Source organism: Pimephales promelas, chromosome 18 (genome assembly GCF_988280905.1).
Source record: "Pimephales promelas chromosome 18, fPimPro1.hap1.1, whole genome shotgun sequence".
In the NCBI taxonomy this organism is placed as follows: domain Eukaryota; kingdom Metazoa; phylum Chordata; class Actinopteri; order Cypriniformes; family Leuciscidae; genus Pimephales; species Pimephales promelas.
The window spans coordinates 24,376,338-24,664,695 of NC_142786.1; the positions used below are offsets into that span (position 1 = coordinate 24,376,338).

Genomic DNA, 288,358 nt, shown 5'->3' on the forward strand with positions numbered 1-288,358 from the left:
TGTCATATTAGTCAAGGTGACTATGATTGCACAGAAGCACATTTCTGTGCCATCTTTGATTTTTAACAGGAATGAAAGCGAGACTGAGAGGGATAGACGAGACATTGGTTTTACTGTTATTTCAGGCGTTTTAGGATTGTTCAATAATAGCTAATAGTTCAATGTCATATTTGCATTCAAAATGTCATTATTGAGCGAAAGACACTTAATGACAGTTGTCATAAACATACATCGACCCTACTTCATATTCAAGATATATGTCATGTCATGGCTATGGTGTCATGTCAGTCTTATGCACACCCCTTCAAGTAAAGTGTTACCGACATTTCTAATGTTAGAAAAGATTATATTTCAAACAAATGCTGTTCTTTTGAACTTAGGCAAACATTATAAAAATTGGCAACACAACTATTTTCAACATTTCTTCAGCAGCAAATATTATATTAGCATTGAATTGAGTTTATTAAGGATAGCCTCTTGAGATGCATCATCTCATTTTCAAGAGGGCCCTATAAACACAAATACAGAATGCAAAAGACAAATTATAAGCACAATTGTTACATAACATACATTACAGATACACACACAAAGCTAATTTATACACAACTCATTCATACACAAACTCTCCCCCCAACTCACACCTACCCTGCACACTAACCTAAGTTTTTTTTTTTAATTTTTTTTTTATTATTATTATTTTTTTAATTGGAACAAAAAACACAAAAGTTATCATGGATGTTACAGTATCAGACAGTATAACCTAAGTTTTTTTTGTTTTTTTTTAAGCACGTTAAGCACATTATGATTTCTATGTGAGTAATGGCTGTTTACTATCACATGAATAAATTACATATTGAAATATATTAAAAAAAAGAAAACTTGTTTTAAATTCAAGTAATATATCACTGTATGCTGAACATACAGAATTCCAGTCTGGGAACTTAACTTGATAGTGTAAAGGTCAGATGGACTTCTAAGTATCAGATTACAATCAATGAATTATAAGGCAAATTTATCATAAAAGACACTTCCATCACTGTGTTATATAATAATAGTAATAGTGAGGGAATCAGTGATGGGCCGAGAGGCTGTAAATGAAGAAACCCACAGAGGAGCCACATGGAGATCTTGAGAAACTGTTCAGCTGCAGATATCTGTCAGCTTGATGAGGCAAAAGACAGAAGCAATTACATTAAGAACAAGAATAACACAAGGTTTAGGAAATAAAAACATTACTATAAAGACGTGCTGTGCCACGCCAGCTTTAAAACCTCATTTGGAGAGAAGTAATTGCAATGGCTATTATTTATGAACCCCAAAGAAGTATGTTACAGAATGCTTGCATTGATCGACTACCTCCTCCAGTTTAATGTTTTGCATTTAAATTGAAATATTTATCCATTCATATGGTGTAAATCATACCACGTTGGCCACCGTTTATCTTGGCTGAGGTGCCCATTGCTTTTCCTCGCGGGCTCTTTCACTGGAGCGTGTGGCTGAAATTGAGTGAATTTGATTACAAACGCATTGCCCCTGTGTGTGGAGATGTTATCTCGGTGTTATCTTAATGTCACCCTCCGCGTGCAGGGCTGCGCTAATTTAATTGTCATTTTAGATATGATTATTTACTCCTTAGGAAAGAGACAATCTATACCGATGCACAATCCTTTATTCAATTGGAAACCGAAATGCTTGAAATTAATTGGCAGAGAAGTTAAGAAATATTCTCATGAAAGCTGCCGAAATGATTAGCATGGGGCTCATCCAAGCAAAACACAGCCATTAAAGGAATGCATCTGCCGTCACCCTTTGTTTCTCACACAGAGCTATACCGTGTGTTCAGAAGACTTAAAAGCATGAGCAATAAGGAATTTGGAGGCTATATAAAAAAAAAAAAAAAAAAAAAAACAGAAACTCATGCTATTTGTATAATAGTCTGCACAGAAGTGAGTGAAATGGTATAGCATTGCTTCAACCATTACGCAGGGCAATCGTTGAACCTAATGTCTCCCATGCGATGATGCTAATTTTCAGGCCTCCTTTAACACCTTCTGCTAATTTGCAGTCAGCATAATGTGTTTCTTTTTTGCAATTTCTTTTTAGCAGTTACTTCAAAGTTAAACTCTTTTTTTTTTTTCTGGTTCAGTTGTTGTCCAGAAAGAACAGAGTGAAACATTCTTTGAGACATGGCATAATGTTTGACTTGCAGGCCATGCTAGTTTTGATGAGGTTAATAGCATAGGTCTCGCTGCTCAGACAGATGAAAGGATGACCACACGTCCATGTAAAATATTTTGTCCCGAGCCTCAGGGTACTTCTCTTTAACATGCATTCTCAAAAGTCTGCCTAACACTTCCACATGAGGAGATATTCAGCTTTAATCAACTGCCTCTCCTGCCTATTTCATTCTGGTATTCTTTGAATTAGATACACTGTGTTTCCTCTTTGAAGTTCAATTTGAATTTCATTTGTGTATCCACATTGATCATTTCCATTTTTTTTATTTCTTCTTTTAATATAAAAACTCAAAGCCCTCGTGTTCTGCATGGAAGTTTTGATTGAATTTGAGAATTTGTATGCAATGCTGGGTGTCTCTTGACAAAATAAAGAAAACATCTGGACATTCTTACCTTTTCTTGACTATGTCTAGACCCTGATCCCATTTTATCTTGACCAGCTGTAGTATCCCGGGATCATGGGATCTTGTCTTCACTCCATGGCTGGATTGTAAAAAAATAACAACATAAACCAAAAAGGAAAAAGGCCTTTTTCACTTTTGTAACCCTGAGTGCCTGGACTTGGAGTTCTTTCCAATTTTTATGAACTATCAACCCTTCTAAGAGCACCAGAGGATACAAGGGACACCAGCAGCGCTCCAGCTTCCTTTTGTTTAATAAACCAAAAAGGCTTTACTTTTCCACATTATTCCATTATATTCCATCAGAATAATTCCCTCATTTTCTCTTAGACAGGGGTTCCCAAATAGTTCCCAAATACAGAGAACCAATAACTCACAGAGTTCCCAAATGCATGTTAAACTCGTAACAAAATAAAAAAATATATGTAATTTAATGTTTTTGTTCCCTCACAAAAGTTTAAAATCTTTTAAAACTTTCAAAATGTTTTCGTTTCCCCAAGAAACTTTTAATTCACCAAAAAACATTTGAGTTCTTTGCGAGTGATGGCGAGAGAGTATTTAAATATATGTTTTCTCCCATCACATATTTTGGTTTCACTTTATTTGAATGGTCCCTTTAACACATTCTGTTGTCTATAAGTAACATCGCACCTACCTGTCTTCTAAGTCTCATTAGTGTCAGCAGACTATTAGTAGACTGGTCGGTTAGGGTTAGAATGTAGTTGCAAAGTTACCTACAGTATATCCTAGTCAGTGGAATGTCTGTTGGAGGAGCATCACAATAAAGAGTTTGCAGATATAAAGCAGACGGTTTACTGATACTCTATAATGAGTTCATTGACATGTAGTTGCAATGTTAATTAGTCAACAGAATGTTCAAAGAGGACCATCAAAATAAAGTGTTAGCGCACACTCGGTCTACTGTTAACCGAGCTGCTATATTATAAATCATGTAGTAAAACGATTTGATAAAGTATATAACATTTTCCGCAACGCATTCTCACCCCAAGGCGTCACCTTTGACCATGCTTCAATATTTGATGCTTTAGGCGCCCTTTAGCGCCAGTTAAATGACGCGATCCTACGGCGTCAACTAACTGACGCTAAAGGAAAGCGTCGGTTAAATGATGAGGTTAGGTTTAGGTTTGGGGTGGGGGTAGGGTTACACGCGATCCTAGGGTGTCATCTAACTGACGCTAAAGGGCGCCTAAAGCGTCAGATATTGAAGCATGGTCAAAATGCTGTTAGCTGTCAGTTTGGTGACACCCTGGGGGTGAGAATGGGCTGTTTTCCAACACTATCTCACGACCAATTCGTAAGAATTCGACAAATGATTAAAAAGTGTCTAATTCGTACGAGTGGGATTTGTCTAAACCCACGTGATGGTTAAGTTTAGGGGCGGGGTAAGGGGTAGGTCAGTCGTACGAATTCATACGAATTGGTAAATTCGTGAAATATGTACGACTTAGCAAAATCGTACTAATTCGTACGAGTGAGGTCGTATGAATTGTTACGAATTAGCCACTTTTTAATCATTCATCGAATTCGTATGAATTGGTCGTGAGATTGGGTTGCATTTTCAGTTTTATTTCCATTAATTGTTTAAATGAATTGTTTTAATGTTACATTCGATTTCATTAATGAATAACTTTTCATGAACTCCCATTTAGAAAACCCTGCTCTAAGACCATTAAAATCATCCCACATGTCCTTCCATGTCCCATGCAGTCTTCAACCTTTTCCTACTTTGTATGCTTTGATATTTCAATCAGCCAATTCAATTCATATTCAGCCAATGCGGCCACTTGGATGATCAACAGAAAGACTGGAAAGCATACATCTGACAACTTTCAATTTCTCTTAAAAATGCGTGACTATTTATAAAAGTTCTGGCCACTCTCTCCTTGGTGCAGTAGACAGAGCTTCCATTTCCCTGATGGATCGGCTGTCATATTCCGACAGTGCAGTGCTTCTTTTAGTTTATAGACGTCTCTGTGCTCCTGACGCCACAGTGTGCACTGTCGTTTTTCTCCCTTATCGTTCTGCTGCTTTGCTCGGCTTCTAGACATAAACACAAACAAGCAACTAGGGAGGAATATCATTACATATTTTTTTTCCAGCTCTGAAAATTTCTCCTTATTGCAAGTCACCAACTAAGCAGCACAAATGGAATTACCATTCCCTAATTACACTCACCTACAGGATTATTAGGAATACCTGTTCAATTTCTCATTAATGCAATTATCTAATCAACCAATCACATGGCAGTTGCTTGAAGGGTGGGGTCCTGGTCAAGACAGTCTCATCTGGGTACCATTCATCTCCACTACAAATAGGAAAAAGAGGCTACAATTTGCAAAAGCTCACCAAAATTGGAGTTCAACCAATTGCCTGGTCTGATGAGTCTAGATTTCTGTTGAGACATTCAGATGGTAGAGTCAGATTTTGGCGTAAACAAAATGAAAACATGGATCCATCATGCCTTGTTACCACTGTGCAGGCTGGTGGTGGTGTAGTAAAGGTGTGGGGGATGTTTTATTGGCACACTTTAGGCCCCTTAGTGCCAATTGGGTATTGTTTAAATGCCAATGCCTATCTGAGCATTGTTTCTGACCATGTCCATCCCTTTATGGCCACCATGTACCCATCCTCTGATGGCTACTTATAGCAGGATAATGCACAATGTCACAAAGCTTGAATAATTTCAAATTGGTTTCTTGTCATGACAATGAGTTCACTGTATTAAAATGGCCCCCACAGTCACCAGATTTCAACCCAATAGAGCATCTTTGGGATGTGTTGGAATGGGAGCTTCGTGCCCTGGATGTGCATCCCACAAATCTCCATCAACTGCAAGATGCTATCCTATCAATATGGGCCAAAATTTCAAAAGAATGCTTTCAGCACCTTGTTGAATCAATGCCACATAGTATTAAGGCAGTGCTGAAGGTGAAAGGGGGTCAAACACAGTATTAGTATGGTGTTCCTAATACTCCTTCAGGTTAGTGTAGGTCTCCTTTAATTCACCTTTGTTTTGTTGGATAATTCAGAAGAAATGAAAACAGCCAGAAATGCTTTATTTAACATTTATTTAACTCGGACAACAGGCTATTTCAATAAGCTGATTTTTGTGAGTTATCAGCGTACTGATGTGCATGTAAACATGCTCAATGTCTCAAAAGGAGCCGTTTACAAATGTTCTCCAATGTGACGTCTCGTTAGAACAGGCCCTGCCCATGACAGACACACAATCTGCCTTATTAGCATAGCTCCTCCCCTGAGTGAGTTCATTTCTGAGTGAGCAGATTATCCGAGGCACGAGCTGTTCAGGCTTCGTCCTCTTCTGGAAAGGGGGTGGTGAGCATCGGCTCATTTGCATTTAAAGATACATGCACGAAAACTGGATGTTTTAACACAAAAATTGCCTGAAACTTCAACACATTCTGGTAACATTTGAGACTTACATTACAACTTGTAAAATGGTGGATAAAAGCTCGCCTTTAATGTAGTTCATTGTTTCATATAGCTTGTCGACTTACTTTCATGTGTTATATGTTTTTATACACATGCTTAGGCAGTAAAGCATTGATAAATTGAATGATTGTGCATGTTTGGTTCCTATAAGCGTGTCTGTTTATCTGTTTATTTAAGTTTATCTATGTTGGTGCAGTAAATTACTCCACTCATGTGTCCGTGTGTAAGCCCACGAATGTGACCTAGTGGACATTGTCTTCCTGGTAAATCTGGATCATCCTGCAGGCCTGTATGTGAGCGTGGGCTTATCAGCGTCGACCAGAGTCTCTCACATTCCCAGCCACCTTAGTTGCCTGAGAGGAAAATAAATTGCACCCATGCAGTTAATAAGAATGAGAAATATTGAGTGAGACTCGCACAACCATTACAAAGAGTGAGAGTGAGAGAGAGAGAGAGATAGAGAGAGAGAGAGAGAGAGAGAGAGAGAGAGAGAGAGAGAGAGAGAGAGAGAAAGAGAGATGTTTTGAAATGTTCGAGATAAACTTAAGTGTCGCAAACAATGTTTTTGGTCCATGAAACGAAACATCTCTCCATGCCTTCATTTTCTTCTATGGTTGGTTATAATGAGCAACTAGATGCAGTTTCTCTGGCACCAAAAAAACACTAAACTACACGCACGCACACACACACACTAACCTACCTCCCCCTCCACCTACCAAAACAAACACTTATTTCCATCACATTACGCCGGAAGTGTCACGGGTGCATATTGAATTCCCTTCACCGGTGTGACTGTGTCTATGACAGGTAATTACATATTGAATGCTCTTTTTGTTCATTTATTTCCCAGAGAGGGAAATCCATCTCTTGCATGGTGAGTCAAGAAATTTCATTTTTTTATTTTCAGGTTCAAACGTTACATGTGCTACCAGAGCCAAGTGGAACTAGAACCATCATTCACTGATTTATAGTGAAATTGCATGACATTGCCATAGTTATTTTATTTACGGTTTCAATGCTCTACATTATCCATAGTGCAAAATACGTTAAGATAAGCCATAAACAGCCATAGCACAAATAGTGAAATTAAGATTAGTCCCCTTTATTTGTTTGTTTTGTGTTGTGATGTATGTGTCTGTATATTTAAACTATAGATGTTTGGTTATAAAAAATAAAATGTTTTTAATGTAGACACCCTACAAACAAGGGACATCCCCCGGACTTTTCAAACGTCCCCTTAGGTCCGCATTAGGTCCGCTTTATGCATTTAAAATGTTTCCCAAAGGAAATGATTTTACCACATTGTTCAATTCAAAGACTAATTCTGTCTCTTGGTGGAAAATTAAGATTTCTGTCATGAATCTAAAGTTTCAGACTGCAATTTTTGTCTCTTCCAGTCATCACAAACTTGTATGACCTGCAGGAACTAGCTTTTAAAGGGTTAGTTCACCCCAAAATGAAAATTCTGTCAGTAATTACTCACCCCCATGCTGTTCTAACCCCGTAAGACTTATGTTCATCTTTGGAACACAAATTAAGATTTTTGATTAAATCTGATTAAATTTTTGATTAAATCTGAGATCTGTCTCACTCCTAAGGGATTGAAGCTTGCCAGCCCAGAAAAGTTAAATACATTGTTAAAATAGTCCAAGTGACTACAGTGGCTCAATCTTAAGTTTATCAAGCGACGAGAATACTATTTGTGTGCAAAAATCAAACAAAAATAACAACATTATTATGTACACTCACCTAAAGGATTATTAGGAACACCATACTAATAATGTGTTTGACCCCCTTTCGCCTTCAGAACTGCCTTAATTCTACGTGGCATTGATTCAACAAGGTGCTGAAAGAATACTTTAGAAATGTTGGCCCATATTGATAGGATAGCTTCTTGCAGTTGATGGAGATTTGTGGGATGCACATCCAGGGCACGAAGCTCCCATTCCACCACATCCCAAAGATGCTCTATTGGGTTGAGATCTGGTGACTGTGGGGGCCATTTTAGTACAGTGAACTCATTGTCATGTTCAAGAAACCAATTTGAAATGATTCGAGCTTTGTGACATGGTGCATTATGCCGCTGGAAGTAGCCATCAGAGGATGGGTACATAATGGCCTTAAAAGGGATGGACAAGGCCGTGGCATTTAATCGATGTCCAGTAAGGCACTAAGGGGCCTAAAGTGTGCCAAGAAAACATCCCCCACACCATTACACCACCACCACCAGCCTGCACAGTGGTAACAAGGCACGATGGATCCATGTTCTCATTCAGTTTACGCCAAATTCTGACTCTACCATCTGAATGTCTCAACAGAAATGGAGACTCATCAGACCAGGCAACATTTTTCCAGTCTTCAACTGTCCAATTTTGGTGAGCTCTTGCAAATTGTAGCTTCTTTTTCCTATTTGTAGTGGAGATGAGTGGTACCCATTAGATTGTCTTGACCAGGACCACACCCCTAAATGCAATGAACTACCATGTGATTGGTTAATTAGAAAATTGCATTAATGAGAATAATCCTAATAATCCTTTGGGTGAGCGTTTTTAGTCATTTTAACAACATTGCTATCTGTATGTGAAACACTATTCATTTTCTTCTCTGTGGGCCTCGAGATTTCATGTAGTGAAACTGCGCAGCGCATCTAGGTTGTACATTACACGCACCACACACATGACCAGCATTGGCCAATAGTGAGCCTACGTGTGACACACAACACAGAAGCGCTGTGCTGTTACACTACGTGATCTTGAGGCCCACAGAGAAGGAAATAAATAGTGTTTCACATACAGACAACAATGTTGTTAAAATGACTAAAAACGCTTGTAGTTGGCGATGTCACTTTTTAAAGAAACACTACATGCACATTGAAACCCGTTTTCAAAAGTTTGTGTTTTTAGACTTCCAAATTAACGCTGTACGTGTTAATTAAATTCTGTGTTTTAATTGGAAATGGTCATTTTAAATGCCCCCAAAGTACAAGTTTTTGAAAACGATACTGTTATCGTCTCTGTGAAAACTACAAAAACATGAATTTGGATATTACGTACGCGTATTAATAGGTGCGTGGTGTTTCTTTACATAAAGTGGTGCACCTGCATGCATCTAAATGTGTGAGTGTGCATTGTATTTCTGTGAGAGGATTCAGCAGAACGATGCATTGCTTCGGTGTGTTGGATTAGGGTTGGTTATGCTTCCTTTTGGCTGGTGTGTGACAGCCCGGCAGGCACATGCTGCATTCCCCTTACGGGAGACACTGCAGACTGCCTGAACTGCTGGCTGCGGTGCTGTCTGCTGCCTGGAGAGCTAAAGTGTGTGTGCATTCAATTCGATCCATTCGCTAAACATCTGTTTTTACACACACCTGCCAATGATGTTGTAGTTACAGCACTAAAAAATAACCATTGCCATTTGAGAATGTATTTGCAATGGTTGCATATGTATTGTTATTAAAGTCTGAAACCTACATATTATTTTACATATAATATACTGTATACTAACTTAATATTGATAGATGTTAAAGCGATAGTTCACTTTGAAATGAATTTTCATTCATTTCTTCATCCAAGATGTAGGTGTCTTTGTTTCCACAGTATATTCAATTTTGATATTTTTAGGTCAAACCATTCTTGTCTGTCAATGGAGGTTTATGGGGTCCACACTGGGTTCATCTCAAAGAGCATGCACAGAGAAGTCCAAATTAAACATGATTTAATGACTCATAAAAGTAAGTACACATTGATGGCCTAAAACACGAAACGAGCGGTTTGTGTGAGAAAAAGAACAGTGTTTATATCGTTTTTACCTCTTGTAACCACAGCCACGTCCAAGTTAATTTGAAGGCAGGGGCGCTACGTTCTGCACAAACGGTGGAAGTGATCTCTCGCGCAGTTGCGAAAAATAAAAATAAAAAAAATCAACGTTGTCTGTTGACATATCGAAATAGTCTTCCATTGCAATTTCCTGTATATCTAAATATGTTTAGATCTTCACAGTGAAGGATAACACTTCTGAAATCCCTGTGTAAATAATGAGTGACGTACTTTGCGAGAGATCACTTCCGGGGCTTTCCGTTGCTTGCTGACGTGCTTGCAGAGATAGAAGCGCCCTTTGACATAGCGAGTACTTGGACATGACTGTGATTACAAGAGCTAAAAATGATATAAAAACCCAGGGTGGACCCCATAAACCTCCATTATATGACTGACAGACAAGAATGGTTTGACCTAAAAATATCAAAATTGAAAATACTGTCGAAACAAAGATACCTACATCTTGGACCTTTGAGGTAAGCTAAAACATACCAAAAATTAATTTCACAGTGAACTATCCTTTTAAATATCAGATTTTCAGTGCTCACATTAAGGCCTACTGTACATACAATGTTGCTAAGCATTCATCATTTCTTCAAATGCTATAATATAATTATCATAAACAGAAAGTGTTGAGATCAGTTGACAGTATAGTCCCTTTGGAGGACATGTTCTACCCTCAAAACCTGATTCATTTACACATGCCAGTGCATGTACCTGTTTCGCTCATCATCAACACATTCCATACGTCCCACACATGACACTTCACAGGGAAGTATACACGAACGATCACTCACGTCATTTGAATTGCCCTGCATCCATCACAGGCCCCCAGATCGCTGTTTGGCTCAAAGTGTGCTGTGAAATACTTGTATTCATTTCCTCCTGATTATGTCAAGCTGATGGCAGTGATTACCCTCCCTTACACACACACACACACACACACGCACACACACACACACACACACACACACACTAGGGTTGCTCATTGCACAGAACATCATAAACAATTTACACATCATTAGCTTTGTTTTGATCATATTTGTTTGACAAAGTGTCTTGCTTGCATGGCAGGCAGGCCTGTTATTTGCCATATCAAGAGGAAGAGCACGGGGAAAACAGCCTGTTGGGGTATGAGGCATGAGCCATTAGTTTGTGTGATTAATTAGCATGCATCTGTCTGCTAAAAATTCATACGGGCTTTGCATTTTCTGAGAGTGGCGTTTACATTTTTAAGAGTGGATGTGAACCTGTATGTTTGTGTTTCTGTCTTTTCATGTCAAATGTCTAATACAGAAAGTATAAAACCATGTTCAGTATCTTTATACATGTATTTCTCTCCCTCTCTCTGTGTGTGTTGAGGGGCTGTTATGTACATATTATGTTGGCAGTTCTGTCAAATTTAAGGGTTACAAACTGCCTGCAGAGGGCACTGTACATTAGAGCAAAGAAATAGTGACTGCTTCAAACCACAAAATCATAAGAATAGATTAGCCAATGCTCTTATGTGTATCTGTAGCTCTTTTAACCAAAGCCAACACTAAAAATGTTATTATCAGACAACACATTAAAGGTGATGTGTGTGTTCTCGATGTTAGATATTTTCCTTTCTAAACTTAATATGCAGAGGCGTGGGATAATCTTTTTATTTTCTTCCAAGGCATCAATGTTTAGTTGGTTAGAATGGCCCAGCTAGACCCTTGGCAGACTAGCAACACCATCTGGAGCCCAAACACATGAAACTTCATTGAGATGAATGGGACTGCCAACATATTTTTTCAAGTATGACTGACCTCCTACGTAAATGCTAGGCACCATCTAAAGCATCCTATTCCACATACTTTTGCACTATTGTATGCCATTTTGATACATGAGTCATGCGAGTAGTCAATAAAGGCCTTGCTACGGCCCTGTCCCAAATGGGACACTTCATGTGCGCTTGCAGTCTTGTGGACTTACAAAGGCTTGTTTCAAAAGCTTTTATTGAAATGGAAAACGACAAATGCTTTGATGCTGTAAAAAAGTGTGGTTTCACTTTATTTGGATGGTCCCTTTAACACATTCAGTTTACTATAAGTAACGTTGTACCTACATCTCTACTAACTCTCACTAGAGTGTTAGTAGAGTATTAGTAGACTGGTAGGGTTAGGGTTAGAATAAGTTGGCATGTAGTTGCAAAGTTACTTATAGTCAGTAGATTGTCAGTTGGAGGAGCATCACAATTAAGATTTGGCAAATATTAAGCTGACAGTCTACTAATACTGTAATGAGAGTTAGTTGACATGTAGTTGAAAAGTTACTTATAGTCAACAGAATGTTCAAAAGGGACCATCAAAATAAAGTGTTACCAAAAGTGTAAGTGTTCTATTTGAGACAAGACTACACTCTTAGAAAAAAGGGTTCATTGGGGTTCTCTATGAAGTGGGTTCTTTACTCAACTCCAAAGAACCTTTTATGCTAAAAAAGGTTCTAAAAGGACAAGAAAGAACCCTTTTGGCACAAAGATTCCATATAGAAACTTTTTCCTGGTTTTATTGAAACCTTAAAAAGGTTTCTGTATAGAACCTTTTAGGGGTTCCAACAGCCCGTTCTCATCCTTTAACGTCATATAGAACGCTATATGCAAAAACGGCGCTATACTACGCACATGGCACCCTTTATCGTTAATATAACACGCGAACCCAAGACGTTATAAATCCTTTAGCGTGAATATGACACGCAGACCCTACCCCACACCTAAACTTAGCCCTCACAGCACGTGTTATATTAACGATAACGGGTGCAATGTGCGTAGTATAGCGCTGTTTTGTCATATAGCGGATAAAGGATGAGAATGCATTGGGTTCCAAATATGTAGCGCTGATAGAACCTTATAAGGTTCTATATAGAACCTTTTCTTCTACCAAATTTTTAAAATGCATTCACCATATGGCAAAGTTCAAAATGTAGACTATCACAGCATTTTTACGTTCCATAATATGAAGATGGTGAGCAATGGAAAATGCTATTAAAAAGACGAGGCTTTTTAAAGCAGTTTTTTTAACTTGAAAAAACATCTTAAAATTGTGTCGCTCATGGGACAAGGCACAGAAAAACAGTGAGATGCAACGCATATTATGTGCAAAAATGTGGAAATAAAACTTAAAATAAAATGTACTACTTTGTAAAAAAGTATCAAATTATTCTCAACTAAAACTAAAACCATTTTAGTTTCAACCGATCAACCGATATATATCAACCCGATCTCACGGGAATTCGTACGAATTTTACGAGGTGGCTAATTCGTAACAATTCGTACGACCTCACTCGTACGAATTAGTACGATTTTGCTAAATCGTACATGTTTTACGAATTAGCCAATCAGTATGAATTCGTACGAATGACCTGCCCTGACCCCGCCCCTAAACATAACCGTCACGTGGGTTTAGACAAATCGTACAAATTCGTACGAGTGAGGTCGTATGAATTAGTACGAATTAGCCACTTTTGAAACACTCGTACGAATTCGTACGAATTGGTCGTGAGATTAGGTAGTATATATGTTATAACTATATATAGATTTTGGTGCATCATATAGGCTTGAAAATAGCAACATTGTCTCAACCATTGTATTTCTGACCAGTAGATAGGAGAGTGTTTGGGGAAACCAGTGTGAAAACAGTCATAGTTTTCTCAGTTCTTGTCAGTGATACCTGCAGAACAAAAATGAGACTTTAAAGACATTCTGGCATGTTAGACACTTTTTGAAAGCCCATTTATATCTTCCATTTTAAAAAGAACGTTATGCCAGTATCTTGTGCATTATGTGAAAAAAAAAAAAAAAATCAATTGTCAAAAGAATCTAATTATTGTTAAAGCCAACTAACAATGGAGGATATGATGTTTTCATGTTTTGAAACCACATTTAAACCTTCAATTATAAAAAGCATGTTTTCATGTCAACTGAAAATGCTAGTCAGACTACATCGTGAAAAAGCAAAACAGAAGTTGTAGGGAAGCTTGGTAAATACAGATCTTGGTGGTAAACCCTTTCTGAAGCCTGTACTTAAGCTTTTCTTCTGGCATCCACCACCCCAATCAGGTATCTGGCAGAGAGCTTAAAGCTGCACATTGTCAGAGTTAAGGCAGTTTGGGACTCTTTGTGCTGTGTTTGTGTTGACAGCAGGTCTCCAAGTGACTGTTTCCAGAGTGTGAATCCCCAGGCTGGCACTGACACAAAGCTAGTGCTGGATGAAGAGCTGAGGTTACATTCTGGCCCTTGCTTTCCAGCTAAACAATCCCCAATACAGATTCACCATTACTAAAAATTAGACTAGGGTGGAACAGTTGTTATCTGTGTAGCCATCTGTCCTGATGTCACTCATACATCACGTGTCTATTCAATTTTAAAGCGATAGTTCACTTTGAAATTAATTTTTGGAATGTTTTAGCCTCAAGGGCATCCAAGATGTACGTGTCTTTGTTTCTGCAGTAAGACACGAAACAAGCGGTTTGTGTGAGAAAACGAACAGTGTTTATATCGTTTTTACCTCTTGTAACCACAGCCACATCCAAGTGATCTGAGGGCGCGGGAGGTAAAAACAAGAGGTAAAACAATTAAAATAGTGTTCGTTTTCTCACACAAACCGCTTGTTTTCATGTCTTAGGCCATCAATGTGTACTTACATTTTCGAGTCATTAAATCATGTTTAATTTGGACTTCTCTGTGCATGCTCTTTGAGGAGGTGACCATAGACCTCCATTATATGACTGATAGACATGAACGGTTTGACCTAAAAATATCAAAATTGAAAAACTGCGGAAACAAAGACACCTACATCTTGGATGTCCTTGAGGTAAGCTAAAACATACCAAAAAATTATTTCAAAGCGAACTATCCCTTTAATGTATGCATTTTCATCATTTTTCACATCTGCAATATCACTTCTGCAACAGTTACGATTGAATATGTATTTGCGCCTGATACTTTAAGGTGTTTTTTTTTTTTATCTGTGCATGTTGAAAGGTGAAGTGTGCATTTTTTAAATGATTAGTTCACCAACAAATTAAAATTCTGTCATATTCACCCACATGTTGTGTTAAACCTGTCTGACTTTCTTTCTGTAGCACTTTATACACTACAAATTAGAAAATTACTAAATCAACGATATCAATAGTATCGATAGTACCATTATTCAGCTCAATTCAGTTCAGTCTGACTCAAGCTCCTGAAATTATGGGAAAGTTGCTGACCGCTAAAAGGAACTTCTCCATCTTGCCTTGACACTCTCAAGAGGACGTATAGTGGCGGATCACGTGAGCGCACAGACTTCACTCTGATTAGTCGTCGCTCACGAAAATCGCTCTACATTTGCATAAAGTTAAACATATCTCAACTTTGCCACGTCGCTGGACACACGGTCACTGCCACAATCACCAGGTCTGTTGAAATGAATGGGGTCATGTCTCTTTGTCGCTGCGTGTCGCTGGCGGTATAAACGCAGCTTAGAGTTATATCCAATTTTCATCTTTGTTGCCATGACAACACACCACCAAACCCTGAAATGACTATGAAATTGATTAAAACAGCTTTATAGCTCACACGCATTTTAACAGAAGAATGAATGTAGCCAAAGTGCTTTTATAAAATTATAAGCTTCACATTTCTCCATTTTAATCCTCCAAAAATTGGCCCCATTTACTTCAATTGTAAGTGCTTTTACTTTAACCCTTTTCTAAAGCAATCTCAAAATTCTGGCCAGTTAATAAAAAATAAAATAAATCACGAGATTATAGATCAATAAATCCATCCTTATCATGAGGTAAAGGTGGTCAGTCGGACCCGGTTCATATCCAGATCAGATGGTGGGCCTAGACCTAAACACGACCTAGAATGCCCTATGTCAGCAGAGACTGTGTCTACTTGAAGGCCTTTTCGACATGACACAGACCTACGGCCACATTCGACTTGTGATGCAGCCTTAATCATAATTACACTATCAGTCATATAATGGTGGTTTATGGTCACCACATCAAAGAGCATGCACAGAGAAGTCCAAATTAAACATGATTTAATGACTCGTAAATGTAAGTACACATTGATGGCCTAAAACACGAAACGAGCAGTTTGTGTGAGAAAACGAACAGCATTTATATCGTTTTTAACTCTTGTAACCACAGCCACGTCCAAGTGATCTGAAGGCGCGGGCGCTTTGTGGCTGTGGTAACAAGAGGTAAAAACTACTATCAAAATACATATCAAACTTGAAACAACTGCGGAAACAAAGACGCCTACATCTTGGATGCCCTTGACGTAAGCTAAAACATACCAAAAATGAATTTCAAAGCGAACTATCCCTTTAATATTCAACAATATTATTGATCTGACTGTACTGACCGAACTGATCTGGAAAATGACATCGTTTTTTTGCAGATTTGCTTCATAGATGAAGTGAACTAATTTAAAAATGATCTTTACAAAGGAACTGAATCAACACTGAACTGACTTCAGCTGAACAACAGTCGAAATGCATAATTTTCCTGCTATCACTGTATCGTATAAAGCGCTATTTAAATTAAGATGCCTTGACTTGACAAAGAAAATATGGTGATGAACTTCACTTCTTTTTTGTGGTAGGCCTCATCAACATTGTTACACAAATGTTGTCGATTAATCTTAACTTGTATTGAATCTAGAATATCCCTAGACACCCCATCGCACACATGCAGGAAGCTTTACAGAATGAGGAAATCGCTGTAAATGGCTGCCATGCTAGGCACCGTCTAGCCGATTATCAGAGATGATTTAGCTTCCCCTGTTCCTCTGCTGGCGAGGTGTGATCCCGGAATGAAATTCAAGGCATGGCAGCTATCATGCCGCTATCAGCGAACACCCCAGATCAGAGGGGTGAGCCTGGGTGGCCTGGGGCGCAGGTATCTGCAGCTCAAGACCCAGGTTTTAGCCATCGCCCAAATACACGCCACCCGCAAGTAAATTAGCAGGGCAGTAGGGGAAATGACCTCGGGTGTTCGAGATGTCCGACTGCCGTTGAAGGAAACGTCAGGAAGGAAAAAGCTTGGAGGCAATATAAGCACTTTGCTCCGATTTATCTCTCTCCCTCCAAACTTCCCTTTCAAATGCCTGCAGGTAGAGAAGCGGTTTCTACCTTGTATTTGAATAATTCCCCCTTCTAAAAAAAAAAAAAAAAAAAGTCCCAGGAATATTAAACTAAAATCAGCAGAGATCAGAGAAAAGGGATTATGGCTGAGTAGTAATCAGAGCGTCTCTCTGCTGTGAGTTTTTTCCTCTCTGTGCGTGAACTGAATCTGAATTGACACTGTATGGAAGATTTACATGTGACTCATGCGGCCATTGTGTGATAGCGGCGAGACTGAAAAGACTCTAGTTTGAACATATTTAGAAGGAAGCACAAATACTGTATAAATGAACGATCATAATTACAATTAAAGCAGGGCTGCCGTTTCGACACATTCATTTGATACAGTTAATTATATTAAGAATAATATGTCAAATTTAATTTAAGCAGGCAGCACATAATGAGTAAGCAGCTATACACGCAGGACAAGTTCATTGCATTCAAAATCACTGGAAAAAGCCTTTTTTTGTAAATAAAACTGCTTTTAACTTGACAAAGCATCTTTAAAATGTGGTCCACAAGGCACAGAAATACAGTAAGATGCAACTTATGTGCAACAATATCATCAAAATTACATGTGAAATAAAATTACGTTTTTAAAAACACATTTAGATCACCATCAGTGTTGTTAACTAAAACTATTAGAAATTGTCTTCATTCATTTAATATTAGATAAAAAAATGACAGAAATAAGATTTAAGTAGCCTACTAAAATTGCTCAAACAAAAACTGAAATAAATATAAATTAAAGGTAAATAGAAATAGTAAAGTACTCATAAAAATCACAAAAACACACTAAATGACTAAAACTTCAAAGCACAATTTAAATGAACACCGAAAAGCTATTAATACATAAGAGTAAATAAATAATCCTAACAATATTTCATAACATTTAACACATTTTTAATACACACATCTACCACAATAATATTCTTATCTTTAACAGGCTTTTGAATTGACATGTTCTTAGTAAATGCTGATATGTGCAATATGATTACAATTAATGTGACTGTACAAGTCACTTGACATCATTTTAATCAGTTGAATGCCTTGAATGTATTTTTATAATTATGCCTTCAAGGGACATGAAAAATCAATTAAAAACATGTGAAGCATTTTAACATTAAATATACCAAATGTGATTCATTAATATCCGTACATAACAAAAAATACTACCACATAACTCAGGTTGCTTGTCGCACGCTTGTACAAGCACTGCACCCAAGTGTGCTCTCCGTTTAAACATTTCATTACAGTAAGTCTCACACATATACTTGCTGAGCAGTGAAAGGTTCGCCATGCTGCTCAAAATTATTCAGAACTGGATTCATCTTGAAAAGCCAGATTGATCTATCAGAGTTGCACTGTTGACATGCTCTACACTGTTGGCTGTGCTTAAGATGCTAAACGCCTGCTCTCGGGGTGAGCGTTTGTGCTGAAATAAGCAGCGCACCCTCCATCAGTTTGAAGGAGTCTTTCTCCACCGTGCGCCCAAGTCATCCATAACAGGACAGCCATAAACATGCGCCGACCCAAGCAAGCAACCCTGGGAAAAGTTGAGGAAACAGCGCGTGTCTCTTTGAGCGATGGATAATGCATTCATTCAATCACAGGCTTGTCAGAAGAGCATCCCTCCCTAGATAAGAGTATGTTTGATTTCTTAAAGCCCGGGCACTGATTGGATGGGGGAATTGTTGTCTGTTGTGGGGGGGTGCAAATTAGTATTTTACAATCTTCTCCATTGCTTCCTATTAATTTGTTTTGATTTTTCTTGTATTCCTCAGGGCCTGTAGCTCATTAGAAGTGATTAATCGGTGAGTGCCGCTGCTTTGGTGCCTCCATTTGCTGAGCCTCCATTTTGAGCCGGACCTCGTTCCAGAGTGTAACTACACCAGCAATATGTTCAAAGTTGATTCAAGCTTATGTGGAAAGCACACGGCACATGCCCTGCATTATAGTGAACATTCTGGTAACATTGATGGTCCCTTTTGAACATTCTGCTGACTATTACCCCTTTTCCACCAAAAAAAGAACTGGTTCGGAACTGGTGCTGGTTCAAAGTTGGTTCGGAGTTGGTTCAACTTGCGAACCGCTTAAGAACCTGTTTGTTTTTCCACTGCCCATGGAGCGACGTCGTTACGTCACTCTGTACGTCGCCATACGTTTTAGCTAGAAACTCTTGCAAGTAACATTACTTTGGGATTATCTCTCTAACTCGTGTACCAAGAAGGGTTTAAAGACAATTGAAATATGTAAGTCTTTTAATCTTTTCGTTTGATATGTAATCTTTTCTGATAAGTTATGTACCCCTGTCTTGTGTCTTTTTTTTTCTTTCCATTTATTTGTTCTATATTGTGACTTTTCTTTTTTGCTTATAATGTCTTCAATAAAAAAAAAAAATACAAAAATAGAAACGCTTGCACCAACTTCAAGCATAACAATTACAAGGGCGGACTCCATCGTGTTTCTGCAAATGTTTCTCCTGGCTTTGCGATCCTTTATTATGGTCAGAAAAGATGTTTAGAACCCATCTAAACCCGCCCCAGCCCCCGACGTAAGCATGACGTGGTAAAAGAACGGTTCTAGTCCAGCAAATAGTTGGTGCCGCTTTGGAACCGGTTCTTTGGCTGTCGAAACACAAAGAACTGGTTCGCGCGCAGGCACCGGCTCCGAACCGCCACTCAAAATGCTTTGGTGGAAAAGGGGCTACATTAGAGTATTAGTAGACTGTCTTCTTAAGAGAGTAGGTCACTTCTTAAGAGAATAGGTCACAAAAAAAAAAAAAAAAAAAAAAAAACCTTTTGCTGATAATTTACTCACCCCCATGTCATCCAAGATGTCCATGTCATTCTTTCTTCAGTCGAAAAGAAATTAAGGTTTTTGATGAAAATATTCCAGGATTTTCTTCATATAATGGACTTCAATGGGAACCAAACGGTTCAAGGTCCAAATGAGAGTTTCAGTGCAGCTTGAAAGGGCTTTAAACGACACCAGACGATGAATAAGGGTCTTATCTAGAGAAACAATCATTTAAAAAATAAATAAAAAAAGTTTAAGTTTTATAAGCACAAATGCTCGCCTTGCTCTGTTTTGTGATGAGTGTTTGTGACTCCCCTGTTTGAACTCGTTCATCAAAACAAACAAATGTTTTTTCGAGTCATGACTCGAAGGGTCCTAGATAAGACCCTTATTCTTATCAGAAGTGACAAAGCACAAAGCTTTTTGCAATTATTGGATGGGAGGCACACTACAAATTATGTTTGGTGTTGAAAAAAAAACTCTGGCTTGAACTACGGGTGATTCCAACACGATCATGCCAGTTCCTAACAATTTGATGTTTCGCTGAATTGTTGGCTAATTTGAATGAGTTTGTACGATCTCACTCACGTGTTTTCGTACGATCTGTTCAGGTTTAGGGGCAGGGTTAGGGGTTGTCCTTCATAATGAGTTCTTTCTAAAAACGATTTTTTGAACGATTCAAATCACCACCACGTAGATCGGGTTGGGTGATTAATTTGATCAAATAGAGCCTGTTTTAACATTGCTATTTTTTATGTTAAACAGCCCCTATCATGGATTTTTGAAAATGACTGTTAATATGGTGTGGAATATAGCTCTAAGGGAATGAAAACATCCTGCAAAGATTTATATCTGAAAGTGCACCGTATATAAAGTTATTGTCTTTCTAAAGTGAGAGTTGACTCTGAGTCTATGAAATAAATTGTTTTTGAAACGAGTCATTAGCTGTTACATCGTGACGTAGAGACTTACTGGTCGCACCCAGTTACTGCGCGCGCAGACGGAAGTGTAAACTTGAAGTCTACACATTCAAATACTTCATCATAGCATCATGTCGAGAAGACGCCGTGTTCTACAATGCAAAGATAGTTCAGCCACTTTGTTTTCATTTACCAGGGACAAACATGTGAAGAATCGGTGGTTAGAGTTCATATTTGCAACAATACCACAACAATATAACCCGATTGTGTTCTCATCATTTTAATTAATCATTCAAAAACATAAATTAATTCAAATGTGGATTCGCAAGTGGTTGTTCCTGAAGGAGGGCTCAGTAACTTACTTACCCAGTGTATATGGATTAGCTTCCTCCTATGAATCACAACCTGTAAGTATTATTAATAATTGTTGTTTTTATGGGTTTTTTAGCGTCGGGCGCGAGAAAGGAAGACGCGATAAGTATGTGTGTGCATATGTGTGTGTGTAAGTTACGCTCAGCGCAGCTTCCAGGTCTCCAATGTCAATTTTTTTTAAATATGTGAAATGTTTGTCGCTGTTATTGGAGTTATAAGAATAGAGCGTCTTGTAGTACTGCAGTGCTTTATCAAAATGTTTATGCGTTATATTAACAAACAATAACTAACTGGGTCTGTCATCAGACCAATCACCGCCGATTACCATCACGCAAAGGAGTGGTTTGGAAAAATGAGTCGTTGTACAAATCATTTGGGAGTCGGTGAGCAAATCATTTAAAAATAAATGCATATTATAAGACAAATAAAGTGTTTTTTATCCTTTCATGCATGTTAAATTGTTTTTGGGAACTCCTAAAACAAAAATAGGAACATTTTAAATGCTATGATAGGGGCTCTTTAATGCATTATTGTCACAATAACTAAATTTAACACGTATCTCATATATAGCCTATTTTTTTCATCACAATCTTGCCCTCTGTTTGCCAAGCCGTGCCAGGAAAGGATGCCATAAAACAAAGTAGGTAGGAACTTATCACAACCCCGCAATATCTCCAAAGTGGACTTATGACGGATTCAGCCTTTCAAATGTGAAACATCGGCTCTGTCCTCTTCAAAATGAGCCTGTCCTGTGAAGCACAGGCAACGCTGCTGCCACCGCACACGGCACAGAGAGAGAGAGAGAAAACACTGAGTGGGAACAGCGCGAGGAGAAGGGAGGAATGTACGAGATTTTATTTGCTGTTTGGAGCAAACATGCACACCGCTTTATGATGGGAGTTAAATCGAGGAGGTTAATTGAAAAATGAGATAAACAAAGCCCCTGAAACGGCGCGGAGGAGATTGTGCCTGGCAGCTCAGAAGGGCCACCACCATTTTATAACGGATGGTTCTCCAGACTGTACTAGCCTGATAAAACCACACAGTTAATTTTCTTGCTGTTTCTTTACACGTAATTTTGCTCCAATTACGGGGGAAAAAAGTCAAGAAACTGCCTCATTTCTCACACGGTTTCAAGCTGTCACTTCAATGTGAAGTATATTTAAAAATCACCAGAGTCTCCTAAACAAATAATTAAAGGGATAGTTTAGCCCAAAATTAAAATTCGGTTATTATTTACGGCTTGTGAACATGCAAGCCTGATGCCTGAAGTGAATGACATTTGACAGCTATTAAAGACTGTCAGCTTGTTACTCACATACATCTATAGTTGGACTTCAGAAGACTTGGAACAAGATATATGGACTTTTACAATATTTTTTTGATACCTTTTTTCTATGTTTGTAGCAATACATCAGACGTGAAGTCACCATGCATCTACTTTTTGTGGTATAGAAAAGAGCAGCTGGAACACTATATTAAATAATATACTTCCACAGTTGAAAGAAAAGCAGGAATGACATTAGGGTGAGTAAATGATGACGGTATGAATTCAGTTTGGTTGCCATCACACTTTCTGTATAGTGGCATCATGCCATGATTGTGCAGAGAGTGTACGCTCAGCTCATTTTCTGGACAATAATGTGTACTTGGAAAAGAAATGGCCTGTGTCCTAGATGGCCTTTTTGAATCCTTGAAAGATTCTTTCTCAAAACAATGCACGAAACCCACCTCCCTTTTTAAGGTGGGCTGGGAGATGGGTATACCAGGGATATTGAGCTTGGTATTTTAGTGTTAACTAATTAACATCCATCCTTCAAGCTGTCTGGATGAATGCACTATGGGGAAGGAGAGAGAGGGAGCTAAATGCCATGACTCGTGCATGAATTTCAATTAGTCCAATCAGCCGTGATTTTCATGCTGCTGTCAATAATAAGTAGAATTGTGGGCTTATCTATGTTTGCCATGCTGTTTGTGATTTTCTTTCTGATACCCAAAGGAGTGAACTGTGCTCTATCCTTCCAGCATAAACTGAGGAGTCAGCAGGAATGTGCTGTGTATTCCTGGTGAGTTCTTACACACCCTTTTAAAGTGGCTTATATAGTGTTGGAATTATAATTTGAAATTCACTTTTGCCATTCAACTTTTTGGAAAGCTGTTTGGAAAGCGATTTATTGTATGAAAATATGCGTTAATACAACATAGGAAAGTATTTGTCTTTTTTTAGACTAAATGTAGCATTATTTTTTTCCTCGCAAACAGTAAGTTCAATATTTGGTTAGCTAATAGTGGATGAAAAAAGTACAGAAGAGTGGCAAAGTTTATCCTAAGTTCAGTAAAACTTAAAAAAAAAAAAAACGTCATCGTCCTGTCTTTCTAAAAGTACCCGAACATCAGAGGAACTTACAGTGTGAAATAAAAAGAGGCTTTAGAATTCTGAAGCTTTTCCACTTAAAATAAAAATAACATCTTAATTTGAGATTTAGCAGCACTACTTTGAAGCCTCCTGCCTCACGGACACTGAAGAATGATTAGCATATGTTAGCATGCGGGCTTGAAGCGACTAAGCTACTGTAGATATACATACATAAGGAAGCAGCTAATATAAACTCAAAAGCATAGACTGATATACGTCCAGTTGCTCACTTCACCTCACCAGTGTTGTCTGTGATTAACTTTCTAAAGTTAAGACATGTTAACAAATGTTACATAGTAGGAATACTAAATTCAGAGTAGCAAGCCAGTGAAAAAAACAAAACAAAAAACTAATGCAAGGGTATATGATTGTGAATGGAAATCAATTTTTATAAAATATGAATACATACACTACCGTTCAAATGTTTGGGGTCAGTAATATTTTTTATGCTTTTGAAAGTTTTTAAGTTAAGCTTGGATGGATGGATGGATGGATGGATGGAAAAATGACCATAAACCGTTAAAGGAGTAATTCACTTTTTTTATCCCTTTATTTTCATTTTTCATGAAGATAACCCACATGCACAATAGTTCACTTAAAAAAAAAAAAACTTTTGCTGATAATTTACTCACCCCCATGTCATCCAAAATACCCATGTCATTCTTTTTTTTTTGATGTTTTTGGTGAAAATATTCCAGGATTTTTCTCCATATAATGAACTTCAATGGGAACCAAACGGTACAAGGTCCAAAAGACATTTCAGTCCAAAAGACATTTCAGTGCAAAACTGCAAACTGTTCAAATGGCTTTAAAAGATTCAAGACGATGAATAAGTCTGTTAAAGCAAAACGATCAGTCATGTAAAAAAAAAAAAAAAAAAAATCATATTCATCAAAATGAACTAATCTTTTTCCGAGTCAATTCGCTCATTTTGTTTGTTGAATGAACCAAATGACACGAAAAAAGATTCGTTCATTTTGATAAACGAGTTTGAACAGGAGAGTCACGAACGTGCATCACAGAACAGAGCAAGGCGACCATTTGAGCTTAAAAAACTAAAACTTTATTTTATTTTTTTAAATGAGCGATCGTTTCGCTTGATAAGACCCTTATTCATCGTCTGGAATTGTTTAAAGCCCTTTCAACAGTTTGCAGTTTCCAATGAAACTGTCTTTTGGACCTTGACAGTAAAGTGCATTATATGGAGAAATATCCTGGAATATTTTCATCAAAAACCTTCATTTCATTTCGACTGAAGAAAGAATGACATGGATATCTTGGATGACATGGGGGTGAGTAAATTATTAGCCAACGTTTTTTTTTTTTTTTTTTTTTTTTTTTGTGAACTACTCCTTTAATTATTGATATAGAGCAACAGGAATTAGTAAAGCTATAGTCAATATGTTCACAGCAACTTATCTGAATAATAACACAACTGGATTAATGTTATAGACATGTAAAGAAACTATATCGCCCCCCTGAGTACTGGAGACTGTAGACACCTTATGTTCAATGATTGAACATAAGGTGTCATAAGGTGAACGTAAGGTGTGAACATAGGTGAAAAAAAAAAAACAAACAAAAAAACAGTATATTGACTTGAAAAGTGACTTTTTGTATTGTCTATTTAGTGATTCACTCAGCCAAAATGAAGACGTCATGTCTTTAATTTGTTTAATTTGGGGACTTTTCTGAGCAGATATTTATACATGCAGTTATTTGTGATTTAATTTGATTAATTAATCAGCATATCTTATAATTAATTTGATTAAAATTTGTTTAGACTGGCAGACCTAATTTATTCACAACAGTAGCGTTCTTAGGAAAAATGATGATGCCTGCTTCACAAAAAAAAAAGAAAAATCAATGGACCTTTCGGGCAAATAATGACCGTGTGATCACTGAGAGTGCGAGAAAGAAAGAGAGAGAGAGAGGGAGGGAGGGAGGGAGGGAGACTGACATGCTTTTGATTAAACAGAATTTACACTGAAGGATACATTTAGTTGTGTAATTGTGTTTAGTGTACATTGTCATTCATGTATAAGGGCTTAGTATTGGCCTTGTTTATTTATTCTGTCAAACATCGCTCCAAGAACTCTGTTCTTCTCTGTGTTACTCTTTATGGCCTCCTCTCAGAGGATGGGAGAGTGAACATGGAAGAGAGAGAGAGAGAGAGAGAGAGAGAGAGAGAGAGAGAGAGAGAGAGAGAGAGAGAGAGAGAGAGAGAGAGAGAGAGAGAGAGAGAGAGAGAGAGAGAGAGAGAGAGAGAGAGAGAGAGAGAGAGAGACTTAGAATGAAAGCAGCAAAGGGATTGTGAAAAGGATGAGAGAATTACAGGGGGAAGCGAGCGAAAAAAGAGGGGGAAGAGAGAGACAGCGCGCGCGAGAGAGAGAGAATCAAACACTCTCTGAATTGGGCCCAAATATCCAAGGTTAATTTTGTGAGAAAGCTGCAGTGCCCAGATAAGACCATCCCTGCAAATGAGTTCTGCCTGCCTGGATTACAGCTAAATTTATGCAGCTTTCCTTATCCTTTCACAAGCTCCTCTGAAGTGGCATAATTAACTTGCACACATAAAATGTGCACATTTACTGCTTGGTGGTAACCATTCCTCATTTCAACACTTTGATTTTTCCGACCCTGTTCAAAAAATTTACTTTTTTTTTTTTCTTTGTTGCTTTAACATAAGTTGAAAGATTTAAAAGACAGCTGAAACAACACTGATCCTTTAACTCCTTTTGTGTTCCGTCATGATGTGAAATTATTTTCAAAAACATGTTTACTGTGCCGATTAACATTCTAACCCCGGAGGTTACGGTGGCACGAAAGCCACAGCAAATTTACATTTCACTTATGCGACAAGAAACAACAGGCAAAAATCTGCTGCCAAAAAAGAGTTCATGGACAGTTTGACTTGGGCAGAAGCGCAGTGTGTCCAAGCGCAGTGTAACATTGTGGCAATCTTCAAAGTAAATGTGCCTGAGATGCAAATACAGTAAGCTTCTCCTGAGGTTCTGCTTTGGCATTATGTTTGATATCCCTCTCAAGAGACCCTGGGCTCTATACTCTACTGTGTTTATCGTTTCATAAGTCTCACGGAAGGAGGCCTCTTTCACCCTCTCTTCCACTCGGTTATTATCAGACCTTCCCTCGGCAGCCCACTCTCATCTTCGCGGGGAATTACCTTGGAGTTCTTCATTCTCGACTGGATTCTGTCTTTTTTCATTGGGTTATGCCTTTACAATCTCTCAATCGTAACTTTGTTTCCACCGCCTTGCCGTGTATTAATAATTTACACGTGCTTATCAATATTAATAGACATCTGTTCTACCGAGTAACACAGATTAACCTGGCCTGACCTGCTTTGTGTTATTTAACAAGTGTTTGAAGAAAGAAAGGCGTACTCAAACAGCATGTGCGAATGAGTAGATCGCAGTTCAAGCCCAGAACAGACCGATTATTGTCGAATAAGGTTTGGTTCACAGTGTAGCTTATTCTAGAACCACCCACTTACAGTAGATGTCTGATTGACATGTAAATTGACCAACCACAATTGGTTTTATCCAAAGCACATTATAAGATAATTTGAAAAACCTAATAAATGTGTACAGTTAAGTATTTTTTTTTTGTCATTATCATTTATTTACAAAAGTTTAATGTCTAATGGTGTTAGCTATGATTGTCAGGAATACAGCTGAGAGGCTCTGAGTGTGAGATCATGCGTTATTCCCTCAATTTCATTGAGGGCATAACGCATGGCGCAGCAGAGCCGCAAATCTGCCACTGTGATCCACAGCTCTCTGCAACCAGATAAAATGCAGAGCGCTGTTTATCTTGATGAAAAAGCGGCATGAATCTTAATTTAATGAGCAAAAACTAATTAGGTGATTTAGAGAGAATGCTAATTCTATTCAAAGTGAGGACTAAGATAAATTGGTTCCACCTTATGAAGTCTCAGTTGATATTTTAGACGCATTTAAAGAACAAAAAAAACTTGCTTTGAAACAATCAAATCTGCAGTTTTGAAAAGCCACCGGGATGTAGTCCTTTGTTTCTAAAGCAGATTCAATTATCCTAAAATGTTCCTCCTTTTCTTTCTTTCTTTCCTTCTTTCTTTAACCCCTTGAATATAACCCAGACAGCAAACTGACATTGAATCAACGTCTCTCATGACATCGAAACAACGTTGATTTTCCTCATCGAATTAACGTTGAACCAACGTCAGACGCGGCATTCTTCAAAGCTAAATGAAAATCGAAAATTGGTTTGCTTTCATAACGTTGAAACAACGTTGATTTCAAGTTGATTTTCCGTTAGTTTTGAAAGAATGACGCGTCTGACGTTGGTTCAACGTTAATTCGATGAGCAAAACAATGTCAGATCAACGTTGTTTCGATGTCATGTTTCCACGTTGATTCAATGTCAGTTTGCTATCTGGGAAGTGTGGCCAATACAAACTGCTAATTCTATCAGCAATAATAATAATTGCTGAATTGAGATCAGAATGGGTAAGAAAGACGATTTAAGTGACTTTGAACATGGACATGTTTGTTGGTGCCAAATGGGCTGGTCTGGGTATTTTAGAAACTGCTGATCTACTGGGATTTTCACACACACAACCATCTCTTGGGTTTACAGAGAATAATATGAAAAAATAATGAAAATATCAGCAGTTATATGGGTGAAAGTGCTTTGTTGATGCCAGATATCAGAGGAGAATGACCAGCTGATTGAAAGGCAACAGTAACTCAAATAACCATTTGTTACAACCAAGGTCTGGAGAAGAGCATTTCTGAATGGACATGTCCAACCTTGAATCAGATGAGCTAGCTGAAGAAGACACACCCGTGCCACTCTTGTCAGCCGAAATACAGAATATTAAAATGGGCAACAGTTCACACGGACTCAGGCAAAAACGTTGCCTGATCTCGATTTCTTCTGCAACAAACAGATGAGGGTCAGAATTTGGCGTAAACAACATGGAAGTATGGATCCATCCTGCCTTGTATCAACGGTCTATAGGCTGCTTCTGACGGTGTAATGGTTTACATTAAACTGTCAGGTGGTTTGTTTTGACATTGGCTGTCATGAAGCCATAACAACTTTTGAATGACAAATTCAATGTGTACCACTGTAGTTGAGGTCACGAAAAATATTCATGACACAGTTATAATGGCCTCATGACAGCCAATGTCAAAGCCAACCACATGACAGTTTAACTTAATTTTTTGTCAATTTGTCATGACAAAGACACTGACAGGTTAAGATGTTATGGTTTATGTCAAGATGTCATAACAAAGACATCTCAAACAATGTCATATTTGCATTCAATTATTGAGCAAAAGACACTTAATGACAGTTGTCATAAACATGCATAAAACCTTACTTCATATACATGACAAATGTCATGTCATGGTTATGAAGGTGTCATGTCAGTCTTATGCACACCCCTTCAAGCAATGTACAAAGAAACAAACAGTTTTTAATAGAGTTTGAATAATTAATAGAACTCTTTTTATTATTTTCCTAATCTGCTTTAAAAACCCCTGAACGTACAGTAGCCAATGAAATACAATCCTCTTAGCTTCTTTAATAAAAACAAACAAACATTGTCTTTATGTTTGAAACGTGTGGGATAAAACTAATGCTCCGGGGTAGGACAGTTCTTCCAATGTGTCTGAGCAGTTCCCCACCATTACGTGTTCCTTAGGTTTATCAGCAGGAGAGCTCAGTGTTAAGTAGAACACATTTAATGTCATGAATTATTCTTGATATCACGCAGAGCTCTCGTCCCTATTTAACATTTTTGCCACTGAACTCAGGAGGAAGTCACAGTTGTTTGAAACCTTGGTACACCTTAAAACTCCAACTCGCACAAAAGATTCGAAGGAGGACAAATCTCTCACATGGAGAGGTGATGCGAGTTATTCTCATGAATTATGGGAACTCCATGCTGTGCTCTAAGTGTGGAAAGACCCTCTGCGGGGACACAGAGTCACTGAATGTTCTTGTTTCAGCGATGGGATTGTCATATAGCGGAGGAGGAATTCATTTCTGTCATCGAACTTCCGTCTTTGGCTTAAAATCTCATTTTGATGAGATAGAGAATGCAGATGAATTCGGCTAAACCTCATCCGCCTGACTCCGGGACACAATGAAGTCATGTAAGCAGCATGGAAACTCGTTCACCTTGTCCTTTTTTTTTTCAACATACATTTGCCCCTAGCAAAATCAACCAGAGATCTCTTTTTCTTTGAGCCTTCTGTTATGAATGGCAGAAATAAATTGACAGCCGATCAAGAAAATGATGGTCATTTGGAGTATTTTACCATAAATCCTTTTCATAACAGGTTTAAAGCTCATACCTCAGCGATATGTAATAACGACATCCAAAACCTACTTTTCACTCAAAACAAGCCAGTTTTTGCTGTTCAGCTGTATAATCCTCACATACAAGTGCAATCTTTTGTAGAGAATACCTTCAACAATGTTTGGCTAAAAACAGCTGAGATATCTAAAGATTTAGATTACGGCGAACGCTTAAAAAAATCCCGAAAAACTAAACAAAACCAATCAAGCATCACAAGCAAAGCTTGCCACTATGACGCTCATGTCAATCTTGCCCGCAGCTATGATTATTTTTGTAATCTGACATTATTTATGATCTAGATAACTGTGATTTCTTTTATTCAGTTGGATTATATTCTTCTGGTCATGGCTCAGCCCAAACAATTGCTGATTTAATTCGCGATGTCTAGGTCAGTTCTCAAAAGACCTTTATTTTTCTTTCCACTGAGCCTAAAACTCATGAGACGCCACCTTTGACCTTTTCCAATGTCAAGAATTACAGTACTACTGTTCTCCATTATTTCGCCACTAACATTGTGACGGAAAAGTACTGTAAGCTTCTGTCTGAGTTCTGCTCACAATATGAGAGTCAGGACAATCCTAAGCTGCTTTAAATGAGACGGCGCTCGGGTTTCTGCCGTATGGATTGGAGCATTTGAGTGAGTGAACAATGCACTGGATTGTCTCTTTATGTCCCTCTCTCTACCAATCTTTGGTGGCTCAGTCTAAAATCACTGCCCTGATTGCAAAAACAACTGATTTGCTTGTGTGATTACGGCACGTTCTTAATTTGACTTCAATGTACAATCAACAGGAGACAAAGGGACTTTGTTTACAACTGAAAACAAATTCTTATTCCAAATAACTCTAAATTCTTATTCCAAATAGCTGTGATGAAGCACACAGTACTGGAGTTGTCACTCGACATTAAACATCGGAATGCACCATAGTGATTAATGATACACACAACTGAATGCAACATTTCATGCTGATGGTTTATTGATAGAACAATAAAACTCTACATATTCTGGTATTCCAATACAGCGCACTACATGGGATGTTGTGTTGGCGTGATTCGAATTCTTAAGTGAACCATTTTATGTATACAGTAGTTCACATTTTTACATAATGTTGATTATGTAATAAAACATAATGTCCATCTTTTAGAAGCCCTGGCAAGCATGGATCTTACTGCTTCAAGACAACATATTTTAAAATATTAATAATACCAATTTAGCACCATTTGGGGTCATTTGTTCACCAGGGCTGCATTTATTTTAAGAAAAAAATGTAAAACAGTAATATTATGAAATATTATTACAATTTAAAATAACTGTTTTCTATTTCAATATATTTAAAAATGTAATTTATTCCTGTGACGGCATAGCTGAATTTTCAGCATCATTACTCCAGTCTTCATGGTCACATGGTCCTTCAGAAATCATTCTAATATGCTGAGTGGGTTCTCAAAAACATTTCTTATTATTATGAATGTTAAAAAAACGTTGTGCTGCTTAGGATTTTTGTGGAAACCATGATTATTATTATTATTATTTTTTTTTTTTTTAGGATTCTTTGATAAATAGAAAGTTCAAAAGAACAGCATTTATTTGAAATATAAATCTATAGCATTTTAAATGTCTTTATTGTCATTTGGTGATGCTATGTGTATTGTTAGAAAATTAAAGTGTATTTTTACCTTTTAAATCTATTGTAGGAGACATTTGAAACAAAATTAGGAACATTTAATAGCACGATAGGGACACTTTAATCATTTTTAATCAAAAGAAAAGAAAACAAAACAAACAAACAAAAAAAAAAACATAAAAAGAGCAAATATTTGTTTTATCATACTTTTTATCATCTGCATATGAGAGCCATAGCTCGATGTCGTGAACCAACTGTGAGGACTTTGGGATGCTTTTTTACACTCACATTTCAAAGTGAAAAGAAATAATGGTAATTAGGAGCCTGTTTGTACCAGCACCTAAAAACATTTGCTAACAGTTTTTTTTTTGTTTTGTTTTAAAGAAATTACAGTAACAGTATAATCACGTCAATATGATTTCACGTGCTTCTATAGGGCATGTAAAACTCACACCACAGGGAAACAGGACCTTGTTTTTCCAACATTCAAATTGGCCTTGAATCAAGAAGCACTTAGCAAAGGCCTAATCAGCCCAGTGTGTCTGCAACCTCAAGAAATTAACCAGGGCTAATTAGCATCTGAAAGCATTAATTTGTTTTGCAACAATTCCAGTGCTCTTTAAATACCAACTACAAGTAGAAGAAGAAAAAAAAAATCTTGAGCGTGCTTCATTTTAGATTATCTCATCGACTGCTGGCCTTTTTGTTGTCTTCATTCAGACTCCGCTTGGTCTTATCCATCACCTCCCCCACCAGCATTTCTCTCCCATGTGCCACAGAATACAGCAACAGCTTGTAGGTAATTGATCAGACAAGCCAACTGTAAAATATTCATTTTCTACTTCAACAGCCAAATAAATCTCTGGGGAGGGTTTCAGAGGACTGTGCTCAGATATTGCTTATGCGTTGCCAGGTTAGCGCGGCACTCATTGTGAAGTCAGTTCGGAGGGAGTTCTGCTTTAGGATGGGAGCCGGTCAATGGCCGGCCAAGCAGGACATCGGCCTCAGTCCTGGCTCAGCAGCACATACTCAGACCTGAGACAGGAGTGCGGCCGGTTATGGCTCTTTCAGACTGCACGATTTTCAAAGTAGTCAGGTCGCTGCTCTTTTCACACTGCATGACTATCTTGGCCAGCATTCAGTCGCTGCTGTGTTCACACTGGACGATGGATCGGCGACAGAAGCTTTCACACTGCATGACTTTAGAAAAATCGCCGACAGACTCTGTCTAGCACGCTGCACGCAAACTACATTTCACAACAAACACGCGTGAGATATGAAAAGGAAACAACGCGCGACACCACACGTGCAAGACCGGAGTTCTCACGTGAGACTTTTTTTTTCGACCCGGTTGTGGTACAGCTGGTGAAACAGACACGAGTGCTCCTGCCAAATTTCTACTAATTTTTCTTCCATTTATTGTGTCCAAATAGACCGAGAAGAAGCTTTTTTTGTTGAAACAATGCCATATCATGTTGATATGTGATCTATAACTCCTCCCCGAACTCCCTGCTGCTCTGTATCTTGCTCTCTCACTGGCTGCCGGTGATCGCCGATGTAGTTTTCAGTCAAAACACTTTTCACACAGCAGGATTTTGAATCGCCGACAGGTCCAGATATTTAGCATGCCAAATATCTCACGGGCGTCGGCGACTCGTCGGTGATTCTCTCAGTTCGCGTCTTTGTTCATTCACACTGCGTGATTGTCACTCGCGTGAACGAGCGCTGATTTGCCTGTGATCTTGGGCATTTGTCGGCGATTTCTCAAAACCTGTCGGCGAGCCAAAATCGTGGCTAAAATCATGCAGTCTGAACTCGGCATTAGTCTCCAGTGTCCAGACAACTTCAGCCCACAGAAAGGAAGTAAACACTTTGGGGAAAAAAAAAATATATTGGTTTCAACTTAAAAAAAAAAAAAAAAAAAATTAAATGTTCATACTGCCTTTACATGTTAAGTTTAGTCAACTCAAATAAATAAGTTGTAACTTAATACAACGCCATATTTAAAGCTACTTAAACTTAACATTTTAAGGCAGCACAAACATACTTTTTTAAGTCGGAACAACAATTTTATATCTAAACTCTAAAATATGCTGGGTTGTTTAAACTGGGTTGGAGACGAATACAACTATCGGCGTTGCATCCCAATCTTTCGCCTTAGCTAACTCATTCACCACTAGCAGAGTGAGCTGAAAAATCAAACTTTTCCCGAACCCCGTGGGGAGGAGGGCCACAACATCATGGCCACCAAAAAAAACCAAAAAACCTTAGCAAACATTGTTCTTGCTATGGCTTTAAATTCTGTATTTTCTGCAGTTTTCCAACAACAGACCGAATTGCTTTTCTCATGTCTTTCTCTGACGCGCTACATCAACGTCATCATTCTCAATCACTCCCTCTATTCGCTGATTGGTCCAACAAAAAATTGATTTCTGGAAACCTAAGAATATACAGCAGTCCCAGACGTAGTACTGAAGGAAAATGAAATTGAGCCAGGCTAGACAAACCCAGCCATTGGGTTAAATTTTTAAATTAAATTTTTAACCCAGCCTTTGGGTTTGTCCATATTTTACCCAAAGTCAAGAGTGTATAGATAAAAAACAGTGAAGATAGTCACTACTGTTCATTCACACACGGAAAGCAAATAGTGGACAGATAAAAGCTTTTTAAAGTGAGTTGGAATTAGGGCCGGGTGATGTAACGGTAGAAATACGTCAACTGAATTTTCTGTTCACTATTTGTATTGTTGAAAATACATTCACGCAGAGCAACAAAAAACATGGAGGAACATGAAAATAATCCAAAAACATGGGAACTCCATGCCCCCCCCCCCAAAAAAAAAAAACAATAACACGATACATTTATGCCATTGTAGCCACAGATAAACAATTTAATGAAGGTTGATCTGAGCAAAAATTTGACGATTTTGATTCGCATGCTTGAGATTCAATTCAACTCAGTTTTTGATTACATTCGATTAGATATTGATTCAAGTGGATATACAGTATCAGGTCCAGTAATTTTTTCTCAAGGAAAAATAATTTTATAACAGTTTTACTTTTTAATGACATAACTATGTTTGTGGCTGTCATAAAATCTTGTTTTCATGACGGATTTATTCAAACGTACGTTAAATATTGAAGAGCAGTGTTGCGAGCAGGACGAGACAGAGGGCCTTGAGAGGATGGCGCGAGGTCGGTCTGTGGCGTGTTTACTAATGAGCAACACCTATATCCCTGCAATGTGTATTAAGATAAAAAAAATATAGGCAAATTACCATTCAGAAACGTTTAGTAAGAGCCGTGTGTGGTGAGGTTCTGCTTGCCTCTCTTCATCGCCGCTTTCTGGGTCTGATTCTGGCTCATACTGATACTGCAGTATCGGCACCATTCTTTACATTAACCGGAGAACATGAAACATTCACCAGTAAAGGTAATGGGCGTTAAGTATCCGGACAACGTGCACTAATCACAACACACCAGCCCAAACTAACCAATCTGAGCCCATTGCCTGTTTCTAAGAGAGTGATTTCATTGAATCAGGAAGTAAACCAGTCGTTCAAACGACAGAGGAGAAAAGCGGCTTACAATAAAGGTAAAATTTAGGAAAAATACGACTTAGAAAAAAATAAAAACCACGAATACAAGTTATATTGCACCCCATAAACACAATCATGCGCAAAAAAAAAAAAAAAAAAAAAAGCAGTTATCCATCCCTTTAACTTGGAGAACAGTATTCACAAAAAAAAAAAAAATCTGATTTGAGATGGTTTTGAACTGTTTGAAAAAACTTTTTGTGTTACTGAGATCATATAGCCCTTTTGAGAACTAAAGTTCTTCCTGCATGCTGCAAAATTCCATGTTCGATGTAAATATGCCATAAAGATGCTCTTTGAGCTGTTGTTACCACAGTATACTGTGCTGAGCAGCTCTGAGGCATTTGGACCTTCAGTGTCTCCTTCACCTCCTCATGAAAATACTTTATGGATGACCCCGCTACTAAAAGTGTCAAACTCATTCCTTGTCATACACTTACAGCAGCAATAAAGGATATTTTTCACATCATGACAGAAGACCGAGAGGAATTAGTGTTGAAAACAATGTTTTTATCTATCAATTACACAGCATTTCCCACAAGCATTTCAACAGACATAAATCAAACACAAGTAGCACATATGTGTTTACGAGACATGTTTGCTCTCCCACTGTCTTACAGGGAGTGTTTGTCTACTCTTAAACATGAGACGGAAGCTCTCTGAAGAGTGTTTGTAGAAATCAAAGCAAAATGTGAAATGATTCATATTTAATAGGAGAACTCTTTTACAGCCTGGTTAATTAAATGTCTTATCTATATTATGCAGATGCTTCATAAATGTAAAATATTACATATCACCACTACCTGCTCTGGAAAACCTCATTGAAGCATTCAGAAGTATAATTAAGTATAAGAAAAAAAAATAAACCAGTGTTTAATTTATTTTATAAATAATCTCTCTCTCTCTCTCTCTCTCTCTCTCTCTCTCTCTCTCTCTCTCTCTCTCTCTCTCTCTCTCTCTCTCTCTCTCTCTCTCTCTCTCTCTCAATGACTTGATCAATTGTGCTTTATAAATATCTATGTAAGCTCAAGGAATGGGTTGATTAAACTTGGGATAATCTCTGGGCTCATCCGTTCAATATCATAATACTTAGGATGTAATCCCCTTGTGCACTGGTCTGCTCTTCCTAGAGTACTGGATTTGATCCTCTACTTTGTTCATTTATATATTTATTTTGGAATATGCCCCCAACATTACTTTTTACACTAATAATAGACAAATGATGACCAATTTAATAAATTTACAATTTACTAGCAACTCTAGAATAAAAACCCCAATGAGTGGTCGACCAAATGTAAAAACACTAAAAAGCATATTCAGTAACACTTTATAATAACTAGATGCTAATAATCATTAGTTGAGCATGAGTAAAGTTAATTCATCATTCATAAAGCAACAATAGACATTAATAAGCAGTTTATAAATGCAGCTAAAAGTGCTTTCTTCTTGATTTAAAAGCATATATAATTTGTACCAGTTATTTAAGAGATTTTCATGGTTCATAAGATTATTTAGAACATATATTGTAAGTAAATGATTAATAAACTATTTAAATGTACATTCAAACATCTTATTATTCAGACATATGAAGAGTTCAGATGCAAAAGCCTCTAAATGCCATTTGAAATTTTCTTCTTTAATGATGATTTTTATCAAACTTGTATATTTAAGTTCAGTAATTTCACTTAAATAACAATTAATAGGTAATTATCATTGCCATTTAAGTGAAATCACTGAACTTAAATATACAAGCTTGATAAAAATTATCATTATAGAAGAAAATTTCAAATGGCACTTAGAGGCTTTTGCATCTGAACTCTTCATATAGAGATGGTTACTGAGTGTGTTAATAAGTGCGTTATTAACATGTATTTATGCTGTAATTCAGGGTTAATTGGGGTAGTTATAAAGCATTTAGTAGTGGTCAGTTAATGTTTGTGAGTTCATCTAAAGTGAGGCCTTGTAAAGCATTTATAAAGGAGATTTAAAGGCCGTTAAATATTTCTATGTTCTGTATCACTGTGTTTTGTTTGTTACATTTTACTGTTTAGAAGATTGATGTGCCTTTAAATCTCCTTCACAAATGCTTTACAAAGCATGAATCAGTTTACGAGCTCACAAAATAGTTAACTGACCACTACTAAATGCTTTATAAGTACTTGTATTTACTTCATTTACTTACACTTTATAAGTGATCTTATGAATGACTGACAACTCTTAAATAACTGGTTTGTAAATACTGCTATACTTAATTTAGAAATTGTTAATTGATCATTAACAAAGTATGAAATACAATTATTAAAAGCATTATCGATATGCTTATCTATAAAAAAAAGTAAAAATAGCTGTATTTATAAACTGCTTATTAATGTCTAATAATGCTTTATAAATGCTGAATTAACTGTTTACTCATGCTTAACAAATTATTAATAGCGTGCAGTTATTATAAAGTGTTACCGCATATTCAGCTTATTTTCTCATTTGTGAATTCCATGAAAAATGTAACCGGAAATATTGCATTATACAGTCGTTACAGCAGCAACCGCTTGCAGGTAAGGCATATGCTTCATTCTCACCTACAGCATTGGCACAAATATATGGTAATTTGTAGATTTAGTATCACTGATAGTCAGTGTGGTTTAATGCCACAAAGATTTGTACCTTGGGATGGGAAGCCTGATAAGATCGCACAACTCTGGTAGGTGCTCCAAAACAGTTTTAGGGAAATGCGTCTTTGAGGAAGACATTTTCTGCTGCTGATAATCCCACAACTATTGCTTTGAGATTGACTGTGTTTGTTTGTGCAGGAGTGATGACAGAGTGTGTTCATTTATAGTGACCTTTGTCTGAAGGAGGATCTGTAGCTTACATGGGCTGAAATGAGCGTGATTGACTGTTCCAATTGCAACGTGTGTCCTTTAGATGTGTTAAAACTGTAACTGTGTTTGGAAAACCAAAATGAGGCAAGCAAACAGGTAAATATACATTTATTATAAAAAACTATATTAATATTGCATATCTATATGCTAGTACACACACACACACACACTTCAAATAATCCACAGTCTACTGTCTGTTTAAATTGAATCTACTGCCCATTTAAAAATGTGAGATTAATTGCGATTAGTCACAAGTTAACTATGACATTAATGCGATTAATCACGATTAAATATTTTAATCGTTTGACAGCACTAATAAAAATAAATTGAGACATAGGCCATTCATTCATCCATCCATCCAAAACTATGAAATAACAATATATATATATATATATATATATATATATATATATATATATATATATATATATATATATATATATAAACACATTATAAAAAACTATATTAATATTGCATAGCTACACACACACACACACACACTTAAAATAACCCACAGTGTACTGTCTGTTTATATTGGATGGATGGATGGATGGATGGATGGATGGATGGATGGATGGCCTATGTCTCAAATCCACAAATACAAAAAAAAAATATATATATATTTGTGCTGTCAAACGATTAAACTATTTAATCGTGATTAATCACATTAATGTCATAGTTAACTTGTGACTAATCGCAATTAATCTAACTTTTTTACCTATTCTAAATGTGTCTTAATTTATTTTTGTCCCATTATTTTTTTTTTCATCATTTTAATGCTCTTATTAACATGGAAAAGATGTAATGCTCTTAGCAACATGGAATTCGCGTCAGGTGTGTGTGTGCTTGGTCACAGCCCATTCTCATCCCAAGGCGTCATCTAACTGACGCTTTTGACCATGCTTCAACATCCGACACACATGGCACCCTTTAGCGTCAATATGAGACGTGCCTCCTAGTGGTCTAACCCTACCACATACCTAAACCTACCCGCATCATCTAACTGACGCTAAAGGTTAGCATGTGCGTCGGATTTAGACGCATGGTCAAAAGAGTCAATTAGATGACGCCCTAGGATGAGAATGTGTTGTTGGCCATCATCAAGTGGTATTTCAGACTGGACGTGCTGCGATCGCGATGATGATAGCTCAGTTCACAACGACAAAAACACACAGATCACTTTGGTCTTGTCAATTGAACCATTTGGCAACTTTTTAAAAGTAAACTTTACATTCAGAATCTTATTGGCATTTGTAATGTTAACCAACCATTTGGACGGTTAGCAAGCCCAAACAAGTGTCTTTGTTTTTTGTGCCTGCTGTTTTGTTTTGCGGTCTAGCTAGATCCTCTTGCATTTTGGTTGACAAAGCAACAAACCAGAGTTGTAGTCGAGACCACCTCACTCGAGTCCGAGTCGAGACCGAGACCAGAGAGAGTCGAGTCCGAGTCAAGACCGAGTCCATAGAGAGTCGAGTCCGAGACCAGAGACGGTCGAGTCCGAGTCGAGACCGAGACCAGTGAGTTTTTTACTGAATTTACTTAGAGTTTAAAAAATATGATCAGTTTAGGGTAAAAAGGCCACATAGTAGGTGGTGTGAAAAGTAATTTTATTACAATTTGTCATGCGCAGTTGCACACTAGAAAATCACCAATCACTGGGCGTGTCAATCAATTTAAAGAAATATTTTATTAGCATACATTAATAATCATGAAAAATATTTTTTCAATTGAACTCGAGTGGACTCGGGAATAAGTCCGAGTCCTAAAAAAAAAAAATGTTCGAGTACGAGTCAATTCCATGACAAGACCAAGACCATTAAAATATGGTCTTGAGACCGAGTCCGAGACTCGAGTACTACAACACTGCAACAAACAATGTCCTCGCGCAGCATTGAAATGAATGGGTTTCATAGCGCCGCGCAGTGCATGCCACGTCCTGTTGCAAAAGCATGTGAAAAAAAAAAAACAACAACAACTTTTGTTTGCTAGGCCAAAAAAAAAAACGCGAATTGTGCAATAAAATAAATTGACGCCATTAAAATGGGTTTGGGTTAATCGCGGTTAATAACATGTTTAACTGACAGCCCTAATATTTATGTAATTATTATTTAGTTAGCATTATATATCACTTTAACCTTCAAATGGTGTCCGTTTCCTGTTTACACTTCTGGACTTCGGGTCTATACGACCCCAACAATTGATCGAGTAATTGTAAAAAAAAAAAATATATACATTTTTTAATCATACAAATAATATATAATTTTTTTGGTTTACTTCTCATCTATTCATTAATGCTGTGTTTTTGGAGATATAAAGTACTTCTGTATCCATATACCACACAATTCCTCAACTACACCATTAGCTTGCATATGAAATATAATTTTTTTTTTGATACATTGCATTTGTGCTCTAGTACTAGGCCTTCATTTCTGTGTAAAATTTTTCAGATTTATGACAGATTTTTTTTTTTTTTTTTTTTTTTTTGACACATCAAGAAAATATATTTAATTTTTTCACATTTCCCATTCATTTCAATGTGGGGTCATTTTGACCCCGAGAACCAGATGTGTAAACTTTTTTTTACATACCTTCAGAACAACCGAATCAAGCCCAGTTTTTATGTGTGTGTATAGATAGATAACATATGAAAAGTCACAAAATCTTATTCCACTGAGATAAAGGGAACCTTTTTTTTTATTAAGTAAAAGTCGATTGGGGTCGTATAGCCCCCATGACCCGATCGAGGGCTAAGCATGTTTTCACCAATAATGATAAAGATAACTATAACAAATAACAACTATATTAGCATGCACACCAGCGGATGATATAGTTCTGTTTATTACAAGCATGTGCTGCAGTTTTGTCGTCTGCCGTTTTAAATGCTCAATTATCTCATTAATTGAGATAATCAGTGACATTGTTTCTCTGTGCTGTTATCATTGTATTCATTGTATGTGGTGTGGACTCTACTACTCTTTTATATTTAGAAAGACTGTTAGAATCATCATAGTTATCACTTATCATCCTCAGTTCGACCAGGCCTTAACTCACTGCTTCGACCCTCAGTGGGCGAATTAAATGCCGAACAAACAGCAGACAAACACATCCCTGCTAAAAGTTTTCCCACTGCACTTTACAGGCTTCATGGAGCTTTTAATTCACAGGGTGACAGTCATCTTGCCTCAAACACAGGAAATCCCCTTCTCCATGCCACTGGTGGGATTCTGGGCTTTCTGAGAGTTGACTCCCCCTGTATGTTTAAGTGGGCAGTCCTCCCACTCACCCTCAACTAAACTGAAACTGCCCTAAGAAGGACCCGACAGAGACATGCTGAAGGCCCAGTTCTGCGGTTATGTGATTTACGCTGGTGGAAAGAGAGAGGCGGTGGATCAAAGGCAAGCAGACTTTAGGGCTAGATCTATGTGTGGTAATGTTATAAAACTGAAGAGAGGCCATTTTATAAAAGTATCTGAGACTATGATGGCCTCAGAAAAGAGATTTTACACCGGCTGGTTATAGGAACTCAGTTATAGGAACTAGCAATGAGGGCTGAATGACTGATCCATCTGCAAGTGTGGTGGCTGACACCCAGACTGTGGAGTTTGGACACCGTTCTGCAGGGAAAGATTCTATTATTATTTTTTTTCATTTTTCCATGGTTTCATGGAAGCACTGAAATGAAAATTAAGCAATTTAACGGAACGGGACGGGCAGGACTTCGAAATAGAGGTCTTCACGGGTCCAAAAATTCATGCCCGAACCGGAAGAGGCCCGTAATGTGCTACTCCGAACCGACCCGTACCCGTCTGTTATTTCAAAAGTTGGACCCAACTGCCGGGCCCGACCTGGACCCGTCTATTATTTGAAAACTGGACTCGAACCCGGAGGGAAAATTGTGAAAATACAACTTTTCGTCTTACCTAATTTTAGTAGCCGCCGTCTCACTTCATTGTAACATTACCTGACTGACTGCAATCCACTGACGAGAAAGTTCTATCCATGTTATTTCTCACGCTATTCCAAGCTTAATCCACTCATTATTTCAACTTTAAAAGTCCACTTGATGTCATGATAATGGATGACAAATGCAACTTCGCACATGTACATTCTGACTCGAATTAACGCGCATAATAACTTTAACTGTTTGCCCTTTTGAACTATAATAACGATTGCTCGTTCAGTGCCATGGCCACTGACGTTATTTATTTGCTATCATATCTGTACTCTCTACTCTGCATCGAGTCTGAATCTGACCACCAAAACTTTAACAATGAAGCTCTTCATCGCTGCTTTCTGGGTCTGATTCTGGCTCATACGGATACTGCAGTATCGACACCATTATTTACATTTGAGAGGAACTCAAATGGGTGTGAAGTATCCGGACAACATGCACTACACAGTTTAGCCAATCACAACACACCAGCCCAAACTAACCAATCTGAGCCCACTGCCTGTTTCTGAGGGAGTGGTTTCATAGACTCAGGAAGTCAACCGGTCGTTCAAATGACAGAGGAGAAAAGCAGCTTAATAAATAAATAAAGGTGAAATTTATGAAAAATAAGACTTTTTAAAAAAGAAAAACCACGAATGCATGTTATATTGCACCCCATAAACACAATCATGCAAATAAAAAAAAAAAGCAGTAAACCACCCCTTTAAAAATGTTAAGGACCCCAAACTTGTGAACTGACATGAATTAATAATGTACAATGGTGCTCATTGTGGTTGATTATACACCACGTATGTAAACAAATTTAACCTCAGTAAAGTTTTACCAATGATAACATACTGTAACACCCACTGAAATGCATTTATCCTCTTGGGCTTTTAAATATGCAGTTTTCTTTTTCACAAATTAGAAAGTTAGAGATGGATGGAGGTAGAAAGAGAGACAGAAAATAGGAGGGAGTGTTGGAAAAAAAATGCAGGAGATAAAGTAGAAGAAACGTAATTAACCTCCTTTGCAGGGAAAATTCTATTACAAAAACCTATTCTGCCATGCAAAGTGGAACTTGGAGATGTGACAGGGTGTGGAGGAAAAAGTCAGGAGCTGTCTGCATCTTAAAACAACTTCCAATTTGCGTCCCCTATCTTTCCTCATCCTCACTGAAGCCGGAAATTGATCAATGCGCTCTTGGAGAGGGGATGGAAGAACACAGCAAACATTAAACCAACTATTTCATGTTTACGTCGCATGTGCCATATATACAGAAAAAAAGATTTTAAAGGTGGCACTGGGAAAGTAGCGCCTTTTCCCTTTACTTTTTTTAATGCAAGTACAAACTGTGATGCACCGTAGTGACATTCAGCCACAAAATGCATCAAGCGTAGAAAAAAAAAATCCTTGCGATGAAAATGTCACAGAGTCCTTCCCCCGGTAATCAGTTTGCGAGCATTTCTCACTCATTACATGACAGGATGAAAAATTGTGCTCTATCGTTTTGCTGTTAAAAGGGAGACTAGATGGCGTGAAAAGGCCAGCAGATGCTTCTTTTGAGGCGCTTCCATGAAGAGGCTGCGCTGTGTGAGAGCCCTGGGAGAAAGAAGCCTGAAATGGCAGGGGTTAATAAAGTCCATTTTAGTCGGTAGAAATAACACAAGTGTTCGAGGGGAAATTACAGAGGGGGCGTCAATATCCTCCAAAAATAATTACACTCCAAATACTTCCTCTTACTCTACACCAATCTTGCCCCCCTGCCCGCCCTCAAATCGCCTGGGGCTTTGAGTGACAGCTCCGCTGGGGCGAGTGTGCCATCCGTGTGCCATGCAGGGACGAGCGCTGGCAGCCGGTGAAGAGGGACAAAACCGGCCTTTGTGGCTCAGTTGCTGGCACCATCTACTACAGGTGTCCTTTTCACCAACCGAGTTTGTAAACCATTTGGGAAGATCCTCCCATTTTGAGTCAATTCTTACACATAATCCGCCTTGAACTCAAGTAAAAATCTTGGTGTACAAATACCAGAGTCGTAACTAAACCGGAGATCAGCCAAACTCTTACTGTGCGTTCACACCAGATGCGAATAGCGCGCCAAATTAGCGCCTACCATGTCTAGTTATACGCTTGAACATTTTGAATCCATTCGAGCGTCAAGAGCAAATTGACACGTGTAAAAACAAAAGTTTGAAGCGAAATTTACAGCACAGTCTCATCCCAAGACGTCATATAACTGACATTTTGGGACGTCTTTTGACCATACGCCAATATCTGCCTTTTTAGGGCCCCCTTAAACGTTGGTAGATGAGGTTATCGGGTCCTACCCCAGACCTAAACCTAACCCTAAACCTACCCCGTCACCTAACTGACGTTAAAGGTAAAGCGTCAGTTGTATGACGGCCCGGGATCGCCATCTACCGACGTTTAAGGGGCCCTAAAAAGGCGAATATTGACGTATGGTCAAAAGACGTCCCAAGACGTCAGTTACATGACTTCTTGGGATGAGACTGTGTTAAAATTGACGCGCGTCAGAATCGAAACCCGTTGGCGGCCATCTTTTTAATGTTGATCGAGCATTCATCGAGTCACCGCTCTGTATTTGCTTTCGAGAGCAGTGGCATGGGGATCATCGTCGCCATATTTCCACCGGACCCTTCGGAGGTGGAAAAAACAACAACAAGTAAAATAACTTTTGTTTAGTCGGATGTTAGTTTTATATCTTTTCCATAAAAGTGGCATTGCAAAACTGCACCTTTTTTTTGTCATATAAGAACTGGGCAATAATTTGTTTAGTTTAGTGCCGCAAATAATTACAAAAAAAATGATGAATTGAGCTTTCCTACATGGACATAAATGTCTTGTATTATCATTAACACTAGCCTGCAGATTAATGCAATTTGCCTCACAGACTGTACCTGATTAGTGTGTGTGTGTGTGTGTGTGTGTGTGTGTGTCTGTGTGCATATGCGTGTCTCTGTAAATTACCAATGGAAAGTGACTTGGCCGGGTAGCATCTGCATGCTTCGCGTTCCTCCATTTCTAAGCTTATGAGAGTATATGTGAATGTAAACCACATTAGACTGTTCCCCAGGCAGGAAATATACTAGATGTCAGTCCGCATTCCATTTGAGCTCTCAGTGATTGGTTCCTACATTTCATTATGCTAAACGTGGTGTTTTACAGAAGACGGAGCATTTTACAGGGAGGAAAAGCCAAGAAAAGCATCATGGGAGCATCCAAGCGTTCCAGCACTGAGCAGAGACTGCCCGCTGGCAGCTGCTTCCCATATGCAAGTTTTTAAAGCACCTGACAGGTTCTACGTTATGTGACATACAGCCCAGTAACAAATATAACAAGTCAAGGAAGTTAAAGGAGTTTTCTTTCAAAACTAATGTATTGTTCTGTACAATTTTTTTTTTTAAATGTTTGTGTGTGTGATGACGTGGTAAGAACGGGTCTCAAACAGCTGCACACACTGATCTCTAGAAAAGGAAGGAAACATCACCAAGTAGAGGTCTGGCTATTTCCATCCGCTGCTTGTACTTCTGTTGCGAGCTCAATTCCTGTTATTATGGACATATGTGCTTACGCTTACAGATACACACACACTTACACACTAAAGCTGGTAAAGAGGCTGCCATTTCCAGCATCTGGTTTTTGTTTGTGCAAAGAAGGGCTGGGAATTGCAAATGTGACCAGTTTTACTCAACCATTGCTGACATTTCCTGTCTATGCATTCGGAAGGTCATAATTTGAAAGAAATCGGTCAATATGCTAAATGTGCACCTTTATGTCTTTTGCTGAGCGATAAGCCCATCTCTAGATTTTCCTTCTGTCAAATTTGGGTGTCCAGACCAAACAATCCAAATTCCTTCCAAAAGACCTAGCAATTATTAAAGCAACATATTGTTATTTATAAGTCTTGATCTTGTTTTTGAGATCTACTAGACTAGGTTTTCATGCTTGAATGGTTAAAAAACCCCCATTATTTTTCAAATATAAGACATTATTGCTGCAACTCTGTCAGTAACGTTCTGTTGAGATGTCTTTGTTATCAGTTTCTTTGTCATGACCACTTGACATTACTAGGACAATAACAACCTGACATAAACATGACATAGCAGATTAATTATCAAACTTAAGAAACAACCTAGCTTTATTGGTTAAAATTACATTAAACTGTCAGGTGGTTGGTTTTGACATTGGCTGTCATGAAGCCATTATAACTTTTAATGGCAAATTCAATTAGTACCACTGCAGTTGAGGTCACATAAAATATTCATTACACAGTTATAATGGCCCCATGACAGCCAATGTCAAAGCCAACCACATGACAGTTTAACTTAATTTTATGTCAAGATGGCACAACAAATACATCTTAAACAATGTCATATCTGCATTCTAAATGTCATTAGTGAGCGAAAGACACTTAAAGACAGTTGTCATAAACATGCATAAACCTTACTTCATATTCAAGACATGTGTCATGTCATGGTTATGAATGTGTCATGTCAGTCTTATGAACACCCTTTCAAGTAAAGAGTTACCGACCTCTTTAATATTTTTTGGGGATTTGTAAGAGCAAATGACAGACAGAAGCAGAAATATTGCATATTTATAATAAATAATAAAAGGGGAGAAACCAAAATAGGATATACAAAATGTATACTTGTGCTCATATCATTTCAAACAAGTGTTCTGTTGTTTTCTCATGGGACACAAAAGGAGCAAAGTTTTAAAGCTCTCTGTATAACAGTGATTTATCATCTGATTTAGATGCTCCATGTTCAGGACACAATTATCAGTGCCATATAAGATGTAGGAGGTCCATACCATATAAATACATAGTTCCCGAAAAAGAGAACTGATTACTTTCCAAATCATTTATCTTACCACACAAAGAGACAGAATTATTAATAGGTGTTTAACTCATGAATGACTCATTTATCCCAAAGCCGGGCATCGGCAATTTTCCAAGTTATTGCCATTTATATTGTTGCTGATTGCACAAGACCCAGGTCAGCAAATTTCCACCACTCTTAATGGTAATTACGTGTTGTGAGAGCCTGGTCACTGGTTGCTACTTTGTTCCATGCCGACGAGTCGGACCTTTGATTAACCTGGACCGTGACCAAAGTTATTTATTTCATTATTGCTTGCATTTTAAAACACTATCAAAGCTACTAAGGGCAAGTTCCTCTTATCAAAATAAAACAGAACTAATTACACATTCAAAAGACTATCCAGACTGAAGAAAGAAAGAAAACAGTAAACATTCCCATGCTCTGTAACCAGTACTAATCCTAATCCTGCAAACAATCACACTGATGAGATTTGCTATATTCCTGTTGGGTTAGTGGAATTGATCAAATAGTTTACATTATATACACAACACTCTTAAAAAAGAAAGTATTTTTATTTGCATAGATGGTTCCATGGTAAAAATAATCTTCAATGTTTTTAAATGTCCTTCACAGCAGGGTAAAATCACGAAAAACATTTTTTGTTGCTTGTATAAAATATATGTAAATACAATAAATGTAAACTGAAATAATATATATATATATATATATATATATATATATATATATATATATATATATATAAGTAAAACTTATTTTATTTCAGCTAGTTGCCATATTTCTCAAGTTTATTTAGGTCAACTACTCCACCATTTTTTTTTTTTCATATTAATACGCACACCAATTGTCAGTGAAACTGAAAATGTTTAAATTCAACCAAAAAAAAAAAAAAAAAAACATTATTCACTCAGATTCATGTGGTTCCAAACATGTATGCTGTTATTGTCTCATGCCAAACAAAATATGAAACCCCAAAGCTTTGCCAATATGCCTAAGTAGCACTTAAACACAAATGGAAACTACAAAAACATGTAGCATGTAATTGAAAGTGCCATTCCAATATGGCCAAAAAAAGGTAGTGAGAGAGAGAGAGAGAGAGAGAGAGAGAGAGAGAGAGAGAGAGAGAGAGAGAGAGAGAGAGAGAGAGAGAGAGAGAGAGAGAGAGAGAGAGAGAGAGAGAGAGAGAGAGAGAGAGAGAGAGAGAGAGAGAGAGAGAGAGAGAGAGAGAGAGAGAGAGAGAGAGAGAGAGAGAGAGAGGGGGAGAGTGTGTGTTTGTGTGTAAGTGTGTGTGTTTGCAGTGTGTTTGTTTAGGCTTTGGTGCATATAGCTGATAAGGAATGTGCAGACTCATGCCTGCAATAAACAAAAGCAGGAGCCCTTCCCTGTGAGACTACCCATCTCTCCCAGTTCCTAATCCAGCATGCGCAAGCTACAGCAATCTCAGGGCCACCACTGCCACCTCTCCAAACCCTGCCAAACACAGCCTGATAAACCTTGCTGACTGTTAGGACCCCTGTAAAGCTACACCAAAATACAATTATCTTTATGCTCAGTTTGCATTGAATTTATTTATGTTTTCATCAGTGTGCAGCATTGATTAACATAGGATTATCCTCAAAAACAAACACACAAACAAAACACATGGAGGATACGGTGTCCTCTATAACAAAGAGAACGGCCTATTTTAGTGCTGATTACTCAAACAGTGATTTAATTCTTTCCAGCCTTGTTCAAAATATATCCTTGAATGGCCACAACTACAGTTATCGAGCGAGAGTGTGAATTATGCAAGCCTCTGGATCAATAGTGAATTACTCTCAGTGAAGCTATTAGCTTATTCATCCTGGACATTTTGAATCTATTGGATATGTAATTGCTGTGCATGAGCTAAAATGTCACATCTAATTTCTGTAAAATGAAATAATCTTTTAATCAATGCTTTTCCATGCAATACAAAGCAAACAGCTGGAGTATTGAAACCTGAATCCATGCACACAAAGCTACAGTAAATGTGGCCAAAGATTTGTTTTGTAATTGTTTATTGGAATGTGAACATGAACTGTCAGTGAAGCAAATGTAAACTGTTAGGGGTGTATGTCACGATTCGATACATATCAATATACGATATTATTGCGATACTCCAAGACATATGAAAAAAAAGTTTAACAAAAAATATACTGTTGATTAAAATGCTAAATTGGAAAATTTGTTAATGAATAGGCTTGGACTTGGTGCTTGTAAAACAAGACAATGGTGACACCAGAATAACAATATTCATGATTTATGAAGCTGAAAATACAGAATTACGTTAGATGAATAGGCTTGCACTCTTTCACTGACTAGATATATTTAAAATAGGGCTGTCAAATAATTAATCGTGATTAATTGCATCCAAAATAAAAGTTTTTGTTTACATAATAAATGTGGGGGCACGGTGTATAATTATTGTATATATATATATATATATATATATATATATATATGCTTGTATATATTTAAGAAATCTTCATGTTTCAAAAATCTTCATATTTTATATATAAATAATATTTTTTTCTTAAATATACATGCACGTGTGTATGTATATATATATATATATATATATATATATATATATATACTGTATATATATATATATATATATATATATATATATATAAAAAAATTATACACAGTGCACCCACATATATTATGTAAACAACAAATTTTATTTTGGATACGATTAATAGCGATTAATCGTTTCACAGCCCTCATTTAAAATAGTGTTGGGCACTTTTTACTGGTAAAATAAGACTTTTGCCATTATCAGAACCCACAAATATTATCCCATTGCATTATTATGCATTATAATCAACATTATGTGTAATATAGTACTAACACTAAAACTCTGAAAAAAATTGTATTTTTTCTCGCACAGTAATTTTTATTTTGGGGGAACTATCCACGATACGTATTGTTGCATTTTTGTATTGCTATATATTGTGGCATGATATATTGCTATAAACTGTACTTATTTTACTGGATGCATCTATGTCAGATATTACCAAACTTGGCAGTGGTTAAATGTTAGTGTGAACAGTTAGACCCTACTGGCAAAAATAATAATAATATTTTTTTTTCCATTGATTGACATCCAAAATCTGAATTTATTCTCTCTGACAACATTATATAATATTTTGTCTTATAGACTAATGCAGTGGCACAATAAATAAATTAACATTGCTGTGAACTATTACCAATTAACAATTTTCTTCCATGGCCACAAAGCTTCACTCACCGGTCACTTTATTAGGTACACCTCACTAGTATTGTGTTAAACCTCAGTTTGCATTCAGAACTCAACAAGGTGCTGGAAACATTGACCTCTGATGTTTTGGTCCATACTGATAGCATCACGCAGTTACAGATTTGTCGGCTGCACAACCATGAAGCGAATCTCCCTTACCTCATCCCAAAGCTGTTCTATTGGATTGAGATCTGGTGACTGTGGAGTTTAGGTTACTTACTGTCATGTTCAGCTAGTTTGAGATTTGATTTGAGCTTTGTGACGGTGCGTTATCCTGCTGGAATTAGCCATCAGAAGAGGAGCACACTGTGGTCATAAACTGATTAACATGGTCAGCAACAAAACTCAGGTAGGCTGTGGTGTTTAAACAATGCTCAATTGGTATTACAGCCCGTTCATACGACCTCACTCGTACGAATTAATACGATTTTGCTAAATCGTACATATTTTACGAATTGGCCAATTCGTATGAATTCGTACGAATGACCTATCCCTTACCCCGCCCCTAAACCTAACCATCACGTGGGTTTAGACAAATCGTACGAATTAGTACGAGTAAGGTCGTACGAATTAGTACGAATTAGCCACTTTTTAATCATGCGTCGAATTCGTACGAATTGGTCGTGAGATAGTGTTGGGTATTACGAAGCCCCAAGTGTGCCAAGAAAATATGTGCCACACCATTACACCATCAGCAGTAGCCTAGACCATTGATAGTCAGGATGGATCCATACTTTCATGTGGATTATGCAATTGCTTTTAATGTTAATAGATAGTTTTCTCCATGTACTATATACCCCTCTTCAGACACTGAACTATAGAGCTAGAAAAATTGGGCAACAATTATGAGAAAGAAACTGGCTATTTAAACCTCTAATACATATTTATAGACCCCTCGATATATTGTATTTGGTGTAAAGTAATCTTCAAGTTTTTGTAGTTGGTTAGCTTTTGACGAACAACAAGCAGGTATATTAGTGTCATTTTTGTGCTCTTCACTTCCCTTCATCATTCCTATGCTTTGCTTTATTTACAGTAGAAGAGAAAGAGGGGGCTTTCTCCTCCATAGCATCCATATCTGCTTCCCTTTTGATTAGAAATGTATTCAAATATTGCCTTCTAATACTTTTCCCCCTTTCGTCTATGCACCGTTGCACACGAGATTAAGCACTAGGTGAATTTTCCCACAAATCCCAGGGTGGAGAGGCAAGATAAACACACTCCATTGAGTTTGCCATTGCAATTACCTTATAGAGGGTTTTTTTTTTAATGAAAGAAAGAAAAAAGGAAACGGAAAAAGAATGTATGGCTCCATGGAAGATGTTCATTTTGTTTTGTGCCGTTCGCAGAATAATGAATTGTCCCATAGGTTTGTAAACTAAAATCTAAACATGCATTTGATGTTGTAAGCTTGTAATCGTGATTTTCACAAATGCAATTTAAACACCGGTGGAATTCTTATTCACTTGTTAGTAACATAATTCAGTAAAAATGACATAATTCAGTTCAAATCAATACTCTTTGCTCTATTCGCCCTACACGGCAAATCAAATTTTAGCAGAGCATTGACACAGGCCTACGTGTGAAATAAGAAAAGCAAACAGATTTAATAATGCAGACACAGTTCGCCATAAAAGCTTTCCTTTTACTATTAATATATGTATGGAAGAATATATCAGTGTTTCTGCGCTCTAAGTCTGCCTCATAAAATGATCCGGCCCACAGATTGACTTATCTATCTGAATCCAATTTTCATGTTCACTGGCTGCAATGAGTGCCCTTATCCCATGATGAGTTACACCTCCCCTATCAGCTCCAGATAAACACACAGAGCTTTACAGCTGGCCTCTAAAGTGAGAATGCACCTATAGATACTGCCATGAATAAAACACCAGACGGACATGCACATCGCCTCACTGCAATGGATTCTGCCCATACAGAGATACTGAGTAAATGCCTTCAGCAAATGGCTTCACGTACTTTGTCGTTCTGCATACTGACTAAATCAAGAATTTGAAATACCTTACATTCCCCCCTGAAAACATGCCTTGGTGTTTTAACTTTTGGGCTGTTGACCAAAGTGAGTTCACAATGTTTTTTTTTTTTTTTTTTTTTTTTTTTTTTGTGGTAAAGTTCATTAGTTCCCACCCTCTGGTTCCTGAAGTATTTTTACATTATTTTCTTCCAATAGGGATTTATGCACGTCAAGAAGGTCCAACACATTGAACGTTTCTGGGATACTGATAACTGCACTAAACAAAATTATAAATGCAACACTTTTGTTTTTGCCCCCATTTTTCATGAGCTGAACTCAAAGATCTAAGACCATTTCTATGTACAAAAAAGGCCTATTTCTCTCAAATATTGTTCACAAATCTGTCTAAATCTGTGTTAGTGAGCACTTCTCCTTCGCTGAGATCATCCATCCTCCTCATAGATGTGGCATATTCAGTGTAGGTTTGCCAATACCCGCCAATATCTGCCTATACCTGTGTTTTCAATTGAAGCACTGCTATACTGTTATACTACCGGTCACAATTGTGACCGTAAACAAATTAACAAGTCTTACGAGCAAAATATAAATGCAGTAGTATAATTCTCAAAATATATCAGTAGTAGACCCTTTAAAGAATATATGTACAAAATTTGATAGTTCTATCTGTAAATTAAGATGTTTTATATACTACTTATTTTAGTAGTCTGAGGAAGAAATCTTCTTCTAGACGTGCAAGCAGGAAGTGAACTGATCTGGTCATGTGACCTTTCACACTAGTCACATGACATTAATTGATTTTAATCAAGACAGTCTATTTTGTCATTTAAAAGTTGAATTTCTTGCCCAAAGTCAATAACAACATTTTTAGAGCTTCCAGAAATAAGAAAAAAGCTGCGGTCACAATTGTGACCGGTGGGATTAAACGGGTTTAAAGTATATTTGTAACTACATGTCAACCAACGCTCATTAGAGTATTAGTTGAATGTCTCCTGAATATTTACTCCTAATTTATTTTGACGGTCCCTCAATAGTCATTCTACTGGCATTGTACTGACATTCTATGGAATACACTAATGAGATGTTAGTTGACATGAGGTTGTGAATCAATAGTTATTTGACATGTATTTGCAAAGTTATTAACTTGGTGAAGTGATTTTATTGTGTATTAGGCTTTTTGAACAAGATTCTGTGTATGTGATCATTTTGGTCACAAATTCAAATTACAAAATTGTAATTCAAAGTAGAACCGCCACTGCGTATTATGAGGATGCATGTAAATGTGCTCACTGATATGTTATTTTAAAGGGGCACATAACTATTTCAACTTAATAAAACCATTTAGAAATCATATGAATGGTTTGGAGAGAATGGTGACTTTCCCTGCTCCCCCCACAGCTTTCCCATGTGGAAAACCAACCTTGTAACATGGGGACTAATGTCCCGATAAGATGGACACCGGAAGTCTTGTGAGAAGCGAGAACGAGCAAGAACAAGTGAGAAACACAAACTGCTTTATGGCAATTCGACATATACTCTGTACGATGTATTACCCACCTCGGTAGCTCCACATGATAAAGTTGGCCGGCTCTGATAATGCCAAATGCACATGAGCAGCGGTGCCGCAAGTGAGTTTTTTATGATAGTGTTGTGAAAATATAAATCGCACAGCAGTAGGGGGAGCTCGATGAGAAAACATGCGATAACAAAAGTGGGTAACACTTTAAAATAATGGTCAGTAGTTAACAAGTAGCTATGCAGGAAGTAATAGGTAGTACTGCATTAACACCGAAGTTAATACTATTAACTAATATGGAAGCAATATTATCTAAGCATTAAGTAATATGTAATTTAGTACAAAGGTAGTTCCTTGGTAGGTATTTGATTGTTACTAAAGAAATATATCCTCATTGAGAACTACTTGTGAACTAAGAAATAATAACCAATTAATTACTAATCACAAAAGTAACATGTCTAAAAAGTGAACAATTGTGGGGGTTTTATACTCTTAACATGATCATAACATTTCAGAAGCATGTGCCTCAAATGGGTTCTTTGTGGAAACCAGTTTATGAAGTTTATATATCCTCCCAAATACATCAGCTAGGTTGAGATTGTGACCACTACTCTTGCCAGGATGGACGCATGTTCTCTGTTTGTTTAAAACTTAAACATAAAATAATCCTAATAAAGACAGTTTTTAAAAATAAATCTTAAATAATTAGGAAGTGATGCTGACACTCTCATGATTGCATTAGTTCACTATTATGAGCTCTACTGAATGTCAGTCACATATATCTCAGACTCCAAAGACCTATAACTTTATGTTACAGTAGCTGCCTGAAGAGGACTTCTCTTTAGGACATGAATATAAACATTGATGTTCACTTGTCAAAAACAATTTGCATCTTTAATGAAGAAATTGGCTGCATTTATGTTACGATAAGCAGAAAAACCACATCTTCCAGATTACAGTGTTTGTTAGAATATTAGTGCCTCACAGAAACTGTACAGTATGTGGCAAATATAAAATTAAATTACTTGTATCATTTGTGAAAAACATGTTAACTCCTCACTAACTACTTAAGCGTTACCTTGTCATCCCGCAGGAACTACTAGTGATGTGGCCCATTATTTTAAAGTGAAAAACATGTTAACTCCTAACTAACTACAAGCGTTACCTTGTCATCCCGCAATGTTTACACAAGGTAACGCTTGTAGTTAGGAGTTAACATGTTTTTCACTTTAAAATAATGGGCCACATCACTAGTAGTTCATCCAAGGTAACGCTTGTAGTTAGTTAGGAGTTAATATTGCTTCCATATTAGTTAATAGTATTAAGTTTGGTGTTAATGCAGTACTACCTATTACTTCCTGCATAGCTACTTGTTAACTATGGACCATTATTTTAAAGTGTTACCCAAAAGTGACAATCAGAGAAGAAATGACTAGAGTTGCCAAGTTCCCCTTTAAGCGTTGAGAGGAACGTATGAGCCTAAAAGTTCTTCGAGAGACAACGTCTACTGCTACCAGTCATTTGGCTAAAGTCCCAAATGAAAATAGTCTCTGTGCTTTAATTGCACTGATAGCAGCCGCTTCTTCCCCCAGAACATTCTAATGTCATTAGTGAGGAAAGACATTAGAGGCGGGAGACGAGGAGAGCTGGCAGAGGGAAGGCAGTAGCAGCAGGTGACAAGCCCTAGGATGCCTGGAAAATGCAGTTTATGGACTCCTGATTGATGAGGTGATCCTGAACCAGGTGATGACTAATTCACTTTTTAATTGAAAGAGATCAGTGGTGGTCGGCATCGTTTTCCACACACTCGAAAATTGACTTTTTAATGCCCCCTTCGTTTAATTGCTGCAAAAACGCTGGGTTGTTTATTATTGTCTTGTTGTCAGGCTATTGGGGCTATAGCATAAAACTTTTCCATAACTGTCTTTCAGCAGTAAGTGTCCAGAGTAAAGAAATCTGCTTTGAAAGCAATCACAGATTTGAAGTGATCAGTGCTTCTCATTTTGGAGCAGAAGAAGATGAGCTTTCAGATTACCAGCATAAGCCGTGGCACAAAAACAATCAGAGCAGTGGAGAGGATCCGGCATTATCACATCAACGAGAGACAAAAGAAAATGGCCGCATATCCACAATGCACAACTGATCAGTGACCGCTGCTGGGTGTGCTGGACTAGAACAATCAGAACATGTGTGCTTAAGCCATAAGAAACATAAGCAATCTAACACCAATCCATTTCCTCAACACTGTTATATGGAGGAAAAAAAAAGATTCTTGTGAAAATCCTAGACATATTGTAAAAAACACAAATCCTGACAACAAAAGATAAAACATATGACAAACGGCATTTGAGTTCATGAAGAACGAATTACGGCAAAAGACAAAGCAGCAGTTATTTGCATGAGGGATTGGATTTTGGTTTCCGATTTGGATTTCTCTTAAAGAGGACCTATTGTTTTACATTTTACATTTTATTTACTGTGTAAGGTTGCAAAACCTCAAATTGTGCTCGCGCGTTCATACTTCCTAGCTAATTTTCTCATGGGCGGGTCAATTTGTCTGGGTGGTAAAAGCAGAGAAAGGGGAGGTAACCTTTCCCTGTATGATGTCATAAGGGAAAGATTCAAGCTTTCATTTTCTCAAAGGCGGAGAAAGATAGACAAAGCTCAGTTTAAACAAATTGACATTTCTAACCACTGAGGGACCATATACAGTCTAGGGGAACTCATTATAATGTTAAAAAGTGAAAATTTTATGTCATGGGACCTTTAAACTGGGTTGTGGGTGTTTAGGGAATGAAATAGTGTAAAAGTTTAATGAAATAACCCCCAATTTGCACTTTATGGAAGTCTGAACATTTGTGAATTTGAGGATATTGAAAGAGTCTTCCTTGTCTACACCAAAACAAACGTTCTTGTTCGCTTTCATTTAATCAAAGATAAACGATTTCGAGAGAGTAATACCAGGTTTTATTTTAAGCTACACTTCAGCTACAGGAAATTCCGGCCTCCGCATGAAATATACGTAAATCACCTTTATCACAGTGAGTCTCTTAATGAACCACACTCCATGAGATAACTATTGGGAACTGTAAAATGTTCTCCTGGGGTGTCAGCGGAGAAAAGAGATTGATGTGTCATGTGAGAAATGGTCCACTTCAACCAATTTTGTTTCGATTAGACACAAGATCAATTTCAATTGCTTCATCACATAGAAGCTAGCGGGGCGTACACATAGGGATGAACAATGAGAGTGTCAAAAAACAACATCTCTCTCTGTTTTCCGCGCTCACTGGGGTGTTGGCAAACAGATATTCAACGGGAAACCGTTGCTTTGAAATTAAATTTGTATTGCTAAGACTCAAGGGTTTTGTAGCCCGTTCAGATGCATTGCCACTTAAAGACCAGTCCTCCACATCCATCATGATAAATAAATATACTGTATTGTTTTAAGGTCAAAGCATTCATAAGGTTTTTACAGGCAGCTCGTCGGAAATACCTCAGGGAGTTCTCAGTTGAACGGCACACCATTTCGCTGATAAAATCAGGCCATTTGCCCAACATCAGTAAGATACAATAACTTTATTGTAAAAGGCTATTTCTCAACCTTGAATATATATATATGTGTGTGTGTGTGTGTGTGTGTGTGTGTGTGTGTGTGTGTGTGTGTGTGTAAGGTGAACTCTGTAAATGATTTGCCAGACAATAATTAATTTGATTTTACCTTGATAGATCAACCAGATATGTGTTTTGCTGCCAGTGTCAGCCTAGCATGCAAAGACTTCTGATGAGAGATCTTATGCGATTTGGACCCAAGGACAAAGTGAAGCGGCCCAGCAGAATGTCACAGCAGTTTGAACTGCAAAAGGGCTCAATCTTAAGATTCACTAAGCTGGAACTGGCTGTAATACAATGCCATTACACTGGGAAAACCAGGTCAAGTTATAGTTGAAAATACAATTTTACCCTTTTCAGTCTAAAACCACCTCTCTGTCCTGAAAACACAGGCATGCACAAAGCCCTAAATGTCCTTTATTTGACCTTTCTGGTCTAACTTTTTTTTTTCTAACCTGTAGTACACCACTAAATCAAATGTGACATATTGTGCCATTATTAAGACCTTAGTAAGACTTAAAATTTGCCAACCACCATCAGAATTATATTACAAAAATATCATAGCTCTTCCAAGCTTTAGAATGGGAGTGAATTGTACCCTAGATTTTGAAGCTCAAGTGCATCCATCCATTATAAAAGTAATCCATATGGCTCCAGGGGGTTAATAAAGGCCTTCTGAAGCGAAGTAATGCGTTTTCGTAAGAAAAATATCCATATTTATAATTTTATGAACTATAATCACTGGGATTTCGATATTAGAGAAGACGAGCTTGAGTTTGTTGCCCATTATAAAGCCTGGAAATGCCAGGATGGAAGATTCAGTGTTTGGCTGAAAGAAAAAGTCTTATGCACCTAGGATGGCTTGAGGGTGAGTAAATTATGGGACAATTTTCTTTTTTGGGTGAACTAAGCCTTTAGAGGGGTAGTTAATCCAAAAATTAAAATAATGCCATCATTCACTTACCCGCATGCTTAAAACTGCATGGATTTTCTTCTTGGAATACAAAAGAGAATTTATTGTAAAATTATATTTTCTAAGCAATTACAACACTTAACACCATTAAAGTAGTTTATGACCCATTATACGTTTCAAGAAATCTGAAGTTATAGAATAGCTGTCCAAAATGTTATTCATTGAAAATATTGATTTCCTCCAAATATCTAGCACATAGCACAAATGGAAACAATAACTGATTCATAATGCATTCTGTCTGATCCCAACCCTTAAAATGTATATGTGAAGCACCTGACCGAACCCTGTAAGATTCTATATAGAACTTTTTCTTCTAAACACTCTGTCAGAACAGTGTAAAAAAAATGTAATTCACATTCACATCTTATTGAGCTTAAACAGGCATTTTTGCAGAACTTTGTGTGCATTTGACCTTCAATGCATTTGGCATTTGAAACTTTCAAGCAATTTTAAAGCTCATATTACACACTGGATTGTCACTGTACTGTCTTGTGAGTATAACCACGATACAGACAATAATCCAACATTAATGTCAGTTATCAAAATTCTCCCAGTTTATCGCCCACCCGATAGTTCCATGGCAGAAAGTCCAAATGGTTTGGAAAACAAAACAAAACATGAGAGTGAGCAAATGATTAGAGAAATTTCATTACTCTAGTGATGATCCCACTAACATAGAGCTAAGCAACATCGTTCATTCCCTCACCTGTCTTCTCCATTTCAGCTTCAAACCGGGCCTGTGTTCGGCTCCAGTACAATAGACTCTGACAGTGTCGGACGGCAGGCAGTATTCTCCCACTGACGAGATGAACACGTAGGCAAGAATGTTAAGAGTCTCTAACGATTTTTCAGCTCAAGTGGGCAGGTGACTGGCATCCTTTCGTGAAGGCAGCTCGAGATGCTACCCAGCCCAAGATAATTAATGAGTTTCTGTCAAGCGTACCGCTCCAAAGGAGTGCAGAAAGGGTCGCCCTGTCAAAACCCATCCTGCTCTCCAGTGCCAAGGAACCTAATTCAACACTGCACAGCGTGGTGAAAGGCACAATGCAAATTGTAGTTAGAATCTGAGAATGAGACTGATGTATTCACAGGGAATTGGTTTATTCAAGGTTAAGAGAACGGACTCTTACACTTCATGTATACACATTGAGGTTTCTAGTCGAATCGAAATTTCAGTTCTCCCAGCGGGACCTGCACTTTTTGCTGTCATGTCTTACAATGAAATATGATATGTGCCGTAGTCACGATCATTCTGGATCAATGCGTAAGCTGTCACCACACAGAAGAAACCACAGTGGAAGCCAGCGGGGGCAAAGACTGCATTCTGAAAGGCAAATTAACCTGTCGTCAGGTCTCACAGAACTATTAAAATAACTCCCGTGCTCCCTGTGGTGAGAGTGGGCAACTCAGAACACACAAGCATATGATGTTAAACCCCATGTCTACTATCTATCCACTTTGGACATTGATGCTGTGCACTAAACATGAGCCAACAATGTCTAAAATGATGCCCCAGGAAGTTAAAAAGTCTGTTAGAGAACATTTTTGCCACAAGCATAGCATTGTTGTCCAAAGTGGATAGATAGTAGACATGGGCCCGTTCTCATCCTTTAACGTCATATAGAACGCTATATGCAAAAACGGCGCTATACTACGCACATGGCACCCTTTATCGTTAATATAACACGCGAACCCAAGACGTTATAAATCCTTTAGCGTGAATATGACACGCACACCCTACCCCACACCTAAACTTAGCCCTCACAGCGCATGTTATATTACCAAAAACGGGTGCCATGTATAGCGCCGTTTTTGCATATAGCGTTATATATGACGTTAAAGGATGAGAATGCGTTGGGTTTAACATCATGTCTACTATCTATCCACTTTGGACATTGATGCTGTGCACTAAACATGAGCCAACAATGTCTAAAATGATGCCCCAGGAAGTTAAAAAGTCTGTAAGAGAACATTTTTGCCACAAGCATAGCATTGTTGTGAACTTCTAGTTGGAGTTTTATTAAAAATATAATACCATAATTGTTCAGCTGAAACCGACCGTTAGACAATTATTAGGAAATCATATCATCCTCACTGGTTGCACATTGTTTCATGTACCGTATTGGACATAGCTTGAATAGCAAAACTCACTGTAGCTTGCTTTTAACTGCATGCACAAGTAAACATGCTTACAGAAAATGTCAAGTTTCAAGTAACCCTCTGAGGTCAGGTGAACATGATACATGGGCATTATGCATTGACAAGATAATCAGCCAATCAGACCGATGTGGAGGCACCACCGAATGTTTCTGAGGAGGCGCAAAACACCCCTGAAGTATAGAAAGAAATCACCCAGGAAAAGAGGCAACAGCAAAATGCAAATTCTGAATTTGGTGGCACTTCCTTTTTACCCCGTCTGCTTCTGGTGACCTCATGTCTTCAGACAGGGTTGAGGGTAAGTGTGGGTCAGAAGGGGGTAATTCATAATGGCATGACTGACAAGTAAGACCCCAGAGCCTGTTCCTGGAGCCCCACAGTTCATCATAGTGCCATGCAGACTGTATAATTGTCTTTCCCCTTCAGAACCGGCACGTCAGTCTTTATAAAGGGAGCATAAAGTAGACTGCATTGAAAGAGCGCTGCTCAGTTCAGCAATGCAGCGTTCCCTCAGCAGGGGGACGTGAGGAACAGCAGTGAGCCATGTCAGCTCACGCCAGCAGCCGCTACAGGGCTCCTGTTCTTTACACAGCTACTTATGATGTCTAGACATCATTAAAAAGGTCTGTGAGAATACAAAGTGCTCTACTCCTGAAACATAATGGAAAGCATCTGTTCTGAGATAAACGTGTTGACACAGCAGATGCAATTTTTTTTTTTTTTTTGGTGAATAACGTTTTGTAAATAAAAAAATAAAAAATAAAAAAATTGGTATCTGCCACACACAAAGCTTTTGTAGCTTTAGAAGACTCTGAAATACAATTTTATTGTATTTTTTGTCCTCTTTTTTTTTTTTGAAGACAAAATCAATCCAGAATCTGTCTAAAGAAATCACAGGTATGGAAAGACAAAGAGAAAACAATGACAAAGTTGTTTTTTGGGTGAACTTTCTCTTTACAATAGCTCCTGTAAGCAGCTCCTGTCCTGTTCCCTATGTGCATACAAGGTACGTATTTTAGTTATAAAAATAATAACTAGGTCCCCACCCTAAACCTAACCTTAACCCATGTTACCTTATATTAACCAGTACTTTCTTAGCCAAGTATACTGTTAAGTACACATAAGTGCACACATGTACATTACCATACTGTTGTACTGTCATTACAGCAAAAATAAAGTGCAAAAATAATGTACTGTCATTTTAACCATAAAGCACTACAAATAGGCAAACATAAAATTGTAGGTTTAATAATAAAAAAGGTTATGATGGATTATTTATGATAATTATTAAATCAAATCTAATTGAAGCATTTGCTTTTTTAAAAAAAGAAAGACTGATTTATTTAAAAAAAAAGTAATACATTTGTATTACTATTACTACTTCCACTACTGCTATTGTTATTATTATTAATGACCACAACACAAAAAAATAGTCACAAAACCGAAAGAAAATCCAAAAGTAGTTTAAGATTATATTGTATATTTATATTGCAAATCTTTTTTAGACATTCATGATATCAATAATAATAACTGTATTATTTACTATTTATAATAAAATAATGTTTATTTTATATACTGTAAATGGCAGCATGGTATGATGATACCACAGTACATTGATATTTGCTACACTTAAAAAAATGTAATCATTATTATTAAATATAAGAAGCACCTTGCTACAAAATGCTAATCATAAACTACTATTCAGAAAGACAGACAGACTGAGACAGCCACAAGATGATGTAGGACCACGTGAGCAAATGAACATACTGAACCTCGTCCCGTGGGCTACCTAAACACGTCCAGTTTAGGAGCGGCCGCTCTGCCTGCTGCTCCTGTGATTAGCTCCTCCATCTGGCCTCGCTGCATCTGGCCTGGGCAGGCGGGCATGATGGTCCGGCAGCCAGCCCAGAGCAGCGAGCCCAGAGCAGCCTTCAAGATGGATCTCAGGGCTGGAGGTGTTTCTTGCAAGTTGGAAAAGTGACAGAAGGGAGGCCCAGAAGTTATTACAAATCATAGACGTCAAGCAAAGTTGAACTTTCTGTGAAAGATGAGGGCTGGATAAAACGCGAGGTAAGTCCATTGCTCACTGCTCACTGTGCGGAGAAATGATTCAGCAGTCTACAAGCTCACGACCATAGATATCCATAATAAAGGCTAGATGTCTTATAGCGGAGTCTATCATCACCACCGTCGGCCATCTTGTCACAGGCAAGCTTTCTGGTGGGCTCTGTGGTACTTGATGTAAGACGAGTGATCAGCAGCACAAACTCAAATACTCTTATCTTGTTGAAATCTTGACGGATTTTCAAACGTTTATTTATTTCTTGTTTATTTCTACACTTATTATTAATTAGTATGCAGTGTCATAACTACATCTCTGACATTTGTAACAAACCAAACCATTTGTAAATCGGTAGAAAATTACAGTAGCATCTCATTGCAGTACACAAGATGAAGTGGGCGGAGTTGGATCCAGATCTAAGGGGGTGGAGATAGGTAGGATTAGGGGTGGGGTTAGGGATCAGTGGGCAGAGATGGGTAGGATTAGTTGTGGGGTTAGGGATCAGGGGCGGAGATGGGTAGGATTAGGGCTGGGGATCGGGGTGCGGGGATGGGTTGGATTAGGGTTGGGGTTAGGGATCGGGGTGCGGGGATGGGTAGGATTTGGGGTGGGGTTGGGGATCAGGGGATGGAGATGGGTAGGATTAGGCGTGGAGTTAGGGATCAAGGGGCAGAGATGGGTAGGTTTAGGTATATGTAAGGATGCCCTGGATTTTGTGTTCTGCAGTGAGTACCTTCTCGAAAATTGTGCAGGTTATGGTTATTTAAAAAGTACACGTACCATTAAAATACAATATTACGAGTGAGCGAGTTGCCTGTGATAAGATAGCCGCCAGGTGCGGATGTCGACCTCCATTGGCCAGCTAACACAGTCTCATCCCAAAAAGTCATATAACTGACGTCTTGGGACTTCTTTTGACCATACGTCAATATCCGCCTTTTTATGGCCCCCTTAAACGTCGGTAGATGGCAATCCCGGGCCGTCATACAACTGACGCTTTACCTTTAACGTCAGTTAGGTGACGGGTTAGGTTTAGGTCTGGGGTAGAGTTAGGATCCTAAAACCTCATCTACCGACGTTTAAGGGGGCCCTAAAAAGGCGAATATTGACGTATGGTCAAAAGACGTCCCAAAACGTCAGGTATATGACGTCTTGGGATGAGACCGGGTTGGGCCAGCAGCACGGAAGAGACATCTAGCCTTTAATATGGATATCTATGTCACAACAGTGTCTTTAATTGTACAGTAACTTTAATTGTATGAAGCTTTCTGTTAATGTTTTGAAAATGTCTACAAATAAATAAAAATAAAAAAAGAGGTATGAGCTGAGGAAAAAAAAAAAATAGACGATAGCAGGTACAGATTCAGTGCGGTCCTGGCAACAAATTCATGCAAACAATGTTTTGATGACATGCATGAAGTGGGATAGAATAAAGAAGCAATTCTCTCCCCCGTTCTTGATGGATCGCATGTAAACAGAAAAACTAATGTTCTTTTCTGTATATCACATGACTACCTCCCGCAAACAGTACCCAGCATGCTTTCAGAAGAGCAATTTTTCCATAAATGTAACAAAACAGTTGCCATCATCACTGAGGAAAATGTTTTTAAATTCCCATATTGATGATTTGGGACTGCAGCTCTGGTCACAACTAGGCATACACCTGACACATTAGGAACGAAACAATTATTTAAAGCAAGACATCAGTTTTCATTCCTTGTGGAGAAGGTGGTCACAAAATGTTTGCGGTTCTTCTTCAGATTTTAGTTTCTTTTTTTCAGTCTCTCAGATTCTATTTGTTTTCTTCGTTCAGTTTTTGTCATTTATCGTTACTCTGTGTTATGCATTTCAACTTCGGTAGGCATATCTCTCTTTCTCGCGCGCACACCCCCCAAATCACACACACATGAATACACACGCTTTCACAGATAAAACATTCTCTTGGAGAGTGAACACGAGAGAAAGAAGAAAAATGACGTTCAGTAATCACACCGAAGCATTAACAGTCATTACTCTGTGCTGTCACTGGTGGAGGAGAAATCAGCGCCGGCTCTTCTTTACCTCGCATCCATCGATGCCTGCAGTAGCGCTCCACTAGAGTGAATCTAGCATAGGACACTGTCAACGACGTATATACAGACAGACACTATTTTCTTTAACATGCTCATTTTTTTTTTTTTGCCATACACAAACATAAGCTCAGAAAGGCTATACAGATCCCTAGGTAAATGAATATGTGTATCCGATCACACGGGCGGCAGGTTGTTTTACATCTATGAGTGCAATAGAATTATAGACCTTCTATTCTCCCTCTGTGACCTTGGAATACTAATGCTATTTATATCCAGAAATGAACAACTGATGGCTCGGTGTTAAAACAAACAAAAAACAATCTGACAGTGTTGGTCATTTTGCAGATTATTTTAAACATAGTGACTTCAAGTAAATTACAGTGTATTGCACTTTAAGGGCACAATTTTCATATCTATCTATCTATCTATCTATCTATCTATCTATCTATCTATCTATCTATCTATCTATCTATCTATCTATCTATCTATCTATCTATCTATCTATCTATCTATCTATCTATCTATCCATCTGTACACCAATCTATATTCATATCTATCTATATTCATATCTATCTATCTATCTATCTATCTATCTATCTATCTATCTATCTATCTATCTATCTATCTATCTATCTATCTATCTATCTATCTATCTATCTATCTATCTATCTATCTATCTATCTATCTATCTATCTATCTATATTCATATCTATCTATATTCATGTCTATCTAAATTCATATATATATATATATATATATTCATATCTATCTATATTCATATCTATCTATCTATCTATCTATCTATCTATCTATCTATCTATCTATCTATCTATCTATCTATCTATCTATCTATCTATCTATCTATCTATCTATCTATCTATCTATCTATCTATCTATCTATCTATCTATCTATCTATCTATCTATATTCATATCTCTCTATATTCATGTCTACTGTATCTAAATTCATATCTATCTATCTATCTATCTATCTATCTATCTATCTATCTATCTATCTATCTATCTATCTATCTATCTATCTATCTATCTATCTATCTATCTATCTACCTATCTATCTATCTATCTATCTATCTATCTATCTATCTATCTATCTATCTATCTATCTATCTATCTATCTATCTATCCATCTATCCATCTGTACACCAATCTATATTCATTTCTATCTATATTCATATCTATCTATCTATCTATCTATCTATCTATCTATCTATCTATCTATCTATCTATCTATCTATCTATCTATCTATCTATCTATCTATCTATCTATCTATCTATCTATCTATCTATCTATCTATATTCATATCTATTTATATTCATATCTATATTTATATCTATCTATCTATCTATCTATCTATCTATCTATCTATCTATCTATCTATCTATCTATCTATCTATCTATCTATCTATCTATCTATCTATCTATCTATCTATCTATCTATCTATCTATACATACTTCTATCTCTGTCTCTGTCTATCTTCTATCTCTACTTCTACAAAATTTGCTGTTCTAGTTAAAAATCAGTCATTTAATTTTCTTTTTCTGTAATTGCATTTCCTTTTATTTCTACTTAAAATCTAATGCAAACCGTTTGCTACAGTACCTCAAATTCAGGAACTTCAGAATGCATGTTTTTTTGATTCAATTCTGAATAGCATGCATCCATGGTATACAGTAAGTCTTAAAAGAAGAGCAGCAAAAAAGGCCTGTTTAATCTAACGGACAGAAAGCTGATGGAAAATTGTTGACTGTTTTGTCACAAAGTAACTAACCCTAACTTTATAAGTGGATATGATCTCTTTTAATAATGATAATATGTTCAAGGTATCATGCCTTTGGGTGAATCAGAATCCATGCCACCATGCTGAAGTAATAAATACACTGAAGCGACAATAACAGAACAGTCTAGCTAGCTGACAGTGAGACAAAGAGAGATAGTGAGAAAGAGAGAAGGTGAAAGAGTACAGCCACAATCCTTCTCTCCCATCACTTGTCCCCACAAGAGAGCACACGGCCTAATCCATAGAGATGACTTGATATGTTCCTCCACATTGCCCCTGGAACCTGCGGGATAAAGAGTGATCTCACAGATTAAGGCTCATTGCAGCGGGGCCATAGCCCTTCAGTGAGGACAGAGGGAGACCAGGTGCAGAAGATTCAAGGAGACAGTCTGTCTCATCCGGCAAACAGAGCTCACTTTACCTGTGCCGGATAATTCAACTCCACAGGCACCTGAGACAAGACAACTGAGACTGGGAAAGACACCGCAGCCTATTGTGGATATGACTGAAATGGACCCGAAACGACACGCTGGGTTAAATCTCGAATTGGTTGATCTAGTTTGTATGTGCTTTACTGACTCAGGCAATTTCATTTAGTCTAACATCAATAAAAACAAGAAATGCTGGTTTAAAATACCAATCCCAGTTAAAATGCATACTCTCAAGAAGACAAAGTAGTAGCCATGCCTCAAACCACACTGATGCTGCCATTACGTATTCATGGACTTTCAAACTGAAACTGTCTTTTGAACAAGCTCTTTTTAGTAAATCAAATACATATAGTACAGCATGACCAATATAGTGTGAATCATCAATCAATTCATCTAATGGACATATTGCTTTTAGTGAATCAAAGACAGCATGACTGCCAATTCTTAAAGGAGTAGTTCATTTAAAAAAAAAAAAAAAAAAAAAAAAAACAACAACAACAACTGATAATTCACTCAGCCCCATGTATTCCAAGACGTCCTGTCTTTCTTTCTTCAGTCGAAAAGAAATTCTGGTTTTTCATGAAAACATTCCAGGATTTTCTCCATATGATGGACTTCATTGGGTACCAAACTGTTTAAGGTCCAAATGACCATTTCAGTGCAGCTTCATAGGGCTTTAAATGACACCAGACGATGAATAAGGGTAAACGATTGGTCATTTAAAAACTAAATAACAAAGTTTAAGTTTTATAAGCACAAATGCTCACCTTGCTCTGTTCTGCGATGCGCGTTCGACTCTCCTGTTCAAACTCGTCCATCAAAATTAATGAATCTTTTTTCAAGTCATTTGGTTCATTCAGCAAAGGAAATGAACGAAATGACTCGAAAAAAAAGATTTGTAGTTTCGAGTTTGAACAGGAGAGTCACGAACATAATAACCGATCATTTCACTTGATGAGACCCTTATTCATCGTCTGGTGTCGTTTAAAGCTGCACTGAAACGGTCATTTGGACCTTGAACCGTTTGGCACCCAATGAAGTCCATTAAATGGTACTGTAAAAAAAAAAACAAAAAAAAAAACCTTAATTTCTTTTCGACTGAAGAAAGAGACATGGACATCTTAGAAGGCATGGGTGTGAGTAAACTATCAGCAAAAGTATTTTTAAAAATGAACTTCTCCTTTAAATAAAGTATTCTTATGAACTGGTACTATTTAGTAAATAATATACAGCAAGGCCACTAGTCAGATCATATTGGTTGGTCAGTCACTCGGCACCCTCTTGTCTGTGTATAATTATTGACCACAATAAGCTACGGATCCAGACATTATGCCGATAAAATCAAAAGTCTGGCATTTCGGGATAAAATCAGCCAGTCATCTTTCATGAATCAAAAATATTTATTAAGGTTAACTTAATAAAGGCCCATTTGTAGTCTATGTACACAATGTTTCAGTTGTCTGTAGTTCATTATACTCTTTTGACCTGATAGTCAGGCTGATCCAATCCACAAAAGCAGCCCTGCACAGGTGTACCTCCTGTCCTCCAAAGTAGGTATTCGAATGTTAGAGGTAGGCATGAGCTTGAGCGTGTTTGAACATTATACCATGTCCAGATGGTGTGTGAGAGTGCCAGATCAGACACTGCTGCACACCCCACTGTTGAAATACACACAGGAGCGAGGACTTCACACTGCTCCTCAATGAAGTGATCCCCAAGTGAACTTTCACTGAGCTACAACACGCTGAGACAAAAAAGACCTGCATTTACAAACACAGTCCATTTGGAGTGTCGCCCAGCCAAAACCTGGCCACTTTGCCTTCAGGCGAAGCACTTTATTGCTCGTGTCGCCATAACAACAGAGACAGCTGGGCATATTGTGAGACACACTTTAAATTCATGTTCTGGCAATTTGGCGTCATTGAATTTCTCGTAATGAGAAACTCAAAAATGACAGCAATTGTAGCAAAGGATTTTTTCAGTGAAATGACATGGTCATTTAAAAGGTGTGTTTATACAATTAATTAACTAAACAGTATTTCAACACTAAAACCTGCATCTTATTCAGTTTTTTAATATATATATATATATATATATATATATATATATATATATATATATATATTAAAATATACTGTATACACTACATATGTTATACATATAACAGTATATATATGCTCAAAGTATTTGATCCAAAATACAGTAAAAACCGTAACGCAAAATATTATTACAATAAAAAATAAATAAATTTAATCCTGTGATGGTAAAACAAAATTTTTAGCATCATTATCCATGGCTTCCGTGTCACACGATCCATTAGAAATCATTTTAATATGCTTATTTACTGTTTAAGAAACATTTCCTATTATTATCAATGTTGAAAATGGTTGTGCTGCTTAAAATGCTTTGAAATGGAAACTGTGACTTTTTTTTTTTTAAAGAAAATGATTTAATACATATTTTTAATTAACATTCCAAATGTCTTCACAGTCATTTTCGAATCATTTAATGCATACTGACCTAATTGCTGACCCCAAACTTGTATTGGAATTAGTATTATTATTATAAATTGAGCTTTATTCACAAAACATGGGAAACATGTCTTAAATGGAATTAGAAAAACTTGAAAAAGGAAGTGGAATTGACAAGACAAGTATGTAAACAAGATATACGAAGAGTTCAGATGCAAAAGCCTCTAAATGCCATTTTTATCAAGCTTGTATATTTAAGTTCAGTAATTTCACATGACAATTAATAGGTAATCTTCATTGCCATTTAAGTGAAATTACTGAACTTAAATATACAAGCTTGATAAAAATGATCATTTTAGAAGAAAATTTCAAATGGCACTTAGAGGCTATTGCATCTGAACTCTTCATACATTTATTGGTGGCATTTCAAACTTGGTGGGCATGTTTGCACAGTTATGTTATTTACATAATTATATTAAACCAGCGCACAAGTTACACTAACAGAGGCTGGCCTATGAAATTCTAAAAGTTTGTGGTCTTGATGTACACATTATAATTTTTACATTTATTTTGTTTTCCACTGATCAAAGAGAACAGGTTAGGGAAAGATATTCTTGATCCTTCTTTCCATGTATGATACTAATTCATGAATGGGTGTCTTTTTGAAGCAGTGTTGTACTGATGTGAGATCATGTTCTTCTTGTCTCTGGTCTTTGAGGGCTTACACAGTCTAGGCTCTGGGGGGCTGCTGTGATACTCACACCTGAAACTCTTCTACAAGTACAAGAAACTTTGAACTCTGAGAAGGAGCCAGATCAAAATCCTACAACTCTTTGAGGTATTTGATGTTCTATGCTTTCTGAAAGGTACCTGGTGATTCTTTGTTTTTTGTTTTTTTGTTTTTTTTCAAATTTGAAGTCTAGATCAGGGGTGATTCTAGGATTTTCCTTTTAGGGGGGCTAAGCCCTCAATGAGGGTATGATAAAAAAATAAAATAAAAATAAAAAACAAGGTAAAAGTTTAATTCAAGGTCTAATGCTCACTTTCATTACCATACAATTGCAGGGTTTTATAATCACTGTAGTCCTGAAATTGATTTGTGCTAGTTAGGGGGGGTTCAGGGTTTCCCCGAGAAAATGTTTAATTCTCTGAACTATTATGTGCATTTTAAGATGTTTTAAAGGCAGTTTTTTTTGGGATAAAACCATGTCAGTGGGCAGCTGATTATTTTTCTCTCCTCATCAGCGTCACACTCTTTTTCTCTTTGTTTTTCTCTTGCCCTGTCTCTTCCCCTCCTAAAGTTGAGCTTTGACTGTTAGGATTTTCGTTTTTTTCAATTTGGTCCACTTATTCCCCAAAACAAAATCAAGACTTTGTATAAGGGCATGATGGGCTCTTTAAATTTACAGCAAGGATTTGAAACCAACAAGAGCTTTCTATATTGACTTTGAACATTTAACTAAAAAGTAAACACTCTCATGTACTGAAATAGAATTGATTTCATTCAACTGTTTACAACTTTGTTTCACACAGGACATGTTGCTATTCAGCCCAAGTGGACGCATCGGTAAATAAATGTAAATTTAAAATTCACAACCAAAATTTGAGCATCAGATTCCAGACTCCACACCGATTCCCCAGTCACAATCAATAGAAAGACAGACTGATTAAAAAAATACAGACTGACGGTTCATCGACTATTTGTTGGGCGCATTGCTTTGACAAAGCAGTCCGAACTGGATTCCCTTTTTGTTTGCGGACGAGTAGGAAGGAGGTGTGATATGAGGAGAGGTAGAAATCAGCAGAGAGAATCAGGAGAGCAGGTTATGACTCAAGACAAAGTGCTTTAATCACACACCACAGCTCCGGCTGCGTTTATCGTCGGAAACCATCTGAAATACACGTAGACTCGGATCATGGAGGTACGATTTATCACAGTGTGTTAGAGATCTACGTGGCTTTTTTGAGTGGCTACATTGACCTTGAGGAACACTTTGCAGATACAGTACATCTCCCCCTGGAGTGACAGGAGATATCACACATTTCTCATTTTTACATCCTGCTGAAAACAAGCAGTGGATAGAGAAAAAAAACACACCAATGTCTTTCATACTTATTTATCTTTAAGTGGTCACTTAAAGGTGAAGTTATGTTAAAGGTGATGTAAATAGTTTTCTCGGCTTAATACAGAAGCAACTTTAATTCAATCTTAAGATCAACCAGTTGGGAGTATTTGGCCTGGGATTATGGTTTATTTGGTTGTAATGTTTTTCCGAAACCCATTTATAATTGTAGCAATTCTGTTTGGTAACACTAATTCAGCTTGAAGTGTGAATTGAACAGAATAAAAGCAGCCTATAGCCCAAAAAAAAGAATTATTTCAATAATAAATAAATAAAAATGGACATTTGGAATAAAAAACAAACATCTTGCAGTGAGTGAGTGAGTGAGTGAGTGAGTGAGTGAGTGAGTGAGTGAGTGAGTGAGTGAGTGAGTGAGTGAGTGAGTGAGTGAGTGAGTGAGTGAGTGAGTGAGTGAGTGAGTGAGTGAGTGAGTGAGTCAGTCAGTCAGTCAATCAATCAATCAATCAATCAATCAATCAATGACGTTTAAATTAAATAGGTAATTATATAATTTATTGATCTATATTTTCATTGCACAAAAAAAAAATGTTTTGATATTTTTGATACATACAACACAAGCGTGTTCTTTGATGAATAGAAAGCTAACCTCGAAGTGTATTCTTTCATAAATATCAGGTCAGGGCAAGTTGTCATTTAAAAATTCATTTAAAAATATTGTTATACAGTTGATTCATTTCAAGTTATTACATTGGCAAAACTATGGGTATATTAAATACACTTTAGTTAAAGTTAATGGGAGGGGTATTGTTACCAAGCAACACAAACCAAAAAAAAGTGACCCATGTAAAAGCACTTTCAGACCAAGTAAAAAAAAAAAAAAAAATCCTTCCGACAGCCCTATAACCTTAAAGAGCAAGCGTGGGCAGCAAGCTCTCGTTGGAAACACAAGGACCGTGAAGTACTCCATGCTGCATATCTGAAAAGATCAGCTATCGGTAAGGAACAATTCTGATGGACATTAAAGTGAATCAGAGAGCGTGAGTATTCTTAAGTGTCTATAATCCCGTGTGCTTCTATTTGAACAGCACTTCAAATAATTACTGCAGGCAGCTCATCCACTGTCGTTGTGTTGGCCTTTACCTCTTCTCTAGCTTCAATTTCCTGCCTGGCTGCAGATGCTGCGAGAGATAGCTAGACAATACCGCTTCATAATCAAAAATGATCACATTAGCTAATTTTCTAGGCTATATTACCTATGTAGCAGAAGCGGTGGGATGCATGGAGGTGAGTGGGCAATCAAGGGTCAATAAGTTCTTTGCATAAAATCAATACACATATATATATAAAACAAAACGGCTTTTGTTTTTATATGCGTATTGATTTTAATGCAAAGACCCTTGATTCCCTATAAGTCTTAAAAAAAAAAAAAAGTATGTATTTTTTTTTTCTCTCCAGGCGTAAAGCTCTTCATATAAAAGTGCATTTTTAGTGTATAATAACATTTTTAGTAGCAATAAACATTTTATTTTATAGTGCAGCCATAATGCTGGTAGCCCAGTGATTACGCTGATCATCTAATGGCTTGCAGTGCTTAATAAAACAGAAGCTGATGCTCAGATAGCATCCGCTATTATATTTAAACCTATAAACTAGTATGCGCTAAAGAAACAAGCGTGCAGCCATCTTTAGAAGTTTCTGTTTGAACTTGTATATTTATATTTCGACGGTTTCTCTATCGAAGGGTAATTAGATGCTGAAGTGGATTTACTTATTGTAGAGTTAATGAAGGTTATCATGAGCATTGTAATGTTTGAAGATTGAAGATTTTAAAATGAGCAGTTCATTCATAAATCCAAAAGGGCTTACCTTTACGCTGTGGAAATGCAAACCGGAAAACAGGCACGAGCAGTGATTATAATGTACAATGTCTGTATATCAGATATGTACAGAAGCTTACTGAATACCCTGGTGTGTTTATAATGGTATTTAAAATGGCATATATACACACACACACACACATATATATATATATATATATATATATATATATATATATATATATATATATATATATATATGAAGAGTTCAGATGCAAAAGCCTCTAAATGCCATTTGAAATTTTCTTCTTTAATGATGATTTTTATCAAACGTGTATATTTAAGTTCAGTTATTTCACTTAAATAACAATTAATGTAATTATCATTGCCATTTAAGTGAAATCACTGAACTTAAATATACAAGTTTGATAAAAATCATGATTAAAGAAGAAAATTTCAAATGGCATTTAGAGGCTTTTGCATCTGAATTCTTCATATATATATATATAAATTTCATTAATAAACAAAATATTTTATTAAGTTGAATTAAAATGACAGTACCAAAATTACAGATTATACTTCCGCATTTTTGTGTCCCTGCCCACTGACAGCCAGATCAACAGAGGGTTATTAACAGAACAGTTATTGTAAGGATTTATCACTTAAAACTGTATCATACTTTTTCTATACTTAAAAAAAAAAAAAAATGTGGAAAGTAAGAAATCTGTTGGCATGGTGTTTCTTTTTAATTTTGGAGGGGTTGAGTGGAACTGATATAATGGCAGTTTCTTTCAGGTTTTACCCTTCGTTTGGCTTTTAAACAATCTGTTTCTACTCATCTAGTTTACAATTTTGACTACAAACAAAGAGGTATTTCAGATTTTCATTGAACCTCTCTCTATTCTCCAATTCTTTGCCATTAGCCACTGCTTACACAAGTGAAATCCTTCATTGGGAACTGAGACTCACTCCCGCTGAACATTCACTCTGAATTCTTGCACCCGGGAACAATACAAGTCGACACCATTATAACTAAAAGTTTGTTAAGATGTATTTCCTACTACAGCCAGTTGTTTTTTTTTTGATTCTGGTTGGAATGGCCTTGGATGGCAACATGCCCAGTGCATTAAGTGTTGAAGTGTTTAAGGTGTTGAGGTGTTCATGTTTGGCTAAAGGAAAGACAACAGCCCTTTTATTGGTTTTTTTTAGTACAAATTTCAAAATGTTTTTTTTAGCTTTTCCAAAGCCAGGTTTTATCGAAAGCCCATTTCCCAGCAGTGAAGAACCCCCTTTAATGGCATTTGCTGGCAATTATTGATTTTATTATATTTATCAGTTTCTTAATGGTTTTTTTTTTAAATCATTCTGTAACACTTTACTTGAAGAGGTGTGCATAAGACTAACATGACACCTTGATAATCATGACATGACGTGTTATGAATATGAAGGAAGTTGTATGCATGTTTATGACAGCTGTCATTAAGTGTCATTCGCTCAATAATGACATTTTTAATGCAAATATTGTAAAGAAAAAGACATGCAAAGACATTGTTTTAGATGTCTTTATGACATCTTGACATAAACCAATACATCATAACCTGTCAGTGTCTTTGTCATGACAACTTGACATTACTAAGACAACACAACCTGTCATAAACATGATATAGCAGATTAATTATCAAACTTAAGAAACCACCTAGCTTTATTGGTTAACATTACATTAAACTGTCAGGCGGTTGGTTTTGACATTGGCTGTCATGAAGCCATTATATCTTTTTAATAACAAATTCAATTATTGTAGTTGAGGTCAAGAAAAAATATTCATGACACAGTTATAATGGCCTCGTGACAGTCAATGTCAAAGCCAAAGTTGTCATGACGAAGACACTGACAGGTTATGATGTTATGGTTTATATCAAGATGTCATAACGAAGACATCTTTAAAAAATGTCATTATTGAGCGAAAGACACTTAATGACAGTTGTCATAAACATGCATAAACCCTACATATGTCATGTCATGGTTATGAAGGTGTCATGCCAGTCTAATGCAAACCACTTCAAGTAATGTGTTTCCAATCATTCTGTGTCATTAAGGTAAGAATCACACAAATGTTAAATTTTAGGTGGTAACATCATAAAAGTAATTTCAAACTGTGAAATAGACTATAATTATGATGTTAAATGATTACAGGGACACACCAGCATCCTTTTTCTATTTCTTTGTCAGTCACTGGTGATGACGTCTGAAGAAGAAATGTGAGTGGTAGCAGACACTCCATTACGAATGAAAGAAGGGTTTTAGGAAATATTCTGCATATAATGATTCAGTGAAGTTAATTTTGAACTCCATAAAATGTGAAGTGATGTTCTGGTAAGCGTGCATATTAAAAACGGTAATCTCTGAATGAACTTTAATTAAAGCAGTAATGGTCCACAGCTTAAAGAAAAGCAAATAGGCAAATTGGTTAATCTGTTTAAATTACTGAATTTACCGATTAATAATTAATTGAATATTACACAATTCAGCCGTTCACTAAATTATTCAACAGAGAGACAGAAGCAAATTTGCAGAGGATGATGAAGGACCACAGGACATGGTTACTGGAAAATGGATGACAAAAAGGGAAGATTTTCACAAATGTACCCCAAAACTACAAAGCATGATCATTTGCTGTAATTGAGTGTGTGGCACAATGCCTGAAATAAGCACAATTTAGACCAGCCTCATGTTCAATATTTCTGATTTATTGTGTTGCACTTGACTAGGAAAATGAACACATCCTTGTACCATGGGCGATGAGAAATGTCCTATTTGTTTACACGATTTCAATTCAGAGTAATCCATGGCACATTTAATTCAGCACGTAAATAGCACATTTGTCTTCAGGAAACATGTTGTTCCATAAAATCTATTGAAGGAGACATAAATGGATCTGAGTAATACCCATGGCATGGAAATAGGAACTAATTATGATGAAAAGTCATGATTACATGTTCATAAATCCACAGAGGCAATTCTTTTGCCGTGACACTTTGCACCCACACAGCACACGATTACTTCACATTAGTGTTTGTGCAGGGCATGAATCAAATACAGTATCTTAAATCAAATTACACAGCAAAGATCATCCGATCAGTATGTGTAAGCAACAATGAGAACTTGTGCGCATATGCAATAAGGTCTTCTTGTCTGTGTGACAGTGCAAGTCTCATAATGTGAAGGCTAAATATACAAGTAGTATATAGTTTAACTGAGGATATTTCAGTGCTGTAATCAAAACTATTATCCATCCGCATGTTATATTTAAAGGTTGTCGAGAAATATTATTTATTATACTTTACATTTTTTATTGGTTTGAATTGTAAATTTATCCTTTACACTTTTTGTCAAACACTGTATTTGCGCATTCGCTTAATTACAGTATTTAAATGACATTGTTGAATGTTTCCATATACTACGGAAGTGTATGGCATTTACGTGAAGAAAAAAAAATACTCTTTTTTTAAATTAACACGTTAATTATCTCAGAATTATGAGAACATTTTTCATGGAAAAAAAGTTTTTTGCTCCGTTTTTCTGAATTAACGAGTTAAAAGGCACCTATTATGGAAAATTCACTTTTGCATGGTGTTTGAACATAAACGTGTGTTGGCAGTGTATGAGCAAAATAACACAGTCTCATCCCAAAAAGTCATATAACTGACGTCTTGGGACGTTTTTTGACCGTACGTCAATATCCGCCTTTTTAGGGCCCCCTTAAACGTCGGTAGATGGCGATCCCGGGCCGTCATACAACTGACGCTTTACCTTTAACGTCAGTTAGGTGACGGGTTAGGTTTAGGGTTAGGTTTAGGTCTGGGGTAGAGTTAGGATCCCATAACCTCATCTACCGACGTTTAAGGGGGCCCTAAAAAGGCGAATATTGACGTATGGTCAAAAGACGTCCCAAAACGTCAGTTATATGACGTCTTGGGATGAGACCGGGTTGAGCAAAACCACCCTAGACTGATAAAAATCCACCCAGTGTTTTTTTTTTTACAATCTCAATAAATCATATGCACTGTCTCAGAACGAGCTGCTCTAAGATTCAGCGCTTTGTGACGTAGAATTGAGCAAGGGGTTTGATTGACAGTGTGGTTGTGACATAGACCCCGCCCTTGGAGATCTGTACACCCAACACTATCTCACGACCAATTCGTACGAATTCGACGCATGATTAAAAAGTGGCTAATTCGTACTAATTCGTACGACCTCACTCGTACTAATTCGTACGATTTGTCTAAACCCACGTGATGGTTAGGTTTAGGGGCGGGGTCAGGGGTAGGTCATTCGTACGAATTCATACGAATTGGCCAATTCGTAAAATATGTACGATTTAGCAAAATCGTATTAATTCGTACGAGTGAGGTCGTATGAATTGTTACGAATTAGCCACTTTTTAATCATTCGTCGAATTCGTACGACTTGGTCGTGAGATCGGGTTGGTACACCATCCTCCATTGTTTCAACGACAGCCGGTAATGTCTCTTGGAAACATAAATGTTCTGTCGTGGGTTAATCCTGTTGTTGTGGCTTAAAGGTTAATCCTCGTCTACTGTTTGCGATCCACCGGCACCTTCAGTAACAGTAGGTGTATTTTATGATTTTTGAGCAAATAGTCTTTTCAGTCAATGTCAAATGCATCTAAAGTTTGTCGTCGTTGTCATAGGATGTCTGTTTATATAATTTAATCCATTATATATATATATATATATATATATATATAAAGATATTGTATTAAAAACTGCATCCATGTTCTTGTTCTGTAAGTTAGCCATCTTCTCACATTTGCCACAGAAGCACCAGTATGACGCCACAGGCCCCTCGCATAAATGTAATTTTGCTTATACGTAGCGAACTTTATCTCAGAATGTGTATGTAGTTTCAAAAAATTGTCCCAGCGTTAGTGTTTGTGTGTGTCTGTGTTGCACATCCATAATTGGAAAGGGGATGCGATTACAACTCTATAAGTACATAAATGTATCAAATAACCATACCGAGACGTACTGGTCCATTCTCATTTGTGTTTATTCTGCCGGAGTCTCTTCGTACTATTTATATATTCCGATTCAAACGTACGCTGAATGACATTCAAAACAGCGGTTTCTCTCACTCTCTCAGCCCTTCTGCCATGTATCGCCCTCATCCAAAGGCAGGGTGGGGATATGCAGCTCATTTGCATTTAAGGTGGTATGCCTCAAAACAGCTCATTTTAAAACAGGCCCCAAAAATGACATTTTCAAATGGTTATAATAAATTAACTGCGGGGCATTTTGAGCTGAAACTTCACAAATACATTCTGGGGACACCCAAGATCAATATTACATGTTGTAAAAAGGGGCATAATAGGTGCCCTTTAATTATCTCAAAATTATGAGACATATATATTTCTTGAAAAAAACATTTTGATCACTCAGTTGTTATGAATTAATGAGTTCAGTCTAATTCAGAAAAACAGAGCAAAAACCTTTTTTTCCATTAAAAATTATCTAGTTATAATTGGGAAATTAGTAATCATGACATGACGTGAGTTCAGGTGATTTATCAAAATAAAACAAAATTGCTGTGCTTTGTAAATTTCTAGTGTTTCTGGCAAGCTTTATTCCTCCATAATTCTTTGACTGACAATCCTTCAACTTGGAAAGGAGGGCTAAAAGAAAGTAACAAGCAGCAACTTGTAATTACGATTATTCCAACTTCTTGACTCGAACGAGCCATGAGGCTATATGTATTTTAGTCACGCCAAAATAAAAGTCAGGAAATCAGCTTCCTTTCACAGTGTTTTTGTTGGATGTACTTCCAAATTCCAATATAAAACATTTGTGCGGGGGTCCAGTATGTTGAATTTTGTTTGATTGCCTGAAATGACTTTCCTCTTTTCCAGTTATGTTGAGCTTTGAACTTGGCTTGAGTCAGCCCCTTATCACCTTAAAGCCAGAGCTGCCATGTGCCTCAGTGTGCAGACAATGCCCCGAAGCGCTGTCCTCAGCCGCCAAGAACAAGATTACTATGCCAACCATTACATTACCCTGACTGCAAAATAAATTAGTGTCCAACCTACAACCGTCAGAAAGACAGGTACTAAGTTTATTGATAAAAGCATCCATATGGAACTAGTTTCTGATAGCATCCAGAAACATCATAAAATCAGAAATCATGTCTTTAAAGGAAAAAGGACAAAAAAAAAAGAGATTTGGTTATCTGACAAATAAGAAGATATAGCTCCATATAACTGCAAGTTATTTGATACATATAAGAAGATATGAGCTTTTTGTTTGTCACAATGCCCTGTCTGGATCATAAGGTTAATAGGAAAGACTATTTTAAAAATGAAATGTACATGGTGATGGTAGAATATGATTTTTACCTGGATATTTTTCGGCAACACTTTATTTAGGGTCCCATTTTCACAATGAACTAGTTGCTCATTAAAATGCATATTACAAGGATATTGGCTGTTTATTAGTACTCATAAAGCACAAATTAATGCCTTACTCTGCAATACCATATTCTACTATCTTACTAAATATTAATAAGCAGCAATTAGTTTATGGAAGAAAAGTCGTAGTTAGTAGTTAGTTAATAGTGAGAATTGGACCCTAATCAAAAGTGTGAAAAAACTTTTCATAACCAAAGTATTAATAATAATAGCTGTTGTTATTGTTATTATTATTAAATAAACGCTACACAAAAATGAAACGAAGCACAATTTTTCAAGACACTGTTAAAACATACAGTACACGAAACGTGTTTACATCAACACATAATGATAATACTTCTGTGAACGGTCATATAAATCCCACCAAATCAGTGTGCCATAATTTATGCATCAGATGAGCTTAGGAAAAAGCATGATTAAAAAATAATTTGTTGGAACGCGCATCATTTAATGCAAAAGTACCCTATGTGAGTGCAAGCAAAGGACAACCTTTGCAGATATCAGAGCCACAGAAATGATTCGTATTTTCCCCAAACTGCACAGAAAACAAACAATTACATTCATGACTGCCTTTATTTGCTCCATGAATGAGCAGTGCCAGCCGACAGGAGCAGGCAGATTAATTAACTTGCGCCTCAAAACCTTTATTCTTACAGCACTGTCACATTGACGGATGGCTGATTAAAGTCAATCAGATAGCTATCAGTACACAACGGCCAACAAGTCAAAAGAGGCGCTTGAAAACATACAGATGTGCACTAAAAAAAAAAAAAAAAAAAAAAACCCATTCCTGATGCTTAAATGAGCACCAGGGCAGCGGCCCGTAAGCTATTGGAGGGCCAGAATCACGTTCTGATGGAAATGAAGAATCATTCTGAAAGGATGCCTGGTGAAAAGAGGCGGAGAAAGGTAGAACATCACAGCGGTTCCAGCTCAAATTGCTCGCTTCTGCCGACTTCTGATGAGATTTTTCATTAGAGGCCTATACAGTGCAAGCTTTGGAAATATTACTGGATTAATTAAAATGATAGGAGAGGGAAGCTTCAGCTGCCAGTGGAGAGAGAGAACCGGGCAGGCGCAATCATTGTTCTGATCAGAGGGCCATTGTCTTCGTGTGAAAGCTGGTGTTGACGATGGCCACGGGCTCGCAAGTGTTTATCTCTAATCCAGGGCCTGTTGCGTGTTTTAGAGGCCCGCCGTTGATTAGGCATTCAGCCTGCTCTCTCTGGAGAGGTTCAAAGGCTTCATTTACTTGCCAGTGCTTTGAGCGCTCATCAAAACGTGTTTTCAGACACAACTCGGTTCCTGTCTTTCAGGGCTTCAGCATCAGAACCACGAAATTCTGTCGGAAAACGCTGTCTGCGTGAATTTGATGGCTAAAAATGATTTGAAAAGCACAACTTGTATTACTAATTTAAAACACAGTTGAAATTATTAGAAGAAAAAAAATGAACAGAGACAAAACAACCCCAATTATTTAAAGGAGAACGGTCAATTTTAACATTAAGCTAATTTTTTGTACATTTGGAGTGCTCTCAGTACAGACAAAAACGACAAAAATCGGTGTTGAAACCTAAAGTTTCAAAAACTTCAAATCCTTGATTTGTCATTACGAGTGCACAGCCATGTGAGTGGTGTTATTAAGAGTGACCACGGTCAATCTGACTACAGTAGATGTGAAAGATATGAATCCAAATTATGAATATCATCTCACACCTCCTCCATGTGTTCAACATCTGATTCGGATGAACTATCCATTTGAGCTGATATTTTCAGAACACCACACAGTGGGCTTTCACCTACTGTGGGCTTTGACCGAAAATAGGAAGCAAATAGAGGTATGTGAGCAGGCTGAATTAACATCATTTTTATTCATATCTTATTCACATCACTCACATGGCTGTGCACTCGTAATGACAAATCAAGGATGTTAAGAGGCTAAAAGCAGGTTTAGAACATGCCCCATTGAAGTCAACGGGGTGAGAATTTTAAAAAGACGGTAACACGGTGTAGGCAACACCGATATTTGTCGTTTTTGTCTGTACTGACAGCACTCCAAATTCCAAATGGAGTTCTCCTTTAACAGTTATTTAACATTTTCAGCACTTTAACTTCAGTGCACACTCATTGTCAAAAGTTTGGAATCATTAAAGGTACACTGTGTGATTTTTACCCCCATCTAGCGATGAAAAGATATAGTGAATATTAGTTTCTGTTCCTCTCAAAACCGATTTCGTTTTATCTCCAACGGTGGCCAATGTAGTCCAAGATTAACATGGCTTCCAGTTCGACCTTGTCCGTGAGTGTTAACTCAAACGTAAACGTGAAAGGCAAAGCTTGAATTAACGGGTATGTCCCTCTTTGGCTAATGTACTTTCAAGATGGAGGGGCAACATGGCGACCGACATTAGAACCCCTTACCTGTATTCACTCACGAGAATACTTTATTACTTGAACAAAGTTAATATAGATTAATAACTACATATATTTTTGAAAGAACTAAGTGTTTTTAGCTAAGAATAAACTAAAAGAGTTACACAGTGTAGCTTTAAGATTTCCTAATGTTTTTGGCAGCATTTATTTGATCATAAATAGTAAAAAAAAGACAGTAATTTGGAATATTATTATTACAATACATCTGTCATTTAAATTGAATTTACTCCATTTTTTTTTCAGCAAGGACACATTGAATTGCACAACAGTTACAGTATTGTTATTAAATATTTATATTTTAAAATAAATCTTGTGCCCTTGAACTTTCTATTCATCAAATAATCCTGAAAAATCGGTGAAAAAAATGGATCAGTTTCCACAACATTTGTACCAGTTTTCAACATTGACACTAATACGACCATTGTCTCTTGAGCATTTTAAATTGTAATATTATTTCAGAATATGTGAAGAGTTCAGATGCAAAAGCCTCTAAATGCCATTTGAAATTTTCCTCTTTAATGATGATTTTTATCAAACTTGCATATTTAAGTTCAGTGATTTCACTTAAATGGCAATGATAATTACCTATTAATTGTTATTTAAGTGAAATTACTGAACTTAAATATGCAAGTTTGATAAAAATCATCATTAAAGAAGAAAATTTCAAATGGCATTTAGAGGCTTTTGCATCTGAACTCTTCATGTTTCCTATACTGACCCTATACTGAACTTTTGAGTGTGTGTATATATAACTGACAGCAATTATGCCTTTCCAATATTTGCATATGAATTACGATTGGTTTTCTTTCTTGCATGTATTTACATAATTAATTGTGATTGGTCTTGCTCTTGGGAAATGAAAATCTAGTTCTTGGTCATATTGTGCTGCTGAATAGTGAAGTACAGCTGTAAGATAACTTAAGAAATTCATAAGTAAAACCAAAAATGAGATTTGAAAGTCTAGTGCCTGTGATGTCATCTTCGCTGTTATCCAGTTTTAAAAATATCTCTCTGTTGGGCCATTGAGAATTTGGTACATCTCATTGGGGCAGGACAGTAAACACCTCCCTCCATCTGTTCAATTATAAGAGAGATTTAAAAGATTATAATTGCATTAACTGTGCTTATCGATTTCCAGCGTTTTCCACACTCCATGGAATCAACGCTTGTGAGTCGGGAATAGGTCAAATATGATGAAATGTACTAAAGTCATGTGCATGTGTTGTTTTTACAGCATCATAGTGATGTCATCAGCAGTGATAAGATGTATAAATGCATGCATGAACATCAATGTCAGACCTGATAAAACACCACTCAGCCAATCAAGTTTTTTTAAGGGGATGTAAAGCACAGCAAAAATCACAAACATACAGGAAGGTTAGTGTGTTTGGAAAAAAAAAACAATGTACTGTCTGAAGAGGGCATTGCGTGACTCAGCATAGTTTCTCATGAGAACATTTTCTCAATACAAATCAGAACATTCTCTTGGAGAATGAGAGAAAGAATAGGCTCTCTTATTCCAAGAAGTCAAGGTCTGCAAAAAATCTCTTGCTATGAACCTCTAAGCCCTCACTTAAATGCACTAAAAGATAGAAACTAAAGTTAAGGACAGCTTGAACTATGTTGTTGTATAGTTCAACTAAGTGAATGTGGGTCTCGATTGTTGACCAGAAAGGACAACAGTCATAGTCATATGACTTGTGCACTATATTGTGTAAGATTTGTGTAAGAAACAGAATTAAAGTAATTTATGTTATTATTCAGTTTTAATCTTCTTGTCTGTCAGCTCTCATAATTCATATTTCTACAATATTCAAACTTGCTGCAACTTGACTGATTGCCAAATGTCAATGACAAATTGGTCAAGATGTGATTGATGAGAGTGACATCTTGAATGGGCTATCATTTGAATGGATGCAAAAAGATTTTTTTTCATTGAATAAAGTCTGAAATTTTGGTCTATTGATCACATAAGGTTGTGTTTGAAATTTAGAATGCTGTGGACAAATCATACAATGCAAAAAAAAAAAAGAGAGAAAATGTTTGTCATTTTAAAAGTTCCTAATTTTGTTTTGGAGGTCTCCTAGGTCTCCTACAATAGTAACAATGCTATTTTTTACAGTATCAATTCAAGTATGAGTCCTCATTCTTTGAAAGTGCATGCTAATTGGATTTGCAATATTGGCAGTGCAGAAAACAGCATCTTCGCAACATGTCGACAACAACTCTTCCAGGCCTCAGCTACAACTACAGTGTTGGAGGGCGGGTCAAAGTAGACATTATTCGTGGGCAGCCAATGAAGACCATAGACTGGCATTATGCAAATTTGTTACAAACCTAAACTGATTCAAGCAGAAAGTAAGACTGGAATTACTGAGGGCTCATTACTGATTACTGAAAGTTTCATGCAGTTCAGAATAGGTTATTTCTTTTGGGAGACATTATCTAACATTTTGCATTGCTTATGGCACCCAATAGGCCAACATGTAATACCTGAAACATTGTAAATGCATTTTTCACTTTCATTAAAGGGATACTTCAGGGTTTAGCATTGTATTAGCTTTGTCTTAGCAGAAAACCTGTAATATTTTCAAATTGCCATGCTTTCCACCCTCATATCCCCCTGAGACAAGATATTTATGTATTTTTTGTCTGGAAAAATCCTCCAATAATGCAAAAATCGAAGGACTTTTTGGCCAGAGGCTAAATACTACAGTCAGTAGTAGGGGCTGTCCCGCCAGCCCGTTCTCATCCCAAGACATCATCTAACTGACACTTTTGTAGAAGAAATGTGAAATTATTTTCGAATTTGGAGCTTTCTACACTGAGAAAAGCCAGAAAATGTATTTATGGCTTATGTGGATGAAAGACAACGACTCCCAGAATGCACTTGCTTTGCTGCCCCAGGAGGCCACGCCTACTACTGGTAACAGAGCACAGTAGCACAAGTCTAGGCTACTAGTGAGTCTCCGCGATGAGTCTGCCCGATACTGTGTTTTTGAGATCGCCCAAAATACTACGCTATCTAAACCTACCCCAGACCTAAACCTACCCACGTCATCTAACTGACGCTAAAGGTAAAGCGTCAGTTAGATGACGTCCCAGGATCGTCATCTAACTGACGTTAAAGGGTACCCTAAAACGTCGGATGTTGATGTATGGTCAAAAGCGTCAGTTAGATAACGTCTTGGGATGAGAATTTGTTGGTCCCGCATTTTTTCAACCTGCCCATTGAGGGTGGGGTCTCACTCACAGAATGTACACATAGTGTCGGCCATATTTTTTTGGAAGCTAAGCTAGCAGGCTCTTGTTCAGCGGAGAAAGCTGAGTAGTAGGGGTTACCATCCTCTTTTTCCCGGACATGTCCGGCCGTCGATGTCCGGGATTCAGCTTTTGCTTTCTGTAGTCGCCATTCATTGTTCATATGCACACCTTTTGTTTCAATCTAACTGAATTCATTCCATTGGTGAATCTGAATGTAGTGTTTACATGAACACTAAACAAGTGATCGGTTGATGTGATTTTAACATTGCTAAGAAAATTCCCGCTCCTCCGTGAGCGATACAAGACCAGTGCGCCTCACAAGTGTCGCTCATCGGTAATCAAACCATTGGCCTCGCGCCGTTCTCCATGCGGCCCTCAGTCTCGTCCTGCTCGCCACAGAAAACATGATGAATGGCGACTGTAGAACGCAAAAGCCGAATCCCGGACATTTTGGATGATCTCGGAAACACATTTTCCGGCAGACTCTTCGCGAAGACTAGCCTAGACTTGTTGTTTAACTACATTAACTCTGTTACTGGTAGGCGTGGCCTCCTAGTGAAGCGAAGCAAGTGCATTCTGGGAGTTGTTGTCTTTCATCCACATAAGCCAAAAATACATTTTCTGGCTTTCCTCAGTCTCAAAAGCTCCAAATTAAAAAATAATTTCACATTTCTTCTACATAAATGACCCATTTTAATTATACATTCATCTTTCCAGAGGTGAAGCATCCCTTTAAATGGAAAAGAGCTGCCAGCATATTTGTTAACATTTCTCTTTTTGTGTTCCACAAATGAAAGTCATACAGACTTGGAATGACAAAGTTGAATAAATAATTACAAAATTATGAATTGTGAAAAATTCCTTTAAATGACAAATGATCTACATATTATTGCTAGCCACAAATATTAGATATTAGAGCATGTAACTGAACATAAAAAGACATAGCGGGTGTCTCTGCCCTCCACCACTCTTTACCGCTGCTTCATAGCATGCTTTCTTTGAACACAAAGTGACAAATAGCTTTTTCCTGATGTTCTGACATGACAAAGAAATTTTCAAATTAAATAACTTGAGTTGTTTTTCTCTGTGTGAGACAAAGTGTGTTTGAACCATGCAAGTGTGCCTCTGTGTGTATGTGTGTGTGTAAAATGGAAACGCTCACTGTAGGACAGATAGAAAGCCACTGTGAGTAATTGTTTCACTCAGCCGTGGAGGCACATCCTGGTCCTTTGGAGATAAGCCGGAGTAAATCTCTCTGGATGTCCTGGAAGAGGCAGACGCTAGAGGAGAACAAACACCAGGCCACTGCCAAACGCTATTTGAACGCCCTCTTCAAGATGAGCAGGCCTGAAAAAGGCCATCCTTTTATTAATAAGGAGGGAAAGCCCTATTCTAATGCTCTCAGCTGAGATTTTGGCCCATCATAGAGAAGTGCCACATATTCATCAGTAGGGAAAACTGGAGAGAGAGAGAGAGAGAGACAAAGCAAGGTGATATATACAGTAGATGACAAAGAGAAAGGAACAGTGAATCAAACAAAGACAAGGAGAGTAAGAGAAAGAAAGAGAGGTTTGTTCACCACTGTCTGGGATCTATTAAACCAGACATGAAGGTCATGAAGGTAATTAAAGGGATAGTTCACTTTGAAATTAATTTTTGATATGTTTTATCTTCCAAGATGTAGGTGTCTTTGTTTCCACAGTATTTTCAATTTTGATATTTTTAGGTCAAACCATTTTTGTCTGTCAGTCATATAATGCCGGTTTATGGGGTCCACCTCAAAGAGTATGCAGAGAGAAGTCCAAATTAAACATGATTTAATGACTCGTAAACTTAAGTAAACATTGATGGCCTAAGACACGAAACGGGTGGTTTGTGTGAGAAAACGAACAGTATTTATATTGTTTTTATCTCTTGTAACCACAGCCACGTCCAAGTGATCTAAGGGCGTGGACGCTTTGGTCTGTGCAAGCGCCGGATGTGATATCTCGCGCGTGTACGTCACTCATTAAAAACGATCTGCTCGTTTTCTCACACAAACCACTCGTTTCGTGTCTTAGGCCATCAATATTTACTTACGTTTACGAGTCATTAAATCATGTTTAATTTGAACTTCTCTGTCCATGCTCTTTGAGGTGGACCCCATATACCGGCATTATATGACTAACAGGTGAATGGTTTGACCTAAAAATATCAAAATTGAAAATACTGTGGAAACAAAGATACCTCCATCTTGGATGCCATTGAGGTATGCTAAAACATAACAAAAATTAATTTCAAAGTGAACTATCCCTTTAATAATGTTTGTTAAAGCTAAATGAAGAATGAAAAAAGTGTTAGCAATATCACCCTTTTACGGTTATGTTTTCTCTCACACTGTAAAACACAAATGGAGAGTCATTGTGACAAAAACATTGTTTTTTGACATTTTTATCCAGCGGTGGAAATAGTCCCTGAGAGACCTTCTGATAACATCAACAAGGATATTACATGTATCCGCCATCTTAAATGAAAAGGCATTGAGAGAGAGAGAGAGTGGAGAGAGTCCGACAGAAAGGGAGAGTTTTGATGTATTATTCTATCTCTCCTGAACTGTAAGACAGGTAAAGACCTTCTGTTATCAGGTCCAACCCACCTGCTAACAATGGAATGAAAATGTGGGTATATATGTGAGGGGATCAGTGCTGAGCGATTGCTCTTTGAAACCACAGGTCAGCTCTACTAAACATGTAAGATTATGACCTGTGAAATCAACACATTAGTATGCGATTCCCACTGAGAATCTCCATTTCTGAGGGTCAAATGCAAAACTGAAAATTCCAAGTTTATACCATTTTAAAGTGTCAGTTTCACAGATACAATCAAAATTACTTAGCTAAAATGATTGAAAGAATTCATTTTAAATGAGATGAGTATAAAAAAAAAATAAATAAAAAATAAATAAAATCTGGGTTGTTTTAACCCAAATTTGGGTAAAATATGGACAAACCCAAATGTGGTTAAAAGTTGACTTTCAAAACCAACCCAAAACCCAAAATTGGTTTAACCCGAATTTCAACGCATTCTCACCCCAAGGCGTCACCTTTGACCATGCTTCAATATTTGACGTTTTAGGCGCCCTTTAGCGTCACTTACATGACGCGATCCTACGGCGTCATCTAACTGACGCTAAAGGAACGCGTCAGTTAGAGGACGCGGTTAGGCTTAGGTGTGGGGTGGGGGTAGGGTACACGCGATCCTAGGGCGTCATCTAACTGACGCTAAAGGGCGCCTAAAGCGTCAGATATTGAAGCATGTCCAAATGCTTCCCAAGGCGTCAGTTAAGTGACGCCTTGGGGGTGAGAATGGGCTGCGAATTTGGGTTTGTCCATATTTTACCCAAATTTGGGTTGAAACAACCCAGCATTTTTTAGAGTGTAGCAGTTTACCAATTTTCAAAACATTCAAATCAGTCAAAAATTACCTTTAAATGGACGAGCCAGTAACGTGAGCTAGTCTGAGGCTTGTCTCTGATATGTTACTGACTGTATATTTGGAAATAATCAGTGTGTATTCAAGAAGGGGTCACACAGAGTGCTCTTCAACTCCACCTGACCTTTAACATACAGGTGGAAACAGGAGCTGGAGCAAGATACTAACAGAATGGACAGACTTTGATGGCTGGAACCATTTCCTGTCACCCTTTATCATGCCAGCGAGCTTATTTGCTGCTCTGCATGGGTTGCCTGCAAGACAAAAGGAATCTGCCAGCATTCCTCTACAACCTGACTGAAATAACACCTTGCACTTCGAGGTCATAACCACAGACATAAGGCAGTTAAACACAACTGTATGTATACTATGTTGTATGTATCTAATAAGAAAACATATCATCAAATATGGCATCAAAAATGCATCAGTCTTTGATACAAATGTATGATTTGAATACATTTTTATGCACTACGAGTACGAGTAAGATATTATACGGTATCAAAAATGGTCTCACAGTGAAAGTATGAATAATAAGAAGTGCCTTTTGAGCACCAAATCAGAATATTAGAATGATTTCTGAAGGATCATGTGACATTAAAGACTAGATTAATGGCTGCTGAAAATTCAGCTTTGCATCACAGGAATAAAATTACATTTCAAAATATACTGCAAAAAAAGTTATTTAAATTGTAGAAATATTTAACAATAGCAATGGTTTTACTGTGTTTTTAATCAAATAAATAGAGCCTAAGTAAGCATGTGAAACATTAAAAAAAAATATCGCATTTTGGAACAGTAGTGAATCTACAAGTGACCCAGCCTCTACTGCAGAGATAAATGCAAGTCCTTTCTCACATTTTGGAAAAAAAAAAAAAAAAACGTGATCCTAAGCTGGTCATGTTAATCCAAGATCACTTTTATTTTTTTAATTAGCCATGTCGTAAACTGAACATTACGTTTTATGACTTGCCATCATCTCCGGGGGGTCTGCTCATAAGATCTGCCATGCATATCAAATTTAAACAAGCCATCACCAACTTGATCAGCATACAAATGTACCCATGAGATGCCAAACAGAGCCTCCAGATATTTTTAGACCTACAAAAAATGTGGTGCTTTGCTTTAAAGCAGGAAGACAAATGAGGACGAACTTGGCAGCAAATGCCGTGCCAAACTGACAAAGAGCCTCATCTCTGAATGACTGAATGATCAGCCCTTTTTTGGCCAACCCGGTCTCATCCCAAATCGTCATATGACTGACGTTTTGGGACGTCTTTTGACCATACGTCAATATTCGCCTTTTTAGGGCCCCCTTAAACGTCGGTAGATGAGGTTATGGGATCCTAACTCTACCCCATACCTAAACTTAACCCTAAACCTAACCCGTCACCTAACTGACGTTAAAGGTAAAGCGTCAGTTGTATGACGGCCCGGGATCGCCATCTACCGACGTTTAAGGGGGCCCTAAAAAGGCGGATATTGACGTATGGTCAAAATACGTCCCAAAACGTCAGTTATATGACGATTTGGGATGAGACTGTGTTATTTTGGCAGTGTGTCTTTCATCCACGATATGAAAACCTAATCAGCTGGCCTGATTGCTTTGAGTGCCCTTTTGTGAAGTCTTTAATCCAGTGACTGTTTTAAGAAATGCATAATTGATATTCTGTCCAGAATGGCCGTCATTTAGAGCTGTGTGGATAATGAGCAGTCATCTGGCCTCTGCTGGGGGTACACGCGCCGCCGTCTTAACCCCCAATGTGATGAACCCTTGATTGGTACGGGACAAAGCGCACTATTTTGACAAAACAGTCACGAGGGAGAGACTAACGGGTTTCTTTATTAAACTCCCATCCTCATTTCCTCTGGCCCTAATTAAATAATCAGATGGACTGAGTGGTTGTTAATGTGCATTGTCATGCTAATTTTGCGTTCTTTGCTGCTCCACATAAATATTTTAGGAAATTACACACACACACCCATATATCGGTAACACTTTACTTGAAGGGGTGTGCATCATGACATGATCTAAATTATGAATATGAAGGAAGTTTTATGCATGTTTGTGACAAGTGTCATTCGCCCAGTTATGACATTTTTAATGCAAATATGACATTGTTTGAGATGTCTTTGTTATGACCTTGACATAAACCAATACATTACAACCTGGCAGTGTCTTTGTCATGACAACTTGACATTACTAAGACAATACGACCTGTCATAAACATGACATAGCAGATTAATTATCAAACTTGAGAAACCACCTAGCTTTTTTGGTTAACATTACATTAAACTGCCAGGTGGTTGGTTTTGACATTGGCTGTCATGAAGCCATTATAACTCTTTAATGACAAATTCCATTAGTACCACTGTAGTTGAGGTCATTAAAAATGTTCATGACACAGTTATAATGGCCTCATGACAGCAAACATGACAGTTTAACTTAACTTTAAGTTGTCATGACAAAGACACTGACAGGTTATGATATTATGGTTTATGTCAAGGTGTCATAACAAAGACATCTTAAACAATGTCATATTTGTTGACATCAATAATGTCATTATTGAGCGAAAGACACTTAATGAGAGTTGACATAAACATGCATAAACCTTACTTCATATGTCATGTCATGGTTATGAAGGTGTCATGTCGGTCTTATGAACACCCCATTAAGTAAAACGTTACCAATATGGCTGTCAATAAGGCCTTTGAAGCCTTCAAACTTCAAGATTTTTTAAACAACTTCAAACAAGACCGTCAAGCCAAATATCAACATGTGTCAAATTTAAATTAATTTTAACTCAACCTTCTTAAAATCTAATATCACTTCAAATCACTTGTGAGTAAATTGCACTCAAACCAAGCGTGTAGACATGACAGAACTACAATCAATATAATATTAATCCCAATTTGCGGACAGAATGAACCATTACAGCAACGTATTACACCAACAAAAACTGCAAATGCATTAAGTATGCCTAATTATTTGAATAAAATGCTGTGTAGATGCATCAATAAATTATTAATGGGTGGAGTAAATATGTTCTTAATGAGAATAATTTAGCACAGTGATTATCAATTAAATACTTTTTCTGATGCTCCATAAAATCAGTGACAACAAGGTGTACAACGGGGTGGGTCCAAGTCTCAGTCAGTATATGCATTTTATAAAATTGAATATTACTAAAGACATATTTACATGAAAGTCACAACTATGACTCCAAGAGCTGTGACCTAACAGTAATGCCAAAAAAACCAAAACATATTACAATATGGTGGAACCACAGATTTGCCAACTTCACCTAGTTTGAGCTTCTGCAGAATGCAATGTAGATTTCAGTGTAGAAATTATGTGAAAAGCCAATTTTGAGAAGCAAAACATGAAACAGCAAATCTTGTCTATGGCGAGTGATACCATCTAACCGAAGATGGGTTAGTGAATTAGACTTAAACGGTAAGTATTATCTTGTACAAAGCAGAGCTTCATGTTATTGTATTTCATAACGCAAAAGAGTTTATAGAACCCGATCATCTCAACAGCTAAAATATGAATGATATCTAAATAGACTTTTAAGGTAAAACCAAAATAAAGTGAAAACCTCTTTCACTCTGGAAGTTTCAAAGGATTCACTCTTCGAAGCAAAAAAAGAGAGCTGGGGGTGTTAATTTCATGGGGTAAGTCTTAAATTGAGCTCCATAATTTTCTCCCTGAGTAGATTACAGAAAGGTCTCACTATCCTCAGGTAAGACAGACTAACCTTCCCCTCCCCCGTCGCTGAGAGTGGACCCATCCAGCCCGAGGACGATACCAATCACATCAGCGGAACGCTTTGAAAAATTGTCTCAGCTACAGCAGAGCTTGTTGACTGCTTTCAGCTGGGAGCACATACTGGAGATGAGCCATCCGTTTCCCCCATGGGCCAGGCACCAGTTTTGACGAGCTGGGCTTCTTAGATCCACAAAATAAATCTCTGAGATGATATCTGTAAAAAGAAAAAGAAAAAACAGAGAGTGTAAAGGTCCCAAGCTGTTTTTTGGAGTAAAACATTACAAGTAATGCGAGTTACGTTATCTGATTACTTTTTTTTAAGTAACTAGAGTTACTTTTTCAAATAAGTAACGCATTGATCCCGGGAAATTGCCAGAACGCCTTCTGCGTGAACGCAAACACGACCCAGGATTGATACCGGCATTGATGCCGGGTTGGGGACCTAGTAACATTACCGGAATCAGTCCCGGAACACGCGCTGTGTGAACAAAAGCCAGGACCAATGCCGTAAGGGGTGTGTCATAGTGATGACGCTCGTGCCATCGCCCAACTCTGTCCCGGGACAAATGCCGGGTCACATTATTCGTGTATTTTCCGGAATCTCTGTGTGAAAGGTGCTTTGTTGACATTTGTTTTTTTGTTCTTCTGGGCAATATGGCATTGACATTGATTGAGGGGTTTGCAATAGAGATGTTGTCTTATTAAAATTTTACAACATGGAAATGTAAGTAACACAATTAGTGACTTTTTAAAGTAATAACACAATATTGTAAGTCATTCATTTTAAAAGCAACTTTCCCCAACACTGGTCCCAAGTACACACATCCATTCTTATCAAAGTCAAGTTTTACAGAACAACTTCAAGCAAATAGACTATTTATTGTATAAGAAAGAAATATTGGAACTGGAAGAAAAAAAATCTTTTTGGAAAATATTAAGTCAATTCAGCAGAGTTTCTCATAAATCGCTTACTGCACCTTTAACTGAAATGTGCCATGTGACAAAATATCAGGATGCATGTACGTGACCGAGCAGTCCATTAAAGAAAATTATGACGTGGCAGTATGTCCCAAAACTTGCCTATAGTCTTCTGGTGTAGTATGTACTATTTCTTAACCCCCCAAGGGCATATTATTAGTAGGCATATTAGGATCCAGCACAAGTATTTCAGATGTCATGGCGTTCAGTTTACCCCTACGGGCAGTTGCTGGGACGGCACCATCAAAGAACAAAAAGCATCTTTCTTCATTAACGACCAAGTTGCTTTGTTTTCTAAAAAAAAACAATTTCAGACGGAAAAAAAAGAGTTAGTATTGCCATTGAATACCCAAATCGGAAGTAGTTCACCAGGTACACCTAAAGGCAACATTAACGTGCACATGAGCATCGCTTACACAAACACACACATCACGCTGCGTCTACCTTGAGGAAAGCAGGGACAATTTTTGCAGTCTGCAAGCTCCTCAAGGGTTATAATTTCTAATTAATTTTTTTCTTTTTTTGTTCATCTAAACCTCATTTGAAAGGTAGAGCTGAGGTCCCTGCATTATAATTGAATCTGAAATTGCCAACAACACAGTTAGGCTTTCTTCCCCTTTAAAAATGATGGCATCGTTTGTTTCACGTCCATTAGCACGAATGCACTTTTTTTTCCTTTCTCCTTTATTTCATTTTATTTTATTTTATATTATTAATTTCTCATGTTCATTTTCAGCATCCTAATTAATTTGATTTTGTTTTCTCCCACTACAGAGGACCCTGGAAATTAATGATGTGGAACCACAATGTTGTTGAGATGCTGATGGGCCTCGTCTTCATGTTGCGAAATTTCTGTCATTAGATAAAGCGCCTGGTGACTTGAAAGTTTGTGCTGCTGGTGTCGGGGTCTGTGCCCGGGGGTTACATTCTGTCTGCATAATTGATTAGACCACCAGAGGGTCGCCGAAGTGATAATGACAGCAACAAAAACCTTTTATTTGCATTTTTATGATTCACATTCTAACAGAAGTATCTTCTGAACACTGGCTTGGAAGCATGCATTTAGAATAAATATGCATGATGTCAGTGACATTGAGAAATTGAAGTTGTAAGCATGAAGATCTGTCATTTAGAAAGCAGCATAACAAAATGTGTGTTTAACGAGATTGATTAAATGGAGGCAAGGGGGACAGACATAGGGAATGAAAGACAAAGAGTAAAGGAGAAGAAAGAGACACAGAGAGCTCTTTAATACTCCGTCGCACTCTGGAAATGAGTCTATGGGGTTGTGTCATATATTTGCACTTTAATAAGTTGTTACACTATGGGACTGTATAGAGCATTTGCAAGTTAATGAGCGGTTCTACGGTCTTTTCACAGTCCAATCTCTTAGTCTTTATTCCAGACACAAGAGCAGGGGGGTACAGGAGATTTCCTCACCTTATAATGCGCTTCACTTGTTTTATTTGACATGACATCCGTTCGAATCAGGTCTGTCACAATTCAATTCCCCCACTTATATTTATGCATTTGGCTCCGTAACTTCACACCGGCACAATATGTGCGCCTAATCAACATTTCAGCTTTATTACATCATCTGCCAGGCAGTCTTTCCACTCACCTGATTCATTTCTGTTATGGACGTGGGGGAAGTTTGTAAATTATAATCTTGCGCCTTTCTTAAAGGCATAATTCAGTAAAAAATAATTTACTCATCATCATGTGATTCCAAACCTGTATTCATTAATTTCAGAATAGATTTTGGGTCATTAAAAATAAATAAATAAATAAAAAAAAAAAAAAAAATCAAGGTGATACTGAAAATCTTTTTTTTTTTTTTTGTCTACCAGATCAAAATAATTTGGTCCACCCAACATAGGGATAATTTTGCCTCTTTTAGTATGCGCAGTTCTATGAATATGCAAATTATCCCCATCTCCACTCACTCACACCAGCTCAGTGATTCACTCATTGACAATCACTATTTTGTGATGTCAGAAACACCAGCGATAACACATTTTTGAGACTTTTGTCTTTTTTTCACCTGAAAATTCCCTTTGCACATGGTTTTTCTAAAAGCATATATATATATATATATATATATATAACATTAAAATCTTGCTATTCACCACAGGGGAAATTTAAGGTACAAAAGTTATTTTAAAAGGTTTTTTTTTTTTTTTTTTTTACCCTAATGGTCAGACCATAACATTTTTTTTGAGTCATTAATTCTAGCATTTCATGGTTTGAAATGGTTTGACATGGTTTTCAAAACCATATGAAACGGATGTATTTGTCACTGACCCCTGTAAAAAAATGATTGTGATTTTAACGGTAAAAGACTGTTCTGTTGGTAAACAGAACCTTTCCTTACTATATACGGTAAATAACAGTGATAGATCTAATGGCAACTTTCATGTAGTTTTACTTTAAAATACAATTAAATTTACAGTTTTTGAAAGTGAAAATTAACAACTCAGTGAAAAACCATAAATTGACATTCCCACAATTCCCTGCGTGACACTTCGCATTTGATGTATTTTTGTTGACTTGTTTCTTCATAGTTTGCATAGTTTTTTTTTTTTTTTCTAATCAGTTATGTACATTAGGGTTTTATGTGACATTTAATGTTGTTAAATTGTTTATTGCCTTGTCATGTGTGTTACCATGATGGTGTTTAATGTTGTGAATGACACTGTGCAGCTTCTACAGTAGTATATATTACTATTAAGCTTCTTGTTGAAGATCTGCATGTGATGAGCTTTCATATATCATGAGACCCTCATCACTGCTTGATTGTTGGTTGTCAGTGTATTACATTGGTACAAAACAGATATGAATAAATACGGTAAATGTTTGGCAACCATAGCTGCCGGTAGTTTATCATAAATTGAACACATTTTTTTTTTTTTTTTACAGGATAGCCTATGAAGAAGACTGGATCTTTATTGCTCTCTGATAAACTCCCTCAATCTATTCACAGGCATCCAAACATCAATTAATACATAAATCATACTGCCGACAGACAAGAGATCAAATGATCTGATGTGTGGTAAAGATCTGGTGTCATGACTACCACACTCTCTTTCTCTCCCTCAGTCTTAAACACACACAAACAAACTCACTCCAGTAGGAAAACGGACCACTTGGGTCCCAGTTCCCAACTCTAATAGCCAGCGATGACGGATGGGCGTCATTTAACTGGATGTATCAGCATGCTGCCTGCATGGCCCAGCTGTGAGACACTAAACCAATTAGAGGGGGGTAATTAATCTGGGCCAGGGAAGCACCCCTGCCACCGCAGAGTCATACACACAGAAAAGACCCACAGGAAAACTCCACGCGAGGCCTCCCGTGGGATCTCTCCACTTATTAAATCACATCTGAACACATATTGTAGGGTTAAGCAGACAGACAGTGAAAGGGAGAAAGAGAAAGAATGAAACACTTTTTACTATAAGTACAACAGCCACTCTGCTTTTGCAGCCCATTCTCACTCCCAAGGCGTCACCTAACTGACGCCTTGGGAAGCATTTGGACATGCGTCAATATCTGACGCTTTAGGCGCCCTTTAGCGTCAGTTAGATGACGCCCTAGGATCGCGTGCACCCTACCCCCACCCCACACCTAAACCTAACCGCGTCCTCTAACAGACGCTTTCCTTTAGCGTCAGTTAGATGACGCCTAGGGTCGCGTCATGTAAGTGACGCTAAAGGGCGCCTAAAACGTCAAATATTGAAGCATGGTCAAAGGTCACGCCTTGGGGTGAGAATGCGTTGGCTTTTGTCGAAAGCAATATATGACTATATATACATATATATATATATATATATATATATATATATATATATATATATACAGTATATATATATATATATATATATATATATATATATTTATATAGGAGTGTAATGGTACAAGTCACGCTTTAGTACATACATCGGTTTTGGGGTCACGGTTCAATACGAGTTTGGTAAATTGACATGTTTCGAAGCTAAATACGAAGCTACAATAGCTTCCCATTTCCAAGACACGCATATTTCGTCAGTGGACTGTAGTAGTGAGACTTCCACGATTCACAACAAAAATTGGCACAAAGCCGAATGATTTTGTTTCATTATAAAAGCAGAAACAACTTAACATACTAATTTATGGTCATACAGATAAGAGTTCATTCCAAACTGTAAAGGGTCTGTTTTTATTTGTGTACACTCACAATAAAAACGAGACATCTAGCCTTTATTATGGATATCTAAGCCTGTATCCACAAGTTTCCTACGCCCCATGAGGCCTTGCGTCAAAAGTGGGCGCGACTTCCGGTTTGAAGTAATCAAAGCACGATTTGACATGCTTGACACTCGTTCATTCAACAGTTGACAGTCATTCAAGTTATAGCGATCCAAACTAGCTAACGATGTGGGAACACAACCTCAACGAAATTAAAAAGGGTGAAATAACAGTACCTTTAACCTCCGCAGTAGTTGATTGGGAGTATTATAATAACATTATTAATAATCAATACTCATCAAGGCATGGTGACAGACAGTTGTGCGAGCTGACAAACAATTAAAAAAAAAAAAAATACACACTTAGTCATTGTGCTTTGGAGTTTATTCAAAATTATAAATGAATGTGCTACTTATACATTAACTGGCACATTTGGTATTCTGTCAACAGGCTTTGATCCTAAGTTTAGGTGTAACATCAGTAGCGAACAGCCAATCACATGCTGATAAGAGTTTAGAGAATATTAAGAATTTAAACAAATGTACACAGGAAGATTCGTCGTCTTTTAGGGAGGTGATGGAAACAGTCGTTGGCAGGATCACTCTGATTTCGTTTTCAGCTTATGTTCAAAACAATCACGTTTAAGCCACTGAATTAGTTTAGTCCGGCTATACAAACAACCGCGAACAGCACATGTTGTCCCTGAGCTCCGTAACGACATCTCTCATAAAGATTTGCGTCTTTAAATAGTAAAATAATTCTCCGAAAAACAGCTAGCCTCTTCGCTAACTAACACACAAAATACCATTGGAATGCTACTTCCGCCGCGTCACCGGAAGTTTCGCCCACTTTATTTTTTACAGGAGCACCCCTCGGAAACTTGTGGATAGATTGTCTCTTTTTCTTCTGCTCTTTTTTACGTGGTGGTTAGCAACAGCGCAGCATTACCATGCGCTCCCCTTCTGGATTGGAGTGCGGATCGCCTGTGACTGACTGTATTCGTTGTCTGACTGCATGCACCGAACCGTGACAATCGAACTGTAATGGCTCGGTGCGAATACATGTACCATTAGGTAGTCGAGAATCGATATATATATATATATATATATATATATATATATATATATATATACACACACTAATTGCATGAGTGTCTTCCATGCAGTATGAATCACTATGATCAGTATGGATCACTATGATCAGTTTAACCCCTAGTGTCCTCAATCTGGCAACCCGCATGAGCATCGTGTCTGAGGAGGAGGGAGCAGGGGGAAAACTCTCAACAATATTTTGAATAAGGACTGCAGAACCCAGTTGAACCTCTATTTCTCAATATTACATAGTGCACCTTTAATCATTTTGCAGCCCCCCTGTATGCACCAGGCTCCTTGAAATTTGATATGGGTGCTCTGAGTAATTTTAGTTTTTCTGTCAAAGAAGTTCATTTCCCATAAAAAACACAGTTCGGAAGTCAACATTTCTCCCTGAAGTGCGTGACAAGCTGGCATTTAGTATTAATAGGCAAACTAACTAACTACATCGTGCATCACACAAAGATAAATGGCAAAGGATGAACGCTGCTAAAGGAGCAGGCAGTGTAATGCCATTAGCGTTGGAGAGACATGGGCAGGGATCAGACGTGTGGCATGAGTTGTGGCACTGCTCGTCTTCTCCACCGGGTGCATTTGTCACATGTACCACTCCGCAGCACAGTGGATTAGATGTTCGCCTTGGATCATTAAGTTTAGCTCAAATCCTGACAGGACAGACAAGCGTTTCATCCTTGTCAAACCACACTGATGCTGTAGAGGGTGAGTAAGGGTGGGTGGGGGGAATTCAGGAGGAGAGGCAGGGAATGATAGAGAGAGGGCTGGAAGAGACCAATAACGTCTACGATACCTAATGAAAACTATCAATTGGCATTCACATTTCATCTCAATGGTAGTTGCTTGGCTGGCGCAGGACTACCTAGAAGTATGCGATTCGAAATCTGTTTCGAATTTCTCCGGAGCAGAAGAAAAAATCTCACCATGCCAATATTGATTAAACAAGTTTGTTTGTTTAACGATCCATAAAATCTTTAGGATATTAGGTTAAGCTTATTTGGCTTGCTGTCCACTGGAGAGGGGCTCGATAAAGCAGCTTCAACTCGAGCTCTGATATACCCCCCAGTGGCTAAATATAGGACCTGTTAATTAAAGGGCAAGGTACCTAAGATGAAGGTGGAGTTTGGGGAGGTGGAGGGATATTGGAACAGCTGATACTAGGGAGCGGCTGCTTATATACTCTGGTTCTTGATTGAAAGATTAGATGGGCTCGCTCCTCCCTAACTTACGTTTAGAACTTCATTTATAGTCCCTAAGCCTTCGCTAGACACTATGATGAAGTTAATAAAAAAATAATAATAAAAAAAGTAAATTTTAGGGTGCTAAATAAATAATTATTCAGTGTTTTTATTGTTAACTAAAACTATTACAAATAATTTTCTTTGATAGAAATACAACAGAAATAAAATGAATATTAGATGATAAAACGTCCAAACGTAAAGGGAAACTAGAGAAATTGCATTGGCAACCAACTGGAATGAAAAGGATTTTAAAGGGTTACTCCACCACCAACTGTCTGGTTACTGATATTCTTCCAAATATCAGAAAATCGACTGAATGGATTCGAAAACGGTAAAACTCAACTGTTTAACCCTGGGGAAGTTGTAAAATGAGCCTATTTCCCAAAAAAAAAAAAAAAAAAAAAAAGAAGTGGAGTATCCCTTTAAGTTAAAGAACTAAAATCACTAAAACTAAAATAAAGTTAAATTGAAAAATGTAAAAAATAAATAAATAAATAAAACAAACTAAAGTTGAAATGAAAACAATATAAAATTAAAGATAATTTTAAATATTATAAAATATCAAAAAAATGTTAAATTTATTCTATAACAATTTTTTGGCATAATAATTGATTCTGTAAAAATATATAGCCAATTTTGCATAAATGAAGGAGTAATATACTTTTTTTTTTTTTTTTTTTTTGCAGTCATGTCATCCACCAGCAGCAAACCAGCCAAACTCTAAATGGAATATACCAGGAAGAAGTTGTGTTTTTCTAACTTTGCAGAGAAGAGAATCATGGGATGTGAGAGCTGGGGCATCAGTGGCAATTAATGCAAGTGGAATCTCAGACAAGGAGGCTAATGAGTTTTAATATACATGCAGGTGAGGAAAAGGGGAGGCACTGAAGCCCTTAATGAACCCATGACAGCCTAATTAGCCACAATTTACAATTCCCGGATTCTAATCAGAGGCACTGAAATGCTGCAACAGATCTTTGTATGGAATGAGTCTCTTTAAACGCTCCAATCTGTTGCATGGTATTTGATTGATAATTGCTGTTTTTCCTCCCTTTTTTCCATTACTCTGGCTGTACTTCAGAGGCAAGTGCCCAGATCGGACTGTGAAATAATGGAAGATGTCTAGCTATTTATAAATCAACTTTGAATTTGTGCTTTTACATTTGGTATATGAGTAATGCAGCATTGTTTTGAGAGTAGACATGCAGACAGGTGATCATTAAAATGACGATGACATGATACGGTTAAACTCGGCCCTGCTCACAGTGTAACACTTGAAAGTTGAGTTTCAGAAATGTAAAGACCCCATGAAATTACTTGATGAGCTTATTTGTTCCAGTGTTGATGTATTTCCAGTTGAAACAGATAGTTGTAATAAATTAAAAATCTTTCTTTCTTTCTTTCTTTCTTTCTTTCTTTCTTTCTTTCTTTCTTTCTTTCTTTCTTTCTTTCTTTCTTTCTTTCTTTCTTTCTTTCTTTCTGTCTTTCTTTCTGTCTTTCTTTCTCTTTCTTTCTGTCTTTCTTTCTTTCAGCCAATAAGTTTTAGATTTTGCCATTGTTTTGTTATATCTACTTTATAAATGCTACATTTTGGATACACTTGTGAGTATATTTTTGTTGCATTTTCCCGGAGGAGAAATATTGAACATATTAAATTTATACAAGTTGATAAAATTTTAGCTGTAAACTAACTTAGCATAAAAATGCTACAGCAGACAGAAACGGATTACAAAACTCATTTTTCGATCACGCAGCTATTAAATATGTTGGACAAAGTGAGATGATAAAATAAAAGAATTGACAATATTCATGCATTCTAGTGTTCAGGGGTTTTGTGTTGACTGAATAGCCAAAGAGCAAACAAGAACATGGGAGTGAGTTCCCAAAGTACCAGACAAACAGACACTTTGACCAACAGTGACTTTCCTCCAGATGCAAACAGCCCATCCATATGTGTGTGTATGTGAGATTCATATTCAATATACCTTTACCTCTGTGTGAGTGTAATGCAATAGCTCCCATTTTAAATAGTTTAACTACTTTACATTATAATTCAGTCCCTCCAGAAAAACGTGATTATGCGATTGCATTATTTTATGCATAATCAGCCAAAGTCCACATATTTATGCAGGGGGCCGGATTTTTTTCAAATACGCTGCACTTTCGCCACATAAATTTTCGTGCAAAATATGTGGGGCTTGTCTCATAATCCACGCTTTTATGTTGAAAAAAAATCACATATATCTATATCAAACTTGAAAAATGTTGCGTTTGCGGGAACGTTATGAAGTGACGTAATTACACGACCTGAACATTATCCAAAAGCTGTAAAACAGGAGCACACTTTATATATATATATATTAATTTATTAATTTTTACAGAAGTTGTAGCATATTCCTTTTGTAAAGCTACAGACTTGTTTGACTCAATGTTTTGTAGGTTTGTTATAATAATGTAATAATGTTTTTTGTAATAATGTTTTTATTAAGGTCTGAAATAAAACAAGATGAGAACTTAAGTTAACTCACCACAATTTGTGCAATTCCCGCAGTTTATGCAAGTTCCCACAGTTTTTTTGCAAGTTTCCGCACTTTTTGCAAGTTACCGCGATTTTGTGGGGTTAAAATAATTTTTTCAGGTTACCGCAATTTTTGCAAGTTACCACAATTTTTCAAGTCCCTGCAATTTTTCCAGGTTCCCGCAATTTTTGTAGGTTTCCGCAATTTTTGTAAGTCCCGCAATTTTTGAAAGTTCCCGCAATTTTTGCAAGTTCCAACAGTTTTTGCAAGTTCCCACAGTTTTTGCAAGTTACTGCAATTTTATTGCATAAAATTGCATAAATATCCCTCATATACCATCGTATTTTTAAAGAAAACAAGCCGAATAATCAAGGATTTTTGCCCGCAACAATCACAAAAAAAACTCAGGAAGGAGTTTTTCAGGAAGGACTGATAAGCTTGACAAGCTAGTTTCTAATTAACCTTTTCATAAAAGTATTGCTTTTCAGACCAAATATTGAGTATTCTTGTTCCCATGTGTTCAATTCTATAGCCTTTGAAACATTATGTACAATTTGGATTAAATGTGAAAAGACTAATCTCATTACAAATTCACATGGCCGAAGTTTGTGGTATGATGTTTACACATCAGTTCATATTTGTTGCTTCATTAACTCTGACTTTCTCTCTCATTCAGAACAATCTACTGGTACATTTTATTCCCCACCAAATTGACCCAGGCCAGGGCACAATTTTTTTTTTTCTGAATGTAATTTAGGACAGACTTTTGAAGGGATGGTATCTCAAAGACTAACAAGACATGATCAAAGAACCTAGAATACAAGCATGCGGCTCCTGGTTTCTACATCACTAACGCATACATATAAGCAGGTCGTGGCCTAAAGACATCATAATTACTCAAGTAATTTGACCGCGTGAGTGGAAATTGCACATTAATCGTGAGGTGATAAATTGATCAGTGTACAATTAGCCATACATCATTTGGGACAGTGATAGGATTGGGGCAGGAACTTACACGCTAACAAGATATGATCAAAGCCGAGAGGCTGGACACGAATGATAGCTCAAATCCACTGATTTAGTTGTTGGCCTTATGATGTGTATCAAATAATTTAACTGCAAAATTAGAAATCATATTTTATATAGCCATAGTCCTTGCAGAATTGTACATTGGTGGATGTATGCTTATTTTTGACTGATTCTTTCTCCTTTGCTTTGTCTACCCAGATGTCTTGAGTTATTTGTTATTAAGACACTGAAATCTTTGTTTAGCTCTACTCCACAATTCTGGGCATATTTTGTTCCTTTAGTCATTTGCAAAGCACCGTTCTGGCATCGCCACCAAAGCATGTGCAGTTTCACAGCACGGTTCTTCAATCTGTCCAAACAACGGATAAACCCTTTTTACACTATGAATCACTATTCCAGACGTGACGTTTTTTTTTTTTTTTTTTGGTCCACCAACAGTCACCACAGATAATTGTTGAGGATTCCAATAGTTCAGATGTTTAATCGGGTCGGTTTTCATCACCGGTCAGGGCCGCCTAAATCTAATCTCATCAAGGAGATTAAACATGGCTATTTAAATCAAATCCATTCATATATGCTTGAGGATGATCTCAAACTTCAATCAAAGTTTGATGCTTTCTATCATCATCCTGCTCTCAATGGGATTTCATATCCTTTACGTGGAGTTTGACAAGAGCCTCTCACCTGCCTCGGATGAGATAAGATTAATATGAGTCTATTTCAGTAGGATTTTAATAAGTCAATCTTAACCATCTTTACACAGAAAATGAAAGATAAAGGTCAGGGATTAGTGTGGAAACAGTGTAAAGGTCAAAGCTTTACGATCAGGAATAACCCGCCGACTGCCATATCTAAAAGAATCTTTCTTGATGGCAGTAACAAAAACAAAATAATTGAGTATAAGCACAAGGTTTGAGAAAACCAATAATGAAATGACATGACACGTTTGAAACAGGTATTTTGGGGGAATAATAATTGCCCAAAGAAAACATTGCCTTGTGATTCATAGGACCTTTTCACTTTCACCGCCAAGTTGTATTATTGAAGAACTCAAACACATCCTTTAAAAATGACTGCTCTATGCTGTCTTGCATATCATTTTCTCCTCTAAAATAGAGGACCATGACAAATGTCAAAAATGTTTTAGCCCTACACATCAGCAAGCGAATTATTACTAATCACAAGTCTTTTAAAATGTATAATTAACACTATGCTAAATATTACTGTTTATATTATGGACTGAACCAGTGCCTGATCAAGTCTACAAACAACAAAATAAATGCAGTTTGCTTGTAAGCTAGTACTTATAAAGTCTTTGTATGAAATTACATGACATTATAATTTAGTCACCCTATAATTTCAATGCAAAGGCCAAATTGCAGATATGAATTTTGTTGCCATAGCAGCAATAACCATGGGGACAGATTATTTTGTGTGCCGAAGATTTATCTTAGCCATGTCAGTGTGCAGTACTATTGTAAATTAATCATGAACCACAAAGCATCTGTGTAATCTCTGAATTATTATTATTATTATTAATATTATTTGTGATAATAATAAGTTGTTTCTATCCATTTGGCAGATGCATTTATCCGCAGTCCATTGAATGTATATAAATCAATATTCTTATGAAAATATTCCCAATTATTACTCCCATTATTGCACGCCTTTGTTAATTATATGTTGCCTCAAGAACAAATTAATATGCAAATTAGAAACAGTGTATAGATGTATTGCAGAAAGGGAATGGCATTTATGGTCATTTTTAAACACACTGCATAAAGTAAAATGGTATATCAAATAATTGTGTTATGTATTTTGTAAAATAGTTGAGAATCACCTTTATACAAAGTTGTTAATGGGTCATAGCATAACAAATAAAATAAAGTTAAAAATAAAATATATTTTTTATGCCCATTTGCTAACAATGTAATGACCTAAAAAAAAAAATATCACTTAAAAAATCCATGGTTCTCAGGAGGATGTACAGTTGCAGTCAAAAATATTCTTTCAGCTGTTTGCAATGAACAAATAAGAAAAGTAATTGAAATAGCTCAACACAACAAATGTTTCAAGTGGTTTCCCCAAATTGAACTGAAAATACAACTTTAAAGGGGTCATGAACTGGCTTTTAAAATTTTATTATATTGTTGTCTGAGGTCAACTTATGACGTTCGCTTGGTTTTTGCATTCAAAAACATCAAAATTAATAAGTAAAAGGCTATTTTGTACCCAAGTTGTGAGTGTCTGAAAAATGCTCTTTTTTTTTTTTTTTTTTTTTTTTTATGGGCGTCTTGCATTGAAGACTTGGAAGTAAACACCCACTGCTGTAAGTGGATAACAGTTTTGCATATCATAATGAGTTTAACTCACCCGTCAATGCACTTGGAGGAAATTGTTTTAAAAAGTCCAATGTTGTAAAATAGCAACCGGAATGATTCGCCCATACATGTTTGACCCAGAGTCCGTGTGTTGCACAATTCCTCTCAGATCCAATATAGACAGCCCAGCACAGTTCTCTACTCTTAATCGGTCTGCAAATCCAGTCTTGTTTACAAAACAATCCTCAGTGAAATGAAGCGAACAGACGGTTTTACCTCATCAGCTGGAACATTAAAAATAAAGTTTATCCATACAGTCCTATTGGAATCCAGAGGAAACATATGCAGCGACTTCTTCCACAACCAGGCACTGCACAATATTTTGTATTGCTCGCTCGGTAGCTCGATCCGGTTTGTCATCAAGAGGTAGGCATCTATGTTATTGCTATGCGTGTAATTTGCGAATCGGTGGGCGAGCTAATGGCCGTGTTGAAGTGGTGTTGATCTTCTTCTGCAAGGGTGGTGTTTTATCCTCTTTGTCGTCATTGTTCCCCACTTTTAAAAACTAGTCGTTTGCTGAGGCTCGTGTCAATAAAAGCTTTTATTGGACCAACAAGGACGTTTTCAGTTCTGAAATTTACAGGATATTCTTATAATATGATGACCCCTTAGATGTCAAAAGCTCAAGGAAAATTTGATATCTCAGTTCATCACCCCTTTAAATGACTTCTGCAGTTTCAAAATTATTCAACCCCCTGAATAGGATCCCTCACAACAGCACAAATCTGCAAAAAAGGTGTTGTCTCAAGCACACCTGATGCAACTAATCAAAGGCTTCATTAGTTGCACCAGGTGTGCTTGAGCTAGAACACACAAAATATCTGAACTAGGTTTGTTGAGTGTCACGTTTGACTGCAACATTGTTGTCCCTGAACACGAACATTCATATTTTGGGCAAACGTGAACTGAACGTACTGTATCACTGCCTGATGAACGACACTGTGAACGCGTTCATTCTGGTGTCTGTGAACGCACACTCTCTCAGTTTAACTTCGTATAGGGTGTCAGATTTCTATAGAGCCTTCCAGGCGAAAACCCAGCTAAAACACACGTAAACAGGCCTTAATGTGTAGTGAAACCAGTGTCGCACCGTGGCCACCGCATGCGTCATCTAAACAAAATGTAGCATGTAGTCGGCAAAGCAACGAGGAGGCGTCATATCGTTTGATCAGTTTTAAGACAAGGTTGGTTAAGAAAAAAGTTAAGAAACTGTATCATCACCCTTCACAAACAAGGTACAAAAAGATAGTGAAGGCAGTGAATGTTCCTAGAGACACCATTGGAAGCGTACTGTAGTTCACAAGTTCAAAGATAAAGGAACAGTGGTTACAGTGGAGTAAACAGGTTTAGAAAAACCCTCAAGTAAAGACCTACAGCAAGACTTTCAGCTTGGACAATACGTGTACTACTAAACCCATGCCTGAACTCCAAGATGTACACCACTTCTGACCAAGCACAAGAAAAAATTGTTTAAAATCATCTAAATAAGCCACAGAAGATTTGGGATTATGTTCTGTGGAGCAATGAAACAAAACTGGAACTTTTGAATCAGCGGTATGTCTGGAGAAAGAAGAATGAAGCATATTCTGAAAGGAACACTGCCTAAAGTTAAGAATGTTGGGGCTCGGTGAATGTTGGGGTATTGAAGTATCAGGAAATCCTCTGAGAAATCGTCATCCCATCAGTCAGGAAGCTAAAGCTTGGGCAGCATTGGACCTTCCAACAGGACAATGATCCCAAGCATACCCCAAGCAAATTCCCAAGCATATCCCAAGCAAATTCCACCAAGGCTTGGTTGCAGGAGAAGTCCTGGAAGATTCTACTGTGGCCAGCAGTCACCTGATTTGAATCCCATAGAAAATCTCTGGTGGGATTTGAAGAAGTCTGTTGCAGCACGCAAATCCAAAAATATAACTGAACTGGAGGCTAATACTCATGAGGAATGGGCTAAAGATTCCTCAGAAACACTGCCAGAAGCTGGTGTCTGGTTATACATGTCGTTTGCAGCAGGTCATAAAAGGGTGTTCTACTAAGTACTAGAAGATTACCATGAAAGGGTTGAATAATTTTGAGACTGCAGTCATTAATTCTGAGTCATTAAAAGTTGCATTTTAGTTGAATTTGGAGAAACCACTTGAAATATTTGTTGTGTTGAGTTATTTTATTAATTGTGTTTTATTTGTTCATTGCAAACAGCTGAAAGTCTGTAAATTTAGCCAATAAACCTGATTTGCAATGCGGGTTGAATAATTTCGAGTGCAACTGTAATTATAATAATAATAATCATTATTATTATTGCATCATGTTCTACAAATTGACATTCTTACAGTTAGTGTAGTGTGATAAATGTATTCAACACATCACAAATACACAAATAGTTATGCAATAAATGTCAAAGTAAATCTGCGATTAATTAATGTTGCCTCCCTTTGGTAAAATATATTTGTTTAATAATTGGAAATATAACTAACATTTCGCCAAGCTATTTCAAATGAATTAAAATACAAGACAAGAATAATGAATCATAAATAAATCGAATTGATTCATTCCTTCAGGAATATGTACATCAATATAAACCAATTGATTCAAAAGGTTTTCAGGCTTTTTGAAGGCCTAACTTAAAAATAAAATCCGCCAGGTTTTTGTTTCCACACGATACCTGTTGTGGTTGGATGCGACTGTCGAGAGTGATAATTAGAGGCAGAGTTTCGACGATGTCAGTGCGTGATTAAAGAGACGAGGCCTAAATTGCCTTTGAACTTGTGCTGTTACCAGCTTGCTCGCCATGAAGGGCACACTGAACACCACACGTACACACCGCCATGATGTCAGACTTGTAATGTAATTACAAGCCCATCTGTCTCTCATCGCTTGACAAGCACAAAATGTCCAATTATGGTTTCATTTAAATTCTAATTAGTTCGGCCCAATTTCACAAGCTCCAGAGCGGGGGAGGGGAGGGTGCGGTTTGCAGCACAAGTGTTGGAAAGATGCATGTTTGAGTCGGTGCTGGAGATCCAGGAAACTTTGTGCAAGTTAAGTAATGGACCATTCATGCTACAAACGAATCAGGACAATATCAGCTGTGAAAAGGGGCATCATGCATCAATATTGATGATTTTTTATTTATTTATTTTTTTTTTGCTCACCCTCAAATGTGACCCAAAAAGTCTAACATTAAATATTATTTTAATTTATAAGTTCTTCTAAATCTCAAATCTCAATGCGTATTATAAGACAAATAAAGTGTTTTGTATCCTTGTATGCATGTTAAACTGTTTTTGGGAACTCCTAAAACAAAAATAGGAACATTTCAAATGCTATGATAAGGGCTCTTTAAACTCCAATTCATTTTTGCAGTCAATCTCACAGACCCCCATGTTAAAATTCCCCACTTCACAGCAGAAATAAATATGTTTACAGCCTGGTACTAAAGGGGGTTTTGATCTACATAGTTAATCTTGATTTTTTTTTTCTGTCCATTTAATTTATAATAAGCCTTAAAGTACTAGCAAAGTTATGGGCATGACCACTTGTGTAACATGTGAATTGCAGCTGCTGTCACTACTAGCAGTTTCACTGCTGTCTGTTAGCCATCACGTTGCCAATCTCACCTCTTTGCCCATTTTCGGTTATCCTGGTTATCATCTCCACCCACTTTGGGTTTCAAAAATGCTCTTCGGAAACCTACAGGCGACGTGACGGACACTACATCAATTGTTTTATACAGTCTTTTCACAAGGAGGGGCTTCATAGAGACTTACTAAACAGGGATGCATTTTCCGAAAGCATCGTTAGCCAACTATGGTCGCAAGTTCTGTCATTATCAGCATAGTTCAACGAGTATGTGTTTCCCGAAACAATCATTCCAAACGAACATTCGCAAACCGCATCGCAAAGTTGTGTGGTTTGAACGACAGCTCTCGAGCCTTGGTTAGAAGCATAGTTTCTATATTGCATGACATTTGGACGTAATAAATCCTTATCTTGAGCAAAATAAACAAGCTGACATTCTGTACAACCTGTGTCTTTTATTTACAATACAAATGTAATTCATGTCTTTTAGTTTGTCAAAAGATTAAAAGTACCGATTTTGAAGAGTGCGCATGTCGCGAACGTTCTCTACTAGCCTATGTTAGAACGAGCCAAATATTAAGTCTGGTAATAAAGCAAAATAACTGAGAACATTTAGAAATAGTCCTTCGATGACATGTTTGTAATTTATATATATATATAAATCTAGTGTTAATTGGATCTAAAACAGTTTCATTAAAAGTCGTAATTACTCCACCACGTGCGAAACCAACGTGGTTGAACGATACTTTGACTGTGGGTTTCAGTTGTGACTATAGCAAGTTGATTTCTCCAATGATGCATTGTACTGTGGTAGTGAATCAGCGAACTACATAGTTGTATGGGAAATGCGCCCCGGAAAGGCGCTTTTGCATCTGAACTCTTCATATCACTCTTCTCTACTGACAGACTCAGAAGAGAGGTGCTGAAAATGTGAAAAATAAAGTTTTTTTTTTTTTTTTTTTAATGAAACTTCAAGCATGAAAACCTGTTCTAGTAGACCAACAACAAAGGGCATAATAGGTCCTCTTTAATATATACAATTTTTTTTTTTTAATGTATAAACTAACATTAACTAAGATAAATACTTTAGAAATACTTTAGTTTTAGAAATACTTTGTAAACTGACTAAAGCTAATGAATGTAACCATATTGCAAAGTATTATCAATACCATTATAATAATATATTGCATTAAAAAAAAAAAACCCTCATAAATCTGAGGGGACATGTCCCATGTTCACACTCTATTTGAATGGGCAACGCTTCTGGCTGTGAATGATGGGATTTATTTTTCTGCCAAATATGACTGGCAGCACTAACTGTTTGTCTGGCAAGGCTGGTTTCTATGAAGGTAGATTTGTGTCTTTATTATTCAATCAAAAAAAAATGTTGCTTCAATCAAAAAAAATATTTTCAATTAAAAAAACCTTCACTTCAATGAAAAAAAAAACTTTTCAATCAAAGAAAAAAAGTATTTGAATCCAAAAATATATTTGAGACTCAAAAAAATACATTTGAACACTGCTTTTCTTTGATTGAAAATGTTTTCTTTGATAGAAGTCCGTTTTTTTTTTGTTTAAAGCAACCTTTTTAATTAAAGTAACATTGTTTTTTGATTGGACCATATAATGGGTAGGACATTTGTGTCTTTATCATTCAATCAAAAAAGAAGTTGCTTCAAACAAACAAACAACAGAATCAATACAAAAGTCACTTCAATGAAAAGATAAACATTTTCAAATATAGAAAATCATTTTTGAATGCAAATAAAATATTTGAGACTCCAAAAATTGCATTTGAACACCTTTTGTTTTAATTGAAAATGTTCTCTTTGATTGAAGTAATCTTTTTTGTGTTTGGGCCATACATGGGTAGGACATTTGTGTCTTAATCATTCAATTCCAAAAAAGTTGTTTCAATCAAAAAAAAATATTTTCAATCAAAGAAAAAACTTTTCAAAAGCAAAAAAAAAATTATTTACCTCGTGTATAAAAAAAGTATTGAAGAGAATGTGTGTTTTCGTTGTTTTTGTTTTTTATTTGAAGTGAAAAAAATTTAGAATTTCAAATTGTTTTGATTGAATCCTTTTTTTTTTTGAAGTGCAAAAAGTTTTGAAGTTCAAACTTTTTTTTGATTGAATCATTTTGACACAAACGTTCCGCAGTGGGCGGGTGCTTCTCTGTTGGTCAGACATGTTTGATTGACAAGTGTCTACACCAACGACATCTTTCTGACAAAGAAGTCATGTTCGCCACTCGCCAGCAGCTTTTTTAGAGGGGATAAAATCTTTGCCTGGCAGGGGGATCTGCTACTCGACCGGCCACGGATATATGTGCCTTATATGCACTGCATTATATAGCGCCTGCCACTCGAACTTACACAATATTTACAGTAAATGCAGCGCATATTCCCCGACAGAACGGTACGCACAATAGGTCAATATTCACCATTAACCAAACGCTTTTCACCTGCCTAGCCACAAGATTTCTCACTGTTTACACCTATCAGACACTCCTAATGGTAGGCCTACACGAGAGCACACATACAGTACAATACAGATCTTATTTACACATTTATCATCTGATCATATATTTTATTCGTTCTTTTTGCCCGTATTGGAGCGCGTATAATAACGTGCAATCCATCTCTTATTTACCTTTTTGTCATCTTATATTATATTTTATTTGCTCTTTTTATGCGTATGGGAGTGCGCTCGCATGGCTCTATCAAGCGTCGCGCCGGCCACACCAGCCACACGATCTCTCTCTATTTACACCTAATGGTAGCTACACGAAAGCACACATAGTGCAATACAGATCTCATTTACCCATTTATCGTCTGATCTTATATTTTATTCGCTCTTTTTATGCGAACGGGTCGTGGCTCTAAGCATCGCCAGCCATATACCAGCCACAAGATCTCTTATTACACCCATCAGACACTCCGATTGATGCACATGTGAAAACAGACAGTGCAATACTGCTCTTAAGTATCTTTTTTGTCATCTTATTTTATATTTGATTTGCTCTTTTTGTCCATAATGGAGCGTGCGCGTCACCTAGCGTCGCGCCTGCCACAAGATCTCTCACTGTTTACATGAGACACTCAGATGAGAGCAAATAAAGTCCAATCCATCTCTTATTTACCTTTTTGTAATTTTTTCTTGTATTTTATTTGCTCTTTTTGCCCGTATTGGAGCCATCTTCGCAGTAGTGAACGCGCCGAGAGAAATGCTCATTTCATTAAATATAATCTGAGAGTAGAATAATCTATTTATTTTCGTTTTGAATTGTTTTGTTTAAAATTAGGCTAGACATTTCTACCTTTCTAGATGTAGCCTATTTATCATGTCTTTGAGAAACGTGCAAAGCAAAAAGTTCATGATTTTATTGCTATGCCTATGTTTGCTTTGCTTCTTATTTATTAAATCCTGGGAATTGGTTGATCAAACATTGATTAAAATCAAGATGCAATTTATTAAAAACGAAATTCACTTTAAAGAAAGGCTTTATTAAAAAAAAAAAAACTTAATGGAGTGGTCAAAATCATTCTCCTTCAGAATGTCAATCGGAGAATCACGCAACTATGAGAAATATTGCGAAATCTTGTGACTGGCGCTCCACGAAACGTGCTCCATTATGGGACAAACGAGCTAATAAAGTATAAGATAAGATGACAAAAGGGTAGCCTAAATAAGTGCAGGGTTGCGTTGTCTCTGTGTTTTCGTGCATCAATCGGAGTGTCTGGTAGCTATGAGAAAAGTGAGAGATCTTGTGGCTGGCCCGACGCTTAAGAGCCACGAGATGCGCTCCAATACGGGCAAAAGAGCGAATAAAATATAAGATAATATGTAAAAAAAAGTAAATAAGAGATGGATTGCACTTTATATGCTCTCAGAGTGTCTGGTTCACGTAAACAGTGAGAGATCTTGTGGCAGGTCGGGAGGGGGAGGGGGACGGGTGGGACATGTCCCCATAGATATGTATGCATGTCCCCACCACTTTTTGCCAGGGTCGATTTTGTACCCACCACTTTTGAAACATCTCGCGGCGCCTACTCGAAAGAGAAAAAAAATAATGAATGCGTCATTGTACCCAGCACTTTTGAAAATGCTCTTCCGAATACGTCTCTCCGTCCCCCAGCACATTTCAAACCAAACCAAACTGACGCCCGTACACAAGAGCAGGATAACACTGTGTGCTCTCGTGTATTAATCGGAGTTTCTGATAGTAAACAGTGAGAGATCGTGTGGCTGGTGTGGCTGGCGCGATGCTTAGAGCCACAAGATCAAATGATAAATAGATAATATCCTGTAGGGGTAAAAACTTGCTGGCGAGTGGCGAACATGACTTCTTTGTCAGAAAGATGTCGTTGGTGTAGACACTTGTCAATCAAACATGTCTGACCAACAGAGAAGCACCCGCCCACTGCGGAACGTTTGTGTCAAAATGATTCAATCAAAAAAAAGTTTGAACTTCAAAACTTTTTGCACTTCAAAAAAAAAAAGGATTCAATCAAAACAATTTGAAATTCTAAATTTTTTTCACTGCAAATAAAAAACAAAAACAACGAAAACACACATTCTCTTCAATACTTTTTTTATACACGAGGTAAATAATTTTTTTTTTGCTTTTGAAAAGTTTTTTCTTTGATTGAAAATATTTTTTTTTGATTGAAACAACTTTTTTGGAATTGAATGATTAAGACACAAATGTCCTACCCATGTATGGCCCAAACACAAAAAAGATTACTTCAATCAAAGAGAACATTTTCAATTAAAACAAAAGGTGTTCAAATGCAATTTTTGGAGTCTCAAATATTTTATTTGCATTCAAAAATGATTTTCTATATTTGAAAATGTTTATCTTTTCATTGAAGTGACTTTTGTATTGATTCTGTTGTTTGTTTGTTTGAAGCAACTTCTTTTTTGATTGAATGATAAAGACACAAATGTCCTACCCATTATATGGTCCAATCAAAAAACAATGTTACTTTAATTAAAAAGGTTGCTTTAAACAAAAAAAACCGGACTTCTATCAAAGAAAACATTTTCAATCAAAGAAAAGCAGTGTTCAAATGTATTTTTTTGAGTCTCAAATATATTTTTGGATTCAAATACTTTTTTTCTTTGATTGAAAAGTTTTTTTTTCATTGAAGTGAAGGTTTTTTTAATTGAAAATATTTTTTTTGATTGAAGCAACATTTTTTTTGATTGAATAATAAAGACACAAATCTACCTTCATAGGGTTTCTTAAAAAAAAAATCAGTCCAAAAGAGCACTTTTTTTTTTTTTTGAAAGAATAATTACTGTACAGCGAACATTGCTATATAGCATATATATATATATATATATATATATATATATATATATATATATATATATATATATATATATGAAGAGTTCAGATGCAAAAGCCTCTAAGTGTCATTTGAAATTTTCTTCTAGAATGATCATTTTTATCAAGCTTGTATATTTAAGTTCAGTGATTTCACTTAAATGGCAATGACGATTACCTATTAATTGTTATTTAAGTGAAATTACTGAACTTAAATATACAAGTTTGATAAAAATCATCATTCAAGAAGAAAATTTCAAATGGCATTTAGAGGCTTTTGCATCTGAACTCTTCATATATATATATATATATATATATATATATATATATATAAACTCTTCATCATGAAGGATAAACAAATCAATGAAAAACAGAAGAAAGGACAGACTAAAATGGCATGACGTCCTTTATGTTTTACCTTGTGTTCAACTGTTTATCCTTGACTTCCTGTGTTTGCATTCGGATGCAAATCAGAACTCATCAGAGAGTAAATATTGTCGCTCTTTGAACGCCAGGGAAGCTCCTTAATACCCAATAGCTGTTGATTTCTCTCTCTCTCCCTCCATCTGTCTAGGCAGACCGTCACGTGTTGATGACAGGGATGTAGGATCAGTGCTGCTAACAGTGGGCCCTGTGCTCTGTTTGGGCCATGATTAGCTCCTAATCAGCCAAGAACAAACTGATTATTAGCTTGGCGCCACTTGACAGTCTTCAGGGAATGTGTTCGCTCCCTTTCTTTCTCTCTCATTCACTCTATCCATCGTTTCTCTAGCCTGATTACTAGACAAGTCGGACACTCCTTTATGTGCACAGTGGTTCTGGTGCAATGCTGAAGCCTCTTATGGTGCCAGCACTGCTCTTCTTCTCTCACCTCCTCTTAATGATTGGAACAGCATCTCCCCTGATTGCACCCTGGGTCTGATTAGTGCTCCCTCGCAGCTGGGCTGACTCACAAATGTCAATCTGAACATCCTTATTCTTTCTCTCCCTTTCTAGAATCTTCTGATTCTTCGTAGCCAGGCCTTAATGGACTTTGTGAGTGCAGAACTCCACAAAGAGCTTCTGAATATTCTTGTTCGGTTTTGAAATATTGTTAACTAATTGATAAGGATTTTTGGTAACACTTTATAATAACTACACGCTAATAATAATTAGTTAAGTATGAGTAAACCATTAATTCATCATTCATAAAGCATTAATAAACATTAATAAGCAGTTTATATATACAGCTATAAATGCTTTCTTCTTGATTTAAAAGCATATCTATAATTTGTTAAATGTATTTTCATCCTTTATTAATGATCAATTTATCATTTCTAAATGAAGAATTGCATTTTTTATGAACCAGTTATTTGAGAGTTGTCAATGGTTCGTAAGATTACTTAGAGCGTGTAAGTAAATGATTTATAAACTATTTAAATGTGCATTCATACAGCTCATCATTTAGACATATAGTGATGGTTACTTAGTGTGTTATTGAATGCTTTATTAACATGTATTAATGCTGTAATTCAGGGTTAATTTGGGTAGTTATAAAGCATTTAGTAATGGTCAGTTGACCATGTTCGTGAGCTCATCTAAAGTGAGGACTATTCATGCCTTGTAAAGCATTTTTAAAGGCTGTTTAATATTTCTATGTTCTATCACTGCGTTGTGTTTGTTACATTTTACGGTAACACTTTATAATAACTGCACGCTATTAATCATTAGTTAAGCATGAGTAAACAGTTAATTCATCATTTATAAAACATTAATAGACATTAATAAGCAGTTTATAAATATAGCTATACATGTTTTTTTCTTGATTTATACGCATATCTATAATGCGTTTAATAATTGTATTTTCATACTTTGTTAATGATCAATTAATAATTTCCAAATGAAGTATAGCATTATTTACAAACCAGTTGTTTAAGAGTTGTCAGTCATTCATAAGATCACTTAGAAAGTGTAAGTAAATGTAGTAAATACAGGTAGTTATAAAGCATTTAGTAGTGGTTAGTTAACTATTTTTGTGAGCTAATCTAAAGTGAAGACTATTCATGCTTTGTAAAGCATTTATAAAGGTGATTTAAAGACTCAATCTTCTAAACAGTAAAATGGGTAACACTTTACAATAAGGTTCGTTAGTTAACATTAGTTAACTACATTAGTTAATATGAACTAATAATGAATAGCACATATACAGCATTTGTTAATCTTTGTTGATGTTATTTTCAACATTTACTAATACTTGATTAAAATCTTGTTAACATTAGTTAATGCACCGTGAACTGACATGAACAAACAATGAACAGCTGTATTTTCATGAACTAACATTAACACAGATGAACAAATGCCGTAACAAATGTATTGCTCATGGTTAGTGCATGTAAGTAAGTACATTAACTAATGTTAACTAATGAACCTTATTGTAAAGTGTTACCGTTTTTTTTTTCTTTGCCTGTAAACTGGGAAAACACCAGGAATAAATGGCGGTTTATAGTTTCTATTGCTCGTCAATGTGTGTTCAATAGACCTTATTAGACGGCATTAAAAACGAGAATGTTAAGGAGACTGTCAGTCTTTCCAATGGCATGCGTTGTATAAAGTTCCTAGATCATGTAATATTCACAACTTTCAAAACTGCTTTGTGAAGTTTTTGTTTACTTTTTTTTTGCTTGTTTTTTTTTTTTTTTTGAAAGATTGAATAGAAATACAACCTGTTGATCAAACTGCATTTCTATCTCTCACTGCATCGTTTCCATTTCTGTCAGAAATTAAATATGCCACAACCCATGACTAAAGTCTATATGAATAGCTAACAAGGAGAGAAGCTTGAACTGTTATCTAAATTAGATGTCATCTTCTTTAGTGAATGTCAGGAAAACTCAGTTGTAGATTGCAGGCCTGTGCCCAAAGCTGAATATGTTATTCAGACACAAATAATGTATTTAGAACGAATGTCAAATTCTACCAAATGATAGCACAGATATTTGTTAGAATGATATTTGAACAAACACAGGTATAAAGCAATATTCCACTTTTAAACTTTTGGTGCGAGTTGTAGAGAGCATCTTGATGTTTTAGAAATATTTTAAGTTAAAGATTCGCACACACACACAGCAAATTATCTGATCAAAAAATTATGTGATCCGCCTCCCACTGGCAAAATTATGTGCTCTGCAAAAATGGTCAGTCAATGAATCCACATGGAGTGCATACATAAATGGGGTTTCCAATGCCATGGATAATTGAATATCAGGAAATTTAAAAATGTTAACAATTATTTTACCATGGAAACAAAATAAACGTTACAGCGTAGCTTTAAAAAACTGAAACCAAAAGTGTGGAAAACCCTGAATAAATAACAAATCTGGAGTGTTCCTCAATGGTATAAACCAAGCTGCACAAACAGACTGTGTTTACAGTGCCATGTGAATGTACGGTCCACCAGAGGAATGGTCATTCCAGTCAGGGTTTTGTTCTAAGCATAGCACTGAAACTGCCCCAGTTAGAGTAACTAATTATCTGTTAATGGCAGCTGATGATGGTTTCTTTCTTTCTATTCTTGTATTACTTGACTTGTGTGCATCTTTCGACACAATACTCTCTTGAACCGTTAATCCAATATTGGTATCACTGGTATTCCTTATGTCTGGTTTACTTCATACCTTTCAAACTGTAAACAGTTTGTACAACTAAAAAAAAAATGTAATTCCCAACCTTCTTCTCTTAGTTGTGGTGTCCCCCAAGGCTCTGTCCTAGGTCCCCTATTGTTCCTAATCTACATTCTCCCACTCTGTAATATTTCTTTTTTCCCAAATTCGGTATTAAATTTCACTGTTACGCTGATGATACACAGCTTTATAAATCTACAAACCCTGATTCCATTCTCCCGCCGGCCTGTCTTATCAACTACCTTCACAAAATAAATGTCCGGTTTTCTGCCAACTTCCTCAAACTTAATGGCAGTAAGAATGGAGTTTCTCCTTATTGGCACTGATTCTACTCTGCAGTTTTACTTTATCCTTCCTGCCAGGTTAGGTACTTGGGGGTCATCTTCGACAAAAAGCCTTTCATTTGAAGCTCATATACCTTCTGCTCGCCTATAGCCACCATGGGCCATAGGGCATTTAACTGTGCCCGTGCTTCTCCTCGTCTTTGGAATTCTCTCCCAGTCAACATCTGTAAATCCAAATTTAAAGTCAAACTTAAAACCAATTTATTCAGAAGTGCTTATCTTCCATGACTACTTTGTGCACTCAAATCAAACACTTTTTACTGCTATTTTTATTGCTATTGTTACTGTTATTTTCTGTTTTAATATTGTTATTGTTGCTACTTTTTTCTTGGTGACCTTGGGTGGATTGAAAGGCCCCTTAAATAAAATGCATTATTATTAGGGCCCAAGCCCTGAAAGGGCGAAGGCCCTATTGTTTTCCTTGGGATTATTTTTTAGGGCCCAAGCCCTGAAAGGGCGAAGGCCCTATTGTTTTCCTTGGGATTATTTTTCTTTACTATTATTATTATTATTATAATAATTATTATTTTACTACCTTTTGGGCACTTTTGGGGCCCTTAACATGCTCGAAAACTCTTGAAACTTTGCACACGGGTCAGAACCCGCGGCCATCAGAGCCGGGCTGAAGCTGGTACCCGGGCGTGGTAGGGCGGCTCGTCAGCGCCCCCTGGAACGGGGTCCGAACACTTGGTCCATAACTCAAACACGCTTGTATGTAATAATATGAAACTCGGTACACATGTTGATCTCATCGTTTCATCTATACCTCACACTCTTACTTTTTACCCCAGCCCAACAGGAAGTCGGCTATTGAGGTTTGTTTGTAAAACGCTCGCAATGGAATGTCATATACTCCTCCTAGAGCTTTGATCCAAATTCGACGAAACTCTGTCAGCGTGAAGTCAAGACATTGAGGATGAAAGTTTGCGAGGGGATTTTTTATATCTCGAACGGTTTGTCCGTGGCGAGGAAACGAAATCATGGCGAGAAACGTGAAACAGGAAGTGTGTTATAACTTCAGCATACATTAACTGATCTTGATGAAACTTCAGCAGTGTGTTCGCTGTAAGAGGACGATCACATGGATGTGACTATTGTGAGTCAAAGTTATAGCGCCACCAACTGGCAGCAGGAAGTGTGTCACTTTCAAAATGCTTTGATATCACCCTTTTATTTTTACCCGATTTGCTTCAAACTTCATATGTATAATGTAAACATACGGCAGATGTAGACCTGTGAATGGATTCTTAATATCTTTGAAACTGTTGCCGTGGCGACGCATCAAACTTTACCCTTCTTTTAGGATGCTTTTTGGATGCTTTTGAGACCCTTAGCATGCTTCAAAATGCATGAAACTCGACAGACACATCACATTTATTAGCCAGTAGACATGTGCAAAGTTTCAGAAACGGGCGTGGTGAGGGCTCAGTAGCGCCACCTTTTGACAAAAGTGGGGTTGTTAGTTTTAACTAGAGTTACAAAAATTGGTATGTATATTGTACTCCTCGAGCCGGACAACTTTCTAATTGACACTTATTAGCTAGGACCCACAGAAAGTCAGATATTTTTGTTTGAATATGGCCACTCTGAGCCTACATGTGTCTGTGTCTCTGTGTCTTTGGCTGGCTGGCTGACTGACTGGCTGGCTGTCTGTGTGTGTGTGTGTGTGTGTGCAGGGGGAGGGGGCGTAACCATTTCACTGCTGTGTGTATGACCTGCATAAAGAAAATACATTTCTCAAGCCTGGTATTTTTTAAATAAGTTTTTATTTTTATTTTTTATAAGTAAAGGCATATAACTAGTTTAATTGTAGTGAATTGACAATAGTTTTATATAATTAGTTTATTAATCAGATTAACTTGGTCAATAAACTTGGTCTGAAAATTTGGTCCATAAATCAAACACACTTGCATGTAATAATATGAAACTTGGTACACATATAGATCTCATCGTTTCATATATACTTCACACTCTTACTTTTTACCCCAGCCCAACAGGAAGTCGGCTATTTAGGGTTGTGTTTAAAACACATGCAATGGAATTTAAATTATTGCTCCTAGAGCACTGAACCAAATTCGACGAAACTCGATCAGCGTGAAGTCAAGACATTAAGGATGAAAAAGTGCCACAGGATTTTTGATACCTCGAACGGTTTGGCCATGGCGAGGAAACGAAATCATGGCGAGAAACATGAAACAGGATGTGTGTTATAACTTCAGCATACATTAACTGATCTTGATGAAACTTCAGCAGTGTTTTCGCTGTAAGAGACCGATCACATGGATGTGACTATTGTGAGTCAAAGTTATAGCGCCACCAACTGGCAGCAGGAAGTGTGTCACTTTCAAAATGCTTTGAAATCACTCTCTTATTTTTAACCGATTTGCTTCAAACTTCATCTGTATAATGTAAATACACGGCAGATGTAGACCTGTGAATGAATTTTTGATATCTTTGATACTGTTGCCGTGGCAACGAAACAAACTTTAACATTCTTTTTTGATGCTTTTGGGACTCTTAGCATGCTTGAAATTGCTTGAAACTCAACAGATACATCACATTTATTAGCCAGTAGACATGTGCAACTATGGCAAAAGATTAAAGTAATGTGAAAAAAGTAAACACTAAAAGCCTCATATCTTCTAAAAATGTAATTATACATCATTTGTTTCTAAATTAAATTATACAAATATTATAACTTCCCCAATTTTTCCCTTTTTTCATTTAAGAATTATGTTTACGTTCAAAAACAGCCAGAATTGTTGTAAAATTCAGAAAAAAATAATAATCTGAGTCATACGTAGTGCTATACTGCCCTCTTGTGTTCAATATCAGGTAAGCCTATTGTGTATATTCCCACCGGTTAATCAACGTGTGACTCCGCTGGGACTTGGGAGCTTTTAAATCGCTTACTTAAAACCGAAAGTCAAAATACGGATGTCCGCACAAGACATTAATGGTGTGGAGTAGAGCGAGCATTTTAAATAAATTCCTATTAAGTAGGATTGAACTAAACAGAAAGAATGTTCACTCTGTTCTGCTGGTTCCTCGCTGGTGGATCATATGATTACTTTGTCATAATCTATGACAAAAATGCTATTATAAACTATATTAATAATAGATAATACACATTGCTCTTATTTTTAAAAAATACATTCATGAAAAACAAGATAACAAAAATCATAAAAAGATATAGCCATGGCTGCTATAAATGTTTGAAATGCATAGGACAGATGTTTAATGACGCAGCAACATATAATTGAAAGGCAATTAATAATCTGTCATTACGTCACTGCATTATGATATTACGGCTCTAATACGGTGCAGCACAAAGCACTTATGTGCATCCCGAGCGGAGAATGATGTGCTTGAAGCCACATGAAGTTACAGCGCATTGAGTCCGTATTGAAAAGTTCAAAGCACAAAGGAAATACATATTTATGAACAGTGTATTATACATTATATATCTATGCAATAGTTTATTGAGCCTTTTCTTTTAAAGGTTTTAAATTTCAGTTACTGTGTGCGTGAAGAACAATTATAGTGCTCTGACTCTAGTGTTGTGATCTAACCGACAGCGTCTGACACCCGGTAGAAAGTAACACGATTAAGTTACAGCAATAAAGTCCAGCAAGAAAAAGTTTCTTCATTCGAAAATATAGACCTTTAGACCTTTATCTTAAAGACCCAGTATAATAGGATTAACATTGAATCATCTTGAAGATCGTTTCATCATTGACTGTAACCGAATGCGACGTGCTGTTTGAATGCTGAATGGAGAATGACTGACAGGCGCAGAGAGGGAAAAGTTTACGTGTTCTTGAATTTAATGACTTAAATATTAATTTCTATATCACATAATAGCTTCAAAACACTTATAATACAGTACACAAAAACTTTATGGTACTTTAGAAAGTTTTTGTGCCTTTGTGCCTTACATAGAATAGTATATGCACAATATAGAATTTGAATCAGCCTCGTCAAAGATGGCAGTGTCAGAGCCGATACCGATCCTGAGTATCTAATCGGCGCACTTCTTTTTAACAGTCAAATTGAAATTGAAATTGCTTGAAACTCAACAGATACATCACATTTATTAGCCAGTAGACGTGCAAAGTTTCAGAAACGGGCATGGTGCAAGGACTAAATAGCGCCACCTTTTGACAAAAGTGGGGTTGTTAGTTTTATCTACAGTTACAAAAATCGGTATATACATTTTACTCCTCAAGCCGGACAACTTTCTATTACATAGTCATTAGCTCGGACCAAGAGGAAGTCAGATATTTTGGTTTGAATATGGTGAGCCTCTCTCTGAGCCTACATCCCTGTATGGCAAGCCCTTTTAACATTTAAAAGCTAAGTTTGCCTATCCGGAATTAACATTGTAGATATCAACAACGTCTTTCTGTCTATTCGTAATTACATTTTGGATAGTTTGTATTATCATTTAAGATATCTGTAACATAATTTTGACTAGTCGAAATGACAGAGTATGGCAAGCCGTTTTAACATTTAATCATGAAAGGGCCAAAGCCTTCGGCACCGCCACCCGGGTGCCTTTAGGTAACTAAAGGAACCGGGGTTGCGGTGCCACCGGCTTGGGCCCGCCATCGCTGCTCGCAGCTATATTCTTTACTATTATTATTATTATAATAATTATTATTTTACTACCTTTTGGGCACTTTTGGGGCCCTTAACGTGCTCGAAAACTCTTGAAACTTTGCACACGGGTCAGAACCCGCGGCCATCAGAGCCGGGCTGAAGCTGGTACCCGGGCGTGGTAGGGCGGCTCGTCAGCGCCCCCTGGAACGGGGTCCGAACACTTGGTCCATAACTCAAACACGCTTGTATGTAATAATATGAAACTCGGTACACATGTTGATCTCATAGTTTCATCTATACCTCGCGCTTTTACTTTTTACCCCAGCCCAACAGGAAGTCGGCTATTGAGGTTTGTTTGTAAAACGCTCGCAATGGAATGTCATATACTCCTCCTAGAGCTTTGATCCAAATTCGACGAAACTCGGTCAGCGTGAAGTCAAGACATTGAGGATGAAAGTTTGCGAGGGGATTTTTTATATCTCGAACGGTTTGTCCGTGGCGAGGAAACGAAATCATGGCGAGAAACGTGTAACAGGAAGTGTGTTATAACTTCAGCATACATTAACTGATCTTGATGAAACTTCAGCAGTGTGTTCGCTGTAAGAGGACGATCACATGGATGTGACTATTGTGAGTCAAAGTTATAGCGCCACCAACTGGCAGCAGGAAGTGTGTCACTTTCAAAATGCTTTGATATCACCCTTTTATTTTTACCCGATTTGCTTCAAACTTCATATGTATAATGTAAACATACGGCAGATGTAGACCTGTGAATGGATTCTTGATATCTTTGAAACTGTTGCCGTGGCGACGCATCAAACTTTACCCTTCTTTTAGGATGCTTTTTGGATGCTTTTGAGACCCTTAGCATGCTTCAAATTGCATGAAACTCGACAGACACATCACATTTATTAGCCAGTAGACATGTGCAAAGTTGCAGAAACGGGCGTGGTGAGGGCTCAGTAGCGCCACCTTTTGACAAAAGTGGGGTTGTTAGTTTTAACTAGAGTTACAAAAATTGGTATGTATATTGTACTCCTCGAGCCGGACAACTTTCTAATTGACACTTATCAGCTAGGACCCACAGAAAGTCAGATATTTTTGTTTGAATATGGCCACTCTGAGCCTACATGTCTCTAGAGTGTCTCTGTGTCTTTGGCTGGCTGGCTGACTGTCTGTGTGTGTGTGTGTGTGTGTGTGTGTGCAGGGGGAGGGGGCTTAACCATTTCACTGCTGTGTGTATGACCTGCATAAAGAAAATACATTTCTCAAGCCTGGTATTTTTTAAATAAGTTTTTATTTTTATTTTTTATAAGTAAAGGCATATAACTAGTTTAATTGTAGTGAATTGACAATAGTTTTATATAATTAGTTTATTAATCAGATTAACTTGGTCAATAAACTTGGTCTGAAAATTTGGTCCATAAATCAAACACACTTGCATGTAATAATATGAAACTTGGTACACATATAGATCTCATCGTTTCATATATACTTCACACTCTTACTTTTTACCCCAGCCCAACAGGAAGTCGGCTATTTAGGGTTGTGTTTAAAACACATGCAATGGAATTTAAATTATTGCTCCTAGAGCACTGAACCAAATTCGACGAAACTCGATCAGCGTGAAGTCAAGACATTAAGGATGAAAAAGTGCCACGGGATTTTTGATATCTCGAACGGTTTGGCCGTGGCGAGGAAACGAAATTATGGCGAGAAACATGAAACAGGATGTGTGTTATAACTTCAGCATACATTAACTGATCTTGATGAAACTTCAGCAGTGTTTTCGCTGTAAGAGACCGATCACATGGATGTGACTATTGTGAGTCAAAGTTATAGCGCCACCAACTGGCAGCAGGAAGTGTGTCACTTTCAAAATGCTTTGAAATCACTCTCTTATTTTTAACCGATTTGCTTCAAACTTCATCTGTATAATGTAAATACACGGCAGATGTAGACCTGTGAATGAATTTTTGATATCTTTGATACTGTTGCCGTGGCAACGAAACAAACTTTAACATTCTTTTTTGATGCTTTTGGGACTCTTAGCATGCTTGAAATTGCTTGAAACGCAACAGATACATCACATTTATTAGCCAGTAGACATGTGCAACTATGGCAAAAGATTAAAGTAATGTCAAAAAAGTAAACACTAAAAGCCTCATATCTTCTAAAAATGTAATTATACATCATTTGTTTCTAAATTAAATTATACAAATATTATAACTTCCCCAATTTTCCCTTTTTTCATTTAAGAATTATGTTTACGTTCAAAAACAGCCAGAATTGTTGTAAAATTCAGAAAAAAATAATAATCTGAGTCATCCGTAGTGCTATACTGCCCTCTTGTGTTCAATATCAGGTAGGCCTATTGTGTATATTCCCACCGGTTAATCAACGTGTGACTCCGCTGGGACTTGGGAGCTTTTAAATCGCTTACTTAAAACCGAAAGTCAAAATACGGATGTCCGCACAAGACATTAATGGTGTGGAGTAGAGCGAGCATTTTAAATAAATTCCTATTAAGTAGGATTGAACTAAACAGAAAGAATGTTCACTCTGTTCTGCTGGTTCCTCGCTGGTGGATCATATGATTACTTTGTCATAATCTATGACAAAAATGCTATTATAAACTATATTAATAATAGATAATACACATTGCTCTTATTTTTAAAAAATACATTCATGAAAAACAAGATAACAAAAATCATAAAAAGATATAGCCATGGCTGCTATAAATGTTTGAAATGCATAGGACAGATGTTTAATGACGCAGCAACATATAATTGAAAGGCAATTAATAATCTGTCATTACGTCACTGCATTATGATATTACGGCTCTAATACGGTGCAGCACAAAGCACTTATGTGCATCCCGAGCGGAGAATGATGTGCTTGAAGCCACATGAAGTTACAGCGCATTGAGTCCGTATTGAAAAGTTCAAAGCACAAAGGAAATACATATTTATGAACAGTGTATTATACATTATCTATCTATGCAATAGTTTATTGAGCCTTTTCTTTTTAAGGTTTTAAATTTCAGTTACTGTGTGCGTGAAGAACAATTATAGTGCTCTGACTCTAGTGTTGTGATCTAACCGACAGCGTCCGACACCCGGTAGAAAGTAACACGATTAAGTTACAGCAATAAAGTCCAGCAAGAAAAAGTTTCTTCATTCGAAAATATAGACCTTTAGACTTTTATCTTAAAGACCCAGTATAATAGGATTAACATTGAATCATCTTGAAGATCGTTTCATCGTTGACTGTAACCGAATGCGACGTGCTGTTTGAATGCTGAATGGAGAATGACTGACAGGCGCAGAGAGGGAAAAGTTTACGTGTTCTTGAATTTAATGACTTAAATATTAATTTCTATATCACATAATAGCTTCAGAACACTAATAATACAGTACACAAAAACTTTATGGTACTTTAGAAAGTTTTTGTGCCTTTGTGCCTTACATAGAATAGTATATGCACAATATAGAATTTGAATCAGCCTCGTCAAAGATGGCAGTGTCAGAGCCGATACCGATCCTGAGTATCTAATCGGCGCACTTCTTTTCAACAGTCAAATTGAAATTGAAATTGAAATTGCTTGAAACTCAACAGATACATCACATTTATTAGCCAGTAGACATGTGCAAAGTTTCAGAAACGGGCATAGTGCAAGGACTAAATAGCGCCACCTTTTGACAAAAGTGGGGTTGTTAGTTTTATCTACAGTTACAAAAATCGGCATATACATTTTACTCCTCAAGCCGGACAACTTTCTATACATAGTCATTAGCTCGGACCAAGAGGAAGTCCGATATTTTGGTTTGAATATGGTGAGCCTCTCTCTGAGCCTACGTCCCTGTATGGCAAGCCCTTTTAACATTTAAAAGCTAAGTTTGCCTAACCGGAATTAACATTGTAGATATCAACAACGTCTTTCTGTCTAGTCGTAATTACATTTTGGATAGTTTGTATTATCATTTAAGATATCTGTAACATAATTTTGACTAGTCGAAATGACAGAGTATGGCAAGCCGTTTTAACATTTAATCATGAAAGGGCCAAAGCCTTCGGCACCGCCACCCGGGTGCCTTTAGGTAACTAAAGGAACCGGGGTTGCGGTGCCACCGGCTTGGGCCCGCCATCGCTGCTCGCAGCTATATTTATTATTATTATTATTATTATTATTATTGTGTTCCTTTCAGGCACAGGTCTTAGAGAGGGCAGGTCAACATCCTTATCGATCCATTCCACACAGTAGCCTGTTTTCTCAGAGGGTCTTCCATGCCTCACACACCTTGAATGATGCAGTATCAGACTTGTGCAGGCAGGTTGAGACCAAAGGCACAGTTACCGTGGTGATTAATTAGGTGCTTGAATGGTGATGTAGAGAGTATGAAGGAACATGGTGTAACAGAAGGGGTCAATAAGCTGGTGTAGAACAAATGGCCAAGTACAGTTTGTTATGTAGTTCTATCTTTTAGATCCCTGTGTAATGGAATTCATCACATTTTTCAGTGTTTGCATTAATATTTGTCTTTCTGCAAAGTGAGCTAAAAATAAGGCTGATATTCTAAATAACCATGTGCGCCTCACCAGGAATACACTGGAAATAAAAAAGCTTGTTTATTTTCCTGGAAGTTCATTTGAACATTTAATTAAGTTGAGAGGTCTAGCTATTACATGTACCTCCAAACTGAGGTTTGAAGCACACCTTTTTCTAATTAGTGAGAGGGATCAAGAAAATGAAATCTCAATCTCATAAAGGTTAAACTTGATTGTCTGTTTGGCAAAGAGATGAGAGACTTGAGTGAATCCCACTGTGCTCTTTCATTACCAGACAGATTGATCCACTGATGAGTCGAATCAAAGATTAATCAGAAAGATACCCCAAAGCCAATATTCACCAAAGATAATGTATTAATGCTGAAGTCACAATTTAATTGAACTGAATGATTCAACTCTTTTGCCTGTTTAGGAAAAATATGTAATAAAGTCGTTTACACTTTGTATATATTGTGTGTGTATATATATATATACACACACACTCACCTAAAGGATTATAAGGAACACCTGTTCAGTTTCTCATTAATGCAATTATCTAATCAACCAATCACAAGGCAGTTGCTTCAATGCATTTAGGGGTGTGGTCCTGGTCAAGACAATCTCACGAACTCCAAACTGAATGTCAGAATGGGAAAGAAAGGTGATTTAAGCAATTTTGAGCGTGGCATGGCTGTTGGTGCCAGACCAGCCGCTCTGAGTATTTCACAATCTGCTCAGTTACTGGGATTTTCACGCACAACCATTTCTAAGGTTTACAAAGAATGGTGTGAGAAGGCAGACTGATCATGAAGTAGCGTGTGTATGACACGCCAATTGAGCCCGTTCACATCCCAAAGCGCCATATAGGACGCTTTTGCAAAAGCGTAAATATCCAACGCACATGGCACCCTTTAACGTGAAATGAGACGCAGATATATTTGGGCAGAAGGCGCCCCCTAGTGGTCTAACCCTTACCCAACACCATACCTAAACTTAACCATTAACCGAAGCGTCTCACTAGACGTTAAAGGGTGCCATGTGCGTTGGATATTTACGCTTTTGCAAAAGCGTCCTATATGGCGCTTTGGGATGAGAACGCGTTGGCCAATTCGTATTTCCATTTTTGGAAGAGGAACTTTGACTGAAATAACCACTCATTACAACCGAGTATGCCACAACATGCACAACCTTGAGGCAGATAGGCTACAACAGCAGAAGACCCAACCGGGTACCACTCATCTCCACTACAAATAGGAAAAAGAGGCTAAAATTGGCAAGAGCTCAACAAAACTGGAAAGTTAAAGAGTGGAAAAATGTTGCCTGGTCTGATGAATCTCGATTTCTGTTGAGACATTCAGATGGTAGAGTCAGAATTTGGCGTAAACAGAATGAGAACATGGATCCATCATGCCTTGTTACCACTGTGCAGGCTGCTGGTGGTGGTGGTGTAATGGTGTGGGGGATGTTTTCTTGGCACACTTTAGGCCCCTTAGTGCCAATTGGGCATTGTTTAAATGCCACGGCCTACCTGAGCATTTTTTCTGACCATGTCCATCCCTTTATGGCCACCATGTACCCATCCTCTGATGGCTACTTCCAGCGGCATAATGCACCATGTCACAAAGCTTGAATCATTTCAAATTGGTTTCCTGAACATGACAATGAGTTCACTGTATTAAAATAGACCCCACAGTCAACAGTTCTCAACCAATAGAGCATCTTTGGGATGTGTTGGAACGGGAGCTTCGTGCCCTGGATGTGCATCCCACAAATCTCCATCAACTGCAAGATGCTATCCTATCAATATGGGCCAACATTTCTAAAGAATGCTTTCAGCACCTTGTTGAATCAATGTCACGTAGAATTAAGGCAGTTCTGAAGGTGAACGGGGGTCAAACAGTATTAGTATGGTGTTCCAAATCCTTTAGGTGAGTGTATACAGAACTGTAAAGTTTCAGTCATTATACCAAAAAAATGTGACTGACCAATCAGAATCAAGCATTTGAGTCATGCATGAAATAATCAATTGTAATTATACTGCAAGTTTTTAGCCATGCAAAAAAGGATCTCATAATTAATTACTTGAAATCACTGAAACACTGGTGAAAATCCAAATGGTTCTCATTCACCATCAGCGAATTATAATAAACAGCCTGAAATATTTCAGCACTCGCAGAGGAACCAATGTCAGGCTGTCTTTGATAATCATTTAGCAACAGAATGTAATTATAATCTATTCATACAATGAGAGCTTTATTTGCTTTGTTTCTGGGCATCACATTACAGCATGGATTTTTCCAATATGTGTTAATTATGCAAAGAAACAGACTAAGAGCCGCCTGCAGCCAGAAATCAACGACTACTTAAAGCCGAAACGCATTTTAATCTGTGGCACGTCTTGAATGGCGGGCTGATCCTCCTCAGCCTTGGTTTGCCTGCAGTTTCTGAGATCCTTGCAGGCTTCGGGCCCTGTTCCCTCTAAGTGACTTCCTGTGTCTCATTTCCTCCTGAAGCAAGAGTGGCTTTGGCAAACGCAAATACAATTAATCAGATGATGAGGATTTTTCATTTCCTGTCATGCCAGTCTGGCCGCAGTACATGCCTCCATATTAATAGGCTTGAAGTGATGATTCAATATCTTAATTCCTGAGTAATAAAGTGAGGAAGTCCTCACATCTCTGTCCAGCATCTTAGATGATGTGTCCGTAATCTGCTGGTTCTAGCTCACGTTTCAGAGTATTTTAAAAGCACTGTGGTTTAAAGGGATACTCCACTGGGTTTCCATATTAAACTATGTTATTCCCTTAATTAAGACGAGCTGATGCATACCTCTCTTGTCTCAGTGCGTGCACTCTATCGCTCTGTATTGCCGCAAAACTATGTTAGCACTTAGCTTAGTCCAGTGCATTAAATATGGGCCAAAAAGAGAAGTGACAAAACACTTCCTCGTTTTCCCTATTTAAACACAGTTACTCGATTAGTGTAACTCGACCTAGGCTGGTGACACAAAATAAAACTTTTGATAAAAATTGATGACTATATTGTATGGCGGAATACCATAAAAAAGTGCTTTAGAGCACTTCAATTTGGCACAATAATACCTTCACTCATGAAAAGTCTTCTTACCGGCTCCCGCTTTGTCGCATGTCACGTTGGCTGCATTGACGGAAATAAGAGGGAGGGGGAGAGCGAGGAAGCGGGAGCCGGTAAGAGAACTTCTCATGAGTGAAGGTATTATTGCGGAAAACATGCAATTGACTCACAGAAGAGAGGGAAAAAACAGAAAAACAGATGCAAGGGAAACAATGTTCTCAGCAGGATCTGCCAGCATCCAGCTGTCTGTTTTCTGGATATGATATAAATGGCTAAAATTATTAGTATCACTGTCCACTGATATATATATATATATATATATATATATATATATTTTTTTTTTTTTTTTTTTTTTTTTCACAGGACCTTCATGTTGGCTTCCTTCAGACATCGGAGCATCATCAACAGTAACATGTGACGTTTTATGCTTATAAGTAGAATAGTCTTTGATGTCCCCGGAGTGTGTACGTTTTAGCTCAAAATACCACAGAGATAATTTTATATTGCATGTTAAAATGTCACTTTTTGAGTGCGAGTAAAAAACGCACCGTTTTTGTTTCTGTCCCTTTAATTGCAGACTGAAAATTTCAAAAACGTTCATGTTCAAACCGGAGTCAGACAAAGATGGAGACTCAAGAAGAAGTGTCAATGTACACAACATTTCTGCATGGTTAGTTGATGAATTAATGTAGCTGGTGTGTAGTTATTTTCTAGCCATTGTTGAGCAGTCTGGCATGATAATCTAAAAATCATGTTCCCGGGGGCGGTGTTTATGTAAATTTCAGGGTTTGTGATGTCACTAACCCAGGAGGAAGCTTGTTTATTGTAGTCCTTAAAGCAATTTCTTTTAAAAGAAAATATCTCCCTTTTCTTTGAACTAGGTGTTGCAACTTTGCAGATGTTGTTTATACTCGAACAGCACCATTACACTAAATTTAGTTAGAAAATGGCACTTTTCATGTTTTTTTCACCCAAAGTTTGCATGACTGAAACTTAAGAATTATTAAAGTTATCTTAACATTTCAGTTTTGGTTCTCAACAAACTTTTCTTTTGGTATCTTCATATTGGGTTCATTCCAAGAGATATGGGAATCTCAATGTGGCTCCATGAGTAAAATGCCAAGTTGAGGCACATTAACTTACTTCCAGAGATTTGTATAATTACTGTACATTTCTGAAATACCAGCTGAATAGACATCTTTTCCCTCATTCTTAAGGATATTGTATAATAAGTATATAACTATAAACACTTTTTTGGACTCACAAAATTGTAATATGTTAAGTTTTTATAGTGAATAACTAGAGGCACATTTTCACTTTTAACATTACTTGCTTTTCAGACATTCCTCTTCCAATATCAGCTGTTTGCAAAGTCACCATTATTTGGTTTTCAACCACTGAAAATGGGTAAAGTTGAACAATTTTTGATATTTCCATATATCTGGGAATAAACCATATAGGGCCTTAAATACTTCTTGAGTTACAGGCATGTCAACTTTTGGGGAGGGAACGTGAAAATGCTTCTCTTCATTTTTGAATTATGCATTTGTATATCATGCACCAGACAATATAATTTACTAATAGACCTGCTTACCTGCAAACATTAAATAACAATGCTGCCATCACCCACCTATATGTAATTTGGCTTGTTGGATCTCCTTTTTGTATGTATTTATTTATAATTGCAATAAATAGTTGGGCCTGCCAGAAAGCCTATCTTCCAATAATGTGCATAAATTTAACGCATATACAGTAGATCTAAGAAAGAACATATCTAGATCATAATTCACCTCAGAAAAAGAAAATATTTCAAATAAGAATTTTAGGCCAATTATAGGATGTTTTTTTTTTTTTGCCCAGTTACATTATTTTTATGAATATCATGGCATCAATAGACAGGCATTACACAGAATCTGTGCCAGAGCACAAGAATGACAACATTCTATATTAAAACGGTTGATCCAGTTTAACCTTGTTGTACAAGCAATGGATATGAGCTGAAATATTGCAATATTCATATTATACACAATGCACAATATGCTCTAAATTTACCACAGGGAAACAAAAAAAAGATTTATCTGCTGTGCCTAGTCTCTGCTTGTTTTCCTTTGTTCCTGTCACTCTCTCTAATCGCCACTCCTTCATCCTGTAACCTGCAGAGATAGATCCAAAGCCTGCTTTAGACCAGCTCTTGTCTTCAATCCTCCCGTCTGCAAAACAGCACACTGCCACCATGCACTAAACCGCTCTGCCACAATCACTTTGCCTTCATAATATCCAATTAACCACATCAAGCTTAGGAGGGAAAAAAAAGCCTACAGTGTTCACATTTGCAAACAAGGCAGATGTGTGTGCGGACCACAGGCGGCTTTATATGCACAAGATTATGTGACTACTCTGTGGCAGAACATGGTATTGCTTTTTAATGTGAATATGCAGGATTATATAGAATCAACAGCAGTAATATCAGTTAATAACTTCCAAGTTACCAATCTATGCAAATGAATGATACTCATGCATACTCATACACTGCTTAATGAGATAAGCACTATCCAGATGCTTTTTAAAGATTCACTCATACTGGAACAATAATCTGTAAATTAATTTTTAATCTTAAACCTGCAGTTCCTCTATAAGGAAACTATAGATGATTATGATGTGTCTATTAATGGATTGTATATGAAGAGTTCAGATGCAAAAGCCTCTAAATGCCATTTGAAATTTTCTTCTTTAATGATGATTTTTATCAAACTTGTATATTTAAGTTCAGTAATTTCACTTAGATGGCAATGAAAATTACCTATTAATTGTTATTTAAGTGACATTACTGAACTTATACAGTATATACAAGTTTGATAAAAATCATCATTAAAGAAAAAAATTTCAAATGGCATTTAGAGGCTTTTGCATCTGAACTCTTCATATTGTAAAAAATACAATATTCTTAAAGTCATATACAGTATTTAACACACACACAACACACAAGCGGTTGGACAATGAAACTGAAACACTTGCCAATAGTGTTGGATGTTTCACATACAGTATATGTGTGACCTGGTGGCCAATTTTCACATCCCAAAAGTTAAGAGCAGGCTGTGAAGGTTGAATTTACAGATCAATAACTAAACACAATAGGAGACATACTGTACATTGTCAGAGTTGAAAAGAGGTCAAACTGTTGGTGCGCGTGTCTCTGGCTCATCTGTGACCAGGACAGCTTGGTCTTTCTGGTGTCTCGAGAGCTATGGTATACAGGGTTATGTCGGCACACTATAGGAAGAACTACATCCAACATGAGCAACTGTTGACGCAAGAGGAAGCTGTCTGAAAGGGATGTCTACGAACTAACTCGGATTGAATCCAAAAAAAACAAAATCAGCTAAATTGCTGCTAAACTAAAATGCTCTCCTGTTTCCATCAAAACAGTTCATCTGGAGCTCCTTAGGGTCAATAGTCTTGGTCGGGCTGCTATAGCTAAACTTTTGGTCACTCGTGCCCTTGACAAACTTCGGTTTGGTGCCAGCAGTGCAAATGGGCTGTGGACATTGTAAAACGTATTCTCTGATGAGTCCACCTTCATGGCCTTTCATCTGTGGGAGTTATGGTATGGAGAAGCCCCAAAGAGGCTTAACACCAGGACAGGACTTGCTGCCCAGAGTGAAGTATGGCGGTGGATCAGTGATGGTTTGAGTATTGGCATTCCCTAGTGTGCTTGATGGGCACAGGACTACCAAATAACGTGGCTAATAACGTAAACCTAATGTTTCAAACATTTTACCCTGGGGTGCCGTGTATCAGCATGATAATGCTCCAATACAAACAGCAAGACTTGAGACTGAATGGTTAGATGAACATGAAAGTGAAGTTAAGTAACCAGATTTTAACATTTTTTTTAACCACTTTGGGATATTTTGGAGGAGCAAGTCAGGAAATGTTTTCCTCCACCATCAACACAAAGTGACCTTGCCAATGTTCAGGAAGAAGAATGGCTCAGAATCCCTCTGGCCACTGTGGAGGACTGTTATTCCCAAGACTAATTGATGGTGGACTGGCCACAAAAGGAGATCCTGCACCATACTAACAAATTAATGTGGTCTAAAACTATAGGTTTTGGTTTTCGTTTCATTGTCCAACCCCGGTATATAATTTATTAGCATTTTATTGAATTATTTTTAGTTTTGTTTTTTAAGAAATTAATATTTTTATTTAGCAGGGATGCATTCAATTGCATTTTTGGTCAAACAATTTCTGCCGATACCTCTTTCAGAAACAATACAACAATCCAACCAATGCCAAATGTTTAAATTGTAGTGTACTGTATGGTTTCCAGTATCCAAATTCCAATTTAATAATAATAATAATAATAATAATAATAATTTGTTCTGTCAGATCATGGGTTATAGTTTTTCAGACATGCCATTACTTTAAATTTACAGGGGAGCTGAGTTATAATTCCAGCACAAATATAAGTTAATTACGGTACCATTGCTTCAGACTGTCCTTAACTGGAGAAATGAGGCTCAACTTCTATCACACTCGAAGTCAGTTTTCATTATTAGTCATAAATGAGAGTGAATGCAGAGCTGCCATTCCAGTGCTCATAACCTCAGACTGCTGATTAAGGCCTCACTGACAACTGATATGCTGCAGTTAGACGGAGCCAAACGCCCTGGGTGGTTTTTACACTGCAAATACACAAGCTTTCTAGGTAAACCCTAACCCCCCAGTATGACCTTTCATATGGTTTCTTCCAGCCCTAAGGAAGACATACACTATAAGACACTAAGATAGGCTTAAGCCAATCTGCCAGTGGTCCTCTCACTTTAATTACACTGCTCTCCAACCAATTGCATTAATTTTCAGAAAGTATAAATTTCATTAATGTGAAACATCCCATAACCACAGAGACTGTGGAAGCTTAATGAACATTTGGAATTACAACTGCTATGGCCATATAGTTACCTGGCCATACCGATATTACACACAGACTTCTGTCCCCTGTGAGACAGCTCAAGGAAAAGCAAAGCAGATGAAATGTTTTCATTATGCAAAAACGTCTCCTTCAGGCATAAATAGGTAGAAAGGCATTATATCGTTATCTGCTAAAAAAATGAAGCAGCGAAGCCATTACGGTGCCGCCAGTGGAGCAACATTTTAATAAACTAATGTCCTCCCTTCTGCTTTTCATTGGATTTTAATGTCCACAAGTCACTAGAATAATGAAATCTACCCCTGAAGTAACACAATGCTGGCCCACATAACAAAACAAGAAAAAATGGCATTACTGGGTCTGCATGCAAATCCATTTTTTTTGGGAAGAAGTTAGTGCCAGTTAACATTTAACAAGTGTTAACACTGCAATATAATAACTACACAATGTAAATACATTAAATATCAGCTTTTAAAATGTTATGTACTCTTTTAAAATGTCTACAGTGGTATGAAAAAAAAAATTTCTTCACTTTCCACAACTATGGTTAATAATAAAGGGATGACTTTGAATAAGCTAATAATTAGCTTTATTTTGGTCACATTATAACATGGCATTGTTTTTAACATCATTTTGTGGCACGGAGGATTACCCTAAAATAAATAAATGAAGAGTTCAGATGCAAAAGCCTCTAAGTGCCATTTGAAATTTTCTTCTAGAATGATCATTTTTATCAAGCTTGTATATTTAAGTTCAGTGATTTCACTTAAATGGCAATGATAATTACCTATTAATTGTTATTTAAGTGAAATTACTGAACTTAAATATACAAGTTTGATAAAAATCATCATTAAAGAAGAAAATTTCAAATGGCATTTAGAGGCTTTTGCATCTGAACTCTTCAAATATATATCATATTTATTGATATGATATATACTGTATATTAGCCATGAAAAAGGTGTTAGTAAGTAAACTTAATTTAGAAAAAAATCAAACTATTTGTATATGTCATGATCATTTTTTGTAACATTTTAACTTCCGAAAATTCAGACTTTTCGTGTTTTTACTGTTATACAACTTCTGAAAGAGCAGCGTCTCTGAATCCAAACACATGGGTAAAATTAGCAGAAACAAGCAATGGCATATGTTAAGCAGATGCATATGTAAAATAAAACACCATATAAATCAAAACTGCTTAATGTTACCGAATGAAATGTCGACCCAAGACGAGGTATAGGACAGTGCAAGCTTTAGGAGTGTTGATGGACTCGATCTACTCCATGTTTTGATCATCGTTCTGAATCCAATCCAGACGTAGTCTTTGAAAACACTGCATTTTTCTCAGGTTTTTGCACAAAATGTTGCTTTCTAAAACTTACCCACATTCAAGTGGAAAGGTTAAAAAATGCTGGTGGTGGCACTGGTGGGGAAAGAGTTATCTTCAAAAAATTGGACTTAACTTCATTGTTGCTAAAAGAGGTGAGCTATAAATTGCAAAGGATAACCAAATTATCACTAAATTAGAAAATAAAGAGGGCACAGAAGAAGTTAATGATTTCCACTGAAATCATTGGGGAAATCTTCTGCTCTAGTCATAACCTCTGATTCAGTAATTACAGCAGATCAATCTTTGACACAATTAAGTGTCAGAATCCAATAGAAAATGTATCTAGATGGAGGAAATCAATCTTTGCGTAACTAACTGACACAGCTGACAGGCCATTTACATCAAACTCATTGTAAATAAAATGCCAAGTGAGAGGTATGGATGATGTAACATGAAAAATATCCATTTTGGGGCCACAGAAGTATCAGTTACCAAACATATCCTCTCAGAGTTAACTGTCCCCTCATCGAACGACAGAGGGAGGCACATAGAGAGAAAGTGAGAGAGAGAGAGAGACGCTTTGATCGGTTGTCATAGAACAGTTGTGTCAACTCCACGGCTGCTCTCCACTGATGCTAATTACAGGTGACAGGGCTAAGTACAAGGGTTTACACATGATAACGATGACTCTAGAGGAAGTTCTTCATGGTCTCCTTTACAGCCAGGCTGACAGCCACCATTATGCATGCTGGGATTTTGTCGGGATTCACTGATGAAGCTGGCCACTCAATGAAAGAGGGGGAAAGGACATACTTACAGTATCGCCTGAGCTGCGCAGACATTGTATAGAGCCTCTCCGGGGTACCGAAAATGATAGCTTCATTTAATAACACAATGTTAATATTATCATTTAGATTGAAGTGTAAAATTAGATTAAAATATGTATTTCTTAATCACTAAGAATTGAACACTTGCAACAAAATACTGTATCATTGCCACCTGGATTTAAATATCATTATCCATCAAGTAAAAATCAGATTAGAGTCTCTATGATACACATTTTTTGTGTTCCAAAACTGTGATTACATTAACACCATCTACTATAATATAATCAAATATATTAGATGTATAGATTGATTGCAGCAATATTTGCTTGCATATTTCATTAAAACACACCACCAACTTTGAATGAGCATCAATGGAAAAATAAAATAATGAAACGAGGCAAGTGCTTTTTTTTAGGCCAAAACATAATTTACTATTTTATTTACAACATATTACTTTCTGACATACATGCACGCAACAACGAATGATGGAGATTAATATTTTGTAAAAAAAAATAATTTGTAAATTGTGTTTTTTTGCACAAAAAGGACTTGCATAGCTTCATTAAATTGAGGTTAAACCGCTGGAGTCACATGGGTTACGTTTATGAAGTCTTTACTATCTTTCTGGAACTTGAAAGTTGTAGTTGCGCAAGTTGTCAATAAAGGGACAGAAAGCTCTCATATTTCATTAAATAGATCTTCATTTGTGTTCCAAATATTATGAATGAAAGTCTTATGGGTTTGGAACGACAACTGTTTCTTGCAATACAATTAAATAGACAGAATAAAAGAGACAATCCTAGCTCTCAGAAACAATTCAAATGTGTCTACTCTCTAGAGTTCCAGAAGAGATTGCAAGAATGTCTCACACTATGCAAAAAATCTCATATTAAGGTCTGTGCTCAAAAGTCCACTCAAAATTCAGTCTGAGCTCAAACATATGCTGTTCAGATTACTTTTAATCACCTCTATTCACTATACAAAAAAGAAGAAAATTGCTGCCTTTAAGCACAATCAACTTTGATGCTTGTCATTTCAACTTCATCCTATAAACTGACTTTAAAAAATGAGTTGAATCTCATAAAAAATAAAAGTTTAAAATGCCATTGAAGTAATACATATGTCATGACTTATTGATCATGCCATTTTTTATTTTTATTTTAATTTTTTTAGTGTGAGAGCAGATTCTGCTATTGTAACTTGATTGTGTCGAGGCTTTTGGTCTTGTCCATTTCATTTATTTTAGCAGTACTAAAACTGTCCGTTATGCTGCTTGATATTTCAAACTCATTCAATTTAATATTGTAATCATAAACACTGATTTGTAGAGCAAATACTTTGACCTTTTACAATTCTTCCTGTTGTTTCCCTATAGCAGCAAATGAATCAGAAGTCCTCACGCATCCACAGAAAATTCCTTCCAATATTAAATAATGTTAAATAATGACAAAGTTTTAATGTTTAAAATCCATTTGCAACCAAAAAAAAAGAACATTCACTGAGCTGGAGTAAAACCTTCCCCAAATAAAAGTGCACTTATGAATTAAAATTTAGATATTGCACCTCCTGTCCTGAGAGCAGGACAGGAGGTGCTTTTTTTTTTGGTTTTTTGTTTTTGTTTTTTCAGTACAAATGACCAGACACACTTGCCTGAACTACTTCTAAACCTCCGTTGGTCATCTGATGTCAGACGAGATTTTCTCCCTGGTAACTGGAGCAGTAGTGACTGAAAAGGCTGATAAAGTACAACTGCAGCATGTGTGTTGCCTTATGTTTGTTTGTGGCATGTTGCCTTTTGTTTTATATTGTAGCTTAGCCCATGTATGTGAACTATATTGCTTTGATACAGCATTATTTAATTGTTTTATGCACATGAAAGTTAAAAAAGAGGCCTTAAAAGGGAACATTAATTAGATTGTATCTCATTATGTTATCAATGTTTATACCAAACATAACACATAATCTAGTTTAACTTAACTCAGGCAGAGATAATTCAGAAATTGCACTCTTTGTAGCACTATAATTAAAATTAGACAGCCAACAAATCCATTTATCGTTAATTGAATCTTAAGTGCACTGGTTATGTTGCCTCTTGCCCCACTAGAAACGGCACAAGGAATTTGCAAATTTCGGTTACGTCACCAAAAGAGTCGAAAGCAGCAGCCGGGAACGCAGGGAGCATTAGCATTTATAGGGTTTGCTCAACACCTGGCTCTAATAAGCAACTTATGCAGTTCCATTCTTTTTGTTTTTATTTGCGTATGATGGAGAAATTAGTTCCTGTCCATCAAACCCAATGGAGCTGTCACAACCAATGAAGTAGTCCATTTGTTAGTGGACATACTTGCACACTGCATTCTACAGCACTAGTAAAACAGGAGGGGTGAGGTGGGCCATAAATCAATATACATTGGACACAGTCCACTTCCCACCTCAGGAGTTGACTAGAGCTGTATTTTGTGAAATCAACGACTGGGAAAAAAAGGTACAACAACCCCAAATAAGTTTCTGGATGCGTTTCAGCATGAGAAGGTCCATCATGTGTGATTACACTGAAATGATTGACAGGGCCTGGATCAGATTTAAAATGGAAACAAATATACTGTATATAGTTCATATGGTTTACGAATATGTTCATAGCAGCTCAAAGAAATGCCCTGCATTGATTCGGTCTGACTTATGATTGGAAAGTCTTCCCGAGAGAGATCATCTATGACAATCAGATCACCAGGAAAAAGCTGTCGTGTCATTTCCTCTCTTCAGCATCTTCCCCACCCAATCTCCTTCTCTTTTTCAGTGAAATGCTGTGAAATGCTGACTTAGACTAAGGTGAAAAATATAGAGCCATATTTCACCTCATTGAGTATCTTTTTCCCCCAGTCAAAAGACATCTAATTGCTAATCTATAATCCTTTTAATATGCTCTTGCCTTTTTTCGATTGATCCTCTGCCAGGCGGAACAGCATGGCTGGGGGCTACATTAATCTTATTAAGGGTGGGTTTAAGATGGTGCTGCAAATCCAAACAGTGCTTTTACCCATACTATACTCTACCTCTCCTCGATACATCTCAATGCCAGACTCACCTTGCTTTGATTATCAGTGACAAACTTGACAAGCCCAGGTACAAAAGGGCTTTGTTGAGTGATGTTCTTTCATTAATATTTATGTTTACTTATGGAAAGGGTGAATGATGATAACTAGCCGGCGTATTTCTCTCTCTCTCTCCATCACACACACACTGTAATACATCATCATATTCTTTCTAAATAATTCAGATGACGCTGCTCACTTAACTGTAATGTTGGGCTATACTTTCTAAGATGGACATAGAGGTCAAGTAACATTTTAGGTTATATTATTAAGGTGTATTCTTGGTTTTAAAGGTGTTTATTTGAAAATGTAGAAGATTTTTGCTGAACTTTGAAGCTGTTTTGAATCTGTAGCTTTACAAAGTATAAGATTTTGACATTTTGACAAATAGCAGCATTTAATTAAATAACAGTAAAGCTGAATGTCCAATTCAGTGTCAAAAACCTGCAGGAAAAAGTGGCTTGATGCTGGAAAAACTAACTTTTTTTTTTTTTTTTTTAACTACAACTACTCTCACTGCTCTATAACGACATCATGCTCAAATTCATTACATAATAAATGGGACATTTAATAAAGCAACAACAACAACATGTGCCCAAACACGCATTTCACAAATGAAATGTATGTGTGGACCTATATTACAGTAATGTACTAGAATTATCTTTCTACCAGTATAAATAAAGGTAATTTACTGATTTACTACCAGATTTTATCTTAAAAGATGTGCTAACCTTGATTAACCTTTGTTCAAATAACCTTGTTTGATACAGAGTTTAAAAATGTGAAATCTCCACAATTTCCTTTTTCGATCAGACTGTAGTTTAGATTAAAGTGGTATTTTCCCCTATGGACCCCTTCATTAACTCTAATCCAGAGAACGAACTGAGAAAAAGACAAATGCAGCCATGTGAAAACCAGGCATTGTTCATTTCTGCATAAGGGATCAGCAATCCGTGAAAACAATGTCCATGCACTTTTCAAGAGATGAATTTCTCCCTTCAGTAATGATTTGTTTTACAGTAAGTTTTTAATAAGTGTAGACTTGTAAAAATGTCTGAGTTTCTTTGGAAAAGCTTTGACTAACTTTTCCTGGTCAATCACTAGGTGCTTTAAGTGACTTGACCAAACTTTCAATAACTACGGTGCATTCGTGTCATCCTAAAAAGTAACTTTGTATTTTTTTATAACCCCAAATGCATCTGTACTTTAAAATACGAGAAAAAAAAATTGTATACAATATACTGATAATTGTTTTTCTGTATGTACTGCAGGAATACTGTTGCTCTGGAATTACTTTGTTTGTATATTGTATTTGTATTGTATTTTGTGTTAAATGTGAGGGGGTTTGGAATTATATAAGAGTTGCTTCATCCACCTCCCTTTCAAACCATGCACTTGTATAAATTGTTTATGTAGCCTGTAATGTTGATTTGTGAGAATGAGAATGCAGGTTTGAAATAAACATCATCATCATCATCATCATCATCATCAACAAAAACACATTTTGAAGCAGTTATGTTTGAAATAAGACCGTTAGGTTGTGAGTGAGTGGAGTGTAACATTGTAGAATAAAACATCTATTGTCAGGTTATGTTTACCACAGCAGACTTTTTTTTTTTTTTAACTCATAAATTGGAAAAGCCATCATAAAACCCTGGTAAAATCTTCATATCAGGGATATGGTATGATGTCACTATAGGCTAATCGGCAGTTAGCATCACACTAGTTCCCTCAACAACACCCCAATACGTTTATTTTTTCCTTAGTATTTTGGATCATTGCAAAAAAAAAAGCTCTGTGATCAACAGAAGTTTGATCCTTAGGCTACACATTTTGTCCATCAAGATAATTTAGATGAACACAACTTTTATGAATTTTGAAGCCTAAATCCAGTCACCAGAAGTAAAAAGCTAAAGAAGGCAATAAACGAACTACACCACGATCCCAAGACATCACCAACATCATCACTTAGCTTCTGACAACTCTTGCCATTTTTATCTAATATATATATATATATATATATTTTTTCCCCAAAATGTTTGAGCTACAATAGTTTGTAAGAGCACGCATTACGATGCTGTAAGAGCAGACTGGTCTGACCTGCTTGGCGTGATGAAGTTTAATTTCACCGACATCCGACATCCCATGAAGTCCCATTTAGCCACATTTTTTATTTATTTATTGCAACAGAGAATATACAAAGAGATTTACATGGCAATACAACTCATAACAAATAGAAAATAAAGATTTTTTTTTTCTTGTTCTTAATTTTATTTAATGAATTACCATATTGTTCTCTTTTATAAAGTGTTCAAAGCTTGGCTTTAGCCCATTTTTTCACATGAATGTGATATTTTCCAAGTAATATGAAAAGTTGTTTAAGGAAACACATGGTACTTTTGGAATCAACATTGTCCTGCACAAAAAATAAAAAAATAAAAAAATAAATAAATAAATAAATAAAAATAACCAAACTATTTTTGAATAAATACAATTAAAAGAAGAGATGAATTGCAGATTCTTCGGCATTGCCACAAAATTCGCACAAGTTTCCCATTTAGCCACTTGTTACCAACCACCTTTTCCAAGACACATAACAGCTTTTAAAAAAAGTGGGGTAACTTACTACTAATGTATTTTATGTCGTGGAATAAAACATGAAAGTGTCTTGAGCTTGTGTTGTGGACCACAGACCATATTTTAGCCATTTAATCAAAAACCCATAAAAAAAAAAAAAAAAAAAAAAAACCATTGACTTCAGGACGATGGCACCGGGACTGCTAAAATGCTAACTTGTTTCTGCGTTTTGGCCTACGAAGTGATGTTTTACCTGCGCCACTCTTTACCTGTAATATTTCAAATCGACATGTCCCTTTTAAAGTCACAACCTGGACACTGGTAACATCTATCTAGAATTCCAAGTTTCCCATTTGTAACTTCGCTTGTTCATTCATGTTCTTGGACCTCATAGTTATTTAGCCTGCTACATAATTATGATTACCAGCATCAAAACTCCACTTGAGTGGCAAAAATTCAATACCTGTTTCTTTAAAGATCTCTTCTCCATCCAGCGATGAAAAGCTTGACCGTCTTGCCCTTTCATCTTTCTTCTTTTTGGATCTGTCACGTGCTGTTTGAACACGTCATGCTCTCAAAACTAGTAAAACTGCTTCAGCTTCTGGCCATAGACTGTAATAAAAGCTTCCGGCATGCTTGCAGAGTGCGGTTCTTCTTCTTCGATTAGAGTTTTTTGGCGGTTGGCACACAATGAAATGGTGCATTACTGCCACCAACGGGTATGGAGTGTGGAACTGAATGACTATTAGGCTACTTACTTACTGGTCTTGTGGAAAATCTGCAGTACATTTACAATTAAATGTTTAAATTTTAATGACATTTATTTAGTGGCTAAACTACTAGTCCATGTATTAATTTGAACATTTAGCCTACTGTAAATATCAAAGATAAAAGTTAGCCTAGCTAAATCATAAGAGTAGTTTCATTGTGAATAAAAAAGAGCAACTGTGTTGAAGTTTTATTCACAAATGAGAAGTCCATACCAGATGTGGGCAGGATCTGGCTCGACATGTTGCTGTCTGGGTTCTTACCTCCAAAATTGTATAATTTCATTCCATGAAAAGGATTTTAATCTGTTTTTCTGGAACAAATGCCCAGAATGATGTGTAAATGTAGGCCTGGATGTTGACATACAGACGTTAATAATCTCTTAAGCCTGGAACACACCAAGCCGACGGTCGGCCGTCGGGCAGTTTTTGTTTGTCGGCCGACTAAGTTTCCTCAGTGTGTTTAACATAGAATGGTTCCGCATGGTTCCGTACTCGTCGGCTTTGTTTTCGCCCGATTCGACGTGTTAAATCGGTTTCGGGCCGTTGGGGAAAGAGAGAACTCTGATTGGCTGTTCAGCTTAGTGAAACAGTCAGTGCACACGAATAAAAGCAAAACACCAACCAAAGAAGTGAAAATGGTATAAGATAGAAGGCTGTTCTTATGTTACGTCATCTTACCTGAGTGTTCCTTGGCGAATATTTCAATATTAACATGAGCAGAGTGGAATAAAGAAAGCGTTTAGCAGGATTGAGATTCAAAACGGTAAGCACAGACTGCTTTGTTTACGGTATGTGTATCTGCATCTGGCAGCATCGGTTTTCCTTTTTGAGTGACGAATATAGACTAATATATCTGCAGAATATGCATGGTATCCAGACTTTCAGTGTGAATAAAATCGCACTGCGGGAAGGCAGCATGGGGAAACCCAGACTAACACACAGGCGCAGAACACACATTATAGCTGACAGGCTTTTAGCTTTTTAGCATTATGGCTGACAGGGTTTTCTGAAATGTTGTGCATGTTCTAGCACAATTAAATTTGTGCAGGTGAAATGTTTACAAATTTAAACATCCAATAAGATTCCACAAGGAAGCAAATTGCAAGCTAATTCAAAACCCTGGTTCACATGGTGCTGTGACATTGTCTGGTAATTAATGATCACTTTTATAGCTGTAGTACAATGTCCAGAGAAGCAGAAGGTGACTGAAACAACGCTGGAAATATCAGTGGTGTTTGAAAATGTTGTATTGTGTCTCAAATGACACCTTCATGCATAATGCCTAATGTGGCGTGCTAACCTTCTGGCTGCTGGAGAGGGAGATGAATCCAGACAGCATGCAGAAATGGTAATGGAGGTGCTTTAGCAAAGGTTACCATCTCTCCACAGACCCAGGCCGGGCCGCTCCCTCACCTTCTTGCACAAAAATCAAAGGAAATGTTACATCTGAATAAGCTGTAAATGCACAGAAAGTTCACACGGATGACCCACAGAGCTGCAATAAAAGCAAGGGATGCATTTTGGTAGAACCCTGAATGTGTTTTCAGCAACAAAATGCCTTTTGATTTTGTAGTTAGGAGTGTGGAGACTCATAAATTGTGCTCAAAAATGTTTTATCTAGTAGAAAAAAAGACTATTCATTTTTTTTTTTTTTATGTGACTATTCATTTTTTTTTCTTCTATCCTAATAGCCCATATTTCATTTTCTTTCCAAACATTTAATAAACAAAAAATTCCAGCGCTGTCCTGAAATGCCCCTCTCTAGCCATTTAGAAGTCTGGGGTGTAAATGTGCCCACAAACTTTCAGGAAATGATGAGTAGGCCTAACACTTTTAAGGAGGAGCAGTAATGGCGCGCTCGCTCTCACAGTAGCGGAGATTCAGGAGTGATTAATGAAAACAAATTTTTCATGGCAATTAAAATGATTAAAGCCGGAGGGCCTTTTTGCTGTTAGCCTGAATTGCTCTAGGAACAAGGCGGCAACAAAGCAACGAACCAAAATTGCATTAGTAGTGGAGGAGAACTGTATTAAAATGCAAATGTACAGCTGTTAATAGTTCTTCAAAAACCAATAATCCCCCACAGTCAGTCATGTGTCAGAATGGTTAATGGAAAAATATCCCAGAGGCACACAGGGTCCTTTTCCATTCCGCTTCTGATTAAAACAGAAATTCTGCAGAGGCAAAAGCAGAGCTCGGAGTGGGATGGGATTGGCTGGGATGGCTTAATGTTGGGCAGGAGACCAAAACCCATTGTTGGGAATTTCCCTGACTTTAAGGCACGCTTTGTCCCCCCTGGGATGGCTGTGAAGTGCTAAGCATTGAAAGAAAGCTACTAAATCTGATCTGGAGGTATTAAAGCTTTTTATCATGAAGGTGTTTAGCGTTTAATCTGTATTGAGCAACATCTGAGTTAAATACACATGATAGTCAGGCCCCTCCATGCGACGGAAACGGGCTCAGCCAAAGGAAGGGGCGGGTGCGGCTGTGGGCGTCATAATTGAAATACTGCGTTTGGTTATTCTGTCACTTAATTATGATTCTGCCGGAGGTTGTGTTATAGAGATCGAAGTGTTCAGACCAACCAGAGGGAGAAATGCTGTTCTGTCTCACATTCCTGCGCAGGAAGGGAGCAAACAAGTTGATTAAGAACATTATCATTTATTAGGTTTTGAGAAACCAGCCAAGCATATAATGATGGATCAAATTTATCTATGTGTGTTTAGTGAATAAGTGTATGCATGTATATTAGATATATAAGTGGTTTTCAGTCTCAGCAAAACAACTTATAAGGCCTGTAAAAAAAAAATATATAAAGCATTATAAAAATAAATATGCTTATTTGATGCACTGAAATACTGCTTTAATGCTTAACTTTGTATATTAAAGGTCCCTTTTCACAAGATGTAAAATAAGTCTCTGATGTCCCCAGAATGTGTATGTGAAGTTTAAGCTCAAAATACCCAACATATATTTTTTTTACAGCATGTTTAAATTGTCATTTTTTGGGGGGCTTAGAAAAAAAAAAGGTGCTGTTTTAGTGTGTGCCCTTTAAATGCAAATAAGCTGCTGCTGCCGGCACATGGGGCGGAGCTTCATGAGCTCTGGCTCAGTCTCTCAGGACAATTTCATCTCACGGAATAATGATAATATCAGAAACTCTCTGTAACGGTGTTCATTTAGAGTCGGACAATAATGCCTACAGAGTCAGAGTGCTGTATAGAGATGGAACAGGTATAGTTTAGTAGTTTAATTATGCTTATTATAACGTATTTGTCATCTGCTTGTATGTATCCATTATTTATTAATAGCCTACAAGTCTGCTTTTTTTCGGACCAGGTCCGAATGATGATCAAACATATACTGATGAGTTTAATAAAGTTTATTGTACATCACACAAAAGATGAAGAATCAGTTTTACTTCAGAAAATCACTGTAAGAGCTGATTAAACAGTAAGTTATAAGAAATGCAAGTTGAGGGAGCATTCCTGGGGGCGGACGTTAGTCAAAAAACTGTTCTACTGACCTCATTAAAGAAGGAAGAGGGATGTAGTCCAAACGGGCCGTTCAATGTAGGCTACTTCTGTTAAATTGGCATTGAACTTAGAGTATAAATAATATCTGTAAAATCATAAAGCTCAAACAACAACATTACACACATGAGATCACGAAGAACGGGACCTTTAAAAAACATACAGCAAAGTCAAAGATAAGGATAGTGAGGAAGGAAGGAGTAGACAGAAAGATATGCAGACAGACAGACAGATAGATAGATCGATAGATAGATGCCCTAACAGTGCAAATCCTCATCTTTTAGGATAATTAGAAAGAGTAAATTTAAGGCAGACTTACTTCAGACAGCTCCAAAATGAGCCTGTCTGTAAAACCCCTGTAGACAGGCGATGAAGACATAAACCTAGCGCCCTCTTTAATTACTGATAAGTTGTGAGCCAGCTAAACTCAGTGGATTGTTCCCGCCGGAGGCCCTAATCACTTTTTCAGCGGACTGCTGATCCGAACTGCTGCAACGGAGTGTTTTGTGGCAGTCCCTGCTCCTGAAACCCACACTATCGGTCTGCCGCTCTCACCATCTTCACTTCCTGCCACTCAGATATATTGGATCTGCAAATTAAAGATCTCCCTTCTCAGTAGACTACCAAACCGTGTGACAACAAGGGTATAAAGTTCTTCTTTTGAGCTTGACTATCTCACAGTCATAACTTAATTTTCATTTGACCCCTTAAATTGTTTTAGGACTAGTATTTCATGAAATTGTATGTATATTCAGTAATGGGGATTTTTAAGGGAAGCATATAAAAAAAAAAGCAAAAAAAAACAAACAAAAAAAACATGATTTTCATAGAACATTTGAGTAACACACAATAACAAAGAGTTCACCTGATAAAACTTTCAGTATTTTATTCATTTGTACATCTCCATCCCCTTGTTCCCCCTGAAAGTAAACATGATCATACAGATGATAAGTACTTCTAATATATATTTTTGACAGTTTTACAGCCCCTGTACAAGAGCATGGATTTCATGGAGTTCACGTCTACATCAGCAACATCAGTTTCTTTGTCCGAGGAACCGAGAACAAGCATATATGGAGAGAGAGAGAGAGAGAGAGAGAGAGAGAGAGAGAGAGAGAGAGAGAGAGAGAGAGAGAGAGAGAGAGAGAGAGAGAGAGAGAGAGAGAGAGAGAGAGAGAGAGAGAGAGAGAGAGAGAGAGAAGGGCTTTGGGTTAACAGACAATGAATGAAGGCATATACAGAAGCAGCTCCATCAGGATCAACTATGTACAATACAAACCAGTCATACAAATTAGGCTCTAGGATATAGAATTCATTACATTACAGTGTATTATAAGTGACAATGAGCAAGCCCTCCAACCAGTCCTGGATCTTATTAAACTACAGGAGACAGCTTGGGCTGAACAATCTGCAAGTTATATAGTACAGCTTCTTTGTAATAGGTAGAAAACATGCCTGTAGTTAAGGCCTGTTCATAACCAGCAGAACAAAGCCATTCTCCTCATCTTTGGGCCTTTGGGCTGGGAGGAATTACTCATGAACGTATAGGGACTCCAGGGGTGTTCAAAAGTTTGCAGGTGGAGGGAACATTGAGATTCTGGTCACGAATAATTCTCCAGCGACATCGCTTCTGAGGCGAACTACCATCTAAAAATAAAAGTCCTACTGTATCTACACCCTCGTGGCCTCTTGGCAGTTCTAAGAAACATATATGTACTTGTACAAATTAACTAATTAAACAAATATTCTGAGAAACCAAACACTTACACATTTCTAAATTAAAACGGAACATTACAGGACAAAATCGTGAGTTTACATGGTCATACAAGCAACACCACGGTGGTCAAATGATATCCAAATAACATTAAAATATATAAACAATAAATTAATAATAATAAGAGCAGTAACTTAAAGGATACCAATCGATCAAACAAAAGCACTCGAATGAAAGTGCAAACAGCCAAATTCTTCTCTCGTCAAGTTGTTTTAATAGATCCGGGCCATGAAAGCATGGTATGGACGGTACGGGGAACATGTATTTGTTGTGGATGGGGAGAGAGCTCCATCCTTTGCCTCTCGATGTCCTTCAGGTAGGTGATGTCAGCAGCTACCTTCAGCCAGAGGGGAAGTAAGGAGTATCACTATGGTAGTTATAATCTGGGCAGACTTTCTGCACTAGCTTGTAGTCGGTGCTGTAGAAGGAGATGTAAATGCAAATGACTTTGAAGGGCTTCGAGCAGAGCCAGGACACGTGGCTTTGCGTCTGCTCCTGGTAACATGTCTTGGATGGGTCGAAGTTGCAGAGCGTGTTTTTGGAGCCCCTCTCCACCTTTTCGTACTCGATGCGGCAGTTGAAGGACTTGGAATCCTTTGCGTCGATGACCGACTGCTGGGCCGTCAAGTCAAACTCGACGATTTTGGTGGGCGGGACCAGGCTGACGGACACATTGCCCTGGCCCGTGGAGTTATGGCGGAAGTAGACGCTGAAGGTGCCGTTGCCGTGATCGACGATCTTGCCTGTGATCAAGAGGTTGAGCTTGACCGTTTTGATGTTAGAGTGAAAATCTCCCCATCCGAACATTTTCTTGAACTTGCCGGTCTTGACCATCGGCCGCCGTTTGGCTCGAGGCCTAGAGTCCTGCAGGTCCGTGGTATTCCTCAGCCAGTCCCACAGGTCCTGCTCTGAGTAAGGCTCCGGAGTGTCATAGTGCAGGTCCAGGGCTGTTGCGTTTTCCTTCCCATGGAGAGTCTGTGATAGAAGTCGACTGATGGACAAGTCCTTACTGCTTTCTGTCCATATATGCTTTAGTGTCGACTTGGGGCTCCCTGATTTGAGCAGCTCCGACTTCCCCGGGATAGAACCGTATGCAGTTGAAACCTAAGAAAGCAAGATAGAGAGGACATTATTGGGCCGTCTTAACCTTAAAGAGCTACAGAAGACGTATAATGCAAAGCAAGTGAGCATTTCATCCCGTGCCGCTTGACAGGAAAAAGGAATTAAGTGGATATTACTCTTGATTCGGGGAGATATTGACCCCCTCACCCCCACACAATCATGTAGTCTCCTACTCAACAGACAGATCAAATGGATTAGGATGAGGGGGGGAAAAAGCTAATCGATCAGGCCTGCAAGCTTCAATTTGCAACGTTGTTAGCTGACAGGAGCCATCTGGGAAATAGAGCGCAGCGTGGCGAATGAGAAAAAAGAATACAGCGATCAAACTCGTCACATCGTGCGGGTGGGGGAGGGCATCTCCGCCGGCCCTCCCTGATAATACCGGTGACTATTCTTTGAGTAAAGAGCAGACTATTAACCAGCCACTGCTCCTTGAATTGATGATTGATGAACCACTGGGTTCTCTCCATTTAGTGCAGATGAGTGGAATTAGGTCCATACAGGGCCTGGCGGAGCGCCTTGACATTGATTGCCTGATTTCTACTGTAAGACCTGACAGCAGATCCGTCTTGCGGTGGTTTTTGCATCTCGAGGGCTACCCCTGGGATCGATAGTTCGAAAATAAGGTCTCGCTACCAATCTGCCCGACCCGTCGGACAGAATTGCCTCACAGCACGTGCAAAGCGTGAGGGCGATGCAGGTCCATTTTAAACACAGCGCAGGGTGGGAGCGAGCCCACGTGGCTCACTTAAGGATCTCACGTTGCGGACCTGAAAGATAATCAATATGTGACTTGAAGGGTGGTTCAAAATGCAAATTAAGATAAGTTTAACTTAAAAACTTGGGAATTGCTTGATAGCGGTCTGCTCATGCTCAGTGCCAACATAAAATGTTCGTTTGTTTCTTTTTTCTTTTTTAATGAATAAAAGCACACAACTCAACATTCACCTCACAAGCATCAACACTATTGATGAAGAACCTTGGGAGGAGAGTTCAGGTATGTTTCAAAGAAATTAAGGAACATTACTCTTCCCCGTAAGAGAAGTAAGAGGCCTTGCCCTGTGCTAAAGGAGAGTAATATGTTTTGCACTCTGGGTGCATGATTAAAGACAGAGTTATTATTTATTAATGGTTGACTCCTGAGGGGGCAATACAAACATTCCAAGGCTGAACAAGTTTCAAGGAGCTATTTGTGTGAAGTTCAGTGCAGCCTGACTGACTGGGAGGGCACTTGCATTAATAAATGGATCTTTATTATAGAGATCATTTATGTATTCATCATCCAGCTATGCATGTAACATACAGACAGAATACAGTCAGCTAGTTAAAATAATACTAATACTAATAATAATATCTACTTAAATGGTTTTCAAATGTAATTATTTATATTTTATAATCAGTTCTCTGTACTTTATTCTTTCCTCTTTTATATTTATTTCCAGTGCAGTCTCACCCCAAAAAGTCATATAACTGACGTTTTGGGACGTCTTTTGACCATACGTCAATATTCGCCTTTTTAGGGCCCCCTTAAACGTCGGTAGATGAGGTTATGGGATCCTAACTCTACCCCAGACCTAAACCTAACCCTAAACCTAACCCGTCACCTAACTGACGTTAAAGGCTGACGTCAGTTGTATGACGGCCCGGGATCGCCATCTAGCGACGTTTAAGGGGGCCCTAAAAAGGCGAATATTGACGTATGGTCAAAAGACGTCCCAAAACGTCAGTTATATGACTTTTTGGGATGAGAATGTGTTGTTATTTCTCATTTCTATTCTTTATAAAAAAGCATTCAGTATGTTTTTTTGCAAAGTTTTACATACTGCACCTTAACAAAATGATCACAATGTCTTCTATCACCCTGGATGGATTTATTTGTGATAATGACTGATTAACCTGCTTAATACAAAGCTCTTACATTAATTTTAAAACAAAAGCCAGTTAAATATTTTTTTATGAAAACGTTTTGTTATTCTGGTTGAAATTTTCTTCACATCCTGATTGCAAATAAATGACAGAAATGGTCTAAATATAAAAAATAAATTACATATATATATTAATTGTGGAAGTCTCAGGACCAAATTTTTTCATCCAGTCATTACATTCGGTCCGAATCCAGTGATTGGATGTCAAACCTGCCTGTCAGCGTATGTATTTCCATACCACCATGCACCCTGCTCACGCAGACACCATACGTCGTCAGTGCATTCAATAAGGTTAGACAGACAGTCAGTGAGCGCAGCAAATAAACAGCAGCCGCTTTTTATAATTCCTCCTGAACCAAAACACGAGCTTATACTACATTCATGCCATGTCGTGAATGTAATTTCGAAATGGCAACCTATGACGTTCTACTCTGAGCTGTTCTCAGACCTCGGATTTATGCGTTTCTATTTTAACACTATCAAAGTCTAAATTAATCTGCAGCAGTCAGGTGGTACAAGTAAGGTCTGAAGTTATTTACATTCATTATTATTGTAATGTTATGTGCTTTAAGACATGAGGTAATTTAACGTGACGCTTTGCTGAATCTGCTCTGGCTGTGCACGTTCAAGTGTTTTGGAGGAGGCAAGGATTAGAGGCGGTCTGAAGGAAGGGGGCATGGGATCTCATCCTTTCAAATTGCCTAACTTTAAAGGGTAAATCTAAATACATGCACTAAAAAACTGCAAAACAGGCCTGGTTTAAGTGTCCAACTCCTTACCTATGGCTAGTCTGTGTCTGTCCTCCTTTGGCGACCTTAAAAAGCTCAACAGCACAAACAGCAAAACACTGGCCAGGAGTCAGTTCTCCGGGGCACAAAGCCTGCACAGATAGCGGATGTCTGAATGCAAGCCTTGGTCTGACCAGTCTGTCTTGCCATGATGGGCTTGGATCCAGCCCGACTGCTGGAGCTTTACAGAGCCAGCTGCAGTGCTCACCTGAGGCAACAGTGCATCTGGTAAACACATTCGAGGGGGAGTCACGGCCAAGCCCTTCCCACCTCACCCACTGACAGCCGGCCAGCCAGGCACAGACAGCTGGACTCCCCCAGGCACTGCACTGCATCAGGTCAGCAAGAGCAGCGTGTGTACATGAATCTGTGTGCCTTGATGTGAGTCTTAATGAGTCTGTCTGCTTAAAGAACTTCAAGACAGACAGACAGAATGGATTATATTAGCTTTTACAAATTGCAAAACTTTTTCATTCAAACCATACAGGAGTCAGGACAAACTGTTCATTATAACTGGGGATGTGTAAAATGACATTTTAAAAATCAACCACTTGGGTTTAGTGAATGGCTATTTTGGACACAGCATCTAAAAAGCACAAAAGCCATGGTGCGACACTCAAAAAAAACTATGCAATATGTGATACAATAGCCAAGTATGTCAATCTGAATTGTAGTGCTGTTTTAAAGGGGATGAATTTATGATGTCATTCATGATTTAAGATGTAACATTTCCAAGAGGGTTTTATTGTGCAAATATTCAGCAATACTCAGTGCAAATAACAGCTAAAGCACAGCATTTTGTCAGCACGCTCATTCAAGCACCAATACTAAAATCTATAAGAATATTACATTATTATTTTATATATTATTATAAAAAAATGTAAAAGAAAAAAAAATCACGTTAGTAACTTGCCATATATATATATATATATATATATATATATATATATATATATATATATATGAACAGTTCAGATGCAAAAGCCTCTAAGTGCCATTTGAAATTTTCTTCTAGAATGATCATTTTTATCAAGCTTGTATATTTAAGTTCAGTGATTTCACTTAAATGGCAATGATAATTACCTATTAATTGTTATTTAAGTGAAATTACTGAACTTAAATATACAAATTTGATAAAAATCATCATTAAAGAAGAAAATTTCAAATGGCATTTAGAGGCTTTTGCATCTGAACTCTTCATATATATATATATATATATATATATTGAGCAGTTTAACACCACTGACCGTATCTAACCTTGAAAAACATGCTATGACTGCAGTGCAGTCCTAACAAACGCAGAGAAACAGACCCTGCTTGCCTAACATAAGCCAGAGCTTTACATTTGGTTGTAATTAATGATAGCAGATTAAATGGAATAATTATACAGGCTAATTCTGAAAATGCAATTATGTTATTGCCGCACATTTATGTTTCATATGAATGTTAATTTGCACTAATAAATGTATTAATATGCATCAATAAGTCAACTACAGTGTTAGTTAGCTATTATAGACACATTGATTACATTGCCATGGCTGTTTTAATAAGTGAAACATTACAATCCGGTTGTTCCCAGCATTATTGCAGGTGTCCACATTTTTAAAACTGGCGCATTAAAGAACATTTATATGAACCTTTTAAAATCATAATCAGCCTCAGCTTCAGGGGGTGTCCTTTAATTTGAGGAAGAAGAAAAAAACAGAATAATGTGTTTTCAGTGAGTGTTATGTTTTTTAACATTTTTTATATACAGTATAAATCATTTTAAATAAGTATTATTATTATAGCAATATAATTCTAATGAGTTCATAAGTATATGTTTAACTAATATTTAAAGCTTTTTGGGGTTAAAAATTATCCAAAATCAAAACCATCTGCTTGCCTTAGCTCGATTCAAAGCGGTAAGCTTGTAATGTTTTTAATTCCAGTGGTACTGATGGATTTCCGCAGGACATTCGAGCATGTCTTTGCGTCACATATTAAGAAGAGTCTCGGCTAGTAGGCTATATTGAGTCATTACGTCACATCTGTACACATAAAGAAGAGTCTCGGCAAGTAGGCTATATTGAGTTATTACGTCACATATAAAGAAGAGTCTCGGCAAGTAGGCTTTATTGAGTCATGACGTCACATCTGTAAACATAAAGAAGAGTCTCGGCTATATTGAGTAATTACGTAACATCTGTACACATAAAGAAGAGTCTCGGATATATGGAGTCATTACGTAACATCTGTACACATAAAGAAGAGTCTCGGGTATATTGAGTCATTACGTAACATCTGTACACATAAAGAAGAGTCTCGGCTATATTGAGTAATTACGTAACATCTGTACACATAAAGAAGAGTCTCGGATATATGGAGTCATTACGCAACATCTGTACACATAAAGAAGAGTCTCGGATATATTGAGTCATTACGTAGCATCCGTACACATAAAGAAGAGTCTCGGCTATATTGAGGCATTACGTAACATCTGTACACATAAAGAAGAGTCTTGGTTATATTGACTCATTACGAGCCCGTTCTCATCCTTTAACGTCATATAGAACGCTATATGACAAAACGGCGCTATACTACGCACATGGCACCCTTTATCGTTAATATAACACGCGAACCCAAGACGTTATAAATCCTTTAGCGTGAATATGACACGCACACCCTACCCCACACCTAAACTTAGCCCTCACAGCGCGTGTTATATTAACGATAACGGGTGCCACGTGCGTAGTATAGCGCCGTTTTGTCATATAGCGTTCTATATGACGGTAAAGGATGAGAATGTGTTGGTCATTACGTAACATCTGTACCCATAAAGAAGAGTCTCGGCTATATTGAGTCATTACGTAACATCTGTACACACAAAGAAGAGTATTGGCTATATTGAGTAATTACGCAACATCTGTACACATAAAGAAGAGTCTCGGCTATATTGAGTCATTACGTAACATCTATACACATAAAGAAGAGTCTTGGCTATATTGAGTAATTAGGTAACATCTGTACACATAAAGAAGAGTCTCGGTGAGGATGTTGGAGGTGGAGATTTATAGCCTTTTCTCACAGCACTTGATATAATTAAACTTATCAATTTGATGGCGGATCCAGAAAGGTTCATACGACAATCATCAGTGACAACAGATTCACCCGCTGTAAAAATGCATGAGACTTTAATCGGACTTTGGAGTGGCTAACATACAGAAAAAAAGAGACTGCAACCGGACCCATGTGAAAATAAGGATAATATCGAAAGGACAATACATGTTGTCACGCAATGCTGACATTGTTAAAATTAACAATTTGAGAACAAAGTATTATTTGCACGGTTTTGCGTGATATGATATCTTAAGCGATTGTTGGATTTAATCAGCGCGATTCACTGCAATGTCAGAACCAGAACAAAAGTGGATGTTTCTTACTAGTTCAGATGACATTTTCAGGTGAAAATTATTATGCTGGTCATGCTTCCAAAAAGAATAATCTATGATTCTGAATGCCAGTATCCATACCGGCGCTGTGACTGACAGCATCACAGTCTCCTCAAACATTGTATTCATCCACACAGTGCTGTGTCGAGGGTGTTGAAGTACAACTCACGTAAAGCTGATAGTTCCGCGAATAACTGCAATTGCAGATTTCGAACAGAGATGGCGACAAAGGTGCCTGGGAAAACCCAGACAACTTCCGGCAAATTTAGATTTGCTCTGAAAGTTAGTCTGGCAAAGAGCTCATTCAAGCCCATTTCCAATTTGTCGAAATCGAGGCACCAATCAGAAACGTCGGGGCGGGCTTTACATGATGATGACAGTGCTGGGATTTTGAAGCAGATTTTGTAGCCTACATTACAAAGATGGATGCCGCCGTCAAACATCACTCGTTCGAATCAGCTATCGCGTCTGTTTTAAGCGTTTTGAACGTTTCCTTTTTGTTAAAAACCAAGCAAAGAACAACACTCAGAGAGGTTTCTCCGCCGGCCGCCGCTCTGCATACGTAATCCCCCTCTGGAAATGATTTGTCTATGACGCTTTGCCAGACCATAACTCAGTTACAACTGAGAATGGTCTGGTTTTAAACAGGCTAGCGACAAAGAGTAAAACCTGCGGACTGCAGATTTAGTGTGAGTGTACAAAAATATTCTGTATTATACATTTTATTATAAATATTTCCATTAAGAGCTTTTTCTTAGAACGGTGCCGTGATAGCAGCCCCTAAGTTAATGACTAATGATCTTCGCAATGGAAGTGAATTATTTAAAACTAACTTTTGCTGGACAATAACTTTATCCTAATGCTGTTGTAAAGCCTTTACAATCTGTTACAGTAATTTCTATTATAACTGTAAAGCTGCTTTGAAACAATCCATACTGTTAAAAGCGCTTTATAAATGAAGGTGACTTGACATTCAGTATCAATAATTTATAACATCCATAAGCATATCAATATTACAAATTAAATTATTTTTTTCCCAATAAAATGTAATTTTAGTTTTATATAATCCAAAATACATTTTCACACTTATACCTGCACTCTCAGAAAAAAAATGTACGAAAGCTGTCACTGGGGCGGTACCTTTTCAAAAGGTACACTTTTGGGTGCATATTGGTACCTTCGTGGTACACTTTTGTAGCTAAAGGGTGCATATTGGTACCTTCATGGTACATATTTGAACAATTATGGTACCCATATGCACCCTTTAAGTACAAAAGTGTACCTTTTTGAAAAGGTACCGCCCCAGTGACAGGTTTACACAGGCCCCAGTGTACCTTTTTTTTCTGACAGTGCATTATGAATAGTAAGTACACTTGCTGTGTGAGGTAACTTCCTTTCAGAGTCATACAATCTCTGTGATAGAGTTGACGTACATACTATCAGGTGGACTAAAAGGCCTGCCAATAATGACAACAGTTGTAACAGCTTTTGTAAAGTGTCAGTAGTAAAAGAATGAGCAGAGGAAGCAGATATAACCCAGCGTGGTCCAACCAGACTCTCATACATTTTATTTGTAAAGAGTCTAGCCTCACTCTATTGACAAGTATTAACTTCCTTGTAGGCGGGTACTCTGTTGAAGTTTAAAACTATTGGATCTGCCATAACCAATCGTAAATGTTTGGACATGACATATATGTATTTTCCTGAACCCCGTGAGAAGGAGGGCCACCAACCAAACTCAGTGAAGATTGTTCTTGCTTAACTTCTGAATATTCGGCAGCATTGCCACAATGCTCGCATCATTCTCTGACGCCATAACTGAACTACAACTCAAACTAGCGCACAACCTCAACATCATCATTCTCAGCCACTCCATCTGTTCACTGATTGGACAGGTAAAAAATTTACCAGAGAAAACCTGCAAATATACCGCAAACCCAGACGACAGAAGGAAAATAAAAATTGAGTGGAAGTAGGAGGGCGAAGCCAGGCCAGATATAACCCTGAGTAGAGAAAGTACCCTCAGCTGTGACCCTGACTGCACATTCCGCCACTTACCTTTATGCTACAGAAATACAATAAACATAGAATGAAAGGAGAAATACAAAAAAAATGAATAAAGGATCATACCATCCACCTGAGATAAATGTTCCAGAGAAAACATGGTCTTTAACAATAAAACCGCTATGTCGAGGCCAAAAAACCTCCACTGTGCAAAACAATATGCCATAAAACTGTTCCGGTACTCACTTTAACAATCTCCCAAACAACATTTACAGCCTAGCTGATGAGATAAAACAGTGCATATCTTCTTCATCCTCAGCAATTCTCTGCCATCCACAACCTAGACACTTAAACAAGGCGCTTCACGCTGCGGCCGTCCTGAGAGAAATGAAAAGGAAAGGCAAAAATTAAGATGGATTTCAACTAAATCCACTTCTGCTAACAAAGCACTCGCAGGCTCTTCTAGCACCCCCCTTCCATGCTGCCTGCTGCGTGCGTTTGGTTTGTAGGAGTACGAGGCAATGCACAGGCCCATTAGCGACATAACTAAGCACTGTGCTTTAGGAAGGGCCGCTGGGGCAGAGACACGCTTGCTGAAAGAGTTTGGACAGCTGCTAAGCAGCCATGGAATATCAGACTGTGACCATGCACTAGAACTGCCTAATGGTGTCATAAGAAGGCCGTTAGACGCACCATTAAAGCAGGCTGTCACGCTCGTTGTGTATGGTAGCCAGTGTGTGTTTGTAACAATGGCCGCGGACTCCCCTGATACTGTAGGTATTGCAACAGAAGTGTAACACAAGAAACTGTTAGTACGAGATGCATTCTCAGCATTTACAGATGTAATTAGAGAACAACCTAATGAGAATACTAAAATGCATGACAGAAACTCGTATATCTAACACACATTCACAAAGCAGCAGATGCTGTTGCATGACTCATACGCTCAATGCTCCATTGATTAACATTTGACAGATGAATATGACACAAGCCAGGCTGTGATAAGACTGTGATAAGACCTTCTTGTGTTATGGACGTTGACAGCTTTAATATGAACTTTAGTCATGTTTACTGTGGTTACAGGTGATATTTGCCTTTAGCAAGTGTGAGAACAAAAAAATAAATAAATAAAAATTGACAGTGATCGTCCAGACAGCTGCGAGCCTACAGTATACAGTTTATATTAAATATGAACTAGAGATGCACGATTCTGGATATATATATATATATATATATATATATATATATAATACAAATCACGATTGTCCCATGATTCTGAATAAACAACTCAACAAATGAACATGTAATTTATGGTGCGTTCTATTATTCATCTGTCTCGGAGATCCGGATCGGAACGACAGAAGTTGCCTAGCAACACGCCCCCTTTCCTCGGATTTCTCCTCTCGGACGTCGGACAACCGTGAGGACACCGAGCAAGAATTCCGTTTCGGAATTCAAAATGGCTGTGCCCTGTGACTTGTAAGAATGAATGGTTTTCATTGTTTTTGAACCGATTTGGTATTTTAAATGACGATTATAATCACTCGTATTAATGCGTCCCCTCTAGGTATGGGAATCGGTTGTTGTGAGTGCAATTACTAACGTTGCTAGTGTTGCTAACAGAAGATTAACATGAAAAACTTTAAATAAAGTGAACATTTTCAAGTTCAAATGGCTGCGTTTTGATAAGGTGTAGTCATAATATGTTTATTTTTATGTAAGTGCCTGATACTCGGCCAGTGCTACCATTTCAACAGCTTTCTCCGACTCGGACAAGCAAAACATAATAGAACGCTTGAAGCGTGGACGTGACGTCAAATCCGAGGTCCGAGGTCGGTTCGTTGGATATAATAGAACGCACCATTAGGCTACTAGAGGTTCTGACAAAATGATAATTGTTGCAGTCTATTTAAATATATTGAACTAATTTTAATAATTTAAAAAGAAATCGGTTTGAATTAATGATTCAATGACTCACTCATAAAGAGTTGTTTCATTACTGGATGAATAAGCTTTTTGAAACAATCTCTTGAATGAATGAATGAATGAATGAATGAAATCAATCAATCAATGAATCAATAAATCAATGACAAATTTGTTCTTTAACAGTCTTATGTCTCCAACTGGTGTAAAAATGTAATTGATAAAATCTTTATTTGAAGCATCAAGTTACTTTGAAAAGGTGTTTTACTCTTATTTAGATCACTACCGTAGACCAGTGTTCAAGTATCTAAACCATACACTTTTATCTCAGTACTTCTGTAATAATTTGAATTGTTGTAACTCAGAAATAATAATACTGTGCGATACTCTCAAGTACTGTAAAAATAATACTGTGCGAGTAACAATACTCTCTGGCTCACCGGCAGCACCAGCGCAGATCTGAATGTTCTCTGTGATCGAACTTGTCAAATGTTTAGACGGCTGAATCATTGTCATTTAGGGATAAGATTGAGAGGATGTTTGAATCGAGATTACAATCTTTATATTTCATTGTTACAATGAAATATACCAGTGAAAGTCTAACATCATCTTAATACTATTCCCATAGTTCTCTTCCTGAGTAATGCAGATTTTATTGAGCCAACTCCGTTGCTGAGCGCTGATATTTACTGTGGAAATCTTGAGACTAATGTGGCCTGAGGCTCCATAAATCAAAGCAGGCTTCCCTTTGTCAGCATCGCAGATGGCCCCGCCGCCCAATCACCCCAATTAAGAGCCGAGAAGGCGAGAGAGAAGAACACAGACGCAGCAAGACGCAGAGAGGAAAAGTGAGCGTGTGAGAAGAGAGCGAGAGGAAGAGAGGGCACCTGTCCCGCTGTCATATTCGGGGGGCCTCCTCTGATCAGTGATTCGGGGCCTTCCTCTTAGCCACTTCAGCGCAGAATTAATGATGGCAAACAAAAGCCAGCGCGTCGCTCCTCACAGCTATTTGTGGGAGACTTCTCTCTCTACTCTTTTTCCCTCTGAACTAATCCTCAATGTCACACTTAATGAGATTTTAGGCTGGAATAATAAACTGAAGCTGTGCTGCTCTTCTCCAAATGATTTCTTCTACTCCTGTTCTTTATTTATTTATTTTCCTTCTTGGCAGACCTGGATCTACACCTTGCCATTAGACACCTGTGCTAGCTACATCTACAGCAGAAAGACGGATTGTATAGTGCATGATGGGAAGGGGCCGCTTACAAAGTATTATTATAATTTTTTTCAGTATAGTGTACTTTATAGTTTGCCAAGTTCATGGATCTGTTCAAAAAAATGTATATAGTAATCAAAGCTATTGCATTTCAATTTAGCTTCAAGGTTAGGATTCCTAGCCCAATTTGAATTAATTTAATATTAATATTCATTTAAATGAATACTGGGTCTAATCCAAAAGATTGAAATACGAAAGTTATTGGCAGTGTGTTTAATACAAGTTTTAGTCCAGTGATAATTCTTCCAAGATATTTGGAAGAATGTTTTAATCAAACAAATCTCATTCCCCATTGACTATGAGATCTGTTTGATTAAAACATTCTTCCAAATATCTTCCTTTGTGTTCAGCAGAACAAATAAACACATAGAGGTTTGGAACAACATGAGGGTGAGTTTTCATTTTTGGGTGAACCAACCCTTTAAATCTAGAACACACAATCCAGATTTTAGGGTTTCTTTACCTTAAAAAAAGAAATTGGATACTCATAATTCATAGGTTAGTTAAAACATCTACAAATCAGAACATTGATTATTAAGAACAATTATATCAGAACAATGTTATTAAAAGAGGTTATATTTATTATGCTTTTTTTTACATGTTCAACTTTTTTTAGTATGTAATGTTGCTGTTTGAGTGTGAAAAGGGTCTGCAAAGTTACAAAGACCACACAAATGGGAGTTATTGTCTATATCAACGCTATCTGTTTCTGAAATCCTCAAATGCCTTGATTGCAGCTCTTCTGGAAACAAACACATTACACTCCAAAAAAAATGGGGAGGCCTGGCTGAGTTGCCTAGTAGTTTGTTGAAATTTGCCATTACGTTAAAGGGGTGTGACATTCCCTAAATGCACTCGAAGCGGTTGACCAATCCCAACACACTTGTCCAGCCAACCAATCAGAGCACATTGTGCTTTTGGGGAGGAGGGGCTTCAAAGAGACATGTTCCGCCGTTATCAGTATAGTTTAACGAGTCGGTGTTTCCCGAAACAATCGTTCCAACGAACATTCGCAAGCAGCATCGCAAAGTTGTGTGGTTAAAGGCATCGTTTCTATATTGCATGACATTTGGATGTAATAAATTCGTATCTTGAGCCTTTTATTTAGAATACATACAAATGTAATTAACGTCTTTTAGTTTGTCAAAAGATTTAAAGTACCGTGTTTGAAGAGTACGCATGAGCCAACATGCTCTACTATGTAAGAACGAGCCAAATATTGAGTCTGGTAATGATGAAGCAAAATAACTGAGAACAATTAGAAATAGTCCTCAGATGACATGTCTGTAATTTATATATATAAAAAAAGCTAGCGTTAATTGGATCTCAAACAGTTTCATTAAAAGCAGTCATTACTCCACCACGTGAGAAACCAACGTGGTTGAACGATACTTTGCAACAGTGGGTTTTACAGTCGTGACTAGCTAGTTGATTTCTCCAACGATGCATCGTACTGTGGTAGTGAAGCAGTGAACTACGTCGTTGTATGGGAAACGCACCCCAGAGCGTTACTGGAAGAGAGGTGCTGCAACAATTGTTAAAGATGTGAAAAATAAGGCGTTATTTTGAACATTCAAGCTTTTTCACATTTTTTACAATGTGGATGCAGATATCTGTTCTAGTAGACCCCAACCCCCCCAAAAAATCAAGACTTTGTAAAATGGCAAAGTCTTTTTAAAAGACAACACAAATACATTAATAGTGTACATGCAAAAACACCAACACATTCTCATCCTAGGGCATCATATCAGTGTTGTAGTCGAGACCACCTCACTCGAGTCCGAGTCAAGACTGAGATCAGAGAGAGTCGAGTCCGAGACCAGAGACGGTCGAGTCCGAGTCGAGACCGAGACCAGTGAGGGTTGATTACCTAATTTACTTTTATTTACTTAGAGAAATCCTTTTTTTTTTTTTTTTTTTTTTTACTGAATTTACTTAGAGTTTAAAAAATATGATCAGTTTAGGGTAAAAAGGCCACATAGTAGGTGGTGTTAAAAGTAATTTTATTACAATTTGTCATGTGCAGTTGCGCACTAGAAAATCACCAATCACTGGGCGTGTCAATCAATTTAAAGAAATATTTTATTAACATACATTAATAATCATGAAAAATATTTTGAATTGAACTCGAGTGGACTCGGGAATAAGTCCGAGTCCTAAAAAAAAAAAAATGTTCGAGTACGAGTCAATTCCGAGTCCAAATGCACACGAGTCCATGACAAGACCAAGACCATTAAAATATGGTCTTGAGACCGAGTCCGAGACGAGTCCGAGTCTCAAATACTACAACACTGCATCATATAGTGACATTTTTTAACATTTTGTCTAAATCCAACACACATGGCACTCTTTAGTGTCAATATAACATGCACAGAGCTTTGTTCGGTTATGGGTAGGTTTAGTTCTGGGGTAGGGTTAGGGTTAGACCACTAGGAGGCGCCTTCTGGCCCATATATATCTGTGTCTCATATTGACGCTAAAGGGCGCCATGTGCGTTGGATGTAAACGAAATGTTAAAAGCGTCATTATATGACGCCTTGGGATGAGACCGGGCTGAACACACACAGAGAAACAAGCCCTACCTCTAAGCGGAACAAAAGGCTTCAAATTTCTGGAAATGTGTTTTCTTTTTCTTTTTTTTTTAATGCCAAGAGTATTTATACGTGTGTTTTTGGTTAAAGTCTTGAAAGGGTTCAAGAGTCAGGTAAAGAGGAATGCTCTCCAGGGAGGATGCCATTATAATGCATGCTCGTCGCTCAAAATCAAATTAAGCCTGTAATCCAATAAACTGCCATTTCTGCTGCAAGTGACCCCACAGGACCTCATTTCAAATCTGTGACAAGCTTTAATCAATATGATTTAGTGGTTGAGGACACAAATAATTCAGCCGAGAAGAAACGAAACGCTATTCCGCGAATGTCTCTACACTGGAAATCTGCAGCTGAGTTTTATAGACGGCCTGTGGTGTGTTACAGTGCCGCATTGATTTGTGGACGCAATGTGAAACGGAGAGAGATGCGAGGGAAAAGACAGGAGCTGCTATCATGAGAAACCCCTCAAGGAGCATTTGACTGAAAGTCAGAGATCAATACGCTCATGTCCATCGGAGCGGGACATTGACAGGGCTACTTACGGGTTACAGTATCTGCCATTGCCACTTTAACCTGACGACAGGCTCTTTGCTTCTTGATAAAAACAGCCCGGTTTCATCTCACGCTCATCTGTTTGGTGACAGGTAAACCAGAAGCAATCATATCTAGATAATGCTATACTGGCTTCGCTGATAGAAGGCTGATGCTTTATTTGCCCATGTAAACATTATGAATACACAATGCAATCATTGATGTTTGGGCTGGATTTGTATGATTTTCATTTTTTTTTTTTTGCTCTGAACAAAATGATTAAAATTGAAATGAAGAGCAAACAGCGGGATACGCATTTGAGCCTGGATTCCCCTGTCACTATGATTTGTGTTGTTTTGTGCACAGGATGCATACAATAAATGCCTTTTTTTGTAATAAATGCTTTATTTTTTTTTTTTCATAAATCATAATCGTTAATCCGAATTAACCGTATTTAACAATTAACAGACAATTAACAGTATTTGAAAATTAAATGTAAAATAAACACTGATCAGGACCACGACACTAAGCGGAGGGATCTTGTATCATCTTAATGGAGTTTTGTTTGGATTATTATGTGTGGATTATTATATGATTGCATAGTGAGACAAGTAATTTGAGATGGGAAGAAAATTTGTATTTCAACGCTCTTCTCCCTTTTCCCAGCACATATCAGATAAGAAAAGACATTTGTCTTCAATAAAAATGACAAAATTGGAAATACAGCTTCTCAAAAGTGGAAATAAAGCTTCTCATGTGTGTTTAATATTAAATAGCAATAGTTTGTACTCGCACTAAGTGAAAATAGCAGCATTATCTAAGCGATTTGCTATTTGCTATTACAAGTGAAAATATTTTATTTACACTACAGTATGGAAATAGCAGTATTAGTATTTCAGTGTTGTTACACATTACACCGTTTGCAATAATAACATACAATGTAAATTATTATATGTATTAAAATTATGGATGTCACCTTATTGGGATAATAAAGCCCTCCCTACACCTATTATCACTAAACACTTTAAACAGTACAAATTGCAATAACTGCTTTTTGCACTAAGTGTAAATATGTATCGTGTAGGAAATTGGTTTCCATGGATAACAGTCAAATACACTGTTTAATGTTTATGAATCTGTTCACAAGAATACATAACTCTAAATACTATAAAGATAACTAATTTATTCCACATCAGCGCACAATAACGATATATTTATTATGCATGACACCGCAGTTTTGTCATCTGCCGTTCATCAAGCTTTTTAAAGTTCAGGTGGATTCTGATTGGCTGTAAATGTTTAAATAATGTTTAAATGGTTAATGTTTAAATAAATTGTAGTGGACTATTGAAGCAAACGTTTTAGAAGATTATACAATTTGTACAAAAAAAAAAACAAAACAAACTTTTTTCCTAGTACATTTTGTTTGTGACTTTTCAAAAATCAAAATCCTTAAACCCTTTTTCAAAATCCTCAGCTTCTAAAAGGCCAAATAGAAAAAAAAAAAACAATAATAATAATTAATTATGCCAAAGCAGAAATTACATCAGCGTGACAACATCTACAAAGAGGAACACCTACCAATTAAAGAGTTGCTGCCTTCAATTTAAGTACAATCAACTCATTTGTATGACATTTAAGTCATTTCAACTTAAAATTACATTAAACTGACTTAAAATTAGTTGAATCTTGAATAACTTATTTTGATGGGTTAAAGCAGTGCAAAAACATATGTTTTGATAACTTCATATTCTTTTCTTAGAGTGTTTGGTTATATGTAGCACAAATGTATTGCATTAGAAATGATTTCAGTATCACTGTAGCCCTTTCTGATGTCTGGAAATATCTTGGATCTAAGATCACAACAAGAAAAGTTAAATGGCATTAGGAATCATCTTCCACACTATTTTCCACATGCTTTCCTGCAGTGTTTACATCTGGAGAAATTCTACGGTTGCTTCAACCCACAAAGTCTGCTCTGAGCTTGTAAAACATGGTGGGGGATCTGTAATAATACGAGCGACCATCTCACGACAGTGATTATATCCAAAGATTGCTGTGCATGCTCTTAAAGCACCTAGGCGGTTTTATAAGACCAGGTGCACCCTGTTGTGCAAACACCAGTTTCACAAAACAATCCCATATTCTAAGATGATAATACCCATACATTCTCATGAGCAGTCTTGTGAACATCAGGACTGAGTCAAATGCCTTGCCTTCCAATCACCAGATCTAAAAATCAGTGAGCTTTTAAAGGAAATTGAAGAGTCTAAAAATGCAAGATTCAGTCCGTCCCTAAGATAACTAACTTTTCTTATTGATTAATGACTCAATATCTCAGCACGTACTAGAGTACTTATATGATACCTCTACAAAGAAGACTAAAGCTGTCCTTAAGGCGAAAGCTGGACATACTCCTTATTGTATCCTTGATACTGATCGATTGCTCAGTATCTCGGATATTTTGTCTGCGGCCTGTGGTTACAACATGGAAATGAGGGCCTTTCTCTTCAGATCAATTGTAAATACGCCAGTCACGCAGTGATTGCATACATTTTATACAGACTACTTATTATGATGTAATCAAAACTAGGTGCTTCAGAAATAATGCAGATTTATTTAATTGCTCACACTTGTGATTACCATCTATTTTAACATAAAATAATGTTTGAGTCCCAGACACTTAATTTGTTTTTGAAAAGAGATGAGAGTAAATGTTCTCCAGAAAGCTGAATAGCCTATTTAATTCAGCATATAATGGAAGGACTGGAGGCAAAAGCAAATATACAATGTGCCTGGTTAAAGAGAAGCAAATAATCTATAAAGGCATTAGAGATAAATATTAAAAAACAAAACAAAAAAACAACAAACAAAAACAAAAAAACTTGCTAATGAAATTTAAGCAATGAATCCTGAGACAGCAGAGCTTATCACTTCCCTTCAATTATCCTTCACTAAATTGCTTTCCATTCAAGGCATGTTGCCCGATTGCACTTCTTTAAAAAGAGCACAGCCTAAAGTTCATTTTCAACAGCGTGAAGACAGACTGCAGAGTACCTGACTGCATATGAGCTCGGGTTCATTGACAAAAAGAGCATGAAAAACTTCATATTGATGCGTCCTGAAATGCAAGACACATAAGAGGCTGCGGGCTAAACGAACACAAACTACATCTAATACACAAACTCCTGAATATCGTTCACATATGTCACGCGCAGATGCATCACGCACTATTCTGAAAAGAAACTTGAAAGGAATTAACAGCTTATTGATGCGTTATCTTTTGCCTTTTGTGTAAGTTTTGAGACTGGCAACCAGGGTTGTACACCATTCAGAATTTTATAGAAATTCCCATTCAAATTTGAATGCAAGTATGAGGAATTTAAATGAACTAAAGTGCAAAGGTTCAAATCTCAAGTCTCTCCATGATAGAGAGAGTGGTCAGTGGTTTGTTTCTATGACCAATCTCGGATAATGCGATAAGAGATAAGAAGTGTCCACCAGTAGGAATTCAATCCACGGAAACCAACTCTACATTTACTGCTACAGAGATGTTACGCTGAATAACTGATCTGCATTTACAGTAATTCCACTGATTGATTTTATATTAGAATAAAGTAATTTTAAATTAATCTAATGCATAAATTCTAATAAGTAATGTAATATAATATAATATAATATGGTATAATATAATGTAATATTATATTATTATTATTATTATTATTATTATATATAGTCCAATTCTCACTACTATATTAGGGTCCAATTAACTTAGCTTATTAGCATGCCTATAGGATATTGGGTGTATATTAGTACTTATAAAGCACATATTCAAATACCTTATTCTCCAATACATTCTACCCAATACCTAAAATAAACAACTACCTTACAAACTTAATAAGCAGTAATTAGGAGTTTATTGAGGGAAAAGTCCCAGTTAATAATTAGTTAATGGTGAGAATTGGACCCTAATCTAAAGTGTGATCTAATATAATATAATATAATATACTGTAAGAAAGAAAGAAAGAAAGAAAGAAAGAAAGAAAGAAAGAAAGAAAGAAAGAAAGAAAGAAAGAAAGAAAGAAAGAAAGAAAGAAAGAAAGAAAGAAAGAAAGAAAGAAAGAAAGAAAGATGGATAAAAGAATAAGAAAGAAAAAAGATGAAACCAAGAAAGCAAGAAAGATGGGTAAAAGAAAGATGGAAAAAAGAAAGTAAGAAAGCTGGATAAAATAAAGATGGAAAAAAGAAAGAAACAAAGAAAGCAAGAAAGATGCATAAAAGAATGATGGAAAAAAGAAAAAGAAACAAAGAAAGCAAGAAAGATGCATAAAAGAATGATGGAAAGAAAGAAAGAAAGAAAGAAAGAAAGAAAGAAAGAAAGAAAGAAAGAAAGAAAGAAAGAAAGAAAGAAAGAAAGAAAGAAAGAAAGAAAGAAAGAAAGAAAGAAAGAAAGAAAGAAAGAAAGAAAGAAAGAAAGAAAGAAAGAAAGATGGAAAAAAGATGGAAAAAGAAAGAAAGATTTTAGGAATTTTTAAAATCACACTCAACAAGAGAGATTAATGGTAACACTTCATTTTAAGGTGATCTATAGTTACACGTTACTTACTATAGTAATAACAGTAAATTAAGCATAATTATAAGTAACTAACCCTAACTCTAACCGTAACTCTACAGTAAGTACATCATATAATAACGTGACTGCACTTGATGGGAAGTGCTGAAAACAGAGATTTCCCATGATGCACCACAAGGTGAGGAATCCATAAATAGCCAGATGACTTTCTGGGGTATTTAGAGTTGTGTTTCTGGGATTCATGTTCTCTCTCTACCCCCCACACATACACACAAACACAACCAGATGGATGTGGAGAAAGCGAGAGAGTGTGTGCATGCATGTGTGTGTGTGTGTGTGTGTGTGATTGGGAATGCAGGAGAGAGAGGAAGCAGAAAAGATTAATTCAAAATGACTTGCATTTGCGCTGGTGCAGGAAAGCAGCAGCATTACAAATGAAAGTGGATTTTGTATGCTAGATTTAACCTTAAATGGTTTCGCCACGCGCCACTATCATTTCTGACAATTTCACAGGGAGGGTCAACACCTAGCCTTCTTTTCTCCCAACAGGAAATGGTATTCTCCATAGACAAATTTTGTACATGTCCTTAATGTTACTTAACAGTGACCCCCAATCCTCACATACAATAACAGAGGGAAAATACACCAACCAGAGTAGATTGTGCATTTCACAACCTCACAGAACATGACAGTTGGATTATATAAAGAAATAGAAATAAGTTTCTTTTTTAAACCATACCAGATAAGAACATAACATTTATTTCTCCTATCTTAACATAAAGTAAAGCCTAACATTTTATTTTTTTTCTGAATTTTGAGATGTTCCCTGTGGTGATTGCTACATTTTTACAAGCTCTTGGGATATTTTTGAAGGAAGTGTGTGTATGTGTGTGTGTGTGTGTGTGTGTGTCAAGTGGAGATTAAGAGACTAATTTCAGAAACCTCCTTCTGGGTTATCCACTGCTCTGATTACTATGTATTACTTGCTGAGACTAACTGTCCCGTTGCTCTAATGCACTTTCACAGACTAATAACACATCAAAGTAAAGCCCTGAAGATACCCAAACACGTAGAGTGTGGCGTTCTCCATTTCCTATACCAGAGGACATCATCAGCTTCCCAGTGTATTTCATGTTTGTCTATAAGCTTGTACCTGCATTTATGATCAAACATATTTGGCAATTTGAAATAATGTGGAGTAAAAAAAAAAGGTCCATTTGTTATGTCCATGTTATAGTCTAACGTGCAAACACATTTATATATCTAACAGACACACACACACACACTTCCCATTGACTTCTGTTTTTATACAGATCTAAAGATGTTTCTATCCTCTACTATATATATATATATATATATATATATATATGTGTGTGTGAGTGTGTGTGTGTGTGTGTGTGTGTGTTTATTTCCTGTATTTGGCCCAAGTGGGCGTGAAGAATGCAAATGTGTGTAGAACTTTTGATATCCTGATGGGACACGCTTATAATATTGTAAAAATGTAAGTGTTTACAGAGCTTTATTTCGATTTTCAAGAATTTGTGTAGCCGGTCCAATTCAAACCACTCTGAGCGGGACTCGAACCGGAGTCTCCAGTGTAGCAGGCGGCCGCGCAAACAAGGAAGCTAAAGACCGCGACCTCTAGGATCATTCGCTAGCGCGCTTCTTGAGACCAGGGGAGTGAGGTTTAAATGCTCAGCTCTTGCTGGCCTATGTCTGTTACACTTGCATTTTAAAATAAACTTCTAAATGTCTGTTCAGTTGTCTCTATGCAACAGACAGCAAAAACTATTGCAAAGGCCATACAAAATACACATACTCGACTTTGCACCAATAAAATGTGCAAAAGTTTATGTTTTGCTACCAAACTAATATCTAATTAATTTAACTTATGTTGGAATATTTTCCATCTCGCAGTTTAATGGCATGCGAGTTCTCGAACATGATGCATGATGGGATATGTTTAGGTTGTAGCCAAGACATGTTCCTCAGTCAATATATTTAGTTGATCCTGGAAACACATTCCTCCCAGAAAATGTTGTCCTAACCCTATCTCTACCCTCAAACCCTTAATACGCCTAAAATCAGAGGGAGATAAGAGTTGAATAACACTGATGTAGAAAAACCTAACCATGATTGTAAGCCTAAACTTGGCATAAACTTTAAAATTGTCCCTCAATCTGGTTGGTTGATTGGAATTTTGTTCCAGAATAAAAAAATAAAATAAAATTACATGTTGTACTTGGTGAAATCACTTTAGATTAAGGTCCAATTCCCACTATTAAGTAACCATTAACTATGACTTTTGCCTCAATAAACTCCTAATTACTGCTTTTTAATAGTTAGTAAGGTAGTTGTTTAGGTATTGGGTAGGATTAAGAATGTTGAATATGGTATTGCAGAATAATGCATAAACAACTTCCTAGTAATATGAATGCTAATAAGCAACTAGTTAATGGTGAAAGGTGTTTCCACATAGATAGTGTGTGTTTAGAGTGCATTAATAGCATTGAGCTTTAGCCTTTTAAAGACCTGGGACAGTCTTGTACACACACCTCCTGTTGCTTGCACACACTGTAAAGTGGCAAAGACTGCAAGTGTGGGTATTTGAAAGAAAAGAACGAAAGAGAGTCTCTCGGGATAAACGTCACACCATTTCATCTTCCTGGCAAAAAATAAAATACAATGACAATTTATTAAAACATAATTCATAAAACGAGCCCTTGATTTGAACCCTTAAAATGTATATACAACCATTTCTTCTAACAATGTAAATGATTTGAAAAAATGTATTGTCTATTTTTCTGTCCTAAAACAATGCAAAGAGACCTGAAAAATTCACTGAGCCTCAAATGATCCCAAAACTAATTTAAACAACTGTCTGAAATTTGATTTCGCATCACACCATGTGGTCTCGAAACCCAGTCAGAGAAACAATTACATTTTACAGAGACTATCATCATCTACATCTGAAGAAATAATGCCTTTTCCAGTAGAATCAAATTAAATAGAATTGAATGACACTGAACGAAATTCAGCCAAGACAAAGGAGTTACACATATCATAACCCGCTGCCCGTTCAGGTGTATGCGGTGCTGTCAGTCAGGACTCACTCACACACACACACACACACACACGTCCCACAGGAGCAGCGTTAGGAGAATGGTGCTCACCTGTCTGTCTGCAGCTGAGTGGCTGCTGCTATGGGCCAGGCTAATGTTTTAAGTAATGGCTTTTGAGAGCTGACAGATCGGTGGTGTTCGGGCTGCTCTGGGAGAACAGAGCACATCCATCACCTCGCCATAATTCATCCACCCTTCAGTCTCTATCACATGCACCGCTATCAGCTTCACAAAACCGGAGGAAATACTTTGACATGAATGACACTCTCACATGTCAATCCATTACAAGGATTATTCTCTGTCGAATTAAGACACGAGGATTAGAGACGTGAGAATTAAAGGTGTGATGGATCGTGAGGAAATTACTAGAGAAACTCAGTATAAGAAAACTAGCTAAGGTGAACAAAAGGTGTTGATCACAAATAAAACATTCATATTCATATATTCACATTCATATTATTTTCTTTAGTTTTTCATATTTTTATTGCTGTTGAATTTGTAAATTTGGGCCTTTTAATTTTCTTTTGTATTTTTAAATAAATAAATACAAATAATAGAAGTAAATAATATAATTTAATAGTATTCATGATAATATATTACATTATACTAATTATTAACAACAGCAACAACAAAGCTTAATAAATACATTAAACGATAACACTTTACAATAAGGTTCATTAGTTAACATTAGTTAACTACATTAGTTAACATGTACAATACTTCTTCAGCATTTATTAATCTTAGTTAATATCAATTCCAACATTTACTAATATGTAATTAAAATCAAAGGTTGTATTAGTTAATGGACTGTGAACTAACATGAATGCACAATGAACAGCTGTATATGTATTAACTAACATTAACAAAGATCAATAAACACTGTAACTAATGCATTGCTCATCGTTAGTTCATGTTTGTTAATACATTTACTAATGTTAACTAATGAACCTTATTGTAAAGTGTTACCCATTAAACCATACTGAAAATAAGAAAAAAATAAAATAAATAAATAAATATGAAATGTATTCGAAGGATAGCCCCTTGAGATGTAACATCTCGTTTTCGAGGGGGTCCTGAGAACAAACATAAGTACAAACAGCATTTAGCATTATGTCACAATAATACACAATCACATTCTTACCAACAATTACAAACATTTAGCTCTCTATAACTATTTCATCACATACAAGCCTTATAAGCACAATAATAAAATAAGTATGCAGTTATCACACATAACATACGTTATGAAAATAATGATGTCCGTGATAGTTGAAAATAGTTATACTCAAAAGGACATGTGTTCTGCAAATAATCATTTAGTAATGACTTAAAAAAACTTAAACATTAAAGTAATGGATCTAATTTCCATTGGTAAACTGTTCCAGTCTGTGAAATGTGATTATATAATTATTAGAATATAATAATTATAATTATATTAATAATGCATTTTAACCATTGTAAATAAATAAATAATCAAGCAAACAAACATTGTTTGATTGGGAAATTATGATTTTTATACTGTTCAAATTGTATAATCTAAACCTAAACCTACCCATCACAAAAAAAAAAAAAAAAAAAAAAAAAACTGAGCCATACACACACACACACACACACACACACACACAGTTTGCCTTTCAAATAACAGTCAGAACAGCCAGTAGAATGAAACTAGCAGAAAGAAAATGTTGCCTTGTGTATCATCACTTTAAGAGAATAGAATCCTTGAAAACAGATGATGCTAATGAATCTCACAATGACAGAATGAATCTCAGCTTTATTGACACGGGTTGTAAGCTGTCAGTCGAGTCCCTCAATCTATTCTACGGTATTGCTTCCAAGCTCAAAATCGTCAACATGTCCTCCTCTTTTCCATCCAATGGTTTTTCTCGACACCTCGTGTTGGCTGCATGCCCACACAGGCTGAGGAATAATTGTGATTCTGAAAATCAATAGAAGTGAAATCCAGCCGGCCCCAGCCATGTAATGCAATACTGTCATTCACTGCATGAGGAGTGATAAGCGCTCCGATTGGTCTGTTCCTCTGGTTAGCAGTCATGAAGCGTTCTCGTGCACTTGCCACACGCATTCCATCTCATCTTGCTTTTTTTTTCTCCTTTCACTCTCCATCTAATTCTACAGGAATGACGTGTAAAAAAAAAAAAAAAAAAAAAAAAAAAAAAGTAGGCTATTACTTATTGACTGATCGCCTCGGGATAAGTAATACAGATTTTGAGAGAAGAAATGTAACTGGGGCTCTGTTAAATAAACTTGATTGACACTGACACACACACTGCAGTTACTTAGCACATGCAGTGGAGTGGTGAGCCACCTAATGCAGCTGAACGGGACACAGAGAGTAGCTTTGTGTGTCGAGTTTATGGGATTTATGTCCATGTAGTATAGAAACCACATCCACATGCCAGCTAATTAATTGTATTAATTGCACAAAGACGACAGCAACTGTAATGTCCGAATCTACCATGGCTAAATCTCCTGCATTCAGCCTAAGAAATGCAGATCTTTCCTCACAATGTGTTGTGATTGTGTTGACAGGTTGTGTTTTCTGTGTTTAATGTACCACAGAGGTACATTAAAGATGTATGGACAACACAGAGGAGCATTAGATCTTTCAAACTGTCCAAATAGATACATGTGGACATTCAGTGGTTTAAGAAGTATACTACTGTTCAAAAGGGCTTTTTTTTTCTTTTCTTTTCTTAAATAATAATAATAATAAAAAAAACATGTTCCATTTAATCTATTTTAAAATGTAATTTATTCCTGTGATGGCAAAGCTGAATCTCCAGCATCATTACTCCAGTCTTCAATGTTGCACGATCATTCAGAAATCGTTCTAATATGATGATTTGATGCATTGCGTTTAATCATTTAGCAGACGCTTTTATCTAAATCATCTTACAAACGAGGAGAGCAAGTACTGGTGGCATATTCATATCTTACTAAGTTTTTTATAATTATTATTTTAATAGTAAACATTCTGATGCCTGCATTCAACTTCCTCACCAAGTGGAACAACTAGGAGCAAATCTGAATTAAAACCAAGGAAAAATGCAGCAAATAGCATGCGATGACATTCATATGTCAATAAAATGCTCAGTATTTACAATATTTGCACTCATTCTAGACACAAAAAGCATCTTGAACAAGTGACAGTGCTCCACCTATAGGCAAAGACAGGTAATTCCTTTGAAAGACAGTAAATGTCCATTGAAGCAACCAGTAGATAATGAGTACAGGTTGTCATCTTACAACAAAAAGGGTTATTTTATTATCTGCTATGCACTAACAGGAGGAAAAATAGACCGTCTACGGCTGAGCTGTTGTTCCCGCACCGCGGCCCATAAATCGGCCACCCCAGACAGACTCAACATGCTTTTACAATACATTAACAGCTCTTGGCATGATTGAATTCAGCAGCACGACTAGGAATCTGCTTCTCGTTTCTTTGAGGACACCACTGCGGACGTGCATCCAAACAGTCTGGAAGTGTTTTCCTTGTAATCCATGTCTATTGTTGTCTGACTGACGTTCATGGTTCAGAGATTTCTCTTTCATCTCTCTAATTCCAGCCTCTTTAATGCATGAAAGAAACTTCAGAGTCCCACAGCATTTCCAGATTGAAGAGAGGTAGGCTGGGGTTATCTGGTCCTGCCTGCCTCTCCGCAAGGCTTTGCATGGAGTAGTTCGAAATGTTTCTTTCACCAGACCACACAGCTCCGCGGGGATGCGATTGGGGAGGATGCTTCTATATATAGTGAGACGGGAAAAATAGCCCTTTGAGGTTCAGGTCAGTCTGGGGTATAATTTTCCAGATCCATTGCCCTTCTCGGGGGTTGAGTTCAATGCTGACCTCTGACCTGTGTAGGTGACTGAAATTCAGGAGTGGTTTGTGGAAAGAAGAATGGATACTGTGGTAATAAATCAAAGCAACCTTGTCCTGTCTCCACCCCATGATGTGTCCTTAGCTTGACACTGAGTGTACGTGTGTGGAGGGTCAGAAGAGGAACTAGTTTAAAAACGAAATGTGGGAAAGCCCGTGCAGGGCCATAAACAGGTCACACTTGAAGAGATACACACTTGAAGAGCACACTAATGCTAATTAACTTTTGCATTAACAGAAAAAATGAACGGAGGTCAAAAGAGCCAGAGAATGCTGAATAAACTGCTTTTGTGAGGAAACAGAAGATCAAATAATGAATCGCGTGATTGAATGAACATACTACTTTTTTTAATACCATGTTGCAATAGGCACTTCACATTCATCATTATGTATCTGCAAACACTTCAATGATGTCAATGCTATAAAGTGATTGGTTATCACGACACATGTGATCCAAGGCCATTTACGACTTCATGTTTAGACTGTTACGCTTTCTCCATGAGCCACAGGTTTATTTACATACATTTAATTTTATTCATTTAGCTGACATTTTTATCCAAATCGACTTACAATTGTTATATATGTATGAGGTCACACGCCTCTGGAGCAACTAGGGGTTAAGTGTCTTGCTCAGGGACACATTGGCGTCTCACAGTGGATTCGAACCTGGGTCTCTCACACCAAAGGCATGTGTCTTATCCACTGCACCATCACCACATATATAAAAATAACATATGAAATGAAATAATTAATTACCAGTAATCACAATTAATCGGAGCACAGTCCTAATCCATAATATATATATGGATTAGGACTTTGCTCCGATATATGAAGAGTTCAGATGCAAAAGCCTCTAAAAGCCATTTGAAATTTTCTTCTTTAATGACGATTTTTATCAAACTTGTATATTTAAGTTCAGTGATTTCACTTAAATGGCAATGATAATTACCTATTAATTGTTATTTAAGTGAAATTACTGAACTTAAATATACAAGTTTGATAAAAATCGTAATTAAAGAAGAAAATTTCAAATCGCATTTAGAGGCTTTTGCATCTGAACTCTTCATATATATATATATATATATATATATATATATATATGCATACATATAGAGAAATCTATAGATAGATCATCATCTTAATAGATTTAATGTTAATATAAAATGGATTTAAAAAAAAAAAGTGGCTCAGGGTCAGGCAAAGAACATTTAATTTCCCAGAATGCATTTAAAACCCAATTCAACTTACTGTATGTGGGGGGGTGGCCAACTGAATTTAAATTCCCATGAATGAATTTAAAATATAAATTTGATATTACAATCACTTATATACTATATGTATACTACTTCTATACTAACAATCTGTATAAACAAGGTCAATAATGCTTCAAAAACAATAAAACAGTGTCCTCCACACTCACAGTACAGTTTCAACTTACTCTCGCCTCTTGAAGTCATTCTGATAAGCTTTTCCTTTCATTCACATTAAAAAGCGAGCTCATCACCGTAAATAAGATGTAGTTTGTTGTTGTAAAAAAGCATAAGGCTGAGAGCAACACCCTTGGCATAGGTTTAAACCACTTGCTGAATTAAGGTCACCTTCAGAAGTCAATCCCACTGCATCAAGACACTACATCATTCCCCGGCCCCACGCTGCTATCAGCACACACACACACCAAAGCTCAGCATCTCTCTCAAGGGTCAAAGGTCAGTCCAAATCAGGTCTACAGGCCTTGACCAAAAGGGTCATGGATGTAGCGTTTGTGTGTGTGCATTTGGTGGCGTTTTCGGCTCATCTCAGCAGTGATTATTGCACAAAGTCTTCTGAAAATCCTGTTTCTCCAATTATCTGGTGCAGAACTGCTGATGGTACCATTTACCTACAGACGTGCATTAACATAATGCAGATGTCCTTAACGGCAATACGGAGGCACTTCATGAAACTCATAGAGTTGGGATAAATGGACTGTGGCACTGATGTGAACACAAGTCTATTAAACAGCGGATATGAGTGTGTGTGCCATGGGAGGAGGGCAGATTACATTGCTTTGCACACTAACTATACAGCCTGGGGCTCTCGCTCTCTCTCTCTCTCTCTCTCTCCCCGCTCTCTCACAGACCCCACCACTCCTCTTCATCTCTTCAGAGCTTAACATCACTCAGCCTTAACACACTTCATTGACACTAAATCACCACCCAAAATCAAAGCCTATCCTGAAGGGGAAACATTGACGAAAATATACATCAAAACAGACAAACATTCCCAGAAAAGAACCTTATTTAAATGCATTTTAACGGGACAGGTCGCCACTTCAGTCAATTGCTGACCTATGTTCAATCATAACAGGGCAATCTCAATTGTGTCACTTAAGTTCTTATTAATTTAAGGACCTCAAGAGGGTGATTAAAGGGCATTTGTGTTTAACTCATTTAAAGAGACGGACAGCCAGCATGTCAAAATGTCTCCGTCGGGACCCGGGTCAGGTGACTTACGGGTGGTTTCTGAAGCGTAGGTGAGGTTTAATGGACTAAGGGCTGATGATTTTTACTTGAACCATTTCACATCGTCTCTCAGCCAATCAGTAGACACATGAGGGTTCGTTCAGACCTTGAGCATACATCTTTCCACTGGAGTCTTAAATGGGGTGGATGTAGCTGGCTTAGCAACACACTCATCGGGGTTAAAAACAGCTGAGCAGACTGAGGATCGTTCCATCCTCAAGTGCATTAATAATAAGGTACATCTGTGTGGCTTGTGAGGATAATGAATCTGTGCGTCCATACAGTTCCAGAGCATATTGTGTATATACAGTTGTCCTGGAAACGTAGAAGAGCACGTCTGGATGATTCATTATTAAACTTAGGTTATGTAATTTAAAAATAATAATAATAATGTAAAAATGCATGCAAATTACTTTACCATATATGTTTAAGAAAATAAATCCTGTTTTAAAAGACAATTTAAATTTGCAATTTCGGATTTTTAAAAGTAGTAAAATAAATAAGAATAACCTTATCTTTTGCAGTAGTACAGGAGTCCTTGTAATGCCATTTTTTAATGTTGTTTAAAAACGTATAGTTTCTTATTGTTGTACTCAGTTATACACTGGAGTGGATTATGTAGTTTAGTTCATATCCATATTTCCTGTTTGTGTTGGGCAAACTGTGCTATGTGATATCACAGTTGATGTTATCACGTGACCTTATACAGTATGTCCATCTTTATTATTACCAGTGGATAGCAAACAGATTTTGTGATGGGTTTTACCTTTTTCACTATTAAAAAAAAAAAAAAATTAACCTGGCTACCTTAAAAATGTAAGTTCATTGAAATGGAAAAAATTGAGTTAATACAATGAAGGTGATTGATTTAATCATCATAAACTTAAAATAGTATTATGTTATCTAAACTACATAAATTATTTGAGTTGATTTGACAAAATAAATATCGTTGTGATTACAAATCATGAAAATATTTTTTACAGTGTTAAGCGCACCTGTACACTGTAAAAAAAGTTTCTGCCTTAAATTTAAGTACACTGAAGTTGGAAGTTTAAGTCATTTCAACTTAAATTACATTAAACTGACTTACAAATACGTTGGATCTTGTATAACTTCAAATATAAAAAAAAAAATGCTCAACTTTGATGGATAAGTAAAAACATATGTATGTTGTCAACTAATTGATCATTTAATTGTTTTATAGTGTACACAGCTAATAACTTCAAAATATGTATTTTCTACGATAAAGTTCTAGGATAAAGCAAACTTTTCCCCCCCTTTTTTGTTCCATAAATGCATTCATTCATTATGCTACCGTGCGATAAACAAAATGTGGGAAAAAAAAAGAAAAAAATCAGAAGCATAGCGAAAAATACTAGCTTAATAAACAAATGTGCTTATAAGGAGACGCGTTTGTTTAATTGCCATGTTGTCGCACAGTTCATCCCCCCATGCTCCGCTGTTATCAGGGTTAGGGCGCACACACAAGAGGCTTTAAAATGAAACACAGCAGCCAAGTTCAACTATAACACACTCGAAGCGCGACAGGCCTCGCAGCCACGGGCTTCAATCTTCTCATTAACGGTCACATTCTGATCATCCAGTGATTATGTCGATTGTTTTCAGAAAATTATTTTCATATTTCGTAATAGAAAACAATTTCAGAAGGGTGAAAATAATGGTAATGAAACCATTGCGCCATTCTCGCACACAGAAAACACGCGTAGTCATGAACATTATATATTAATATATTATGAATGTTTTTATGTTTTGAAGACAAAAATGAAAAGTTAAACCTTAGTGACGTGGTCTCCTGTACCAACCATTCGGAGATAGTGATCAATATCTAAAGTGGATAAAATAAAATGTAACAAATTGAAGATGTATAAGATATCTCAATAAAAAGGCCAAGCAGTGTTTGGCAGAGGTCGGGTTGCGCTGTCCGTGGTCCTGAACTGCTTTATGAACACACTCTTCAGAAATCCAGTGTGTTTTGGCCTCTATAAAATACAACACGCGAGCAAGTATAAAAAAAAAAAAACAGAGACGATCTACTGTCATTTAATCGGGGAATGGACAGTTTAATAATAATGAGAAAAAAATGCGCCCTTCAAACACGCATGTGGCATATAAATCAATCGATCAAACATTCAAACAAATGAAATTAAAATGACATGCATTTTGTTCATATGTTAACTGCACTGTAATAGCTGGACACACTGAGATTGAGATTCAAGTCTTGTAACCAACTTCAAATTGACTCAAATTTAAAGTAGGTACACTGACCAGGAGGAAAGTTGAAGGAAATTACGAGGAGTTTATGTGAAAAATTTACTGTTAATTTATTTTCCAAAAAAAAAAAAAAAAAAAAAGATTTAAAACCATTCTTTTGTTTTAAGCAGGCCATTTAGTCGAATAAAATTGTTTAAATCATGCAGAGCAGGACCTCATACAGGTATAAAATCCTTTTAAAAACATTTTCTAAGTTCTAGTTTCTAGGTGTAAACGCAAACACGATATGTCCTTAATTTAAATAGAAAAAAATAAACTTTCTTTTTTTCAGTGTGTGTGCGGCATCTCTAACACTCTTAAAATGTGAAGGAAAAAAAATCATCATGACCATAATAGCCTAATGTTAATTATAGGCAGTTTTATATAAAAAAAAAGAACAATTTTCACTTCTATAATAAAAAAACAAAAAAATATTTTCACAATAGGCTATTAAACAAATACAATAGGCTACGTAAAACGTAAAGCATACAATTGACGTTCTGCGATTTTTATTTATTTTAATATTTAAAATTTATGCTAATTTGCTATTTAGTCAAATTCAATTATGTGGTCAAGGTAAGTTAATTAGAAGTCGTAGTCTATTTTCTTTTCTTGATGTATTTGCAATAAAGTGATTAGTCAGAGTGTAAAATGTAATTTGTTGCAGACATGGCTTGAGTGTGGATTGAGTAGAGGAAATCAAAGTGACTCTCATCAGGGTGCAGAACTGTCACTGGTGCTTCTTTCGCGCAGGGATTTTCATTTGTTTTGGCGCCCCAGTGAGGCCGAACACTGAAACACATCTCTCGCAACTGGATGTCGAGACCAGAAACAGAGGAAGGTTTTGTCCGCATGAGACGCGCTTTTAGAAATAATATTTAAAATATATGTATATTTAAACATGCATTTTGATTTAGTAAGCTCCGAGAGCATAGCTAGTTTGAAGTAGGCTATTTCATACACAATTTGCAACGCAGATGCGGTTAAAAGTCTCTCTATTACAAAAATGAGGATATATTTGTATAACATGAAAAGCATAATTATTAAGTGTAAAGCATCGCATAATCCTACAGCATTGCTGTCGTTCCGAAAGTGCTACAGTTTCATGAACATATTTAAGACTATATGTAAACGAGTGAAACAGTTTAAAAAGAAAAAGGAAAGAAAAGAAAACAAGAAAAGAAAAGGAAAGAAAGAGAGAGAGACTTACCAGGTAGACAGCCGAAGTGAGGAGAAACACGGCACACCAACACGTCGCCCGCATCCTCCCTTATCTCAAACTTCCACTAATTTCCCTGCGCTGTTTCTTTTGTCTGTAAGGAACATAGATCCACTTGGTATCCGCTTTAGACCTTTAGCCTAGGCAAAAATGACATTATAGACCCCATGACCACAGAATAGGCTTTAAACTTGGACACAGATAAGGGAGGGAGAGCAAATGAACGGTTACATAGGCATTAATCCAGTCAAGGAGTGAAGCTCAGTCATATTTCATTAAGATGTCATGGGAGATGTTCGCCGGTCTTGCCGCCTGGAGTGACTGCGGAGTAAGTCCTCTTAGAAACAAGGACAGAGGCTTTTCACGCGCGCGCTGTCACTCACCGGTGGCTTTATATCGCGCGCTGAGAGCCACGCGCGCACTACTACATCCGGAGAGAGGCTCAGAGGGGGTGGGACGAGAGGAGAGTGGGGGGAAAAAAGATTAAACAACCGGACGAGATTGGTCCAAGATTCGACAGGATCACACGATTGCGACGACTTAAAAGAGACTCACAACCGACCAGAGAAGCTTTTTTTGTGTGTGTGCGCGCGAGATGACGTGTCGCGGTGTTCCAGATGCACGCGCCAACTCGCCACGGATATTGTGCGCTAGCGCTATTTCCATAAGCAACTGAACGCATCTAAACCTGTGAGGTAAATTTTACTCACATTGATTGACAACCATTCAAAATCAAGGTATTCCTTTACAAAGTTGAATGGGTTTAATATATATATATATATAGAGAACTGTAGAATACAACTTGAATTTTTCCTGGTTCATTTCAAACACACACACACACTTTGTTGTGTTTTCATGTTTTATGCTTCATGTTTTATACTTTCCTTAGACATAATGAGTTGTATCCTGTACAAACTGAATATTCTATCCCCTTACTAAAATACATCATTTAATATGATTTAATTAAAAGCTGTTTTCCTCATGGGGGCCAAAAAAAAAAAAAAAAAAAAGTAAAAAAAAAATGTAAAAATTGCCATCTTTGTGGGGGCATAAGAGTTTACCTGAACCACATACACATTTATATATTTACTACAACTGTATACACACACACACACACACACACACACTTCTATATTTACTATAACTGTGAATATATATATATATATATATATATATATATATATATATATATATATATATATATCTTCTAGTGTTCTTCTAGTGTAAAAATTCTAGTTCTTATTTTGATATTTTTTAAAATTCACAAGGCCTGGATCCAATTATAAAACTAGTATACAAAAAAGGGGTCAAAATTAGAGAACAAACAACAGCATTTTTGGAGATCGCTCAATATTCAGTTATATATTATAAGGATGTTTAGGTTAGGTAGGTAAGATAAGACGGGTAAGACTGTTTGGTAAGACAGGCTCCCATGAATAGGATCTAGACAAATTATGGAGCAGGAAATGCTGACAGTGTGGATTTCTACACAGCTCTGTGCATGCATGTAAAAAGAAGAAAACCAGGAGAGAAAAAGCAGCAGGGGTCTGACTCCATAAATCTGTTGTGGTCTCACTGCTACAGCACGGCAGCAGTCGGAGGTGTCGCATTTAGGCAGTAACTCAGACAGCGGCTGAGATGGGATGAGCCTGTGAATGGCCGCGGTGGCCTTCAGAGTCCTAGCATGCAGCAAATGGGCCTGCAGGGATGGATCATCCAGGCCTGGCACAGCTCTAGACATGCAGGACGGGGCATGGGTGAGGGGACATTGCTCACAACCAGCTTTTGGAGCAGAATGCAGAGCATATGGCCTATTGATGTTAAAACCCAGGGTTAATAACTTCAAATAACCCGAGAACGCTGAAGGCCGCATTGCTGAGGCCAGGGAAAGACCTGCAGTATGTACTTGACCTCTCTGCTCAGTCAAGTCCCATGGACCAGTAATTAATGACTAGAGGGTTCATTCAACGCTATGTTCATTTTATCCTCATCATCCTTGGCCACTTAGAACGTTTGTAATTTTATCCTTTGTTAAAGTCGAGATCTGTTCTTTCTTATTCAGATCTTTTATCAGATGTGAAGGCCCATTTACACATCAGAGTGTAAAAAACAAAAAAGGAATTTGTGACCTTGCATCTTACAAATGCAAATTTTCCATAATCGAGACTCACAAATGCTACTTTATATCACACAAATGCGACTTTACTTATCACTAATGCAACTTCATATGCATCAAATGGACTATATCTTGCAACTGGCAATTTTGAATTTGTTTTATACAAATGTGACTACTACTAACTATAGCTTACGCATAGCTTATCTAACACACAGCTTAACTGCAGCATTATATCATTATTGCAACTTCATGTCTTATACAGTTGTGACTATGTCTTGCAAATATATATATATATAGGCTATATATATATATATATATATATATATATATATATATATATATATATATATATATATATATTATTTTTTTTTTTGGGGGGGGGGTTGCAACTTTACTTTTATCTCACAAATTTAATTTATTCCTTGCAATTGCTACTTTATATCATACAAATGTGACTTCTCACTAATGTAACTAATGTAAATGTAAGTAACAACTCACAATTGCAATTTTATCTCAATTGCGATGTCATATCTCACATTTGGCATTTTATATCTCATATTGAAACTTTATATTTTGCAAATACAACACCATATACAGTATGAACATTGCGACTTCATATTTTGCAACTTCGTCTTCACATCTCACAAATGCAGCTTTATATTATCTAACAAACTTGACAACTCACAATTTCTATTATCTCAAAATTGCGAAATCATATCTTTACAGTTGACTTTAGATTTTGCAAAGTGACTTTAAATCTTGCAAATGCTAATTTTATTCTCACATTTGCGACTTAACTCTTAATTTTATGTCTCATATTTGCCGTTTTATATAGTGCAAATGCAACTATATCACACAAATGCAACTTTATTTTTTTTAAAAAATGCGACTTTACATCTCACGATTGGCATTGTTATACCTCACAATAGCAACTTTATATTTTATAAATGCGATTCAATGCCTCATAATTGCAGAACTGGATCTTGCAAATACTTTATAGCTCCCAATTGCAATGTTATATCTTTGTTGTGACTTGTGAAATGCAACTTCATTATTGCGACTTATTTATCATAACTGCAATTCTCACAATATGACTTTATATCTCAGAATGTGACTTTATATTTTAAACGTTATCAGTTTTATTTCACGGAAACAAGGCTTTCAAGGTCGGGTTATCCCAACACAACGATACACACAACATCTGAAGTCTTAAGTTTGAAAAGTGTGTTCGTACATACAGAGAGGTTAACTTATGAGAGTGTTATGCTCAAATCTGTCAGAGGGGACACCTGCTCACAATACACACTCTCCCTTCCTCCTAATCATGAGGTCAAGTGGGTCTAATTTAACACAGCCTACCTTTGGTCCTCTCTCACTCTCATTCCCATTCACTCAAACCATGTAATCTACCACAGAGAACAGCAGATTATAGGGTAGAGGCTTCCATTTCCGAACGGTTCAGTTGAAGAGAAGCGAGGGATAAAGACAGATAAAGAAAAGGAGGAAGAGAAAGATTGAGCCAGCTGAGTGATGCTGGCACTACACTGCTGTGGCATGGCTCAGCTGGCATGGCTGAATGCCTGATTGTGTGGGCAGATGTTGCAAAGAGAAGGGAGCAGACCCCATAGGGGCTGTGGTGACACAATAGGAAGGCTTTCAATTAGGCCAAACTCAGGCGCTCGTATACGCCAGGTGCCAGCGGCCAGGTGTTATCTTACGCCACAAACCGTCGCTCGAGCCTTCTTAGACATTACGAACAAACATATTCCCCCCGAAAGCAGCAGCACTGATTTAAAGGGTGAGTGTGTCTGTTTGTGAGAGAGAGAGACTTTTGATGTGGAGATAAGTTGGTGCAGGCTGGTGGTGGCTGCCAGCATGGCTCATATGAGTGCTGGAGCGGGCGGACCCCGAAGGCTCTGACAGAGACAAATGCGGGATCAGAGTACCGGTCGCAGGATGCAGCTGGCGCGCATCAAGTGCTTCCGCATGGCAATTAAACTGACGGCTGGACTCGGAGAAACGGCCAGACTGATACTCGCACACAAAGTCCACTGCATCTGCCGCTCAGAGAACTTCAGAATGACGCACACATTGGGGAGGGTTAATGACTCTGATTATGGTGAATTACAAACTTGACTCTTTAAAGGTGCATTGTGCAACATTTCATGTGAAAAATTCCCGTTTTTCTAACCCATCCATGCTTAAACAATTGCCTGATGGGCTGAATGAGCCCTTCTCTGATCACTGCGATTGCCTCTATAATCCTGTACAGTAAAATAAATAAGAGGGATTCGGGATGGAATTTGAGACTGGGTGTGACGTCATGCGCGTTCACGCTCACCTGGCTATGTCTGGCAGGTTTGTGTATTCGCCGCCATTCTCCATATCAGCGAAGACAACTCGAGCGACACAACTTTAGTCAACTTTCTACAAAAGTAGAAGATGGATTCAAAGAGACCGGCTTGTAGTTCATTCCAAACCCAAACGCAAACTCCACATAAGACAAACAAAATAAAACTTTCGTCTAGTGCCAGGTGTCGGAATAAGACGAGAGTCTACATCAGGGAGGCTTTCAACAAATGGAGAGATCTCCGGTCTGCTCTAGGGCTCAAACGGCATCCTATCCACCTTTTTCTGCGCCTGTTCTATTTCCCATGATTCATAGCGGGTTCAACTGACTTGACGGTTTTCTACTTCCTGTTGAAGTATTTGTTTACGGAGAATGCTAGCACTCTAGTCCAAACCACTCATCTAGAATGATAAATTATATAGATCAGTGGTCCAGACATTAGAAAAATATCAGTCTACATAAGCGTTTTATATTCGCGGACATGACCGTTCTGAAAGCGACTTTAAAACTTTTACAGAGATCAAAGAAAAAACACAAAGGAACCTTTCTTTCAAATGAATTTCGTTTTTCACTAATTGTATCTTAATTTCAATCAATGCTTCATCAACCAATTGCCTGGTTTTAATAAATAAGAAGTATATAGTAAACAATAGATGATCATGACAGAGGCAACAGCGCGCAAACTGGACTTTGGTCTCATGAATGAAACTCGGCGTTCCTCACAGGCCTGAGAAATGACTATGCATCTTTGAAAGCAGAGGTAGACAGGAGTCAAAGGGCTAGCCAGCCTAACCTTATAGTACTGTTATTCTGCAGCGCAGTCGGGGTGATAGTCGTATGTTTGCTGGATTAGGGAGATCGTGCAGTCTTGCATCAGCTATCCTTTGGAAGTTATGAAGCAAAGAAAAACGTTCATTTTGTTTTTATCTGTGATGTAATAAGAAATAACGTGATCATCAGATCACATTTGATGAATGTTTTTTTTTTTCGATTTAGTTTAGCGATGTGGGGATGACACAATCTAATACACATGGCAAAAAATCATAGACCAGCTCGAACCGGAAATTTACTACCGGCGTCGTCGTCATGGCAGCGCACATTGTTTAGAGCAGAAAAAAGTGGATACAAAGTAATCACTTATTGTTCATGAACGTGTTTCCATAATAATACTATCATAAGTGGATACAGTAAGCTCATAAAAAACAGTTCAAGATAGATGGAAACAAAAAACAAAGTTTTCTACTACCCCCATTCACACCAACTTGTGGGCGTTCATAGTGCTGTTGCTCTAATTTTATTGGTAGACTGCACGTCTGTCCATATCTGTACAAAATACCATCACAAGTGATATCTACAACTATACAATTTTAATTAGACTTGAAATAAATGACTTTTAAAGGTAAAAAGAAACCATATGCTGTTGGGAGATTATATTTTTATATCATTTTATCTTTCCATCTCATATCATTTCCATCTCAAAAGTTTTGCAAGTAAACGCATAGTTTCGCGGGGTGACTTTTGTACATACAATGAAAATGGGCTCCAAATAACATTAGGTCCTCCTGCACTGAGCTGACAATAGACAATGAGAGATTCTTCAAAATATTAGTCAAACAAGTTTGTATGACGTGAGGTTGAGGAGAGAAACATTTTTTTTTTATCTGTCTCTGTAAGCTTTAACCACAGGATTTGAACATTTGGCACAGAGATCACAGCATCCTCAAATCAATCACAAGCTGTAGTTTTAGGACTCCCTAAAGTGCAATTTAATGGTGTAATGGAGTCAGAGCTTGATTTATCTGCTCAAGATTATCAAAGTTCCTCAATGCTGGACCAAATAAAGCCAACTTACTTTCTTCTCTTTGGAGTGGATGTTCCAGGAATCCTTTTCGGTTCTGCTTAATCAAATTTTGGCTCCATCTTGATAACTCAGAGGTTGGGACAAAGTCATCGGATTGAAGTAGCCTTGCGCTGGGACTTAATTGATTAGGTCAGTCTGTAAGGCTTCCTTCTCATAGCTGTGGAATTCAATTGGAATGAGGGCCAAGAGACATGATTGTGATAATTACTGATTGGGTAATGAGGACTGAAGACTCCCAGAGGCCTCAAGCCATGATTATAATCATAGGAGCATTGTGACCCTGTTGATTAAAGCCAGATATGACTTTAACAAGCCGAGGGCAGCCGGATGACTCTACTTTTAAAACAAAAGAACATCTTACACTGTAGGCACTGTCACTTTTTGTCCAACTCTATATGGGAAGACCTCCAATGATCGCTCCTCTGATTATGCTGCTTTTGTGATCAGTGTGGGGAAACATCATGTGTTTAAGAAATCATGTATGCAATTTTATTCATAGTTAGATTAGATTAGTTCTGAAGAACTTTAATTTAATACTAAACCTTTCAAATTAAATCAAATCTGCTCGTCAGACAGTGCAAATATTTAGACAGTGTTGTGGCGACATCTAGTGGTGTAAATCAACAAGGATCAAACCATGAAGAGGCTTAATAGTGACACTTTACAAAAAGGTCTCAATTTTTAGCAGTATAGTTAATGAATTAACTAACACGACAATTAACAATATATTCTTGCAGCATGCATTAACATTTGTTAATAAAACTGTTCAAGTTAGTTCACAGTGCATTAACTAAGTTAACAGATTAACGTTAATACAAGCTGTAGGCTACATGCAGAAGTAGGCTATTGTTCATTGATAGTTCATGTAAAATCTTAATGAAAAGTGTTGCCCATTTAATGATAATTATGCTCTCATAGATATGAAATTCCCTTGATACCAACTATACTTTTTTTTCTACACTGTAAACCAACTCTTGCAGCTAACATCTAGCCTACTCACCTGAACTCTATCTTCCACTCATTCATGGCGGGCCTTGCCGGCAAATTCATGACCGTAAGTTTGACATATTTTGAGAACGTTAATTGATTAGGCTTTCATTGGATTTATATTTTGAGTTTAGTGACACTAGCACGTTTGATGACGTAGGGAAGTGATACTGAGTGCTGATTGGCTCGCGTTGGTCTCAATGATTATTATAATAATAATAACCAATTATTATTGGTTATATGCGGCGCAACAGGGATTTATATTTATATAATAAAAATAAAAATTAAATTTATTTGATCGAAAATAAAGTAGAAACAGCAATTTTGTGAAATAAAATTACAATTTAAAATTTTTGAAAAGTTTTACACGGAAATATATTTTAAATGTAATTTCTTCCTAAAATAGAAATCGCCTATAACTTTATAGGCCTAAATGTCTTTACACTTTTGATATATATAGTTCAGACCTTAAAGCAGCATGGGCTTTCATTGGCTTTATTTTTTTCAAACGTCAAGATTGCGTAGCTTACAATAACAAGCCAGCGTCTTTATAGTAGCCTAACGTTTGCCTATTGGCTACTGTTTTACATAATGGAAATGCTAATTCAATTCAATGTTTGTTGGTAGAAAATAAACATGTCGTCAAAATTATAATATCAAGCTACCATAGATGAATCTGCAAATTTGAAAAATCGATTTGCATTAGGCTGTAGCCTGAGGCAAGACCCATTCACCAGAAAAATAACAAACATGACTATCAGCCTGCAGACATAGGATAGTTATCCTGACTGATTATTTTGTCCGTCTAATCATGTATTATTTACTTGCAGAACGTAACCCCTACCAAGCTCAGTAATCAGTATACTTTCACGTCTGGTGCGAGCTGCCCGCCCCGGCTCTACGGGGATGCTTGAGTGTGTTAAGCGCCCTCAAAAGAAAGCAATGCAGTCTACACTGAATGCGGCGAGGTACGAAGCTACACAACACATTACCAACAGTAAACTGATCGCGCGCATGCTCTGTTTCTGACACACTTTACATTGGCTAGGCGGGGGAAGATTGATGCACCGGACTGGAGTCGGGGGACTTAGTTACATTTTTGTGGAGTATTATTATGAATGAATGTTTTTAAAATAGTAATTAGAATTAAAAAAATGACTCGTTCGCTCATTTGCCGTACCCAATTCTGCGGGCCGGCCCTGATCGCTCGAGTCACCCCTAACGCTGGACATTGACCTCGTCCAGCCTTTTATTTTGCCAGTCTCCCTTTTTCTCTTTCTACTATCCTCCGACAAAACCTTTGGCTTCTTGGTTTTACTTCTGCTTCAGCCATTACAACATACAGAGATAAAAAAAAAAAAAAAAAAAAAAACACTTGTTGGGCTCTCGTGCCGGAATATGAGGAAGTGGGGGAAGTGACACATGCCATAAAGCAGTCTAATTTTGTAGTTCTTTTTGTGCTCGGGTTCCTACCCACACCCCGAAGTTACAGAGTGCCAGAAAAAGTGATATAGACACTGTCATGCTATGGCAGACCTGTCAGTCAATCTATTGTAAGTCAATGTACCTTCTCAATGGTTTTAGAAAAATATTATAAAGGTTAAAAAAGTTACAGAGTGCTGCTTTAACAACAAGAAACCCCTTAAACATTCATGTTGAGTGACTCCATGTACAAGTACTTTGGATTTCACCATAAACTTGCAGCAGTTTTTGTGCCAATTTCATTATTGTCAGTTTTCTCGTGTCACACTGAGTGAATCTGTACCCGCTCAAAAACAGTGAGATGATTTTAAAAATCTACAGGAAATCAATTACAATCAACCTGCATTATTTTCCCATGCATATTAAAGTGCATTTCTGATGCCGAAAATACAAAAACAGGAGGTTAAATTGAAATGATTACCGAAACAACTCACATGTACAGCAACGGTTTTTTTTTTCTGGTTTATTATCAGCAATTCATCAGACACATATAAACAACCTGTAGGAAAAGAAGAAAGCAATATTTTCACACAGTAACCTGGATCGCCCCAGTAAGGTAACAATAGACTCTCTCTCTCTCTCTCTCTCACACACACACACACTCCCTCTACACACACCCACACACACACTCTCAGACACACTTTGAGAGGTTTGTACTAAACACTTTGTGTAGTAAAAAAAAGAAATGAACAAATGTATATATAATAAAGAAATCATTATTAAATAAAAGATCATTCATGTATTTACAAATTAACAAAACAAGTAATATTAACATAAGTAAACATTCCTTTTAATGATATCAATTTAATTTAAACATCAATTTAATGATATGCCTTTAGAGATCAATAGCGCCCATAGTTCATTCACTGTAGATATGGTTTTTGAAAAACTGGCCCTAACCTACTTATTTGTGCTTTTTTACCCAATTTTTAGAAGGTCGGTGACAGTGATGACCATTTCAGTCATATCTGAATCCACATAATATTTACTTTTGTCTATATGCAGCTTCATGGCATGGTGACAAATATAACGTATACTCTTGTAAAGTATATAAAAAAGTGTTTTTTCTATACTTTTCCCTTGAAAACTGAACAGTAGGAAACACTCCTTACACAGCTCTCTGGAATACTGGATTCTGGTCAACCATCACTGCGATGCTGTGTATCAGACTGGCACTACTGTCCAGTCAAACACATCTGGCGCCATCTTGTGTCTCAGTTAACCAATGTGTTGAAGCTAACATTCATCTTGTTGCTGGCCTGACTGTTCTCTATATTGTAGCTGACTTTTCCTTTTCTTTCTTGGCAGAAGCTGTATGATGATACAGAGCCCCTTACTGGTGATGGAAAATATATAAGATATGGAAGGAAAAAAATGTATTTCAATGCCTTTGCATCCCCCCAAAAAGTGTATGTCTTCCTCCCATCTCAGATTTTGATGATATACAGGTAAAACAACACATTCTCATCCTAGGAAGTCATCTATCTGACGCTTTTGACAATGTGTCTAAATCCGACACACATGGCACCCTTTAGCGTCAATATAACACAATTCGGTTATGGGTAGGTTTAGGTCTGGGGTAGGGTTAGGATTAGACCACTAGGAGGCGCCTTCTGGCTCATTTATTTCTGCGTTTCATATTGACGCTAAAGGGTGCCATGTGCGACGGATGTTGCATTGTCAAACGCGTCAGTTAGATGATGCCTTGGGATGAGACTGGGCTGGGTAAAATGATTTAATTTAATTTAAACTTAAATCTATGTTTGATATTTATTTGGCAAGTAAGGGCCTGTTCACATATCGCGTCTTTTGCGCACTCAACTTCGTTATTTTAAATGTAGGCGCGCGGTATACGCGCTCATAAGCACGTCTGCGCCGCATCGAGATAAAAACATCCCAACTTTTCAGAATGCCGCAAGCGCACCATAAGCGCACAGTAGGTCACATGACAAGAACCAACCGTAGCGCAACTGCCCTAGTGCTTTGGAAAAAGGAGAATGTGGTGCGCCCAGCGTTTCCAACGCATTTTTAGGCGCTATAATAAGCGGGATAGTGTGGTCATTATCACCATTGTTATTAATATTCATATTATGGCTGCTGCCATTTTGCAACGATTGTTTTGTACACTGTAATGGATTAAAAGATAACAAACAGATACGATTTTAAAACGGTTTCATCTCAAATTAATATAGCTATTACTAATTTACTAAATTGGTGTATATATTACCCTTGGTATGACTGTACCGTATCCCTAAAATGTCCGTCTAGTTTGCTAGCAACTGCTTTCTTCTCGGAAGCTTTGCGTTTGAAGAATTTCAAGGCAATATATTGGTGAACTTATGTGGCAAGTAGCCGTGTAATAAGCAGGATAATGTTTGTTATCACAGAATAAACCCCTTCAGGCGGACGCAAGACCTGATCACGCTGTCAGGGTTTATTCTGAGATAACAACTGGCTGGATGTACATTATCCCTTACATAATAACCAGATGTACATCATCCCTTATCTAATGTGCCAGCACAAAACACAGTATTTTTGGATTATTACTTATTGAGCTGAGATTTTTTTTTTTTTTCTCATATCAGAGCAACGAATGTTGTCCAAACTGATCAGAGCATTGGTTCTTCCAAATCTAGCTGATAAGAAATTGCATGTCGTTATTGTGTTAGGTAGCCATGGGAAAGTCAGTAGAATCAGTAAATCAAACATCATACTGATAAAAGCGCTCAAATTATGAACAGGGAGCCCTTTGGAATCAGAGAAGACTGAAATACATGGAAACCTTTCTCCGACCCGGATCTCTAAGGTGAAAAAAGAACCACTGAATCACACACGAGTCAATCAGGCAAAGAAAGCAAACACATGGCTGGTTGCGACTGTACACACAACAGGACGGGGTTTGGGGAGTCCACAAAAGAACTGCCCCGTTATCACAAACAAGAGGAAACCAGTAAACAAGTATGTATAAACGAACATCGGTGTGTTCCATTAGAAGGAAAAAGGGCTACTTTTGTTCTCTCTCGCTCATTTTTTTTTTTTTGTCTAGCACAAGACTGTACACGTTCTTGTTTCGCGAGAGGCAGTTTTCTATGGCAATGCTATAAGTAAATGTTCATGCTGCACTAATATAGTGCAAAATGGAGCCTGAATAGAGAAAAGAGGAAAGGCAGGCCAGAGTTTCTATAGGGGGCGCTAGTGAGCTGCAGTCTTTTACCCTTCTGATCGACGCAGAGGAAGAACATTTCAGCGCTCAAAATGCTTCTAAATTGTGTGTTTTGTTTCTCTGAACATGACACGTCCCAACAGCCACTGACACGTTTCAGGAGCTGACAAGAAGTGCGAGTTTACTAAACAGGAGATGGGGGTGTATTTTTGTGCTTCTCAGCAAAAAGAACCTCCCAATTTAATAAGGGTCCTGCAACTTTCCTCCTGAAAGACAAGTCTATGTTACAGAAAGATGTCAAGGGCAGAGAGGTGAAGGCAGACTTCCTGAAGAAGATTTTTGAAGAGTTTGTGAAGGCTCTCGTGAAATAAAGTAAAAAAAAAAAAAAAAAAACTTGAACGTAAAAAAAGGAGGGGGGAGAAACGTTATATAAACATGGATCGAGTCTCTCTCTGAGGTTCCATTAGCGGTCTTATAAAAAGCAGGCGCGAGTCTCCTTGTTTGAGGCTTGTACCGATGGCCGACTGTGGAAAGAGGCGAGTATCTGTAGTGCGTAGTGAACGTGGTTAGGCTACATGTCAGCGTCGCCGTCGTAAGCCAGCGTCAGAGGCTTGAGTCTGTTGTTCATCTGTCTTCTCTGGGGCTTCTTTGGCTTTTTGCTGTGGAAAAACAAAACAGCGGTTAATACAAAGCAATATATATATATATATATTTTTTTTTTTGCTTCACAGATGCAAAAAGATAGCAAGATTGGTTACCTGCACATATTTAATAAACTTTGAAGAGATCTGACCTTCTAGAATATTTTACACTGTGGCACTGCTTTAAATCTGTGACCTTTATATCTATTGCATCTGTTTGTTCAAGTGTTTTATCACCTTGCATCATTGAAAAGCCTTGTGTTTGTGTTTTGGGGGGTATTTTGTGTTGTTAGATGTCCATGCACTGCTGCTGCTTGACATGCTTTAGTAAAATACTTTTTTTATCATGCAGTAGATGAAATTTAGTGTAGCTTAACTATAACTTTACACACTGCACCAAAGTTATTTCATGATTTATTGAGATAATATTTTAAATTACTTTATTTTTTTTTATTTTTCCCTTTCATTCTTTTATAACTTATATATAAGTACATCTCCTGTATATACAGTGTATCTCCTGTATATACAATTTAAAATAATGGTTTTCTATTTTAAGATTCTTTAAAATATTATTTATTTCTGTGAAGCAAAGCTGTATTTTCAGCATCATCACACTTCAGTGTCACATGATCCTTCAGAAATTATTCTAATGCTGATTTGATACTGTTATTATGAGTTGGGCTGCTTAAAATTTGATTTGGACCCTCTGATACTTTTTTTCAGAATTCATTGTTAAATAAAAAGTTAAAAAGAACAGCATTTATTCAAAATATATATTTTTTCTAACAATATAAATCTTTACTATCACTTGTTATCAATTAAGCACATCCTTGCAGAATAAAAATATTTATTTATTTAAAAAAAAGAAAGAAAGAACTGACCCCAACATTTTGAATGGTAGTAAATTGTTACGGAATATTTATATTGAAATAAATACTATTTATTGATCAAAGGATCCTGAAAAAAATATCACAGGTTATAAAAAAGTAGTAAGCAGCACATCAGTATTAATATTGATAACAAATCAGCATCATTTCTGATAGATCATGTGACACTGAAGTAATGATGCTGAAAATTCAGCTTTGCATCACATAAATTAATAGTATTTTAAAGTATATTAAAATACAAAACTAGTATTTTAAATTGTAATAATATTTCACAATATTACTGTTTATCCAATAAATGTCTTGATAAGCATAAGAGACTTTCAAAAACATTAAAAAGGGTAGCTAATGTTTCTAAACTTTTGACTAAATGTTATTTGAAACATATTTTATTTTAAGTACTTAACTTATTTATATAATAACTCAGCACTGCACATTTAAGTGTGCTGCCATGCTTACTTTTACAGGAAGCATATGCTTTAGCGATGGAAGGAACAGGGAAGTAGCCAGCAGCGCATTCCAGTCCGCTAAACTCTACAAACCAAACTTACCTTAGCGAGTACTATGACACAGAGATAGGGACACATGTCAACACAACATCTTCTAAATCAATTTAGCTTAAATGTCATTATAGCATCAGAACAACTTTTCTGTAAATAGGTTAAACTAACAACATTTAAATGTGAACTTCAAGAAACATGATTTTGCATAATATAATAATAAAAATAATGTGTAAGAAAATGATTAGTATTCATTGGTGATGATGATGATGGCTGTCAGACCTGACCATCAGTGAGCAGTGTGGATACAAAAACTGGCTAAAATATTGGCCAAATGGCCATGTTCTTTTTATATATTAGTCATTTTTAGATTCGTGTGGATGCACTGCAAAAAATCTCATTCTTAAAAGGATAGTTCACTTTGAAATACATTTTTGGTATGTTTTAGCTTACCTCAAGGGCATCCAGGATTTAGGTGTCTTTGTTTCCGCAGTAGTTTCAATTTTGATATTTTTAGGTCAAACCGTTCTTGTCTGTCAGTCATATAATGCAGGTATATGGTCACCACCTCAAAGAGCATGCACAGAGAAATTCAAATTAAACATGATTTAATGACTCGTAAATGTAAGTACACATTGATGGCCTAAGACACGAAATGAACGGTTTGTTTGAGAAAACGAACACTATTTATATTGTTTTTACCTCTTGTAACCACAGCCATGTCCAAGTGATCTGAGGGCGTGGGTGCTTTGTGGCAACAAGAGATAAAAACTAGATAAATACTGTTTGTTTTCTCCCACAAACCGTTTATTTCGTGTCTTAGGCCATCAATGTGTACTTACATTTACGAGTCATTAAATCATGTTTGATTTGGACTTCTCTGTGCATGCTTTTTTAGGTGGTGACCATAGACCTGCATTACATGACTGACAGACAAGAACGGTTTGACCTAAAAATGTCAAAATTGAAACTACTGCGGAAACAAAGACCCCTACATCTTGGATGCCCTTGAGGTAAGCTATAAAAACATACCAAACATGTATTTCAAAGTGAACTATCCCTTTAAAGAGTAGTTGAGTCCTATTTTCCGTTTCAACATCTAAAAAATCTTGAAACCAGATAAATTTACTTGAGAAGCAACAGTCATTGTGGAGTGATTTCAAATTTATTTTATGGCGTATGTCAGGTGGCATTGCATGTTCGTGCAATTAAAAATAAATGCATTTCATGGCTATTAATTTACGTTTACATTTCATTAAATTTTTCTTTATTTATTGCAACATTCCACAACCAACTTAGTAACTTCATTACATATTTAATTTAGTCTGTAAGATTTTTTATTATCAAAAAAAAAGTAAAGAAGTGTACTATTATATAAAGCTACACGGTTGATCTTCATTCTGTTTCTAGCAGTTGATCTACCAGCTCACCTCCTCCAAACAGCTCCTTGTGATTGGTCAGAAAGGCACATGTGACAGTGAGAAGGCATAGGTGATGGACATGATTGGCCACAGGGCAAGGCCATGAGTGATGAGACTGAGCTGAGAGCTCTAGTGGAACTGAGTCTCAATTTGCTGACAGTCAGGACAGGTATATATCAGCTCTTGGTCGTTGGGTCCGACCCAAACCACAGAGGAAAGGGACGGGTCCGGGCTCGGAGGAGAGCGCCGGGCCAGCATACAAAAACTGATAGGTATGAAGGGGTTTGGGAGACAAATGAAGAAGTGAGAAAAAAAGGAAAAAGAATGACAAATGAAAAAAGAAGCCTTTTTAAATCAGTATTTTTGTCTCGTTTTCAGTTAAAACATAAGCATATACTAGACTTACATTAACTATTTTGATTTAAGTTTCTTATCCCATGGGTGATGATTTTTTCTTATCTACAGCATACATTTAACAATTTTTAGTGAGATTTATGCTTACAAAACAGGAAAAAATAATATTAATATTTTATAATATGTTCCCTGAAAGTACAGTTTTATTGTTAAAGTTTTAACTAGGGCGTTTTAGTGGAAAACAAGACAAAAATATTGATTAGGAAAATGTAAAAGTAGTGTAAATGTAAAATGATTTTTGCAGTGGAGGACAAAGTAACTTAGATGGAACTTAAGATGGATATAATAAAGCAGATGATTTATGAAAGGATCAAAATGTCTAGTTTGAGGTCATAACAAATGTTCTTACCAGGCTAAATAAGTCATGGAGACAATGAACACTAGCAGTACAAAAGCTCCAGCTGCCACACCATACACCCAGGTCTTCAGTTTGCCATCTGTGCAGATACACACACACACACACATCAAAACAATGATAAAGCTGCATCTCAGCTGCTTATAACCAAGACAACAGACACAACTAGTCAGAGCCATTCTGGGAACACCCTTCCTTTTTTTGGATCATCATATGTTATCGTGGCCTCAAAAATGATTTGGACACTTAAGATACACTTAAAGAGGACATAATATGCCTTTTTTGCAGTGGTACAAAAAACACCTTATTTTTTTTTTTTTAAAGTCTGTCAGTAATGCTCTGTTTAGTTCCTGTCTCAATGAAGCCCCTCCTTCTAAAAAGCACAATGTGCTCTGATTGGTCAGCTGGACCAGTGTGTTGTGATTGGTCAACTGCTTCGAGAGTGTTTCCGAAACGCCACGTCTCTTTACATACACGCAACTCAAACAAGCCTCAGCCCTTTTTTTCTATATGTCTTGTCTGGGAATTATCTAAAATGAGGAATATTGTGACGTGTTTGTTCTCGGAAGAAAACTCAAGACTATGGAGGCATTTCAGGGAGTTCAGAAACTATGCACTGATATAGAGAATAACTCCCTTTGGGGTGACTTTGTGCTTTTTTACATTTTTCATGCTCAAACAGCAACAGCATACACTAAAGAAATCTCAATTTAAAAAAAAAAAAAAAAAAAAAGAATAATAGATCCCTTTTAATAAAATCTGAATTTCATTGCATTGATGCCAAAATCCCAAACCAAGTGGCATATGTAAAATTAATCATGCATCATTTTTCAATTAACCTTAAATCTATGGGCCACATGGACATATTCTGTTTAATTTGAAGACACGCAAGTTAAACACTTTTAAAGAAAATGATTACAGATAGTTAGCAATAGTTAGTGTGAAAATATGAGTCTTTGCACCCATTCAGAGCTTTGTTCTCCCCAAACTCACCAGGTCCGAAGGGCTGGAGGAACCAGGTGCGTCCTGCACGGCCGGGCATGTTGGCGGTGGACTGAGTGGGGCTGAGTGCTCTGATCGTCTTCACGTCAGTTTTACTGTCTCCTGCGGTGGGGATCTCAAGCACTGGTATAAGCGTACACTGATCCAACACTCCATCAGATGTCATCACCTCAGTGTAACCCTCCTCGCAGCCGCACACACCAGCCTGCAGGGGGAGACATCATACCAGTTACACACGTGGATCTGTTTACATCAGACAAGCTGCATGCACTATAGACCATTTCACAAGATGTAAACAACACTGGTCCAGAAACACTTCCTGTTTCAGTTTGTAACTGTTTTCTTTATTTCACATGTAAAGAAAACATCTTAAAGATGTTTGTTTAACTTTTTGATTCAGTTTTAAATATTCTGTTGGTTGTATTTTATCCCAGCTTTTATGTAGTGTTAAAAAACTGAAACAGGAAGTGCTTCTGGACCAGTGTTGTTTACATCTTGTGAAATGGTCTATAAAACAATGGAAAACAAACATTGTTTAAAAGTTTTAAAGGCAATAATTTTATTCAGCAAACATGCATTTAATTGATCAAACGTGACAGTGAACACATTTATAACGTAATAAAACAAATGCTGTTCTTTTGAATGTTCTATTCATCAAAGAATCCTGAAACAAATCAAGGTTTCCACAAAAATATTAAGCAACACAACTGTTTTCAACACTATTAATAATAAGAAGTGTTTCTTGAGCACCAAAATCAGCATGTTAAAATGATTTCTGAAGGATCATGTGACACTTAAGACTGGAGTAATGATGCTGAAAATTCAGCTTTGCCATTATAGGAATAAATTACAATAAAAAAACAAAACAAAAAACAATTCAAATAGAAAACAGCGAGTTTCAATTGTAAACATGTTTCACAATATTACTGTTTTTTACTGTATTTTTAATCAAATACATGCAGCCTTGGTCAGTATCATACCAAACACATCCAATGACTAAATGAACAATTTATTAGACAATTTTTTTTTTAATATATATATATATATATATATATATATATATATATATATATATTGTAAAAAAAATTGTTGTGTTTTATATATATATATATATATATATATATATATATATATATATATATATATATATATATATATATATATATATATATATATATATATATATAACGCTTTGTGGAGACAGAGCATTTTGTTATTGTTATAGAATCTTTTTTTTATATACTGGCACTGCTACATTAAAATGTTTTAACATCTACTTTTACCTGAAGCATGTAGGTTAGAATAAGATACGCTGTGATGTGGATCAGACTTGATTAAAGTATGGCTATGTGAGACTAAGTAAAATGGGACCAGAAAACAATTGATACCTGTTGTTAAAAACACTGACATCTTTCTATTTGTGGCATTCCCCCGGCCTCTAAACTGCCTCTAATTTAATTCACTTTCCGTCTCCTGCGACCATCACTTAACTTCCTCTGTGTCACGTAGTTCTTTCTTCCAGCAAACAGCTACTAAAAATATTTCTGCGGCGTCTAGCTGTGATTTCAAAGATGCTGTTCTAGTGTAATTTTAGTGCTTTCCTTGTTCTGAAAAACATCCGGATCCCGAATCCTGAAGGTTCTCCATGGCTACGAGTGCATGTTCGAGTGCAAATAAATGTGGAGAAACCCCCAGGTTCCTGTGGTCTGCAGGGGGTCTCTTATTCCCACTGCAATTTTGGGAGGATAATCGCCCCACACGCAAACACAAGCCGTCAGATCGGCCCGGTCACGGAACGCACCGGGGGCTTTTGCATCTCTACAGACGGGCGCAAGAGAGCAGGTCCAGATGTAGCAGAAGAATCTGATATAAATACAGTCAGATTCTACCCACAGTAGAGGGATTCCCTTCACCCCGGGAGACACGGTTTAGATACACTCACAATCATTTCGATTTCACACAACATGTAGTTTATATGCAATGGGGGTGAAAAAAAAAAAAAAATCGCATGCTGGAGGAGAATTGTAGTAGCTCACAATGAATGTGTGCATCTAGGATTATCTTCAAAGGAACAAGTTGAATATTGGGGAGAGTGGGGTAAATTAAGCCACCCTGTTTCCAGGCAACTGTTTGCTGTCAGACTGATGCTGAATGACAAAATGTATAGTGCATCATTTGTGGGGACAGACAACTATATGTTTACGTGAACAAGCCAGTGTTTAATTGGTTCTGTAGACTAGTTTTAGATTTATTTATTTATTTATTTTTTGCTATTAAGTTTAACTGTTTTGTAAATGATGTTTTGAAATTACAATATGACGTAGAAGAGTCATTTTAAAGAAATTAAAGAAAACAATTTAACTTTAAAAAATACAATATTGAATAGAAGACAATAATAAAATAAAAGTTAGCTCTATTTAATTGTAATTAATGTTGTCGAATCATATAATTGTGATTAATCACATCTAACATATATGAAATTATACACTCATCTAAAGGATTATCAGAAACTCCATACTATTACTGTGTTTGACCCCCTTTCGCCTTCAGAACTGCCTTAATTCTACGTGGCATTGATTCAACAAGGTGCTGAAAGCATTCTTTAGAAATGTTGGCCAATATTGATAGGATAGCATCTTGCAGTTGATGGAGATTTGTGGGATGCACATCCAGGGCACGAAGCTCCCGTTCCACCACATCCCAAAGATGCTCTTTTGGGTTGAGATCTGGTGACTGTGGGGGTCATTTTAGTACAGTGAACTCATTGTCATGTTCAAGACACCAATTTGAAATGATTCGAGTTTTGTGACATGGTGCATTATGCTGCTGGAATTAGCCAACAGAGGATGGGTACATGGTGGCCATAAAGGGATGGACATGGTCAGAAACAATGCTCAGGTAGGCCGTGGCATTTAAAAAATGACCAATTGGCACTAAGGGGCCTAAAGTGTGCCAGTACAACATCTCCCACACCATTACACCACCACCACCAGCCTGCACAGTGGTAACAAGGCATGACAGATTAATGTTTTCATTATGTTTACGCCAAATTCTGACTCTACCATCTGAATGTCTCAACAGAAATCAAGACTCATCAGACCAGGCAACATTTTTCCAGTCTTCAACTGTCCAGTTTTGGTGAACTCTTGCATATTGTAGCTTCTTTTTCCTATTTGTAGTGGAGATGAGTGGTACCCGGTGGGGTCTTCTGCTGTTGTAGCCCATCCGCCTCAAGGTTGTGCGTGTTGTGGCTTCACAAATGCTTTGCTGCATACTGTACCTCGGTTGTAGCGAGTGGCTATTTCAGTCAAAGTTGCTCTTCTATCAGCTTGAATCAGTCGGCCCATTCTCCTTTGACCTCTAGCATCAACAAGGCATTTTCACCCACAGGACTGCCGCATACTGGATGTTTTTTTTTTTTTCCTTTTCACACCATTCTTTGTAAACCATAGAAATGGTTGTGCGTGAAAATCCCAGTAACTGAGCAGATTGTGAAATAATCAGATTGGCCCGTCTGGCACCAAAAACCATGCAACGCTCAAAATTGCTTAAATCACAACTAATTTGTTCTATTAATTGTTCCAGTTCTTTTCATTACATGTTCTGTGAATAATGTATGGAAATTATAAAAGAGTAAGACATTTTTAACCAAATTAAAGAAAACGTTGCAAATGACATTATTAAAATAAAATATAATAACATATTGAAATAAAAAAATATGTATATCAAAGAAATTGCAACATATTACCACGCTCTGCCCAACTGTATATGTCCATAAACAGATTAATAATTTATTTCGAGGATCTTACAGTCAAATCAAAGGCATAAGCAAGCATAAAAACCTTCAAACACACCAACCACTCCAAAACAGCCATCCAGAATAATATAAAGCTTTCAACTGATAGTGCCATATCTTCCCCTAAGGTGTTTTCTTTGGCCTGCACTGATTCTACTGCAGTGTAAGTGTGACTGATTCTAATGCCGTCTGACATTGGTCACAGTGCTTGATAAAGCCCATGCAAAGGGCTAACACTGTTATTTTTATCAGCAAAAGACTGAACAGTAAACAGGGTTTGATAGTGTCCATCTAAAGTTATTAAGATGGAAGCTGTTGATAAGCGGGTATCAAATCTTCCAATTACAACCGGTGCAGTTGGTCCTCATGTTTCTTCATTTCCCATTACACATTCCAGCACTAACTCTCTCTCTCCTGAAAGAAGTCGAATCCTGCTGTATTGAATATCCATAAAGCCTGTTTGCAGTCTGCCTGCATCCCAGCATCACACCTCAGGAGACATAAACATGACGCACAAATACTACTAACCTCAGTGCAGATTGAGCGAGGTTTGTCGCAGGCTGGGTCACATGACCTGTCTGACACCGGCTCGCTTGTCAATGGGCATCCACCTGCAGGGAAAGAGTTCAAAGTTTTATATTGTTTAATGGCATTAACACACACACACACACACAAAGAAGCACATGCCCATTTACAGCCAGTGTATTTTCCTGGAGGCAGGAGGCATCAAAGACTCTCTATTCTGTTGCTCTCCCACATTCATCCTCTCTCTCCCCCTCTCTCTCTCTCTCTCTCTGGAAATGCAAAACACTGCCAAGCACACTTCACTCCAATTTAATCCGTGCTTAAATCCTCTCGTGTTATGATATTACTGATGTGTAAACTGATATGCATGAGGCAGTAAAGAAAATGGAGAAAATGTGAGCGGTGCTTGGCCGTGCAAAACTCAATATCAATATGGGCGGACTGTCTTTCGAGGGTAGTAGTAGGATAGATTTTTAATGCCATGTCAGCAGATGAGACTACAAAATATACAAGAGTTGCATAAATACAATACAGAAAAATAGGAAAATACAGTAGTCAAGCTTATACGAGGTGTTTCACATTTACATATTAGATAAATTCTGGTAAAATCTTAAAGTCTTTAGTCTTTGCAAGACAGTCCAATACAATGTTTCCCCTTTCTGAAGGACTTCTCCATAAAAATAAAAAATAAAAAAAAGTTTCTATAAAAAAAAAAGAAAAGTGTATTTATTTTCTTCTCCCTACTAGTACTGTTAGACATGGAAACCCATTTCCACCACATTATGAAAAAATAAAATAAATAAATAAATAAATAAATAAATAATGAAGTATTAAAGTCTACTTCCTATGTACTCAAGATCTTTTTATCTCAATTACTTTTTGTCAAATTCAACATTATACTGTAGCTCATAATTGACTTTTTTATCTCAATGTCATCACTTTACTCATAATTTTGAAGTTAGCTCATTGACATAACATCTTACAATTTAATTGTTTCATCTCATAATCATGATGACTTGTGTAATAATAACTATGATTTACAAAATTTGTGGGGTTTTTTTTCTTATTAAGCAGATTTGAGCTTCCATAATTAGGTGTAGAAACAAAAGAAAAACTTAAAACTGGTGGTCAAATAAAATAATTAGAGTTGAATTAAAAAAGCAGAATTGTTATCATATTATATTTATTATGACATATTATTGTTATTATATAACATTGATTTAATAGATTTGTATTCATTAAATGCAATTTTGAATTATTTTGTATTAATTAAATTAAATATTATTTATATATTCGTTTATTATATTTAAAATATATATATATATTTAATTTACAATTTTATTATATGATTTTCTCCAAACCTTTTTAGAGGCCAGGAAGTGCACCTTTGTGGCCCATGTGGTCAGGTATTTTGAGTGTTTTCTAGATTATTTCTAGGATGTTCTTGATGTTTGCTTATGTGTTCTGAGGGGTTACTCATTTCTTACCATTCCCAGTCTCTATTATATTCTGGTCCCTAGATATTCATGCGTGGGCTGCTCTGTCAATGTATGTCCATGGGATTTTGGCCCATTTTATCATCAGCCAACACAATTAAAAAAAAATCCTCTTCATGGCTCGCCTATGTGTACGATCTCAACATCCTTTCGCTCACCTCTCTACAAATCGCAGCCTGTGGGAATCAACTGGATCTATAAAAGCACTGAAATGGGCAGCCGGCGGCCAGTGCACTGGTGTTATTTTCTCTAAGCTGGGATGAATCAATACATCCAATCAACAATGGGAACAGTGAAATAGAACTGCTCTTCGATTCCGGAAAAACTCTAGATTGCTGCTGCCAGGTAAAATGACAATTGTAAAGTCCTCAAGCAGCATCAGAGAGCTGGTTACAAGGTGATGCTTGTAAAACGTTAAATCATTTTCTCTCTCCCTCTTAGTGTACAATTTCATCATTAGCAATAAGATAAAGCCATTGGCATGTTAAAAGATCTCACTTTTAAAGGTGCAGCATAAACTGTAAGCATCTGCAGAAACATGTTTACCAATTAGCAGCTTGTATGAATATTCATGCCGCTGCACACCTTAATATAACTCATGAATATGCATAAACGGGGACCTGGTTGCTGAAGAGGGATTGGTTACAGCCTTAGAAGTTCTGCTGCCCTGTTCGGCCAATCAAAAGTGACTAGACTCATGTGTGCCATCTGGAACGAGGTCAGTTTGGACGGCTCAACACAGAGGACAAATAAACATTTGAAAATCATAGGGATTGAATCCAAGCCTCTATTTGGCATAAATATGGCATTACAAAGCTCAGCAGAAAATGAAATCTCATTTGTAAATGTATTTATAATGTCCTTCTGCGGAGTGTGAGGGACATAGGCATACTTCTGTTCTCATGTATTTCCACGTCTGCACCAACAGAGAAATACACACACAGACACATTAGCATGGGAGGACAGCTGGCATGATGGTGAATGGGATTAATTGTGAGTGTCACATTGTCATGGATTAAAAGCATATTTCCATTAAGTATATACAGATGAATAAGAGGAGACATCATACACTTCAGCCTTCACAACAGGAAATGACAGCACGGGACGTCAACTTTATCTCAAACCCCAGTCTGTCATCAAACACTCTCTGGGGAAAGATTATTGATGCTTCTGTCGAAGTAATGGTTTCATATATCCTCTAAATATCGAAAGCAGATACAGGGTGGTTTATCTCTGCTTCTACAATTTGTGCACCAGGGGCTGCAACTCTTCTGTCCTTTATTATTATTTTTTTTTTTTATAGGACATAATTATAAAATTAATTAAAAATAATAATTTCAAACACACCTGTGACGTTTAATCCATCAGAGCGCTGGCACCAGACTTGACGAGATGAGCCTTTCCATGCACCACTCATCCATTTGTATTCATAACATTGGCCATCTTAAAATGCATAAAACAGTATTAACAGTGACACATAAAAAAAACATTGCAAAACCTTAACTTCTTAAGGTGGACATTACATATTTAAAACAGTAATATCCTATAATAAACTAATATTGACAAATTTTATATAATTTGAAAACTTACAATCTGTAGTTTTCATATTTGGTGATTGATTTTTAAAATAAATTACAGAAGAGCTGTAATCTATCAATTCGCAACAAGAACTCCTAAGGCATGTTAAGACCTTTATTTTGAAATATTGATGAACATGAATTGTTTTCATGTCAGTAGTTAAAAGAAAACATCCAATATATATATATATATATATATATATATATATATATATATATATATATATATATATATATATATATATATTAGGTTTATTTTTTAAGGTCTGAAAGTTTTAAATATAAAGAAAAAAAACTATAGATTCACAATTTCTGTTGTGGCAGCGAGCTATAATGCACACGCATGTTGTTTTTATGTGATTATTGAGTTTGAATTCATGTCAAAATCTGCCAAACTTCCCTTACTACTTCTGAATAGGACGCCTGCTTCATAAATTGTATGAAAATTGTGGAAATAATGGTTCAGATCAGTCAAAACACATATGGAAATGGAGGCGCCCTTATATGGGCAGTAATGGAGTCTGGTTGTGACCTAGTGAAAAAGTTTGGTACTGCGCCCATAATTTGTTTTTAGATATCAACTCAATTTTTGAAACACAACTTTTTCTGAATTTTGGCTTTGATTTTATTGCAGTTTTAGAGTCCACCAGGTTTTGAAAAAATACATTTTATATAAAATATGAATAATTAAATGTTTACATTTTACATTTGCACAAACACTTCTATAACTCTTTTTCTATTTCACTTTCTTAAATTATTTAGCCAAATGTCTTCTTTAAAACAAGACCAATCTTGCATCTTCCAAAGCATTCTCGAATTACAACCATTTAAATTCGGCGTGCCGCGTGACACTTAAGAGGTTAAAACATTATGGTATCTATCTGCATTTTCAGCCCTAAATGCATTGGTTTTGACTCACCTGTACATGGTCTGGCTTCCCATTCCTGTTCTGGGCACTGAAGAAGGTTCTCGGGTTCCTGAGCTAGAACGGCACGAGAACGGACCTGCACCGAGCCGAAGCCCAGATCATCCCCGCTGATACAGCTCAGCTGACACTGGCTCCACACAGTCCAGTCTGTCAGGTAACACTCACCTGGCCAACACATCAACATCTCTGTTAGAAAATGATTGGGTGATTGATATGACTGCCACAGTCTCTTGGATAGATTAAAGCAGGGTTTTCCTTCATGATTCACAATAAATACTTTTTGTTTTGTTGCAATTTTTTATTAAATGATCTATAATGCCCATTAAAGGATTTATAATGCCCTTTTTCAAAATCTTGATTTTGTTTTGGGGTCTACTAGAATAGGTTTTCATGCTTGAACGTTCAAAAACAGCTTATTTTCCACATATATTACATTGTTGCAGCACCTCTCTTCTCAGTCTGTCAGTAACGCTCTGGGTTGTGTTTCCCGAAAGCATCGTTAGCCAACTATGATTGCAAGTTGGTCGCAATTTCCATTGAACTCTTTTGAAAAACGACGGAACTTGCGACCATAGTTGGCTAACGATGCTTTCGGGAAACACACCTCTAGTTCCCGTTTCTATGAAGCCCCTCCTTCTGAAAAGCGCAACGTGCTCTGATTGGTCGGCTAGACCAGTTTTTTTTTCTGTGGTTGGTCAATAGGGGTGTCACGATTCTCCAAATCCTCGATTCGATTACATTTTCGAATTCTAAGGTCAAGGTTCGATTCGATTCTAGATTTTTATCAATTGGCCAATCAGGATGCTCTCTGTCTTACATGCGCTTCATGAGGCACACACGCAAGGTCTCTCGCTCTCTCCCTCTCTGCCGTGCACACAAAACTGTTTGGAGCACAGCTTTTTCTGTCTCGCATGCGCGATTTTGCTCGCTCACTCTAGATTCCGGGAGATTTTAACTAATTTGTGTGTATCTAGGAGCTGCTATTAATATATGGGAGACTCCCGGAACTTCCGCGAGACTTGGGATGTCTGAAAACTGGCTTTTTCATCGACGATTCCATTTTTTTATTCGAAATTCGAGATTGTGAATTAATTTTGATAGATTTCCATTTTAATTCATTTTGATCGATTTCGATTTAAAATCGAAATCGTGACACCCTAATTGGTCAACTGCTTCAAACGTGTTTCAGGAATGCCACGCCCCTTACCATAACTGTGAGTTTCAACACGCTACTCCATAGACATACTGTATATACTAGATGTCATCTTGGGGTTCTAAGCATGCATCAAAACCACCGCCATCTTGGAACAGGGGTCTTGTCATAGGAAGTAGCTAGGTAACGCTGCCATCTCTGCCTTTACTTCGAAATCATTGATTTTTGATGATGGACTTTTGTGCAGAGTATGATGTTCAAGGATGAAATCTTAACTAAGGAAGAATGTTTTTATTTATTTATTTTTTTTCTGGAATCAATGATAAATACATGTCTAACCAGCCTGTTCTCAACCTTTAGCGTCACATAGAACGCTATATGACAAAACGGCGCTATACTACACACCAAGTCGTCATAAATCCTTAGGCGTAATATGAGACTACCCTACCCTGCCCCACACCTAAAGCTACCCATCACAGCACGTGTTATATTAACGATAGCAGGTGCCATGCGCGTAGTATAGCGCCATTTTGTCATATAGCGTTCTATGTGACGCTAAAGGATGAGAATGCGTTGGTCTGACCGTTGGAACAAACCAAAAAAAACCCCCAAAAAACCCCAAGATTTATGGTGATTTTGTTTCCGTTAGACCTGTGTCTACATTGACGCTGATGCATTGAAGTGGAGGGGCTCCCCTGTTTCAAGATGGCCGCTCTAGTGACGCATTTGTTCGAATGAACTACCGTAGCCAAGGTGACGTCTAGGGTATGTCTATGACACAGCTCAACCAGGCCTCGCCCCTTTAGTTTTGCTTGTGCATTTTATTTTGCGGATTTTCAAAGCGGAAATTTGTAACTTCGCAAATGCTCAAACAGCAACATTACACACTAAAAAAATCTGAAAATGTAAAAGATAACTTCTTTAAATTTAAATTGTGTGACGCAGCTATAAGCATGAATTTTGCTGAAAAAAAAATATTTAAATGGTGCTGAGAGTTCTACAGATTATTGGTAGCTGAAGGCATAATCAAATTCACCAAAATATTTAATAAACAAATTTGCAGAAGACAAGCGTTTCAAATTAACAGAAGTCCATAGGGGTTTCCGAGGAGCTCCGCAGGCACATATTCTGTGTGGGCCTAGTGATTCATTAAGAGATTTCAATCTAAAACCCTAAAGAACGAAAAAGTTTCCGTATTATCAACCTACTGGGTCTAAAACTAACAAATTCCGCTTATGGGCTTTCTTTTTAATATGAAGGATATTAAGATAATAAACCTAAACTCCACTTTCACAGTTTTTTTTTTTTTTTTTTTTTGGTGTGTGTGTGTGTGTGTGTGATCTCAGGGTGTTTTTTCAACAGAAGTAGGTCAGTCTGTCCTGTTGTAATAGCAGTGCTGATTTGTTAATATTTCCCAGAGTATTAATTATCCATAACGTTGTCCTTCCATGAATCCCTAATCCTATGATCGTGATTATCAGAGCACGTGCGCAGCGGAAAGCCAGAGGCAGATGTGACACCTGAGTTCACAGAGTACACTCTAATATGTGTGTGAATAGCTGATGAGGTTTCACAGCAGAGGGATGAATATTCACATGTGAAGCTAGGCATCATCAAGAAACATTTGTGTGAAAATAGAGAAGAACGAGAGAGATCGTAATAAAAAAAACAAAAACAAAAAAAAAACAGAGGGAAGACACAGAGGGAGCGCAGCAGTTTCACAGCTAGTCTGGGAGAACCCAGACAACTTCTGGCAAATTTAGATTTGCCCTGAAAGTTAGTCTGGCAAAGAGCTCATTCAAACCCATTTCCAGTCCATCGAAATCGTGGCACCAATCAGAAACGTTGGGGCGGGCTTTACATGATGATGACAGTGCTGGGATTTTAAAGCAGATTTTGTAGCCTACATTACAAAGACGGATGCCGCCGTCGAACATCAGTTGTTCGAATCAGCTATCGCGTCTATTTTAAGCGATCTGAACATTTCCTTTTTGTTAAAAACCGAGCAAAGAACAACACTCGGAGAGGTTTCAACTGAGTATGGTCTGGTTTTAACCAGGTTTTATAGATGGGGGCGAGATGGGATGTGTGCCAGGGAGCCACGCTTATAAGGATCGACGAATGATGGGGTCAAACATCAAAATGGGTGAAGGACTATGCAACTTTCAAAAGAAAGCTCATGTAAATTACCCTAACACAACACAAATCTGCACTGACAAGCTGGTGTGACGTCACTGTTACTGTCCCCTTGTACAAATCTCAATAATACGGAGCCTGTTGAAGAAAAAAATATGATATGAGATGGGAGGAAATATTTGATATCAATCAATGTTTTTGCATTCTCTCGAAAATCAAATTGGCGTTCCCCTAAATGTTTGCGTTTCCATGAGAAACTTTGTGTTCCCTCACAAAGACTATAAAAGTTTTGCAAGCAAAAGCAAAGTTTCTTGTAGGAACTCAAAAGCACTGAAATATATTTCATCTCATTTTTTTTTCTCCATCACCATGTGCCTTTAGGCACTCCGTACAATCCAACCCTCTACTTCTGCCACAAAGGACATGTCAAAATTGTGTCTTACTATCTGTCACTCAAACTCGCTGGCTGAAACGAAACGCTTTAAAAATAGTGCCTGAGCAGAAATCTTTCTTTCCATCCTTTTTTCTGTGAAATAACAATGGCCATGAAGCCATAATTCTCCATTTTGAATGAGGTAATATCACAAGGTATATGAGGGTATTGAATTGCAGCAGTGTGATGATGACTCATAAAAGCAGCCTCGTTAATATGACATTTTAGTTTATAAAAGTGAACTGCTAGACAGAGTGTGAGATTGCAATTGCTTTAACACACTCCTAGAACCGAGTCTTAACTATATATTCGCAAGTATCAAAACCCATTTATACTGACAGGGATAAATATTAAGCATGGTATTTTCCCACTTACTACATAATAGGCTTTAATCAAATTGTCATTACACCACATAAAACTGTTATTTTTAATTGTAATAATATTTCACAATGTTATTGTTTTTACTATATTTTTGATCAAATAAAAGCAGCCTTGGGGAGCATAAGAGACTCGTTTCAAAAACATTTAACTGATCTGGTAAAGGTAAATTAATAATGTAACAGGAATATCATTTTAACATATTTGCAAATCTGATTTGCAAAGACTGGTAGGAAATCATGAGTTTAATATTGATAATTTAATCCTATTAACAGTTCACTTTATATATATATATATATATATATATATATATATATATATATATATATATATATATATATTTAAGAGATATTAGGTCAAATAAATATCGACATAATATTTTAATAATTTTATATTTTAATACATTTTAAATTTAATTTATTAAGTGGCAACAGTTGTGCTGCTTAATATTTTTTTGGTCAAAACCAATAATTTTTTTGTATCTTTTTTTTTGTGGTTTCATTAACCTAATTTTGATGTGTGATGCTTAAACTATGCAAACTTAAACGTATACATATGAAGAGTTCAGATGCAAAAGCCTCTAAATGCCATTTGAAATTTTCTTCTAAAATGATCATTTTTATCAAGCTTGTATATTTAAGTTCAGTAATTTCACTTAACTGGCAATGAAGATTACCTATTAATTGTCATTTAAGTGAAATTACTGAACTTAAATATACAAGCTTGATAAAAATGACCATTCTAGAAGAAAATTTCAAATGGCATTTAGAGGCTTTTGCATCTGAACTCTTCATATATACATATACATATTGCCATTTAATTTGGATGTAGTCAGTTGATTCCAGATTTGAAGTTGCTGAACCCAAGCTTCACATCATCAACATGGCACTTCAATTCCAGTGCTTGCATCAGCAGCATGTTGGCACAGATGAGGCATTAGTTGTTACCTGGGCAGGGCACAGTGCAAGCCTCCTGCAGGATGATCTGTTTGTCTCCATCCACTGTCTGCTCCAGGTCTCCACAAAGTTCCTCATCCACCATACTTCCCGGATCCTTCCCCGAGCCGTCAGACACGAAGCAGGAGACATTCCTAAAGCGCAGGCCTTCTCCACAATGTGCGCCCTGAGGAAATGCAGAGTTTTGACATTAACAACTACAATTGGACACCAGCTGTAGTGAAAAACAACTTTTTGTAGTCCTAAAGGAGATTGAGGATGGATTCTACACACAAATGCAGCTTCTTTAGAGCTCTAGACCTGGAAAGGGCAAAACTTTTCATGGTGATACAAAATAAGGGAATAAATCCCAGCATTGTTTCTCAGTCCTTATGTTTCGCACTGTCAGTTACCGGCATTATTTTTTCATGGCTGCTGAAAATCTCTGAAAACATGGGGCACAAGTGCTGGAGACTGCTGAGGGCTGTCAGAAGACACTTTAGAGACAGGCAGCCGAGAACAAAGGCCAGAGTCAATATTCTCTCACAGCCTGCACTGTGACAGGAGCATGAGGTATGGGGGGAAGGAGGAAAAGAGGAACGGAGAGAGGGGGTGTCTTCTGTCTGTTGTCTTTAATTAAACCCCCTGTTGGGCCCTGAAAGCCAGACTGATGACAGGAGGAAGACGGCAGCAGAAATACTGTGAAAAGGCCAAAGCAGGAGAGGATTGGGGAATATTCTACATACCGAAACACTGATGCAGATAACATGAATTGCTGGTGGTTTGTTATAGGGAAAAGTGCCAACCTTGTGACAATAATATACCAAAAAAAAAAAGCTAAGTAATGTGTACTTAATCAGGTTAAACTGCTACACATTACTTTGTAAATTTAATATCTACAATGCCTTTTCAAATAAATAATGTGCAGTCATTTTTCCATTTATTTCATTTAATAAAATAAATTTCATTTATTATTTTGTTTATTTATTCCCAATGACAATATATATATATATATATATATATATATATATATATTTTTTTTTTTTTTTTTTTTGTGGAAACCACAATATTTTTTTCAAAAATAATAGCATTTAATTGAAATAGAAATATCTTGTAACATTAATATTCTAAATGTCTATACTGTCATTTTCATTTAATGCATCTTTGCTAAATATAATAGCCTCCCCTTAAAAAAATTATATAACTTATGTGTCTGATTTACTGTTTTCACCCGGGTCTCTCACACCAAAGGCATGTGTCTTATCCACTGCGAAATCAACACCCCTCTTAAAGGAGTAGTTCACTTTAAAAAAAAAAAAAAAAAAAAAAAACTTTTGCTGATAATTTACTCACCCCCATATCATCCAAGATATCCATGTCTTTATTTCTTCAGTCAAAAAGAAATTAAGGTTTTTGATGAAACATTCCAAGATTTTCAGCTTTTTTTTTTTAAAAAAATGAGCGATCGTTTCGCTTGATAAGACCCTTATTCATCGTCTGGAATCGTTTAAAGCTCTTTGAACAGTTTGAAGTTTGCACTGAAACTGTCTTTTGGACCTTGAGTGCATTATATGGAGAAAAATCCTGGAATGTTTTCATCAAAAACCTAAATTTCTTGTCAACTAAAGAAAGAATGACATGGATATCTTGGATGACATAGGGGTGAGTACATCATCAGCAAAAGTTTTTTTTTTTTTTTTTTTTTTTTTAAGTGAACTAGTCCTTTAAAAAGTCAGAAAATGAAACTTATGTATGCAAAGTACACATACAGTAACATAAAATTGCATATAGTCGAGGATCAACATCTACTACAAAAGTTTCTTAAATATTTAGTTCAGCTTTTAGCTGAGCGGATCATGAGCAAACTCACCTCAGATTTGCATGGAGACCAGGCACTGTACCTCCAGCTGTAACAGGGTCTAACAGGACAGGGCTTCCACTGTTCCAGCTGTGAGGAACACGGCCGTCCATCTCCCTGAGAGGCCTGGATCACAGTTCTCCTCCTCCACAGCTTCCCTACAAGAAAGATTGAAGAAAAGAGATGCTGTATTGCAATATTGTTAAATGCCTTTATTCCCTTTAGGCCAGGATTAGGCCTTAGTTCATTTAGGACATTCAAGATTTTTTTTTTTTTATAAACAGACCCTTATTTATTGTTTAGTGCCGTTTAAATCCCTTTGAAGCTGCACTGAAACTGTCTTTTGGACCTTGAACCGTTTGGATCCCAATGAAGTCCATTATGGAGAAAATCCTGGAATGTTTTCATCAAAAACCTTAATTTCTTTTCGACTGATAAAAGAAAGACGTGGACATCTTGGATGACATGGGGGTGAGTAAATTATCAGCAAATGTATTACTCAGCTCCCCAGCAGCTCCCCATGGCTGCTTTTATTTATTAGGCTACTTATTTATTACTTTATTACTATTAATTTATTACTAAGGCAAGGGGGTTTCCTCACTTTTTCTAAGTGAGTCAACTGATCACTGATTATACCGTGTAGCTACTCTGTGGACAGATGTGTAAAGTCCAGGGGTCAGAAAGTAAAAGTCCTTCCATATCTTTGAACTCAGCCAGCTGATTTCACTAATTAGTACAATCTCCTGGCTGAAAAAAAACTGTGCTAATTAGCAAATCCAGAGGACTTTTACTTTCTGAACCTGGACTTAACACCTCTGCTTCTGGAATTTAATAGTGAACAACCAAGTTTACATTCATTCTCAATGTCTCAAGGTCTAACAAATGTGTGGAAAGCATTTTCTTCCCCATAAATGGTAAATGGATATTGTGATAAATATTGATATAATATAATGTGGGAAACAATATTGTGAGAATATTTTTGGCCATATCGCCCAGCCCTAGTTTGAGGTTTGTCGTGGTAGCAATATAACACTTTTTATACGACATAACCGATGTTATTTCAAATTCACTCTCGCACAAGAAGTACAACGCCCTAGTTTTCCTGCTGCTCACCAACAAAGATCATATTCATCATCTTATGCTTTAACCTCAAGAAAGTGACTCCTCGGATGAAACAAAGGCTTTTACTGTAAGTGAATCATCTTATGTTACACACACTAATCTCAGGTAACTCAATCTCTCTCCAATGGAATGCCAAAAACGATATGTAACCTGAAAGTCTTTATTTCTGTGTAGTAATGTTCCTTCCTTTCTGTGAATAACTTAATCTGCCAAGCATTTTTTAAGCCTAATTCCAGTCCCTGAAAGCACTCTGAATATTCATCCCCCCCCCCCCCCTCTTGATTTTCTTAAATGAATTCCAGAGGGCTGAGGAGAGGGATGGGGAGAAATGGAGTGTAGACTCTTTCAGGCAGAATGCATCCTGCTGTTTAAAAGTGAAGCCCAGGGGAAGCTTGCAATAAAACTCCACAAGAGCCATTATTTTGCATGGTAGGTGGTAACACAAAGAACTCAATGACAAAACCTTCAAAAAAATGTGTATTATTTAAATTACTAGATGATCACGACAAGATCACTTAAAGGATGTATTCTGCAACATTATTTTATTGAGCAAATGAATCAGTATAATACCACTTCTAGAGATCTAATCCTAACTCGTAATCTTCTTTCTCCGTGGATGGAATTTGACGTTGGTAAGATTTTTAAAAAAAGTTTGTTGAAAGTTTCTAAAGCTCACCGCGGCTTTCTTTGTCAAAATTGAAGTAAAAACAATAATATTGTGATTATATATATATATATATATATATATATATATATATATATGAAGAGTTCAGATGCAAAAGCCTCTAAATGCCATTTGAAATTTTCTTCTTTAATGATGATTTTTGTCAAACTTGTATATTTTAGTTCAGTAATTTCACTTAAATAACAATTAATAAGTAATCATCATTGCCATTTAAGTAAAATCACTGAACTTAAATATACAAGCTTGACAAAAATCATCATTAAAGAAGAAAATTTCAAATGGCATTTAGAGGCTTTTGCATCTGAACTCTTCATATATATATATATATATATATGAAGAGTTCAGATGCAAAAGCCTCTATATAATTTATATATATAATTTTATATATATATATATATATATATGTTTTAATTTATATTTCAATATGTAATTTATTCCTGAGATGGCAAAGCTTTAGTGTCATTCAGAAATGATTCTAATATGCTGATTTGCTGCTTAAGACACATTATCTATGTGGATATAGGCTGTTTTTTATTTATTTTTTCCCCCAGCATACTTTGATGAATACAAAATGCATTTGCATTTATTGAAATCAAATGTTTTTGTAACAATGTAAAAGTCTTTACTGTCACTTTTGGCTCATATAATGCAATAATAATAATAAAATAAGAAATACAACAAACACAAAAACAAGCACAAAAGTGAAACTCCGCCTACGGTTTGTGAATAAGATTGAAATATATATCCCAGCAAAACTTCATCAGGCCAAGCAGATTCTAGGCTGGGGTTGGGTAAGACTGTGTCTAATACTAACTTAGTTTTATTTTGGCTGGATGCACACAACCTCGAAGGGCACCACTAGGAACTTCATAATGTTAAACATGATCACAGCCCAGTTCCCGTCTGACACGTTGCCCTAAAGCAAGTTGTACCAGATGCAATTCATCTTCACCGCAGCCTGCCATGATGGACCATCCCTGCGGAGAATCCTCTCTGAAGCTCGCTGCTTTCCAGCAGCCACAAACCAAATCAACTGCCAGTGCCTTGCTGCCTTTTTTTATATGCTGGGTTCAGTTGGGAAAACTATACATACACAAGTGCTTGTGTGCTTTTGTGAGAGTTTTTAGCTTTAGGGATCTCTTATTTTCTCAGTTTTCTCTCTCTCTGTCTCGACTGGTGGCCGAAACGTCAGGTTTAGGGCAAACAGTAAAAGCAGCGAGCCATAGGAAATCCAACACAAGCTCTTTTGCTCATGGCTCCACTCACAACTGAGTGTTTTGCTTTGAACTATTGTTAGATACTGTTTGTCACACCTAAAGGCCCTTGCACACTGAGTTCGAAATTCGCGTCCGATATTTTCGCACGTTAAAAAATGAATACGGCCTCACGTTATGTCAATGATGCTAGCGCACTGCCACCGAAACTTTTGTCCGTCATAGAAAAAATCGAGTCGGGTTCGAATCGAATCCTAAGTTTATATCTAGCAATTCTGACTTTATAACTCACAACAACTCACAGTTCTGAGAAATAAAGTCAGAATTGTGAGATAAAACTCAAAGAAGACTCTGACAGTGCACAGGCACCTGCCTGATAGTTAGCTTATATTGATTGAAAAAAAGAAAAAAATATTTCATTGCCAAGATATATACATGTATCTTCTGGAATAGAGCAGTGTACATATTGCATGAGGCCATCCTCAACCTTACAGTAGGCTACTTATGACACTCCATGTGACACAATTTCTGTTCAGTAATCAACGATTGTTGTTATGCACTGGGCTAACGTTTAGAGTTTTAATTTGCGGGTAGTTAACGTTGCAGTTACCGTGCTGTAACTTTAGCTATTTACTGCATATTGCACAAAGGAACGTGCCATAACGGACATGCAATACTAACATTACATTATCACACCAAGGACTCTCATTCACTTAGCCTGCAAATTCCTAGCTAGCAGTTACTAGTGTAAACAAATCGGTGTACAGAAGGCTACTTCAGTTGGCTTACTTGAAAAGTCAATGAACCACGTTCTGTTTTCTATCATGTGCCGTGCACGTTTGCGATGACGTAAGATGCATGCAAACGCACCAGGAACAATCGTTAACGATTGCCGGGATCAACGAGATGGTAATCACTGCAGAACACAAAATCCAGGGGTAGGAGTTGGTTTCCTTACATACACCTAATCTTACCCATCTCCACCCCCTGATCCTTAACCCCACCCCTAATCATACCCATCTCCACCCCCTAGTCCCTAATCCTACCCATCTCCACCCCCTTATCCCTAACCCCACCCCAATCCTACCCATCTCCACCCCCTGATCCCTAACCCCACCCCAATCCCACCGATCTCCATCCCCTGATCCCTAACCCTACCCCTAATCCTACCCAGCTCCACCCCCTGATCCCTAACCCTACCCCTAATCCTACCCAGCTCCACCCCCTGATCCCTAACCCCACCCCTAATCCTATACATCTCCACCCCCTGATCCATAACCCCACCCCTAATCCTATACATCTCCACCCCCTGATTCATAATCCCACCCCTAATCCTACCCATCTCCACTCCCTGATCTTTAACCCCACCCCTAATCCTACCAATCTCCATCCCCTGATCCCTAACCCCACCCCTAATCCTATCCATCTCCACCCCCTGATCCCTAAACCCAACTCTAATCCTACCCATCTCCAACCCCTGATCTTTAACCTCACCCCTAATCCTAACCATCTCCATCCCTGATCCCTAATCCTACCCCTAATCCTATCCATCTCCACCCCCTGATCCCTAACCCCACCTCTAATTCTACCCATCTCCACCCCCTGATCTTTAACCCCACCCCTAATCCTACCCATCTCCACCCCCTGATCTCTAACCCCGACTCTAATCCTAACCATCTCCACCCCTGATCCATAATCCCACCCCTAATCCTACCCATCTCCACCCCTTAGATCTGGATCCAACTCTGCCTCCTGTATCTTGAGTACTGCAATGAGGTGCTACTGGGAACAATGGTGCTCACAGCAAATGAGCCCAGTGTGAAGGCACACTGAAACGTCAACCACCCGGCATAGTGTAGTGGTTTCATGGGGGTGGAGTCACACATGGATATAGACTGGCACATCGCAGTCAGACATGCACAAGCGAGGAAGTTTCATTTTAGGCTCTCCAACATTTTATTTCTCCATTTAATAATCAAACTATTCAGTCACATAGGTATATGTTGTGAAAGAACTACAGTTACAATTTCAAGCATTTGATCAAACAATGTAAGCACTTTTCAAACCTTGAAAACGCAACATCAAAATTCAAGCATTTTCAGGGATTTCAAGCACCCGTACGAACCCTTGTGAGGACTTCTCTGTTTCTGTGAAAGGCTAGAGATCACCGGTTGATTCTTTGTCTTTGAGGGAATCCATCCTGGGGACAGATTAAAGATGCTACAATGAACTAAACCAGCACAGGTTTCAAACATTGGCAGGGTTTGCTCTTGCTGTTGCTGGTCATTGACTCTCAAAGACCACGTGTAGTGGAACGGTCTCTTAGGCCCCAAGCACACAAACATAATGGGCCCCTAATCAATCGTAAGAGCAGATGGAATTACACTCAAGGACATCATTATCCTCCTCTCAAATGCTGCTGCAGTGTGATAACACAATTGTTCTCACACCATAATTTTTTGGTCAGCCAACGCTTTGGTAATTCTAAGACGGCAGAGAGCTCAGTATAATGCCCTAAAACCTGCCATTTGAGGAACCAGTCATGTTAGCTCATATCAAAGACTAGCGTTTTGGACCACAAGACACAAATACCCTCCTGAGGCTTTTGAATTAGTCTGAAACAGACTGTTAGACTGCTGAGAGTGTGAATTAACCAAGCCATGCAAATTTAATAATATCCCAAAAACATTTTTTGTGTGTGTGTATTCTGGCAGATATCGAGGTGTTCAATTCAAGGTGTTGGCCTACAGTACCTGCAAGACCACAGGTGTGAGAGCATTCAGACCAAGACGACCAATCAGACAGCTGGCAGTTGACAGGGCACTCGACCACACAGGAAGCGTTCATCTGCCATTTTTTATCGAGACCAAGCTAAAGGAACAGAGATCAATTTATTCAGGTGGATTTTCAAAAAAAAAAGCACCAGTTGTAAACAATGGCTTATGAACTGAAAAGTACCTCCTCGCAAAACTTCAGGTCCACGGACTTGGCATCACTGCGAACACAGTCCAGCATGCGTGTCTTGAATCCAATCCCGCACACGGCTCGCTCACTCAGCTGACATGTGCTCCAGTCTGGATGGGAAATATAGATACAAAACAAAATTCTTCTAGCCTGAACCTGATCAATTATTTTGAATCATCCTCTTTCCCTTTATCATGTGAAAATTCATACCTGGGACCTCAGTGTTGTTATTGAAAGCTAAAACTAACATTATTAAAAAAAAAAAAAAAAAAAAAAAAATAATTTAAAAAATGTTAGTTGAAAAGTTGAAAAACTTAAACTTAAAATAAAAAATAGGAATGTTGCCTGAAACTGTAATAAAATAAGTGTATGTTAAAGAGCTAAAATGACTGAAACTGAAATAAAATATAAAAAAAAAAAAAAGAATAAAATGACCAAATCGCATAGCATATAAATGACTAAAACTTAAATATAAAAGTCAATTCGAAATATTATACTATAATAGTATATTTAAATAATACTAAAATAACACTGGTATGTAAAATAATAATAACAAAATTATTAACAGAGGAGAAAAAAAAACAAATTCAAATAAAATGTTTATGTTTTTATCAAAATAATAATATTATATAGCCTAATATATTGCCTAATTATTTTATCCAAAGCAACTTAAAATGCATTCAATGTATTCATTTTCTCATATCAGACGCATGACCTTGGAGTTGTGAGCAGATGTTACTATTTAAAGGAAAAACATTTATTTAGGTGGAAATTAGTTTATAATCAGTATTAGGAAAAGTAAAGAGAATTCCAACGGACACTTAATTATTTCTTTAATCAATTAAAATGAACCTGAACAGAATATGAAGGTCATGGCAGACACTAGTCCTAATTGGCAAATCAAAACAGTTATTTTTAGTGCAGTCAAATCAATTTATCACGATTTGACAGCACGATTTTTTAGTCTTTGCATGGATCTAGTAGCTAACAAATGTTCTAGATAAGATGCAGTCAATATTTACCTGTGATATTATAGGAGTAATGGAAGCAGTTGGTGTTCAGAGTGCATGCTTCTTTCTCTGTAGTGGAAGGACACTCTTTCCCTTTACCAGGCTGACGTATAGGGCTGGCGGTCCTCTGCCTTGTGCTGTTCACATTGCAAGGCTTCAAAAACAATGGACAAATAATGATCAATAAACAACACAAAAACTAAAGAGAATGCTTTTTGAAATATTCAGCATATGTGCAGCGGATTAATTTGGCTTTCATAATCTCCTTGCTATTTCTAAGGGAAATAAATTCATCTCAGTAGTCATGCGTAAGATGTAAGCCTTCCCGCATTTTAACCACAGGGACAGTCTCAGTATCCATGACATTTAGCAACCCTTGCAGTTTGGTGGCAGCATGCCTGGGAATCACACTGAGACAGACATAAGATCTGTCTATATTATTACTCTGCCTTATTTAAAGGAGTAGTTAACTAAATTTAAATAAATAAATAAATAAAACTGTGATTTTCATCAAATCATCAAAAAGTTTTGTAATCATCAAATTATGTACTATTGGTTCTTTTTTTTGGAAATCAGCTGTTGTTTTTTTATTTTATTTTTTTTTAATTTTTTTTATTTGGGAAATATGATTTTGTGCTACATTGAACATTAGACTTGTTCCTGATCAATGTCTCCACTCACCAGTGGGCATCGACTCCAAGAGCCCCAGTCAGTCAGAACGCAGTCTTCGGGACAGGGGAGTTTGCTCTCTCTGGCCCCAAGAGGCATCTCTTCCGGATCACAGAGATAGTCTTCTACAGGGTCTGAAGGTCCATCAACAGTGTTTTGCATGCACCTTCATGAAATGAAACATTTGTTAGAAGGACTATCATGAACTTAGCAGGAAGGTGCATTACTGGTAATAATGTTGCTTATGCTGTTGTTGTTGTTCAGTCATACCTAACTTTCCTCGTCTGTACACCTTCCCCACAGTTCTCTTTCAGATCGACATTGCTGACCTTCCAGACACTCCACGGCTCAGCCACCCAGACATACTGACTGCAGTCGCTCAGACACGGTACCACTTCATACACCTGAGGAGACGCCACAGAGCTTTCAGCTGGGCATTCGAAAACTCACTTTTCTGTCAAACTGCTCACCAACGTTTTTGTGGAATAATAAGCTTTTATGTAAAAGCTTCATTGGTGAGAGTTTACAATGAGATTTAATTCAATCAACATCAGTTCATTCTTTAGTTATCATGAATTTTCAGATATTTACAGCATTTATGAATAAGGTTATTCATAATTTATAAATATATTATGGTTCGTTAGGGAAAAGGTTTGGGGTTAGTAAGATTTTTTTTATTTAAATGTTTTCTCTTTTTTACACCAAAAGTGACAGTAAATGCATTTATAATTTTGCAAAAGATTTATTTCAAATAAACAATGTTCTTTTGAAATTTCAATTCATTAAACCACATTGATAATAATAATAAATATTTATTGAGCAGAGAACCAAATCATCATATATTAGAATTATTTCTGTGACACTAAAAATTAAACTTTGCCATCACATGATAAATTATATTTTATAATATTTTAAACTAGAAAACAGTTATTGTAAGTAGTAATAATTCACAATATGACTAACTGTATTTTTGATCAAATAAATACAGTGTTGGAGAGCATAAGAGATATATTATAAAATAATAATAATAATAATAATAAAACTTAAACCAACACCAAACTAAAATCAATTAATAAACTAAAATTAACTTATGCCAATTAAAATATCTCAGTCAACATACAAAATTTAATTAACAGATTAATAAATGCTGTAAATAAATAGTAAATGCTAAAATAGTAAATAATAAATGCTGTAAATATTTGCATTCAACAGTAGTGCCCATTTTCCTTTCAGTTACATCACACAATTAATATTCATGAGCCAATCTAGCCAGGTTTATAAAGTGTCCTGACACTTTTAAGATAATTCCTTCGCCTTTGGGCCTCAAAGTCATACATTTATCAAGATCTTGAATTAATAATTGATCAAAAAATTATCATTATCCAAAGACTATCATTATTGTTCAAAAAGATAACTGGTTAACAAGATGTGCAGCGTCATCAATCATTTAAAATGTGATTTTCATTTTTTTTTTTTTTTTTTTTTTTTACCTGAGCCTGTTGCAGGATTCCCGTCACGATAAGAGAGAAGATGAAAGAGGGAATGTGGAAAACAGAGAAGTTGTTACATGCCATGTATTAGCCACTTCCAAAACCAATTAATGATGTGTAAATACACACAGTTCCAGCCTAGAGAATTTTAAATCTAAATATACGAAACAGTTTCCCATGATTATATGAAAATATTAGTAAACCCTATTGATGTGCATTAAAGAAACATGCTATTCCGTTTGGTCCTTTGATCAAACATTTACAGCACGCCGGTAATTAATCATTAAAACAAGACGAGCAAATACAGTATAACAGGGTCCCTGCATACCTGATTAACATGGTCCAATTTGGGGCATGGCCTGCCACCATTATAAGGCTTCTCCCGAAGCCACTTGGACCGTACTTTGACACCACTGCCGCATGACTTGCTGCAACGGGACCAGTTTGACCACTCGCTGAGCTTACAGTCAGATGGACAGGGGATGATGCATGCTTCCTCTATGTAACCTATGAGAGAGTTGAATAGCTAGTCAAACAAACATGATGCAGTTTTGACGCTGGTTACTGGAGTTAGTCTAATACATTGTGACAGGTGACACAGTATCGAGTGTATGTTAAAGCGGAGTTAAGGTCAAGCGTATGGCATTTGCACTGATTTGGTCTGCTGAAGTTTCATTTTCACATCACAACTTGCAAAGGTTATGGTTCCATTCTGGAAATTCTTGATGGGAAAACGTCTCAAGTCTTGGGAAATTTCAGAGGATTATTCAAAAAGCAGGTTTTAAGCATTCCACGCCAAGTGGTCCATAATACTTTGCTTCTTCAAATATATAATATACTACATACAGTAATATTTTATAATTATATTATCACATTACAGAAAAAAAAATCAAATAAAGATTATTTAAAAACATTGTTGAGGTAGAGTACATCATTTTAACAGAACTTGACTGTTAAACTTGATAACAGTATGTATTATAGTCAAAAGAAATCCCCTTATGCCTGGTTCAGATTAAATGATTTTAGCATGATTTTGGCACAAGTTGTTTGACGTAGGGTGTCGTGGAGACAACGGCTGTCGGGACGCAAGATTCCCATCTCGTATCATCTCTTATAGTGTGTCACAGTGGGCGACAACCTACGTCGCGTCTGCAATGCTTCACAACGTCACGACAAAAAGACTAGAATTTTTTTAACGGTCGTCCACGACGGTTCCGTCACATGCATGAGGTTGACCAATAGGAGCACAGAAGCTTTTCCGTACACAACTTTCAAAAATGGCGAAACGAAAGAGAGACGAACACTCACCGCTTCATCCATTGTTTGTTTACGTTCGTTTCCGGAAGTCACTCTACTAGTTTCGCCTTCTCAATGAAATCACGCACGCCGTTAAAGACGGCATGCGATGACTGGTCAGAAAGTCAGACTGTGCAGACATCCCAACCTGCAAGAATTCATTTCCGGGAGGTATATTTCGGTAACAGGATCTTGGGTGGGAGGGAGGGAGGGAGGGCTAACTTTCGCGTCTGCGAGGCACACTCTCCCTCTGTACAGTGCACGCGCAGCGCGCTATGTATGTTATGCGCGCAGTATGTCTCGCTCTAGATTCCGGGAGATTTGAACTAATTTGCGGGCATCAGGGAGACGCTATCAATATGCGGGAGACTCCCGGAACTTCCGGGAGACTTGGGATGTCTGCATGTGTCTTGTCCACGAACAAGATTTTAGGAGTCAAAATCGCGTAATCTGACACAGTGACTATCGTAACAGGCAAAAAAATAAAATAAAATAAAATTGTGTAATCTGAACCAGGCATTATACATTCTCATACACAGTTTTTTGTGTTACACAGTCTGTGTTTTAAAAATAAATTGGACAACACAATAAATAATTTATATGCGGTCATGAATATATACTCCAAGAGTATAGATATCTGTAACACTTTTGAACTAGAATCCCTAATAAAAGAAACTTCATAGTTGGATTAAACACCCTCCACCCGACACAAATCGCCTTGGGCAACATGTCAATCTGACAGCCTCACAAAATGGCAACCACGCTTCAAATAATGAGGGGTATGGGGTCTGATTGGAGCGAGGGATGTCTCAGAAGCAGTGCGCGAGAGAAAGAGAAACACCCTGCCTCCGTCAGCACATCTTCTCTCTAGGGATGCCGAGTCTTTGAGCAACTCACGGGCCCCCAGCTGAGAGCGTACAATCCCTACCAGAGGAGCGTGACTCATAAAGAGAGAGGCCTTAACGTCACAGAGCTCCTGCATTGCCCAGAACATTCCACATGCATTGATCTAAAGCTGTAGTTTGCCACAGTCTAATCTCGGGCTCAGAGGAGAGGATTGCCAAATGCTCGTTTCTGAGCTCCTTGATTCAGGAGGTGGTGAAAGGTGCCCAAACAGAATTAGACAAACACAAGCGCATTTTCCAACAAGACAAGCTCTTTGCTTTCTTTACTTGAGATGGGCTAACTAAAAGAAAGGACTTTGGCAGACGAGATAAACATATTCAAAAAAATCCCAAAAAACTCACTGCTTTTTGTGCATTTCAGGTCTATTTTTGGTTTGACAAATACAATTGAAGGGTTTTATATACTGTTCAGTCATTAAACTAGATGGCACAGGCTGATAGGTCATTTACTTGCAAACTGCAAGCAATCACATCATTACCATTAGGGGTGGTGATGGCGCAGTGGATAAGACACATGCCTTTGGTGTGAGAGACCCGGGTTCGAATCCACTGTGAGACACCAAGGTGTCCCTGAGCAAGACACTTAACCCCTAGTTGGCTTGCAACCTCTAGCATTTATAGCAATTGTAAGTCGCTTTGGATAAAAGCGTCAGCTAAAGGAATAAATGTAAATTACCATATGGCACAAGCTAATTGGCGTCTGCTGATTGCTCGATCAACATTTAAAGGGTAATTCCACTGGTGGAGACATGAATATGTATTGAAAGTGGGTCATATATGTACGTAGTAGAATAGCATCATACATTTCTAATTTGGGTCCTTCTTGGCCGATAAAAGGCAGAAAATGACTTTTTAGTGCTTGTGGATTGTAGACAACAATCCCCATAGTGCATTGCAATGCTCAGCTCAGCAGGTCACTCCCACTACTCCGCCTATCAATGTAGACTAAAGTTGAGCTCCACTCTATGCTACCGCCTGGAAATCATTTCGCACAATGAAATCAGATAATGCACGCTAATATATGACGACGTAAGAGCGTCAAGGAGGCGCCCGCGCCATCAGCCAATGGCTGATGTCTGTTAACGACGCCGTGGAAAGATTTGTGAATGCTCTGACGTAGATCGAATGCATGGGGGAAAAAAAAAACGCTATTTAAATGGGCCACAAAGCAAACAAGCATGTCAGTCGTTATTTTTGCAGAAAATTGATCGATGGAAATAACTTTAAAATTATAGTGACATGTTTGCTAAACGAAATCAACAAATTAAAAGCCATACGTGTGTGGTGTGGCTTGTGTGTTCATAGTTAAGTGCTATATAATTTGCATTCTCGCTAAAAAAAGTGTTCTAGCACGAAAATCTTGCCTATAAATAGTGTTGCGCGCCCTCTTATCAAATTCAAATTATCAACCTCCTCTATTTTGCTTGGGAACTAATGTGGCCGGAACCAAAGTTTACAGGACTGCGTTCTCTGGGATTCTCTCAAACGGAGCACTTCTACATTCCGATTGGTTGCCGCCGAACCGCGTCATTGCTTATTACCATAAAGTTGAACTGATTTCAACTCTGCTCGCCGCTCTCGCCGTCCGAAACGCGCCCCGCCGCTCTCGCCGGAGCTCGCCGCCGGCTCTCAATGAAAATGAATGATATCCGGCCACTTTGACGCTCTCGCCGGTGGCGGTGTGAACGTACAGTTACTCTGACGTGTAATTTTATGTGAAATGTGAAATGCAGCCAAACCTTGGAGCATTTTGTCTTTCGGCATCTTCATTAATCCACTCGCTATCAGACGTTCCGTGAGTCACCCGCATGTTGATAATGGCTCGCTGATGCCTGCAAATTAGTTCAAATCTCCCGGAATCTAGAGCGAGTGAGCAAGAGCGCGCATGCGAGACAGATCAGACTGTGCTCCAAACTGTAGTGTGGGTGCACAAGGGAGAGACTTTGCGTGTGTTCGCCTCATGACACAGAGACTCAGGCACCGAAATTTTCGTTCTTATTCGGTCTGGTTATTGCCGTTTACGTCGGAACCGGTTCCCTATTCGGTACCCAACCCTATCCATAAAGCATCCGTCAGCGTATTCAGTACCTTCGTCCATATTTTCAAAAAGTTTCTGCCGGTGAAATCAAACATATGGGCGGGTTTGAAAGGGTGGGAACTAGTGCTTGTAGTCTTTACAGAAATCCCCCCCCCTCTTACACTTCCTCCTACAGTGACGTAAAATGACAATTTTTTGCAGAGGAAATGAAAAAGGTCTCAGGGAAAAATAAAAGAGTGTTGCACGACCATTCAATAGTATGACTGGATTTCTAACAATGGAAATCTTAATGCAAAATGGGTGGAGTGTCCCTTTAAATAGTCTGATTGAGTTTTTGTTGTAAGCTAGTCCTGCAGAGCTCTATCAGAGTTCCTCTAAAAACCTTACACCCTGTGTCTGTCTATCTATTAGCAGTAACAAATAGTTGCTCTGCAACAGCAATCAATCAAATGACATGTCATCTTTTTTCTTCACCCACCGTGACTGTTGCAGCGTGACGTCTCCACGAGCCGGTTATCCTGGTCATAACACACCATGGCTTGAAACCGGTAACCCTGCCCGCACTCCTTGATATCCCCTTGCACTTTCATACCCAACAGGCCCTCTACACGTCCACCCTCGGGAAGGATGCAGTCGGACCAGTTCCCCACAGGCTGGGCGTTGTACTTGTTGCAGGGACAGTACTGGGTTTCGCTCAGAGGATACATCTGTGTGTTTTTACATTGCTCTCTCTTTTTGCTTTTACCTGTGTCCAAACACACAAAACAATCGCACAATAATTAGATCAAAAGTTATGCACATACGCGATCCTGTAATGGTATTTAGCTCCTTTGGTCAAAACACACTGGTAATCATGAGTAAGCAGACTCATCCAAATTGAAAGACCTATGGCACTAATCTCATGTAATCCCTTTTGCAAAGTTACTTGACTTACAGCAGGTCTTCCAAAGGCCAAATAAGTACTTGGCACGCACCCTGTATTTTGTTAAACTCTAAGTAACTGGCTAAGCTTCTCATGGCACTTTATACTAAAGGTTAAGACACATTTCCGGATCAGGTGAAGTTCAGGCATTTGCATCTAACAGAAAGCATTTTTGTAAAACTACTTGTAACACAACGTCCTCCTGTAACACAATTTTGTCCTTTTTTAGACCCTCGTTTCATAAACTTTTATAAGATACACATATTTCCCAACATTACTGTTTCTATTGGGTCTTTTAATATACATTATGCTCTTATGCTTAACATTAAATGGATAGTTCACTTTGAAATGAATTGTTCATATGTTTTAGCTTACCTCAAGATGTATGTGTCTTTGTTTCCACTATATTTTGTCTGTCAGTCATATAATGTAGGTTCATGGTCATCACCTCAAAGAGCATGCACAGAGAAGTCCAAATTAAACATGATTTAATGCCTCGTAAATATAAGTACACTTTAAAGACCTAAGATACGAAACGAGCAGTTTGTGTGAGAAAACGAACAGTTTTTATATCGTTTTTACCTCTTGTAACCACAACCACATCCAAGTGATCTGAAAGTGCGGGCGCTTTAGGTCTGAGCAAGGGCTGGAAGTGATCTCTTGCGCGGTTGTGGAAAAGAAAAATCAACGTTGTCTGTTGATGTATCGAAAACGTCTTCCTTTGCAATTTCCTGTATATCTAAATATGTTTAAATCTTCACAGTGAAGGGCAACACTTCTGAAATCTCTGTGTTAACAATGAATGACGTACACATGCGAGAGATCACTTCCGACAGAAGCGCCCTCGCCCTCAGAGTACTTGGACGTGGCTGAGATTACAAGAGGCAAAAACTATATAAATGCTGTTTGTTTTCTCACACAAACCACTCATTTCGAGGAATTAGGTCATCAATGTGTACTTACATTTATAAGTCATTAAATCATGTTTAATTTGGACTTCTCTGTGCATGCTCTTTGAGGTGGTGACCATAAACCTACATTATATGACTGACAGACAAGAACGGTTTGACCTAAAAATATCAAAATTGAAAATACTGCGGAAACAAAGACACCTACATCTTGGATGTCCTTGAGGTAAGCTAAAACATACCAAAAAATTTATTTCAAAGTTAACTATCCCTTAAAATAAACATTCCCTACTGCAAAATGTAATATATTCATAATTATGCAAAGGACAAAAATGCATCTGAAAGAATATTGCATCAAATGTCGTGCATTGTACAGGAATCTAGTTCTGTTGAAAGTGACGTGGGTGCCAGTTTGAGGACTTTGCATCAGGAAGTTATCATTAGACCTGCTTATCCAGCACTTACCAACAAGAATCCTTTTCCTGGTTCGGACGCCCACACAATCAGCGGCGCAGGATGAGAATTTGGACCAGGTGGTGAGCTGGCAGTCATCCTGGCATGGAAGCTGGCAGGATTGAGTGAGTTGAGGCATAGGACCTGCAAACTTGAGACAGGCTGCAACGTCTGCAGGTCCACCATCCAACTTCTTACACGAGATGGCTGGGGGAGAAAAGAAGAAAAGAGATCATTTATTGACAGATAGAATGCCAGACAAAGAAACAAATAACTAAAAAAAGGACAAAAATGGGGTGGTGATGGCGCAGTGGATAAGACACATGCCCTTGGTGTGAGATACCCACGTTCGAATCCACTGTGAGACGCCAATGTGTCCCTGAGCAAGACACTTAACCCCTAGTTGCTCCAGTGGCGTGCGACCTCTGACATATATAGCAATTGTAAGTCGCTTTGGATAAAAGCGTCAGCTAAATGAATAAATGTAAATATAAATGAAAAAAAAAATGCAGTTCTCAGGGTTAACACTGATAAATATCAGACCAGTCTCAGCTATAAAGCCACAAATACTGAATAAAGATAAGCATCTTATGATGGATTACACGAGAGGGCAGTTAAAGGCCTATTGACTTGAGTAGCCGGACGGATCCAGATTTATATCATTGAATGAGGGTAAAGCTGTTGTATTGGATTACTTCTTCAGTCATGCTGGCGTATCGAGGCATACTGTTACGGGTAATGGTTGTTAATGTAAGCAGTGCTGAGAAGTTGATAACCAAAGAAGCTTTTACCGTTTAAGAACTTAAAAACTTTATTTTTCACTTAAAAACCAAAATATGCTAACATCATCCATTTTTATAAGCACTTTTCTTTTCATATTGTCACAAATCCTTTTATGTGAGTAGAACCTTCCATATGCGGTAAATGCATCTCTGTCAGAGAAATCACATGCTTGAATAGCAGCAAAATCCACTGTCTTGGGGTGTTTATAACATCCGATACGACTCTCATCTTTCATTTTGAAATACGTTTTTCAGTCGCACCACAGTAATGGCCTGCATTTGAACCCTGAGAGGGTTTACTGGTGAGAGTCAGAGCGAAGAGTTGAGCTTCTGACTGCTTCAGAAAGCTTCCCGAACCTCTTAAAGAGCATTTCGTTTAAATCCAGAAGAGTTTGCACAAACCTTTGATGCTAAACACTCAGTCACAGATCAAATTAAAACCAATCTCATGCATTTAGCATGCATTTAACTATCTCCCCAGCTGCAAAGTCAAGCACTGCTACAAGCACCTACACGGTTATACTAAAATTGAAAGATGTTGCATCTCAGAAGCCAGTTTTTAGTTGATAATGAGGGTTTTTTTCTGTACCTCTAGCCTGTAGTCCTGGTCCACATGTCTCCTGTGCTCCAGGACTGTCCTGCCGAATGGTCCAGGGCACCAACTGACACCTGCGCCACTTATGGGTTTTCCACCTATAGCACAGATATATACATATAAGGCAGTTTAGATTTTTGTGTAATAGTTTAGGCAACGGTATATATATGTGTATAGATCCTATGCCCTATATATATATATATATATATATATATATATATATATATATATCCTCTATATTCAAGACATTAATATTGTAAAATATTATTACAATTTAAATAAATGCTTGCTATTTTAATATATTTTAAGATGAAATTCATTCCTGTGAAGCAAAGCTGAATTTTGGGGTCGCTAAGATTTGTTTTTGTAAGAAGTCTGTTGATTGATTTTCACCAAGGCTGCATGTATTTAATTTAAAAATACAGTAAAAACAGTAATCTTGTAAAAATATTATTTAAAACATTTATTTAAAATTTAAAATAACTGTTTTGTAATTTTCTGTGATGCAAAGCTGAATTTTCAAGATCATTACTCCTGTCTTCAGTGTCACATGACCGTTTAGAAATCATCATAATAGGCTGATTTGATGCTCAAGAAACATTTCTTATCATTATCAATGTTGAAAACAGTTGTACTGCTTCATATTTTTGTGAGTATATTTTTTTCAAGATTATAAAATACTTTACCGTCACTTTACAGTCACTGTTCAATTGAATCAATGAATCCATAATACATAAAAGTATTAATTTCTTTCTGAAAAAAATCTTACTGGCCCTAAACTTTAATTTTACATAATTGTAGTACAGAAATGTCATAAAATCAGTTACAAATGTATATATATATATATATATATATATATATATATATTATGATGGTAAAATAATAATATAGTAAGTTTAGGAGTTAATAATTGCATTTTTTTTTTTTTTAATTTCTGTATTTCAAGCAGAGGGATTGTGTTCACCTGTAGCCCGGACAAACAGACGAGGCTTCGCATTCCTTCTCCTGGAAGAGTAGTTCTGGACAGTCTTGGCCCCCGTTAGCCGGAAGCTGAATGATAATGCGTTTCCTTGATTGCTTCTTTTTGATGTTACCACCTGGATATATACACAAGAGGATGGACACAAAGTATGGAATAGTCACGAAAAAATATAGAAAATCTTGCAAAAACAACATCCCACTGTTAAATCCAATCGGTTCAGTAGTCTCTCCATGACTGTGTTTCATTTGACAAGGCTTTCAACCAACCTTAGCTTTAATACCTTTGAAATGTAAATGTATATTGTAATGTATACACCTTGATTCAGCGATTGTAGTTCTCCACAGGGTGAAGGCATCTATAAAAATGTGCAACGAATGGTAACAAAGAATCTGTTTCTTAATAAAATACAACTTCAGCTGTTAAATCTAATCGGTATCTAACTGTTAAATCTAATCGGTTCAGTAGTCTCTCTATGACTGTGTTTCATTTGACAAGGCTTTCAACCAACCTTAGCTTTAATACCTCTGAAAATGTAAATGTATATTGTATATAACTTGATTCAGCGATAGTTCTCCACAGGGTGAAGGCATCTATAAAAATGTGCAATGAATGGTAACAAAGAATCTCTTTCTTCATAAAATACAACTTCAGCCTTTGATTATCATTTTTCTATTCTTCTTTAGTTCAAGAGATGCATCAGAAGTATATGTCAGGTTTATAAGTGTGTGTTAAAAAGCAAAAGCAGAGCAGCACCTGTCTGGCAGGTGGAAGGGCAGGGTGTCCAATCACTGTACGGAGTGACCATACAGTCTCTCTTGCAGGGCAGAAGACACGGTCTTACAGTGTCGGGACGCAGACTCTCTGGACACCTACATATAAACACATTCAATCAGGATGAACAGATGTTCTGGGCTGAGTTTCCCGAAACCTCCTTACCGCTACGTCGTTCTTAAGTTACACCTTAAGCTGTACCTTATCGTTGATACATGTTTCCCAAAACGTTCTTAGTTAAAGTCATACGTTCGGAAGGTTGGTGTGGAGTACTCTTAGCTATGCCTTATCACTGTTGGCAGTTCACTCCGCTAGTGGGCACCACTGCAAAAAGCTTCTTTACATCTTAGCCTATACGAATATTATTTTACATTTAATACACCCAGTGTTCAATTAGGCTAATTCGGCTAATGTTTTCATGCAAATAATAAAATTGTCATCACACTGAATGTTGTTAGCTTTTTAATTATATTATCCAATATCAGCTGGCAAACCATTCGAAAGTAAAGGCTTATGCGTCTATATAAGCGAATAGTACTGCTAAATCAAAGACGGTGCCGTCCCTTTTCATTGCAATGCGTTCCCAGGTATCTTTTTTTTTCGTTTTGTTGGACACAGTTGTCCAAAACACACATCTTTGTGGAGTGCCATCTCGTCTAAAAGGATGTCCATTTCAGTTGGATTAAAGCTGGGGGCTCTCCTCTTTCTTTCTTTTTTCTCCGCCATAGCTATTGATAAAATGTTTTGCGTGTTGCGCTTTTATTGAGTAGGTCATCCAATCACAGATTTTTTATTGTTTTATTACACCAATAATGTGATGCAGCTGCTGGGCAATCAACCCTGGTTGTGGAGAAAATAAAGAAATTATAGCAACTATATTATGATAATATAAGTGGCCCTTTCTAATGCAATGAAAGCATAGGGACAGTTACTGTAGTGGGTTAGACGCATGACACGTTTGAGCACGAGGTTGTGCGTTCCCTTTCCGAAATTATAAAAAATATCCAAGGTTTAATTTAGTTTGCAATTTGTAATTTTTTTTTATTTTATTTTATAAGGTAACACTGATTTCGATAGTCCACTTTAGACGTTCTACAAACTATGAAACTTTTCAACTACATGTCAACTAACTGTCATTAGAGTATTAGTAGAGTAGAATAGTAGACACTAATTTTTTTTGGTCCACCAACAGACATTTAACTGACTATAAGTAACTTGGCGACTCCTTAAACTTTTTCTCCTAACCCAAAGCCTAACACCTCACCACAGTCTACTGACAGTCTACTATAATATACAAACACTCTAATGAGAGTTAGTTGACATGTAGTTGAAAAGTTACCTATACTTAGCAGAATGTCTAAAGTGATCGCAATAAAGTGTTACCCCGCTTTCTCACATAACGCAGTGAAGCAGCCCCTGCATGAGAGAATAATTGATTTTCGAGCCATCGATATCAACAAATTCAGCACAATCGCCACGGACAGCACCGGGTAACGTCGAACGTAACAACATCTCAAGCTTATGTTTCCTATGGCATGTTTGAAATGGTATACCTTCAGTTAAGTTATACCTTAAGAGTATTTGTAGCGTGCTAAGAGACAATGTTATCAGGAAACTCAGCCCAGATGCTCCGTGTAAAAGTGTAAGTGCTCAGATTTAATACAAACTTTTTCGTGAAGCTTGAGTGCTGCTATCATTATAGCAAAATGAAAACAAACCAAATATTAAGACATTATGAAATCAATGGTATTTTCTAATGTTCAACTTTTTACACAGTTCGTATTAGTATTACAAAATAAAAGTGCAGAGTGTCTTAGAATTGTAAATACATTTACCTTAGTTTTGAACATAAATAATATCAAAAGTCAGTAATTGTATTTTTTTGACAGAAATTAATACTTTTATTTGACTATGATGCATTAAATTGATCAAAAGTAACAGTAAAGGCATTTATAATGTAATGTAATTCAGAATCAAAACAATTCTATTTCAAATAAATGCTACTGATTTCTATTTATCAAAAACTGTATGGTGGTCTCCACAAAAATATTAAGCCGCTGTTTTTAAAACTGATAATAAGAACGGTCTTGTGAGCAGCAAATCAGCATATTACAATAATTTTTGAAAGATCATGTGACACTGAATACTGGAGTAATGATGCTGAAAATTCAGCTTTGCATCACATGAATAATTTACATCTTAAAACATATTAAAATAGCAAGCATTTATTTTAAATTGTAATAATAATTTCACAACATTACAGTTTTTACTTTATTTTAAATTTTGCTGAGCATGAGAGCCTTAAAACGTTAAAAAATATTACTGACCACAAACTTTTGGTAGCATAATGTGATATGAACCTAATATTGCATTTTTGTTTTTGCTATATGTTTTGGTATATACACAACACCCTCCCCATCCCTTCTTTACACCAATATCCCTGCTCCTTTCACATGAAATCCCATAACGATCAGCATGCGGCTCACGTGTGTATATGAATGAATGTGTAGATCGGTGGGTAAAGCCCAGCACATGAATAACCCCGGGAAGAAAGCGGGACTCATTTCCATTACCAGCATGGGGTCCCTGAGCTACACACACTGTTTCCACAGCCACTGACAGAATAATGCAGTTATTAAACTGAATAAATAAACAGATCATTTATTTTCCCGGTAGACGCCTTCAGTGAAAGACCTGTAAAACTACAGACTGAGAGCTCATCAACTTAAAGTCTCCATCTGTCAATAAAGATCAAGCGGAGAACCTCAAGATTGAGTTTTATAAACGTTATATGCGTCTAACAATACATATGTATAAACATAATCTGCTTTAATATCTGCTCCGACAAATGACAATAATAAAGTGCTGTCTGTGACCCACATGAGGACACACATTGTTTAGACAGTAAATAAATGTAATTGGTAAAACATGTATGGAGATCTAATTATAGTTAAAACACTGTTTAATAATTAGGAGAAAACCATAAGCAATTAGTGAGCTCTTTGTTACATTTTGTAAAGATCAAAATACGAATGCAATTATATGATATGATTTATCGGCTAAAACTCCATTCTTTGATTCAATAACAGTATTGTTTGTAAAATTGTAGTGGATTTGCTCCTCCACCATTGACACTCGGTGTGAGAAATGCTGTCATTATACTGTAGATCCAGCAGAAAGTGAATTAGAGTTATATAAATTGTAAAATGGTTTCAATGTGATATTAGTAGAATATTGCATGGCTAGAAAAGGCTCTCAGCCAGTACAATTCAAAAATATAATATATACAACAGCATATAATAAAACGACATTCGTATATTTGTCATAGCATTTGTTTGCCATAAACGAGACACAGGATATTTATAAAAACACATACTTTTTAGGAGGCACCTGTCCCACATTGACCCGGACACAAATGACTTTGCGCGTCTGCATGCCGACCGAGCAGAACGCCTCATTAGTGCCGACTCCTGCTCCGGCGCGGCTGAGCGAGCTGTTGGCAGACGGGACGGAGGTGTCCTCTATGCACTGACCCCAGGGTCCCGTCTGCCAGTGGTACACAGTGCAGGGATGATCATTGCAGTTGCGCACCTCCAGCAAGGCACTGCTGTTGGGGCACTGACTCCCACCTAGAAGATAAAAAGGGTCAGGTGTTACAATACTGCCTAAATCATAAACCCAAACTGTAAAAAAAAAATAAATAATACATCTGTGCATTGTATTTTTTACAGTTGTAACTATCCTTAAAGCAAAAAATCGATATAATGCACGCATAAGGTCCGCATTTGATGCAAGGCTGCTCTACAGTTTCCGGTTGGGGAGATTTAAAGCGGAGGATAACCGAGGAAAACTGGAGTATGGCAGGTGTCTGTTTTAATGACTACGTTTCATTAGTATAGCCATAGAGTATAAAAACCAGTATAAATTCTCGGTATATCATTGGATTCTACGATTGGCGGAAGTAATCCAGCATCCTTAGACCTTCGTCGGAAATACCGATGTGCATAGAGCCCATTAGAGTCTATAACAAATATTTAAAAATTGGATAGTTACTACGATGTACTACTCTTATGGAAAAATTATTTCCTATATATTTCAGCTTCTCAGTATCTATCCATCCATCCATCTAAGCACATGGTCTAAAGTGCACAGCGCAAGTGCACTTTGGCTTTGTCCAAATCCACTTTTTCTTGTTTAACGACAGGAAAAATTGTCGGCGCAACCACCGCATGGTCTAAAAGGGTTGTCCTTTCCTCTTAAAGGAGTAGTTAACTTAAAAAAAAAAAAATTTGCTGATAATTTACTCACCCCCATGTCATCCAAGATGTCCACGTCATTCTTTCTTCAGTCGAAAAGAAATTAAGGTTTTTGATGAAAATATTCCAGGATTTTCTCCTTATAATGGACTTCAATGGGAACCAAAGGGTTAAAGGTCCAAATGAGTTTCAGTGCAGCTTCAAAGGGCTTGAAACGACACCAGACGATGAATAAGGGTCTTATCTAGCGAAATGATCGGTCATTTAAAAAATAAATAAAAAAATTTAAGTTTTATAAGCACAAATGCTCGCCTTGCTCTGTTCTGTGATCCACGTTCGTGACTCTCCTGTTCAAACTCGTTCATCAAAATGAACAAATATTTTTTCGAGTCATGACTCGAAGGGTCCTAGATAAGACCCTTATTCATCGTCTGGTGTCGTTTAAAGCCATTTGAAGCTGCACTGAAACTCTCATTTGGACCTTGAACCGTTTGGTTCCCACTTCCCAATGAAGTCCATTATATAGAAAATCCTGGAATGTTTTCATCAAAAACCTTAATTTCTTTTCGACTAAAGAAAGAAAGATGTGGACATCTTGGATGACATGGGGGTGAGTAAATTATCAGCAAAAGTTTTTTTTTGTTTTTTTTGTTTTTTTAAAGTGAACTAGTCCTTTAATGAGTAATGTGTGTGCTTTTGGTGTAACGTGCAATAAACTAATGAGAGTCTCAGCTCCTATTCCCTTTAAAAGCCGGTTGCGCTCGCGCCATGGCAGACTCGCCAATTACATGGCGGAATTTTCAAGCGGAAAAACTGAACGCTGCTCTAGCTAGGAAGGATCTGCTCGTGCGAGGTTAAGCCCATGGCCGTGGGAACATATTTTATCATGGGGGTGCTGGGGGCGGGGCTTAATGGGCGGGGCTTGATGTTGCGCGTTCATAAAGCGCTCCCCGTTCACAGTAACCGGGTCGTCTCATTCAAAACAGCCAGCTGTTGCTGTCAGCGAGCCGCCGCACTTTAAATCCTCATATATGAGTCAGGCTGCGAATGTAACTTACGTGCCCGCCCCAGCACGCTCACACTAATAAACGCCTTACCTCCGGCGCCGCGCACTTGCTATATTCCCTACACATCTAGTTGATGCATAACTCAAACCCAGTTCAAGGTCTCGAGGCGCATTTTTGTTGAACTTATTTTAACTTGAGTGCCGCGTTTTGAGAATGAGGTGTCGTCGCGAGACGCGAGCGCAACAGTTCCGTGCCTAGTGCATTTACACTGAAAAAAATTGGAACAGTAGCAGAGGGTAATGGAAAAACTCGTTCTTTGTGAACAGCCCTTAATGCCAAAGAATGCTTTAATCAAGACATCTATATTTAGTTTTTTTACATGTATAAAATGAGTTAAATGAGTGTCAAATAATTTTTGAGATGCTGGACCTCAACCAGTGTCAAGTCACTCACTCATGCGAGATCGACTTTTGCCTTATGATAGGCAGCCTATATTAATTTCTATAGCCTACAACTATATTCCACAACATATAAAAATGAAATAATCGTTAGAGTAGTTTTATAAAGGTAGAAGGTGTTCTTAAAAAAACATGCTGAAAAACAAAAAGTTATTTAAAGTCACGTCATCTTAAATTTCAATGAAGTGCAGCACCCTCAGCACCCCTAGTTCCCACGGCCATGGTTAAGCCCACGAGCAGACCATCTACAGGACAAAGTGTGCGTGCATTGTGGACCCGTCTATTTGCGTGCATTACTAACACACTCTTTAAATAAAAAAAATAAAAAAAAACAATAATATTGAGCCATTGACTTTAGACCAGGTTTCAATGGCACAGTCTATTTCAGTTGCCTCAAAATATCAATGCGCCAACAAAGCGTCTGAACACACCTCGTTCTCAGACCAGCACCCCATGGGCGCACAAATGGGCGCAAATGCATTTGCTATTTAAACAACGTGGCGTAAGACGTGAAAATGATAACGGAGTCGGGCTGAAACTAGCAAAAAATACTTGTGTCGTGCCTGGCGCTGCATTGGGTACAGTATAATAGGGCCCAACGTGTGATGCTACCACAACCATTTCTGTCAGGATGAGAATGTATTTACCAGGCATTGCATGGTGTTCTTTACAAGCTTAAGTCACGCAAAGCACCAGAATCCCTATGGAGTGGTCAGCCATTACCTCAGTGGTGTGTATTAACAACCGCACAACGATCAATGGGAAAATGGTAAACCAGTGAATGAGAAAAATGGACAAACCATTTATCAAGCAGTGCTCCCTATTTAACAGCACCAAAAATAATGAATAATTGACTCATCCTTTGTAACAACACAGAACACAGTCTTTCAGCCGCTCGTTTATAAAAAGGTTATCGACTATTATCACACACTTCATTAGACATGTGAGAACCATTAGAAAAAACTTGCCGTGAGCAAGTGTATAGAGAAAAAAAAACTCTTCCGAGTTAAAACAAATGAGGGTTATTTGACTTCCAAAGCATCTTCTAGTGGTTCAGGGCATGCCAGGGCAGTGCATTAGCAGAGCTTCAAAAAGCTGCACTAGAATCGCATTGTTTCAAATGTGGATTAACACTCCCTCGGGTTGTTTATTGACCTGTGACTCAGATGAAGACTAATCCTTTGTACAATTACAAAAGTGAGTCTCTGCACAGCTCTGAGTGATTGCATGTTCTTGGTCCATCTCTGCACCATTAAGAGCAGCAGTACACATTGCAGTTCCAGCAATCCACATTTCATTCCGTGTTAATCTTCATTTGATGTAGGACGCAGTGAAGCCTACATGAAATCCTAAAGAAGTGGTGCATTTGAAATAATCAAACCCTTCACTTAGAAAGAGCAAATATGTGTTACATGTAACCATGCATTAAAATGCATAATCATAAATATTTTAAAGTTCCATTAAAATTGTATCCTTTTGATATACACTAGGCTGTCAGTGGTGAGAGAACTTTTCCAGGACACTGAACAAGGGTCAGGGACTGGAAACTGAAACAGTGCTACTGCTCAGTCTGTGATCTGTAACCCGCTCTCCTAACAGACACATAGTGTCGCCACTGAACTTGGAAACTGAATGATGTAACTGCAAGTTATGTACAACCAAAATATGTACAACCTCAACTGGTTGCAACCATTATGGTTGCAAGTTATAACTGACAAATTGTTTACAAATAATTTAACACATTAAAAAACAATGTTCTAATTTTTACAGTCAGATGAAGAACAAAAAATGGATCTAACCATGCCATATCTTAAATATTTTCCATATTAGATGTATATACCATTCAAAAGATTGCAAATTTAAATATCAAATTTTGTAAATTTGTGAATTTTACATCAAACATATTACATTTACTTTAATTATATTAACTATAATTTTAAATTAAAATAATATGAATCAAATTAATAGTGAATAAGGATGGTTCACCCCCCCAAAAAATGTATTCTGTCATTAATTACTAACCCGCAGGTCGTTCCAAACCGGTAAGATTTCGTTCATCTTCAGAAACACAAATTAAGATCTTTTTGGATAAAATCTGAAAGCTTTCTGTCCCTCCATTGACAGCTATGCAACTACTACATTGACGCTTCAAAAAGTTCATAAAGAGATTGTAAAACTAATCCATTTAAATTAGTTCAAATGTCGCTTTACACTCACCTAAATGATTATTAGGAACACCACACTAATACTGTGTTTGACCCCCTTTCGCTTTCAGAACTGCCTTAATTCTACGTGGCATTGATTCAACAAGGTGCTGAAAGCATTCTTTAGAAATGTTGGCCCATATTGATAGGATAGCATCTTGAAGTTGATGGAGATTTGTGGGATGCACATCCAGGGCACGAAGTTCTCGTTTCACCACATCCCAAAGATGTCTATTGGGTTGAGATCTGGTGACTGTGGGGGCCATTTTAGTACAGTGAACTCATTGTCAAGTTCAATAAACCAATTTGAAATGATTCAAGCTTTGTGACGTGGTGCATTATCCTGCTGGAAGTAGCCATCAGAGGATGGGTACATGGTGGCTATAAAGGGGTGGACATGGTCATAAACAATGCTCAGGAAGACCGTGGCATTTAAACTATGCCCAAAAGGCACTAAGGGGCCTAAAGTGTGCCAAGAAAACATCCACCACACCATTACACCACCACCAGCCTGCACAGTGGTAACAAGGCATAATGGATCCATGTTCTCATTCTGTTTACACCAAATTCGGACTCTACCACCTGCATGTCTCAACAGAAACCGAGACTCATCAGACCAGGCAACATTTTTCCAGTCTTCAACTGTCCAATTTTGGTAAACTCTTGCAACTCGTAGCCTCTTTTTTTCCTATTTGTAGTGGAAATGAGTGGTACAAAGTGGGGTCTTCTGCGGTTGTAGCCCATCTGCCTCAAGGTTGTGCGTGTTGTGGCTTCACAAATGCTTTGCTGCATACTGTACCTCGGTTGTAACAAGTGGTTATTTCAAATTGCTCTTCTATCAGCTTGAATCAGTCAGCCCATTCTCCTCTGACCTCTAGCATCAACAAGGCATTTTCTCCCAGGACTGCCACATACTTGATGTTTTTCCCTTTTCACACCACTCTTTGTAAACCCTACATGGTTATGTGTGAAAATCCCAGTAACTGAGCAGAATTTGAAATAGTCAGACCGGCCTGTCTGGCACCAACAACCATGCCACGCTCAATATTGCTTAAATCCCCTTTCTTTCCCATTCTGACATTCAATTTGGAGTTCATTAGATTGTCTTGACCAGGACCACACCCCTAAATGCATTGAAGCAAGTGCCATGTGATTGGTTGATTAGATAATTCCATTAATGGGAATTTGAACAGGTGTTTCTAATAATCCTATAGGTGAGTTTATATGATGAACAGATTTAATTGAGGCTTTTATTCACATATAAACATACATCAACTCACACACCAGTGTGGTAAACAGAAGCTCAAGCATGTTTAAGTAGGTGTTCCTCCTGTTCATTCTTCACACACAACATGGACAGCGAAATGACCATATTCTCGTCATCATCTCACAGAGGCAGATGGCAAGCAGAACAGGATCTACTAAACTTTATGCTACTGTCAGCACACATCTGCTTTCTCAGATGCTTGTCATCAATTCGATGCACCGTCTCCTGCATCGTTTAAAGGCTAATAGAGTACCACAGAAAGTAGCACAATTCGCCACAGGGCAGAACGCGACATTGCGCATATGTGGTCATATATTTGTGCTAAAACTATAATATACAAAGCAGTGCCACTCCACAGATTTGCAAACCAAGCCGATTTGCTCTAAGTTAGGAGTGCAAGTCCTGTTCCCTCAAGCTACATATTTGTGGAAATGGATTTCTGGCTGGTGAGTGGTAGAGGGAAGGAGGAGATTTTATCCCAAAGCAACCACTTATCCATCAGTCTATTACACATCAGATACACACTTACAGCCTGAGCTCACCTGAGGTTTGAATCACTTAACACTCAGAGACCCTTATTACCTTGTTATGGGCGGAGATTTTAGCCCGCTCACATGGAATAATGTTAAACTAACATAAGAGGTAAGATACCGGTATGCGGTAAGATATTCATAATCTGCTCATGTCTACTTTGAACATCTGCATGAATACAAATCCACAACCGTAGAAAATTACGACAGAAATCTTTGGAGACACCTTAGCAAAACAATCTAGTTTTGCACCTCTTATAAAAGATCCAATACTTCATTCAAATATTAATCATAGAAAGGGCCATAATGTTAAACTCTTTTTCAGCCGGATGCTCTGAGGGAAAAAAAAAGCTAATGTTTCACGTAGAGCATCAATGCTTTATGGTAAAATAGGAAATTTTGAAGATGGAGGTCAGAAAAATCACCTCCACTACAGCCCCTGTGACTTACTGTCAAAAATTGATGAATACAAATGTCACATATGTTTTCAGTCAAATTCTCTGGTTCTAAAATAAAATATTATTTACAAGCATCATATGTGAATCCACGCTTATGCATTTGAAAACTTCTCAATGTTGCACCAAAAGAAGTTTGGTTTGACATAAAGATGCCAAAAATTCATCTTTTTTTTTTTTTTTTAGAAATTAAGGATACATTAAATTTACCAAAAGTAAATACTTACCTTATAATAATTGCAAATATATATATTCATCAAATAATCAAAACAAATATCACAGTTTCCATAAAAATATTACTCAGCACAACTGTTTTTCACCGATAACAGTAATAAATGTATTTGATCAGCAAACCAGCCTATTATAATGATTTCTGATGGATTATGTGACACTGAAGACTGGAGTAATGATGTTGAAAATTCAGCTATGCCAACACAGGAATAAATCAGATTTTAAATGTAGTTTTAAATGTAGTAATTTAAATAGTAAGCATACTTTAGAATATTGCTGTATTTTTTTAACAAAAAATGCAGCCTTGTTGAGCACAATAAACTTTTCTTAAAATATGAAGAGTTCAGATGCAAAAGCCTCTAAATGCCATTTGAAATTTTCTTCTAAAATGACCATTTTTATCAAGCTTGTATATTTAAGTTCAGTAATTTCACTTAAATGACAATTAATAGGTAATCTTCATTGCCATTTAAGTGAAATTACTGAACTTAAATATACAAGCTTGATAAAAATGATCATTTTACAAGAAAATTTCAAATGGCACTTAGAGGCTTTTGCATCTGAACTCTTCATATATTACTGACCATATATTTTAACCGTAACATCTTATTCCCAATGTTCAAACTGATTAATATAATAATAACTTTATTCATTTGAACTATTGCATCAAAAGAAGCCTATGATATAGATATAGATATAGAGCGTATGCTTTTACACTCATAAGTCTCATAGACAATAACTGCAATGTGCATAGTAACATACTAAGGTACATCATTATTCGGCTCAGTGGAAATATAGTTCTAAGAGACAGTCACAAATCTCCTGTCACCAGCTCTTACACAAGAATCTATTTTTCGTGGAAACGGGATATAAGTGGTTTGATAATGGTAAAAACCCTACCGTCCCCTGAGTCGTAGGCCAGGATGGAGCGTGCCCTGGTCTGCTTGCCCTCGGTGTTCTTCCCTGAGCAGGTGTTGGAACACAGAGACCAGGAAGTCCAAGGACTGAGCACACAGTCTTTTGGACAGGACACCTCACACAGGACAGGCATGGGAAGGATGGCATCCCGGCACAGCTGCCGATCCACGTATTCACCTGGAAACAGCAAAACACGGGGCATGTTATAATTACATATCCTAAAAAAAAGGATCCCAATGGACTATAGCAAACATTATGTGTAAGCTGGTATGTAACCAAATGATTATGACAGGTCAACCTGTAACAAATTAGAAACCATAATGATAGAGCAAAGTGTGACAAATGTTGGGTGTACAGGTGTAACAGTTTCATAAAGGGAAACTTCACACATCTGATGCTGTGTTAAATTGTGTTAACTTTAATACACATGTCACTGTGCATATATAACCACATAAAGAATTACATTCACTCTAAACAATGCTGGGATGTTTTAACCCAAAATTGGGAAAAATATGGACAAACCCCAAATGTTGGGTTAAAAATGTAATTTAAAATTCTAACCCAACTTCAACTTTCACTTTCAACTGTACATTTTTTAATGACATTTTTAACCCAATATTATTTTGTCCATATTTGACCCAACTTTGACCCAATAACACACAATAACCCAACAAACCATATTTGACCCAATAGCCAATTTTTTAGAGTGTATGTGTACCTGATGATTGAGATTTGTTTAATTAATTAAAGAAACAAAACAAAAAAAACCCACCAAAACAATAAAGAAACGAAGTGAAACAAAGTAAAACAAAACAAAATCAAAATCAAACCAAATCAGAAAAAAAAACAAATACAAACACAAAGCTAACAAAAAAGCACATAAAAAAGCACAACCAAACAAAAACCAAACAAAAAACAAATCAATTGATAATTTGTAATAACAATAATCAAAGAAAACAATCAAATGAAAACAATCGAAACAAAACAACAAAGTAAACCAAACTAAAAAAAAAAAAAAAAACTAAGCGAAAACATAATTTGATCATAGAGGTCGTCTGAAAGACCAACCCCTCTGTGGATCGTACACCAGCCCCTAAATCGATCAGTGAACCCCCACCCCTGAAAAAGAGCCCAAAGTGACAGAAAACCCACTGAGTCAGATGACACTGTATGACCCCATGGGACACAACAGATCTATTCTCATCAGCACCAGACAACAGGAATCAATAATTGAGAGAAGAGGGGAGGCACTAGGGAACAATGAGGAGTGAGCGTTGAGACTGGGGGTGGGAAAGAGTTACACTTCCTCACACTGCTGGCATTGATACACAACCAAGAGGAAGCATTTCACACCAGGAAAGAAATCATTACAGTCCATTAACGACATTCATTCGCTTTTTAGAGGTTTAATTTAAAAAACAAGACAAAGTAGATCTTAATACAATAAAAGTTAAAAAAAAAGAAAAGAATAAATAAATACTGTATAACCACATATTTATAGGGCATTAAATAACTTAATTTGAAAGCAGAGTTTTGGAACAAACAAACCAGTCTAAGCTGATCATTAGCTGGTCACAAAAAAAAATAAAAAATAATAATAATAAAAAATAAACTTGCACATAAGGCACTCCTCACAAATCTTTCAGACTTGAGAAAAACAAATCAACTGCCCTCATGAATAACTCAATGAGTACATGCTGAGGGAAACCTAATATCAGCTGTACATCTCAGATGTGTTAAACCTCACCTGCGTCTGACTGTCCCCTGATGGAAAAGAACCAGACAGCATCTGACAATTCGTCTATTGAGCGCTGTCACATTGTGATGAGGCTGCACGCTTCTCGACTCAAAGTTAATGAGGGAGAGAGGGAGTTCAGCTAAATGCAGAATGACTCAGAGGGACTAACAGAGTTAATTTCATTTATACAAGCGCCTGTGCCAGAACAACATATTCACCATCTAGCCGTCTGCGAGGCAGGACAAAGAAAGAGGTGACCTTGAACAAATCATATTACTCCTCACTAGAGCAAGGTATCTGGACTTAAATGGGTCAACGTGTGTTGCAGCAAGCCTGTGGCTAGGGAGGAACCGAGTAATGGCCATTGTTTCTTTCAGTTTTTGGATTCTGCACTATCTATAGTGCATTCAAATACTATTAATTCAGTAGGGTGCAAGGATTTGCAAGGATATAGCTGGATGAAAATGGATACTTTCTGATTTTACAGATCATGTGATCTAACAGTTTTCATATTTGTCTAAAATGTACAGTACATTAAAACTCTTACATTGTATATTTTGGTCATTTATTGTTATAAATGTACAGTAATTGCAGAGAATAGGCGATATTAAAGACATTGTCCGCCCAGTTTTTCAGCGGCAGTGGTTCCCGAAGAATTTTTTCATTTTTTTTTTTTTTTTATATATATTGCATGTTTTGCTTGTTTCGACTCTCTGATTGGTGGAATTTAGAATTTTGATGCTGAACAGCATCATGGGTAATGTTGTTTTTCACCACAAATTCCACTGTTAAACACAACTTTTATAAAACTAAGTTGAAATAATGTGGGCTGCGCTTTTAACAGCAGCAAATAACGTTGATTATCCCCTTAAGGTCATATTTAGGGTTTATAAGTTATCTTAAAAAAAAAAAAAAAAAAAAAAAAAAAATCCCATGGACAAATTTAATAAAGTTTTTACTTCCGGAACCAGACTGTTGCACTCAAAACTTAAAAAAAATAATAATAATATGTATATATATATATATTTTTTTTTTTTCCTAAATATTTTATATATTTAAATAATTCAAATAATTTTTCCAGCCTTATGTTATTCCAAAAATATATGACTTTCCTTATTTTGTGAAACAGAAGATATTCAGATTTCTTTTTAACCATATAATGAAAGTCAATGGGGTCCGGTGTTGTTTTGTACAGTAAAAACATCTTTAAAAAAATTTCCATTTACAGAAAGAAAGTCATACGGGTTTGGAATGGCACATTTAGTATGTTAATTAAGGCATTTAGGTCCCCAGACAAAACCTAACCCACAAACGGCAGCCCAAATCATTAAATTACCATATCAATGGAAAAAAAAACAGCAGTGCTTTGCATCATATTTAAACATTGCCAGACCACTTTGACCCACATATACAGTATATTTAAGAGGATAAAATTGCATTTTAGGGTTAATACAGGGTGATCAGTTTCTTCAGTTAATAAATGAATCATCGAAGAAAGAACATTTTCAGTGGGTTTTGGTTGCGCTGTGTCATCTGTAGCACGAGTTACCTGTGGTGTTCCTCAAGGGTCTATTCTGGCTCCCATTTTATTTTCACTATACATGCTACCACACGGCTCAATGTTTAGGAAGTGTTTGGATTATCTTTTCATTATTATGCAGATGACAACCAAATCTATCTCCCTTTGAAACTCTGCTTGCCTGTTTAACTGATGTACGATCATGAATGTCCTTGAATTTCATGTACTTAAATGAGAGTAAGACTGAAGCAATTGTTTTTGGCCCCTCTGTGGGAAAACCAAAACTGAATACTGATTACGATTATTTAAACTCTTATATCAAACCCACTGTGACAAATCTGGGAGTTTTTTTGATTAATCTCTCAAGTTTGACCAACATATAAATTCAGCAGTAAAGTCTTGTTTTTTCCATCCAACTTCTGTCCAAAGTTTAAACTTTTCTATCTTTTAACGATCTTAAAACTGTCACACATGCTTTTGTTTTGTCTCGTTTGGACTATTATAATTCACTCTATATTGGATTACCCCAATCCTCCATGTAAAGGCTTCAGATGGTCCAAAATGCCACAGCCAGGTTTTTAACAGGGGTTCGTAGATAAAGACAGAGTACTCTGATATTATTGTCTCTAAATTGAATTTAACTTTGGCTCATCTGGTACCATCATATCTGTAAATGTGAAAAAGTCAACAAGACTTTGGTTAACCCTAAACTGGTGTTTTATTGTCTGTTATTACTGTATTGTGTGTGATTTGTTTTACACTTCTTCATTTGTACAGCACAGTGGTCAACTTTCTTATTTGTGCTTTATAAAAAAAAAAAAAAATTAAATGAACGGTGGCAGCTACAGCTATAGAATCAGACCGATATACTGAATAAAGTACAGTAGTTTCACATGGAAGGGTAAGGAAGGTCTCAGGAACTGTCTAGGAGATGATGTTCGTATAAGGGCCCGGGGGGAGGGGGGTGGCAGTCGTCGCCGTGGTGACAGCTGATGCACAGACAGTATGACACCTTCAGTTGGTGTGAATGGGATGCTTGATTATGAGCCTTGCAAAACTGATTGAGTTACACACACACATACACACACACCGCCTCTCTCTCTCTTTCTCTCTCCCCCGAGTCCTCATTAGCGACGTGAATGCTGAGGTTCTGGAATGTCGCAGTAATTGCCATGTCCATGCACTGAAATTTACTGGAACAAGGAGCGAAATGCGAGGAAGTAAAATACAATTACAGTGCGCGCTCATAATTGATTCATTAACGCAATCCGAGTCGTGTCGCACCTCCAGACAAGACATTATCAATAAGAAGCCACAGAGTTGCCGGTTATATTTTAAAAAGTGAATATTCTACTCGTCCCTCATATCCACAGTAATGTAAGTTTAATTATTTTTGATAAGCTCACTGAATGAACCAATTTTACTTTCACATGTTGGAAACAGGCTTTCCACTTCGTTCCTTAAAATATTCACTCAGCTACGCTCTAGTCATATTATATGAAATGAATTAGATCGGATGAATCAGGTTTGCGGCACTGAATTTTGCTCCCTCATCAACCCGAGAGAAGTGTTCATCCATAAAATCCCATTAAAAAGAAATTGTTAGTACAACATGGCTGGGTCATTTCACTGCTCAAATATATATGAAGTTCTAGGCTCTATAAATAACACAGATCAAAACCAAGACAGATGAGTGGTTTTCCAGCTCTAGATAATTAGATATATAAGTGGATTTGGATAAAAGCTTCTCAAACAATGTAATAACTCAAGCCAACCTTAAGAAAATGTAGGTTATTTGTGCTGTTTGCTTGTTTATGCTACAGGCTTGTGCACAATTGAGAATTGAATTGAGAATGACTCCTGAATTCCAATTCAATTCTTGAATTTGAATTAAATTTCAATTGATGTCAAAAACAGAATCTAGAATTACAATTTGAAATGTAATTCTATAACAATACTGAATTAAAATACTGAAATGTAATAAAAATTGTATTAAATCAATTTTTCGATTTCAATGAACTTAAAATTTTGAGGCAACCAGGTTACATCATTTTTTTTTAAAGTTAAACCAACAATATTTTTTTTACAGTGTAGTTACGTGTAATGAAATTATGTTATTCAATTACAAAATGAGTGTAGGCCTAATTGTATTTAAGATGTATTACTGAGGTAAAATGTGTAATTCAATTAGTTACTAATCAAATAAAAAGGAGATTGCTTTACATTGAAGTAATCCAAATAAAGTAATCCAAAAGACATTTATAAGGGTAACTTATATAACTAAGCAATTACATTTCCAAAGTAACCCTTCTGACACTGAATGTATTAGAAATTCAACACATTCTTTTTGTTGTGTGACTGTGTGGAATTTCTTTGAACTGCCATGAATCCACTTCATGTCATTAAAATTCAACTTCCTGTGGGGCGGAGTCAATTCAATTCAAATTCCAATTCATGAATTGAATGGAGGCCAATTCTGAAATTCTGAATTGTGCACAAGCCTGGTATGTTACCATTCCAAGGTCTAGGGTCGGTACGATTTTTACTTGTTTTAAAAACAAATCTTCATAAATCATTCTAATATGCTAATTTGCTGATCCAGAAACATTTATTATCATTATCAATGTTTTGTGGAAACTGTGTTACATTTTGTTCAGGGTTCTTGAATAGAAAGTTTAAAAAAGAACAGCATTTATTTGTTTTAGAAATCTTTCGTAACATTATCAATGTTTTTACTGTCTAGTTTTGTTTAATTTAAATGTAAAATAGTGTTTGTGAAAGTAAAAAGTCTGCACAATGTTAAAGATTAAAGTGCACACCAAATACAGTCATGTTATCCTAAAATAATGAACTGATTCTGAACTGCTGAAATATAATGTCACTAATTCCAGTCTCACTTCCTACATGACCAATCAGAGCAGAGCATGCTCACAGCAAGGAGGGGTTAAAAGAGACTAAATTTGTTATTGAAGTGTTTCAGACACTTTGAGAAAAGATGTGATGCTGCATTGTATATTATCACAAAATGAAAGTGTTTTTTGACTTTGGATGCATGTATGAACCTTTAAAATAGTATTATTGGGGCAGCCAAAAAACAGATGTTAAAGCGAAAACGTTTTACAACCATCCCCGGTGTCCTCTCTTTCAGTATATTGAGGCATCAGTGTCAGCTATTGGTCACAGATCCAGGCATGTGCTTGTCCCTCAGGTAAACTGTATTTTTCTCTGATCTCACAGATGGTGTTGGTGTTGGTTTCCCTAGCTTCTTTTTACGCAGTCAAGCCAGTAACATCCAAAAGCTATTGGGTAGTTTCATGCCTTCCCCCCACCCTCCGGCACATGTGGCTTTGTGTTTAGAAGACTAAAAGGCAGCAGTGCCACTTCTGATTGCTCTGGATTTCCCCTCTGGCCACTCTAACAATAGAGAAGTCCACCCAGCCGCCTGTGCAAAAATAGCAATTACGGCATTGGGCATGAGTCCAGAACATAAGCCCTATGGAAAGAGTTCAAGACTGGACCCAGCTGTACGAGAACAAAACAATCTGGGATTGTTACTGCATTCAACACAGTGCACGTCTGGACATGACCCTTAAATAGAAAATCTATTCAGGCAAAGATTTTTAATTAGCTTGAATAATTATGAAGGATGGAATCAGTACCATGAAGGTGTGCATATCACTTACCGTCACTGTTGACACACTGTACTTGTGGGTTCTGGGTTCCCGGTCCGCATTCTTTGTCATTGTCAGGCACACACTCCTCCAGCTTCACCAGCAGCCAATCGTAGCAGCTGGGTTCCTCACAGGGAATCGCCTCAGTCAGGTGGGGGCAATTCCCTGTTCCACCTGTGGGCTCATTTATGATTCTCCTTTTCCTCAGTTTGAAGCCTGTTGAACAACACAGATGAGACTCAAAGTCATTCTTGAAAAAGTTGAATTGACACGATTTAGTGAAGAGTGTCAGTAATTAAGATGTTTATCAATTCAAATGACTCATAATATACAGTTTGTTGAATTTCTTGCAAATTATAAAAGACAATATTATACAGAACAATTTATACATGACCATTCAAAAATGTGGTGTCAGATAAAAAAATAAAAAAAAAAATTCAGAGAGGGCGCATTAAATTGTATGAAAGTGGCTGTGAAGGCATTATTACAAAAGTATTCTATTTGGATTTATGGTGTTTTGAACTTTCGATTCATCAAAGAATCCTGACGAATTATGGTTTACAAAAATAGAAGCAGAACACTGTTTTCAACATTGATAATAAGTTTCTTGAACATCAAATCAGCATATTAGAATGATTTCTAGAGGATCATGAGACACCGACGACTGAAGTAATAAGCTTTGCATCACATGAATAAATGACAAAAAAATAAATAAATAAATAATAATAATAATGTTTTACAATATCACTGTTTTTACTGCATGTTTAAATCAAATAAATGCAGCCCTTGTGAAATTTGTCAAATTTTTGAATGGTACACTCTAAAAAATTGGCGGGTTGTTTTAACCCAAATTTGGGTCAAATATGGACATGTAGTTTAAACATTTAACCCAATAGAGTTTGTCCATATTTGACCCAAAGATGGGTTAAAACAACCCAACATTTTTTAGAGTGTAGTATATACTGTATATACTGTATAATATATTTTTTTTGATAACAATCTTTATGGAAAATTAAATTAAATAATATACACTGGGTTTTAATTTGTGGTTGCAAATTTCCTCTTGATTTTCACTGCTAATCGACACCAACCCAACTAATCAACTAGTTGGTGCAACCCCTTGTGTTATCCCTCTTAACGGTCACAGTGTGTTATTGCACAATCACCCTAATATTACATATTATTACCCAATATTTTATATCGGCCCATTAAGTGCGCAAGATGACATAAATTACTGGAGCAGCTTATCATAATGAATATTATTATTCTTCCCGTCAATATGATTGCTTTTCACCAAGGGGACTAATGCATTCAGCAATCCATTAATACAGAAGAAGCTTCGACGCCAGGGCTATTCCCAATTCAAGGGCAGGGAAACGGCTCCAGAGAAATAAAAAAAGGGGTGGGGGGGGGGGGGGTACTGGACTCATGACCAGCACAAGGTCACCTACATGTCCCATGCCATCACCCTCCCCTCTCTGTTGGCCTATGATTTAATCCACATTGCTGTCTGGGGCCGATAAGGTAATATGGGAGAGGGGGCCGTTAGGAGAAAGCTGGAGATGCCAGTGTCGTCCCTTTCTCTGATTACTTCTGTCCCGCTCTCTCCTTCTGGCTTTATTTAATCAGAAGGTCAGTGTAGAGCTCATTGATGATGTGTAAGAGGATTGTATCACATTCTGTCAGTCAGCCCAGAGGTGTCTGATGGCGTATGCTGCCTCTGTCTCTTTATCAGACAAAAGCAGGATACTGAGTTTCATATGAGCCCCTGGCAATCAAAACAAGACAAAAGGCACAGCCAAAAAAAAAAAATAATAAATAGCATGGGTCATCATCACGTCTAATATGTACACTGACATATTATTTGGGGCTTTAGGTTGAGATGTCACAGGTAATTCAAACTCTATCGCCCATCAGGCTTATTTAGCAACTTGTTCAGGCTAAAACAAAGATCACAGCTACAGTATATTAAAAAAGAACAGTCCCAGTTATAATAGCATCAATCAACATTCAGCACTTTGTAAAAGGGAAGACAGCATTGGATTTGGTTGTTGTGCGACATCATATCAAAGAATTTGGTTCAAATTTAATTCAAAAATGTGATTTGACTATAGACCATTTTGCAAGATGTAAACAACACTGGTCCAGAAACACTTCCTGTTTCAGTTTGTAACTGTTCTCTTTATTTCACATGTAAAGAAAACATCTTAAAGATGTTTGTTTAACTTTTTGATTCAGTTTTATATGTTCTGTTGGTTGTATTTTATCCCAGCTTTTATGTAGTGTTAAAAAACTGAAACAGGAAGTGCTTCTGCACCAGTGTTGTTTACATCTTGCAAAATGGTCTATATCAGTATACTTTATTTTGTAGAGAAGCAAACAGAAAACAGTGATATTAAACTTGAATTAAACCCTATTTCTGTATTAAACAAGTGATATTAAAACTAAATATGTATAGATGAAATGTAATCTCTATTGTAAAAATAAAAGATTGTGGTAACACTTTGCTTGAAGGGGTGTGCATAAGACTAACATGACACCTTCATAATCATGATATGACACGTGTTATTAATTGTCATTCGCTCAGTTATGACATTTTTAATGCAGATATGAAATTGTTTGAGATGTCTTTGTTATGACACCTTGACATAAACCAATACATCATAACCTGTCAGTGTCTTTGTCATGACAACTATGACATTATCATAACATTATCAAACTTAAGAAACCACTTAGCTATATTGGTTAACAACATTACATTAAACTATCAGGTGGTTGGTTTTGACATTGGCTGTCATGAAGCCATTATAATTTTTTAATGACAAATTCAATTAGTACCACTGTAGTTGAGGTCACGAAAAGTATTCATGACAGTTATAATGGCCTCATGACAAGCCAACCACATGACAGTTTGACTTTAATTTTATCAAGTTGTCATGAGAAAAACACTGACAGGTTATGATGTTATGGTTTATGTCAAGAAGTCATAACAAAGAGATCTTAAACAATGTCATATTTGCATTCAAAATGTCATTATTGAGCGAAAGACACTTTATGACAGTTGTCATAAACATGCATAAACCATCATATTAAAGACATATGTTATGTCAGTCTTATACACATCCCTTCAAGTAAAGTGTTACCAAGATTGTTATAATGTTTGATAAATAATATATACAACCACAAACACACATACATGTATATTCTGTGCCTTAATCAAATAAAAGTGTGTGCAAAAAGCCTGCCATTACACTACATTGGATGAAGTATGAACTGTGGGCATTTGAAAAGAGTGAGTGGAACACAGATTCAGAGAATTCATCATTAAGATGCATGGTGGAGAATTTCCTCCCATCCTATCCTTTTGAGCCGCTTCATTAGGGAAGAGTCAATATGCATTAGTCATGGCACGGGTCGCTGTCCCAGCCATAATTAACGAGAAAAGCAGCCAGCATGCCAGCACCTTTGCTACACCAGTAACTGTCAGCAGCATTCGGTAAACCGCCATCCTACGAATCTAGCAAATGTGGTTCTTTCTAAAGACCATTGAAGCTTGTGTTAGTCTCTTTGAAGAGATCTAACCCTTGATTTGTTTCTCTCTTTTTCATGACACGCTTTCTTTTTTTCGTGGGTTCCTTTTGTTTGCCGTTCCCTCTACAATGCTCCTGGTTCATAAAGCTCAGAGACAATGAATCTTCTGCCCCAGTAGGGCGGTGATAAGTTTATGGCCCGGATGCTGATGGCGCAGATAGAGGTGAGAGGTGAGTTATATGTTGAAAGGGTTCCCATACACAATTCATGTGATTTACAATGAAAGAGGACGTTTTATTGAGCTGTTCTGTTTTAGTGAGATGGGTGAAATGACTGCTACCCATACAAAACTGTAAAAAGATGAAGTGGTCCAATAGTTCAAACTAAGATTGTGCTCACCTTTCTTTGTGGACTGATCCTGGCAGTTTTCAAAGGTGCAGGGCCCCCATGCGCTCCAGGAGGACACCTCACACTCCACAGGACAGGGAATTTGGCAGAGCTGGGTGGTGTCAGGAGAAACGCCCAAACACAGGTCACTGTTTACTGGCCGCGAGGCTGAAGAGACACATAGACACACATTATAGAGAGTCCGTACAAAAATACAGTAGATGTACCTCATGTGTGAGAAGAATATACACACAAGTATATTATTTCAACGGCTTGACATCAACACCCCATTTAAGCAGTGGCGGAAAACACAGTCACTCCTATTTTCAGTTGTAATCATTTAAAAAGACATCTGAGATAAAAAAAAAAAATGTAAAAAAAAATACATACACACACACACACACACATATATATATATATATATATATATATATATATATATATATATTCTGAAATATCTGAAACACTTCCAACTCCCCCTTTTTTTTTTTTTTTTTTTTGCTACTTATTGCTCTTAGTCAAATACACACAGAATAATGTCAAAATGCCGGTATTGGCGAGTATTCACGTAAACACAGTCAGTAACACAAAGTACTAAGTGGCTAGTAACTTTGGAAAACCACTAGACACCTGACAAGACATCAGAGACTATTCCTCCATACAGAATCTGACCCAATTCTCTTCAGTTTCTCTTCAGTTCACCCTACTCATTTTTTTATAGGGTTCAGTCAGGGAACTGGGATGGTAATGGAGGATTTTTCTTGAAACCCTCCCAAACAACATGTGGTAATGTACAGTAGGGGTTGTTTGATTTTTTTATAGGCTTTTCTGACCCCAAGACTCTCAACAAATCTCTGCAATTCTCCATCTGTGATCTGTGATCCAGAGATGTATAAAGTACTAGAAACCCGGACTTGAGTAAAAGTACAAGTTCTCAAGTTGAGTAGAAGTTGAAGTGCTCTTTAAGCACCACACTTAAGTAGAAGTACTAAAGTAATCAACATTTTTGTACTTAACTATTGCAAGTAGTTTATTTTAAAATTCACTAGTTAAGTACAAGTCTTGTGTCATGTAATTATTAAAGAAAGCAGTCAAAAGTTTGAACTAGCAAACAAATAAGGCGCTTTGGCGGGATACAAATTTGCTTTGGCGGCCGCCAAAAAAATGTCATTGCAGGACAACCCCTGCGTTAGTTGTCAGTGTATGTCAATTAATACCATTACCCTATAAAACTGGCGTGTTATTAAGGCAGTATGAAAGCCAACTTGCAACGAATGATTCGTACAATTTTTACAATTGTAACGAGTAACTAGCAGAACATGAAAAAAATATTGAAGTAAAAGTATTAAATTCGTCGAAGTACGAGAAAAAAACAATACTCTAGTAGAGTACAGATACAGCTTTTTAGTACTTTAGTACAGTACTTAAGTAGTTCTACTTCGTTACTATACATCTCTGGTCTTTAGCCACTCAAACGTTCATCCTCACTGTCCATTAAGACAGTATAGACACATGTCTTCTTTCCAGGCAGATTTGTGACATCTTTAGTTGATTGGAACTTTGGGTAACACTTTAGAATACGGTTCCTTCGTTAATGAATAACTACACAAGAAGTAATGAGTAACACAATATTAACAATCTAGTAACTAATGTTAACTAACAAGAAACTCTGTTTAACGAACTAGTAAGTAATAGCGCACAGACGAAAGTGGTAGTTCACTATTAAGTAATCAATAACTACTATTTTTTAATACTTCCCAGAGAACTACTGAAAAAGTTTATTAACAATCTAGTAACTACTATTAACTAAAATAAATTCTTATTAACGAATTAGTAAGTAATAGCTCACTGATGAAAGTGTTACTAGATACTTCTGTGGGAATTACTAATTATTTGGATTTGTATTATAAAGTGAAGATCATTGGAACTAACTAGTAATTACTCAAGTGTTACTAAAGACTTTTTTTTAAAAGTATACTAAAGTTCACCAAAAATCTCAAACGTTTGCACAAATCATGACTAGATCATGTAGTAACACTTGAGTAATTACTAGTTAGTTCCAATGATCTTCACTTTATACTACGGATCCAAATAATTAGTAATTCCCACAGAAATATCTAGTAACACTTTAATCTATGAGCTATTACTTACTAATTATTTAGATCCGTATTATAAAGTGAAGATCATTGGAACTAACTAGTAATTACTCAAGTGTTACTATATGATTTAGTCATGATTTGTGCAAACGTTTGAGATTTTTGGTGAACTTTAGTATACTTTTAGAAAATGTCTTTAGTAACACTTGAGTAATTACTAGTTAGTTCCAATGATCTTCACTTTATAATACGAATCCAAATAATTAGTAATTCCCACAGAAGTATCTAGTAACACTTTCATCTGTGAGCTATTACTTACTAATTCGTTAATAAGAGTTTCTTTTAGTTAATAGTAGTTACTAGTAGTTACTAGATTATTAATAAACTTTTTCAGTAGTTCTCTGGGAAGTATTAAAAAAATAGTAGTTATTGATTACTTAATAGTGAACTACCACTTTCGTCTGTGCGCTATTACTTACTAGTTCGTTAATCGGAGTTTCTTGTTAGTTAATAATAGTTACTAGATTGTTAATATTGTGTTACTCATTAGTTCTTGTGTAGTTATTCATTAACGAAGGAACCGTATTCTAAAGTGTTACCGAACTTTGTAATTATTGCCCTGATGGTCAAAATGGAGATTTTCAATCCTTTAGCTATATTTTCTTACAGACACTTTAAATTTTGTGATGCTCAACAATCTTTTAATGCACATCAGAACTATATTCTTTGGTTTTCCTCATTTCGAAGGATGATTAAGGGAATTTGGCCTTTGTGTTTAAACTCCTGCGAAACAAGAACTCACATTTAAAGTCACAGCTGGACAATGGTGTGCTAAAAAAAAGTAAACATTAAAAATATATAAACATTGGAAATATACTTCAGAGATATTTTACTCAAAAAAAAAAATCTAGGGGTACCATTAATTGTGGCCACCGTGTTTTGGAGAAAAATTCTGAGCACGACTGTACTGTAAGTGCATCTAATTGTACATGTTTTGCTAGACATCTCCCAAGACCCCTTTTGTCCTTGTTTTCTTTTTATCTGTAACAAGCACTCAGTGTAAGTGTGTGTGTGCAGCTCACAGCCATAGGTGACTTTCTGCAAGGTCAGTGCATGAACACATCTGCCGTCGTCGATACCCTTTGACGGATATTCTCTTCATTCACATGCAAATTGCTTCATGTCCAAAAGGTGTTCGCAGTGTGCTTTGAGCCATTTCTAAAATTATTTGGTTAATACATGCGTGTATGTAGGTTTTCAGAGTAAGCTAAGTGATTGATTGCATGGCCAGTTGTGGAGTCATTAATGATTTATACAAGCTTGTTTTAAAAAGAAATTAAAAAGGTTTCGCGAAATGTTCCACTGGGACGAACATCCTTTGAAACGCTCAATTTAGCAAGTGGAATTTACTTCCAAAAGTGACATGTCAAAAAAAAAAAAAAAAAAGAATTAGCAGTCAAATTGACTAAATTTATTGGCAAAAAATGTCTAATTGACTTGCAAATGCAAGTTCCCTTATTCCCACAAACACACTTGTCTCTATGGTCTCTCTATTTGTTATTAGGATGTGATTGTGCTGTTGTGGTATTGAGGTGGGTGAAAACCCGTCTGACTTCCAGTCCCTGTTAACCTAGTCTGATTAATGACCCTCTCCTTGTAGTTTGACCTTGTTCAGGTGGCACAATGCTCACTTGGAGGCCAGATGGTCTGCTGTTTGCCCACCCAGGGTTTCTACGGCCTAATTATGGCACCGGTATCCCATCAGTCCCTCTGTCTGTTTGCATCACCATCATCATCATCAATAACTCAAGCCTGCCTGCAGGGCAGTGCTGCATGGATCCTCTGTGAGAAAGCCAAGCCGTTGAATATCTCACAAAGATCCACGACGGGGTGCGACATTGATTGTATTCCGTAGAGCGTCACGGCCGAGCCGAAGCGAATGAACACTGTTGTTGTGTTCTGCTCTCTGTGACTGAGATGTGTTAATGGATAAAGATTGCGACAGCAGCTGCTTTCCACTGTTTTCTAAATGTCTGAAGCCACCCGCGGGGAGAGGAAATCAAGCGCAGCTTCCCCAGGCCCGAGCAGCCGAGCAGGAAGCCGGATGGGAGAGAGGAAGACAACAAGCGGCTTTTGATATGTAAAATGCATACTTTGAGCTCATTCTGGCATTCATTACATGGGTTTAGGTTTATCCATAATCCCAAAATGATTGAAAATGAATTCGGAACGCAAACAATGCTTTATTCATGGGGACAATATATTTCACCAATTCTTCACAACTGACTACTGGCAAAACAAAACATGAAAATGGAAAATGACAGGTTAAGAGGGAATGGTATTCAGAGACGTATAGGTGCATCTCCTCTTTTTAATGTCACAGAATGTTTTTATGCATAGCCTATTTATGTGTCTGTCTTAAGCTTAAAGGGGTGATGAACTGAGAAATCAAATTTTCCTTAAGCTTTTGACATCTAATAGGTCATCATATTATAAGAATATCCTGTTTCGGAACTGAAAACGTCCTTGTTAGTTCAATAAAAGCGTTTACTGACTCCAGGCTCAGCACACGACTTGTTTTTCAAAGTGGGGAACTATGACATCAAAGAGGATAAAACACCACCCCTGCAGGAAAAGATCAACGTCTACTTCATGGGTCACCAAACTAAGGCCCGCGGGCCGAATCAGGCCCGCCACACCCCTTTGACTGGCCCCCCAACCCCTCTGCCCCCCACTACTTGAACCGGCAATCCCCAAAAGTCGTCATGGCCTATTTTTTTAAATTGCTTTTTGGAAAATAATAACATGTCTGCATTTGGTATTTTGTTGTTTATTGAGCATGCTCACCTGGATAGGCATAAGAGCTGACTAGTTCTACTCATGTTGTTGTTATAATTTCAATGTTTATTTATTTATTTTATAGGCCTATTTATTTGACCTTTATTAAGTGCTGTACACAATTATTATAAATAGTAACAGGCCTACCTATAATTAATAATTTTTCATTCATCCTTACCAGTGCCACTCACCTCAACTAGGCAGATGTTTCTTACCTTGACAGGTTTGATGTTATTTGTATTCGAAAATAAATAAATGGAAAATCTGTGGTATTTCAAATTAAAACAAAGTGTGAAGACTCGATTACTACTTTTGCAAACAACTATTATTGATAAACAAATATGGCTGTGCCAGGCTAGTAATCTCTACTATGAGGCCTGCTGGTGGTCAGTTTGGTCTTGGTCACACAATTCTATTTTATATAGCCCGGCCCCCCATCACAGTCAGGAACGATAATGTGGCCCCCAGAGAAAAAAGTTTGGTGACCCCTGGTCTACTTTAACACTGCCGGTTTAGCCCCGCCCACCGATTCGCGCAGCACACCCATAGCTAAATAACATAGGCCGACCTTGTGATGACAAACCGGATCGAACTATCCAGCAATAAACATGCCGTTTACAAAATATTGCGCAGTGCCTGGATGTGGAAGAAGACGTTGAATCCTCTGGATTCCAGTAGGACTGCATGGTTAAACTTTAAAACATTGTCCGTTTGTTCGCATTTCACTGAGGATTGTTTTGTAAACAAGACACAGGTCAAGACTGGATTTGCAGACCGATTAAGATTAAAAACCGATGCTGTGCCGTCTATATTGGATTCGACAGGAATGGTGTCGAACATGTATGGGCGAATCATTCCGGTTAACATTTTACAACATTGGAAGTTCTCAAAAGTGAAGTGAGCTGAAACTCATTATAATATGCAAAACTGTTAAAAGTTGACCTCAGACAAACAATATAAAGAAATTTATAAACAGAAATTATATGAAGAGTTCAGATGCAAAAGCCTCTAAATGCCATTTGAAATTTTCTTCTTTAATGATGATTTTTATGAAACTTGTATATTTAAGTTCAGTGATTTCACTTGAATGGCAATGATAATTACCTATTAATTGTTATTTAAGTGAAATTACTGAAGTTAAATATACAAGTTTGATAAAAATCATCATTAAAGAAGAAAATTTCAAATGGCATTTAGAGGCTTTTGCATCTGAACTCTTCATATATATATATATATATATATATATATATATATATCGATTAAGGGGGAGTAAGTTATATTGTGAGGTAAAAAAAAAAAGTCTAATAAATAAACATGATGATTAATTTCAAAGTGTACATGTTGCTGCTTTAAAAACAAATGGAAGGTAAAGTTGAGCGACATGGCTCAAGTATCAAAGGTTCCTATGTACTGGCATCACACATGGCACTGGAATAGCCAGAATGCAGACAAACATGGTTGTCTGATTTCTACACAGGATTTTGCTATGATCCCTGGAACCGAATGACCAGATTAAATCTGCTTAAAGCACAGAGTGTCTGTCCTTGAGTAAACCATCAGTCCTGATGCTCTCATTGTCTGGAATTAATGTATATAAATACCTGTGAACAATTCCAGTGGCCCAGTGGCAAATCACTAGGAAATGTCCAATCATGTGGAGCTTGAAATTAAATCCTTTCAAATCTGTCTGCAACTCCCAGAGGGAAAAGTGCCTGATTGATTCTTCATTGATTAAATGGAAACCAGGTAAGTGATTAAATAAAGTAGGCCATACAATCAATTAATGTATAAAGTAAATTAATGATGTGATACGCAGATTAATAATCAAATTAATTGCAATTAATTGCATATAACAATATTTGCGATGCATAGAGTGATGTGTAAAACAAAGAAACGAGCATGAGGCAGAGCTGACCACACAATACCATTATGTGTGTGTAATGGTATTGTGTATGTGTGAGAGGAAGTGCAGATGTTCTTGCACTGTTCCTTTTCTTTCTCTCACACAGTTCTTCCATCTGTCACCGTGTTCCTCGTCAGCGCACCAGGCCTGTCACCTCCCCCAGGAAGCTGCAGTCAGTGCCATGTGCCTCTCTAAAGGCCACTTTACGGATGGGATTCCATCACTGTCTGGAAAAACCTTCTCGCAGGCAGGAGGGCTGGAAATCATAGCTCCTGATTCACCAAGATCCACAACAAAAGATCTAATGCAATCTAATGAATTGCTTGAGCACTTTCTGAAAAAAAAAATGAGCAAATAGCCTCAAGTGTGAAAATGAGTTAACAGCCCCAAGTGTGAATAGGTTAATCAGATCTATATTTAAAAATCTAATTTTGCATGTCGTAACAATGCGGTTCACTTTCTGTTCTTACTAAATATTTTCAATGTGGTGATTTATACGTATACACTACTGTTCTAAAGTTTAGGGTCAGTAAGATTTTTTTTAAACACAATAATGCTGTTGTTTAGCAAAGATTAATTAAAGTTAAACATTTCAAGACAAATATCAAATATAATTTGATGCTGTTTTGGTAAAAAAAAAAAGAAACCTAACAAAAGAGACCTTATTGTAAAGTGTCACCTCAAAAACTGACTACGCAGACTATAAGATGCCTATTTTGCTCATTCGTAATACACAATCTTTTAGTATATGTGGTGGTGATGGCGCAGTGGATAAGACACATCCCTTTGGTGTGAGAGCTGAGTTCGAATCCACTGTGAGATGCCAATGTGTCCCTGAGGAAGACACTTAACCCCTTAGTTGCTCCAGAGCTGTGCGACCTCTGACATATATAGCAATTGTAAGTAGCTTTGCATAAAAGCGTCAGCTAAATGAAAAAAATGTAAATGTAAAATGTAGTAGATACAGCTTGGACCTTATTTTTTTTTCAAGTTTGCACATGTAAACTTTACTAAAATCACGGATTAACTGTTAAATACACTACTGTGAGTTGTAGCCCATATTTAAATGACTCATTTCAAAAAGCAAGCTGCTTTCTGTGTGCTTTGTCTTCCTGTCTGTAGTGTGACCAAGCCATACCAGCCAATGCCTGCTTGAGGACAGCTGTGGACATTTGAATAAGTTCCCTGAGAGGTCGGCGGTTCATCTCTCAGAGCAGATGGCAGGGGAGTTTCTGTGTCAGTCCGAGAGTGAGCGCGGGCCCGGCACCAGCATTGGCGCACGGCATGAGGTGCTGGCATCTCTCTGTTTCTGTCATATTACTCTAGAGAGAATCTGTGTTTGGGTGTATCTGCACCTGTGTGTATGTCTGTGACGGTATTAGCATTTAAATTCCACAGTAGCTGCCTCATTAGTTTGTATGGCTCTGCCTTCTTTATTCCTTAATTTCCCCCAGTGATCTAATTTCAGCCTTTAAAAAGCAATCCAATTATATGTTGGCTTGAGTTATACCACAGTGCAAACATCAACTGATCTTTGTCTAACAGCTCGCTTACAGGCGCAAGTCTTTATGGGCTGTGGTGACTGTGGAGCCAAAACAGGAAGGGGATTTACCAAACATAACTTCATTCATGTTTATCATCTTAAATCAATACATGTTGTGTAACACCAATTACATTACCAACTTCAGACTGAAACTATGAAGTCTACGAGGTGGAGATGCGTCTGCCATCATACCTTTGATTTTAAAATGTATTCTTCAAATAGATACCTCAAGGGCCCCATTTTAATGATCCAAGCGCATGATCCAATGATCTAAGGCAGTGGTTCCCAACCTTTTTTTTATCTGAGACCCCCTTTTTCACAAGAAAATATTTTAACGCCCCCATTCACATTTAATGATATTATCGCTTGTGTAAGCTTGCAGAAAGGATGACAAAATATGTTGTTTTCAACGGCATGTTTACTATAACCAGATATGTTTATGCACAAATAATTGTCTATAATAATGAATATACAATAACAAAAACATCAGTAGGCCCTTTGTAGTTTAGGAGAAGTCTATAAATTGGCTCTATTTGAATTGCAAATTTTTTTATTTTATTTTTTTTATGTTTTGGCGCTTCAGAGAGTGATAATAAACTTGTGTTTATTAACAGAATAATGCGTCTTTTGGAGAACATTGTAGCCGGAACTACTTCTCTCTGTGTACGTCTATGACGAGTCACGCAGGTACTGGGCTACTCTGAACCAGTGCAAAAACACGGATTGATGGATTCATGATGAACTCGCTTATTATATACATTTTGAACAGAAAAAAAAGTTAAGGACTTTTATTTAATGCTCATTGTTCAAAACTTTTCAAAATATGATGCGACCCCCCACAGAGCTCACTGAGGCCCCTTTGTGGGTTGCGACACCCCGGTTGGGAACCGATGGTCTAAATGTGCGTTCACACCAGACATAAATAGCGCGTCAAATTCGCATCTACCGCGTCTAGTTATACGCTTGAACACTTTGAATCCATTCAGAATCGAAACCCGTTGGCGGGCATCTTTTTTATGTTGATCGAGAGAGTCGCCGCTCTGTATTTGCTTTGGAGAGCAGAACAGAGGCGTGGGGATCATCGTCGCTGTATTTCTGTCGACAGGACCCGTTAGAAGGTTAACCGTTTAGCGAGTTTCACCATTTTCGTGTCAAACGCGTGAATGCACAAATAGCACTAACTAAATAATGCGCGCTTAACACGCCAGATGCTCAATTCGCACAAATCACACGAACTTGACGAGCGAATGAGGCGTATTTGCGTCTACCGCGGCGCACTCTACGCCTAATTCACGGCGCAGGATTTTTTACAAGCATTACGCGTCTTTGCATTGACATAACATTAGAATCACTCATGCCTGACGCGCTATTCACGTCTGGTGTGAACGCACCATAAGGTGTGCATAAGGTGCAATAAACCAATTAGAGTCTCATCTCCCATTCCTTTTAAAAGCCAGTTGCACTCACACCATGGTGGATTCGCAATTTACATGGCCGAATTTGCAAGCAACGAATTTAACGCTTCTGTAGCTAGGAAACGGACTTGCTGACCATCTACGGGACAAAGTGCATGCGCAATGTGGACCCGCCTGTAGGCGGATATTACTAACGCGCTCTTTAAAAAAAAAAAATTGCAGTCTATTTCAGTTGCCTCAAAATAGCAATGCGCCAACAATGCCCCTGAACACACCTCGTTTTCAGACCAGCAGCCCATGGGCACACAAGTGGGCATTTGCTATTTGAACAACGTGGCACAGGACATGAAAATGATTGCGTCGCATCTGGCGCCGCATTGCGCTAGGTGTATGATAGGGCCCAAAGCCTCAGTGAAACAGGGTGAATTTGCTAGTTTTGTTACCGTCTTTGTTCTTGAGGGAGCTGAGGTTGGACGAGGTTTCGCTGGGGGCTTGAACGCAGTAGACCTCTCTGGTTTGAACCCCGCCTCCACAGAGCCCTGTCTGGTTGCTCCGTCGACGGTCCTGTTGGCTGAGCAGCACGTCCACCCTGCAGTCGCTCCACTCTGTGGCTCTCCAATTATACCTGTGGACAAAGAGAAAGTGTTAAATGGCCTATTAATTTATCCTCTGACAGATAGAGAATTGGAAACAGAGTGAAGTTTGTGGTTATTCCTTTCACATAAAAATAAACTGTTCTTTGGTCTGTCCTTTGGAGTTATAAATACAGATGATTTTAAATAGACCAATCAGAAGCCATGTCAGTCAGAATATGCACTAAGGTCATGGCTTTATTGAGCTTCATTGAGTTTGATGGCTTGGCCGGTGCTTTTTGGTTTATGTTAGCAAAAGAACATCAGTGAAAAAGCATCAAAAGCTGAGCTGTGGATGGAAATGTTGAAACATTAGAGAACAACCATTAAAATAAGCATGACACACCCAGTACTAACTATATCACTTGAATGCTTCATTTGATTTTTTTCTTTTTTTTTTTTTCTGTCCTGATGAGAAATCCATTTTGGAATATTATTATTCATGAGTGCATTTGGATAAAAAATAAACGTCTATATTGAACATGCTGTGTTTTGAATGCTGGTCCATGGCATGGGTTGCTTCTTAAATTCAAAGTTAAACAGAAGTTGTATTGGATTCTTCCCTATTGTATTGGATATCCAAGAGAATATCCTATATATATATATATATATATATATATATATATATATATATATATATATATATATATATATATATATATAAATATATATATATATAGTAAGTAAGCTAAAGCACACACACACACACACACACACACATAAATATATGTACTAATTAAACGATATGAAGCATAAATAAGGGTATAGTTTAGTGTTGGCTAAAAAGGAAATATCTTCCTCTTCATGTTTGATGTTTGATCACCATTTCTTTTCCAAATGTTTCTCGCTGATCAAAGCCCGAGGGCACGCTTTGGGGGAAGTGCTGGTTGTGTGTTTGTGTTTGTGCATGCGTGTACGCATTTGTGTGCCGTTGTGTTTAAATGTCAAGTGACCTCCAGTATAACAAGCCCTGCTTTCAGCTTTCAGAAGAGTTCAAATAAGGAGAGAAAAAAAGAAAGAAAAAATCTTGACCATGAACTTGCACTAGACTAAAAAGTAATGGTCCCTTTCTTTGCTTATGCAGTGTAAATGAAAGATTATGAAACATTCATTTCAGTTTTTGAATACAAGTCTGATTTTAATACCAACAGAGAATTACTATTGACTTTCCATGGTAATGGCTCTCAACCCTTTTTTTTTCCCAGATTCAAAATGAAGTCCGTTTGACCTCACAAATGCAAAGCTCCATATTCATGAGCTGTGAGTCATTGTGTATTTGAGTGTGCTTCTGACAAGACTGCATTCAATATTTTGTTTTGAGGGCCTCACTTTCCATTTATGGACCGTACTTGAGCTGCATATAACATGCGAAACTAGAAAGGTTTCTTTTTTAGGATTCTCTTTTTTGGATCCTAGAATGAGTAATGAACTGCAAACCAAATGGCAAAGATAGATTTATACAAAGATAGATCCATACTTTCATGTGGTGTATGCCATATTCTGACCCTCCCATATGTTTGTTGCAGCAGAAATCAAGACTAATAATATCAGGCAACGTTTTTCCAATCTTCAGTAAGCCACCGGTGTGATCTTCTTCTGCTGTTGCCCATGTGCACGTGTTGTGCGTTCAGAGATGCTCTTCGGCAGACCTTCTTTGAGTTACTGATGCCTTTCTACTTGCTATCAGCCAACACAGTCACTTAAATCACATTTCTTCTCCATGCTGATGCTCAGTTTGAAATTCAGCAAATTGTCTCGATATGTCTACATGTCTAAATTCACTGAGTTGCTGTCATGAGATTTGCGGATTAGATATTTGCGTTAACGAGCAGTTGAGTAGATGAACCAAATAAAGTGGACAGTGAGTGTAAATGCTCTATTATATATATATATATATATATATATATATTTTATTATTATTATTTAGAAGAAATGTTGTCAATAGTTTAAAGAGTAAATTTACTTGGAGCTACAAGACAATTTTGCTATAGATTTCCCAACACTGATTCATACGGAATCATAAAACATGATAGTAAGTAAATGATACAGAATGAAATATCCCTTTAAGAGATTTACGAGATGCTTAACAGTGGGTGAATATTAAATTTTAATAGTTACAAGCCATTCTTGGCCACCTAGATCTCACTCTGGGGGGATGTCTGGTCATAAAGCCCTGCTGTAAAGGATTCTCAGTGACAGCAGTGAAAGCACAAGTGGGGTTTGGTGAGAGGCAAGGCGGGCACACACTGGGTCAGCGCTACAGGAGCATCATTCACCTCTATCAAATACAGCTCCACTCTGGTGACATCCAGTGCAGCGAGGTGATGAGTGATGGGGAATGGACCGGCCCATCTGTAGGGAAGATCAGATTAGACAGCGTGTGGTCTGTCCTCTCAGACATTCACTATTCATCAGCTCACCTCCTCCAGGGTGGCACTGTGCCAAACCACCAACCTGCTACCATCTCTCCATCTTGCCCAGCAGGACCCACCCTCACTCCCCCCTTCACAACTCCATCTGTGTTTTAACAAATTCATGCTATCCGAAAGCCATCATGTCCATACAGGGAGACTCCTTTAACGGTGGGGCAGGCAATTTTCGGTGAGTCAAGCAATAGAGAGCTAGCTTTTAAAGCATACAATCTCATCCTCCCTTTAGAGCACCTCTAAAGCAAAACCACACCTCCTCCAAAACCAGTGGTGGAATGTAACGAAGTACAAATACTTTGTTACTTTACTTAAGTAAATTTTTCACGTATCTTTACTTAAGTAGAATTAATAGTGCATACTTTTTACTTTTACTTCGTTACATTTTGCAGCAATTATTATACTTTCTACTCCACTACATTTCTACAACTTCTGTTACATTTTCATGACATTTTCTGATCAGTTTTTCCCCTGCCAAAACGTAATCTGACCATCCGTTCGTTGCACGTTTGTCTCACCAGTGATGTTTGGTTGCCATAGATACATCAACTAAATGCATCTCGCAGTCACACGCAGTGTGTTTATCGTGCAATTTATACGCAAAAATGTGTTTTTTTTTATTTTTTCCATCATTATTGAACATCATTATAGGAGTATTTGGTTGAATGAGTTAGAATTAAATGTTTTATTAATCATTAGAAAATAGTCATTAAGAGAATCAATTGTTATGCAAGTACTTTTTCCTTTTAATACTTAAAGTACATTTAAAATTAGGTACTTTTTACTTTTTACTTAAGTATGGTTGTCATTGTGTTACTTCTACTTTTACTAAAGTAAATATTTATCTGGTTATTTGCACTTTTACTTAAGTACTGAGATTCAGTACTTCCTCCACCACTGTCCAAAACACATGAGCTCAAAACAGCACACCACAAAGCATCACGAGAGATAGGCTGCCATCTCTTACAAATTACGGTAGCTATGGCGTGAACGTTAGAGCTAATATAGATTTCATGATCCAAGCACTGATGCAGAATGGATGAAGCACTTACACTACACATGGTGGGATTTCTTCTCCTTGAGGTGAACACTGCTCGCTCTCCTCCAGCTCCGGGCACTCAGCTCCTCCACCCACGGGGAACTGCCGCACCTGACGTGTACGAGTGCGCTGTCCCTTACGCCCGTTCAGATCGTAGCACTCCTTTGAGCATACAGACCAGTCCGACCACTCGGTCACTTCACAGTCCTTAGGGATGACACAGGCTTGATATGTCACAGGAAGACTCTGCTGGTTACACTGGCTGTGGGACCAAAGAAAAAAAGTCTGTTATTGATCCAAGAATCGAATCTTTAATAAAACTAAGCTGCACATTCATGACACCTAAAAGATGAATGTATTTAACATCAAGTTAAATCTAAACACCAGAGGAAAGAGATACTATTATTCATAGAGATGAACCAATACTAAATTTCTCCACTGATACCGATAACCGATTATTCAGAATGGCATTTGCCGCTAATGGCGGTAAAATGCTATAACTATACAGGTAACCCTGTAGTTTGGTACATTGATATAATAATAGAGGTTACAATTAACAACAGAGCCAAAACTATTATATTCAACTGCATTTATTTTCAGATATAATAATTACACTCAAATAGAAACTGAATAAAATGCAGTTGCACATAAGGTAGTTTTCATAAACACTTGTCTTCATGACAAATGTATTGAAGCATGCACACATAATTAACAGTAAAGAAGTATTTTCACTGTAAAAAAGTATTTTCATGATTTGTAAGCACAACTTTTTTTTCTTTTGTCAAATCAACTTAAATAATTTATGTAGTTCAGATAACATAATATTTTGAGTTTCTGATGATTAAATCAATCTCCTTCATTTTATTTTTCCACTTCAATGAACTTAAAATTAAGGCAACCAGGTTACTTGAGTTTTCCTGAGGTAAATGCGACATTTTATTGACGTCTTTCTGCGGGTGAAATTTTACATTTCGGTAAGTTGTACTACTTCTTTAAGCATTCCTTGTAATGTCCATGCATGTTTTTTCATGATATAACTTGTATTAAAGTGGAAGAAAAGAAACTGCCGCTTGAACTGAGGCACTACAGTGATGTCACGTCAAGCTTAAGAGCGTAAAAATGCAATTTATTGCTTGGATTTTAGTGAAAAATGGACATACTTTGAAAGCTGAGACTTTGTTTCTTATCAGAAGTAACAAAGCACACAGCTCTTGGATAGCATGCGCACAACAAAGAGCCTGCTTTAACGCCGCTATTTTTTAAAATGTTAATGTGGTGCCGCGTTAACATAAGACCATTTTTGGATAAGGAGGATGCCAATTATGTTGTTATCTAGTCTTAAGCCTGGCCAAGTTGCATTCAATTAATCCCATCCAGTTATTGTAAAACACTATAGATACATGCAAAATGCCATAAAGATAAAAAAAATCTTAATACTGCTTACACTTTGACACAGCATCTGGGAGTTTTCCTCATCCCTGTCCTTTCATTTATATTTCACTGCAGTCTCTTTAGATTGTGATTCAATTTAGATATGTAAAACTATCACTTCAATGGATTTTAATTAAGAGGCATCAAAAGCATGCGACGGCTTGGCTTTGGGGTTTGTTATGATTGAGACTGTGGCCCTCACTAGAGCTCCAACATGACAAGTAACCACGATCTCATTTGTCTTAATCAGTCAGATGAAGAAATCAGAGGCTTGGATGGTTCACAGATCACAGCGTTGGTGTCAAAGCCTGTTGAATTAATAACAGGCAGAGGCCATTAATGTACATGTAAACTAAACCTAAACCTAAACCTATAAGTCACTAATAATTTTGGTTGACTGACATTTGCCAGGTCTGATTTTGCTTTTCTTGTTCCTGACCTCGCCATTCCATACATATGATCTGAGGTAGGACGCTGCATTAATGCGGTCATCAGAATCAGCTAAGCCTCTTTGGGGATTTCAGCCATCTGTGAAGTCAATGAGTAGCTCTAATGTACTGATCCGCCTGGGACAGTGTGCATCTCTCTCCCATCTTCTCGCGCTAATCCCATATACCAACAAATACAGGCAGATATGACATGTCCCTATTCTGACTCTAGAAGGGGACCCTAAGGTGATGAAGGACATGTTGCTTTGCTCAAATTCACTCAGAAAGTCTAAAGTTTCTTGTAGTGATATTCAAATTTCACTTGACAATACCTCTTCAACTAAAGTAGATTAAAAGTTTCACCATGTGAGACAGATGAGAACATGCATCAAATGGAACTTCAATAAAACGTTCTCAATGACAGGTTGAGTAAACATAATGGAAACCACTTGCCACAAAAAGGCCATATTATAGGTTGGATAAAATTACTTGTACTGCTTAAAATTGATTGGAAAATGACGAGGGACATTTCTGAACGAAAATGGCCATTAAATCTTTGGTTTATGATGATGCAATTACATTCCGGGCAGGCAGTTAGTACGAGGGTGATGGAATGATGGGAAGGCAATGGGCTTGGGCCATCATATTGACATGAGAGGGATGCTCCGTAAATGAGATTTCTCTCTCTAGTTAGCCTATTACTGACTAAATCTCAGAAACTTCCTCGAGGGAAACTTCACTCCAAGAACTGTTTAAAATTCCATTTATCACACACCACAAACCCCAACAGAGAGGGAAGTAATAACCTAATGGTTAGAGAGTCAGACTGGTAAACTGAAGGTTGCAAGTTCGATTCTCCATACTTGCTGCCCGGCCGGCACCACAGCAAAAATTAAAGGGGTGATGAACTGAGAAATCAGATTTTCCCAGAGCGTTTGACATCTAAGAAGTCATCATATTATTAGAATATCCTGTTTCAGAACTAAAAACGTCCTTGTAAGTCCAATAAAAGCTTTTATTGACAACATCCTCAGCAAACTACTTGTTTTTCAAAGTGGGGAACTATGACGTCAAAGAGGATAAAACACCAACCCCGCAGAAGAAGTCCAACGCCTACTTCAACACGGCCGGTTTAGCCCCGCCTACCGATTTGCACATTACACGCATAGCTAAATAGCATAGGCCGACCTCGTGATGACAAATCGGATCGAGCTACCGAGCGATAAAACATATTGTGCAGTGCCTGCTTGTGGATGAAGACAGTCGCTGCATAAGCTTCCTCTAGATTCCAATAGGAATGCATGGATAAACTTTATTTTTAATGACGTTCCAGCTGATGAGGTAAAACATTGTCCGTCTGTTCACTTCATTTCATTGAGGATTGTTTTGTAAACATGACTGGATTTGCCGACCGATTAAGAGTAAAGAACGGTGCTGTGCCGTCTATAATGGATCTGACAGGAATGGTGCAACACACAGACTCTGGGCCGAACATGTATGGGCGAATCATTCCGGTTGCAATTTTACAACATTGGACATTTTCAAAACGATTTCCCCCACGTGCTTTGACAGGTGAGTTGAAACTCATTATAATATGCAAAACTGTTATCCACTCACAGCAGTGGGCGTTTACTTCCAAGTCTTCAGTGCGAGACGCCCATAAAAACCGAGCGTTTTTCAGCTAGGCTCAAAACTAGGGTAGAAAATAGCCTATTACTTATTCATTTTGATGTTTTTGAATGCAAAAACCAAGCGAACGTCATAAGTTGACCTCAGACAACAATATAATAAAATTTAAAAAGCCAGTTCATTACCCCTTTAATGCCCAATGCTCCAGGTGTGTGGGTTCACTACTCCATGCAGAGGACAAATTTTGAGTATGAGTTACCATACCTGACCTCCACATGTCAATTTTACTTAGATTAAATGAGTGTTACAATTCAGATTGCTGGCATGCAGTGTATTTGCTGGAGTCTATGACTAAACAACATAAAAGCAGGAATACATTTAAGAAACATGCCACAGTTTAATATTAATAGGCCAAGAAATCTATAGGTTACTACATGTTTTTCTATGAAGCACCTTGTTAACTTTGCTAAAGCTGGAATGTGGAGAATATCAACAGATATCAACAAACAACTTGAGAGCATGTGTTAAAAATTAAGTATACATGTGTGGTTGTCTCTTGTTTTTTTAATGAAGTCTGTTTGTACTTTTGCTTTGTGTGTAAAAAGCATATCGTATATCAAGGAGTATGGGTTTGTTAATGCGGGCTGTGGTCTAAAACAAGACATTAGTTTCGCCTCTGTGCTCTCTTCTACTTTCTCACACATGCACAGGGACACAAGACGGACCAGCTTTCACACGATGAAGAGCAGAAACACTGGAGGGGGGAAAGAGGCTGTGTTGACATAATATCACCAAGTTGATAAGGTCAGTGAATCTGTACTTATGCTCTCCCTTAAAAAAAAAGGTAAAAAAAAAAAAAAAAGATTACAGTTCTTTTCCCTGTGTTGATATATTTATGTTAGGTCTAGGTAAACATATTGATTTTCTGATTAATGACTGTTTTTACTGTATTATTGATCAAATAAATGTAGCCTATGTGAATATAAGAGACTTATTTTTACCTAAACAAACATTACTGAGCCCAAACTTCCAAACAGCAGTGCATACATTTACAGGATTTACAGGATTAGCCGAGATAATTTCTTTTATACATACGCAAAGTTGACAATGTAACTAATCTATACCCAAATTAACTGAAACTATGTAAATGCAATGCATCACTAAATGCATCTAAATTCTTCAAAAGCTTGTGTGATTTAATATATATATATATATATATATATATATATATATATATATATATATATATATATATGTACCCAAGCCTTGGATCCAGTTAATATCTAACTGCCGTTTCATTTTAAAACAATTGATCAAATGTTGATTCCAATAGCTTCTACACTGCAAAGGTGAATGAAAAAACCTAAGCCAATTCCCTGCACAGAACGAAGCCTCTAAAATAATAACAACTTTATAACCAAACCAAACTGTGCATAAAGACAAGAGATGAAGAAGAAGGGGCTGACCTGAACTCTGCCGTGCTTCCGCTTCGGTGCACACACGTCACCTCCCGGGTCTGATAGCCCACCTGCAGGTCCCAGAACTTCAACCCCTGGCGGTTCTGCCGATTCCTCGTCCTCTTATTTTTGATGAGCTCCCGGGTCTCAGGGTCCCTCATCTTCCCCTTTGCCCTCGCCCTGTCCCTCACACGTTCTCCTTTGTTTTCCTTCACCTCCTTTTTCTCTTTGTTCTTGCGGCGCTTGCCTTGCCGCTCCTGCCTGGCTTGCCGGTCCCGTTTTGCTTTCCGTTCTCGTTTCGGCTCTCGGGCTTCTTGGGTTTCCCGTGCCTGTCGTATAGGTGAGGTGGTACAGGGGCCCCAAGGTCCCACCCTCAGGCTGTGCAGGCTTTCCTTGCCCTCACATTGGCCTGGCTGGCAGGTGCTGAACTCTGTGAGGTTGGGGCAAGCCGAACCGCCAAAAAGGGGCGGGGCTAGAACCACACGCAAACGGTTCTGCAAGCCCATCCCACAACTCTTGGAGCAGGACGTCCATGGGGAGAACTCGGACACCACGCAGTCGCGTGGGCACGGGATAAGGCAGGCCTGCTCTAACCGGGGCTTGGGCTCAAAGTACTCGCAGATGGCATCTTCCGCAGACACGCCATCTGATTTGTGCACGCAGCCCACTTCCCGCGTCTGGATGCCCTCTTCGCCCCGAGTGCATACCGCTGGCCTTGGCACGCCTGCACTACGCATAGACACCGGCACACACTGGTTCCAGGCCCCTAGCTGCCAGTCGTACAGCTCTTTGTGCCAATCGCAAACCCGGAAGCAGCTCTGTTGGTTGCTGGGCCGCTCTGACTGCTGGCAGTTGGTGTGTAACGTGGTCCAGCCCTCGGAGTGGGCACACCATACCGCTCGGCTTTGACTTCCTCCCGGACCACACTCGTTCCCCATGCACCTACCCCATGGCCCTAAAAGAGAGATGAAGATGAAAGAGACAACTTAGCAATAGAGTCAGTAGTCTTGAACAGATGTCTTGATTGGCATTCATGTTCAATATCCTGATCGTATCCTCTTACACTTCCTTTGCAAGTCATAATTTATGTCTGAAGCCTACATGCACTTAAGACATTAAATATAGCTAAAAACAGGACATGAGCAGGAGGAGTCAAATACCCATTGCCCGAATCAATATTCCCGTATTCCCAGGGACTATAATTCAAAACACTCTAGGGAAGTGCAGTAGTGAAGACAAGCTGATTTTACTGATGGATTTCACAGCATGCCAGAAACATCTTTGTGGTCATAAGAAGAAGAAAGAAAGAGGCCGTTAACATGGTTTTAAAATATATATATTTTTCATGAAATTTTAAAATGTGGATATTGATAATAATATTTATGAAATCAAATAAAATACATTAATACAAATAATAAGTGCACAAAATGTACCTTTATAAGCACCTAGCTTGTAACGGGCAGTGTTCATAAAAGGGACAACTTCGTACATTATCTACCCATAAAAGGTGCATATTAGTACTTTAGAGTAGTAATAAGTACCCACATTTGCTATTTTCATTGCTTATTAGAAATTGTGACATTTTTACTTTGAAAACTTGTGACATCTCACAACTAATGCCATCTGCCACTGTTAATTTTGTTGGAGAGTGAATAGATACATAGAATAGTAATTGACTATTAAGCAATTAAAACTATTAAAGTAAATAAAATATTAAAGCAACAGCCTCAAACCCCTCATCTCCTCGACATCTTCCATTTTTTTTCAGTTATAGAGCAATGGAAACATAAGTACACAGAATGAAGCAGCATATAAAGTTGAGCTGACAGATTTGCTGAGGTCACAGACATGAAGGAAAATATATAAATACCAAGTGATGAAATGGTATATTGCATCTCTATTTTTATATTTTTAATTTCCATGATAGCTTGTAACCGTCCCCTGAGGTCATTTCATTCTATCTTCTCACAAAGAATATATATATATATATATTTTAAACGCTCTCTGACTACATTATTTCATTGTTCTGGTATCTTTCTTATAAAGTGCCTGGGTGGGCACTTTATAAGACAGGGTAAAGGAGTGATTTATTTGAGGGAAATGAAGGCCATTTGAAGCCCTGCTTTACGACTCTACTTGAAAAAGACAAGATAGTACGATGTAAATGTCAACGGAAGAAGCAGAGTGCTGAATTAGCCTACAGCTGCAACCACAAGGACCAGGTCAATACAGATCGATACCGACCACAAGAAACCACTTCGGACACAATAGACAGAGCCACCATAAACTGAATGACCTCAAATGCCAGAAAAAAATACATTTATATGCCGGATGTACTCACATTTGCTCTTTTTTCCCCCACCGTTCCAAATTCAAGCTTCTGATTTAATAAAAAACTAGCGGGGAGTAATTTCTAACTTATTCCACATGGTTAGCCACTGTAAACTCCAATTTTCTGGGGAAATCAAGAGCAATTTGGTTTTGAAAGCAAGAAGGAAGATTAAAATTCCAAACAAGTGAAAAAGTCTGCATGTAACACTCAGAATACAACCACTGGCTTAAAGGTGCCGCACAATGTATCTTGGCATAGTTAAACAACAAGAGTTAAGTAAATGGACATGACTTACAGTAAGTCTCAAATACCTTCTTATTTAAATCCCGTTTTTGAAAAACACCCCTGAAAAAAATAGGCAAATCTCCACATAAAACCGAAAATAGTCAGGATCATTAATATGTACGACTCAAAAATTTGCATGCCAGCCCATGTTCAATACCAGACAGAACTGCGCATCGGACGTTCTGCAGGTGAAGAAACAAGCGAGGATCATGGGGTAAATGGCAGATCATGGAAACAAAAGTTGTGTTCCAGGCTGTGCAGGGGATGTGAGAACTTTTCATACCCTTCCCACAGAAAAGAAATGTCAGCAAGCGTGGTTGATGTTTATCTATAATCGGATACCACAACAGTTTATTTCAAAGTTGTTTGCTGTGCCCATTTCAACACAGACTTATTTTCTAACCTGGGACAATTTCAAGCAGGCTTCTCTAAGCGCCTCATACTGAAGAAGGGGGGAATTCCAACTATATTCCCACAAGCGGTAAACTAGTGATTTCATTATCGATAATTTACACTGTGTTATCTAGATCCAGCACAAGATCCTAGTACAGTAATAATAGCAAACTCCAAGTAACGAGCCTACATAACTAAATAGTATGACAAAGTATTTAAGCTGAGGTTAATATTTCCTGCCTGTGTTGTCATATAGATCTACAAAATAATACTTTGTAGATACATATGTAAATACCCTTTTGTCAAATAATTTTAATTTCGTCTATTTCATTAACAACACGTCAGGGGCTAACTACGTTTGTTTAGTTGCTCAGAGATAATGTTAGCTCACTCGATCTCTCTAGCTAATGTAACTTTCTCCACCACATAAGTTGAAGTAATTTATTTGACAAGACATATTTGTTAATGTTTGCTTGTATTTCAGAGTGTGTGAAGTGAAACAGTGAAACAGCCAATCAGAGCAGAACTGCTCATTACTATATTCATGGCCCTTCCAAATAAGGTAAAACAGACCATTTCATTCTAGGGCAAATTTCTAGAGTTGTAAATGGACCTGGAGAACCATTTTAACATGTTAAATGCCCTTAAATAAGCCACATACCCTCCACGTAGATATCAAATTTTAAATATTATTTCAACACATTTTAGGGCACCTTTAAGTTAAATCCATAGCATTTCAATCGTAATGTTGAATTAAAAGTTTACAATGTTTAGCTCTCTATTTTTCTCAAAGGACCCCTATTATGCTATTTTAAAGGTGTTCTCCAACAATAGGTTTACATGCATCCAAAAAAAAAAAGAAAAAAAAAGAAAGAAAATCATAAATGTTCTCAAAATATACATTGCAGCCTCACCATTTGTTCTCACAGTCTGAAATGGTTAGATCAAGGATTGGGTCTCTCAAAGCCCCTTTCCGAGAGTTTACTCTGCTCTGATTGGTCAGATGGCTCAGTCTGTTGTGATTGGTCTACCCCTTACAGCACATGTCGGAAATGAAATACCCATTACCATATCTGAATTTTAGCTCTGGAGGCTTCTTCAGCAATTGATACAAAGTGATACGAACAATAACATTTGTGTTGGTATTACCGTATCAATTTGACCATAAAAAACAAAAAAACAAAAACATAAATCTGGGTCACAGAGAGAAAATGTACGATGGAAGTGAATGGAGCCAATACAAAAAAATGTTAAATAGTCATTGTTTCAAAAGTATAGTGACAAGGCGTAAACAATATGCATGTTAACATATATTATTCATATTTTTTTTATTTTATTTTCTTTTATTCTCTTTTAAATCCTCCATAATTTCACCCCCTTTACTTCCATTTTAAGTGCCTAAGTTCTCAACTCATGTTAGTTCCACACATAAGAGGGTGACAGTGGAGAACTGCTGGCGCTGTCTATTGCAGTCTTGAGAAATGTAATAACATTATAATAACATTGTTCTTTGTATATAAATATAGAAAACTGTGAGTGAGTGATTCAATGGTTGCAGATTCTATATAAAGGACAGATGAGAGTTCCAGGAGTTTATGCAAGCTGCCGGTTCGCTAGAATCACTTCTGGTACTGTGAACAGCAAGACAGAAGTGACACACTGCTTGCAAAAACACTGGCACATGCACTCTTTGATTTTAGACTGGTTATATTAAGATAAACATTTTTTTTTTTTTTAGAGAAAACATTATTAATTACTTTTTTTGTTTTTTTGTGGTAATCAACATCATGCCACTGCCACATATACTGCAGATTGAGTATTTACAGTTGTATTGAACTTGAAGAACTCCTTTAACCAGAGCTACTATCTCACAAACAACTGAGAGTGTTGGTTGGGGAGGCATAATGGACCTCCCCAGAGAGAGCAGGCAAGAGCTTCTTCATTCACAACGCCTGAAGCTGCAGGTGCTCAGAATAATTTATGAGCATGTCACAGGGTGATGTGGTCATCTACAGGCCAGCGAACACCAGGGGAACTCACAGCAGAACGTCATGCTGGAATGGGAGGCACATCACAAAAGCATGACAGAGTCATGCCCGCAAATTTTAAAAATGACGGAAGATGGCAAATTCATTTCCACCCGTAAAGGTTACCGTGGATGTGGTCTATTTAATGAAAAGAGATGGAAAAGGCAAGGATGTGGGAGTGAAAAAAGGAAAAGTCAATGGGCAAAAAGCAGAAAAGATAAAAGAGGGAGATGGAAAGAGGTTTATTGTAGATAAGACTCTTTGTTAGTAGGCCACAGCTCCAGCTGTTAGATTTACAGCCACAGGGCATCAGTAAAAGAGCTCATCAATTTCCCTGTCTGTTCATCCACCTGCCACTCGCTGACGTTTATCTGCTATCACACACACATACACAGTCCAAAAATACGCACATATACCCAAATATTGCTCAACAACTGGCGTTAACAGATGTAAAAAACTGTTTCAGTTAAATTCATACATTTCTGAAAATTCATAAAGCGGTTTAACTAAACAATATTGTGAGCAGTCGTTATTCTGAAAATAGGCTGCCGCAGATGATTTAAGCCATGCTGATATCCAGACAAACAGTGTGATTGTACAGTAAGTGTGACTTTGCTTTTCACAACAATTAAATAAAGTCGTAACTTTAAATTTATCCAGATATTGTCATTTACTTTTTTCAACTTGCATTTGTTTTTGCTCCGCCAACAAAGATAGTTCTGAGCAACACATTAGTGGCTTTTACTGAATTAATCAGTGTTGGATGAACTGAACCAGTTGGTTTAATGAATGATGCAATGAATCAATCATAAAGACAGGTTTCGTTCCTGAGTAAATTTGAATTTTTGACTAAATCTAAAGACACGTTTCACATTTGATTGAATTGATTGAGTGAATGATTAACTGATTGACTCATAAAGACGTGTTTGCTTCCTGAATAAATCAGTTTTGGATGATTAATAAATCAAACGATGCTTTTTTTTTCATAGCAATTACATTTACTACAAAAATGTTCCCATGTGAGCAAGAAATCCATCATACAATAAATATATTTTAATTTTTACTCATACACAGATTCTCAAAGGCCTTCATTAGTTCAGTGGAAGCAAGTGATTAAAGGTTATAGGTAAAGGCTGATGGTTAAGAGACCTGTTTCAATAGTCAACTGTTTGAGGATGAGAAGTTGGAGGAGAATACGAGAAAGATTGATGGAGAGAGAGACTGCTTGTACGTAAAATAATTTCTCTTTTGCATCCTCTCCCCATTCCCAATTTGGTACTTCCTGTGGTGCCAGGTGGGCAAGCTAAAGCTGGCATTTACCAGGGAAATGTAAAACAGCATGAAATGTTGCTCCATACCAGCTTGGCTGGATACAGAGGCTTTGAAAAATGGAAGCATGCTGAGAAGATACTTGGCATTCATACGCTTCAGACACCCACATGATGAAGAACCAGGAAAAGCCCGGGAAAAGGTCACGCATTTCAACCGCTGACTATTGTTTAGATCTGCAAGATTACAAAGCCAAAATGTTATTGCATTAAATTACATGATATTTGCTGTCAATGGGGGGGGGGGGGGGCATAATTCTCTGCAGTATTGTATCAGACTCAGTCTTAGTCAACGGTGAGAATCGGACAGGAGGTTTTATCTACAACCCTCAGAGAAATATTGAAGTTGCTGATAACTAATAATACCATGAACAGCTCACACGCTCACCTAGATATTCAATAGCAATATATCTGCTACACCAGAGACAACCATAGGAGTCATAAATCTTGTATCCCTTTTTCTTATTCATGTCAAATTACTTTTTTGATCACAGTAGACACACTAATGCTTTTGCAGAGCTTGAAATCCCTTTACAGAGTCTCCTGGATTTGTTCTGTTTTCCTTTTCCTGGTTGGATAATAGTTGGGTATAGATAAGTTTATGGTTGTAGAGTGATACAATGTCATTCACAGGGATGTGACTGACTTTACAATGTTGCTAGCAGACACATGCTAATGAGATGCTAAAGTAAGGAATAAGGAGCTAAGATGTTTGAAAGGCAATAATCTCAAACTCATATTCTTCCCCTTCAATGATGTATTGAGTCACAAAGTGACCCAGAAGAAAAAATGTTTTGCTCAAAGGTTGCTCTTTTATATCTGTGGAGACTTAATACAATTCTCATTGTTGTTTCTCGTAGGTAAAAACGATGTCCTGGATGTTTCCCATAAAATTCCAGATAAAGGTACACAGATTAAAATACAGTAAGAGTAAAAAAAAAAAAAAAAAAAAAATTAAAAAAAAGATGAAAAACATTTTGCCATGTGGTAACTAACTGGTTTCACTCAAGAAAATATTTACTGCTAATAATAAATATAGCTGCAAGCAGCAATTTTTGGGCCCAAGCACAACAGAAGCAAACAAGGAAGCTAGCAGCAGACCAACTGAAAAAAAATGTAAATAAAGACATTTGGAGACAGTTTTAAGCAAAAAGGGTTGATTACCTATAAACAAATTGAATTGTACTAAGTTGTAATAATTGTTTACAATATTCATAAAAAAAAAAAAATGTTTTACCACAAGAGGGAACTTGTAACCTTTTGAGTACCTTCAGGGCACAGTGCGAAAGACACATACTGAGTTTTGTATAATGATATGCTAGATATGCTTTTAGCATTCATAAAAATACCAATATGCAACACCATTGCAGTTACAGCTTTGGATCTTTTTTGTAAGTTTGTAATTAAACTGACGGCCATGTTTTTCAAGGTAAACCAATGTCATAATGGACAATGATAGCAACTGACACTGCATGCCAATTTTGAAGTACTGTAGTTAGAGCCAATTTCATGTTTTGTTCAATAATAGCACCCCCAAGTGGAGCAGTCCAACCACTTTTTTTTGTGCATCCTCATATATAAGCGTGTCAAATTTAGTGAAAATTTCTAATTTCGTTTAAGAGTTATAGACAATTATATATACAGTATAGATAGAGAAATGTTTCAATATATATATATATATATATATATATATATATATATATATATATTTATTATTATTTATTTATTTTTTCCCCACTTACTATTATTATTGTTTTTACTTTTGGCCATTAGCATATAGGCAACGACCTATGTTTTCGATTTTCCGATGGTGGTTTAATCGCGATCAGACTAACGGTTTTTCAAAAGATATTCTCAAAAGTTGTTTAAACGCTAAATCACAACGTTGTGCAAATCATAAGTTGAAACCTAGCATGTTTGGTATCGTTGGACTCTGCAAGGATTCAGAAATCTAAGGTGATGACTCAAGTGGAAATAAGTAAACCAAATCCAAAGTTATAAACATGTGAATATTTGATTTTACCACTAGGTGGCACTGGCTTGAAACTTTTCAGGCTTCTTCAGAGGATCGAATCGATGACCGATACCGAGTTTCATAGTGCTGCAAAATTCAAAATGGCCAACGCCCAAAACGGCCGATATATACACTTATGTTATATACTTAAAATCTATAATAATGTATTATAAATATAATTATTTCATTGCATCTGACTCCATAAAAATATTTGTTTAACATTTAGATCATACAGGGGGAAAAAAGTGATTGATTTTAATGATTTTAAAATAAATGATTTTAGCCATTGTCCTTTTGGCAAATTATACAAATTCACTTAGAGTTTAACCACTGAAGCCCAGCTGCTTTATCTATCTGCTTTTATTCATTCTCCAATTGCAAAACTAAATGCTCAACCACCAACTCCAAAACATTTAAATTCGGGATGCAGCAAAAATTCAATGAAAATGTATTCTGTTATTCCAGTTATTCTGAAAATTTGTTAAGAGCAAGATAAGCAATATTAGTAATTTAAAATGACTCATGTTTCTTTCATAAAAGCTCTCTGAACAGTTGGTGCTTTGCTATTAGTATGAAACATTATATGCTTAATTTAGGATGTCATGCAACATTGCATAGAGCCTGTGAAAGCTCATACTGAGAGTACATACTATTGAGAATATGGTATTTTCAGCATCATCAACTGCACTAATGTTGGAGCGAACTATCCTTTTAAACCTGACTTTGAGCAGTGATATTGATTCTTTATACCCCAGTAAACTATGTCTGTGTACACACTACACATGCCCTTATGCTCACCAAAAAACAATGTTTCATTCTATTCTAACGGTCAGAAATAATGGTTCAGCTTGAAAAAGCTGAATAATCACTAGAAAATGGGGTATGAGCTTCACAATATCAAGAACATGTACTCTCATAAATCATTGCAAGGAGGTAGAAAAAAAATACAATAGCTGAATTTCAAAGGGTTGCTTGAGTGACTCTAAGCAGTGTATTCAGTGTCTGGAAAATATGCCCACCTCACACTGAGATGGGATACCTACCCCATGCTGAATGTCATCTAACACACATACTTCCACACATTTATCATTCACCACTGAGCATGTGTGTGTGTTTATGTGACAAGGAAGAATTGTGTCCCTATAACCTCACACAGAGAGGTGGAATGACCACCTGCTTGAACTGTCAGTGAAGGGCTATTGGCTACCTTTCAAAAATGAGGTGTGTAAAACAAAGTTCTATGGCTTTTGTCAATCAAAAATCAACGGATAGTTCACCCAAACATTCTGTCATCATGATGTAGGCTACTCACTCCAATGTCGTTCCATACCTGCTAGATTTTCTTCTGCAGATTTCTGCATTTCTTATTTTTGGGTGAACTACCACTTTAAGAAATGTAAGATACAGATAGACATCACATTACTATTAAAAGGATGTAATTGTTGAGTATGAAGTACTATTAGCATTCTATGGAAGTGTGCGACAACATAATAATAAAAATAATAATAATTCAGAAAATGTCATATAAAGTTAATTTTTGAATTTCACACAATTCGCTTCTTTCTCAGAATTTTCATATTCATATCTCGCGATTTGTAGACTTTACAACTCACGTCTGAGGTCCAATCATGTTGTTTTCGTGCTATAACTGCTTCTGCCTCTGATATTTTTTTTTTCATTTAATGCTATTCATTCTAAACTGTGGCTTAAGTGTCTAAATATTTTGTGAGGCCACTTCCAATTCAATGTAAATTACTCCACCAAACACGCACACAAACAGATCCAAACAAACCGTCTCAGAGCTCTCAGTACAATTCCCCTGCCATATTAGTTCCACATTGTTATTCTGCAATAACACAAACCCTCAGAAGAACTCTGCTCTCCAGCCATGAGTCAGTCAGAGACAGCCACAGAGAGGCCGGTGAGACACACAACTGACACCAGATCAGTCCGGCTCGGGTGGAGGTCAGCTGTAGGGAACTGGCCACATCCTCCCTTTGTTCCTGAACGAACAGTGGCATTCTGTATACTGCGGACTCACAACAGAGAAGCACCTAAATCTGGACGGGTGTGACGGCGTGCCTGGTCAGGGCTTCAGCTGCCTACGCACAAAAATACAGCATGGCACAAAGGATCCTTTTTTGGCTCTTCTATCCAAAAACGCCCACAGAAAAACGCTGCAAAACATTTAATGTTTTGGATTCAGTATGTTTTTTGATGTTTTCTGTATAACAAATTATATATATATATATTGCAAGATGCAAAATAAAAAAAATTGTAGGCTACTGGAGAACAAGACAAAACAACAACAACAAAAAACATTATTATTTGTTCTTTACGTGCTCCCCATTTAAAATCAGGTCCCAAGCGACACATTACACATTGTAATTGTTCATTACAAACAGCTGCTGTTATCTAATTCTAACAGAAGAATAATCAAATCTAGGATTGGTAATTAAGAAGAGGCTGCAAGACGATCACAAGGCAGTTGGGCACTTGAGGAGACAACACTTTAGCTGATCTACCCAGGCAAGATTTATTTGCGATCATATAGTTGAGTACCTTCGAAATGTTATGAGATGATCTTGTATGTACATAAACGCCAGTGTACACTGAACCTGTGGCAGGTTCAAACAAAGATTTTTCAAACGTATTTTTCAAAAAAAAAATTGCATATATATATATATATATATATATATATATATATATAATCCAGCGTTTGATCTTAAGACCTCATAGTAAGATGTTAAAAAATATATTTATTTATTTATTTTATGATCATGCACTTTACATGATCTATATATCACAACACAGAGTAAAATATTTAGTGGCCGGCTGCGAATACTAGCCTTATCAAAGCAGACATGTATACACTATGACGGGAGGAAAAGCAAGAGAAGGAGAAACTGTGAATAAATACGGACAGACATGCCTAGCAAACGAAAGGGAGGTGTAAAGGAAATCTTTCAGGATGTATGCGCTTCAGATTAATGACATTAGTCAGAGTACAGGGCAGGGGGGCGGAGGGGTTTACATGATTGGATTTGGCTCTGATAAAAACGAGAGAGTAGAAGAAAGAGAGAGAGTAGAAAGAGAGAGAGAGGGAAAAGAGCGATGGAGACCGCAGGGGTCACGCCTGCCAGCGTGTGGCCGTGTGGAGGGGGTAGAGTCAGAGGGTTTGTGGGCACCACAACACTGCTTTGATTAACATCATCTTCACGTCACATTAACATACACTGTAATCCACCTTTGGAAATAAACCCTCCTTTTCATCTTTATCCCCTGCTTCAGTCTGAATGAGGGAAACAAAAGGTGAAAATTGAGTCGAATCAACTTATTTGCGAAATTAAACAATCAATTAAACAAGATAACGAAACAACAAAAGTTATGCCCTTTCACAAAGTCTTGATTTTGTTATTGGGGTCTACTAGAAGAGGTTTCCATGGTCTAAAACCTTTATTTTTCAAATATTTTACATTGTTGCAGCACCTCTCTTCCCAGTCTGTCAGTAACACTCTGTTTAGTTCCTGTCTCTATGAAGCTCCTCCTTCCAAAAAACGCAATGTGCTCTGATTGGTCAGCTGAATCAGTGTGTTGGACAACGGCTTTGAGCATGTTTCGGAAATGCCCAGCCCGTTCTCATCCCAAGACGCCATATAGTGACGCTTTGGAAATTTCGTGTAAATCCAACACACATGGCACCCTTTAGCGTCAAATGAAGCACAGGTATATATGGGCCAGAAGGCGCCTCCTAGTGGTCTAACCCTAAGGCCGTATGTCCACCAAAGCGTTTTTGCACGCGCCTGGCGTATGTTTTCAATTGTTTTCAATGGGAGCGCCACGTTTTTTAAACGCCATGAGTGTACCGAGGCGCTGAACGGTTTTTTTTTTCACACTGAAGCGCCGAGCTCCCAGCGTTTTTTACTGGTCGCTGGGAGTTGAAAAATGTTCAACTTTGGATAAAACGCAGCGCTCAACACTGTCACTTTTTAAACCAGCCATCCAATCACAGTGGAGGAGAGGCGGGACTAATACCACACCGACCAACTGTCACAACATTCAACTGCTGCAGATATTCTACATTATAGCAACGAAACGTCTCAACGGAAAAAACGCTGCGCTGCCAAAACGCTCTCAAGCGCCCAAAGCACGGCGTCTAGCGTTTTCAGCTGGCTAAAAACGCTTTGGTGGACACACGGCCTAACCCTAACCCAGACTTTAACCTACCCATAACCAAACAAAGCTCTGTGCATGTTATATTGACACTAAAGGGTGCCATGTGCGTTGGATTTAGACAAAATTTCAAAAGCGTCACTATATGACGCCCTAGGATGAGAATGAGTTGAAATGCCACACCCCTTACCATAAGCGCGATAAATATGGGAGGAAAATACAGTCAAATCTCTTGAACAGGGACAACAAATTACTAACGCAACTCAAACAGGCCATGCCACATTTATTTTGCGTATGCCTCGGTCGGGAATCATTTAAATGGAATATTTTGTGACGTGTTCATTCCTGGAAAATACAATTCAGAAAGAGTGCCAACTAATATGGAGAATAACTCCCGTTGGAGAGTTACCCTAACTAAATATGAAGAGTTCAG

The 288,358-nt window shown here is 37.2% G+C and overlaps 2 protein-coding genes and 1 long non-coding RNA gene across 3 annotated transcripts in view; all 3 read right to left on the bottom strand.

Annotated features, from left to right (window-relative positions):
- Positions 1-4,242: 4,242 nt before the first annotated feature.
- LOC148970990 (uncharacterized) lies at positions 4,243-144,572 on the bottom strand. The gene is made up of 3 exons (XR_016147382.1): positions 144,376-144,572; positions 92,512-92,736; positions 4,243-4,699 (listed from the first exon to the last, which is right to left on the bottom strand). It is a non-coding gene; the product is annotated as an uncharacterized LOC148970990 (long non-coding RNA).
- Positions 144,573-150,185: 5,613 nt separating this feature from the next.
- Positions 150,186-183,521, bottom strand: nxph1 (neurexophilin 1). The gene is made up of 2 exons (XM_039681216.2): positions 183,159-183,521; positions 150,186-151,093 (listed from the first exon to the last, which is right to left on the bottom strand). Exons 1-2 carry the CDS (start codon positions 183,210-183,212, stop codon positions 150,329-150,331), a joined length of 819 nt encoding a protein of 272 aa, XP_039537150.1. The 5' UTR covers positions 183,213-183,521; the 3' UTR covers positions 150,186-150,328.
- A 10,678-nt stretch (positions 183,522-194,199) lies between these two features.
- thsd7aa (thrombospondin, type I, domain containing 7Aa) overlaps positions 194,200-288,358 on the bottom strand; it is a 132,490-nt gene continuing 38,331 nt past the window's right edge. The window contains exons 2-27 of the mRNA XM_039681189.2: positions 275,383-276,328; positions 270,442-270,690; positions 266,775-266,956; positions 256,549-256,704; positions 252,631-252,834; positions 245,673-245,867; positions 237,741-237,993; positions 234,347-234,462; positions 233,576-233,708; positions 232,606-232,709; positions 231,247-231,441; positions 229,430-229,696; positions 225,040-225,219; positions 223,493-223,631; positions 223,235-223,388; positions 222,566-222,707; positions 221,538-221,653; positions 221,333-221,450; positions 215,571-215,716; positions 213,713-213,887; positions 208,657-208,830; positions 207,508-207,603; positions 204,668-204,750; positions 200,335-200,548; positions 199,336-199,423; positions 194,200-195,785 (exon numbers count right to left, since the gene is read on the bottom strand). Of these exons, the coding sequence (XP_039537123.2) occupies positions 195,698-195,785; positions 199,336-199,423; positions 200,335-200,548; positions 204,668-204,750; positions 207,508-207,603; positions 208,657-208,830; positions 213,713-213,887; positions 215,571-215,716; positions 221,333-221,450; positions 221,538-221,653; positions 222,566-222,707; positions 223,235-223,388; positions 223,493-223,631; positions 225,040-225,219; positions 229,430-229,696; positions 231,247-231,441; positions 232,606-232,709; positions 233,576-233,708; positions 234,347-234,462; positions 237,741-237,993; positions 245,673-245,867; positions 252,631-252,834; positions 256,549-256,704; positions 266,775-266,956; positions 270,442-270,690; positions 275,383-276,328 (4,913 nt within the window). The 3' untranslated portion in view covers positions 194,200-195,697. The remainder of the gene's footprint in view (positions 195,786-199,335; positions 199,424-200,334; positions 200,549-204,667; positions 204,751-207,507; positions 207,604-208,656; positions 208,831-213,712; positions 213,888-215,570; positions 215,717-221,332; positions 221,451-221,537; positions 221,654-222,565; positions 222,708-223,234; positions 223,389-223,492; positions 223,632-225,039; positions 225,220-229,429; positions 229,697-231,246; positions 231,442-232,605; positions 232,710-233,575; positions 233,709-234,346; positions 234,463-237,740; positions 237,994-245,672; positions 245,868-252,630; positions 252,835-256,548; positions 256,705-266,774; positions 266,957-270,441; positions 270,691-275,382; positions 276,329-288,358) is intronic.

Coding starts and splice junctions, on each gene's coding strand:
- nxph1 (XM_039681216.2), bottom strand. CDS start 183,212: ATGCGGGCGACGTGTTGGTGTGCCGTGTTTCTCCTCACTTCGGCTGTC. Junction 151,094..183,158: donor TCACTTCGGCTGTCTACCTG/GTAAGTCTCTCT, acceptor TTGCTTTCTTAG/GTTTCAACTGCATACGGTTC.